Genomic DNA, 288,358 nt, shown 5'->3' with positions numbered 1-288,358 from the left:
ATGGTAGCCACCCAATAGTAAGTAGAGGTAACTAATGGGCGGCTCTAAGCCCCTTTTATGCTATGTATATATATTTGTTTTAACAGGAACGTTCCCAGACAGCGCATGCGTACTGTAAGTGAAACCTGAAAATGAATGTGTCCTTGAGTAACAATGCAACTAGTGCTCTTCTAAAGACTCCAGTACCTTCAGGTCGATTGCAAGCTATATAAATCTGCAAAAAAACAGCCAAGAATGAACTTTTGTACAGTACACTAATTGGTCTAAACCAGGCGTCTCCAACCAGTAGCTCGGGAGCTACTGGTAGCTCACCAGCACCCTCAAAGTAGCTCTCAAAGGGGAAGCCAAACCAATCTGATCTCAGGGATTCTGTGTATATTAAAGAAGGCAGCACTGCTCTTTTCATTACCCGTAAGAGTTACAGAAATCCAAACCAATGGCAGAACCTCATGATAACACTCAAACACACACTCTGTTGGCCTATCAATCAATCAATCGGGGATTTATAGAGTGCACTACTCACCCATGAGGGTCTCAAAGTGCTGAGGGGGTGTATTTGGGTAGCTCCGGTCATTCAATAAGCCAGGTTTGAGGCTCTTCCTGAATGCTTTCAGTGTGGGGCTTCGACTGATGCTGAGGGGAAGTTTGTTCCAGGTCTTGGCTGCGATGTAGAAGAAGGATCTGCCTCCTGTTCTGGCTCTGTGGATGCAGGTGAATTCGGCGAAGGCCTGGTCAGCAGAGCTGAGGATTCTCTTGGAGGCGTAGAAGAAGATTCTTTCATTGAGGTATTGGGGTCCGGTGTTGTGGAGGGCTTTGGAGGTGTGTTTGTCAGGACTCAATCTGTGGGCTCTGTCATTACCTATCCAACTGCGCTGTTGAGTGAATCAAGAGGTACTACAAACACGTGGGTGGACAAGGTACGATCTTGGAGATGTAAGATGGCCGCCGTCGTTGCCAGCGTGGAAGACAGCAGACGTTCTAGTCTCTCAGACCCCAGCTGCTGAGACTTCTATGTGGAGCGCGAGCGTCATGAAAAACGCGCACTTCACTGAAGACCCTAGCTGAGGAGGTTCGTTTTCCTGAAGCGACGAAGATTCTAGTAATAAGCTTTTCCCAGTTTGCGAAGTCGAGTATCTGAGTGATTCATTTTGTGGAAGACGTCGGACTCAGACTCGGCGCAGAAAGTCAAGCGTGAGTCTCTGAGGGCATTGTGAGCGTCAGAACTGAAAGACTGAGAAATACCGTTGACAGCCGCTAAGAAGCTGAGAAGCGGCCGCCTGTCAAATCCGTCGGAAATTCAAGTCCTAAGGGAACAAGACCGGGCGAGAAGCGCCTACAGCGCCAGTCACTGAAAAAAGCAAGCTAAGTGAACTTCTACCTATCTCCTGTGAATATATATATATATATATATATATAGACAATACAAGAATTGCAATTCAATTAAGCAACTGTTGTTCTTTTAAAAAATAGAACTTATAAGTAAACGTTTTACAAGAAAAAGAAAGACAATATGTAAAATATGTAAATACTTACCTCAACTGCTGAAAACAACTCGAGGAGCTCAGTGAGCCTGCAAAGAAAGAAAAAAGAGCAAGAGTTAGTCATCAGTTAGACACCTAATAAGTAAATAAGGAAGGACAATTCAAAACAGAAACCCACATTTACAGAAAACTCTGATATTAGTGAAGTAAGTGCACCTTCCCTACCCAAAAATAAATAGGTAATATCAAGCAAGAGTTACCAGGAACAAAATTAATTTATGTTTGCTGTTTATTTGTTATACTAGTGACAACTGATAGATGAGCTGAGTTTAATCATTTCATTAAGAAGAGAGGCAAGGTCCAGCAGCACAAGGGTGGGTGAGCAGAAAAAGCACGTATTCAAGAGTAGACAAATGATTAACCGGATGGCAGGAATGTAATGTTGTGCTATTGCTTTTAGGTTCCTCAAAGCTACAGAGCCACCAGAAGGCAGAGACCAGAGGGAACCAGCGCAGGACCATTCTCTTCTCTGTTTGTTATTTTATCCAACACCCCCTTCCCTTAGGGTAATGAAGGGAGGGTTCAGTGACTTGACCCACCGACATTGCTCAGAGGGATTTGGGTTCTAGCATCTCTGTTCCCGTGCAAGACCTTGGTGAGCAAGATAAGTTGCATAGTCCTGACAGAGTGAAGTGCCCAAGTAGCCTTTGCACCTGAACAGAGATGGCAGAAGGAATTGATGTCCAGTCCTTAGGTACAATCCTAGATGCTATACAGAAGGAATTGGGAGCGGTGAGGGAGGAGAATCGAAGCTTGAGACAAGAAGTGATTAGTGCTAGGAAAGAAACTGCCGAATTGGCGTTAAGACTACGCCAACCAAGTAGTTTAGAGAGAGAAGCCATGAACCCAGTCTTAGAGACAACTAACAGGTCCACTACTCAGGTAATACATTCTCTCTCTCCGGTCATTCCACTAGCAGCTCCAGAGAGATTTAATGGGGATCCTCAGAAAGCGCAGATATTTTTATCACAGTGCTCATTACATTTTATGTGCCGCCCTTCGATCTTCCCCGACGCGCAGTCTAGAGTGGCTTTCATACTTTCATATCTTAGTGGAGATGCAGCTTCGTGGTCCATGCCCCTAGTCACAAGAGATGACCCCTTGCTACGGAATTTTGAGGATTTTAAACAAGAATTTTTAAGAATATTCGACCGACGGAGAATTTCTCAGGTGGTGGATAATGAACTCTTAGATCTTCGACAGGGGAATCGAGACTTGATTGCATACCTGGCTCAATTCAATAAGTTGGTTGTAGAGACCAATTGGCCAGAGAGCAAGAGAGCCGCAGTATTTTATCGGGGGCTGAGAGATGAATTAAAAGACACCTTGGCTCAAATTCCTAATCGGCCTACCGAAATTTCAGCACTGATAGATTTAGTGTTAGAGATAGATTTCCGTCAAGGAGAGCGGCGTGGGGAGAAGAAGAAAGATTTTAAGGCAATACCTCAGAGATTTGACCGGGCTCGGTCAGATGGCACTAAAACCTCTGAAAATCATACAGGAATTGAACCGATGCAAATTGGGACAATAAGAGGCCCTTTGACTAAAGAAGAGAAGGAAAGAAGAAGAGCGAACAACCAATGTATGTATTGTGGATCCGGAAGCCATTTCGTCCGAGAGTGTCCGAAGAAACCAAAGGGTCCATTCAAGCCGAAGGAAAACTAATGGCACCACCTGTGGGGGGAGTTGAACAGGTGAGTGCGACTCAAGAAATAACTCCACATGAACACCAAGTCGCGAACACGCTACAGTCAGCGGCGCCGCATCTAGTTTTGACAATGGAAGTGAAATTCAGACAGACTACCTTGACTGAAGTGTCGGTGATGATTGACTCAGGTGCCACAGGGAACTTTTGTGATTTAAAGTTTGCCATGAGGGTTGGAATTCAGGCAATTCGGAAGGCCAAGAGTGAACCAGTACGTGCTGTAGATGGGGCAAATCTTTCTTCAGGGCCCATCGTGTCATACCGAGGCTATCCAGTTGACAACCAGAGAAGGACATCAGGAGGAAGTTCAGTTTAATTTGATAGATGCCCCTCAATTCCAATTAATTCTTGGCCTCCCTTGGCTTACGGAGCATAATCCTACAATTAATTGGAGTTCCAGAACTATAGTGATGGATTCAAGCTACTGTTGTGAAAATTGTTTCGATTCAGAGAATCAACTTGAAAAGAACACCCCAGCGCAGGCCTTGTGTACCATCGAGCATTCCCTGTGTGTGACCAACGTTCAAGAAATTCCAGAAGAATATAAGGAATTCGCAGAAGTATTCAATGAAGTGGAAGCAGAACGCTTACCGCCACATCGAGTTTATGACTGCAAGATAGAATTAGAGCCTGGGTCAAATTTGCCATGCAGTCGTGTCTATGCCTTGACCGAGAAGGAACATCAACATTTGAAGGAGTACTTGGATAAGTATCTTGCCAATGGTTTCATTCGACCGTCCCAATCGCCAGTTATGTCGCCCCTGTTTTTTGTGCCTAAGAAGGAAGGAGAATTGCGGACGTGCATCGACTACAGAGCCATAAATAAAATAACCAAGAAAAACCGATATCCTCTACCACTAATCTCAGTGCTTCTAGACCAAGTTAAAGGGGCTCGAATCTATACGAAGCTCGATCTAAGAGGGGCCTATCATCTAGTCCGGATGCGGGAAGGAGACGAGTGGAAGACGGCATTTCGGACAAGATTTGGGCTTTTTGAATATCAAGTGATGCCCTATGGATTGTGCAATGCCCCGGCCGCCTTCCAGCACTTCATCAACGACGTCTTGAAAGAGTTTATAGATCGGTGTGCAATTGTGTACATAGATGATATCCTAATTTATTCTTCCGATGTGGCAAGACATCACGAGCAAGTGAGAGGAGTGTTACAGAAGCTACAGGAAAATAAATTGTTTGTGAAGTTAGAAAAATGCGCCTTTGATGTAACCAAGGTGGAGTTCTTGGGCTTCGTACTGTCACCTTCCGGAATCGTGATGGACCAACGCAAGGTGGAAGCAGTGACAAACTGGAAATCCCCGAGAAGTGTGAAGGAAGTTCAAGGCTTCATCGGATTCGCTAACTTTTATCGGAGGTTTATTAGCGAGTTCTCCAAGAAGATCCTCCCTCTCACCAAGTTACTGAGAAAAGGAACCAAGTTAGAGTGGTCTGAAGAAGCGGAAGAGGCCTTTCAATCGTTAAAAAAGAATTTCACCACAGCGCCAGTTTTATTGCATGCTGATCCCTCAGAGCCTTTTTACGTAGAAACTGATGCGTCAGATCAGGCGGTGGGAGGAGTGCTGTCACAACGACACAAAACCACGGGCCAATTGCATCCGGTTGCCTACAGATCCAGAAAACTATCTCCTGCTGAAGTGAATTATACCATCACGGAGAAAGAGCTGTTGGCTATCAAGGACGCCTTTAAGGAGTGGCGACATTATTTGATGGGGGCCCGACATCAAGTAACGGTGTTTACGGATCATCGTAATTTAAAATTCTTGAAAACGGCCAGAACACTTACTCCACGACAGCTGAGGTGGTCGCTGTATTTTGCAGATTACGATTTCATAATCACTTTTCGTCCTGGAGCCCAAAATGGGAAAGCAGACGCGTTATCCAGAATTGGTACTGAGTTTCAGAAAACCTCCAAAGACATTCAGCCGATCATTCCCAGTGATAAGATTATCGGAGCCATAACCACCATTCAACTACAAGAGTCAATTGCAGATGTCATGAGCGAAGAGGCCATGCAGAGATGGGTGGAAGAAGACACCAACAGAAGAATATTTCAACAATTGCCCTATCATCAGAATGCCTTGTATCTACCAACAATCGAGTTACGTCAGCAAGTAATGCAAGAGTGTCATGACGACAAACTGGCTGGCCACAAGGGAGAAGCTAAGACAGAGGAATTAGTCAAGAGACATTATTGGTGGCCTAAAATGGCGTCAGATATTGAGACGTATGTGAAGTCTTGTGAAATTTGCGCGCAGGGGAAGTCAGAACGGCAGGCTCCAAAGGGGTTATTGCAACCCCTACCCACACCCCCCCCATCCATGACACACAGTTACATTAGACCTTATAACAGACCTGCCAGTAAGTCGGGGATTCTACACCATTCTAGTGGTAGTGGATGCCTTCTCAAAAATGGCCCATTTCACAGCTCTAAAGGGGGTACCTACAGCCAGACAGTTAGCAGCTCACTTTAGCGCCCAGATTGTTAAAATACATGGAATTCCTAAAATAGTCATTTCAGACAGGGGTTCTCAATTTGTGTCCCGTTTTTGGAAGGCCTTTATGGAAGGGTTGGGAACGGAAGTTAGGTTCTCCACTAGTTACCACCCCGAGACAGATGGGCAGACGGAGAGAGTAAACCAAGAATTGGAACAATATTTACGACTCTTCCTTTTAAAAGAAGAAGGGAATTGGTCGGAATATCTGTGGACAGCAGAATTTGCTCACAATAATGCAAAGAATACCTCGACAGGGTTCTCTCCTTTCTTTGTGAATTATGGCAGACATCCAAACGCAACCATTCGACAAATGGAAACAGCAGTTCCAGCAGTGAAAGAAGTCATGTCACATTTGTTTCGAATCCAACAAGAAGCCATGAACAATCTTCGATCGGCTAAAGCAAAATACAAGGAATATGCTGATCGGAAGAGAAAAGCAGGACCTCTTCTGGTTAAAGGTGACCAGGTTTGGTTAAGTACCAAAAATTTGAGACTCAAAGGAAACAGGAAGTTTCAACCTCGATTTATCGGTCCTTACTCTATAAAGGAACAAATTAATCAGGTCACTTATCGATTGGAACTGCCATCCAAGTTGAAGATACATCCAGTCTTCCATGTTTCACTGTTAAAAAAGGCTTCTACAAGTCTGAGGAGCCAATTACCTCCAAAGCCAATTCAGTTGGAAACTGGAACGGAGTTTGAAGTAAAAGAAATTTTGGATTCCAAGTGCTCCAAAGGCAAACTGTATTATTTGATAGACTGGAAAGGCTATGGCCCAGAGGAACGGTCTTGGGAGCAGGAAGAGGATGTTCATGCACCAAGATTAGTAAAATCCTTTCATCAAAGATTCCCTACTAAGCCAAGAAGGGAAGGATCTACCTTGTTGGGGGGTACTGTCAGGACTCAATCTGTGGGCTCTGTCATTACCTATCCAACTGCGCTGTTGAGTGAATCAAGAGGTACTACAAACACGTGGGTGGACAAGGTGCGATCTTGGAGACGTAAGATGGCCGCCGTCGTTGCCAGCGTGGAAGACAGCAGACGTTCTAGTCTCTCAGACCCCAGCTGCTGAGACTTCTATGTGGAGCGCGAGCGTCATGAAAAACGCGCACTTCACTGAAGACCCTAGCTGAGGAGGTTCGTTTTCCTGAAGCGACGAAGATTCTAGTAATAAGCTTTTCCCAGTTTGCGAAGTCGAGTATCTGAGTGATTCATTTTGTGGAAGACGTCGGACTCAGACTCGGCGCAGAAAGTCAAGCGCGAGTCTCTGAGGGCATTGTGAGCGTCAGAACTGAAAGACTGAGAAATACCGTTGACAGCCGCTAAGAAGCTGAGAAGCGGCCGCCTGTCAAATCCGTCGGAAATTCAAGTCCTAAGGGAACAAGACCGGGCGAGAAGCGCCTACAGCGCCAGTCACTGAAAAAAGCAAGCTAAGTGAACTTCTACCTATCTCCTGTGAATATATATATATATATATATAGACAATACAAGAATTGCAATTCAATTAAGCAACTGTTGTTCTTTTAAAAAATAGAACTTATAAGTAAACGTTTTACAAGAAAAAGAAAGACAATATGTAAAATATGTAAATACTTACCTCAACTGCTGAAAACAACTCGAGGAGCTCAGTGAGCCTGCAAAGAAAGAAAAGAGAGCAAGAGTTAGTCATCAGTTAGACACCTAATAAGTAAATAAGGAAGGACAATTCAAAACAGAAACCCACATTTACAGAAAACTCTGATATTAGTGAAGTAAGTGCACCTTCCCTACCCAAAAATAAATAGGTAATATCAAGCAAGAGTTACCAGGAACAAAATTAATTAATGTTTGCTGTTTATTTGTTATACTAGTGACAACTGATAGATGAGCTGAGTTTAATCATTTCATTAAGAAGAGAGGCAAGGTCCAGCAGCACAAGGGTGGGTGAGCAGAAAAAGCACGTATTCAAGAGTAGACAAATGATTAACCGGATGGCAGGAATGTAATGTTGTGCTATTGCTTTTAGGTTCCTCAAAGCTACAGAGCCACCAGAAGGCAGAGACCACTGGGAACCAGCGCAGGACCATTCTCTTCTCTGTTTGTTATTTTATCCAACACCCCCTTCCCTTAGGGTAATGAAGGGAGGGTTCAGTGACTTGACCCACAGACATTGCTCAGAGGGATTTGGGTTCTAGCATCTCTGTTCCCGTGCAAGACCTTGGTGAGCAAGATAAGTTGCATAGTCCTGACAGAGTGTGAGCAACTTGAAGGTCACTCTTTTTTTCGAAGGGGAGCCAGTGGAGGTCTCGTAGGTGCTAGGTGATGTGGTCTTGTCGTGGGATGCTGTGGACGAGTCTGGCTGCTGTATTCTGGACGGTCTGGAGTTTGTGGAGCAGAGATTGGTTGATTCCGGCATAGAGGGCATTCCGGTAGTCCAGACTGCTGGTGACGAGTGCATGGGTGACAGTCTTCCTGGATTCGGGGGGGATCCGTTTAAAGGTTTTGCGAAGTATGCGGAGGGTGTTGAAGCATGTATAGGCTATGGTGTTGGCCTATGGGTCTGTCACATGAATCCTCTTTATCCACTTTAAATCTACCTAAGAAGGAGATTGGCCATGTTATATGCCCTGCTCTATCAGTCACATGGTGTGTGACATCAAAGAATAGTGGCAGCAGTAACCAGGGCTGACCCACCAAAGTGTGTGACTGCAAGAACTATTGTGAAAATGTGTTAGTTGTGAGCATGATCAACCAAAGAGCTGAGGGAAGAGAGGATGCGTCCAGGATAGAGAAAATTAGAAGCATCATATTCATTTTTGTGTGGATGTGTGACATTGTGTCCTTCCCTAATAAACAGTGTTGGTTCCTTAAAGCTACTCCTAGTGTCAAGGGCTGCCAAATATGTATGCTGTCCTTCATCATAAGAGCATTATCTCTGATGCAATTGTGCCCGTTCGTGGTATAATTGTGCCATTGCCATAATATTACATCCTTGACTATTTTGGGCTAATAAGTCTAGTAATTACATACTTGCTGCCATCACTGGCATATTAAGAGAATTACTGACTTGCTTTTAGCTATTCCTGACAGAGTGGCAACTGCTTCTCCCACAATAATATCCATAACTGATATATGTTGGGCATCCAGCTGTGGCACAGTGGTAGCCCCAGTTTGATGGTGGGCATTATTAGCATAACAGATGCATTAATAGTGTTATGGTGAGCAAGCATGCCCTATGATTCATAGTCCTGGGTATTTGAAGCAGAATTTGTCCATCCCTGGCATTTTTACATGGAGGTACTCAATGAAAACGAAAAGCTGATGTTTAGGGACTGTGTATTTTCTAACAATGAAAATTGATTTGATTTAAGAAAATTGATGCTTTTTCTGAAAAGGTTTTTCTCTTGGAAAATTTAGTTTGACTGCTGGAAAGTGGTTTTGATAGAAAAATATGTGTATTTTTAAAAACGAATATGCTAATGAAGATAACATATTACCATTCTAAAACACATTTAAAGTTGTTAGCTTATTGATAATTCAATTTGAGTTGGGGAGACTTACTGCTGTGGTAGTACCCTTTGTGGCACACAGCATGTGATGATTTGAATTTTACTTGATTACAAGCATTCAATATTGATAAACGTTTTACTAGCATTCTGCTGATAACTTCAACTGGAATGGTTGGGTGGTGACTACTGATAAATCTTTCTTAGGGTGGTCATAGTGTAATGTTAATACATATCATCAGCATTTTACAGTGATAAAATATGCTAGTAGCTCGGCAGGACTTTCCTTGAGCAGAATTAGCTCTGACTACAGAAAAGGTTGGAGACCCCTGCTCTAAACTCTCTATCGAGTACCTGAGGTCATCATGCGACCGTAACATTTAGAGTGTCTTCGCCGTGTAGGTCCAGCTGGGGCCTGCGTCACCGCAGCCCTCCCCTGCCCCTCCCACAAGGCACCCCGTTTATCCCATAACCCCGGCTGATAATAAATATAAAACTAGAGCCTGCCTGTCTCGTGCTCAAATTCCTCAGCACAATGCACGTTATACATACTGCTGTCTTTTTGTAATGTTGTATTCTTCATCTATGGCTTTAATTAACTAAGGCAGGAAATAAATATAAAGCAAATATATATCAAATGGCATATAGAACGATGGCTTTTGTGTCTCCTTCCCTCATTTTAGCTCCCTGCACCAATCGCACAGAATACACAGCGAATTTCCAAAGAAAGCAGTCAGGGCTGCCTGCAAATGGACTTCAGACTGAATGAGAAATTCAGGTGCAGAAAAACCCTGCATCAGCTGGGTGTAAATTCAAAAATACGAGCAACTGGTGGGTGAAATGAGTCAGGGCACTCTTTACAAGCATAGTGTGATAGATGTGGCTGTTCATTTTCAGATTGAATGGCAGTGCCCTGCAGGTGTAAATTACAAGCTCAGAAAATACATATTTCCGGTGATTTTACTGCATCAGTGTTCAGAAACCATATAATATGATGATTAAAACAAACTCGTGACTGCTTGATTTCCCAGCTGTTGCCACCAGAGTTCAGGCCTCAAACTCCCAGTTCCATGTGCTTTTCTGACTGATGTGAATTTTTCTGAGCATTTTAGTCCGGATTGCCTTCCAGTTTTCAGCACGATAAAATCCTAATGTGGCGTGAGAAAAACAAAGGGCTGGAAACTGGCAGGCAGTCAGGATTAAAGTAGTCTCCGTGGTCCATGCCCTGGGAACGGGCTAAACACAAGAAGAGGCATGACACATGCATGTTATGGACAAATGGGGACAAAGGTTATGAGAGTGACGATGGCCCGAGCAAATGCTAAGCCCACAAATTGAACACAACACGTCTCTTCGAGACAGTGCATTCGCTGTCTAGCTGACACCTAAAAACAGTGAGATTCTTAGTGAATTAAAAGCAGTAAAATGCCACGACTTCAAGAGGTTATGACAGCTGTTTAACTCTCAGTGCACAGACTAGTAACTCCCATTCTGTGAACAAATTCCAGACATAGCTGTACATACTGTTAGTCTTTTCTGCCACATAAGACATTTTACCAGGTGCATGTTTAAAATAGGATCATTTGGATGTAATGCTCTAACAGCTTGCAGGCATGTTCGTATGTGCCTTAAATCGAACTATTGCCTAGCAGACTTCACTCAGGAGGCCCAGACAAAGGCAAATTCGATGAATTAAGGAGATATCCACTTTATTGCACAGACTGCACAGTATATTGTCCCTTCAGAGTCGGATTGGTAAGGCGGGCACTCAGGCAATGGCCGAGGGGGCGGTATCGGTGTTCCAGCTGTGGGCTACTTTTTTGGGCAGCCTGGGGGGCCGATTTGGGCAGTGTCTGTGTTGTCCGGATGCCACCATCAGCCTAGTGGGTGCCTGGATGGCCCTTCTGGAGGCAGATTGGCGTCCATTACCTCCCTTTAATCAACAGCGGAGGTGTCACTCCCTTTCTCTCGCTGGGCCGGGCCATTAATGTATGCAGATTGAGCGGGGGCAGAGGGCCGAGCAAAAGTGACCTCACTTGTTTTCAGGTGTTTCTCACCAGTGTGAACTAATTCGTGCATTTTTTTGTTTTATCTAAGTACAGTTAAGAAAACATGAGTCTGTCAGAGACCCCCCCACACCTTTTTTTATAAATTTCACCAAAGCAGAGGTTTTTTTTTAAATTTCAAAGTATTTTATTGAGTTTTACAGACAGGTATTTTTGGTTTACCGTTACAGGGTACTAGCCAAGCTTGGCTGGTCTTGTCATGATTACAGGTAGATGATATACATGTTAGACTGTACCCCTTTCTAATGACTTGCTAGAAGATTAAGGACAGCTGAAAGAGAAGGAAACACAGTAGAGAAGAAAGGGAGAAGATAGCTACAAGAAGACTACTTTAGCAGCAGACTATTCTGGGCTTGTATCGCTGTGTTTTGCAGACAGCCACCCCCCAAGTGATCTCACGGGGGTTCATAGGGGTCCACATACTCATCCAGCAGTTTCCACATTCCCCTAGCAGCTTGCCTACAGGGTGAGTTTTGCAGTACGATGCTATCGGCGCCCCTGAGGTATGTCACCCAATTGAACCAGCCTTTGAATGATATCTTTGCTGTATCTTTCCAGTTGGACAGGACCATTTTCGCTGCCGAGGTCAGTAGGAGGTCTAGCAGATCCCTGTCATGTTGTGAATCAAGTGTTGTGGTCATGAATGCTGTGGTAAGGGTAGAGAACTCTAGTTTCAGTGTGCACCCCAGCACTTTTTTTTTTATGAAAACGAAGATTTTTCTCAGAAGATTTTCATTTTGGGGCAGTAGAAGATGAGGAGGGCTAGGTCCCCCTTTTCGCTGTCGCAGTTCCAGCAAAGGTTGTTTTTCCCTGAGGCCCAGCGTGGCTAGTCGGCCCGGGGTCCAGTAGTTTTACGGAAAAAAGCAATATGCAAATGTGGGCAACCTTTTTTTAGCGTGCCCGGGCCGATTTTTAATCCCAATCCAACCCTGTGTCTCTTCCCTTGGCCCATCTCAGAGCTTGGACAGGAGCCGGCAGATAGGCTAAACGGTATTGCATACATTTGTGTTTAATGTAACATTAGTATCCTGCCGAGAAGTACGGTTGGCCTCTTAGTGATGTATAACTCTTTATGACCATCCATGCATGCGATCGTCTATTGATCTTGATTACGCACCAATGCTCTCATACTCTTATTGATGTGTTTCTTAAAAATGGGTAAAGTGACCGATCCATTCCATTATTGATTTTTTTTGTTGATTACCATTGTTTTTGTTTTAATGATATTGACTTTCACTTTATCCGGGACTGTGCAGTTGTATAACCTGTTAATCTGACACTGAAGACGTATCTGAGTCTATCTGTTCAGCACCACCCCTCTATAAAGTGTCCGTTATTGTTCCCAGGCCGTACCATTTGGAGAAGAGCGAGGGGCAAACAACGACTTGCCAGAAATGTCAAGCATTACTGGGCCCGGGGGCCTCCCACTCAGAAAAATAACTTTGCTATTTTTTCCCCTATGTAAAGGTCGTCTTCGTCCACTACTCTTTTTAAAACAAACAGCGAATACACACACCCCTCTTGAAAGAATTATCTCCTTTACACCAAAGCAAAACAACCCTGTTCACTAGCACAGATTTTAAGGGAGTGGGTGTTTTTCTTTAAGAACTGAAAGGGGCTGTACTCTTGAATGGAGTCTACTCATCACATAATGTAAACCTAATGGTCTGCTGAGAAGCTGGCTGAAGCAAAGGAGTGAGTTTTCTTGCAGGATTATAAGACAGAAGATCACTGCACCTGCTACACATATTTGTGGGAACTGTGCAGCTCACGGTGATCTTTTATGGTTCCGAGGGAAGCTTACACTTTTGCTGGAGCAGGAAGGTGGGACGTTCTGTTCCTGTTGTATTTTATGAATCTCAACAGGCAAAAATAAGCAATAGTTCTTTCAATAAGGTGTCCTTGGGGAAGCCCGCCAGCTATAACCCCGCTAATTCTGAAAGTGTCAGATTGATGCCTATCAGGAATCACTCAATTTCTTGGGGTATGATACATTAGTTTGAAATCTTGTTTCCATCTTTCTTACTTCAATAGCAGTCTGCACCTGTCAGAGCTGTCGGTATTGTTCTTTGGAGTATACACTCCGTTTGTGTATAGGTAAGGTTTTAGATTCATCACCATAATTCGGGTCTCTTGGTGGCACTCTGTCTTCTATGTTAACATTAGCACTTATCACCTTTGAGTTCTTGATTATATAATTATCTTATTACTGATTTCTCTCATCTAATTCCTCCTTATGTGGTCCTTCATTAATTTGGGTATACTATCTTTATTTCCACATCTTTTAGCATTCCCTTCTTTTCCCAGTTTGTGCACCATTGATATGTGAAGTCACTCCATCATTTATCAATTTGTGTTTTTGCACCACTAAATTAATAATAATAGCCTCAATGTACTCAATTGTTATATGGTATGTATGTTTATATGCACATTGTTTTTATATTTAGAATTTCAAGAGGTTCTCCTGAAGAAGGTGTGGTTACGCCAAAACGCGCATAGAGATTACCATCCCATCTACATCATTTTTCGAAAACCCTTGTTCAATTTTCTTCTGGATACAAATGGTTATAATGAATTATTGAAATAATTGTATGGTGGTTGTGTTATGTATGCACTCACGCTCACTGTTTTTAAACAACATTTTATTTTTTGTATTAAAAAAATATATATATTTTTTATATTCTTTTTGCCTGTCAGTATATTGAGGCTGTTTGTTTATCAATTTCCTTTGTTTAACCTGATTTTAGACAGGTATGTTGCTGCCTAGGAATTAATATTATTAAAATACTTGTTGCCCTGTCCTAGGAACTTTATCTAGACTCAGGGGGTACCCTTTTTTAGATGGAATGGGATAGAATTTTTTTTTTGTGGAGACCCACACATTTAAAGCGTTTGTGTGTGGTCCCACACTTTCCAGGTCATCCCCAGGCTTGAAAGCGTATGTGCTGGGAGTAGGATTTACGCATGCGCAATACTACACTATTGTGGGGGGATACTGCACACGAGAAAATTGATGAGCACAAAGTCACCTTTTGTGAATAAATGGCACTGGGAAAATAAGGCATTTGTGTTTATATTCTTACGAGTAAAAAGGACTGTGAATCGGTCCCAGAGAATATTAGGCTGGTGTGATAATTCTCATTAGCAATTATACTTCTCTTAAGTCAACTCATTTTTTAAAATCATGCGTTCTCCTGAGTGCAACATTTTACGGGTTTTACACACAAGAATGGGGAAGATGCGGACCAGGTTTCACTGCCCCTCCCTCACCTCAATCTGAAATCCCTAAAGTTCTTTTCAACTGCCTCTCTCTGCAAAGGACCCTGCTTTACTTTCCTTGAGAATGTATTGAGTTTGTATTTCACACTCTATACCACACCCTGGGAGCTTTAAAGCATCATGAGCAAAGACGGATACCATCTGTTAGAAATGGCGATTTCTGGTTGTCTAAGGCTTGCGCCAAAGCCAGGCAGAAACCACCACTCTAGTCAGGGCAAGGAAGTTGCCAGCCAAGATAACCCCTGCTCACCCCCTTGGTAGCTTGGCACAAGCAGTCTGGCTTATCACCGAGGCAAGGTGTAAAGCGTTTGCACGCACACCCAGCAACAACACCCAAGGCCCACCACAAAAGAAACTCCACATAAGGTTATATATAAAAATAGCCTTTGTATTATACCAAACACATTAGATAATAAACACACAGTTTACACTGTGTCACTGGCACGGGCAGAATTTACAGGGGATTATATACACCGGACAGGGCCACGTGGACCACTGTCAGACATAAGCACTTTTAGAACTAGCACTTGGTAGAAATAGCACTTTGTAGGAATAACGCTTAGCACATAGCACATATAATAACTGTAGCACCAAATAGCAAATGTAGCACACAACCAGTAATCACTGGTAAAAGGTAAGTACCACCTACGCAATCCTAAACACCTTAGGCAAATATCACGCAGGGAACCATGAACTCACTAGCATCACCTATACTAGGAAAACACCCTCCTAAGCATAAAAATACATTTAGGGGTATAGGCATAAAAGCATTGTATATGACATAACAATCACATCAGGCAGGTAATCACATTTGCGCCAAAAAGTACCCAGAACTGACCCCAGGCCAACCTGGGCTGGCTGCGCAGGCAGGGAAATAAGATTGCGCAAAGGGCCTAAACGAAGCAGCTGCCCACTAAGTGCTGGGCAGCTGTGGAAGGGAGCCTGGCACCAGCGTGCCTCCTTGCTTTCCTTCTAGGCTCTGAATAAACAATGGAGCCCAAGAACACGTGGGAGCCTCGTGGGCTCAAGATGCAAAATGCCCCTAACTCAGGTGGAGCCTCGTGGGCTCGAGAAATGCTCCCGAAATCGTTGGAGTCCCTCTCGGGGGACTCGAAATAACCAAATGCCCAGGAGCCGCTCGTGGGCTCTAACAAATGCCCCCAAACGCTGGAGTCCCCCCTCTGGGGACTCGGAAAGACAATGGCCGCTTCGTTGGAGGAGCCTCGTGGGCTTTAAACAAAATGCCCCCTTTAAGCCTCTTGGGCTCGGACTGAAATGTGGCCCCCGATGTTGGAGTCCCTCTCGGGGGACTCGTGAAGCAAAGTTGCGTCCTGGTGGAGCGGCCCGCTGACCAGGCGGGGCCGCTTGACACACAGAAGGACACTGTGCCTCTCTCCTGGCGGCACTCCGGGGATCCCCTTCACTTTTGGGAGCCTCGGGGGAAAAACGCCGGCTTCCTCTTGCCGCGTCGGGTGGAGGCGGGGTGGGCTTCCGTCCTCCCTCGTTCCTTCTCCTTGCGGCAGCCAATAGGAGCGCGGCCCTGGGCGCCGAGCCTCTGGCTCCGGGACGCCTAAGCCAATGGCAGCGCGGCTCTGGAGACGAGCCTCCAGGCTCTGGGGCACGTGAGCCAATGACGGCGCGGCCCTCGTAATGAAGCCCGTGAGCGGCGGCGGTGACTCCCTTGGCAAAATACAGGGTAGGCTCCCGTTAGTGAGCTAAAAAGATTAGCAAAGAGTTCCTGGCGGGGTGGGCACCCGCTAGGGACTTCAGAAATCAGTAAATATGCGGGGTGGCCACCCGCGCCGATCTCGGCAGTTAGATAGCAGGGGAATCTCCACGCTGGGGATCCCCTGCTGCAGATGATCACAGCTCTGCGCTACCGCCCATGAGGACGTTGCTCCTCAGGAAAATTAAAGCGCTCATGGGATAAATATGGAATCCAGCACTTCCCAGGCGCTGTAGGCAAAGGTTTAGAACAAAATCCTTAGGAAGGAAGGGGGGCAAAGGCTGGACCCAGGGGTCAGCTCACAGGGTCCTCCAGGCAGGGAGGCAGTCCCCCAGTGGCGGTCCTCCTGGCGCCCAGCAGCAGCAGGCCCCCCTCAAGATAGGATCCAAGGAAAGAACATTTTGTATGGGGTCACAGCCCCTTTTTATACACAGAAACCCTTTGTCTGTGTCTGTAGGGTGGGGGGGAAAAACAGCCACAGCTTGTTTTGGAGCACTCTGTTGTGCTCAGACCCTCTCACCATTCACTGGCCAGGCTAGGGTCATCAGTCGCACCACAGGGGGCGGAGCCAGCATTGTGTGGGGAAGGCCTAGCCCTATTCAGGTCCCAGGTGCACTCCTCCCACCCATCTGGCTGTAAGTCTCCCTATTCACCACCGGGGCTGACCCATCTGACTCCAGGTGCCAGGCTCACCAGCCAGCTCCAGCCAATCACAAGCCAGACAGTCACGGTACCTTTATTACACAGACATGCCAACTTCTAGAAGTGGCACTTCCACACTAGACACATTAACGCCGCACACATCATCGCGCAGCATTCAATCTCACGAGTCTGCACATACCAAACTCGCCCCTGCACTCCCCACGCATCAGGAACTACCAGGGACACATACATTCCCCATGCATTCCTATGGGAGGGCAGGCCGACCTCACCACACGCACGCACTTTACACTGGGACACAGTGGTACAGTGCGCAGAAGCCAAAAATCACTAGCACCAAGTCACAATTAAAAGCAAAAAGTTCAGGGGTGAACCTGCCAGAAGGGCCAAGTCCAACAACATTGCTGCACCACCGAGGCAAATTGCGGGTGCAAAATGTATATATATATGCAAAAAAGGAGGAGAGAACTCTGGGTAGTTCCCAAGTTTAGGTGGAAGGCAGCTCCTGTATAGAGCACCCTCAACACCATCAACACTCTAAATGTGCTCACCTCAAATGTCTGCTTTTCTATCAAAGTTTTTAAGCATTGGATTAGCACAGTACTATCCACGCCGCGATAGAAATGGACAAAGTCTTTTGCCATATATACAGCAAAGTCTTTAAACATGTACAAATGGCAAAATACTTTGTCCATTTCTATCTTGGCGTGGATAGCACTGTGCTAATCCTATGCTAAAAAACTTTGATAGAAAAGCAGACATTTGAGGTGAGCAAATTTAGAGTGTCGCTGGTGTTGAGGGTGCTCTATACAGGAGCTGCCTTCCACTTAAACCTGGGAACTACCCAGAGTTCTCTCCTTCTTTTTTGCATAATTTATGCGTCACTCTATGCCAGGGTATTGTTTTGACTTATACTGGGTGCTCTATTGTGTCTGGACAAAGCTAAACCTCTCTGAAGAGCTGTAATGACAGCGAAACACGTGTCAGGGGGTGCTTTTATTCATTTCAGGTTGGCTTGGATGGTATTTTATCAATCCAAAGCTGTAATACTGTGCCTGGAGTGGTAAATGGATTTTGTCATTTTACATCTCAGCGTGGACAGCACTGTGCTAATCCTATGCTTAAAGACTTTGCTGTACAAATGGCAAAAGACTTTGTCCATTTCTATCTCGGCGTGGATAGCACTGTGCTCAATAAACAATTAAGAAAGTACTGAAGTACTCTGATACTACAAATGTGCAACGGACTCCTTCTTAATGCATTTGTGTAATTTATTTGTAATGTCAGAATGTGAAAATCCCCCATATAATGCTATTTTCACTTTTTTCAAGTGCAGAAAATAACTCCTTCAGTGTTTACATAGTGCTCACAATCTTGCATATGCCAGCTGTAGGAAGCTGGCTCTGTATATGGTACACCACTAGGTGGTTATACCGTGCACTGAGTCCAGAGATTCCCCCAGAAGTGTACAGGGCTCAATGCAAACCCAAAGTACTCTGTTTGTGGTAGTGTGGGCGAGCAGCCTTAGACCGAACACAGAGGAGTGTTAGACATTTTTTGTGCAAACAATGACCAATAAATGACACAACTCAAAAAGGAGATCCACAACAATTTTATGACAATAAGCTTTGCTCAAGATTTATTTTAAGACCAAGATCTTCGTTAAAAGGGAAGTACATTTTTAAATAGGAATTCTTTTTGATTTCAAAAGTGGACACAGTGAAATTTTCAGTCTTTGCAATGCTAACCTATGGAGGAAAACACAAATGCGGTTTTGAAGGTCAGTAACTAACTTACAGTTCCAGTCTTTGGGTTTCAGGGTCAGCAGAGGGCAAGGTTCGGCTAAGCACAGACTCTGCAGCAGGAGTGACCCTGCAGGTAAGAGCAGTGAGTCGGGGTGGGAGGGATTTGACATACAACAAGGGGAAATTAAATATTACATTTTCCCATGTTGGCGTATGTCAATCCCCAGCCCGCCCACTGCTCTTACCTGCAAAGGCCGCTCCTGCTATGCACCACCAGCGGTACAGGGGCCGCCGGGTGCAAAGGTTAGATTTGAAGATCAGGTCCAATGTTACCCAATGGAGAATGAGGGTGCTTGAAGACCCGCTGCTTGCAGGTAAGTAACTTGGTTGAAGGGTCAAGCTTTGGAGGGAAAAACATGTACAGGGGGCAATAAGGCAGCACCAAACATACACCACCAGCGGCACGAGACAGCCGGGTGCATAGTGCAAACACAGTGTGTCGGACAAACAATTAAATAAATAGTTCCAGATCTGTAATGCGCAACTTATCACCTCAAAGGGTCTCCAGGTGCTGGGGGCCATTGGGGAGATTTAGTGAGCTAAATGCAATTTAATGGAGAAACTCGGTTTGGAAAACAGGATGCAGACAACAAACTGGAGGCTGCAAGAAGGAAACCAGCAACAGCAGAGGTAAGCTGGGATGGTGTAGGTCATAGGGACCTCATTGGTCATGCTCCTCAAGGCCCATAAGCTTTGGGTGCAGAGGTGGCGTTTGATGTCGGGTTTCACTTACCAGAGCCATTCACATTTGGATTCACACTGCCGGCGTAGTCATGGAGCAAAGGAGGGGTTGGCCAACACTGGACTTGGACACAGGATCGCTGGGGAACCTTTTCAGGATTGGTGGGCCACCTGGACACAGGCCAGAGGCGTCCGGTGCAGAGTGGTCAAGAATCGGGGATCGGGGGGGGGGGGCGGACTAGAGTCTTTTGGGTTGGCTTCTTGTGAACAGAGCCACTGTCCTCAGGCGTTCTGGTCTTTCTTGAAAGCAGGCAGTCCTCCCAGGGGTTGTGGAGGTTGCTGGCTGCTGGACAGGCATCGTTCGTTTCGCAGGTGATGGAGCAAGGATTCGCACGTAAAGCGACTTGCTTGTATCAAGAACCTCAAATAACGTTAATAACTGTAATCAAAATGTCCGTATTATTAATATTGCACATTTCTAAATTACACGGGGTGTCCCAGCGAAGCTTGCATATGTGTTTACTAACCGTAATACGCTTGCCTCTAAAATGGCCGCTGCTTAGCGGGAATTTCTTCTGCGCATGCGTTGGTCACACTCACGTGACGTGACGTACTCGCAGTTCTGGTGGGAAATGTTTGCACTTGCGCACTAGCTTTAAATTGGCCGCTTTGTGATCTCACATGCCGATGCTTGCCTTGCAGCTCTTGCAATGCTGTTCGTCTTGCACTAACATTAATGCTATAGTTAGTATAAAGTAAGGGGAGTCATATAGGGATTCCTGGTATACAGTGTACTCATTTATTTCTGTGTTCTAAATTGTTTTCCTTTACTTTTCATGTATCGAATCCTTTGGGCCTGGGAGGCACTAACTACCCCATCTTAGAAGTCCCTACTGCGCATGTCATCCTGGCAGAGGGAAGAAAACCTTGTACCAGTGGAACCCAGCCAGCTGGCAGCCACAGACAAGATGCTCCTGGGAATCGACCTGAAGCCCAGCTAACGGAGCCGAAATGTACTACATTTGCAACAATTGTAATAAAATCTGTGTATCCCATTGTTAGGTGGAGACCTATGTCATGGGAACCCCAAATTCAATAGGCGGTCCCAAAAGATGTAAATTGGGGCTTGAGAAAGTCAAATCCTGGTTGGTGTGTTGACCTGTCCTTTCTTTGGACCAATCGAAATTGGGGATTCTTACACTTGCAACATTTGGGGGGTGGTACACTGACCCGAAAACAGTATAACTAGCCTAGGTTTAGCTAGAGAAATTGTCCGACTTGTCCGAATAGCTGACCTGTCACTGACCCAACGCACTCAATAGCTGATCCTGAAACAGAGGGGCTGCGGAGCACTCTGTCTGACTTTCTCTCACAGACCCATTGGGGTTTTTGAGAACCTTAAGTGCTGGCGGAGCACTTTGCTGGGGAATTCGATAACCCAATCGGGGTTCTGACTGATAGCTGCAGAGAGGGTGGAGCGCAGGCGTTGCTACCGAACTGCGGGTGCTGGTCTTACCTTGGTGATCCTGTCCTGATCTTAATCTGGTCTTCCCGTCCTGTCCTGGGGTTCCATTCTACACCTGGTACCCTACTGGCGACTGTCTTTCCTTGGGGTTTCTCCTGTCCTAAACTGACCCGTGGCCAGGGTTGGTCTCCACACCGTTCTAGGTAAATATAAATCTGAGGGAACCCAATTTGCATTCTCTATTTCTTTGCTTTTAATAAAATCGTACTTGCACATTATCCTTTTTTTCTCACTCTCCTTTACCCTGACAAATGATAAAGTCATACATTATAGTCATTATACTAGCATGTTCCATTTTTTCCCCTCCCATTAGTATGTTCTTATATTTAGTTTGTGAAATATTCAAGTGTGATTTCATAGTATGTTCCTATTTCTCCCGTCCTTTTGACATCATACTGCGTCTAAGCTCTGAAGCCCATGTTAGTATGTTCCCTGTCTTACCTTCCCTTTATAAATCCTAAATGGTTGGTCTTATCTACTTCCTATATGGATATGTGCTCTTTATAATCTTAGTTATTGACAGTTTACTTGCTGTGAACCTTATGCTTTCTGAATCTGATGAATTCTAGATAAAGGTTTTAAAACTTCCTGAGTCTGTGGGTATTATCTCAGTGCAAATAGAGTAAATGGTGTTTTGTATTTTTGGTGTCTGCCTTTATTTTACAGCTAGCTCCCTGATCCATTGTGATCACAGGTACCCGTAACAGTGGATTGGTAAGTCGGGTACATTGGAAATAAATAGGAAGGAACAGGGTTACTGGTAATAGAGTCTGAGGTTACCCGATTAATAAATATGGTGAATTGAATTTATGGGCCCAATTTGCATATGGTAAAATTATAGTCGGGTGACCTGCGCGCTCTATCAGTAATTTTCTGGTAGCAGAATTATGGTTAGGGACTAGTTAAAGGTAGGTAGGACTAGTTAAGATAGGTAGGTAGGTTACTTGCTGCTAACTGTAAAAAAAATTGCTGCTAAAAGTATTGATCGATCAAATGTACCATTGATGTTTTATTGCTTTGATAATTATGAAATGTTTTAAATTGTTTTTCTTGCTGATATATTGATATATGTTTTCTGTATAAATGTATGAATAAATGGTAGCAAAGAGTTCGCTGGCAAAACTTCTATTGTGATATAACCTAGTAAGGGTCACACGGAAGGAGTAGCAGGTTCGTCTAAGCTTGATTGATAGCAAAGGAGTTCACTAGTGAAACTTTTGGCTTAGTATATAATCCAAAGTGAATGAGTCGAAGGAGTAGCAGGTTCACTAATGCTTGCGTGAAGAGTAGGCAGAAGGGATCTACTCGCAGTATTTGAAAAGTAAATAGAAGAGATTTACTTGCAGTAAAACAAATCTTTTCTTTCTAGACACTCGAGTACAGTGGCGAATGTGTTTACGTTGTGAATTTAACAGAGCACTTGCACTTTAAAAGGTAGAAATCGAAGTGTTTCTTACCTTGTGAAGGAGGGAGTCAGTTGCGGAGCTGCGCTGACGTCACTCAGTGCCGCGCTGGTATTGGTTGAGACAGCGGGCGTGTAGCTGAGGCGGAATTGTAAAGGAGGGGTGAGCACAGGAGCGTGAAAACTCGTTTACGAGAAACGCCACGCACCCATTGGTTGAATTATTTTGAAATCGCGTATTTGATTAGTTGCAGAAAAATAAGAGACGCATTTGGATTGGAAGTGATTTTTGTAAAGTAACTTGCGGAAAAGTATATGTGGCATACGTTTAATCCAGAGACTAGACCTGATCCAAGATACCTAGGGTTCGGAAAAGATCACTGGAAAGGTCGTAAAAACATTATGTACGGAAATAAGAGGAAAATGACCTTAGTAAACAAGGTGAGGAATTATTTTAAGAAAGACAAGCCTATCAAAACTAGAGAAGGAGTTGTCATTCCACCACCTAATACTCCCGCGTCATTTATGATGTTTGACAGGGGTTACCATGCTTGTGTGTGGTTGGAAAATTGGGTGGAATATACTAAAGATGACGGGATCTTGGCATTTCCGTTAGATGGTACATTCAATAGCAGGATTCTGTTCAATTTGAGGACCCGAATGAATGATATACATCCCAGACCCAGACTAACGCAATTTGAGGCCTTAGAAGAATGGGAGATAGAGGCTTTTGAGCGAGACAGGCCCAGAATGGACAAGGGGTTGACAAAATGGTACCCTAAGGTAAATAAAGAGACCCGAGAAAACAGATTGTACTCTGTAATAGCCATAGTAGCACCCCTGGGAGAGAAAAAGACAGAGAAAACAAAGCATTTGATGACCTGTGGGGATTGAGATGATGATTATTTGGAGGAATTAATAATGAAGAATCCACCTCCTTATAATGAGGGACCCAGATCCTCAAGTGTAGGAGATACCTGCCTAAGACCAGCTTACCAGGAGGGATCAAGATCCTTAGATGCGAGAGATACCTGTCTACGACCTCCATATCGGGAGGAGGCAAGACCTTTGAGTACAGGAAACCCCTTCCTAAAACCTAATTATGCTGAAGGACCAAGTATGACGCATCCAACTGCCCCGAATTATGTTCCCACCCTAACTCCGCAAATAGTGCATGAAACTCATATGGAAAGAGTTCTGCAGGATAGAGAACGAGAGGCTCTAGTTAAACAAAGAACAGAATTCATTCAGAAGATCTCCCAACTGAATACTAGTCCTGAGGCTCTGACAATTCCAGTAACTATTGGACCAGTTGTTCCCTTGTACGGAGATAAACAGGGGAGTCCAAAGACTCCAATTATTACCCCATCTGTAGTGCAGCCGAGAAGAGAGCCCTTGATTGTAGATGATCAGGCAAGCGAATGTGAATCTGTGATTTCCTTGATGGATTTACCAGTAAGGGAGCCAGAAAGGGGTTCACAGAGAAAGAACACTCCTTTCACTTCGACAGAAGTGCAGATTGAGTCAGCTTCTGGTACTAGAGGTGCCACTGTAGTGACTCCTGATGAAATTGAAAGATGGCGCCGAGAATTAGAGAAACAAAATCCTCAGCCGAGACCATTAGATATTTACAAACTGAGAATAGAAATGGAAGAACTGATAGCTGGAAATGTGGGGTTGGACAGACTGAACACCTTGACGGAGGAAGAATTGTTATTCGTTTGTAAAAGTCTAACCCGAAATACCAGAGTGTACCATGAAAAATTAATGGACACTGCGGCTGGTATGGGAATTGATATTAGCAAATCAAAAGTTTTGCAAAAACCCTACAGAGCAGAATTCTCAGACAAAGATTTGGAAAACATGAATGTGTCAGGGAAAAAGGTACAGATCATAGAATTGCTAAATCTGTTACAAAAAGGGGGATACTTAGAAAAATGGAAAGCCAGGTGGGCCAAGAAAGAAGAAGATAATAGATCAAAGCAAATGACATCTGAATACGTGTTACAAGAAGCAGACAAGGCATACAAATTATATCCTATGAGAGAAGTGCCAGGTGGAAAGTATGTACATGTTCCATGGTCCCGACAGGATATTGTGTCCTTTACCAATGGCTTCCCAAAATTACGAGAAAAACCTGTAGATTGGTACCGACAGGTCGAGAGATTTGTTAAAGTGCAGAAATGCCTCCCGAAAGATTTAGATGGGTTCTTCGACATTGTAGTACCTGTAGATTTGTGGACAGAATGTAAAATTGCTATTGATTGGCCTAGTGAGGAATACCCGAGAGACCCAAACACAGGGGCACCTTCAGCAGATGTAATGAAAAAATACAATCAGGTAATGTTGTATCTGAAAGGAAAGGTGCCTGCAAAAGAAACTGATTGGACTCGAATAGACAGAACTACCCAAAATCGAGACGAAACTGTGCATTCCTATTATGAACGACTGTTACAGGTGTTTAGGACGTACAGTGGTCTGGACAACATCTAAATGAAAGACATGACCCACTTCATTTATAGGTTTGTGCTAGGATTAAGACCTGAGATTTCACAGTGGATCAAAGACAATAAAATCTGTTGGGAGTCTAAACCAATTGATGAAGTCCTGAAGTATGCTAAATATTGCGAGGATGAATTGGCAGAAAAACGAAAAGAGTTAAAAGAAAGAGTCATGTGGGCTCAGGTAAAATTAGCAGAACACCAAGAACAGCAGCTAAATAAATTGACCAGTAATCAGAATCAAGGCCCCGGGGGTGGGGGAAAGCCCAGAGTAAAAATGAGCAGAGAAGAGGCCAAAAAGAAGTTCCCCTGTCACGGGGGCGGACAAATAGGTCACTGGAGAGACGAGTGTCCAGCTGTACAGAATGGTAATGTGCAAATAAATGATTTAAATCCACAGACGCAGAATGAGAAACCACGGAAGACCCAGCAACAGGTAAAGCAGAATCAGTTGCCTCGTGCACCTAGACAAAATTATAGGAGCAAAGCACAACAGGGTGAAGACACCGAAGTGTGGGAAGGAAGGGAGAATAAGAATGCAGCTACTTCACAATTTCTGTTAAATCTCACGTTTCTCTGTGATGACACCTACTGACGGTGCCTGAGGGGGGAGGACGAGGAGTGCGTGCTTGGCGCCCCCTTGCGGTGGACCTTGAAGGAAAGGTTAAAAGAAATGACGTCACCTTTCTGTTGGACACTGGTGCTACCCGTTCTACTGTGAGAACAGCAGACGTCCCAAACCTACCCCTCTCGGGAGAAGCAATCCAGGTAGTTGGCGTTTCTAATCAGCTAATTAGAACCCCAGTTACAAAACCTATGGAAATTAAAATTGGGAATTTTAAGGAAATGCATAGATTTGTTGTCTGTGATTCCAGTCCTGTAAACCTGCTAGGACGAGATTTGTTGTGTAAAATGAATTGTACTATCTTTTGCACACCAAATGGCGTCGAAATTCAGACCCCAGACGAAGATGGAATATACAAATTAATGTTAGCAAGACCTGACTCAGAAATTAAAAGACTGACAATAAAAGACTTACCTGAAGAGCTCCAAGAAACAGTGAAACCAGAAGTGTGGGATTTTACTGGAAAAGATGTAGGATTAATGGAAAATGTTGATCCAATTAAAATAGCCATAAAGGAAAATGCAGTATACCCAAATATCAAACAGTACAAAATGAGTGCAGAAGTAAAAGCAGCGGTTGCCACTAAAATAAAAAGATTATTAGAAGCAAAAATCATACAAGAAGTGATGAGCAGCCCATGTAATTCGCCCATAATTGGAATCAAGAAGCCTAGTGGTAAGTACAGGGTAGTACAGGACCTGCGCAAGGTTAACAAAATTGTGGTTCCTTGTTGTCCTGTCGTGCCAAACCCTGCTGTGATTCTACACCAAATTCCATGGAATGCTGGATGGTTTACCGTCATTGACTTATGTCATGCATTCTTTTCAATTCCATTGCATCCAGACAGCAAATTTCTTTTCTCATTTGAATTTGACAGTCACGTCTACGTCTGGAATCGCATTCCTCAGGGGTACACAGAAAGCCCCTCAATTTTTAATCAGATTCTGAAAAAGTGCCTTGAAACCCTAATATTGCCCGGAAAATCAGTTTTGGTGCAATACGTAGACGACCTCTTGGTGGCGTCTAAAAGTCAAAGAGATTGTGTAACTGTCACAATTGCCTTACTGAACCATTTAGGTGAAGGAGGGCATAAAGTATCACCCGAAAAGCTGCAATTCTGTACCACATCAGTAAAATATCTGGGGCACCAGATAGAGAGAGGTATCAGAAAAGTCACCACCGAAAGAATCAGGATAATTCGAAATATGGAATTGCCAAATACCCAAAAGGAAATCAGAATGTTCCTTGGAGTTGTAGGGTACTGTAGGCAGTGGATTGTGGGATTTGCAGTCCTAGCAAAACCATTGATAAAAATGACAAAGAAAGGAGCAAGTGACCCAGTAGAGTGGGATGACGAAAGCAGGACAGCTTTTACCAAATTACGAGAATGTCTGTGTACTGCTCCTGCATTAGGAATGCCTGACTATTCAAAAGATTTTGCACTGTTCTGTGACACGAGATAATTGTGCACTTTCAGTCCTGACCCAAATTCATGGTTTGACTCGACGTCCAGTGGCATACTTTTCTTCCACATTGGACCCAGTAGCAGCTGGATTACCTGGGTGTTTGAAAGCTGTAGCTGCAACTTGCAGGAGTCTTGAACAGAATGAGTCCATTGTTATGGGACATCCAGTAACTGTGCATGTTCCACATTCTGTTGTAATTTTACTGACAAGAACAAAAACCCAGTATCTCACACCTAGTCGGATAACTAAGTATGAAAGAATCCTTGTAGGTGCAGGAAACGTGACCCTTGAATGATGTAACATTTTGAATCCAGCTACCTTACTACCTAGCTCATTCGCAGCTGAGGTGAGGGAAGAATTTGCACATGATTGCATTGATTTGACTAAGTTCAGTACCAAACCACGCCCAGACATAAAAGAGAACCCCCTGTTCCACTCACCGGTATTAGGATTTGTTGAACTGCATCTTACTCGTGCCTGGCGAGGGATCTTTATCTGTACTTGCTGACTGTATCCCGTTTTGCTGTGCCTGAGCTGACGCTCTCTTTCCTCATTGCTCCGTGGTGCGCCTCCCCTTGACTCGCTGGTGTGAGCTTGAGCTGCAATCCGCACGCTCTGCCCATCGCTCCCAGCTGGAGCCAGAAGGGTTGAGGCCAGGGTCAAAAACTACAGCGCGCCAAGCCTGGGGGACTGCGAGGACCAGAAATCCCAGCTGGGGTCAGCTGGTTCCTCTTCCCCCAGGCGACACGCCCACGGACACGCCCACTGACGAGGCAGGACAAAGCTTCGTGACACCCGCTTCGCGGGCGCCACTCACCGGTATTAGGATTTGTTGAACTGCATCTTACTCGTGCCTGGCGAGGGATCTTTATCTGTACTTGCTGACTGTATCCCGTTTTGCTGTGCCTGAGCTGACGCTCTCTTTCCTCATTGCTCCGTGGTGCGCCTCCCCTTGACTCGCTGGTGTGAGCTTGAGCTGCAATCCGCACGCTCTGCCCATCGCTCCCAGCTGGAGCCAGAAGGGTTGAGGCCAGGGTCAAAAACTACAGCGCGCCAAGCCTGGGGGACTGCGAGGACCAGAAATCCCAGCTGGGGTCAGCTGGTTCCTCTTCCCCCAGGCGACACGCCCACGGACACGCCCACTGACGAAACGTAGAAAAATCAAATCGCCTCCCGCAACGCGGGACGCGAGCGGGACTAAGCCCGGACAAAGGGCGGGCCGTCTGTGGCCGTCCGGGGACGACCGAGGACGGGACGGCCTACCCCTTTTACATCTAAACTAGGGATTCACGAATACTTGAAATAGAAAAAGGATTCGAAACAACACAATCTAGGTAAGCCAGAACTTCATTACATGTTCATGTATAGGAGCTGACGAAAACTGAGGAACTTACATAGCAATACACGGATAATCACCGGAAACCAAAAAGTTTATCCATATTAATTATCCCTTACATCAACATCCGAAATAAATTGATCAAAACATCTGAAAACCAGCTGTGACGACTATAATCAACAGCTGATACCCGGCCCCGATATGAGGGCACTAAAACAATTACGCTCACGTACAATCTACATGAAACGCATGGGTACTGACGCAGCTGTTAGAAAATCAACAGATAAATCAATGAAACCGGGTCAATTATCATATACTCCAGCCATAAATAAATATTTTTCTACCCTTTCCACGAAAAAATATTCATCCTTTTTTACATTAGAAGAACAAGATAAGTTAGACCTCACAATAGATAGGGTACAGCATGAATTGCTACTTTCCTCTGATCAGAGCCTTCACAAACAAGAATCCTTAATTATAGAGAACAGCTTGGCAAAGACTTCTTTTCTTGTAGAGCGCCAAACATCGCTCCTAGATATGTCCCAAATAAAGTCCATAACACCAACAAAACTACAAGATAATGCACTACCTTTGGAGGTATCGGTAAGCAACATCACGAAAGGAGAACACGAAAGATCAGAAATATTACTTAGTCAAAACCAGCCATTAACCAGTTCACCAGAAAAATCACCCAAACTCTTCTTCAATCACGCTAACTCCATTGACCCTACCTTTACAAATTTAAATTTAAACTCTGTAAACACTGTTCCTCCCTTGTCAAAAGCATTATTTTCACTGCAGGAAATCCTAGAATCAGTACTTACCCGTCTTGGTCAAATTCTAGCTAATTCTGATGATACACTAGACGTGCAAATAGGAATCCTAAAATTTTTGGTCGAAGAAAAAAGGAAAAAAGATTTAACCAAAGCAACACCTAACGAACATGAATCAGTCAAAACGCCTCTAAAAGAAGACTGCCATACTAATAGAATAAAAAATCTAAACCAACTGGAAGCAAGCACTCAAACGACTGATGTGGTAATAATCGAGACCAAAACTAAGGATACAAAAAATAAGAAAAAACATCCTATTACCTATTCACTTAAAAAACTGTTTAGAGAAGAACCGGAAAACACCACTGAAAACGATATCAAGTACTATCCCATCTTCTCTAATAAAGTAATCAACACCAATTCAGATTGGATAGCTCGGGATACAAAATTAGAGTCATCAAGAGTTATTACCGATCAGGAATCCAGTCAGATAGAAAAGACCGAAAAAAGTAATGAGTGGGAAAAAGCAAGAGGGAAGAAAAAGAGAAGAAAGCCTTTGAGAAGAATACAGAAGAAAAAAGGGGATAAACTTAAATTTCAAAAATCTACAACACCAAGTCCTGTGAGCTCTCAATTAATTAAAAAAACACCTCAAGCAAAAACACCGCTGGCGAATTCATTGAATCCAAAAGCAGAAGAATATTGTCCGACGATAGAAAACCGATCAACTCCGCAAAAGTCCATGGATACAAATAATTCATATGAAAAGAAATCTCAACAATGGGAAGAAATTACATCTAAACATATAATAATAGAAGAACTCTTTCCAACAGATAAAATGCCGTTCAATCGCAGCAGAATAATTAATCTTTTACACGAAATTCCATCTTTGACCTCTCTCACAAGCAAAGAAATTGACCTAGTACTCTTTCCAAATAAAGAAAATAATAAATTAGTACAGGTATCCTTTTTTTCTCCAGTTCTTCCTAGAATAATAATTAGATAGAAGGAAATTCTTCATAGAAACGGCTACGATGTAATTTCAATACCAGACTTCAAAACCAACATACAAACTAATTGCATAATTGGACAAACTCAAAGAAGAAATGATAACTTTGGCTTAAAAAGGGGAGAAGCTGTATTAAATACCATGAGAAAAGACACACTCAAAATACAAGTAACGTATGGTGAAAGGTCAGTTTGGTCTCGGGAACCAAGATTAAGTGACACAGAGAACCCTATAACATCTTGGGCATGGCTATCAGAGACTCTAAACAGCAAAAAAATGGATAAACCTCAACAACTTCAGGTTTAGCAAAGGTTTGTCGTTATTAACTTGGAACCTGGCTGGGAAATCTGTTAAAAAAATGAAAAATGCAATTAAGGATTTCCCAGATATTATAGCCCTTCAGGAAACATGGTCAACTGATCCCTTTATACAAAAAGGGTACTATGTTTATGAAACTCTGGCCAAAAAATCAAAAAGAGGACATGCCAAGGGAGGTCTGGCCATTTTACTAAAAGAAGAATATTCCTGGTCACAAGAAATAATTAATACTAATACTGATAATTTGCAATGTGTAAAGGTGTCACTTAAAACTCAAACATCAGTTACTTATGAAAAAGTACTACTTTTCAATATTTATGCGCCCCCCAATAGTAATTATGACTTGTTGTTTGACCATCTAATGGAGACTATTACGCACATTATTGAAGATCAACTTTACATGCCATATATCATTATGGGAGATTTAAATGCTAAAATTTCAAATAGTGAACTTAAGAAATGGGCACTCTTATTTAAAGAGGAATCTCTGGAAATATCTCTTCCAGAGTTACCGAAAGGAGTTAAATCAGATAAGAGAGGACGCTCATTATTATCAATTCTTCCGAGTATAAATGGGACAATATTAAATGGTAACGCCAACGGAGACAAACCGGCATCTTACACGAGGCGGGGAAATGGATCTCCCTCTATCCTTGATTATTTTATATGTGGGATTGAAGAGAAATAACAAATTATCCAACTCTCGATTACATTTAACGAGGAAAGTGATCATGCACTATTATATTTAACAACTAAATGGAATGTACAGTCTTCTTTTCAGAACCAGTTAATATTTCACAAACCCAAGACGGAAGTAAACACAAAGAAGTGTCGTATATATTGGAGCACTGAAAAACTAGACCATTTGAATACTCTACTGTCTCATACTCATTTATTGACTACCATCTATTCAGATGACCCTATTGTGAACTTTGAACTTATCATTGACAAGCTTAAGCTTGCCTTACAAAGTAAGTTACACATAGATACACAGATAAAAAGTAAACGTAGCAGTAAAAATAAAAACTGGAATCAACCCAATAAAAAAAAACTTAATTGGTTGATTCAAGCCCAGTATTTGAATTTCTCGTCTGAAACAAAAACGGAAATTAACAGATTAAAAAACCAAATACGACGAGAAAAAATTAAACAGAAAAAACTGAAGCAGGACGCTAACTGGATAGATATCCAACTAGCAGCCAAGCAAAATAACCAACGCAAATACTGGTCCTTGATTGCGAAATTTACTGGAACCAAAAAAAAGCTGGAAGCAATTCCTGTTTCAGAGGAAGACTGGGATACATACCTCAGCGAGCTGTATAAACCAAATCAGATCAATAAGGCAAGAGAGGCAGATGAACGATTTATGGAAATGAATGATTCTAAAATCAACAAAACTTCGGCAGTATCTATCGCCATGAATATAAGAACGGCAAGAAGCACGGGTGCCTCTGGCCCTGATCAGATCCCTGTTAAGATCTACCAACTCGAACAAAAGAAGTGGGGTCTGGTGCTTTCACCACTATTTAATTACATATTCGACACCGGCAAAATACCAAACTCCTGGAAGGGAAGTATAATTATCCCGATTTACAAAAAAGGAAAAAGATCTACACCAGGGAATTATAGACAAATAGCGCTCATGGACGCAGCCGGGAAGATATTTGCAGCAGAAATTCTGGATAGATTGAAAGCTTGGGCATTTACAACCGGACAAATTCCTATGTTTCAGTCTGGATTTCGTCCGAACCATTCTGTTACAGATAACATAGCAATCTTCCAGACAATTCTAGATAAATACGCATCAGGGAAAAAACAACCCATATATGCAGCGTTCATCGATTATTCGACGGCCTTTGACCGTGTCGATAGACCGACACTGTGGTCAAAATTAAGAAGGATGGGCATTCCTGAATCACTATTACAACTTATAGTGAACTTACACAGTAACACCTGGTGCCGGGTTCAAATGGGGCGAGAAAAGGGCCTGACGAAGAAAATATGGACATTTAATGGCCTAAAACAAGGGTGTCTTCTGGCTCCAATTTTATTCTCCCTGTATTTAAGTGATTTACCATCTCAACTTCAATCAGGATTATGTACTCCTCCAAAGATTGCCACCGAATGCATTCATACGCTGCTGTACGCGGACGATATAGTCATGTTTGACCTAACACCGTTCGGACTTCAAAATCTTTTAGATATTTTACATGACTACTCAAGGAAGAACTTTCTTATCCCAAACATAAATAAAACCAAAGTGGTCGTATTTTCAAAAAAGAAGAAACGTGTAAGGTATGAATGGAAGCTGGGAGGTGAGAAATTAGAGCAGGTAAAGGAATATACATACCTTGGCAGAATTTTTTCACATAAAATGAATAATACCAAACAAATTGAACATCTTAAAAAGAAAGGTGATCTACATGCTGGGGCCCTGTCACGCTTATACTCAGCCGCTGGGAACAGACACTTTTCTGCACTAATACAAGTCTATAAAGCCAAGATTCCACCGGTTTTGTCATACGCCTCGGAATATATCCTTTTTAAACAATGGGCATATATGGACCTACAAGAAGGCAAAATACTAAAAAAATTAATGAAAGTTTCTACATCTACACCAGTACAGGCGTTGAGACTAGAATGTTCCATCACGAGCGCATATGCCACAGCGATAACAAGCATCATCAGGTGGGCTTACAATCTTCTTCATTCAAAAGAAGGAACTTTACGAAACTTGTTAAAAGTTGAGACATTTAATAAAGATTCTGTCCATCTCACCTTTTCTGTAAACATGAAAGAGGCATTCCAGCTTGCAAAAATCAGTTTGGAAATTTTGTCAACATGGACACCTGCACAACTAAAACTTTTTTTAAAAAACTTATCCCCCAAACTGAGCTATGATCTCGATCATATTCACTGTAAAAAACTATCTGTGTATAGGACCTATGCAGACCTCCAGGAATACAAAGAAATACAGCCGTACCTAGGATATACTCTGGCACACGGCGCAAGGCGAGTGATCATGATGTTGCGTCTAGGCATACTCCCAGTACTAACCTTTAGTTCTTCCTGGAGTTTAGATAGCTCCGCGCTATGCACCTTCTGTCAGGGGGGCATACAGAACTTGGAACACCTTCTTTTCATATGTCCAAATGAGAAAATTGTAAATGCAAGGTTAACATGTATTGAACCCATCTATCGGTCCTGTAGGATTGTTAACACTAAAGATTTTTTAACATTATGTAAAAATCCACCTAACGAATATGGCTGTTACAGAATTTTTAAGTTCTTGAAAATTTCACTGAAAATGTATTAATTTGTATGGAAACTTAACTGTATTTTTATACTTTATCAAATTTGTGGTCCTCAATAGAGTACCGTAACAAATAAAAACTTTTTGACTTTGACTTTGACTTTGAGAACCCCCTGTTTAGTGAAGATTATGAGTTGTTTGTAGACGGATCATGCCTGAGACATGAGGAAGGTGGCCTAAGCGCTGCCTACTCCGTATGCACTCTAGAGCGTCCAGTGGAAGCATCCTATGTTTATGGAGTCAAGTCTGCACAAATAGCTGAATTGATTGCATTGACAAAAGCTTGTAAATTTGGGAGGAATTTGAAAATAACCATATACACTGATAGCCAGTATGGTTATGGGGTTGTGCATGACTTCGGCCAATTGTGGCTACAGAGGGAGTTCCTGACTTCTTCAGGCACCCCTATCAGAAATGGAAAATACGTGCAGGACTTACTGAAATCAATCCAGTTACCAAAAGAATTGGCTGTGGTCAAGTGTGCTGCTCACAAATCTGGCGAAGACAAAGTGACAGCAGGTAATCGATATGCTGACCAGTTAGCCCAACATTGTGCAAAATACCGAATTTCAATCAATATAAAGGTTGGGGGAAACGGAAACAGCTGCCAACTTTTGATGCTAGAGGGAGTGAATACATGGGAGGAAGTGAGAGACTTACAGGAAGCAGCAGAGCCACAGGAAAAACAAAGATGGAGAAATTTCGGCTGTCGAAGGAGAAGTGCAGATGGTGTCATTGTTTACCTTGATGATATGCCTGTGTTGCCAGACTGTATGCTTGCTCCTATGGCTAGATTAATTCATGGAAACACACATGTAGGCAGAGATGCGATGATTCGCATGTTCCGCCAAACATGGTTCAATTCGAAATTCAGAAGCGTAGCAGAGGCACTCTGCCAGAGGTGTTTGACCTGCCAACAATTTAACCCTGGAAAGAAAACCATAGTGTTACCAGGGAAAATTGGAAAGGCAGAAGGCCCTTTTATTAGATTACAACTTGACTTCATTCAGTTGCCCCCTTGTCGAGGAATGAAATACCTACTTGTGATTGTCTGCCTGTTTTCAAAATGGGTGGAAGCTTTCCCTGCATGTAGAAATGACAGCATCACAGTAGCAAAACTATTGCTTAGGGAACTTATACCTCATTACGGTTTCCCAGTCTTAATTGAATCTGACAGAGGAAGTCATTTCCAGAATGAAATAATAAAGCAAATCTGTGAAGCATTCAAAATCACGCAAAAACTGCACTGTGCATATCGCCCAGAGGCTTCTGGAGTGGTAGAACAAATAAATGGCACAATCAAATCAAGATTGGGAAAGATGTGTGAATACACTCAGCTGGAATGGCCGGATGCTCTGCCTCTTGTATGGATGGGACTCAGAAGTATTCCAGACCGGAACACGGGCTTGAGTCCACATGAAATCCTGATGGGAAGAGCAATGCGGCAAGCATGGGTGCTAGGATACAAAATAATAAGCATATCTGATGATTTGGTACTAGAATACTGTAAAGAGCTGGCTGACCAAGTACGTTCTATCTCTCGCCAGGTTGGGGGAGAAGACGTCGCCAGGCCAACGACTCCAGCACATGCCCTGAATCCAGGTGACTGGGTCGTAATAAAGAAGCACACTCGGAAAAGTTGCCTTAAACCCAGGTGGGGAAAGCCACGACAGATGATTCTGGTAACCACCACAGCTGTAAAGTGTGCAGGAGTACCTAGCTGGATCCATGCCAGCCACACGAAGAAAGTGACTGAACCTGACGAAACTGAGGCTGAAGGTTGCGCAGCTGAAGGATCCCAAGATATCGGTCCTGAAATAGCTGAAGAAGAACAACCGAGCTCCAGTCAAGAAGATTGGGTCCCAATAATTGATCTAACAATCGACCCTATACGAACTAGAAGTCAAGCCCATTTAGATAGACAGTGGGATAGTGAGGACGAGACAGGTGAAGAAGAAGCTACTCAGATCTTCGAAATCCACATTAAATCTGATTCTGAGGAGGACCAGATAGGGAGAGAGCAGGTAATCGACACTTCTCCAAGAACACCTGCACCAGAAGAGGGGCAGATAGAAATTAGGGCAGAAGTTCAAGCGGAAGAATATCAAGAGCTCGAAGAGCTTGAACAGGAACAGGTAGGATTAGACAATTGTGTTCAGGAAGAAGAGATCGAAACAGATCAAAGCCAAAATCAGCATATACCTGAACAAGGCCAGTTTAGGGACCAGGCAGAAGAAACAGATGAAAGACCTGGACCTAGTCAGTTAGGGAACAATACAGAGAACGAACTTGATCCCAATGTGCCACAACTGAACGAAAACAAAAGGGTGTTTGAAGAAGGCCAAGACACAGTGCCAGTTAAAAGTAAGGGTGGGCGTAGTTCGCGAAGTAGCGCTACGCGAAGCTACGCGAAGCTACGCGAAGTGCACTTCGCACTACGCGAACTTCACGTAGCACTACGCGAGCTGCGTAGTAGCATGTTCGCACTGTGCAAGATGCGTTTTCAATGATTGCACAGTGCGGACAAGCATCCGGCACTGTGCAAGCATTGAAAACGGCATCTTGCACAGTGCGAGCTGTAGTTTTCTGCTGCTCAAGTAGATTATTACTCGAGCGGCAGCTTTCTCAACGCGAACAGGTAGTTTCTCATTGAGAGCGGTCGCGAGCATGCGCAACCACTCACAATGAGAAACCTGACCTCCTCGCGTTGAGAATCTCGCCGGGATGTCATTTTGCTTGCTCGCGGTCGCGAACCTGATGTTCAGGACCGCGAACAAGCAAAAAATGACCGCTGCACTACGCTACGCTGCACTACGCATGTTCGCACTGTGCTACGTGCAGCTCGCGTAGTGCGAAGTTGCGAAAACTTCGCAAACTCCGCGAGCGTAGCGTAGTGCTTCGCCCAGGGTTAGTTAAAAGACTAAAAAAGGGTGACTCAGTACCTAGATTTGTGAAAAGGCTGAGATTGCGTCTGAAGGCGATAACCGAGGAGCCTGAACAGATAAATGAGGTCTCGAGTCAAACTGACCCAGTGGTGACAAAGCCAAAGAGAAGAAGTGCTTGCATCAAGAAACTGAATAACAAGTACTCGAACCCTGAATGGACTTACTTTGTATTGGAGGAATTTGAGAATTTGGAAATAAGTGACGAAAGCAATGAAAGTGATGAAGAATTGATTGTTGAACAGACCGAAGAAGAAGCAGAACCACCCTGAAAAATTTACTCGAGTAAGCAAGCTGTGCAGAGTTACAAAGAGGGGTTGAAGCTTCTTTTGAGCCAAAAATGTCTGATTCTTCTGAGAATGGGAGACCGAGACGAAGTTGTTGTAAAACATGCTGCCAAGTATGTTTATGTAGTGTAGCAATAGTACTGATCCTATGGATAGGACTAACAATAACTATTCCTTCTATGATGAGTAAAAACCCGAGTCTATACCCAAATAATAATCTACCTGACGACACTGTAGAATCACACACTAGAATTACACCACGAAGAGTAGACGCATTGGACAAACCGCTTCGCCTGAAACAAACAAGCATAGATTTAGAAGCACCAGATGAGGAAGGATTACACTTTAACAAAATAAAGAACAAGACATTTAAATGTTTTCGCAAACCTGTTAGAACATTATGTAGAAACTATGGAAATAGACGACTGTTATGTCTGCATGAAGCTACCTACTTCTGTGGCTGAAGGTGTGACTTACCACCACTTACCCTTAACCTATGGAATTTCCTGTAGTATACTAACTAGTTTATTTTATAAAAGAGGACCTTTACAGTATTATTATTCAAATTCTGATGTGACATTCTCCGAACTTCCTGTTCGAAGAAACCTGAACCCTGTACATACGACTAGAGATGCAGCTAAATACATGAGTGATTATTTTCTAACAGTAGGTAAAATAAATATAGATGACACACACAAAAATAACTTGACATGTTCTTTACATGAAAAACAGAAAGAATTTCTGGATATGGTAGAAAAGAGAAGAGAAAGTTTCCAAAAGAAAGCCAAAGATAAAAACCACAAAGTTCCTAAGTGGGCAGAGAGTATAGGGAGCACCTCAAATGGTGGAGCTAAAGCTGCGATGCTTCTGGATTTCGAAAAGAAGGGGAAGCTTTGTCTTCATAGAGAAAAGACTAGTTATTATAATAACATTTTCATTGGTTCCAGTGAATGCGAACATAATTACAAGGTAATTGGAGGTTGGGGTTTCAAAGATGGGACAGAGCCTGTGTTTCCTGGAATTTATTTTATTTGTGGGAAAAAGGCTTACTTCAAATTGCCCGACCATTGGTACGGGAGTTGTTATTTTGGTATTGTCTTCTCAAAGATATACCATGTGGGAAAAATCACTGGAAGCACTGAAAAGACTAATCAATTAGTACGCACTAAAAGAGAAAGTGCTGGTGGAATTGTAGGAGATATTTTTAGTGCACTGATACCTACAGTGGGAGTGGTTCTGAACACACACAGAATTTGCAAATTGTCAACAGTAGTGGATCGGTTATCTACTGACATTGCTGGAGGTTTCCTGATGGTCAATACCGAAATGGTTGCAGTCAGATCAATGGTTTTACAGAATAGACTTGCTCTTGATACCCTATTGGCAAAAGAGGGCGGAGTCTGCAGAATGTTGAAAGCGCAACATTGTTGCACTTACATACCTGATAAAAGTGTGGAGATCAAAGGGTATGTGAGGAACATTACAAATTTGGGAAAAGAGCTTAAACCACTTGAGGTTGACAGTGCCTGGAAGAGACTTACTGATGGTCTCTCCGCCGTAGGTCATTGGTTTGCTAACTTAGGTAAAAGTTTTTTGATTAAAGTACTGATGCCAATTGCGGGAATAGGTTTAGTGGTATTCATCATATTCATCTGTTGTAAATGTCGAAAGCACCAAAAGAAATACACTGTGAACAAGAGAGAGGTGAAGAGAAATGTGGATGAACTGGAATTAGAAGAACTGAATAATCAGATTTATAAAAGGGTGAAAAACTCTCACCCTAATAAAGAGACTAAAGAGAAACTGAATCGAATGTTTGAAGAGATTGAGTTGGGGAAAATGTGAAAGGTTGGCATCTGGTTCTATGAATTTGTGATGATATAAAATATCATCAAAGAGGGGATTGATGGAGCAAGGATTCGCACGTAAAGCGACTTGCTTGTATCAAGAACCTCAAATAACGTTAATAACTGTAATCAATATGTCCGTATTATTAATATTGCACATTTCTACATTACACGGGGTGTCCCAGCGAAGCTTGCATATGTGTTTACTAACCGTAATACGCTTGCCTCCAAAATGGCCGGAATTTCTTCTGCGCATGCGTTGGTCACACTCATGTGACGTGACGTACTTGCAGTTCTGGTGGGAAATCTTTGCACTTGCGCACTAGCTTTAAAATGGCCGCTTTGTGTTCTCACATGCCGATGCTTGCCCTGCAGCTCTTGCAATGCTGTTCGTCTTGCACTAACATTAATGCTATAGTTAGTATAAAGTAAGGGGAGTCATATAGGGATTCCTGGTATACAGTGTATTCATTTATTTCTGTGTTCTAAATTGTTTTCCTTTACTTTTCATGTATCGAATCCTTTGGGCCTGGGAGGCACTAACTACCCCATCTTAGAAGTCCCTACTGCGCATGTCATCCTGGCAGAGGGAAAAAAACCTTGTACCAGTGGAACCCAGCCAGCTGGCAGCGACAGTCAAGATGCTCCTGGGAATCGACCTGAAGCCCAGCTAACGGAGCCGAAAATTTACTACATTTGAAACAATTGTAATAAATTCTGTGTATCCCATTGTTAGGTGGAGACCTATGTCATGGGAACCCCAAATTCAATAGGCGGTCCCAAAAGATGTAAATTGGGGCTTGAGAAAGTCAAATCCTGGTTGGTGTGTTGACCTGTCCTTTCTTTGGACCAATCGAAATTGGGGATTCTTACATTTGCAACATTTGGGGGGTGGTACACTGACCCGAAAACAGTATAACTAGCCTAGGTTTAGCTAGAGAAATTGTCCGACTTGTCCTAATAGCTGACCTGTCACTGACCCAACGCACTCAATAGCTGATCCTGAAACAGAGGTGCTGCGGAGCACTCTGTCTGACTTTCTCTCACAGACCCATTGGGGTTTTTGAGAACCTTAAGTGCTGGCGGAGCACTTTGCTGGGGAATTCGATAACCCAATCGGGGTTCTGACTGATAGCTGCAGAGAGGGTGGAGCGCAGGCGATGCTACCGAACTGCGGGTGCTGGTCTTACCTTGTTGATCCTGTCTTGATCCTAATCTGGTCTTCCCGTCCTGTCCTGGGGTTCCATTCTACACCTGTGGCCTACTGGCGACTGTCTTTCCTTGGGGTTTCTCCTGTCCTAAACTGACCCGTGGCCAGGGTTGGTCTCCACACCGTTCTAGGTAAATATAAATCTGAGGGAACCCAATTTGCATTCTCTATTTCTTTGCTTTTAATAAAATCGTACTTGCACATTATCCTTTTTTTCTTACTCTCCTTTACCCTGACAAATGATAAAGTCATACATTATAGTCATTATACTAGCATGTTCCATTTTTTCCCCATCCCATTAGTACGTTCTTATGTTTAGTTTGTGAAATATTCAATTGTGATTTCATAGTATGTTCCTATTTAGCGCCTCCTTTAGACATCATACTGAGTCTAAGCTCTGAAGCCCATGTTAGCATGTTCCCTGTCTTACCTTCCCTTTATAAATCCTAAATGGTTGGTCTTATCTACTTCCTATATGGATATGTGCTCTTTATAATCTTAGTTATTGACAGTTTACTTGCTGTGAACCTTATGCTTTCTGAATCTGATGAATTCTAGGTAAAGATTTTAAAACTTCCTGAGTCTGTGGTTATTATCTGAGTGCAAATAGAGTAAATGGTATTTTGTATTTTTGGTGTCTGCCTTTCTTTTACAGCTAGCTCCCTGATCCATTGTGATCAAAGGTACCCGTAACAGTGGATTGGTAAGTCGGGTACATTGGAAATAAATAGGAAGGAACAGGGTTACTGGTAATAGAGTGTGAGGTTACCCGATTAATAAATATGGTGAATTGAATTTATGGGCCCAATGTGCATATGGTAAAATCATAGTCGGGTGACCTGCGCGCTCTATCACAGGGTCTTAGAAGCTGCAGACAGGTCTGTAGGGCTGGGGCCAAGTCAGTGGGCTTCAACAGTCGTCTCTGCACTGTGTCTTCTTTGTCCTCCTTGTTCTTAGGTCAGCAGGAACTGGTTTCATGGTCTGGGGGAGCCATGTAAATACTAGATTTAGGGGTGTTTTCAGGAAGTGACAGTTATGGCCAATGGGCACCTTACCTGGGGTGTCTACACCCTCAAATATGCCACCCTCCTGTGGGAGCGCGCATAGTCCTAGCCTGGATTGGAGGAGTCCCCCCTCATCTTTGAGATGGTGGGGACTGAAAGTTGTACTTCACCTCGCTTCCTTCACTTTAGGGGTGGAGTTGGCAAAGGCGGGAACACCTCCTATTCTTCCTAGGCTGTTTTTTCACCCAAAGTGGGGGTGTAAACCACAGGCTGTGATCTACTGCTAGCAGCAGAGGCTGGGGGTGCATTACAAAGGCGGCAGGCCTTTGAAGCATCCTTCTCGAGTAATGTGCCCATCCTGGGGAAGTATGTGTGACATCTCCACCCAAGATGTGCTTTGTTTCTGGTCCCAGAAAGCAGAGGCTCTAAACCCAGGGGTCCAGAACCATGTCTTGTGGAGGCAGGCTGCCTAAAGACAGTCTGTGAGCACACCAGGGTTGGTAAATTTTCAGGGGACACCTCTGAGGTGCACTCTGAGTACATGTTTCAATAAATCTCAGACTGGCATTAGTGTGGGTTTATTGAGAGGAGTAGGTTGGTACCAAACACTCATGGATTCAGAGAAGCCATCAGGGGAACTCTAGTTGTCACTTTCCTTTTTTTTTTTTTTCAATTTTTTATTCAGATTTTTACAACATATTTTTTATAGCCCCTGGGTCCCACCCCCCCCCCCCACCCCCCATGAGGACAGGTATTTCTATTATTACATACATAGATATTTACATTACACAAATGCAAATTCCTTAAGGAGGGAATAAAGGAGAGAAGAAAGAAAACAAATTAGCATCAAAACTCAATACACTCTTAATCATACATTTCCTTCTGTGATGATTTAGTATTATCAATACGGTTGAGTTGCGTTATTTGGTGATTAGAAAATTTAGCATTTATCCAAGGCTTTTTCAATTCCTATATTCCATGCGCCTGTATCCAATCTAGCAAAGGTGCCCAAATTTTCATGCCTCTCTGCCGAATACTACGCCCCTTTTGTTTATAAATGGCTACCTCGAGACTACATGTCGCAAGTAATCTACCCTTCCATTCGGAGAAGGATGGTGGAGTGGGATCGAGCCAGGCTGATGCGACACATAGTCGAAAGATTGCCATTGCCACGAAGATTACCCCTTGAACCTGTCTAGGACGTTCTTTATTAGTGATGCCCAGCATAATCTCTTCAGTTGTTATGTTAATCCCAGCACAGGTAATGTCCGAAAGAAACCTAGATATTTCATTTATAACGTTTGTTAGGGTATTACATGTGGCGAACATATGCACACTGTCTGCAGTGGGAAGTGCACATCGCGGGCAAGTAGTGTCCTTACCTGTCCCCCATTTAGCAATTTTTTACGGTGTATAATACAGCGAAAAATATGTTTTATAGAACTGTGCCTGTAGTTTAATGGACATTAAGTAAGTAAGTGACAAATCATATGCAATAAGTGGAATGCTGGGTGGAACTTCTAGTTTAATTTGCCATGCCGCCCCATGTTTGTCCATATCATCTGGGAGTAAGGTGTTAAAGCTTTCATAGATCTCACCAATTCTTGGCGGCATATTGTTGCGTATATTTTCTATGATTTGGCATTTTTGAAATTTAATACGGCCACCCCCCTTTTTTAGTAGGAAGTCTCTCACTTGAAGGTATTTAAAAAAATCCCTGTTGGGGATGTTATAGTCTTTTTTTAATTCATCAAATGATTTCATTCCCTGAGTAGAGAAAAAACAACCGAGTTGCTCTATCCCTAATGTGCACCAGCTCCGTACATAGGAGTCATGAAATATTTCTGGGAGATCTGAATTCTGAAAAACCGGTGTATAATGTGAAAATCGCCCAAGACCAAGTCGTTTTTTAACCTTTCCCCAGACTTTGACAACACTGTTGATGGTTTTGAATTTCACCTTTTTAAGGTGATCATCGTTAGCGTGCCGCCAGAGACAGCCAGTGCTCCTGTTCCCCAGGATGAGTTCCTGCGGTGTGGGAATACTCAGATCATCTGGGTTATATTTTAGCAATCTTGTGCTGTAATTCATAACTGAAGCCAAATAATAAAGCATGAAGTTAGGTAGAGCCCACCCCCCACGTTCTCTAGGTAATGTGATCCATTTGAGTGCTCTCCGTGGTTTACTATACCCCCATAAAAATCGTGAGAACATTGAATCTATATTCCTAAATACATGTGGTGGGAATTCCAAGCAAATTGCCCTAAAAAAATATAAGAACTTAGGAAAAAAAACCATCTTCACTAAATTGGTTCTACCTCCAATAGACAGATGTAGGTTATCTAAACGTGACAATTCTCTCTTTGTATGTAACATAAGTGGCTCCAGATTGTTATTTACAATGTTCCCAACATTGGCACTAATGCTGACACCCAGGTATATCGCTTTGTCAGTTATTCTCGGGTCTCTCATCACAATCTTAGTATTAAGCACAAGCTGTGTCTTCCTGGAGTTTAGCTTGTACCCCGAAACTCTACCGAAATTCTGTGCTTCGTTTTCAATGAGATTCATAGCAATTGTAGGATCCCCTGTGACAATAGCGATATCGTCAGCGTACGCTAAGCATTTTGTTTCTAAACCACGCACACATATAGGGGTAATTAACAAGTTTTTTTCGAGCCTGTGTATGAACCCATCTATATAAATGGCAAAAAGGAGGGGCGAGCAAGGGCACCCCTGTCGTGTCCCCCCGTTAATTTTAAAATTGTCGGTTAACTCCCCGTTAATCAATACCCTAGCACTGGGATCAACATATAACTGTTGGATCGCTGTAATATATTTCTTACCTATGCCACAGTTTCGCATGGCGGCTCACAGGTTGTCACGTTTCCAGCCCATGTAATCTCCATGGCTCCCCTGTCAATTACAATATCTAAGAATGGACTTAAATATTGTAGGGGCATATCTGCTCAGGCAGATATGCCTACAACTGTGACATAGTGCACCCTGCCTTAGAGCTTTAAGGCCTGCTGAAGGGGTGACTTACCCATACCTTAGGCAGTACTAGTTTGCATGATGCAAAAGAAGTGTGCCATGATGACTTTGTCTTTTTTTCTGGACCATGCCATGCATGGTGCAGGGGCAGTCTGAAGGGCCTAAGTGAGGAGTCCCTAGGGCACCCATTCAGTCCCAAAGCCCTAGGTCCCCAGGTATCATTTACTAGGGACCTACAGGGGGCCTGAAGGGCCAATTGTGGAATCATTTTAGGGAAGAAGATATAAACATATACATATGTATTACCTACTGGCGGTCACCAATAGGTAGTTATAGTTAGGACCTAGATTCCATAGGAAAAGCAGAATTCCTGAGCGCTGGTCGGTGGTCCAGCCTCCTTTCTGCACTACTCTGCAAACGCGACTACTATGGTATATTTATAAATTAGCATTTAAAAACCTTAGAAATTCATAGAAAAAAACACAGGTTTCAGGGATGTTATAGTTAGTCTGACATTTCACTCGTACAAAACCAGAGAAATTCGGCTGTTATAGTTAGTTGAGCTAACTATAACTTGCACCCCCGCAATGCACTGCTGATGACGCCACATATTACATCACTGATGACATCTCAAATGACATCACTGATGACATCGTCCACTTAATATCTGATGCAACTCCTGCACTATGCATCATACAGTCCCTCTCAGATGCACTCATGAACCCATACACCCACTGACACATCCATGTGGAGAGTTACACCCCCACCCACACAGACACCTATCATACAACCATTCTGAAATACAAACTACCATTCTCGAAACCATAAACACACCAATACCAGTTGGTACATACCCACTCACTGATTCATAGGTCCACACACATCCACTCACTCACCGATACAGTCACTCGTACACACAGTCACTCATCAATACAGCCTCTGATATATGCACTCATACACCCATACAGTCACTCACATACTGCCACTCATCCAAAGAGATACACACCTAGTTTGTCACTAAAAGACTCAATCACAGTGCCATTCCCTCACCAATACAGTTATACACACACCACCTCAAGTATTCATAGATACTAACACATACTTACTCTCTTATACAATCACTGACACAAGCACACACTCATCCATACAGCCACTCTCACAAAAACTCACTCTCACATATAGTCAGTTATATACTCAAACACTCACATATACTGCCTTTCATATAAGTAGTTACACATATACCACTGAGACATCCATTCACTCTCCAACATAGCCATACACACAGTCACTCACTCATACAGTCCCTCACAGATGCACTCATGAACCCATACACCCACTGAATCACCCACTCACACATCCATGTGGAGAGTTACACCCCCCACCCACACACACACACACTCAGGCACCCATACAGGTACTCACACAACCAATCAATAACCCATATAGACACTCATGTGGCTACTCACCATCCCATGCAGCCACTTACATACCAACTGACAGACTGTTACAGACATTCACACAGATTAGTCATTCACCCATGAATTCACTAATACACGTTTAATCACTCAATTATACGTCAGTCACGCACCCACTAAATCATCCATTCAGACACTCATACACCCACTCATTCTTCAATACACCTTGGCGTGTGTGTGTGTATATATATATATATATATATATATATATATATATATATATATATATATATATATATATATATATATTACCTACTGGCGGTCGCCAGTAGGTATATATAGTTAGGATTTTTTCTCTATGGGATTTTTGAAAATTCTATGTCTAATAACTTTGGCGTTTGTGGACGGAATTGGCTGAAATTTTCAGGAAAATGGCACATTTTGTTTCTGAGTAGCCCTTGAAAATTTGGGGGGGGTTCGTCAAGGGGGGGCCGAGAAAAAAGGGGGGTCCCAAAACGTGTTTTTAACATTGAGTTTTCCATAGGGCGGTTGGCCTCACTTTTAGCCCGAACGGCTGAATGGATTTGCACGAAACTTGGCAAAATTGTAGGGACTGGTAGCCCGATGTGCCTTTTGTAGGTCTCAATATATGTGCTACAGTGGATTTTGAGAAATTAACGTTTAAAAAAAGATATATATCTGTAACAGCGGACCGGGCAGCGCTCCAGGACGCGTACTTTTCGCGCAACGGAGCTTTGTGAAGCGAAGCTGATTGGTTCTCCGGCGTCTGTAAACATTCCAAACAGTCCGTAGCGGCCGCCATCTTGTCTCTCGGTAGGATCGAGAGACAAGCGGAGGCCAAACCGAAGGGGCAAATGACCATAAGGGGGCATAGTAGATCCTCCCTGACCGTTTAGGTTTGATGTGGAGGTTTTAAAAGGGCCCCGCGGGGCAAAAAAAAAAAATAATAATAATAATCGAACAGCTGAATGGATTTGCACGAAACTTGGCAAAATTGTAGGGACTGGTAGCCCGATGTGCCTTTGCTAGATCTCAATATATGTGCTCCAGTGGATTTTGAGAAATTAACGTTCAAAAAAAGATATATATCTGTAACAGCGCACCGCTTCGCGTACTTTTCGCGTTACGGAGCTTTGCGAAGCGAAGCTGATTGGCTCTCCGGTGTCTGTAAACATTCCAAACAGTCCGTAGCGGCCGCCATCTTGTCTCTCGGTAGGATCGAACAGCTGAATGGATTTGCACGAAACTTGGCAAAATTGTAGGGACTGGTAGCCCGATGTGCCTTTGCTAGGTCTCAATATATGTGCTTCAGTGCATTTTGAGAAATTAACGTTCAAAAACAAGATATATATCTGTGACAGCGCTCCGCTTCGCGGAGATAAAATTATATGTGTATTACCTAGCTGTTGCTAACACCAGTTAGCGACGGCTAGTAGAAGATAGCGACCATCTTGGGCCCCACTTTGCATGTGAGTGATATTTATCACTAATGACATGCAAAGTGGGCATGCCAAGATGTTAGCGACTGGAAACAGTCGCTAACATCGCTATCTCCTATTATCAACTTTTGGAAATATTCGAGATAAGCGCGAATATCTCCAAAAGCTACCACCTGCCCTGAGCAGTTCTTAGCCATGTTATCCAATGGGAGGTGGATAACATGGCTAAGAGCATTAGCTCGGTAATGCATGAATATCGCTGAGTTTTCAGCGATATTAATGCATTGCGGTCGTTTTTTATCGTATTTGCGATAAACCTTGATAATAGCAAGGTTTATCTGCGATAATTTCTGACGGTAAAAAAATCGTTGCTAAGCATCGTTAGGGATAAATATCGCTTAACTTTGGTAATATGCCCCAACGTCTGTTAACGTTCGATTCGAAGGAAATCAGGAAGTGTTGAAAAACATTGTCTGCGCCATCTTGTCTTTTTTCAAATGCCACACTTTTGTCGTGCACGGCAGCCATTTTAGATGCCTTGACCAGACCCACTCTGTGCACGCTGTCGATCCTTAGCATGGCTCCCCACCCTCGCAAGCATCTCCCCCAGGCAGTGGTCACCCCCGCTCTCTGTCTTATGCATGGGTAATAAACCTCCCCCCATCTGCGCTGCTCTTCCCTGAGAATCACACCCTGTGCCCGCCCGACACCTCCCTTTCGCCCTATTCACTACCGCACCCTCTGACACTCCTTTTCCTCTGTGTCCGATTGTCCAGGCTGGTCCTAGGGTATCAGCTAGCCCTGCAGATGTAGTTTATGGCCACAGCTGTAAAGAATCACCCCTCTTCAAAGGCCCACACTCGATGAGATCCGTCACAGCAGAAGCGTTGCTATTATCTGAAAAGCATCCTGTATTGTGATTGGGGAGGGGACCGAGCCTGAAGCGGAAGATTCCAGGGATGACTCTTTGTACATCAAAGTTTTTACAATTATGTGTCACATTAAAAATATATAGCACTCCGACAAAGTAGTAAGATTATAAAACTTTAATAATTTATAAATATATACAAGAAAACAAAATTAGTAATAACATATAAACATTTTTAGGGAAAAACAACGAAGTAGCGGTCGGCTGTGCGAATAGTCCCAACGCAGCACAACGTCCAGATTTCCGGCGTGGGGCGTCGCGGGGGGTGGGTCATCAGTAGCAAACTGTTGTGCGAATAGTTCCAAGGCAGCAGAACGCGCTGAAATCTAGATGACACGAAAGTGATGTCTAGTAAGTTGCCACCCAGCAAATAACGGCGTGGGGCGTCGCGGGGGGTGGGTCATCAGTAGCAAACTGTTGTGCCAATAGTTCCAAGGCAGCAGAACGATGGCACCAAGGTGATGTCCAGTAAGTTGCCGCACTGGTTTTGGTATCCTACAATGCTGCTCCGAATAACGGCGTGGGGCGCCCCTGGGGAGGCGGCGTGAACGGGCCTCTCCAGGTGGAGTGTCATCTGTTGTAGTGGGGCGCCCCTTTACCGTTTCAGTTGCCATTCCGTCCGTTTTTGGTCCACTGTGTCAAAAGCCGCAATTCAGCTGAGTTGCGCCCACTCTTGCGGTGCAGCGATAGGCGGCTGTCACAGGACTCTCAAAATGGCGGCAGGCTGTTTCCTTTTTGGGCCTGGTCCACTGAAATGGCCCTGGGACACCTTGGAAATCGGACGCTTGTCTGCTAGGTCTTGGACCCCATTCTCGAAAGCGTCCCCTCCGCCTTGAGAATTCATCAAAAGTTTTGGGGGCCCCGACTCCTGCAGGCTTCTGGTGGGGAGCGGCTGCCATGATTGCTCGCGGAATGACCACGACTGAGCTACGAGATGGTGGTGCTCTCATGCTGACGCCAGCTTCAGTCTGAAACATCCAGAAACAAGGTGGGGCTTTCATCGTTTGGGAAAAAAAAAAGTTTTCATCTAATGAAAAGTGTTGTTTTTAGGTCATATGATCAAGCCTTCCATCATTAGGAAACCAAAAGTAAAATGAACCAATAAAAGTTTTATAAACAAGTCACATGACCTGTTATGCGGCATAGGGTATAAAATGCGGAGAAAATACGTTGGCACGTGAGGCGGCGTCAGTAGCGGACCGATGTGCGAATAGGCCGAAGGCAATACAACGCGCCAAGATCCGGATGGCACCGAGGTGGTGTCATAGTTGAGAGTTCTGAGCAGCGGTTGTAACACTGTCTGAAGCTTATTTGCAGCTGCTGCAGCTTCACTACGCGCCAAGATCCGGATGGCACCGAGGTGGTGTCTAGTAAGGTGCACTGGTGTGGCCATCCTACAATGCTGAAAGTCGGCGTGGGGCACCCCGTTGGCCTGTGAGTTTGCGTCAGTAGCGGACCGATGTGCGAATAGGCCGAAGGCAGCACAACGCGCCAAGATCCGGATGGCACCGAGGTGGTGTCTAGTAAGTTGCTGCACTGGTGTGGCCATCCAACAATGCTGAAAGTCGGCGTGGGGTGCCCCGTTGGCCTGTGAGTTTGCGTCAGTAGCGGACCGATGTGCGAATAGGCCGAAGGCAGCACAACGCGCCAAGATCCGGATGGCACCGAGGTGGTGTCTAGTAAGTTGCCGCACTGGTGTGGCCATCCTACAATGCTGAAAGTCGGCGTGGGGCGCCCCGTTGGCCTGTGAGATGGCGTCAGTAGCGGACCGATGTGGGAATGGGGCCGAAGGCAGCGCAACAATATTTTCGGAATAGAAGACACCACTAGGCGCTGAGATGCCAAGATCCGGATGGCACCGAGGTGGTGTGTAGCAAGTTGCCGCACTGGTGTGGCCATCCTACAATGCTGAAAGTCGGCGTGGGGCGCCCCGTTGGCCTGTGAGTTTGCGTCAGTAGCGGACCGATGTGCGAATAGGCCGAAGGCAGCACAACGCGCCAAGATCCGGATGGCACCGAGGTGGTGTCTAGTAAGTTGTCGCACTTCTGTGGCCATCCTACAATGTTAAAAGTCGGCGTGGGGCGCCCCGTTGGCGTGTGAGATGGCGTCAGTAGCGGACCGATGTGCGAATGGGGCCAAAGGCAGCGAAACAATATTTTCTGATTTGAAGACACCACAAGGCGCTGAGATGCCAAGATCCGGATGGCACCGAGGTGGTGTCTAGCAAGTTGTGGCACTGGTGTGGCCATCCTACAATGGTAAAAGTCGGCGTGGGGCGCCCTTTTGGCCTGTGAGATGGTGTCAGTAGCGGACTGATGTGCGAATGGGGCCAAAGGCAGCGCAACAATATTTTCTACAATATTTTCGGAGTAGAAGACACCACAAGGCGCTGAGATGCCAAGATCCGGATGGCACCGAGGTGATGTCTAAGTTGCGGACCGATGTGCGAATGGGGCCAAAGTCAGCGCAACAATATTTTCTGAAGAGAATACACCACAAGGCGCTGAGATGCCAAGATCCGGATGGCACCGAGGTGATGTCTAAGTTGCGGACCGATGTGCGAATGGGGCCAAAGGCAGCGTAACAATATTTTCTGTATGGAAGATACCAGTAGGCGTTGAGATGCCAAGATTCGGATGGCACCGAGGTGATGTCTAGCAAGTTGCTGTACTGGTGTGGTCATCCTACAATGCTGAAACTCGGCGTGGGTCGCCCCATTAGCCTGTGAGATGGCGTCAGTAGCGGACCGATGTGCGAATAGGCCGAAGGCAGCACAACGCGCCAAGATCCGGATGTCACCGTGGTGGTTTCATAGTTGAGAGGCACTTCATCTGCAGTGGGGCGCCGAGATCCGGATGGCACCGAGGTGATGTCTAGCAAGTTGCTGTACTGGTGTGGCTATCCTACAATGCTGATAGTCGGCGTGGGGCGCCCCGTTGGCCTGTGAGATGGCGTCAGTAGCGGACCGATGTGCGAATGGGGCCAAAGGCAGCGCAACAATATATTCTGAATTGAAGACACCACAAGGCGCTGAGATGCCAAGTTCCAGATGGCACCGAGGTGGTGTCTAGCAAGTTGTGGCACTGGTGTGGCCATCCTACAATGGTAAAAGTCGGCGTGGGGCGCCCTGTTGGTCTGTGAGATGGTGTCAGTAGCGGACTGATGTGCGAATGGGGCCAAAGGCAGCGCAACAATATTTTCTGACTGACACCACAAGGCGCTGAGATGCCAAGATCCGGATGGCACCGAGGTGATGTCTAAGTTGCGGACCGATGTGCGAATGGGGCCAAAGGCAGCGCAACAATATTTTCTGAAGAGAAGACACCAAAAGGCGCTGACATTCCAAGATCCGGATGGCACCGAGGTGGTGTCTAGCAAGCTATGCAGTTGAGTTGTGTGCGCACTTGCGGCGAATAGGTCGAAGGCAGCATAACAATGTTTTCTGAATAGAAGACACCACAAGGCGTTGAGATTCGGTTACCACCGGGGTGATGTCTAGCAAGTTGCCGCACTGGTGTGGCCATCCTACAATACTGCTCCGAATAACGGCGTGGGGATCCACGAAGGGGGGGGGGGTTGGGGGGGGGGAGCCGGCGTGAATGGGCCTTCCTAGGTGGAGGCTCGTCTGCTGTAGTGGGGCGCCCCTTTACCGTTTCAGTTGCCATTCAGCTGAGTTTCGGCTGCTCTTGATGCTACAGCGACAGGCGGCTGCAAGAGGACTCTCAAAATGGCGGCCTGTTCTTTGGATTTGGGCCTGGTCCACTAAAATGGCCCTGGGACACCTTAGAACTCGGACGCTCGATTTTTTTTTCCCTTTCCTGTACATGCAAAAAAAGGTAAATGCCCGGTACGTTACACGCTTCATCTGCCACGATGAACTCTCCAGAGGAACCGAAAAAAAATATAGTTGTGGTAACTATACCATGCATCGTCATATGGAGAGGTGGCACCAATTAATTATAGTGCTGCATAAAAGAGAGATTTGGAGGAGAACCCCTGACCTGCTAGTACATTCATCAAAGAAGTGGCACTGAGAGCTTCAGAGGCAAGGGAAACGGTCCCAAATATTTAGAAGAACTTTGGAAAGATTAAAATGACATGTTTAGATTGTGGTAAATTAATTTCATGTGGACAGATGAGTGTTACTCTAATAAATACAGCATATGAACATCATCATAGTCGATGGTTGGTAGAGACATTTTGACTATATCCTGGACCTGCCCGTCCTCGCCCAAAATGGCGCCGGAATAAATGGGACTCGTAACTCCTTGTTGTGTACTGGTTGCAGAACCTTGAAATCACGAGATACGTATGCAGTTTTGAAGCACATGGCGGGCGGGGACGAGAATTGATTGAATATTTCGACATCCCTATTGATATTAAGTTCTGATGTGTTATTGATTACTGTACTGTTGAAAGTTCGAATTAACGTCACCCATGGTACTTGCCCGCAAATGTATATCTAGATAATTTTATTGTAACTGGCCCTGTCGTATTTTAATTATAAAATGTACGTCCACCGATTCCGTAACTGTTAGACACCTTAGTTCTTGCAACCTAATGGCCCGCCCGTTACGTTCCTCTACAGTGTAAATGTGTATTCATCATATACGATTACAGTTTGCTCCGTGGCAGGCCCACGTGGTTATAGGCTCGTATTTGTATAATGAAATTTTCACAATAAAGGTTTTTAAAAGAAAACATGGTAGTAGTATATACATTGGTAAAGTTTTTAATAATAGTCACTGTTTTAGAATCATTAAAAGGCAAGTGAAATAAAGCAGACCAATTACATGAAGGGTAAAAGGTATAATACGAAGGAACGCAGTAAAGATAAATGGTCAAGGGCTGTTGTGTTTTCTATTCCTGCAACATAAAGTGATTGATAAGAATCTCATATTCAGGCGTATCGGCGACTAAGACAGCAGGTCGACCCTCTTTTGCTCAACGGCTCCGTCATGGGACGAAGAAACGCTCTTTTTCTCGAAAAAAGAATATATTTTACTTGCAGGACAGTTGTAAAATTTCCGGGAAAGTACATTAGCCTGGAACATTATAACATATATTTAAGAAAAAATAATGTTCGGAAGTAATGAAAAGCGTAATTTTTAGGTGATATGACCAAGCCTTTCATCATTACAATAAGAAAAGTAAAATGAACCAATGAAAAGTTTTATTAACAAGTCACATGACTTGTTATGCTTACGTTACGCGCTGCGCGCCCCGGATGACTTCCGGATGCGCTAACGCGGCGCGTCATATGACGCATTACGCGACAACGCAGGTCCAGAATATAGTCAAAATGTCTCCACCAACCAGCGGTCGGAACACAACCCCTTTCAGCAGGCTAAATAGTTCTGTTAAATGAGTGGTTTTTTAATAGCAAATATCATAAGCTGTCGAATATCAAGTACGAGGTAAGTAAAAACATTTTCGTGTTTATGCACACTGATCTGCTTTGAATGGTGCCCCCCCCCCTCATTTCTATTAGGAGTACTCTCTCTTTGCAGATAGTGAAAGGTAGTTAACGCAGGCCTTTGCCCCGGTTGTAATCCGTCGTGCCTGCTTCTCTCTCCATTTGATTGATTGTTATCCAAGTATTTACTGTTTTAGAATTAGTTCTCTTTGGTTCATTCTCTATTTACAAACAAACACAGAGTCGCAATACTCTGTTTAGTCTTTGCAGATAACGAAAAATCGTGTAAAAAAAAAGAAAAGGAATCGAGTAAAATCAGTAGGCCACTAATGGGATCTCTTTTTGACCTCGCTAAAATAGAAACATTAGGAACAACCCCTCATGACAAATACAAAACTAGTGAGATGAACTGAACTTCACACAATGATGGCTGCAAAACAGCTCGGCTCCGCCACCCACCCCGCCCAAAATAACGATAAAGAGCGGCTGCCATGATTGGTTGCGGAATGGCCACAACGGAGCTACGAAATGGTGGTGCTCTCATGCTAAGCCCAGCTTCAGTCTGAAACATCCAGAAACACTGTAGACTACCAATTCGATCAGTTCCGGTAGCGCCCCAATGTAACCCGGTAGAGAAGAACTAGCCCTCCCCTCTTTGACTGATGGTTCTTGTTGCCTGTCCCTTCTGTTGTCATTTAACAGAACTATTTAGCCTGCTGAAAGGGGTTGTGTTTCGACCGCTGGTTGGTGGAGACATTTTGACTATATTCTGGACCTGCGTTGTCGCGTAATGCGTCATATGACGCGCCGCGTTAGCGCATCCGGAAGTCATCCGGGGCGCGCAGCGCGTAACGTAAGCATAACAAGTCATGTGACTTGTTAATAAAACTTTTCATTGGTTCATTTTACTTTTCTTATTCTAATGATGAAAGCCTTGGTCATATCACCTAAAAATTACGCTTTTAATTACTTCCGAACATTATTTTTTCTTAAATATATGTTATAATGTTCCAGGCTAATGTACTTTCCCGGAAATTTTACAACTGTTCTGCAAGTAAAATATATTCTTTTTTCGAGAAAAAGAGCGTTTCTTCGTCCCATGACGGAGCCGTTGAGCAAAAGAGGGTCGACCTGCTGTCTTAGTCGCTGATACGCCTGAATATGAGATTCTTATCGATCACTTTATGTTGCAGGAATAGAAAACACAACAGCCCTTGACCATTTATCTTTACTGCGTTCCTTCGTATTATACCTTTTACCCTTCATGTAATTGGTCTGCTTTATTTCACTTGCCTTTTAATGATTCTAAAACAGTGACTATTATTAAAAACTTTACCAATGTATATACTACTACCATGTTTTCTTTTAAAAACCTTTATTGTGAAAATTTCATTATACAAATACGAGCCTATAACCACGTGGGCCTGCCACGGAGCAAACTGTAATCGTATATGATGAATAGACATTTACACTGTAGAGGAACGTAACGGGCGGGCCATTAGGTTGCAAGAACTAAGGTGTCTAACAGTTACGGAATCGGTGGACGTACATTTTATAATTAAAATACGACAGGGCCAGTTACAATAAAATTATCTAGATATACATTTGCGGGCAAGTACCATGGGTGACGTTAATTCGAATTTTCAACAGTACAGTAATCAATAACACATCAGAACTTAATATCAATAGGGATGTCGAAATATTCAATCAATTCTCGTCCCCGCCCGCCATGTGCTTCAAAACTGCATACGTATCTCGTGATTTCAAGGTTCTGCAACCAGTACACAACAAGGAGTTACGAGTCCCATTTATTCCGGCGCCATTTTGGGCGAGGACGGGCAGGTCTAGGATATAGTCAAAATGTCTCTACCAACCATCGACTATGATGATGTTCATATGCTGTATTTATTAGAGTAACACTCATCTGTCCACATGAAATTAATTTACCACAATCTAAACATGTCATTTTAATCTTTCCAAAGTTCTTCTAAATATTTGGGACCGTTTCCCTTGCCTCTGAAGCTCTCAGTGCCACTTCTTTGATGAATGTACTAGCAGGTCAGGGGTTCTCCTCCACATCTCTCTTTTATGCAGCACTATAATTAATTGGTGCCACCTCTCCATATGACGATGCATGGTATAGTTACCACAACTATATTTTTTTTCGGTTCCTCTGGAGAGTTCATCGTGGCAGAAGAAGCGTGTAACGTACCGGGCATTTACCTTTTTTTGCATGTACAGGAAAGGAAAAAAAAATCGAGCGTCCGAGTTCTAAGGTGTCCCAGGGCCATTTTAGTGGACCAGGCCCAAATCCAAAGAACAGGCCGCCATTTTGAGAGTCCTCTTGCAGCCGCCTGTCGCTGTAGCATCAAGAGCAGCCGAAACTCAGCTGAATGGCAACTGAAACGGTAAATGGGCGCCCCACTACATTTCAGCATTGTAGGATGACCACACCAGTACAGCAACTTGCTAGACATCACCTCGGTGCCATCCGGATCTCGGCGCCCCACTGCAGATGAAGTGCCTCTCAACTATGAAACCACCACGGTGACATCCGGATCTTGGCGCGTTGTGCTGCCTTCGGCCTATTCGCACATCGGTCCGCTACTGACGCCATCTCACAGGCTAATGGGGTGACCCACGCCGAGTTTCAGCATTGTAGGATGACCACACCAACTTGCTAGACATCACCTCGGTGCCATCCGAATCTTGGCATCTCAACGCCTAGTGGTATCTTCCATTCAGAAAATATTGTTACGCTGCCTTTGGCCCCATTCGCACATCAGTCCGCAACTTAGACATCACCTCGGTGCCATCCGGATCTTGGCATCTCAGCGCCTTGTGGTGTCAGTCAGAAAATATTGTTGCGCTGCCTTTGGCCCCATTCGCACATCAGTCCGCTACTGACACCGTCTCACAGGCCAATAGGGCGCCCCACGCCGACTTTTACCACTGTACGATGGCCACACCAGTGGCACAACTTGCTAGACATCACCTCGGTGCCATCCGAATCTTGGCATCTCAACGCCTAGTGGTATCTTCCATACAGAAAATCTTGTTACGCTACCTTTGGCCCCATTCGCACATCGGTCCGCAACTTAGACATCACCTCGGTGCCATCCGGATCTTGGCATCTCAGCGCCTTGTGGTGTATTCTCTTCAGAAAATATTGTTGCGCTGCCTTTGGCCCCATTCGCACATCGGTCCGCAACTTAGACATCACCTCGGTGCCATCCGGATCTTGGCATCTCAGCGCCTTGTGGTGTCTTCTACTCCGAAAATATTGTAGAAAATATTGTTGCGCTGCCTTTGGCCCCATTCACACATCAGTCCGCTACTGACACCATCTCACAGGCCAACAGGGCGCCCCACGCCGACTTTTACCATTGTACGATGGCCACACCAGTGCCACAACTTGCTAGACACCACCTCGGTGCCATCCGGATCTTGGCATCTCAGCGCCTTGTGGTGTCTTCAAATCAGAAAATATTGTTGCGCTGCCTTTGGCCCCATTCGCACATCGGTCCGCTACTGACGCCATCTCACAGGCCAACGGGGCGCCCCACGCCGACTTTCAACATTGTAGGATGGCCACAGAAGTGCGGCAACTTACTAGACACCACCTCGGTGCCATCCTGATCTTGGCGCGTTGTGCTGCCTTCGGCCTATTCGCACATCGGTCCGCTACTGACGCAAACTCACAGGCCAACGGGGTGCCCCACGCCGACTTTCAGCATTGTAGGATGGCCACACCAGTGCGGCAACTTGCTACACACCACCTCGGTGCCATCCGGATCTTGGCATCTCAGCGCCTAGTGGTGTCTTCTATTCCGAAAATATTGTTGCGCTGCCTTCGGCCCCATTCACACATCGGTCCGCTACTGACGCCATCTCACAGGCCAACGGGGCGCCCCACGCCGACTTTCAGCATTGTAGGATGGCCACACCAGTGCGGCAACTTACTAGACACCACCTCGGTGCCATCCGGATCTTGGCGCGTTGTGCTGCCTTCGGCCTATTCGCACATCGGTCCGCTACTGACGCAAACTCACAGGCCAACGGGGCGCCCCACGCCGACTTTCAGCATTGTTGGATGGCCACACCAGTGCGGCAACTTACTAGACACCACCTCGGTGCCATCCGGATCTTGGCGCGTTGTGCTGCCTTCGGCCTATTCGCACATCGGTCCGCTACTGACGCAAACTCACAGGCCAACGGGGCGCCCCACGGCGACTTTCAGCATTGTAGGATGGCCACACCACTGCTGCAACTTGCTGGACACCACCTCGGTGCCATCCGGATCTTGGCGCGTTGTATTGCCTTCGGCCTATTCGCACATCGGTCCGCTAATGACGCCGCCTCACGTGCCAACGTATTTTCTCCGCATTTTACACCCTATGCCGCATAACAGGTCATGTGACTTGTTTATAAAACTTTTCATTGGTTCATTTTACTTTTGGTTTCCTAATGATGGAAGGCTTGATCATGTGACCTAAAAACAACACTTTTCATTGGATGAAAACTTTTTTTTTTTCCCAAACGATGAAAGCCCCACCTTGTTTCTGGATGTTTCAGACTGAAGCTGGCGTCAGCATGAGAGCACCACCATCTCGTAGCTCAGTCGTGGTCATTCCGCGAGCAATCATGGCAGCCGCTCCCCACCAGAAGCCTGCAGGAGTCGGAGCCCCCAAAACTTTTGATGAATTCTCAAGGCGGAGGGGACGCTTTCGAGAATGGGGTCCAAGACCTAGCAGACAAGCGTCCGATTTCCAAGGTGTCCCAGGGCCATTTTAGTGGACCAGGCCCAAAAAGGAAACAGCCTGCCGCCATTTTGAGAGTCCTGTGACAGCCGCCTATCGCTGCACCGCAAGAGTGGGCGCAACTCAGCTGAATTGCGGCTTTTGACACAGTGGACCAAAAACGGACGGAATGCCAACTAAAACGGTAAAGGGGCGCCCCACTACAACAGATGACACTCCACCTGGAGAGGCCCGTTCACACCGCCTCCCCCGGGGCGCCCCACGCCGTTATTCGGAGCAGCATTGTACGATACCAAAACCAGTGCGGCAACTTACTGGACATCACCTTGGTGCCATCGTTCTGCTGCCTTGGAACTATTCGCGCAACAGTTTGCTACTGATGACCCACCCCCCGCGACGCCCCATGCCGTTATTTGCTGGGTGGCAACTTACTAGACATCACTTTCGTGTCATCTAGATTTCAACGTTCTGCTGCCTTGGAACTATTCGCACAACAGTTTGCTACTGATGACCCACCCCCCCGCGACGCCCCACGCCGGAAATCTGGACGTTGTGCTGCGTTGGGACTATTCGCACAGCCGACCGCTACTTCGTTGTTTTTCCCTAAAAATTTTTATATGTTATTACTATTTTTGTTTTCTTGTATATATTTATAAATTATTAAAGTTTTATAATCTTACTACTTTGTCGGAGTGCTATATATTTTTAATGTGACACATAATTGTAAAAACTTTGATGTACAAAGAGTCATCCCTGGAATCTTCCGCTTCAGGCTCGGTCCCCTCCCCAATCACAATACAGGATGGTTTTCAGATAATAGCAACGCTTCTGCTGTGACGGATCTCATCGAGTGTAGGCCTTGATCTACTATAACTCCTTTGAAGAGGGGTGATTCTTTACAGCTGTGGCCATAAACTACATCTGCAGGGCTAGCTGATACCCTAGGACCAGCCTGGACAATCGGACACAGAGGAAAAGGAGTGTCAGAGGGTGCGGTAGTGAATAGGGCGAAAGGGAGGTGTCGGGCGGGCACAGGGTGTGATTCTCAGGGAAGAGCAGCGCAGATGGGGGGAGGTTTATTACCCATGCATAAGACAGAGAGCGGGGGTGACCACTGCCTGGGGGAGATGCTTGCGAGGGTGGGGAGCCATGCTAAGGATCGACAGCGTGCACAGAGTGGGTCTGGTCAAGGCATCTAAAATGGCTGCCGTGCACGACAAAAGTGTGGCATTTGAAAAAAGACAAGATGGCGCAGACAATGTTTTTCAACACTTCCTGATTTCCTTCGAATCGAACGTTAACAGACGTTGGGGCATATTACCAAAGTTAAGCGATATTTATCCATAACGATGCTTAGCAACGATTTTTTTACCGTCAGAAATTATCGCAGATAAACCTTGCTATTATCAAGGTTTATCGGAAATACGATAAAAAACGACCGCAATGCATTAATATCGCTGAAAACTCACCGATATTCATGCATTACCGAGCTAACGCTCTTAGCCATGTTATCCACCTCCCATTGGATAACATGGCTAAGAACTGCTCAGGGCAGGTGGTAGCTTTTGGAGATATTCGCGCTTATCTCGAATATTTCCAAAAGTTGATAATAGGAGATAGCGATGTTAGCGACTGTTTCCAGTCGCTAACATCTTGGCATGCCCACTTTGCATGTCATTAGTGATAAATATCACTCACATGCAAAGTGGGGCCCAAGATGGTCGCTATCTTCTACTAGCCGTCGCTAACTGGTGTTAGCAACAGCTAGGTAATACACATATAATTTTATCTCCGCGAAGCGGAGCGCTGTTACAGATATATATCTTGTTTTTGAACGTTAATTTCTCAAAATGCACTGAAGCACATATATTGAGACCTAGCAAAGGCACATCGGGCTACCAGTCCCTACAATTTTGCCAAGTTTCGTGCAAATCCATTCAGCTGTTCGATCCTACCGAGAGACAAGATGGCGGCCGCTACGGACTGTTAGGAATGTTTACAGACACCGGAGAGCCAATCAGCTTCGCTTCGCAAAGCTCCGTAACGCGAAAAGTACGTGAAGCGGTGCGCTGTTACAGATATATATCTTTTTTTGAACGTTAATTTCTCAAAATCCACTGGAGCACATATATTGAGATCTAGCAAAGGCACATCGGGCTACCAGTCCCTACAATTTTGCCAAGTTTCGTGCAAATCCATTCAGCTGTTCGATTATTATTATTTTTAATTTTTTTTGCCCCGCGGGGCCCTTTTAAAACCTCCACATCAAACCTAGGGGGTCAGCGACAATGTACTATGCCCCCTTATGCTCATTTGCCCCTTCGCTTTGGCCTCCTCTTGTCTCTCGATCCTACCGAGAGACAAGATGGCGGCCGCTACGGACTGTTTGGAATGTTGACAGACGCCGGAGAACCAATCAGCTTCGCTTCACAAAGCTCCGTTGCGCGAAAAGTACGCGTCCTGGGGCGCTGCCCAGTCCGCTGTTACAGATATATATCTTTTTTTAAACGTTAATTTCTCAAAATCCACTGGAGCACATATATTGAGACCTACAAAAGGCACATCGGGCTACCAGTCCCTACAATTTTGCCAAGTTTCGTGCAAATCCATTCAGCCGTTCGGGCTAAAAGTGAGGCCAACCGCCCTATGGAAATTAACATGGGAAAAACGCGTTTTGGGACCCCCCTTTTTTCTCGGCCCCCCCTTGACGAACCCCCCAAAATTTTCAGGGGCTGCTCAGAAACAAAATGTGCCATTTTCCTGAAAATTTCAGCCAATTCCGTCCACAAACGCCAAAGTTATTAGACATAGAATTTTCAAAAATCCCATAGGGAAAAAATCCTAACTATATATACCTACTGGCGACCGCCAGTAGGTAATATATATATATATATATATATATATATATATATATATAACATTCTTACACTTTTTAGAACCACTCAGTCACTGGATGTTGTCATCATTGATGTCATTTGAGATGTCATCAGCGATGTCACTGACCAGGTCATGAATGATGTAATATGTGATGTCATCAGCCTTGCATTGCAGGGGCGTGAGTTATAGTTGGCTTAACTAACTATAATGGTCGAATTTCTCTGATTTTGTACGAGTGAAATATCAGACTAACTATAACGTCCCTGAAACCTGTGTTTTTTTCAGTGAATTTCCAAGGTTTTTAAATGCTAATTTCTAACTATAACGTCCCTGAAACCTATAGTTTTTCAGTGAATATACACACATATATATATATATATAAAAAATAGTTAGAGATATGGTGCGCAATCAGAGTGCCAATGATCGACAGTAAATATAAATTAGGAAAACAAACACACATACTCTAGTCACCTCTTAAATGAAATTCAAAGTGCAAAATGCATGGGTGCAGTATTATTTCTCAGTCCTACAGTTTAGCACACTTACAAACTGTTGTTTCGCAAACGGGGGCATCTTGGACAATAGAGTGAAGCCAATGGACACACTGTGGGACCGAAGTTGTGCTGTTCTTACCTGCACCCAGTATTGGATTGGGAAGATAACAGTTGGGCATTGGGCGATGGACCTGTATCTAAGGGTCACCTGTGGGTGTATTTTTGTTGTTTTTTTAGGACCTCGGATAATGGTCCCTCAGAGCCTTACTGTCTTCCACAGGCCTCTGTAATGGGTTTTATGCAGGCCCGGCCCAGAAGCAGTCCCTTTCGCTTGACACATCCCCCTCCTGGCCTCACATTCAGGTGATGGTGGGCAGGTAGAGTAGGTGGGTATGGAAGGGCCTCACTGAGGGCACAGATGATTTTATGGTTGTTGTGCCTACCTCAGCCCCCCTTGCTAGAGCAATATACGCTGTATGCTTTTCCTGATCCCTCTTCTGTCTGGCCATTGTGCTGAGGCTATGATGGTCTGAGAAGTGGGTTAATAATAGAAGAGGCTTACCTGGGGCCAGGTGTTGTCACCTCAGCTCCAGTTTCCTTCGGGCATTGGTAGAGCAGTAGATTTTCCCACTGGCCTTTCTCTAAGGCCATCTCTTACAAAGAAAAAAAAGAGAGGATGTGGCACGGGCTACTCCTCTGTTATGGCATTAGAGCTTTGCCCCCCTGATGGGAATCCCACACATAACAACGTATTCCTATGTCAATAAAGTGCTTTGCAGTGTCCATCCAGCCCGAACGTCTTTCAGGGTAGGGGCAGGGCTATTCTTAGTATATGAGAAGGGAGAGAGGGGGGACAGGGAGCTAAATGTAGGTCCAGTGGCTTGTGCTCCCAAATAGTAGATAAATCACTGAGGAAAGTCACTGTTTCTGAGAACAGAATGGGGAAGGGGTCATTTTAGGGAGATAGGCAGGAGTCAGAGAGACTCTCACTTGATGCCCTCACACACCCCGAAGGATGTCATGCTTCATCATTTGGCGGTTCTCCTGGTTGGGCTGGCGTTGCAATGCCCTACGGGTCTCCCGAAGGGGCACTTTGTCGGAGATCTTATAGTGATCTAGCCGTATGGTTTGTGTGGGTCCGTGTCCAGTGTTCCGTGAAAAATGGAAATTAAAAATGACTAAAGGGTATCAGTGGTAGATTCATTTCATAAGAAGGATACCTCTGTCATAATCTAAAAACTAAAGGGTGGGTGCTGCTCAAGGGTTATTATGGCCCTCAGTAGCTAGATAAGTGTAAAAGTTAGTTTATGAAATGTGTAGGGTCGACATGTTTCCCAGTTATGCGGTCTCAGGAGGAGATCCTATGTGCTTCTTCAGGACCAAATGAGAGTAATAATGATAATACAGAAAAGTGTAGATATGGTGACCTCATTGGTTGAAGTAGTGCCACTCTGAGGACCCAAGACGTGGTCCAATCTAAAACATCCAAAAAGGGAGCGGGAACAAATGAGAAATAACTACAATAATGAGGTAGATGGGTAGTTTTATCAACTTTGAGCAATGGACCCCTTGTGGTCGACCATAATGTCTGAACGTGCAAATACCCACAGGTACTGATTGTCACATGTGGAGTTAGAAAGACAGATCACAGTGAAGTAAAGGAGTGTTTGACGAACAAATGTGCAACATTTATGAAAAGTTAATCCAATCATAGAAAGCAATCGTGATTGATATCTTGCCGTAGGAACTCTAGCATGCAGGTAGGGTAAGAGAAGAAATATTGGTATGTAGTATTCAATACCCATGCTTCATCCATAAATGCTAGCTGTGCGATATTCATACTATATGTGATTCCCATTAACCCCTCCCATGCTCATGACGAGCTCAGCTCGTCATGAGCCACGGTGGCCGTGTGATCATGACGAGCTGAGCTCGTCATAATGGCCGCAACGCTCGCACGCGGGGCTAATTCCCCTGCTGTGCGGAGTGTTCTAAAGAAACGGGGTGGCCGTGATGAGCTCAGCTCGTCATGAGCACAGCTCCACCGTGCTGCGTGACGAGCTCAGCTCGTCACTAGCACCGGGGCGCTGTGTGCGCCCCCCTCCCCTTCCTCCAGCGCAGCTGGGGAATCAGCCCCACAGGGAAGGGGTTAATGTAAAATCCTTTTATCCACAGAGTGATAACAAAAACACTGAGAATGAAAGGGGTGGGGGGGGAGAAGGTTACGGGCAATTGGTAGTGGGGGCCGCTTACCTATGGAGTCTAGGTAGAGTACTCCATAAGTCAAAATGAGAGTGTGCTGGCCGTCACAATCTACATGGAAGATAAGTGCTATTATCGCATGCCCTAGTGAACCCATGGCACATACACACACAAATGACAAGCGGTGGTACTCACAGTTGTTTGGGAAGGCACAGGCTCTTGCACCTACCAGACCTCTCACAAGCTTGAAAAGAGACTGGCGAGATTGCTCCGGTACTTCAGGTGTTTGGGGAAAGAGGGCGGGGTTGTGAGGGTGTGGCTCTTTGTGCACAGGTGTTGACAGGGTGGTCACGAGGGGAGTATCCTCCGGCAAGGAGAGTAGGCGGTGCCTGTGGAGGTAACTGAAGTCTCCATCTTTGAGAGGTAGCAAAGTGATGTGTAAGAAATGGAAAAGCTCATTTATTATCGGTGGTGGAATTGTATTGTAAAGTATTGACTATGGTGTTTTGAAATGTGTGACCCAGTTGTAAAAAGGTACGTTCCAAATGTGTTGACGGTATGTAGGTGTTTATTAATTCTAAAAAAGGGAATTGTGGTAGTCATGTCCTAACAGTGAATAGAATGTTGGTGTTGTGGTGATGTTATGGCACAGATTCAATTGGGGCTACCATGTGAAGGATGAACCAGAATATCGGGGCGACTGTGATAGTGGGGGCGTAACACGTCTTTCTAGGATGATGCGTGGTTTCTGCGTCCACATGGATCATGATGCATCCACGGAATTAAGTCAGGGATGATGTTGAAATGGTGGGGACATGAAGTGATGTGCGTAAATGCATGTCCCTGATGTGTGTGTAGATATCAAACAACCTCCTCGGTGTCCAGGAACAGGGAGTGTAAGGAGATGCGGATGATAAAATGTTAGTAAACAGATGCCCATAGAATAGAGAAAAGTATGTAAATTAGTTTTGCAGTTCTATCCATGGAATCTCATTATTTAGACCCTTGGTGTTCGTGTGCAAACGGAACACCCAGTGTTGTTCTTTTCAGAATAAGGTGGTAGCATTCCAAAAAGGGGTGGCCTATAAGATAGACCATGTTAGTTGGTCTGTGGTGTGGCGTTTTTCAATGTAGTGGTTGCACATTTAGGGTGTACAGCGGCCACAGCGGATGTTGCACTTGTGTTCACCAATTCTGATTTTTACTGGTCTGGTGGTCATCCCCAAGTAATATAAGTTGCAGGGACATGTGATGATGTGGACACAGTTTTTTTGTGTTGCAGTTAGTGTGTTCTTGTTGGGTCCAGCAAATGTAGCCTATCTGGAGGGTCTTAGTGTGGCTTGTGGAAGTAAAGGTGGTGCAATTACCACAGGGATAGTGACCTTTAACTGTAGGTAACTTCCAAAGTGTCGTTTGTTGTGTTGTCCTCTTATTTTGTAGTCAGATGTGAACCAACATGTATTTCAGATTTTTAATTCTCTTGAAGGCAAATCGAGGGCGTTTCAACTGGAGTTCCACTTTATTGACAATGTTCCAGTGTTTTAGAATAATGTTTTTCATTTTGTTGGATGTGGTGGTGTATGTCATGACACCGGTCATGATATCATCTTGTGCTTTCGGAATAGTTTCTAATAAAGCTTTGCGATGGTTGTTGCAGGCCCGCTTTTTTTGCGGTTTTGATGACCTTGTTAGGGTAATTTTTTTTGTGTAGGTTTCAACTAAGAACATCTTTGCGTCACACATTTCAAAACACCATAGTCAATACTTTACAATATGATTCCACCACCAACAATAAAAATAAGCTTTTCCATCTCTTAAACGTCACTTTGCTACCTCTCAAAGATGGCGACTCCAGTTACCTCCACAGGCACTGCCTATTCTCCTTGTCGGAGAATACTCCTCTCGTGACCACCAGGTCAACACCTGTGCGCCAAGAGCCACACCCCCACCACCCCGCCCTCTTTTCCCAAACACCTGAAGTACCGGAGCAATCTCGCCAGTCTCCTTCCAAGCATGTGAGAAAGTAGGTAGGTGCAAGAGCCTGTGAGAATCTCTCTGACTCCTGCCTATCTCCCTAAAACTACCCCTTCCCCATTCTGTACTCAGGAACAGTGACTCTCCTCAGTGATTTATTCCTACTGATTGCCAGCAGCTTGTGACGTATCACTCGAGAGTGAACCATCCTGCCTGTCGCGAACCAGGATTGAGGGCCAAGGTCGATGGTAGAGATGTGGAGAGTCCTGTTGGGGCTCGAAGTGGACTGAAGAACTTGCAGGTGAAGTAAGCCAGCGTTGCCATTCCACTTCCCCTTTACAACCGAAGAGAAAAAGGGGTAAGTCTTAGCAAGTTGATAAAATGTTTAAAAAATGGTATGTTACATTTTGATCCAAATATTTGCTGATCATTAGAGGTGATTTATTGTATATAACACACCACCTGAGGCTCCCCATTCAGGTTTCAAAGGTCAATAAGAGCTCTAGCGGGTGAGTGGTCGCACTTAATAAATACTAATTGATTTATTTATTGATAGCATGAACTACTAAGGTGGACCAAAGTTTTGCATTAAAAAAGTGCCATGAACATGTAATATATATTATATAGTAATGGGATCGGAAGAGAGGACAGTAAGTTCTCCAGGTGTTCACACCACATTAGCTAACCCTCACACCCTCTCACCCTCACACACCCTCTCAACCTCTCACCCTCACACACCCTCTCACCCTCACACACCCTCTAACCCTCTCAACCCCTCACCCTCACGCCTCACACTGCTGCACACCACACACTGCTGCACGCTGCACACTGCTGCATTACACATACTACTGCATGCTGCACACTGCTGCCCGCCTCACACTGCTGCATGCCTCACACTGCTGCATGCCTCACACTGCTGCACGCCTCACACTGCTGCACACTGCTGCATTACTCACACTGCTGCACGCCTCACACTGCTGCATTACTCACACTGCTGCATTACTCACACTGCTGCATGCTGCACGCCACACACTGCTGCACGCCTCACACTGCTGCATGCCACACACTGCTGCATGCCTCACACTGCTGCATGCCTCACACTGCTGCACGCCTCACACTGCTGCACACTGCTGCATTACTCACACTGCTGCATGCTGTACACTGCTGCACACCTCACACTGCTGCACGCCTCACACTGCTGCATTACTCACACTGCTGCATTACTCACACTGCTGCATTACTCACACTGCTGCACGCCACACGCCACACACTGCTGCACGCCACACACTGCTGCATGCCACACACTGCTGCACGCCTCACACTGCTGCACGCCTCACACTGCTGCACGCCTCACTGCTGCACGCCTCACTGCTGCACGCCTCACTCTGCTGCACGCCTCACACTGCTGCATGCCTCACATTGCTGCATGCCTCACACTGCTGCATGCATCACACTGCTGCACGCATCACACTGCTGCACGCATCACACTGCTGCATGCTGCACACTGCTGCACGACACACTGCTGCATGCCACACTGCTGCATGCCACACACTGCTGCACGCCACACACTGCTGCACGCCACACACTGCTGCACACCACACACTGCTGCATGCCACACACTGCTGCACGCCACACACTGCTGCACGCCTCACACTGCTGCACGCCTAACACTGCTGCAAGCCTCACACTGATGCACGCCTCACACTGCTGCACGCCTCACAGTGCTGCACGCCTCACAATGCTGCTCGTCTCACACTGCTGCATGCCTCACACTGCTGCACACCTCACACTGCTGCACGCCTCACACTGCTGCACTCCACACACTGCTGCACGCCACACACTGCTGCACGCCTAACACTGCTGTACGCATCACACTGCTGCACGCATCACACTGCTGCACACTGCTGCATTACTCATACTACTGCATGCTGCACACTGCCGCACACCTCACACTGCTGCCCCCTCACACTGCTGCATGCCTCACACTGCTGCACACTGCTGCATTACTCAAACTGCTGCATGCTGCACACTGCTGCACGACACACTGCTGCACGCCTCACACTGCTGCACGCCTCACACTGCTGCACACTGCTGCATTACTCAAACTGCTGCATGCTGCACACTGCTGCACGACACACTGCTGCACGCCACACACTGCTACACGCCACACACTTCTGCATGCCTCACACTGCTGCATGCCTCACACTGCTGCACGCCTCACACTGCTGCACACCTCACACTGCTGCACTCTGCACACTGCTGCATTACTCACACTGCTGCACGCCTCACACTGCTGCACACTGCTGCATTACTCACACTGCTGCATGCCGCACACTGCTGCACGCCTCACACTAATGCACGCCTCACACTGCTGCACGCCTCACACTGCTGCACGCCTCACACTGCTGCACGCCTCACACTGCTGCATGCCGCACACTGCTGCGCACCTCACACTGCTGCACGCCTCACACTGCTGCACGCCTCACACTGCTGCACGTCTCACACTGCTGCACGCCTCACAACACACTGCTGCACAACACACTGCTGCATGCCTCACACTGCTGTACGCCACACACTGCTGCACGCCACACACTGCTGCACGCCGCACACTGCTGCACGCTGCACACTGCTGCACGCCTCACACTGCTGCATGGTGCACACAGCTGCATTACTCATACTACTGCATGCGGCACACTGCTGCCCACCTCACACTGCTGCAAGCCTCACACTGCTGCATTACTCACATTGCTGCACGCCGCACACTGCTGCACACCACACACTGCTGCACGCCACACATTGCTGCACGGCACACACTGCTGCACGGCACACACTGCTGCAGGCCACACACTGCTGCACGCCACACACTGCTGTATGCCTCACACTGCTAAACACCTCACACTGCTGCATTACTCACACTGCTGCATGCTGCACACGGCTGCATTACTCACTGCTGCATGCTGCACACTGCTGCATGCCTCACACTGCTGCACGCCTCACACTGCTGCACGCTGCACACTGCTGCACGCCTCACACTGCTGCATGCCTCACACTGCTGCACGCCTCACACTGCTGCACGCGGCACACTGCTGCACGCTGCACACTGCTGCATTACTCACACTGCTGCACGCCGCACACTGCTGCATGCTGCACTGCCACACTCCTCACACTGCTGAATGCCTCACACTGCTGCACGCCTCACACTGCTGCACGCCTCACACTGCTGCACGCATCACACTTCTGCACGCATCACACTTCTGCACGCTGCATACTGCTGCATTACTCACACTGCTTAACGCTGCACACTGCTGCACGCCACACACTGCTGCACGCCACACACTGCTGCACGCCACACACTGCTGCACGCCACACACTGCTGCACGCCACACACTGCTGCATGCCTCACACTGCTGCACGCCTCACACTGCTGCACGCCTCACACTGCTGCACACCTCACAACACCACCACATCACTCAGCGACACCACCATATCTCTATAGGACACCACCACATTGTAGTGTAGTTCCTATATTCCCAATAGGCTCTGCGCATTGGAATAACATAAACAGCAGTTTAGATGTAGGACTGAGATCATCTAGGTCTTTACTGACTATGTTAGACTTAATTAGGTTTGCCAGCTACCTCAGAGGTCACTAGAAACTTTCTCGAATGTTCAGGAAGGAGTCAACTTTCCTGATTAGACAAGAAGGGATTAGTTTCTGACAACCGCATATACATGACAACTTTGCTCCCTCAGAATAAAGAGTATATCTCTAGAGTCGTGTGAAAACAATAGACAGCTATTTCACTCAGTCAATCGTGCATGCTCAATTTCACCAGGAGTGCAGAGAAATAGAGATACAGGCGTTTTCAATAAAAGTTGTTATTTATTGAGCAGTCTTCTTTCTCATGCAAGAGAAATGAGTTGCCACAATTGCAATACTTATCATAAAGTAAAGTGCGTACAGTAAAAGGAGTATTATGAAATAATACTGTAAAAGCATTGATATGGTTTCTTAGCCATATGATACTTTAAAACGGATATAAAATATATACATACATAAAAACATTGACTAACGTACTCAACTGGTGCTTCTAAGATACGCGTACCCCGGTGTACCTGACCTAAGCCTAATAGGTGGGAAGGAGTAAGTAAGTTGCAGTTTAAGTTAAGTTGGTTTTTTGCCAAGAATCTGAATCAAGAATTCTCTTAAGGTTTTAATCAGCTCCGTACCTTAGTTCTAGAATGTAGGAGGTCTTGTATCGCTCTCTCAGGACTCGATCTCCCAGCAACCGGCAAGGGTGACTGGAAACACCGGAGCGTGAATTTCTCGGCAGGAGAAAAGACAGCGTCTCTATCAGTGCGTCAAATGGGAGGGTCGGCTTCCTTCAGCACTCGCATCAGCTGGGCGTCGGGCAAGTAGATAGCCGCTCTGCTCCAAACCACCGTGTGTTTGCTTAAGTCAACTGTTGGTATATTTATACCTGAAAGGTGCCGAGTTTGCCGTAAGGTTGGACATAAGACGTCACTAAGAACTAACAGTTCTTTCTGGACTCCAGGAGTTCTTGTGCAAATCAAAACAAAAGCAGGGGGATTTCCTGGGCTGCTGGAGGCTTGGTTTGTTTAAAGAACACGTTGTACTTTCTAGGAGTCTATGGGAGTAGCCTTGCCGTATTTGGACTGCATGGGCTATGACTAGATTTGGACATGATTCCTATGCCTTTATAAGGATATGTTTTGTTATAACCATATAAGGGCATGAATCGGGGATATCTTGATTAGGGTCCTAGATAGAATCACAACACCCACTCCACGTATTAATGTCCATCATTACTAAATGCTAAGTAATACTAAACATATAACGATGCACATGTGTTTTCCAACCCACCCCAGAATACATAATTGCATTTGAAATGGTATATGGTAAATACACGAAAAATGAGTATTTATACTGTACGCTTTTCAAGCAGTGTTATCATTCAGGAAATGCATATATAAATATCTGCTGAATGAATTGCGAAAATTACATTTATGAAATGGCTCTGAATACAGAAGAGAAGTTCGAGACCATTTCATCACATATTTATACAATACTGTACATGTGCTAGAGGCTGAGGTAAAATATTGTCTCTATTATTTGTTAAAAATAGAAGCTCTGTTCTCTAAGAATAGTTCTAATTTAAGCAGAGTACCATGTGCCAAAAAAAGGTAAATATTTTGGAAGTGGAAAAAAATTATTTCGCTTTCAGGGGAAAAAATTGTTCCAAATGTTTTCAGTAGTTTTGTTTATCAAAAATTGAAGGCCGAATTCAGAGTTCAGGGAACGCTGTGTGCTCGTTTGTTTTAAAAGTTATTCTCGTTGTTGGGAGAGAACATCATATCAGACAGGCTTGCAAAAAATTGGTCTACAACATCAGGTGAAAGTTCAACCAAGTTTCAAAACGCTGAAATTGTGCATATGTGAGAATTATTGCTATCATCGGTGTCTGGATCAGCAATGCTCACAGAAGGTTGTACCTGTGTGGTGCTGCTTTCATCCCGTACTTCACCGCCACCTACTCGTAATGGTGAAGTCTCACCGAATGCCGTCATCAGAATAGGTAGCCGCTGGTGACAACACGTTGCATGAGTCGTTACCGGACCGAGCAAAGTATCGATATCCATTGGTACTGCTGATGGTAGTGTAAGACAGACGTCCAACACGCATTCTTCTCCGCATAGCAGACATCGAAGCACAGGTAAGATGCAATCTTGCCAGATTGGTCTGAATGAAAGAAACCAGGTTGTACTCAGATCTCTTCACCGAGGACTCTAGTGATTCGGTCTCGGTAGCCTATTGCTAGGATCGTCTCTTCCATTGTAGTTGGAGTTTTGTCTGTGGCTTGGCTTGCCATATCGGAGCAGAAGGATCAAAAATAAAATTCCTGCTACGAGTCCCAAAAGAAGAGGCAGGCCGCCTAATTACGAAAGCACAAAATTCGGGAAAATGCCCAGAACTGTTTCAAAGGGTGCTAACAGTCCCGAAAAAATTGTCCTAAATACATGTGCGATGCCACTGGTATCAGACATGTTCAAGATTTGACCTAACATTTCTACGAAATGCACCGGGCAATTTGTCGATAATAGGGAATGTATCTCTGCCGCTGTCCTTGCAACTTGCAGATCATACGTCTCTTTGGACGAGGTTAAAGGCACAGTTGTCTGTAAAAGAATAGACTTCATTCTGCTTAAAGTATCAATTCGAATAGAAGAGATATTCAGACAAGGCCATATTGTTGCCTCCTTGTCTGGATTGCTGTTTGGATACAATACTTGCATACAGCAAATGACCCTGGAAGTAACGGTTACGAGATAGGCTTTTCCTGGCACCATGCCACAACAGCTGTGGTCACTTATTAGAACATAGCTGCCGTTGGAAAGCTGTCTGAAAAATGGTTCTATCTGGTTTGCTGGAGTGCCGTGCAGGTGACATGAAAGGTTATTTGATGAACCCTCGCAGGCTCCATGCAAGTTAATACCTTGACACCGAAGTGTACCGCTCAGTGATTTTTTACAATTGTTACCACTAAGAAATACCTCTTTTTTCCCTTCACTATAACATTTGTGTGTATAAGGTAAATTCCAGGTTCATTTGATGTATCCTTTACCCAACCTTTCACACAGGCCTGCTGGTATATACTTTTGGCAATACTTAAACTGGAAAGTTGTTATCGGAATTGTAATTGTTCCGTGTATTATCCATTCAATGACAGGTCTCTCTGGCATTGTCAATGGTAATCTCTCAAGTTTTTCAATGCTCAGAATCGTATAGTCTGCTCCTTTTTGTGCCAAACTGATTTGTTTATCAGTAAGGTTAAAGATAGAAAATAATCACGTTATGTTGATTAGACGCCATGGCACGTAGCCTGAATGCAGGTTTTGCAAAGTCCAGCCTAGCTGTACAATAGAACGTAATTGGGACTGACCATGTTGTAACATTAGCAAGTCCTGCTCTATTATATCAATAGCAGATGATACAATGCTGTCCAGTGAATATATTCTGGAGGACAGAGTCATTAACCCATTGTCCACTACAGAAAGTGATTTTTCCAAATTAATACGATCAATTTCTCGTATTTTTTCAGCAGTTTCAATTTGCGTTTCTTTCCAAGCCTCGTTGTAAGCAGCGTATATACCGGCGTATATGAAACGTTTTTGGCGGTGTTTGCGAGGTCCCAGTATGAAATCTCGCAAGTCAGCACCGTCTTTAAGTAAAGTCAAGTGTTGCTTAATTTCAGCCAGTGTGGATTTTTGTAGCCACTCAAGGCATTGTTTCCCTACACTGTATGTTGTAACTATCCCTGGATGTTGTCTCTGGGAATATCTTGGGTCTGGCCTGTTCTGTTTGAACCCCTGTATTTTGTTCAGGAATCTATCTTGACAGGTATTTGTGTCTGTTGGCCAGATCAACCATTTTTTCCAATCAGGATTTGTTCTGTTTTGGTGTAAAATATGGGATACGTCTATCTCCACATCTGTAGTGCTATTACTATCAGGTATGGGCTTTGGAATAGACGGTTTATTTAAGTCTTTTATCTTGGCTAGGCCAAGACAGGTTGTTTGTTGAATGGTGTCATTCAGGAATATTATCTGTTCTGGGATCATGCAGGCTCTAAATAATGCTTCTAGACCTTGTACCTGCCAGTCTTTTGAACCCCAGATGGTTTTTGTTTCAATGTTGTTTTTCCAAAATTCAAAACCAAATGTAGTCCTTTTATCATAAAATTTTTCAGTTTTCAGAATAAATCAATTTAGTATTTGTCAACATTGTTTTCATTCCTGTCTTATTTAACATTTTAAAATAAAATGTTTCTGGATCACTGTTGTTAAACCCTGTATGGGAATTTCTCATAAAATGTTTTCGAGCTGCCTTTTGGCGGATTTGGACAATGTTCCCATTGATTATAGTTAAAAACATTTCTAGGTTGACCAGATTTATGCAAATAGTGATGACCAAAATGATTACAGCAATACAATTCTTCATAATTTGATGAACCCTGTAAATAATCATGTTCTGTGAATTTAGCTGACATTACTAAATCTGACATCATATTATTAATATTTTCAAAGTCCCAATCATCAGAGAAAGTACTTGGTGTCACAAAGTCACTTAATGAAACCTTGAACTGATGTGGATATTTCAGGAGCTCAATCGGGCCATAGATTTCATAATCAGTATTGTCCCATGCAACCCCACCGGGTATTGGATTGGCTGTGATGTTTAGTGATGACAGTGCTCTTTTCTCGATGTGTGAGGATCTATGAGGCTTTAGGACCAAGTTGATGTTCTGACTTGCTGTGTCCATTGTACTATATGTTCCATCAATAAATCTACCCAAACATAAAACCATGATGAGCCAAAGCAGGAGGAAAAGTACACCTAACACAATCCAAAATTCAATCCCTGGTGAAATCAGATATGTTTCTTTAAGTTGATGAAAGAGTTCAATCCTTTTTCCTTTAAAAGTTTTTGTTGCTGGCGTTTCTTCATGTTCACTTGGATCATCAGAAAAGTCATCGAAATTGATGAAGTAGCCAGATGCAGTTCTGTCAATTGTTGGAATTGCTTCCGGATTTTCATTTTCCTTTGGATTTTTCTTTGTTTCATGAACATAGTCTGATGCTACATCATTGTAGACTGGTGTTTCTTGACGAACTGCTGCAATTTGGGTTTCAAGAGGCACAAGTTCCATGGCTTTGTTTCATAGTCCTTTTTTATTCACTGCAGGTTTATCAAAAGTGATTAGTCTTTCAGTTTGAACCTCTTGGATTGTAGCAAGATTTGGTCTTCTGCTATTTCTTGGGAGTCCACTGGGCCTACTACTTATTATTGGCCACATGATTGTGGTTTTACTAGGTCGATGGATATAACCGCTGCCGCTGTGGTGTGGTATTGGGTTGCAACAGACCTACATACTCTGCACGAACTCTCGATACCTTAGAACAGAAGTAGGCACGGAAACTGGAAAATGCAAAAGACAAGTTTATTTAGACCCCATGGGGTGGTGGTACAATCCTTCAGCACCCTTCGGTAATGTAAGAAGTATCACACCGAACATCGGTGCATGGCTCCTTTTATACAGTTCACAGGAATGCAGGAAGAAGGTCTTTACAGAATTTTAGGTAGATATAAGGACATTTTTGGAACACAGCCAACATGTGGGAGGAGTTTGGTACCAGTGGTCAGTTTGAAGGACATTCCTAAGCAGTGACCGATCATTAACCTAGAGAGCTTGAATACGCATGTGCAGGCTTGACCACTGCTAAAAATAGCCAGTTGCTGGGCAGATCAAAAATGGTGATCAGAAGAGAGAAAGGACAAAAGGGCATGCTGACCACGAGGCAGCGCATTCACTAAGATGGAAGACAGAAATACAAAATGGCCTCCGGAATATGGTCAAGCTAACAGTGAGAAGTTTGTGTAGCTGAAGCAAATGCTAACTCAATCGCTGTCAAATTACGACAGCCGGCCCTTTTAGCATTTAGCTGAAGCTACCTCATATCTGAAGTAATCTGGGTGCTCATCATCAATATTAATTAGCATTATGTTTGCTATTTCTTTGCTGATCACTTGTTCATTTTTGGCAATAACTTGTTTGGACGGAATGCAAGCAGTAATACATACAGAACATAGTGTAGGGCCACATTGCATACATAGGCAAAGGAAAAAGAGTATTCCAATAAAAACGCCAAGAACAGTCAATAGATTCCAACCCCAGGTACTAAGCAAAGTCCAGAACCAATTTGAGAATGTCCATGTACTATTTTTGGGGTGGATTTCAGCAGCGATTTTGTGTAGTTTAGAAATGGCATCATATACAGAAGGTGAATTGTCTGGAACATATACACAACAACTACTTCCGATAATGCGACATGCACCTCCACGATCAGCTAATACTACGTCTAAAACCATGCGATTCTGGAGCATCACAATTCTGGTAATTTGAAGCTCCTCAGTTAAATTCCCTAGAGCAGAGGCAGTTTGATTAGCTTAAATAATCAACAGAGACCACCTGAAACAAATATACAATACATATTCCGATGGTGTTGGAATACACTGAGTGTGTTAAAATACCCCTCACACACCAAAAGGGCCCTTGGTGTCATGCTTCATCATCGGGGTCTTCCCGCCCCCGCTGCGGGACGGGGCAGTGCTGCGACAAGCGGCTACGCCGGAGCACCTTTTAATTGTGAGTACTATGTGAGTGATGATGGAGTGAGTGTCAGTGAGGTCAGAAGTGATAAACAGTGAAATTAAAATTAAAAGACACCTGGCCTGGTGTTTAGAAAAAATTATTTAATAGGCACTGGCTGGTATCGTTAAAAGGGGTGAGGCGGAGTGCAAGATCGGGTTACTAGTCTTGCTCTCCTGTGTGGGTCAACATGTTTCGGGGCGACATGCCCCTTCGTCAGGACCGGGTTGTATAGATCCCCCTGTCACTCACTAATGCGCTCCCACAGATAGAGAGTGTTGTGTTTGATCAATGTGTATAAATAATTTAAATACACGTGGAAAAAGCTCGGTCAGTAATACTGATGATGTAAGCCTGCAAGGATAAGAACACAGGATTTTAGAAAGAGCGCGGATCCCAATGCGCTTTACTAATGAATACCTGTAAGGAATGAAAATACACATAGGGGAAGAAAACACACTTTAGGCTGTTACATGTCACGCCAAAGATTTCTTGGGAGGACCAGGTTAGCCGAATATGAAAAGACAAAATATGTAGAACTGTGGAGAAAAACATTCATGGGCTTATTGCCTGGCAGGCCAAGGATTTCCCGGAAGGGCCAGGTGACTACACAGGGTGAAAATGGGAAGGAATAAACACACATAAAAATATATATACACACACACACCAATATAAAGCATCAGAAACTAGCAGTGAGATGCTTATTCAATTTTGATACATACTTATTGAATGATGAGACAATGCCCCATGAGCCAAGCTGGGCGAAGGGTATAGAGGGTCCAACTGTGGGGAGAAATGGAGAAATAATGCCAGGACCTAGATTAGCTATTTACACTGAATGGATTAGGGTAGTGTATTCCAGGTCAGGACTGTCGGCTATGCCGTACTTACTCAACCCCCACACCTCAGTGCTTCCTCCTTCGTCAGTGGCTTCCGTGGTAATGGTAAGCCAGGGCGGGGCGGGTCTTTTATAGTGAGGCAGAGGCTTGTTAACAGAGCCTTAATTGATTAACTCGAAACCGATGTGCGTGTTCGGTCGAGTAGTTGGGACGTGTGACCAGAGCGGCCATTGTTAAATGTCCGAGGTCGGCTGGGCTGGGGTAGATATTAGCAAGGATCGGTTGCATTTCTCTTACGGTAGGTAGTAGTAGGCGGAAGGTGTGGATAGGATGCTAGGATACACCCTAAGTCCGCTCTGATGCTTGTATCTGCGTGTAAGTCGACAAATGCGCCTGCGCGGTGAAGTGTATACACTCCGCGCATGCGCAGTAGTGCTGCATTGTGACTATCTTGTCGCGCATGCGCGGGGGAGAGGTGTTCCTCCACGCTGCTCGTCAGGAGCCAGGGGAGATTCTTGGTAATGGACACACGGAGGGACGCATCAGAAGATCCGCATAAATCATTGTTAAAGCGGAACATGTGCAATTTAACAACTGTCTATGCAGGCAAAGTTTGTACACAGGTGAAGACACATATTCTCAAATGATGTTCCTCTTATTAATAGGTAGGAAAATGAAGGGGCTCTTATTAGGTTACAGCTGTTCAGAGGGAATAACTCTTATTTTTTGCACACAGTTTAAGAAAAAATAAATAAAATAAAATAAAAATTCGAGATTATCATACATATTTACACGTCATGTCGGCCAGGACCACCTTGCAGGTTACTGTGATTACTGGTGGGACACGATGGTGTTAAGTTTTATATTGGTACTGTATTAAGGTCCCGAACTGTGAACAGGCATAGGTTTTAATCATGCCTTAAATTGCGACCAAGGAATATCATCATTTAATCCTGTGAGATGCGTGCCCAAGCGATAGACCCATCGTTGCTCTTTCGCAAGAAGGTCCTTATCACTCCCGTAGGCTTCTATGACTGTCCATTGCAGGTCGTCTACACTGTGACCCATTGTGGCATAGTGGGTGGCCATTCTTGTGGTAGTTTTTTTGCAACGTACGTTGCTGCGATGTTCGCCCATTCGTATCTTGACCGGTCGTGTGGTCATGCCAATGTACTCTTTCTTACATGGGCAGGTGATCAAATAGACCAAGTTCCGGCTGTTGCAGTTGGTAAAGGAACGTTGTTCCCATGTAGATTTGTTGGAAAAAGTTATATTACGACTTTTTCTTGTATATTGACAAGATGTGCACGAGCCACATGGGTGGTGCCCTCCAATGGTTGAAATAGCAGAGGGTCTCTCGTTAGTGAGTTGTTTAGGTCTCGTGTGGACCAGCAGATCCTTCAGGTTCTTACCACGCCTGTGTGCAAACATTGGTTTTGGGAAATCTAGTTTCCCGCAATTCAAAATTTTCCAGTGTCTGTTCACAATTTTTGTGATCTGGTTCGAATTGGTGTTGTACGTTGTGACACAAATCGGGCGTTGGTCTTGTTCTTTTTTTGCTGTAGTTTCCAAAAGGGCATCTCGGTTGTTGTTCCGTGCTCTCTTAAAACCCTTGTTGACTACCTTGCTAGGATAGTTCCTGTTACTGAGCTTAGTTTTCAAATCAGCTGCTTGGGTTTTAAAGTCTTGGATAGCGCTGCAATTACGCCTAAGGCGAAGGAACTGGCCATAGGGTAAATTGTCGCGTAGATGTCGTGGATGGAAGCTACTATATAGCAACAGACTGTTTTTAGCCGTGGGCTTGAAATGAGTACATGTCTCTAGTTTGCCATTAGAGGGGTAGATATTCAAATCAAGAAAAACTAGGTTTTCATTAGAGGCTGTGTGGGTGAACTTGAGGAACCGATCTTGTTGGTTCAGCCAAGTCATGAATTGAACCACAGAGTCTTGATCACCCCTCCAGATGACTAACACGTCATCTATGTATCTTTTCCATGCGACCACATGGTTCTTATAGGGGTTCTGGTCGTTCAGGATTCTGGTGGCTTCGAGATGGTGCACATAGAGCCCTGCTAGGCTCGGCGCACAGGTGCTCCCCATACTCGTGCCGTGTTTTTGTAGGTAGTATGTGTTTTCATACATGAAGAAATTCTTTTTTAGGGTCATGGAGATGCATTCAAGGACCACTTGCCTCGGGGTGTGGTACGCCCATGGGGTTGAGAACAGGACTTCCTCAATAATTTCTAGAGTCTCTCGGTGGGGGAGACTCGTGTAGAGACTCTCTACATCCAGTCCCAACAGGAGGTCGTGTTCGGGGTCAAAAGGTATCTCTTTTACCAACTGTAGGACTGCTTTCGTGTCTTTTAGATAAGTACTTGTCTTCTGTACTATTGGTCTAAGGAAAGCATCCGCAAATTTTGATAAGGGTTCAAGGATTGATTGGATTCCCGATACTATAGGGCGCCCAGGTGGATATGGGGCGTCCTTGTGAATCTTGGGGATGGTGTAGAAATAAGGAGTTTTTGGATTCTTTTGAATCAGAAAATCGCTCTCTTGTTTTGTGAGCCAGTCGTGTGCCATTGCTTCCTCAATCATTATGAGGATACAGATCCTGACTTCTTCAGTCGGGTCTTCCCTCAGTATTTGATAATTGCGTCTGTCCTCAAGTAGTTTCCTACACTCCCTATCATAGTTGGTATATGTTTGTATCACCGTCGCTCCGCCCTTGTCGGCAGGCTTAATTACAATAGTTTCATCATTTGCCAGTTCATGCAGGGCCGTTCTCTCAGCTGTGGAGGTGTTGTTAAAGACATCCCCACCGTCAGTGGTTAGCTTCTCCAGATCTGCCATAACTGCCTTTTCGAAGGTTAACAGTTCAACCGGTAACGTAGAGTCTAGAGGTGTGAAAGAGGATTTGTTTTTCAGGCCTGTATCTGTTTGGACATTCGTTTCATTGTTAGAGTCCTGAAAAAAAGCTTTTAGCTTAAGTTTTCGCGTAAACTCTTTCATCTCTTGGCAGAGTTTGAATTTATCCATTTTATGGGTAGGGACGAAGCCCAAGCCCTTACTTAGGACATTCTCCTGAGCTTCCGTTAGTAAGTGGTCAGACAAGTTTACTACTAAGTTCCTCGACTGGTTGACGCTGTTTGACTCCGGGTTGATACCCCTAGGGGTTGGGCTGGCTGTTGATTCCAGTGTACCTGTGTACCTTTCCGGTTGCGGCCCTTTCTTGTTCCTTGGCGCTGGCCTAAAAAAGGCGGTTGGCCATAGTGATTAAAAGGGGGCATTTGTTGGTCCCACGGTGGGAATTGATTCCCCATGAAGACAGGCCCTGGTGGATATTGCATGAAGCCGGGAGGTCCTTGCATGAAGGGAGGTGGTCCTTGATATGGGCCCCAACCTCTTCCACCTCGTGGGTAGCCTCTGCCAGAGAATTGTGTTCCTCCTCGTGTGCTCTGGTTGCTGTTCCTACTGGAGTTTGATCCGTTGGAACTAGTATCCGACATGTCAGTGTCCTGGTCATTGTTCTGATTTTTGGATACATGATCTTTTTTAATGTACGGGTAAATACGTTCATGCGTAAAGTTCTCTGTGTCTTTTTTGTGTTTTTTATACTTATTCTTTTTGAGGGTGCACTCAAATTCTGTCATTTCTTGATTTAGTTCCTCCAGTCTTTTTTTCAGAGCGGCTGGGGATAGGTAACTTTTTATCTTCACTTCTAACTGGGTTATCTCAATCTTGAGTTCTTGTGTTAGTTTGGTTGCAGTTTTTACTATAAGGACTAGCCAGTCCCTAGTACACTTCCAGCTTATAAGAGACCAATCCCTCTTAAATTCTAGATCGTGCGTGAAGATAAATGGTTCATTTTTCACTATTAGGCCAGGAGGGGCCGTTTTTGATTTCAAATATTCGGACATGAGTAGGCCGTGCAGGGCTGTCTTTATTTGCGTTCTCCTCAGGGCTGCCAACTCGTCCCAGTCACCTTCGTTGATGCCCGGTTCAGTGTTGCTCAGCCCTTCGAATGGGCGTAGGTTTGCTAGGATCCTATCGACCTCCTCATCGTCAAATGCGAGGCCTCCAGCTTCCTCCATCGAGGCTGGTAAGAAGTATGTATATTAGGTGTGTGTGCGTGGAAGGTTGAGACTATGTGTGTAGGGAAGGGGTGAACAGGAAAGAAAAAGTAGAAAAAACCGAGTTGGCTGTTCTACTAAGGGCCAGAAGTTCTGGTAGGCTCTAAATGGAGCGGTAAAACTCCCACAGCTGCGCGCTGTCTCAAAACTCAAAACTATCAAAAAAGGGAGTGAAGAGGTGGTGCAACAAGGCACCGCGGTGGGCTAATCCTCCTCTTATGAACGCTTAAATAATCAACAGAGACCACCTGAAACAAATATACAATACATATTCCGATGGTGTTGGAATACACTGAGTGTGTTAAAATACCCCTCACACACCAAAAGGGCCCTTGGTGTCATGCTTCATCATCGGGGTCTTCCCGCCCCCGCTGCGGGACGGGGCAGTGCTGCGACAAGCGGCTACGCCGGAGCACCTTTTAATTGTGAGTACTATGTGAGTGATGATGGAGTGAGTGTCAGTGAGGTCAGAAGTGATAAACAGTGAAATTAAAATTAAAAGACACCTGGCCTGGTGTTTAGAAAAAATTATTTAATAGGCACTGGCTGGTATCGTTAAAAGGGGTGAGGCGGAGTGCAAGATCGGGTTACTAGTCTTGCTCTCCTGTGTGGGTCAACATGTTTCGGGGCGACATGCCCCTTCGTCAGGACCGGGTTGTATAGATCCCCCTGTCACTCACTAATGCGCTCCCACAGATAGAGAGTGTTGTGTTTGATCAATGTGTATAAATAATTTAAATACACGTGGAAAAAGCTCGGTCAGTAATACTGATGATGTAAGCCTGCAAGGATAAGAACACAGGATTTTAGAAAGAGCGCGGATCCCAATGCGCTTTACTAATGAATACCTGTAAGGAATGAAAATACACATAGGGGAAGAAAACACACTTTAGGCTGTTACATGTCACGCCAAAGATTTCTTGGGAGGACCAGGTTAGCCGAATATGAAAAGACAAAATATGTAGAACTGTGGAGAAAAACATTCATGGGCTTATTGCCTGGCAGGCCAAGGATTTCCCGGAAGGGCCAGGTGACTACACAGGGTGAAAATGGGAAGGAATAAACACACATAAAAATATATATACACACACACACCAATATAAAGCATCAGAAACTAGCAGTGAGATGCTTATTCAATTTTGATACATACTTATTGAATGATGAGACAATGCCCCATGAGCCAAGCTGGGCGAAGGGTATAGAGGGTCCAACTGTGGGGAGAAATGGAGAAATAATGCCAGGACCTAGATTAGCTATTTACACTGAATGGATTAGGGTAGTGTATTCCAGGTCAGGACTGTCGGCTATGCCGTACTTACTCAACCCCCACACCTCAGTGCTTCCTCCTTCGTCAGTGGCTTCCGTGGTAATGGTAAGCCAGGGCGGGGCGGGTCTTTTATAGTGAGGCAGAGGCTTGTTAACAGAGCCTTAATTGATTAACTCGAAACCGATGTGCGTGTTCGGTCGAGTAGTTGGGACGTGTGACCAGAGCGGCCATTGTTAAATGTCCGAGGTCGGCTGGGCTGGGGTAGATATTAGCAAGGATCGGTTGCATTTCTCTTACGGTAGGTAGTAGTAGGCGGAAGGTGTGGATAGGATGCTAGGATACACCCTAAGTCCGCTCTGATGCTTGTATCTGCGTGTAAGTCGACAAATGCGCCTGCGCGGTGAAGTGTATACACTCCGCGCATGCGCAGTAGTGCTGCATTGTGACTATCTTGTCGCGCATGCGCGGGGGAGAGGTGTTCCTCCGCGCTGCTCGTCAGGAGCCAGGGGAGATTCTTGGTAATGGACACACGGAGGGACGCATCAGAAGATCCGCATAAATCATTGTTAAAGCGGAACATGTGCAATTTAACAACTGTCTATGCAGGCAAAGTTTGTACACAGGTGAAGACACATATTCTCAAATGATGTTCCTCTTATTAATAGGTAGGAAAATGAAGGGGCTCTTATTAGGTTACAGCTGTTCAGAGGGAATAACTCTTATTTTTTGCACACAGTTTAAGAAAAAATAAATAAAATAAAATAAAAATTCGAGATTATCATACATATTTACACGTCATGTCGGCCAGGACCACCTTGCAGGTTACTGTGATTACTGGTGGGACACGATGGTGTTAAGTTTTATATTGGTACTGTATTAAGGTCCCGAACTGTGAACAGGCATAGGTTTTAATCATGCCTTAAATTGCGACCAAGGAATATCATCATTTAATCCTGTGAGATGCGTGCCCAAGCGATAGACCCATCGTTGCTCTTTCGCAAGAAGGTCCTTATCACTCCCGTAGGCTTCTATGACTGTCCATTGCAGGTCGTCTACACTGTGACCCATTGTGGCATAGTGGGTGGCCATTCTTGTGGTAGTTTTTTTGCAACGTACGTTGCTGCGATGTTCGCCCATTCGTATCTTGACCGGTCGTGTGGTCATGCCAATGTACTCTTTCTTACATGGGCAGGTGATCAAATAGACCAAGTTCCGGCTGTTGCAGTTGGTAAAGGAACGTTGTTCCCATGTAGATTTGTTGGAAAAAGTTATATTACGACTTTTTCTTGTATATTGACAAGATGTGCACGAGCCACATGGGTGGTGCCCTCCAATGGTTGAAATAGCAGAGGGTCTCTCGTTAGTGAGTTGTTTAGGAGTTTGATTAGCAACAGCTTCCACAACACGTGTTAGCCGTCTTATTTTTCTACTGTTTAAGGCTGCTCCTACAAATGAAAACAGGCCTAAATTAAAGTCAACATATAGCTGCAAGGCAGTATCAGTTTGGTCAATGCTTTCTATCTCTAATGTCCTTTTAACTCTATTTAATATAAAATCGTGATATAGCACAAAATCATTATGGTACATCGGCGGGGCGATAAACACAGGGGGTAATACAAAAGATATGTAACAAGTTCCTAACCACCCAATCGGAAGGCGGTGGTAGCCCTATTTCCACAAATAAAATAAGTATTACGTGAAGCTACAAAAGCAATATTATTTGGTGTGTCGAATGCTGGAGTAGTAGTACATTCACTTTTTCCTACTGGGATTGTACCTTTATTTCTTACACAAAGATCCGCGTTTGCTTCAATAACTGTAATCACAAATAAACTAGACATATTCACAGTTCTTAGATTAGTGAAAATACGGGGTGTAGATACATTGTCAGGACGATATTCTTCCCACTCGAGTTTAGTTCCTTCTGCTTGTGGGTAGCCATCTTTATCATTATGACAAACTTTATTAAGCCGGAAAAGAAGTCCACCTTTTGTTGGCCATCTCAAGGTGAAGAGGAGAGTGTACCAAGCGTTGCAAGATCCATTATGAGAAAATGGAAGAGGAATAAGTGGAGTTCCTCCTTTCCTTTGATGTCCAAGTAACATTCCACATACCCAACAGTTCGTAGTGTTCGTCATATTATGGGTGTGATGTAGAATTTGGATGAAACTGTTATTCAAATAAGTTTTTCTATGTCTTTCTTCATGATAAGGCAAAGTAAAATGGAAATGCTCAGATGGAACTGGAGTGGTAGGCAGTAAATAGTCTCTAGCCGGGGCCATTCGTTCTACAACCCAAGCTATTACTGCTATTAGCACTATTGTGAAAACAAAAATCACAGCACCAAAAATCTTCTTACTTCTCATCGTATTAGGTGCCATAGTCTCAAAACAACACAATCAAAAATAAACTAAAAAACAAATGAGGGCTGTGCTCCGAGGGTGCCGCTGGTTTCTTCTCCGAGATTCAAGACGGGTGCCTCTACACTGGACAGAACTGATCCACCCCCCCTTGATATTCTCGGTTCCGTTTCCACAACCCTCAGAGCGGTAACTCAACCAGTCTCGCACAAAACACAGATTATACCTCACTGCACCAGAAACAGTATGGTCCGGGAAGGCTCCTTCAGATTCGCTGGGCGTAGTGGCTGGGCTCTTCTCTGCATCCAAGATATCCCGATAATCAGACAGCACAGCAGGATTCACCAGATCCGGAGAAACACGGCGACAATGAGTAGAATGGATCCACCGCTTCCTGTTCGTGACTCGCACTGCTGTTCGGGTAGCAAGCAACACTTGCTCAGGGCCACGCCATCTCGGCTCTAAACTGCTGAACCTCTCGAATACTCGGACCATCACGTGATCCCCAGGTCGGAGAGTGTGAGCCTCGCCTTCAGATTGATCTGGGAGCGCTTCTCGAACCTGCTGGTGAATAGAAAGTAAATCATTTGTTAATCGTGCCAAATAATCGTTCATCATTATACAAGGCACATCATGGATCAGGCGAGGTTTAGGAACTCCCCAAATATTCATGGGCCTTCCGAACACCACTTCATAGGGTGTAAGGCCTGATCGAGAGTGTGGGACTGATCTAATAGATAGTAATGCTAGGGGCAAGGCATCTGGCCATTTCAAAGACGTGGATGCCACAATCTTCGCTAGCTTCAGCTTCAAAGTAGCATTGTATCTCTCCACCAAACCTGCTGACTGCGGATGGAACACAGCATGGAATTTTTGCTTTATCCCCAATCCTTTCAGGACATACTCCACAATCTTCCCGACAAAATGGGGGCCATTGTCGCTCCACAAAAATTCACAAATTCCATACCTAGTGTCAGGTCCCTGCGGGTGGTGGAGAGTTCGGCACCAAGAGTTCGCTTTAAGATCAAGACAGGTCCCAATCACACGCTTTCTGTCTGTCTTTGGAGGCAACGTGTAGCGCAATTCAGATGCAAAGATACACTTCCTGATTGTGCCACTGACTAGTTGCTTTAACGCTCTAGTCTTTCCGTGGCGGCCATTTTGTGCGCTCGAGCCTTTTTCTCTGCGCACTTCAACGGTCTAATTCCTGAGAGTAAGACGCTTCTGTTTTAGCGCGTCTTTTCTAAATAATCCAGTCCGTTTATTTCTGGTTCTAGTATTCCTTGTCCCTCAGCATTCACGAGCGCTAGACTTGTTAGTCTGTTTAGCGCGTTATCGTTCCTGTTCCAGATTTGTTCCCTCAGCAGTTGCGCAGTACATTGCCTCTCGCTCCTGGTAGGACTCTTCTTCTTGTGTGTCAAAGTCGGGAAACATCCTTTACCATGCGGATTTTACTCCGCATGGCCTTTAGAACGCGTCCGTTACAACGCAAGTCGTAACCACGACTTGCGCTGGAGGGCGCTAGAGGATTAAAAATAGTATATTTACTATTCCAACACCTTCCCTAGTGTCCACGGGGACTGGTGTTAGAATAGTAAATTATACTATTTGAAATCCGCGCCCCCAACGCAAGTCGTGGTAACGACTTGCGTTGTAAGGGACGCGTTGTAAAGGACTGCGTTGTGACGGTACGCGTCGTACTGTCATACATCCGTCAAAGTCTACTAGAGTGAGGTAAGAGTTCTGCGCTGTTCTAGTTCAGAAGCCAGTTTGTACCTGTGAATATTCATAGCGAGTGTTTCCAAGGCACTCCGTCTCTGCAGTTGAATTCTTAATTCGTCTGAACATGATGAACTACTGTGTACTCGAATGGGCTAACAGCCTAAGGCAGACTTTGAACTACTTTTGAGAAAGACTTACCTTCGAGAGCTAGAGACTCATGTGTGGAGTATTCAAGCGGCAATTGTCCTTCATCCTTCCTGTGCCTAGAGGACTTCAAGTATAGTAGAGTATATTCTGATATGCATATTAATTATACAGTATTATACCAACTGTGAATTTGCAGCAGAGGTTAATACTCTAAGCCCTGCCTGAACTCAACTCTAAGACTGGATGAAAAGCTACTTATCTGGACTTCCACGTTCCAGACTTATATAAATATATATATAGAGAGGGGCTTATGTCCACACACATTCAGGTACTTGAAAGTAGAGAATAAGAGAGAGTTAGGAGAAGGTGCCAGAATATAGTGGGGAACTGTAGTAATGTTTTGCTTACTTTTACAGGAGATGATCTTCCTGAACGAAGAATAGAAGATTATATGTGTGGCAGTCTCTCTGTTTGTTATCCACTTCCCCTTTCCCTTTCATTCCTGGGCTCAGAGTTCTCTGGGTACAGGGGTGTAGGGGAGTTGGGAAATTCTCACTATTAGCAAGAACCTTCTGGTCATCTGCTTCCACGGAGTCAAAGGAATTCAGGTACGCTCTCTGACACCTAGGGAAGTACTCGAGTAACACCTTAGCTGTTGTCAACGCTGTATTGTCTTTCGTGGGGTAGGCCTCTATCCATTTACTGAAGGCACACACCACCACTAAGACATACTTTAAATTGTTACAGCGTTCAAGCTGGATGTAATCCATCTGTAGTACTTCAAATGGTGCGGTCGGTGGAGCAAACCCTCCTTTAGGAGTATACGTCCCTTTGGCAGGATTGTACTGTAAGCATATCAAACAGGTCTGCACTACTCTCTTAGCCGTGCTGGCAATCTCAGGATGCTCCCAAACTCGTGTAAGCAATTTGTTAATTGCAAGAGCTCCAACATGTGCCAGCCCATGTGTCATTTGAACCATTGCTTGCAGATAGGCGGCAGGCAATTTCCATCTCTCCATATCTTTGCTACGCCAACAGCCCTCATCATCCAACACTCCCTCTATTGCCCAACTTGCAAGTTCCGCTTCAGAGGCTGATTTTTGTATGTCTAATATCTCCTCTCTGGCGTCATGCCATCGCTCAGCCTGTGATTTCACCACATACATAGAAGAGTCATTCTTTAACATCGCAGTCTCTCTTGCTATACGGTCTGCAAAAGCATTTCCTTGTCCTATTTTATCTGTCACCTTTTTGTGTGCACTGCATTTGACTATCGCTACTTTCTTTGGACATAATAGTGCATTTAGGAGATCACGTACTAACTCTCCATGCATAATTTGTACTCCATGCGAAGTCAAAAATCCTCGCTCCTTCCAGAGTAGGCCAAAGTCATGCGCTACTCCAAAAGCATAGCGACTATCAGTGTAAATATTAACACACAATCCAGCACTTAGCTCACATGCTTTCGTTAGAGCTATCAGTTCAGCTGCTTGAGCCGATTTTTGCGGGATACGAGCTGTCTCTACCACTGTTTTGAGTGTCGTGATTGCATAGGCTGCAGAAGCCGTACCATCTGGCAACTTTAAACACTATCCATCAACCCACAGTTCCCCATCTACATCTGGAAGTAGCGTATCCTATAAGTCGATACGGCCCTTTGTTTGTTCTTCAGTCAGAAAAACACAATCATGTTATTCTTCCACCTGGGACTCGGAAACAGGATATGACAGTAAAGTAACAGGGTTCAAAATGGCGCACCTCTTTAGTGTAATATGTGGCGCCAACAGCGTTAACTCGTATCCTGTTAAACGAGCGCTAGTTAGATGCTGTGTTTTCGTTTGGTTCAATAAGGCGTCTACCGCATGGGGCACTAACACCAACAATTTGTGCGACAAAACTATTCCCTCACTCTGTCGTATAGACACTGCTGTTGCTGCAACCGCTCGAAAACACCCAGGTAATCCCCGTGCTACCGGATCAAGTACTACTGAGAAGTATGCACACAGTCGCTGTTTATCTCCGTGTGTCTGCACTAAAACTGACAATGCACACCCATCCTTCTCGTGTACATATAATGTAAAAATCTTTGTGTAGTCTGGTGTACCTAACACTGGTGCAGAACAAAGGGCCTGTCTCAATTGTTCAAAAGCATTCTGGCATTCATCTGTCCATTCAAGGGGAATCGGTGTACTTTTGGATAACAATGCTAACAAAGGTTTTATAATATGTGAGGACGTTAACCCTATGAAGGCACGAACATCTTTCTGAGTGGAAGGAACTGGTGTGTCTAATATTGCTTGAATTCGATCTGATGTCAATGCACGCCCCTCCTTAGACAGAAGATGACCGAGGTAGGTTACCTTCGGTCTACAATATTGTAATTTCTTCCTTGAAACCTTGTGATTATTCTTGGCAAGAAAAGAAAGCAAGGAGAGGGTACTTTCCTCGCATTGCTCGTGCGGATCTGCTGCTAACAAAATATCATCAACATATTGAATAAGAGCCCCTCCAGACAGTAGCTCAAAAGAATCAAGCTGTCTTTTCAAGGTCTGACTGTAAATACTGGGACTCTCTGTGTAGCCTTGAGGAACTCGACAAAATCTGTATGATCTATTATTCAAGGTAAAGCCAAAGAGGTACCGGCTGTCAGGATGAATGGTAATCGAAAAGAAAGCATTCTTTAAGTCTATTACAGAGAAGGTGGTAGCTGTAGGTGGGACCAAAGTAAGCAAGGTAGTAATATCAGACACTACAGGATATTGAGGCACTACTATCTTATTTACTTCCCTCAAATCAATAAAGAAACAATAGATTCTGGTGTCTGTATCTTTCTTTAGAATCGGAAGAATAGGGCTGTTGCAAACATTATAGGGAACTTCCTCCACTACTCCTACAGCAATCAAGTCACTTATAATTTGTGTCAAGGCGGCTTCACCTTCTCTGGATATTTTGTACTGTGGTACACGTGGCAAAAGCACTCCCTCCTTTACAGTAATGCGTACGGGCGGGATAATCATCTGTCCTACATCAGTATCAGAAGTGGCCCATAAAGTACTTGGAAGGGAGGCTAATGCATCGGCTTCCTGAAGGAGGCACCATCTCTCAAACTCTGCATAATTCTCATTCAAAATGACCCGCACCCCTTCGGGGGCACAGCGTATGGTTGCTCGAAAATACTTGAGCATATAAAGTCCCACAATATTATCCGGCGTATTCGGGGACAACAAAAATGGTCATGGGGCAGTGAACTTATCAATGTGAAATAGAAGGGGCTGAGACAATGGGCTAAGGGAAGGTGTTCCATCGAACCCTATTGATGTAATCGTTTCGCCAGACAGGGGAGCCCTTGGAACCAATTGTTTGGACAGAGCGCTATGAGTAGCTCCTGTATCGACCAGAAACTGATCAGTGGAACCCAAAAAATGCGCTGAAATATATGGACCCCTTTGATCTACTGGTACTTCAACCGATCCTACGCAATCCTATGCATACGCATTATCCTGAAACTCAGAAGACTCACCCTCAGCTATCTGATACTGATTCCGTCGATCAAAATTATTATTGTCAGCCTGACCACGACCTCTACTTTCAAACCTACCACGATCATTCGTTCCACCCCTCAAACCTGAATAACTATTCCGAAACCTACCATTTCCTCGACCACGCTGCATACGCTCTTTTCGAAGCACCGGACAATCTGAAAGCCAATGCCCAAACTGTTTACAGTATGCACATTGGTCTGCAGAGAGATCAGAGCGGGAAGAAGGCGGGCCATTAGACCCACGTCTACCCCTATCATTTCCCCTCGGCTGCGTAGCATAAACCTGAGCCAACATCACCTTCGTCTTCAAATCTTTCACCTTTCTATCACCACTTTCTTTAGCCTCCAATTCCTGTTGTTCATAATACTGAGCCATAGTTAGGAGAGAAGCAGGAGTTGCAGTAGTCCATGAACTTTCACTCGCCTTCAAACATTTTGCAATCTCCGGTAGGAGATTAGCCACGAACTTATCAACAAACAAATGCCTGCCCGTGTCCTCTGTTAATAATTGACCACTGTAATCATGAAACGCTTCCTCGAAGCGTGTAAAGAAATCAGAAACTGATTTATCTAGCTTCTGTTTACAAGAGGCCAACATCGTCCAATCAATCTTTTTAGGGGGAATGAGCGTTTTTAATTTATTCAAAATAGCCGCCGGAAGATCTAAAATTAATTGACATGGCTTACACGTGGGTTCTCTATCCAGATCGGCCTGTGCTAAATCCTTCCAATCTGCACCTAAAATCTGTTGATCATCAAACTTACGAATTGCCCTCCACATATCGGGAGGCAAAATTAGTCCAAAGAAAAGATCAATATCAACTAACGTCATAACACACGAAGAAATAGCTCCGTCCACTCCCTCATAGAAAGCTGCCGGATTTTTACGCGGGTCAGGCAAAGCAGTTTTAAGTGCCATAACATCCGCTCTATTCCAAGGAGTATAAACGCAATTATATATGAAATAGCCCTTCAGGTCCGCAGACAACTTATTATCATCTGTACCTTGACCTTTAGGAGGGACATACAAAGGTGCAGCTTCTCGCATAGGCATAACATGAACTGCGTCATTCTTATCTGCTCCAAAGATAGGGCACTCTCTGGACTCAACCGTTGATCCAGACGCAGTCGAACCTGATGTCTTTTTCAACGCCCGTAGTCGTAATGTCTCGTCCCGTAGCTGAACCAAACGCCCGAAAAACTCATCTGCAAGAACAAAAACACCTTTACGTAAATTTTCACAACCAACTGCTATATCTTTAGATTCTAACTCTGATGAATACTTTCTAAACCGTTCAACAACTTCTTTCCCAAAATGTTCCAGAAAATATAATTTCTCTTTTTCAGACCACGTACGCATACAATCGTAAATCTCTGAAACAGAAATAACAGCAATATTAAGTTTACGAGCCATCCCGCGTAATTCCGCAGATCGAGCAGTAGAAAACATAGAACGGGTATCCCTCCTTTTATCCTGATCATCAGTCGAATCAGAATCCGTAGCTGGAGCCGTACGCATGATATACGGAGGCGGGCAACGATCTAGCAATGAAAAATCATCAGATTCATTAGTAAGGACAGGATAGAGAGGACGTCGAATAGGAAACTGACCATTAACTTGTAAATTACGCTCTCGTATCTCCCTATCTTTTTGGTCCTGTAATTATTTCTCCTGTAACTGTAATGCCTTAACATGGGCAGCCTTTCGCTGCTCCTCGTCCGCCAAGGCTTGTTCACGCTTCATTCGTTCACGCACCGCTTTCCCCCACATACGCACGCAATCAAACATATCCTGTCTAGACCTGCGCTGAAACAAACACTGCTCCACATACTGAACCTTTCGTAAATCAAACGACCCATGTAGTGGCCATTTCAATTCAAGATCGGCCTTCGTATATCTATTCCATAATGTACTATACATAATAGGGGGAAGGCCAAATTTTATGTACATTTCACGATTAGGTGTCCCCTCTGGGGGAGCCGGCTGAGATTCATTTAATCGATAACTGGTACCATTTCCAAGACAGCACATTCCTCGGAGTGTGCTTAAAACAGGCATGTCAAAAATATCACAAAAACGCGATATTACACCAAATGGCGCTTAAAATGTTTTACACATGGTGCGCCGTTCAAACAAATACAAAGTCAGAGAAATATCTCTACACTACCTGCCTATGTGAGGTGCATTCCACATATAGTACAAATCATAGATCCAAATGTTAGCTAACTCAAACAAATCCAAAAAGCCACAGTAAGTGTCAGTAGACTACCTTACCAATCCAAAGCTTACCAAATATTCCAAACGTCCAGATTCCAACTGCCAAGTTCTCGAATCGAATCGACCAAATGGTCACTGCACGACAACCCAACGATCGGGATCTCAGTCGAGGACCGGCGCCACCTGGATGGTCAGATCGGAAGAAAGGGAAAAATGCCGTGGGTGCCAAGACTCGGGTCACTCAGTGGCTGCGGGCGTCCAGGGCGAATTTCTGATCCTTCGTCACGACCAATCCTTCGGGCATCCGAGTCGCCGATGAGTCCCTATACGGGCGCCAATTTGTGGTATTGGGTTGCAACAGACCTACATACTCTGCACGAACTCTCGATACCTTAGAACAGAAGTTGGCACGGAAACTGGAAAATGCAAAAGACAAGTTTATTAAGACCCCATGGGGTGGTGGTACAATCCTTCAGCACCCTTCGGTAATGTAAGGAGTATCACACCGAACATCGGTGCATGGCTCCTTTTATACAGTTTACAGGAATGCAGGAAGAAGGCGATACATCTTTACACAATTTTAGGTACATATAAGGACATTTTTGGAACACAGCCAACATGTGGGAGGAGTTTAGTACCACTGGTCAGTTTGAAGGACATTCCTAAGCAGTGACCGATCATTAACCTAGAGAGCTTGAATACGCATGTGCAGGCTTGACCACTGCTAAAAATAGCCAGTTGCTGGGCAGATCAAAAATGGTCATCAGAAGAGAGAAAAGACAAAAGGGCATGCTGACCACGAGACAGCGCATTCACTAAGATGGAAGCCAGAAATACAAAATGGCCTCCGGAATATGGTCAAGCTAACAGTGAGAAGTTCGTGTAGCTGAAGCAAATGCTAACTCAATCGCTGTCAAATTACGACAGTGGCTCTGTTAGCCAATGAATTCCCTGCAACATGAACGCCATCACGTTGATGACTCAGTGTATGTATCACGTGAGTCTCTCGTAGTTCTTTCTGCAAAAGAACTACTTGTTCCCATAGCTTTTTATGCTTTATTGTGGCACCTGTGTCATCTTTGTAACCGTTTTGAATCCAGGTCTGCATGCTCTTATTGTAAGACTGGACGCAGTAATGCGAATCGCTCACTATTAGTGTGGTCAATTCGCGATCGGCATTTTCAAGCGCCATCTTTAAAGATCTTATTTCAGCTCGCTGAGCTGTACAATTTCTGAGTGATTCGGTTTTGGTGATTATCGGTCTGAATTTACTGAAGCGCCAGCGACCTTTAACAATCGCGCATGCTGCATTGTAGGATTTTTTATCCACATCGTAGTGTTGTGCAAATCTGTCCATGTAGATTACACATGTGTACTGTTCGAGAGGCAGAATTTCGATTGACAGAGGATATTCATGTTCGTATTCTAGATCTTCCAGTTTTTTTCATTTTCGGGTCAAAATAGGGTTTCACATCTTCTGCAGCAAGAGAATTTTCCCATTGTATCCATTTTGGATCTAATGCCACAGCATTTAGATTGCGTGGGCTTGTTAATGACTCTAGAACTGATTCTGCTGTTAAAACAGATATTCTCTTGCCTTGGGCTCGGGCTCTTTCTTTTGCTACAGCAGTTTGAACCGCAGTTAGAATTTTTTCAGTAGAACTGAATTTCATTTCAGCTTGTGTGTACAAGTGTGATTTGTAAGCTATTGGTACCGTTTCTCCCTCATTAGAGGTCAGGTATGTGAATCCACATCTTCCTGGGATGACTCGGATTACAAGGTTGCGTATGTTTTCGCGTGTTTGCAATTTTGTTTTAGTGAACATGTCTGTTTGTAATGATCTTAAAATGTCTGTGTGTTTCTGAGTCCAATTGATTTGTTTGAAATCAGGTTTTATTAATTCATAGAGAGGTATAACCCTCTCTGCATAATTTAGAATGTATGTTCTTCCGAAATTCAGGAAACCTAGTATTGATTGTAAATTCTTCAGCGTTTTTGGTGCTTGGAGTACAGCACACTTCTCTAAGAAGTGGTCTGCTAGGCTTTTGCCTTCACTTGATAATTCATATCCTAAAAACAGGACAGTTAGGTGAGCAATTCATGACTTTTTAAAGTTGAATTTATACCCTTCAGCTGCGAACCCAGGTATTATGGTGTTCACTCTTTTTAAGTGAGTCTCCAGGTCATCATCTGTGAGATAGATGTCATCGACATAAGATAATGCCTCATCATCATATATTTGTAGTAACTCTGTTACCCTTGCTGAGAATAATCCTGGGCTATTCTTGAATCCCTGTGGGAGTCGACAGATATGGTTTATGCGACCCCATTGTTGAGAAAGCGGTCAAATACCTGCTTTCAGGTGCAATGTTTTGACAAAAGAATCCATTAGAGATGTCTAATGTCGTTTTATATTTTTTGCGCACAATGTTATTCATTAGTGCTGCACTGTGTGAGTTTTGTACTGCAAATGTTTTGCAACAGGAGTTTAAGTGTCTGTAGTCCAAAACTAGAAGATATGAATCGTCTGGCTTGGAGACAGGAAACAAAGGATTGTTCATTTGTGAGGTGCATGTTTCAATCACCCCCTGATATTCAAGTTGATCTAAGATCTCCCTGACTTGCTTTTTAGCTTCTTGTTTAACTGGGTACTGCCTTTGTGCAGTAGGTTGACTTTTTAACTGGATTTTGTGGGGAGGAGAATCCTCATCCCATCCTACATGATTTTTATATAATGCAGGAGCTTGGGCCACTGCCCATTATCTTGCCAATGTGTATTTTTTATGAATTAGAATATGATTTGAGAAGGCAGGCATAATCATTTCTTCGCTATGAGGGCACTCTCTGACAAACTCTGGTGGCCAGTCTTTTTCAGCTAGCAGGATATCATAGCCTTTAGATATGTTATCCCAAAAGAGACCCCTTACTTTCCTAGTTTTATCCCCCTCTATACGCAATGTTATTTTGTATAATTTATGGGGTTTGCTAACTCTGGTGTCTGCAGTTTCCACTTGAATGTATTCATTCGTGTCCACTGTCTCCAGAAGATTCATCAGGCTCTTGCGAGCTATGGTTACTTCTGCTGCGCTGTCTAGCATTGTCTGGGCCCACTCTCCGTTTTTCAGTGTGTCCTCAAAATCCTCGGCATGTTTTATTTTAATACTAGCTACCTTCTTCTTTGGAAATTGTAATTTTTTACTTTGATGAGCAGGTTCCTTGTCTTTGGACTTGACGTGTTCTTCCTTGTGTTCTGACCGTCCTCTTCTTTCCGATTTCTGTGAGGAATTCTGAAAAGATCGAGAGGGACGTGTATCAATATCTTGATATCTGTCAGGTTTTCTCAATTTATCCCTAGCTCTAAGGTTGTACCTTTTCTCAGAGGGCTCCCTGTGGGGAGACTTGCTTCCTCGTTCTGGAGATCTATCTCTCCGTTGAGGAGACCTTCCTCTGGACTGAAAACATTTTTCTCTGGGAGTGGATTGTTTATTACCCTCCCAACTCTTTTTTGGAGTGTTCAGATTATTTTTAATAAAAGTTTTTTCAGGATTTTCAATTAGTTGTGGTTTTAGTGGTGTCCCACACAAACTATCTCTTTCTAGTTCTTCATAGGATTTTTCTATGATTCTGGCAAGTTCAAATGGTTGTTCTGCTATATCTGTTTCTTTCAATTTCTGCAGATATGTTATGTCGTCAATTGCCAATTGAACTAATTCTCTATATGCCTTTGTTAATTCTTTTAGTTTAACTAAAAGTTCTTCGCTTGACATTTTGTTAATGTCGGGATCTGGTGTGTAGCTGGCTAGTGCCGGCCACGTGGCTCCTGGTCTACCTAGTGGACCGAGCCTGGTGATGTGATTTTGATGTTTTAGGGCGCCATTAAACCAGAGCAGGTGTTCTTGGTAAGTTAGTGGGATTTCAACGTCCTCGAAAGGAGCGTATTCATCCGGAGGTTCCTCTATTTTGTAATAGTGGAAGTCTTGTGTCACAGCGTGTGCTGCTGGAAAATGTATCCATGAATAGAATACCTCTGTTTGCCAATATTCATGGGCCTCTACCACAAATATGACTGTACCACCTCTTGGTGATAGTCCATTTTCTATACGTTTAAGAGTTATAGTAGTTCTTACATTAACCGGAATGATTATAGCATTCGGGTCTTCATCTCGGAGACTTGTGTCATCCGCTAGGAGTTGAGCTGCTATTCTAGCTCTCTCCCTTTCATCGTCACTTTCCGTCTTTTTTACTAACAGAAAGCTTTTTGTTGCAGATCAAGTTTCAAGGAAACAAAGATTAGGTGCACAATATTTTGGAACACTGTATCCTTCAACGTTGACCGAACCAAAAACTAATACATAGGAATCTCTTCCTACTAAGGTCCGGAGGATATTAACCTTTTACCCACTCCAGCCACCTTTTGGAGTTTTTACGGGAAAAAGGGGTATGTGTGAAAAGCACGACTGAGTTACTCTAGTGTCTTGCGTTAGATTATCGCCTTACCAAACGTTGGGCGCCATGTAGTGTAGTTCCTAGATTCCCAATAGGCTCTGCGCATTGGAATAGCATAAACAGCAGTTTAGACGTAGGACTGAGGTCATCTAGGTCTCTACTGACTATGTTAGACTTAATTAGGTTTTCCAGCTAGCTCAGAGGTCACTAGAAACTTTCTCGAAATGTTCAGGAAGGAGTTAACTTTCCTGATTAGACAAGAAGGGATTAGTTTCTGACAACCGCATAAACATGACAACTTTGCTCCCTCAGAATAAAGAGTATATCTCTAGAGTCGTGTGAAAACAATAGACAGCTATTTCACTCAGTCAATCGTGCATGCTTAATTTCACCAGGAGTGCAGAGAAATAGAGAGACGGACGTTTTCAATAAAAGTTGTTATTTATTGAGCAGTCTTCTTTCTCATGCAAGAGAAATGAGTTGCCACAATTGCAATACTTCTCATAAAGTAAAGTGTGTACAGTAAAAGGAGTATTATGAAATAATACTGTAAAAGCATTGATATGGTTTCTTAGCCATATGATACTTTAAAACGGATAAAATATATACATACATAAAAACATTGACTAACGTACTCAACTGGTGCTTCTAAGATACGCCTAACCCGGTGTACCTGACCTAAGCCTAATACGTGGGAAGGAGTAAGTAAGTTGCAGTTTAAGTTAAGTTGGTTTTTTGCCAAGAATCTGAATCAAGAATTCTCTTAAGGTTTTAATCAGCTCCGTACCTTAGTTCTAGAATGTAGGAGGTCTTGTATCTCTCTCTCAGGACTCGATCTCCCAGCAACCCGCAAGGGTGACTGGAAACACCGGAGCTGAAATTTCTCGGCAGGAGAAAAGACAGCGTCTCTCTCAGTGCGTCAAATGGGAGGGTCGGCTTCCTTCGGCACTCGCATCAGCTGGGCGTTGGGCAAGTAGATAGCCGCTCTGCTCCAAACCCCCGTGTGTTTGCTTAAGGCAACTGTTGGTATATTTATACCTGAAAGGTGCCGAGTTTGACGTAAAGTTGGACATAAGACGTCACTAACTAACAGTTCTTCCTGGACTCCAGGAGTTCTTGTGTAAATCAAAACAAAAGCAGGGGGATTTCCCGGGCTGCTGGAGGCTTGGTTTGTTTAAAGAATGCGTTGTACTTTCTAGGAGTCTATGGGAGTAGCCTTGCCGTATTTGGACTGCATGGGCTATGACTAGATATGGACATGATTCCTATTCCGTTATAAGGATATGTTTTGTTATAACCATATAAGGGCATGAATCGGGGATATCTTGATTAGGTTCCTAGATAGAATCACAACAACATCACTCTGGGACACCACCACATCACTCTGGGGCACCACCACATCACTCTGGGGCACCACCACATCACTCTGGGGCACCACCACATCACTCTGGGGCACCACCACATCACTCTGGGGCACCACCACATCACTCTGGGACACCACCACATCCCTCTAATACACCACCACATCACTCAGCCCAACCACATCATCACTCAGCACCACAACAGCATCACTCAGCACCACAACAGCACTGTCCTTGTTTGTTACCAACAAGCATTGCCCTAGCCAATAGGACTCACATTAGGAAAGTGTAAGCTTCTGGCTTTGTGAATAACAATGCTAATCATTTATATATTTTCAAAGCCAACACATATTAAAAAAATTGTCATTTACAATACCAATAGCTCACACTTTCCTAATGTGAGACCTATTGCATTGCAAATGCTTGTTACTGAGAGGAGGCCATGCAATCTTGCTCCCAGTTGGGCTGCTTTTTCTGGTCAACATTTGACTGAGAAGGGTTTGAAATCTCACTCTAGCGTGGATGAAGGAGTCAATGAGAATTGTACACATAAATATAAAACGACTGAGCGTGAATTTGAGCAGAGTTCCTCAAAACAATTTCATACAGGAGAATGAGTTTAAAAAAAAAAAAGGTTAAGGGAGAATCAAATCTCATATATCCTACTCAAATTGTAAGCATCACACATTCTGCTGTTTTGCATACAAATTATGGATGCTGGAACAAAGGAGCTGTTATAAGTATTAAACCGTTCCAGAAGGAGCCAGCAGAGAAAAAGACGCTTGTTTATGATAGTGCGAGAAGTAGTTGTATTACATGGGATGTAGATATAGAGGTAAAATACTTTACTTCTGGCAGTGTTACCACAAATCCCATGTATCAGCCAGATAGACATATTCCTGAATGTGTCACTGTAAATTATATGAATCCATCTCAAACTCAAAGAGTCAAGTTACCAGGAAGAGAGTGATGAGGTTGAAGGGTCAGTAAACTCAACACTAATGTTTCTGATTCTTCTTCTGATTCCACAGGCAATGGTACAAGAAGGAAAACTATGTTGCCTGTAAAATACAATTATTATATGTATTAAGTGACTATGTATTCTCATTTTTTAGTTTATTGCTTTTGGTTTTACAGCGTGGTTTGCACATTTCTTTATCTCTTGGTGTATGCAATTGTTACTCTCTTGTTTTGTTAAGAAAGGGAGATGTATTGGGGCTTTGTATTATTCATATGCACGTGTTCCTTATGTGCACGCGTCTTCACACATGTTTACTTTTGGCTGTAGATTCTGCTGCCCTGGTTGCTGCTGTTGTCTATCTGACATTCCAACCAGATGATAGGCTTGGACAGCAGCGTTTCGAGAGGCTCCTGTCTGCTCTTCGTGGGCGTTGGTATTGGACAACCCTCGATCACACAAATAAACCTGTCGAGTTGGTTGTTCCAGTTCTGTTGTGTGAGATTATACTTTTTTCTACACTAAACACACCGGCCACTTTCATTTCTCTCTGCTTAACTGGAATTGACGGCAAGATGCTTTCTGTGGGCATGCTGCAGTCATATCACACACGTTTAAAAGGGCTTGTTTAATGTAATCAAAGGGAAAAATAATACAGCAAATGACCCTACACTGCCCTTATTGGACCCAAAAGTAAATATTTCGAATAAAGGGCTCGGAGATCCTTTCATTCACGGTGTGCGCTTTATAAAGTCTCTGTACCCAAAAGATAATATGAACGAGCAGCTGTATGCAAGTGCAAAACGAAACCAGTAAAGATGTGCACATAGATTCAACGCACACGGTGTGCAATTGGAGCTCTCTGTACAGGATAAAATTTGGCTGTCAGAACCCAGAGACTGTCCCACAGACACTAAACACAGAAGGGAGGAGAGTAGGTACACTGGCGTTGATTGGATGATTCAATCGGTTGGTAATCTCAGACGGTTCTGATAGTGAACAATCCACTGTTGGGTTGTAATCTAGCATATACAATAAACAGGGTCAAATGGCCTCGCACAGACATAAAAATACGTCAAGTACAAGCAGTTGTGCATATGCAAATGACCAGTGAATAGTAAGGATTGTTGTGCACACACAAATGTATGTATGGCCTGCACTCTGAAAAACAAGGTGTGCCTGGAGACAGCAGTCGGGAGCACTTGTAGAGGGAGAAGTGAACTGGCCCGGGAAGAGGAAGGGGGGGTTCTGACGTGTGCATCGAACAGGGTGACCTTATCCTGCCAGGCGAGAGGCACACTGATAGAATGAGAGACACAAATGCCGGTAAAAAGGGCGACTATGATGATGGCAGGGGGTGAGGAGCATACGAAATATGATGATGCTTGCTCAGTGAAAGATGCTGTGAATGATACTTCATTGTTGGTAAAACACTCTACCGATGATAACGGCGGTATATTAATCTCGGGTAAGAGTAGTATGCTGATACCAGCATGTTGTACAATGATGCTGGCATAGTGAATACGCTGCTACTTGCCAGAGGTGCACTAGAAATGGCACGGATGGTAATGCTACACCGATATTATGATTCAAGTACATGGGTGCACTGATGTTGGTACAAGGCATGCTAATGTTAGTAAGGGTGGCACAGTGATGCTGGTCGTGGGAAACACGGATGCCGTTGGATAATGTACTGGTAACGCCATGCTGGTAGGGAAGGTTGTAAAACTGCTGCAGGGAGGGGTTTGCCGAAACTGGATGGGTGGCAGCGATTAGGAATGCCCTGAAAAACAAGCGCAGTCCGCGCGCACTGCAAGGAATGTGAGGTATGCAGCTAGCACCCGGACTCACTGCTGCTCACTCCCTAGGCCAGGGAAGAGAGAAGGCAGGACATGCACCCACCTTTGGCCAATTGCATGCTGTCTTTTTTAGAACGACGCACGCAAAGGCCAATAGCGTGTGAGCAAAAAAAAAAAGCACACGCACGAGCGGGTGGTCAGAGTTGAAAGTCCTTACTAGAAACCGCGCGGGGCATGCGTGCTGGCTCAGGCGAGACCTAAAAAGAAAAAACATTTGCTCACAAGGTGTATTCATCCATGATAACCACTTGGGGGTGCTGTTGTCTTCTATTTGCCAGCCATGTAGCCCGGCACAGGGAAGGAAGAGAAGTAGTCCAGCTTTAGTAGATTTTCATTGGAGTGGGTGGTTTGTTTATATACAGTTCCATATACCACGAACTCGACCCAAAGGTATCAGAGTGCTTTAAAAGAGCACCAGTTGCATTACAGATTGATATCTTTTTTTATTAGATAGGTGAGATTAAGTGATATGCCCAGAATCAAGGATGCTTGAACCTCCCGCCAGACATGAACCTCGGTCCCCAGCTTCAAAGTCGAGCACTATGGCCCGGGGCCAACTTACAAACTACGTTTTGTAGTACATAAAATAGTATTATAGTAGTAATTGTCAAGTAATAAAAATGCAGTTCACAACCCTACTGCCAATTACCTCTGCCTCCAACTCTCCTATCTTTTTATGTGCAGAGATTTCCACCACCCTCCGTACACATAGGTATACAACTTAGAAGTAAATGTGAGAGGGACCAGGCAGAGGTATGTAATGTTCACTACGCAGTATTTACCATGTAGAACGTTACTATACAAGTCTTTACCAGGCACTTTACAATGCAAGACTTTTCCTTGCATTTTTGTGTCACTTAAAAAAGGGGGTTATTTAAGGGCCAGGTTAGGTAGTGGTAAAAGGAGATAAGGGGTGTTTAGGGTTTAGGGGCGGAGCGAGGTTAAAATGGTTAAGGGGTTTTAGGAAAAAAGGGGGGTGGTTTGGAGTGGATATCAAAACAGAAAAAAGGGGGGTGTTGGGGTAAAATGCACATATATATATATATAGCAGGGGTATTCAAACTGTGGGGCGCGACCCCCAGGGGGGCCGTGGAGTGATAGGAAGGGGGTCGCGCATTCCCTTCACACTTCTGCCCAGGCCCATAGCTTCAGCCCCCCTCCTCTCCCATCGCGTGTCTCAGCCAGGGCTGCTGGAGTGCAGCTGGAGCTGCTGGGGGCTCGGCAGGGCAGTGTCTGGAATCTTCTCTCCGGCACAGTTTTTCACAGGCCATTAAAGACCATTAGCATATTTACTTACCTTTACTAAGCTGGTTACAGAGGCAGGCTTCGGGTTTTTTCTAGTTCCAGTACCCCCTGGGCCCCCACTCTGCCTATTCCATACATTTGCATTTTATATTTACTGGGGTTGTGTGAGAATGCATTTCATGAAAAGTAATATAAAGTAGGTTTGCAAAAGAAAATGCCAGCCTTGTGTTGTTTAAAGAGCCTGCAAAGACGTCCTCTTGACACTAAATAGACTTCTAAATAAAAAAAATGTATTCATTTATGTGACTTTTCTGTCTTTGTTTCCTTTATCAATCATTGAGGCAGCCCTAGAACACAATTAAAAGTGCTTTCTATTTATATTTGCTGTTCTAAGTATGCACCGATAAGTGCTGAAAATACAGTTTTAGGTGACTGCTTATTTTTGAACAATCTGGGACATCAAAATAATGAGCTGGCAACCCTAATCATAGGACTGGGTGCGGGACAGCAGTGATAGGGGAAGAGAGGGAGTACTGGGGTGGGTGCTGAGCAGTGATTAATTTGTAATAAAACATGTGTCAGGGCCCTCACCAGTAGGCCACTGCAACTTTAACCACCCACTGAATGCCTTGCTTGCCCAGCCAATGACCATACCTATTCAACTACGAACCATAACATTTGTACAAGTGTGACTATTCAGACTATTTCAAGCCTCCAAAGCTATAAGAATGGCATGGGTGTCAGGAGTTTATCATTTTTAATGTACATTGAATATTGAATTAATAAACAGCTGTTCTGCTGATCTCTAAATTACACAGATTAGACAGAGCCACCATGAGGCAGACTCTCATAGTGCAGTGTGCACAATTAGGTGCCAGTGCCAAGCACTGGAAACCACTGCTCAAATTAGGCACTGGTGCTGAGGTAACAGGGGAGAGGGACGTTGGTTCAAGAAGGTGTGGAAGAACAAAGATGTGGAAGGTGAATGGGGGGACTGAATAGGTGTAAGATACAAATAGACAAAAATTTGAATGGAGAGACTTGAGGTGAATGAGAAGTGCTGAGGGGCACGGGAGGTGACGGGGCCAGAGAGGCCATGCGATAAATGCGAGCGACTGTTAGAGATGAGGGCAGTGAAAAGACAGAATGGCAGAAGGTGGTTAAAGGTGAAGTGAGAGGTTGAATGGGGAGAGTTCGGAAATTGAAAAAAGGGGTGATAGAAGTGGACTGCAAATTGAGCGAGGGATCTGGGATTAGGAGAGGAGAGGGGGTTAGAGGAAAGCGGCATAGGTAAACTGCTTAACTCTGCACAAGACCGCCAGGGTCGTAAGGGACACCTGCTGGTCCCGGCCAGGGCCAGGTGAGCTTCTAATGTGGCAGCACGTATTCCTGTGGAGTGGAAGGCCCATCGCAGAGGTTAAATAGACATCTTTCAGACATTAATTACTGAATTTTGGGTATAAACTGGTACTGATATGGTGAAATCGTTTCTCAGTGTTACTGTGTGTAAAAATAATTTAGCAATGCTAACCCAAAATACGCGGCATCACATAACATTATTTACATTTTCTTCCCACACAATTTGGTCAAGCCTGTTGTGTAATTTGGTCCTCACCTGCCTCATAATTCCAGTAGCCCTGCCAACAGGTTTAGAAATTTGGGTCTCGGCATCCTAAAGTTTGAAGACCTCTGATATATATATATATATATATATATATATATATATAACGCTCAGCTTTCCGCCATTAACCCCTTTCACTCGCGGCTGGGTGCTATGGTATATATATATATTCACTGCAAAAACAAAAGGTTTCAGGTACGTTATAGACAGTTTGACATTTCACTTGTACAAAACCAGAGAAACTTGGCCGTTATAGCATCAGTGATGTCATTTGAGAGGTCATCAGTGATGTCACTGACCAGGTCATGAATGATGTAATATGTGACGTCATCAGCAGTGCATTGCGGGGGTACGAGTTATAGTTAGCTCAACTAACTATAACGGCCGAATTTCTCTGGTTTTGTACGAGTGAAATGTCCAACTAACTAGAACGTCCCTGAAACCTGTTTTTTTCAGTGAATTTCTATGGTCTTTTAAATGCTAATTTCTAACTATAACGTCCCTGAAACTTTTGTTTTTTTTCAGTGAATTTCAAAGTTTTTTTAAATGATAATTTCTAACTATAACAACCCTGAAAACCTGCTTTTTCAAGGAATTTCAAAGGTTTTTCTTAAATGATAATTTCGAACTATAACGTCACTGAAACCAATGTTTTTTTCAGTGAATTTCTAAGGTTTTTTTAATGCTAATTTCTAACTATACCTACATACAGTAGGGTACACTATGGGTTGGGGTACCCCTGTGATGGACATGCCCTCCCCTGTAAGGCCCTAGCACATAATAGGGCAGGGGGATTAAAACGACCTCTAACTCAGAGGTGCCGAAAGAGGCAAGAGAGGTGCATAAACAGGCAAGAAAGATGCAGAAATAGGGTGCAGGGGTGCAGAAAGAGGCACGTGAGGTGCAGAAAGAAGCAAAAACAGTGCAGAAATAACAAACAGAGGTGCAAAAAGAGGCAAGAGTGCTGCAGAAAAAGGAAGGAGGGGTGCACAAAGAGGCAGCAGGGGTGAAAAAAGAAAGAAAAGAAATGCATAAAGAGGCCAGATAATTGCTAAAAGAAGCAACAGAGATGTAGAAAGAAGAAAGAGAAGTGCAGAAAGAGACAAGTGAGATGCAGAGAGAAGCAACATAGGTGCTGAAATAGGCAAGAGAGGTGCAGAAAGAAGCAAGTGAAGTACAGAAAGAAGAAACCGAGGAGCAGAAAGAGGCAAGTGAGGTGCAGAAAAAAGCAAGAGCAGTGCAGAAAGAACAAACAGAGGTGCTGAAAGAGGCATGAAGGGTGTAGAAAGAGCAAGTGAAGTGCAGAAAGAGCAAGCGAAGTGCAGAAAGAGCAAGCGAAGTGCAGAAAGAGCAAGCGAAGTGCAGAAAGAGACAACAGAGGTACAGAAAGGGGCAAGAGAGGTACAGAAACAGGCAGGAAAGGTGCAGAAACGGAGACCAGGGGTACCGAAAGAGGCAAGAGAGGTGCAGAAAGAGAAAAGAAGGGTGCAGAAAGAGGCAAGAGATCAGCAGAAAAAAGCAACAGAGGTGCTGAAAGAGGCACGTGAGGTGTAGAAAGAGGCAAGAGATCTGCAGAAAAAAGAAACCGAGGTGCTGAAAGAGGCAACTGAGCTACAGAAAGAAGCAAGAAAGGTGCAGAAAGAAGCAACAGAAGTGCAGAAAGAGGCAAGAATGGTGAAAAAAGAAGGAAGAAATGTGCATAAAGAAGCAACAGGTGCTCAAAGAGGCAAGAGCTATACAGAAAAAGGGAAGATTAGTACAGAAAGAACCAAGAGAAGTGCAGATAGAAGCAACAGAGGTGCAGGAAGAGGCACAAAGGGTGCAGAAAGAGGCAAGAGAAATGCATAAAGAAGCAACAGAGGTGCCGATAGAGGCAAGAGATATGCAGAAAAAAGAAACCGAGGTGCTGAAAGAGGCAACTGAGCTACAGAAAGAAGCAAGAAAGGTACAGAAAGAGGTAACAGAAGTGCAGAAAGTGGCAAGAATGGTGCAAAAAGAAGGAAGAAACTTGCATAAAGAAGCAACAGGTGCTCAAAGAGGCAAAAGGTATACAGAAAAAGGGAAGATTAGTACAGAAAGAACCAAGAGAAGTGCAACAGAGGTGCAGGAAGAGGCACAAAGGGTGCAGAAAGAGGCAAGAGAAATGCAAAAAGAAGCAACAGAGGTACAGAAAGAGACACGAGTGGTGCAGAAAGAAGAAAGATGTGTAGAAAGAGGCAAGAGAGTTGGACAAATAAGAAAGAGGGATGCAGAAAGAGGCAAGAGAGGTGCAGAAAGAAACAAGTGAAGTGCAGAAAGAGGCAACAGAGGTGCAGAAAGACACAAGAGAGGTGCAGAAACAAGCAATAGAAGTGCAGAGAGAGCTAAGAAAATTGCTGAAAGAAGCAACAGAGATTTCTTAAGAAGCAAGAGAAGTGCAGAAAGAGGTAAGTGATGTGCAGAAAGAAGCTAGAGCAATGCAGTAAGAAAAGAGGTGTAAAAAGAAGCAAGAGGGTGCACAGAGGTAGGATAGGTACAGAGAGGCAAGTGAGGTACAGAAAGAGGCAGGAGGGGGCAAAAAGAAGGAAGAGTAGTGCAGAAAGAGGCAAGAGAACTGCTGAAAGAATCAACAGAGGTGTAGAAAGAAGCAAGAAGTGCAGAAAGAGACACGTGAGATGCAGAAAGAAGCACCAGAGGTGCCGAAAGAGGCAAGAGAGGTGTAGAACGAAGCAAGTGAAGTACAGAAAGAGGCAACAGAGGTGCAGTAAGATGCAAGAGAGGTACAGAAACAAGCAAGAGAAGTGCAGAAAGAACCAACAGAGGTGCTGAAAGAGGCAAGTGAGGTGCAGAACCAAGCAAGAGCAGTACAGAAAGAACCAACAGAGGTACTGAACGAGGCAAGAAAGGAGCAGAAAGAAGCAAGTGAAGGGCAGAAAGAGGCAACAGGGGTGCAGAAAGATGCAAGAGATGTGCAGAAACAAGCAAGAGAAGTGCAGAAAGAGGCTAGAGAATTGCTGAAAGGAGCAACATACACTTATAAAGAAGCAAGAGAAGTGCAGAAAGAGGCAAGTGAGGTGCAGAAAGAATCAGGAGCAGTTCAGAAAGAACCAACAGAGGTGCAAAAAGAGGCAAGAGGGGTGCAGAAAGAGGTATGAGAGGTGCACAAAGTGGCAAGAGAGGTGCAGAAAGAGGCACGAAGGGTAGAAACATGTAAGCGAAGTACAGAAAAAAGCAGCAGAGGTAAAGAAAGAGGCAAGATTGGTGCGGGAAGAGAGGTGCAGAAAGAAGCAAGAGAGTTGCACACATAGGGAAGAGGGATACAGAAAGAGGCAGGAGGGGTGCAGAAAGAATTAACAGGGGTGCCGAAAGAGTCAAGAGAGGTACAGAACAAAACAAGTGAAGTGCAGAAAGAGGCACCAGAGGTGCAGAAAGATGCAAGAGAGGTGCAGAAACAAGCAATAAAGTGCAGAAAGAGCGAAGAGAATTGCTGAAAGAAGCAACATAGGGTTTAAAAGGAGTAAGAGAAGTGCAGAAAGGAGTAAGAGAAGTGCAGAAAGAAGCCAGTGAGGTGCAGAAAGAAGCAAGAGCAATGCAGAAAGAACCAACGGAGGTGCAAAAAGAGGTACGAGGGGTGCACAGAGGTACGAGAGGTGCAAAGAGGCAAGTGAGGTACAGAAAGAGGCAGGAGGGTGCAAAAAGAAGGAAGAATAGTGCAGAAAGAGGCAAGAGAATTGCTGAAAGAATCAACAGACGTGTAGAAAGAAGCAAGAAGTGCAGAAAGAGACAAGTGAGGTGCAGAAAGAAGCAACATAGGTGCCGAAAGAGGCAAGAGAGGTGCAGAACGAAGCAAGTGAAGTACAGAAAGAGGCAAGAGAGGTGCAGAAAGATGCAAGAGAGGTACAGAAACAAGCAAGAGAAGTGCAGAAAGAACCAACAGAAGTGCTGAAAGAGGCAAGTGAGGTGCAGAAACAAGCAAGAGCAGTACAGAAAGAACCAACAGAGGTACTGAAAGAGGTAAGAAAGGAGCAGAAAGAAGCAAGTGAAGGGCAGAAAGAGGCAAGAGATGTGCAGAAAGATGAAAGAGATTTGCAGAAACAAGCAAGAGAAGTGCAGAAAGAGGCTAGAGAATTGCTCAAAGAAGCAACATACATTTAGAAAGAAGCAAGAGAAGTGCAGAAAGAGGCAAGTGAGGTGCAGAAAGAATCAGGAGCAGTGCAGAAAGAACCAACAGAGGTGCAAAAAGAGGCACGAGGGGTGCAGAAAGAGGTATGAGAGGTGCACAAAGAGGCAAGAGAAGTACAGAAAGAGGAACGAAGGATAGAAACATGTAAGAGAAGTGCAGAACAAAGCAGCAGAGGTACAGAAAGAGGCAAGATTGGTGCAAAAAGAGGAAAGAGAGGTGCAGAAAGAAGCAAGAGAGTTGCACATATAGGGAAGAGGGATACAGAAAGAGGCAGGAGGGGTGCAGAAAGAATTAACAGGGGTGCCGAACGAGTCAAGAGAGGTGCAGAACACAACAAGTGAAGTGCAGAAAGAGGCACCAGAGGTGCAGAAAGACGCAAGAGAGGTGCAGAAACAAGCAATAAAGTGCAGAAAGAGCTAAGAGAATTGCTGAAAGAAGCAACATAGGGTTTAAAAGGAGTAAGAGAAGTGCAGAAAGAAGCAAGTGAGGTGCAGAAAGAAGCAAGAGCAATGCAGAAAGAACCAAGGGAGGTGCAAAAAGAGGTACGAGGGGTGCACAGAGGTAGGAGAGGTGCAAAGAGGCAAGTGAGGTACAGAAAGAGGCAGGAGGGTGCAAAAAGAAGGAAGAGTAGTGCAGAAAGAGGCAAGAGAACTGCTGAAAGAATCAACAGAGGTGTAGAAAGAAGCAAGAAGTGCAGAAAGAGACACGTGAGGTGCAGAAAGAGTCAAGAGAGGTGCAGAAAGAAGCAAGAGAGGTGCAGAAAGAAGCAAGTGAAGTACAGAAAGAGGCAACAGACGTGCAGAAAGATGCAAGAGAGGTACAGAAACAAGCACGAGAAGTGCAAAAAGAGGCAAGTGAGGTGCAGAAAGAAGCAAGAGCAGTGCAGAAAGAACCAACAGATGTGCTGAAAGAGGCAAGAGAGGTGCATAAAGAAGCAAGAGAACTCCTGAAAGAGGCAATTGAGGTGCAGAAAGAAGCAAGAGCAGTGTAGAAATAACCAACAGAGGTGCAGAAAGAGGCAACAGAGGTGCAGAAACAAGCATGAGATCTGCAGAAACAAGCAAGAGAAGTGCAGAAAGAGGTTAGAGAATTGCTGAAAGAAGCAACAGAAGTTTAGAAAGAAGTAAGAGAAATGCATAAAGAAGCAACAGAGGTACAGAAAGAGGCAAGAGTGGTGCAGAAAGAGGGAAGAGATGTGTAGAAAGAGGCAAGAGAGTTGGATAAATAAGAAAGAGGGATGCAGAAAGAGGCAGGAGGGGTGCAGAAAGAAGCAACAGAGGTGCCGAAAGAGGCGAGAGATATGCAGAAAAAAGAAACAGAGGTGCTGAAAGAGGCAACTGAGGTACCGAAAGAAGCACGAAAGGTACAGAAAGAGGCAACAGAAGTGCAGAAAGTGGCAAGAATGGTGCAAAAAGAAGGACGAAACTTGCATAAAGAAGCAACAGGTGGTCAAAGAGGCAAAAGGTATACAGAAAAAGGGAAGATTAGTACAGAAAGAACCGAGAGAAGTGCAACAGAGGTGCAGGAAGAGGCACACAGGGTGCAGAAAGAGGCAAGAGAAATGCAAAAAGAAGCAACAGAGGAACAGAAAGAGGCACGAGTGGTGCAGAAAGAAGGAAGAGATGTGTAAAAGAGGCAAGAGAGTTGGACAAATAAGAAAGAGGGATGCAGAAAGAGGCAGGAGGGGTTCAGAAAGAAGCAACGGAGGTGCCGAAAGAGGCAAGAGAGGTGCAGAAAGAAACAAGTGAAGTGCAGAAAGAGGCAACAGAGGTGCAGAAAGACGCATGAGAGGTGCAGAAAAAGCAATAGAAGTGCAGAAAAAGCTAAGAGAATTGCTGAAAGAAGCAACAGAGATTTCGTAAGAAGCAAGAGAAGTGCAGAAAGAGGCAAGTGAGGTGCAGAAAGAATCAGGAGCAGTTCAGAAAGAACCAACAGAGGTGCAAAAAGAGGCAAGAGGGGTGCAGAAAGAGGTATGAGAGGTGCACAAAGTGGCAAGAGAGGTGCAGAAAGAGGCACGAAGGGTAGAAACATGTAAGCGAAGTACAGAAAAAAGCAGCAGAGGTACAGAAAGAGGCAAGATTGGTGCGGGAAGAGAGGTGCAGAAAGAAGCAAGAGAGTTGCACACATAGGGAAGAGGGATACAGAAAGAGGCAGGAGGGGTGCAGAAAGAATTAACAGGGGTGCCGAAAGAGTCAAGAGAGGTACAGAACAAAACAAGTGAAGTGCAGAAAGAGGCACCAGAGGTGCAGAAAGATGCAAGAGAGGTGCAGAAACAAGCAATAAAGTGCATAAAGAGCGAAGAGAATTGCTGAAAGAAGCAACATAGGGTTTAAAAGGAGTAAGAGAAGTGCAGAAAGGAGTAAGAGAAGTGCAGAAAGAAGCCAGTGAGGTGCAGAAAGAAGCAAGAGCAATGCAGAAAGAACCAACGGAGGTGCAAAAAGAGGTACGAGGGGTGCACAGAGGTAGGAGAGGTGCAAAGAGGCAAGTGAGGTACAGAAAGAGGCAGGAGGGTGCAAAAAGAAGGAAGAATAGTGCAGAAAGAGGCAAGAGAATTGCTGAAAGAATCAACAAACGTGTAGAAAGAAGCAAGAAGTGCAGAAAGAGACAAGTGAGGTGCAGAAAGAAGCAACATAGGTGCCGAAAGAGGCAAGAGAGGTGCAGAACGAAGCAAGTGAAGTACAGAAAGAGGCAAGAGAGGTGCAGAAAGATGCAAGAGAGGTACAGAAACAAGCAAGAGAAGTGCAGAAAGAACCAACAGAAGTGCTGAAAGAGGCAAGTGAGGTGCAGAAACAAGCAAGAGCAGTACAGAAAGAACCAACAGAGGTACTGAAAGAGGTAAGAAAGGAGCAGAAAGAAGCAAGTGAAGGGCAGAAAGAGGCAAGAGATGTGCAGAAAGATGAAAGAGATTTGCAGAAACAAGCAAGAGAAGTGCAGAAAGAGGCTAGAGAATTGCTCAAAGAAGCAACATACATTTAGAAAGAAGCAAGAGAAGTGCAGAAAGAGGCAAGTGAGGTGCAGAAAGAATCAGGAGCAGTGCAGAAAGAACCAACAGAGGTGCAAAAAGAGGCACGAGGGGTGCAGAAAGAGGTATGAGAGGTGCACAAAGAGGCAAGAGAAGTACAGAAAGAGGAACGAAGGGTAGAAACATGTAAGAGAAGTGCAGAACAAAGCAGCAGAGGTACAGAAAGAGGCAAGATTGGTGCAGAAAGAGGAAAGAGAGGTGCAGAAAGAGGAAAGAGAGGTGCAGAAAGAAGCAAGAGAGTTGCACATATAGGGAAGAGGGCTACAGAAAGAGGCAGGAGGGGTGCAGAAAGAATTAACAGGGGTGCCGAAAGAGTCAAGAGAGGTGCAGAACAAAACAAGTGAAGTGCAGAAAGAGGCACCAGAGGTGCAGAAAGACGCAAGAGAGGTGCAGAAACAAGCAATAAAGTGCAGAAAGAGCTAAGAGAATTGCTGAAAGAAGCAACATAGGGTTTAAAAGGAGTAAGAGAAGTGCAGAAAGAAGCAAGTGAGGTGCAGAAAGAAGCAAGAGCAATGCAGAAAGAACCAAGGGAGGTGCAAAAAGAGGTACGAGGGGTGCACAGAGGCAGGAGAGGTGCAAAGAGGCAAGTGAGGTACAGAAAGAGGCAGGAGGGTGCAAAAAGAAGGAAGAGTAGTGCAGAAAGAGGCAAGAGAACTGCTGAAAGAATCAACAGAGGTGTAGAAAGAAGCAAGAAGTGCAGAAAGAGACACGTGAGGTGCAGAAAGAGGCAAGAGAGGTGCAGAAAGAAGCAAGAGAGGTGCAGAAAGAAGCAAGTGAAGTACAGAAAGAGGCAACAGACGTGCAGAAAGATGCAAGAGAGGTACAGAAACAAGCACGAGAAGTGCAAAAAGAGGCAAGTGAGGTGCAGAAAGAAGCAAGAGCAGTGCAGAAAGAACCAACAGATGTGCTGAAAGAGGCAAGAGAGGTGCATAAAGAAGCAAGAGAACTCCTGAAAGAGGCAATTGAGGTGCAGAAAGAAGCAAGAGCAGTGTAGAAATAACCAACAGAGGTGCAGAAAGAGGCAACAGAGGTGCAGAAACAAGCATGAGATCTGCAGAAACAAGCAAGAGAAGTGCAGAAAGAGGTTAGAGAATTGCTGAAAGAAGCAACAGAAGTTTAGAAAGAAGTAAGAGAAATGCATAAAGAAGCAACAGAGGTACAGAAAGAGGCAAGAGTGGTGCAGAAAGAGGGAAGAGATGTGTAGAAAGAGGCAAGAGAGTTGGATAAATAAGAAAGAGGGATGCAGAAAGAGGCAGGAGGGGTGCAGAAAGAAGCAACAGAGGTGCCGAAAGAGGCGAGAGATATGCAGAAAAAAGAAACAGAGGTGCTGAAAGAGGCAACTGAGGTACCGAAAGAAGCACGAAAGGTACAGAAAGAGGCAACAGAAGTGCAGAAAGTGGCAAGAATGGTGCAAAAAGAAGGACGAAACTTGCATAAAGAAGCAACAGGTGGTCAAAGAGGCAAAAGGTATACAGAAAAAGGGAAGATTAGTACAGAAAGAACCAAGAGAAGTGCAACAGAGGTGCAGGAAGAGGCACACAGGGTGCAGAAAGAGGCAAGAGAAATGCAAAAAGAAGCAACAGAGGAACAGAAAGAGGCACGAGTGGTGCAGAAAGAAGGAAGAGATGTGTAAAAGAGGCAAGAGAGTTGGACAAATAAGAAAGAGGGATGCAGAAAGAGGCAGGAGGGGTTCAGAAAGAAGCAACGGAGGTGCCGAAAGAGGCAAGAGAGGTGCAGAAAGAAACAAGTGAAGTGCAGAAAGAGGCAACAGAGGTGCAGAAAGACGCATGAGAGGTGCAGAAAAAGCAATAGAAGTGCAGAAAAAGCTAAGAGAATTGCTGAAAGAAGCAACAGAGATTTCGTAAGAAGCAAGAGAAGTGCAGAAAGAGGTAAGTGAGGTGCAGAAAGAAGCAAGAGCAATGCAGTAAGAACCAACAGAGGTGTAAAAAGAAGCAAGAGGGTACACAGAGGTAGGAGGGGTGCACAGAGGCAAGTGAGGTACAGAAAGAGGCAGGAGGGGGCAAAAAGAAGGAAGAGTAGTGCAGAAAGAGGCAAGAGAATTGCTGAAAGAAACAGAGGTGTAGAAAGAAGCAAGAAGTGCAGAAAGAGACAAGTGAGGTGCAGAAAGAAGCACCAGGGGTGCCGAAAGAGGAAAGAGAGGTGCAGAACGAAGCAAGTGAAGTACAGAAAGAGGCAACAGAGGTGCAGAAAGATGCAAGAGAGGTACAGAAACAAGCAAGAGAAGTGCAGAAAGAACCAACAGAGGAGATGAAAGAGGCAAGTGAGGTGCAGAAACAAGCAAGAGCAGTACAGAAAGAACCAACAGAGGTACTGAAAGAGGCAAGAAAGGAGCAGAAAGAAGCAAGTGAAGGGCAGAAAGAAGCAAGTGAAGGGCAGAAAGAGGTAACAGAGGTGCAGAAAGATGCAAGAGATGTGCAGAAACAAGCAAGAGAAGTGCAGAAAGAGGCTAGAGAATTGCTGAAAGGAGCAACATACATTTAGAAAGAAGCAAGAGAAGTGCAGAAAGAGGCAAGTGAGGTGCAGAAAGAATCAGGAGCAGTTCAGAAAGAACCAACAGAGGTACAAAAAGAGGCAAGAGGGGTGCAGAAAGAGGTATGAGAGGTGCACAAAGTGGCAAGAGAGGTACAGAAAGAGGCACGAAGGGTAGAAACATGTAAGAGAAGTACAGAAAAAAGCAGCAGAGGTACAGAAAGAGGCAAGATTGGTGCAGAAAGAGGGAAGAGATGTGCAGAAAGAGGGAAGAGATGTGCAGAAAGAAGCAAGAGAGTTGCACACATAGGGAAGAGGGATGCAGAAAGAGGCAGGAGGGGTGCAGAACGAATTAACAGGGGTGCCGAAAGAGTCAAGAGAGGTGCAGAACAAGTGAAGTGCAGAAAGAGGCACCAGAGGTGCAGAAAGACGCAAGAGAGGTGCAGAAACAAGCAATAACGTGCAGAAAGAGCTAAGAGAATTGCTGAAAGAAGCAACATAGGGTTTAAAAGGAGTAAGAGAAGTGCAGAAAGAAGCAAGTGAGGTGCAGAAAGAAGCAAGAACAATGCAGAAAGAACCAACAGACGTGCAAAAAGAGGCAAGATGGGTGCTCAGAGGTAGGAGAGGTGCACAGAGGCAAGTGAGGTACAGAAAAAGGCAGGAGAATTGCTGAAAGAATCAACAGAGGTGTAGAAAGAAGCAAGAAGTGCAGAAAGAGACAAGTGAGGTGCAGAAAGAAGCAACAGAGGTGCCGAAAGAGGCAAGAGAGGTGCATAAAGAAGCAAGTGAAGTGCAGAAAGAGGCAACAGGGGTGCAGAAAGAAGCAAGAGAAGTGCAGAAATTACCAACAGAGGTGCTGAAAGAAGCAACAGAGGTGCATAAAGAAGCAAGAGAAGTTCTGAAAGAGGCAATTGAGGTGCAGAAAGAACCAAGAGCAATGCAGAAATAACCAAGAGAGGTGCAGAAAGAGGCAACAGAGGTGCAGAAAGAAGCATGAGATCTGTAGAAACAAGCAAGAGAAGTGCAGAAAGAGGTTAGAGAATTGCTGAAAGAAGCAACAGATGTTTAGAAAGAAGTAAGAGAATTGCAGAAAGAGGCAATTGAGGTGCAGAAAGAAGCAAGAGCAGTGCAGAAAGAAACAACAGAGGTGCAAAAAGAGGCAAGAGGGGTGCAGAAAGAGGTAGAGAGGTGCACAAAGAGGCAAGAGAGGTACAGAAAGAGGCAAGAGAATTGCTGAAAGAAGCAACAGAGGTGTAGAAAGAAGCAAGAGCATTGCAGAAAGAGGCAAGTGAGGTGCAGAAAGAAGCAAGAGCTGTGCAGAAAGAACCAACAGAGGTGCTGAAAGAGGCAAGTGCGGTGCAGAAAGAAGCAAGAGCTGTGCAGAAAGAACCAACAGAGGTGCTGAAAGAGGCACGTGTGGTGCAGAAAGAGACAAGAGATCTGCGGAAAAAAGCAACAGAGGTGCTGAAAGAGGCAAGTGAGGTGCAGATAGAAGTAACAGGTGCAGAAAGAAGTAACAGAGGTGCAGAAAGAGGCAAAAAGGGTGCATAAAGATGTAAGAGGGTACAGAAAAAGGCAAGAGAAAGAGAGAAGGGTGCATAAAGAGGCAAGAGGGGCACAGAAAGAAGCAACAGATGAGCAGAAAGAGGGAAGAGAGGTGCAGAAAGTAGAAGAGATTTGTAGAATGAGGCAAGAGAAGTGCAGAAAAAGAAAAATGTGCAGAAAGAAGCAACAGAAATGGAGAGAGGCAAGAGAAGCGGAGAAGGAAGCAAGAGTGGCTTGCACCCTATTAGTACCAATGTAACACCCACATTTAGCAATAAGTAACAGGTGACCATTCTAGGTTTGCAAAGGGCCTTCCACCATGCTGTAACACTTGTTGCTGCATTTTTGGTACCGTTTGAGCCGTTTGAGCTAGAAACAAGGCTTTTTTTGTTCAAATCCCCAGATTAGGGAGCAGATGAGGAATTATGTGGCTAATGCAGAAAATGTATAACTGTGCGAAACTCGTTGCATAATTCCAGTGGACCTGCTCATACCTCTGACTAGGTCCACAATTGCTCCTCAGTGATTCCTTCTTTTTTTTGTCTCACTGAAATCATAGTTGAGCTTCTATGGAAACGAGGAAGACTAAACCTGAGGTTACCACTCCACAACACAGACTACCATACCACGTATTTACTCTCCATAACACATAATCCCACTCTATATAAATTCTATACACTAAATACCACATACTGTCTATCCACATAATGTCACTGCACAACATACCACATAATCCCACTACATACAACGTACATCCACTCCAAAAAACATTAGTAAAAAAACTTTTACATTTGCAACACCAATAGCTCTAACTCTCACAACTGCAAACACTTCTTTAACTAGTAGGCGTGTTTGCAGAGTGGTTGAGAAAGGGTGCTGGGCCTCCGACCGGCGCTGAGGAATTCCGCTGCGTAGGATTTACAGGAGGTACAAGGAGGGCTTTTTGGCCCCCAAAGTCCCTCAGTAGTAAATTGGACTTCATCCCCCATCCGGTAGTCTGCCAGGAGGTGCGTTTGTAGAGTGGTGGAGAAAGGAGGGCATGGCCTCCGAAGACGTTTTAGCAATCCCACTGTGTGGGACTTACTGGAGGTAACAAGAGGGGTAGTTGGCCCACAAGGACATCCTTGGGGGCCCACTACCCCTCCTATTACCTCCAGTAAGTCCCAAACAGCAGGATTGCTAAATTCTCATAGCAGGCCATGCCCCCTTTGCCCACCACTCTGCAAACGGCTCCCTGGCGCGACCTTGGATGGGGATTGAAGTCCCCTTCGCTGCTGGGGGTCCTTTAGAGGCCAACTGGCCTACCTCTTACCTCCAGTAAGCCCCACTCAGTGGGATTGCTGATAGGTGGACACAAGCCATGCCCCCTTTCTCCACCACTCTGCAAACGCACCCCCTGGCGTGTTCTAATTTGGGGGATTAAGTCCCCTTGAATACTGAGGGTCCATGGGGGCCAACTAGCCCACCAGGTAGCTCCAGTAAGCGCCACACAGCTGGACGGCAAAGAGGTGGTCCAAGGCCATGCCCCCTTTTTACACCACTCTGCAAACGCACCTCTTGGCGCACTGCTGCTCGGGGGATGAAGTCCACTTGTGTCCTGAGGTCCTCAGGACACAAGAGGACCTCATCGCCCCACCAGCAGTGCACCAAGAGTTGCGTTACAGATATCGAAGCGCAAAAGACCTTGCTTCGTTTTTATGCCTCGCCTAGCGTCGCAGCGCATGCGCTGCTTGCTCTGCGAGATCTATTGTCGTCGGGTTGCTTTCAGAAGTGGAGTCGAAGCTCTGCCCATGCTTTTCATTGGCACGCATCACACTGTGTGAAACGCTTGTTTTTGATTTGGAGAGAGGCTTGTTTGTTCCCTCCCTGTCTCCTTTTCGTCTCGCCCATATGGACTGGATTTTGCACATCGCGGCGCAACATGCTTGGATGTATAGGCTGCTTCAGTACTATTTTAGACACACTTTGTGGGACAATAGTAGCTACGCTGCATTTTCCGGTATGTAGCTACACGCGACGCTTATTATGTGTTGTATAGCGTTGTGTACTGTGTGTTGTCTAACGTTTTCCATCTGCGTTCTGTCCCTTTCCTATGTTTTTCTGTGATTGCTTGAGCTAAGAGCGCTCATGTAGGATTGCGCTTTAATTTTAAATATGGTGGCAGCACCTCTTGTGAAGTTGCTTCATATTCATGCACAAAGTTCTTGCTACATGCAGTGCAATCGCGCTTTAACTTTAAATATTTTTTTTAAATGGTGTATGAGAAGCCATGAAGCAGGGCGCTCGATCATCCAACCAGTTAATCTGTCTTGCAGTGCGTATAGTGGCTCGTAGAAAGCATTCCAGCAGTGTTGGGGGATGGTGACTGCTAGGGAGACACAAGCATGGTGACCGCTTGGGAGACACACGTATTGCAGCAGTGTCGGGGGATAGCAACTGCTAGGGAGACACAAGCATGGTGACCGCTAGGGAGAGACACACATGGCTCCAGAGGGGTGGTGACCACTAGGGAGACACGAACATTGTCCTGGTTTTGACTGTTTTCCAGGAGTTTATTTGAAGGCACAAGCATCACTGCCCGGCTACACATGACAACGTTTTGTGTGCTGAAGGTGGTAGCCTTCACTCTGTAAGTAACAACTTTAATATAGCTCTTCATGCCACATTTCTGCCATTTCTAAGCACTGTGAATAATGTGTGTTACCATATTGATATCGACCTCAGAAAGAGGGAAGGCTGGGTTGGCCCTGCTGAGATTGGTACTTGTGACCTGTGGACGTCAGCCACAAGCTTATGACTCACTGAGATCTTACCAGCTCACACGGTCCACCTGTTGGGTGTATCAATGTCTGAATTTAATTAATCCCCTAGGCCGTGACTACACATTTATTTACTGAAACATACATATTTAAAAAGGTGTTTGGATGGAAAGGATGTGTGGAAATCGAGCGATGTCCTGATTACATGCAGCGCTATCAGTTGTATGCAGCAAGCCTATGTTCAAAGAGTGATGGCAGTGGGAGGGTGCACAGGATAGGCCGGAGGAGAGGTGCGGAGGGGAGAGGGGTAATACTTTCAGTGGCTCACACAATGGCAGGCTTCTTGTTGCCACTGAGGCTGAAGTGGCATTACCCAACCTTTAAGCTTTGACGATGGAAATGAATCTTTCTTGCATACTCCAGGCCACAAAAAGTTCATAACCAGCGGAATGTAACAAACATAAACCAACAGCTAGTAAAATTAGAAAAAAAATATATATATATGCTTGTTTTTAAAAGTTCAGTTCTCAGAGTGCTTAAACCAGATAGTGGTTCTTTTACTTACTGAGCTAAAGAGCGCTGCGTAAAATTCAGTTTCGCAATTACAGTTTTGCAAACAAACTTGCGCAGTGACCCCGAAAGGTTTTGTGGTGAAACATTATTTGGGTGATAATTGTCAGGCTGAATGTGATTTTTTAGGGAATGCTTCGTTAAAATTTATTGTTGTAGGATTTTTTCTGCAAACTTTTCATCTTAAAATGTTGCAAGTTTTGTGAACTTCACGAAACCTGCATTTATGAAACAGCATTTGAGAACATTCGGGAAGGAAACTTTTGCAACTTCTCACACCACTTAAACTAAACTGTGTTCAGTCCCCCACTTAAGCCCTTTCCCAGACGCAAACTCAACAAGCATTTGCAAAGCAATAGGTCTCACATTCATACTAGTTTAAGCTATTGCCATTGTAAATGACAATGCCTTTTATTTATGTTTTAAAAACCAAAATAAAAAGCAAAGCCATTTAGAATGCCAATAGCTCAAACTTGATTAACTGCGAGAACTATTGCATTGCAAATGCTTGTTATTTCTTTCTCGGCAAGATCCATGCACCTAGCGCAAATTTGGCTGATATATTTTTTTAAAATATGCTTTTTTGGGGCCTGGGGGTCCTTGTGGGACCCCCTGAGCATGCCTAGGGGTCGGGGTGTTTCTACCCTGCCCCCTTTTCTTGTTTTTCATCTTCAAACACACACACATCTACACACACACACATGTATATACACACATATATATATATATATATATATATACACACACACATATATATATATATATACTCATATACACACCCATATATATACATATCTGTACACACGTATACACACATATACACACACACACACAAATATACACACACAAATACACACACACACACACATTTATATATACACACATATACACACACACGCACACGCACACACACACACACACACCCCTCCCCCCTTATAGCTGCAAGTGACTTACTCTTCTACAGCGGTACCTGAGTACCAAACTATCCAAGCTCCCCTGTTTGTCCATGCCACTTGGAAGTGCCTGTATTTCATTGCTTCCTTTGAAAATCGCAGGAGAGGCTTATAAATACGCCCTTTCCAGGAAGACGGAGTCCTTGATTATAACCCCAATGCCCCAATGCGCTCCAGGGATTCCCACGGGGCGTACTGTCCATGGAACCAAGTAGGTTTCTAGTCTGAGGAACAGAAGCTGCAAGTGATGCGAGCCTCGCCCTTGGAACCCGGACGCCCATGAAGCGGATCCATACCGCTATATGAGTTTTTCTTCCAGACTGGGGAGAAGATAACATTTTGAAAAGGAACACAAGTTTGTGTTTCCGTCTTTTATTGATCTAGGGCAGGGCGCACCTTAGCGTGTGCGCACCACCCAGGTCTTTTTTTCACTGGTCCAGACGAAGATCCACAATCGTATGATGGTTGAAACATGTAGACCTATATTTTAAACCACATAGCACACGTCGCTATTTTATAACACTACACGTCTTGAACAACGGAGTCTACCTAATTAGGCATAGGTGTCACATTTCTTTTAACAGGGTGTCCAGTCTCTCCGGAATAAAGTCTTGTAGTAGAATTGGCCCCCCTTTTAAACCACTTATCACTTTTTTATCACTGCACATATAAAAGAAAAAATACCCGCTCCACTGTAATCAGGTGTCGCAGCACACCCTGTTGGCACTCGGCCCCGGGGTGGGACCCCGATGATGAAGCATGTCACCAACCAGGTTGGTGAGTGAGGGGTCTTCTTAAAGAACATGCTTTGTCCTGCGTAAAGGTTGGGCACAAGCACTTTATTAAGCCTTAAGCTTTAGGCACAGAGACTTTCTCTGTCACGCCTTCAGGGGGTACTCCTCTCTTTGTTGTGTATAGAGGCTTATAAATATCCTCAAATTATATAGAGGATAATTTTCTATTCTTTCTCTCCTTTGAAAGGGTTTGGGGTTTTTAGGAGTGGTGGGCAGAATGAAGTGGAATGCAGCGAATGGAAGAGAGAGAAAATACATGCACTCCATCCGGCGCGCAACACCCATTGGGCCCAAACGCCTTCGGACCTGCCCCGCCCCGAGACAGCTTCCTGGGCACCCACACAGCCTCACCAGAGTACTTCACAGGTCTTTAAACGACCATTTACTTGCTAATGAGGCTTTGTTGTTTTTCTTGGAGCACCTGCATCTCCACTCTGCCTATTAATGGAAGAATCGCCCCCACCCGAACTTTTTGGAAGCACCCCCCCTGAAATTTGGCTCTAGTTGCGCCTCTGCACTCCATTGAAGTGTTTAAAGGTAAAGAAAAAAGTAGTTCCCTGAATGCAAGCATGTCAGCAGTGGAAGGATGAAGTCAACCAATCAGAGCAATGCAGGACTAGATAGCTCCTGAGCTGGACAAACACAAGAATAGGGAGGAAAGCCATTGAATCAAGAGGATATAAATGAGATACACTGCAAAGCCACCCAATTATAAGAAAGGGGTTGATCCATAGCCCACTCTATTTTTATTGCCACCAACAGATGTGGCTAACAGACTGCTAAAGCGGTCTTTAAGACCTAAAAATGAGGTGCTAATTTTGTGCATACTAGCCATTCACACCATCACACTACATACACAGCAACCTCAAGCAGGGATGTCCAGGCTTCTCACTCTAAATAAAAAGCATTTTATTCAAAAGAAATTAACTGTACATTATACACCGGGCTGTTGGGGGTTGTAGCGTGGTTGCCGGATTCCTACAAAGCACTGGAGGAGTAAATTAATCAGACAAGTCTGTTCTGTTCGAGTTTCAGAAAGCGGAATGTGATCCGATAGTCTTAGGTCTCGGCCCGTTGGTAAGTATGTTGAGGTTCTGGCAGGCACTTGAACATATCGAGGTCTCGGAAGACTGTTGACCAAAAAGAGGTGTGTGGGCCTACAGTGCTCTTAGTAACACAACTTTCCTGTGAGTGACGGGGGCAACTCGGCAAAGGAGGAGGGCTCTAGCTGCCCAGTGAAAATATGTTGCAGAGTGCTGGAAGCGGGTCAGGAAGTAAAGGGCTGCAGCTGCATCTTATACATACTCCACCCAGGAGCAACAGCAATTGATTTTACATGTGCCACAGGGTGGCTCAGCAGGCGTAGGAGCTAGAGAGCTGCAGATGCCTCTTGTACAAGTAATCTGTGGCAGTGTCATAGGTTCAAGAGGTGGTTGGCTGCAGCTGTCCCTTGTACACATACTCCAAGGCGGTGGCAATTGTCCTCATGTCCATCTCAATACTACGTGCCCAGTTCTCCACATCACCGATTTCCTAGGAGAAGAAAAAGAGAAGATAGTTAGAGGACCAACGCACAATGCTTTATCATTATAACAGAGATTGCCAGGCCGCCTGTGGTCAGTGTCGCACGCTACCATGCTAGTCCTTGTGGAATAATTCAGCCCACTGGACGACCCCTCCGGCACTATATAATTATCTCAACATCTAAGGCAAGTGTTTTAAAGATGTACACTTTTCTCCTACCTACATCACATTACTCTGAATTTGCCACTATGCACTGAATGTTCTATTTTCAATGCATACTCCATTTTAGGACTGCAAAGCCATTTCTTTTCTGGGATATCCTCCTGGATTGCCCATTCAAAACTAGACAGCCTATTCAAGCTTTGAAAAAGTCTCGAGGAAGAAATATGTACTGGTTGCTTGTGAATATAAAAACTGACAAAGAAAATATTAAAAGGCTTGCAAGTTTATGATTCTTACCAGTGCTTTACTATTATATGAACTTGCAAACAATCGGCTTATTTTACAGTGTGTTTTTGTACTTCATGCATAAAGTCTGTAACTGATAGTGGTGGGCGAGCCACTAAAAGCTGGAGCGAGATGCCTGGCTCTGGCTCAGATCGAGGTCCCCTTGGACCCTCAAGCCCAAAACACAAGAGTTTTTTGCTTCCTCCCGCACTCACACGTCAGGTCTAATTCCTCCATGCTCACCACTCGGGCATTGCAGAGGGGCTGCATTTTGAATACCCCGTATTGGGAGAGGAGGGAAATCTGCACCTCTTTTTCTGCAAAATCCTCTTTTCCAGAGGAAGTGGAATATCACTTTATCTCTCATTGCACCTCTTTGATGGTTCACAAAAATCAACACATTTTAGTGACCAGTGTGCAAACCACTGACCGTCAACAACCACAACTAAATGCTTTCTCTCCTTTACTTATCAACATATATTGCCCTTTTGCAAAATGCAACCCACCCCTCCATTACTTGCCAGTAAAGCAATAATCTAGCCTCAAAGAGAAATGAAATCCAAGCACTTCTCCTCTCTTTAGCTCGGTTGTCATTTCAAGCATGTATTTAAACAGGCGAAAGACATGCTCTGTCCGAGGTGCATGGTCAGTGTTGCTGCAGGAGAGGACCTCAGGTAATTGACAACATTCTTGTGGGACAGACCAAGTACACATGTTTTTAAGCTGACAAGACACAGCGTGGGCACCTATGTCACATTGTTGATCGCAAATCGGGCACAGTGAAAGGCAAGAATTGAAGCGTCTGATTCTTCTATCAGATCACTGTAGATGTTTCGAGCTATGTTAGAGACAGAGTCTATTAAAAACCAGGCACACTTATTTACCCTCGGCCCTTAGAGTATACCAGAGTCTATCAAAAGCATCCAGACAAGGGTCCCTCCATCTCTCAGAGAAATAAGTAGTGAGTCACAGTGTAAGGCAATGCAGGTGGTACAGAGGCTGGGGGCACACAACAGATGTCTGTAGTCCTAGCAGCACTCACACAGTCGTTGCAGAGCTGAGATCACGTTGCAGAGCTGAGAGATCACGCGGCAGAGCAAAGACTCAAAGACAATACCATACTCTGTGATCATAGAAGCAGATTAACACCATAGCAATATACTTTAACAAGCATTTACAATGCAACGGTTTCGCCTTTGCCAAAGTTAGAGCGATTGGCATTGTAAATGACACATTTTTTATTTATGTGTTGGTTTTGAAAACAGATAAATAAATGGCATTGTCATTTACATTGCCAACAGCTTAATCACTTGCAAATGTAAGACCTATTGTACCCTACTGGATTTCACTGAAGAAATTCAGAGTCTGGTCTGCAGGTGTCACGTGACAGACGGCCAATTGACAGCTGAGGGGGTTAAACCGTGCTGGGGTGGCACATTAAGGCGACGCTTGCTGTCCATGCTTGTGAGGAGGTAGTGCACCTGTTGAGGGAGAGAGAGTGTGTTTGCATATGTGCGTGTGTGTGAATAAGCACTTCCAAGATTTAGTGGGACTAGAGTTTTTATCTACAAATCATTGTTTTCAGCTGTGTTCTAATGGAATCAAAACAACACTACACCCCCCATAATGCATAGTGTGATCACATAAAAGTACAGAACTGGAAAGAGTGTCCATAATGACCAGCTAGACGGTTGTCACCCTAAGAAGGATGTGCTTCAGTCTCCAGTGCCACGGGCGAGTGGAAACACACACTGTGCTGGTGGAGAAGTAGAAGAAGTACAAGTGTCCATAGAAGAGAAGTAGAGGGGATGCACTCTCTATCCACTCTGCACTCCCTATGCACTCTCCACTCTGCACTCCCTATGCACTCTGCACTCCCTATGCACTCTGCACTCTGCACTCCCTATGCACTCTCCACTCTGCACTCCCTATGCACTCTCCACTCCCTATGCACTCTCCACTCCCTATGCACTCTGCACTCCCTATGCACTCTCCACTCTGCACTCCCTATGCACTCTGCACTCCACATGCACTCTCCACTCTGCACTCCCTATGCACTCTGCACTCCCCATGCACTCTCCACTCCCTATGCACTCTCCACTCCCTATGCACTCTCCACTCCCTATGCACTCTCCACTCCCTATGCACTCTCCACTCCCTATGCACTCTCCACTCCCTATCCACTCTCCACTCCCTATCCACTCTCCACTCCCTATGCACTCTCCACTCCCTGTGCACTCCCTATGCACTCTCCACTCTGCACTCTCTATGCACTCTCCACTCCCTATGCACTCTCCACTCTGCACTCTCTATGCACTCTCCACTCCCTATGCACTCTCCACTCCCTATGCACTCTCCACTCCCTATGCACTCTCCACTCCCTATGCACTCCCTATGCACTCTCCACTCCCTATGCACTCTCCACTCTCCACTCCCTATGCACTCTCTCCTCTCCACTCCCTATGCACTCTCCACTCCCTATGCACTCTCCACTCCCTATGCACTCTCCACTCCCTATGCACTCTCCACTCCCTATGCACTCTCCACTCCCTATGCACTCTGCAGTCCCTATGCAGTCCCTATGCACTATGCACTCTCCACTCCCTATGCACTCTGCAGTCCCTATGCACTATGCACTCTCCACTCCCTATGCACTCTCCACTCCCTATGCACTCTCCACTCCCTATGCACTCTCTATGCACTCTCCACTCTCTATGCACTCTCCACTCCCTATGCACTCTGCAGTCCCTATGCACTATGCACTCTCCACTCCCTATGCACTCTCCACTCCCTATGCACTCTCCACTCCCTATGCACTCCCTATGCACTCTGCACTCTGCACTCCCTATGCACTCTGCACTCCCTATGCACTCTCCACTCCCTATCCACTCTCCACTCCCTATGCACTCTCCACTCCCTGTGCACTCTCCACTCCCTATGCACTCTCCACTCCCTATCCACTCTCCACTCCCTATCCACTCTCCACTCCCTATGCACTCTCCACTCCCTATGCACTCTCCACTCCCTATGCACTCTCCACTCCCTATGCACTCCCTATGCACTCTGCACTCTGCACTCCCTATGCACTCTGCACTCCCTATGCACTCTCCACTCCCTATGCACTCTCCACTCCCTATGCACTCTGCAGTCACTATGCACTCTCCACTCCCTATGCACTCTCCACTCCCTATGCACTCTCCACTCTGCACTCTCTATGCACTCTCCACTCTCTATGCACTCTCCACTCTCTATGCACTCTCCACTCCCTATGCACTCTCCACTCCCTATGCACTCTCCACTCCCTATGCACTCTGCACTCTCCACTCTCCACTCCCTATGCACTCTCCACTCCCTATGCACTCTCCACTCCCTATGCACTCTCCACTCCCTATGCACTCTCCACTCCCTATCCACTCTCCACTCCCTATGCACTCTCCACTCCCTATGCACTCTCCACTCCCTATCCACTCTCCACTCCCTATCCACTCTCCACTCCCTATCCACTCTCCACTCCCTGTGCACTCCCTATGCACTCTCCACTCTGCACTCTCTATGCACTCTCCACTCCCTATGCACTCTCCACTCCCTATGCACTCTCCACTCCCTATGCACTCTCCACTCCCTATGCACTCTCCACTCCCTATGCACTCTCCACTCCCTATGCACTCTCCACTCCCTATGCACTCTCCACTCTCCACTCCCTATGCACTCTCCACTCTCTATGCACTCTCCACTCCCTATGCACTCTCCACTCTCCACTCCCTATGCACTCTCCACTCTCCACTCCCTATGCACTCTCCACTCTCCACTCCCTATGCACTCTCCACTCCCTATCCACTCTCCACTCCCTATGCACTCTCCACTCTCCACTCCCTATGCACTCTCCACTCCCTGTGCACTCTCCACTCCCTGTGCACTCTCCACTCCCTGTGAACTCTCCACTCCCTGTGCACTCCCTATGCACTCTCCACTCTGCACTCTCTATGCACTCTGCACTCCCTATGCACTCTCCACTCCCTATGCACTCTCCACTCCCTATGCACTCTCCACTCCCTATGCACTCTCCACTCCCTATGCACTCTCCACTCCCTATGCACTCTCCACTCCCTATGCACTCTCCACTCCCTATGCACTCTCCACTCCCCACTCTGCACTCCCTATGCACTCTGCAGTCCCTATGCACTATGCACTCTCCACTCCCTATGCACTCTGCAGTCCCTATGCACTCTGCAGTCCCTATGCACTCTGCAGTCCCTATGCACTCTGCAGTCCCTATGCACTCTGCAGTCCCTATGCACTCTCCACTCCCTATGCACTCTCCACTCCCTATGCACTCTCCACTCTCCACTCCCTATGCACTCTCCACTCTCCACTCCCTATGCACTCTCCACTCCCTATGCACTCTCCACTCTCCACTCCCTATGCACTCTCCACTCCCTATGCACTCCCTATGCACTCTCCACTCCCTATGCACTCTCCACTCTCCACTCCCTATGCATTCTCCACTCTCCACTCCCTATGCACTCTCCACTCTCCACTCCCTATGCACTCTCCACTCCCTATGCACTCTCCACTCCCTATGCACTCTCTCCTCTCCACTCCCTATGCACTCTCCACTCCCTATGCACTCTCCACTCCCTATGCACTCTCCACTCCCTATGCACTCTCCACTCCCTATGCACTCTCCACTCCCCACTCTGCACTCCCTATGCACTCTGCAGTCCCTATGCACTCTGCAGTCCCTATGCACTATGCACTCTCCACTCCCTATGCACTCTGCAGTCACTATGCACTCTCCACTCCCTATGCACTCTCCACTCCCTATGCACTCTCCACTCTGCACTCTCTATGCACTCTCCACTCTCTATGCACTCTCCACTCTCTATGCACTCTCCACTCCCTATGCACTCTCCACTCCCTATGCACTCTCCACTCCCTATGCACTCCCTATGCACTCTCCACTCCCTATGCACTCTCCACTCCCTATGCACTCTCCACTCCGCACTCCCTATGCACTCTGCAGTCCCTATGCACTCTGCAGTCCCTATGCACTATGCACTCTCCACTCCCTATGCACTCTGCAGTCACTATGCACTCTCCACTCCCTATGCACTCTCCACTCTGCACTCTCTATGCACTCTCCACTCTCTATGCACTCTCCACTCTCTATGCACTCTCCACTCCCTATGCACTCTCCACTCCCTATGCACTCTCCACTCCCTATGCACTCTCCACTCCCTATGCACTCCCTATGCACTCTGCAGTCCCTATGCACTATGCACTCTGCAGTCCCTATGCACTCTGCAGTCCCTATGCACTCTGCAGTCCCTATGCACTCTGCAGTCCCTATGCACTCTCCACTCCCTATGCACTCTCCACTCCCTATGCACTCTCCACTCTCCACTCCCTATGCCCTATGCACTCTCCACTCCCTATGCAATCTCCACTCCCTATGCACTCTCCACTCTCCACTCCCTATGCACTCTCCACTCCCTATGCACTCCCTATGCACTCTCCACTCCCTATGCACTCTCCACTCTCCACTCCCTATGCATTCTCCACTCTCCACTCCCTATGCACTCTCCACTCTCCACTCCCTATGCACTCTCCACTCCCCACTCCCTATGCACTCTCCACTCCCTATGCACTCTCTCCTCTCCACTCCCTATGCACTCTCCACTCCCTATGCACTCTCCACTCCCTATGCACTCTCCACTCCCTATGCACTCTCCACTCCCTATGCACTCTCCACTCCCCACTCTGCACTCCCTATGCACTCTGCAGTCCCTATGCACTCTGCAGTCCCTATGCACTATGCACTCTCCACTCCCTATGCACTCTGCAGTCACTATGCACTCTCCACTCCCTATGCACTCTCCACTCCCTATGCACTCTCCACTCTGCACTCTCTATGCACTCTCCACTCTCTATGCACTCTCCACTCTCTATGCACTCTCCACTCCCTATGCACTCTCCACTCCCTATGCACTCTCCACTCCCTATGCACTCTCCACTCCCTATGCACTCCCTATGCACTCTGCACTCCCTATGCACTCTGCACTCCCTATGCACTCTGCACTCCCTATCCACTCTCCACTCCCTATCCACTCTCCACTCCCTATGCACTCTCCACTCCCTGTGCACTCCCTATGCACTCTGCACTCTCCACTCCCTATGCACTCTCCACTCCCTATGCACTCTCCACTCCCTATGCACTCTCCACTCCCTATCCACTCTCCACTCCCTATGCACTCTCCACTCCCTATGCACTCTCCACTCCCTATGCACTCTCCACTCCCTATGCACTCTCCACTCCCTGTGCACTCCCTATGCACTCTCCACTCTCCACTCCCTATGCACTCTCCACTCTCTATGCACTCTCCACTCCCTATGCACTCTCCACTCCCTATGCACTCTCCACTCCCTATGCACTCTCCACTCCCTATGCACTCTCCACTCCCTATGCACTCTCCACTCCCTATGCACTCTCCACTCTCTATGCACTCTCCACTCTCTATGCACTCTCCACTCTCCACTCCCTATGCACTCTCCACTCCCTATGCACTCTCCACTCTCCACTCCCTATGCACTCTCCACTCTCCACTCCCTATGCACTCTCCACTCCCTATGCACTCTCCACTCTCCACTCCCTATGCACTCTCCACTCCCTGTGCACTCTCCACTCCCTGTGCACTCTCCACTCCCTGTGCACTCTCCACTCCCTGTGCACTCCCTATGCACTCTCCACTCTGCACTCTCTATGCACTCTGCACTCCCTATGCACTCTCCACTCCCTATGCACTCTCCACTCCCTATGCACTCTCCACTCCCTATGCACTCTCCACTCCCTATGCACTCTCTCCTCTCCACTCCCTATGCACTCTCCACTCCCTATGCACTCTCCACTCCCTATGCACTCTCCACTCCCTATGCACTATGCACTCTCCACTCCCTATGCACTATGCACTCTCCACTCCCTATGCACTCTGCAGTCCCTATGCACTCTGCAGTCCCTATGCACTCTGCAGTCCCTATGCACTCTCCACTCCCTATGCACTCTCCACTCCCTATGCACTCTCCACTCTCCACTCCCTATGCACTCTCCACTCCCTATGCACTCTCCACTCCCTATGCACTCTCCACTCCCTATGCACTCCCTATGCACTCTCCACTCCCTATGCACTCTCCACTCTCCACTCCCTATGCACTCTCCACTCTCCACTCCCTATGCACTCTCCACTCTCCACTCCCTATGCACTCTCCACTCTCCACTCCCTATGCACTCTCCACTCCCTATGCACTATCTCCTCTCCACTCCCTATGCACTCTCCACTCCCTATGCACTCTCCACTCCCTATGCACTCTCCACTCCCTATGCACTCTCCACTCCCTATGCACTCTGCAGTCCCTATGCACTATGCACTCTCCACTCCCTATGCACTCTCCACTCCCTATGCACTCTCCACTCCCTATGCACTCTCCACTCCCTATGCACTCTCCACTCCCTATGCACTCTCCACTCCCTATGCACTCTCCACTCCCTATGCACTCTCCACTCTCCACTCCCTATGCACTCTCCACTCTGCACTCCCTATGCACTCTCCACTCCCTATGCACTCTCCACTCCCTATGCACTCTCCACTCCCTATGCACTCCCTATGCACTCTGCACTCCCTATGCACTCTGCACTCCCTATGCACTCTCTATGCACTCTTCACTCCCTATGCACTCCCTACTCCCTATGCACTCTCCACTCTGCACTCCCTATGCACTCTGCACTCCCTATGCACTCTTCACTCCCTATGCACTCCCTATGCACTCTGCACTCCCTATGCACTCTTCACTCCCTATGCACTCCCTATGCACTCTTCACTCCCTATGCACTCTCCACTCTGCACTCCCTATGCACTCTCCACTCTGCACTCCCTATGCACTCTCCACTCCCTATGCACTCTCCACTCCCCACTCTGCACTCCCTATGCACTCTGCAGTCCCTATGCACTATGCACTCTCCACTCCCTATGCACTCTCCACTCCCTATGCACTCTCCACTCCCTATGCACTCTCCACTCCCTATGCACTCTCCACTCCCTATGCACTCTCCACTCCCTATGCACTCTCCATTCCCTATGCACTCTCCACTCCCTATGCACTCTCCACTCCCTATGCACTCTCCACTCTCTATCCACTCTGCACTCCCTATGCACTCTCCACTCTGCACTCCCTATGCACTCTCCACTCTGCACTCCCTATGCACTCTCCACTCCCTATGCACTCTCCACTCCCTATGCACTCTCCACTCCCTATGCACTCTCCAGTCTCCACTCCCTATGCACTCTCCACTCCCTATGCACTCTCCACTCCCTATGCACTCTCCACTCTCCACTCCCTATGCACTCTCCACTCTCCACTCCCTATGCACTCTCCACTGTCCACTCCCTATGCACTCTCCACTCCCTATGCACTCTCCACTCCCTATGCACTCTCCACTCCCTATGCACTCTCCACTCCCTATGCACTCTCCACTCTCCACTCCCTATGCACTCTCCACTCCCTATGCACTCTCCACTCTCCACTCCCTATGCACTCTCCACTCCCTATGCACTCTCCACTCCCTATGCACTCTCCACTCCCTATGCACTCTCCACTCCCTATGCACTCTCCACTCCCTATGCACTCTCCACTCCCTATGCACTCTCCACTCCCCACTCTCTATGCACTCTGCAGTCCCTATGCACTATGCACTCTCCACTCCCTATGCACTCTGCAGTCCCTATGCACTCTGCAGTCCCTATGCACTCTCCACTCCCTATGCACTCTCTATGCACTCTCCACTCCCTATGCACTCTCCACTCCCTATGCACTCTCCACTCTCCACTCCCTATGCACTCTCCACTCCCTATGCACTCTCCACTCCCTATGCACTCTCCACTCTCCACTCCCTATGCACTCTCCACTCCCTGTGCACTCTCCACTCCCTGTGCACTCTCCACTCCCTGTGCACTCTCCACTCCCTGTGAACTCTCCACTCCCTGTGCACTCCCTATGCACTCTCCACTCTGCACTCTCTATGCACTCTCCACTCCCTATGCACTCTCCACTCCCTATGCACTCTCCACTCCCTATGCACTCTCCACTCCCTATGCACTCTGCAGTCCCTATGCACTATCCACTCTCCACCCCCTATGCACTCTCCACTCCCTATGCACTCTCCACTCTCCACTCCCTATGCACTCTCCACTCCCTATGCACTCTCCACTCCCTGTGCACTCTCCACTCCCTGTGCACTCTCCACTCCCTGTGCACTCCCTATGCACTATGCACTCTGCACTCCCTATGCACTCTCCACTCCCTATGCACTCTCCACTCCCTATGCACTCTCCACTCCCTATGCACTCTCCACTCCCTATGCACTCTCCACTCCCTATGCACTCTCCACTCCCTATGCACTCTCCACTCCCTATGCACTCTCCACTCCCTATGCACTCTCCACTCCCTATGCACTCCCTATGCACTCTCCACTCTGCACTCTCTATGATGCTCTTCAGCGCTTTGCAGTGCGGTTAGGATATGAAGCGCTATATAAATTCAACTGTAATGCATTACGAAAAATGCCAAACCATGAAAAAACTCCCTGTTGCAAATCTTATGAGCAGTTTTACAAGTGTCTCACGAGGGGCACGAGATGCTTAGCCCATACGAGTCTATTTAGGCCGTTTGGGTACTGAACACCCGCAGTTTTAAGGACATTATTAAAACGGACTGTAAAGTCGAACTGAAAGAATGAAAAGTTATGCATGCTGCAACAAAGCCGAGCAATTTCACATCAGACAAACCACTGCGTAGTCCTCACTACAAATAAAGGGGCAAAAATTAGTTTTAGCGCCCATGCACTTGATGAACAGCCAGATCGTGGCCTGTGTCTTCATCATGTATTTTTAACTAACGTACACTGAATTCACGTGCTCCACCACTAAAAAACAAGCACTCACCTGGGCTTCCTCGCATGGAATGACCAAAACAAACACAGAAGGAAAAAAAACGAAGCTCCGCCCACCGCCGCGATGACGACATCGCAGAGGCGGAGAGGGAAAAAATCGCGGGAACGCCCCCGAATCTGGTCCGGCCTTGACGGACAGATCCGGCTCCCAATGGCTAGCCTCCATTTATGGAGCTAGCCAATGGGAGGTGGGGGACGTTCCAATAGCCAATATGGTAAACAAAAGATTTCACCTGCGCGAACTGCTTGCGCAGATCGCCAGGTCGAAACCTAAAAACCCGAGGCCGCGAAGCAAAACAATTAAAGACAACCCAGGATGTACATCATGGTTTATAATCACACCCCTCTAAATAGATCACTTTGCGCTGTACTCAAGCAGATTCCTTTATCACGTGTGCCTCAGAGTTCTGTGGTAATTTTTAGGTCTCAGCTAGACAGCGCATGCGCCGTCTTGAAGAGACATGTTTTCAATCTGTGGGCTTCAGCCCGCCATAGGCTTACCGTTTGCTCACTCCATGGTTGCTCTCAGAGCATGGACCAAGTACTTGTGTCCATCCACTGCTCCCGTTTTAGAGCTACTTTTTTCTTTGTTTTTGAGCACTCCACAAGATTGCTTGCGTTTTCACTTACTCTGTCCTCCGTCTCCTGTTGCTTCTTTCCCCCTGCCACCCACTCCATCTCAACCCCAACCACATCGCCCTCGCATCCGGACATTGCTTTATCTGTGCATGAGATACAGGCAGGAAAACTTTAGAAGATATAGGGTATATTTCAGTGCTTTAAATGTGCCGGTACTCACCGGTACTGAGTACCGGCACTTTCTCGCAACGAGTACCGGCACTTTTCCTTGAATAAGGAGAGTACCGGTACTCACGAGGGCCTGGCTTTGATGCAGGTGGCGCTGCAGTCATCAATCACCTAGTACCTGAGCAGCACCTTCTACTCTTAATCACAACGGAAGCCTGGGCTGGGCTCGTTCAAGAGAACAGCTGTTCTTGTCACCAGTGCACAGTGCTGCTCTGGAAGCCATCAGAGCAGAGGTGTGGCTGCAGGGAGGTTCGATTACCCTTTGTTTTTACACTGCGGGGGCAGAGAGGTGGCTATTAAATCTAATGGGCGAGGGTGTGAGAGGCATTGTTCAGGGTAACGCAGTGCTACAATGACGCTTCTGTGGCAGAAAGCGCTATTTGTAAACTGCTGCCATTAGACTTTTATCACAAATTCGCCAGTACATCTATCACAAGACCAGATGTTGAGCACTATGTAAAAGTCTTGATATTGTGCATCTTCAAAACACATACAAGCATTTTTTCCAGTTACTGATGCCTGTGGTGGGCCGAGAATTAAAAGAGTGTCTGATGAATCGCTAGCTTTTTTGCAGCTAAGCATTTACTAATCGTATGACACAGGAAGCCAGTGCCTTTCTCTTAAGTAAGAAAGATTGGGGCACCATAAGTAGCAATAAAGTGGATAACTCTGGTGGTTAATGCGCTTGTTAGAAAGATCTGTGTGCATTCTAATCTAAGCTTCAACTCACCATAAAATTGCATGGAGGGTCATTGAGCCTGCTGGAAAGCATAGTATGCAACGTGGTTCAGAGATTTTTTTAATGTAGATAGCTCAGTAGGATACTGTTTTTGTTGCATAGATCCTGGTCTTCCCTGTAGGTCACACGGTAACATCCTTGGCATATATCTTAGTGAATTATGTCCCTGCAGCAAGGACCTGGATGCAAAAACAAGGCATTTATATATAGAACCTTACTGGTTTTTTCTCAATCTTTTTATTTTTTAAGGTTGCTAATAAGGGGTTACTTTGGGTAGTAATAAGTACTTATTAGTAAGTGCTATATAAATGGTTATAAGTGTTAAAATCTAATGGACAGATACATCTGATGTTCTGACAATGCATGCATATTTCTTGCATAAAAACCTGAAAAAGGTAAAAAATGTAGCCCCCCCCCTTGTTCCGCCTTTAGCACCACCCTTATGCCCGCCCAAGCTCCACCCCCAGTCTATCCCTCCTTTTGATGAGTACCTGCATTTATTTTTGTCCATTTAAAGCAGTGGTATATGTTCGGGTCACTTGTTTAACAACGCTGATTTTATTGAAAGCATCATCAGGTGTGGATATCGTTATATACATTCATTCACATTACATTCATTCATAGTGCACCTTTTCCAACGATTACATGTGAAATTTGAGTTCTGAGTTTAACTTAAACAGAAGATATTTTCTTTGGGCTTATTCTGGAGGCAGTAGAGCCCATAGTACCACAGTGCCATCTTGTGGCCATATACAAGAATGTGTGAATATAATTGCCGAGGACTCCTCGAAGGCTTCAGTTTACAACTTTACATGATTAAAACAAATGCCTTATTCTTTTCCCCTGGCTCAAAGTAGTGGTAAATACAGAAGGTAGAAGTTCAGCATATTCTCTAGGTAACTTAAATAAATATAAGTATTTAAGCAGCACACTTCTCCGAAGGCAAAGGCTATTTTGTTTGGCTCGCTTTGAGGACAGATCGCTTTACACATGTTTAGTCACGTTTGCCTTAGGTCATCGGTGTCAACAGCATTTAAGATCACAGCCCTCTGACAAAATGAGAGGGAAGCTTTTTTCAAAGATGTTATAGAGAGTTACTTCTTGGAAGACCCGCTCAGTTGCATAATTTGATATTTATATGGCGGTTTCATAATACCCATAACGCAAAAATGTATTGAAATACCCTAATATACATGGCTAAAAACATTGACAAAGCCAATAGCTCTTGCATCGTCGAGACCTACTGGCTTTGCTAATGCTTAAGATACTTATTCAAACTCATGGCCTGCTGTATATTTCTGCTCTGAGGGGCATTCTTAAAATAAATTTGACTGCTTGGGTGGAGGTAGGGAGAATATTAATAATCCTAAACAGCTCTGCTTGAGCTAAACAGAATGGAACCCATGTAATCTTAAGTAAGACTTGCCTCGTGAACAGTAAACAAAAGCAGTGGTTTACAGTCTCCCGTGCTGAGTGGTGGCCTTTAACACTTCTGTCATAGGCACAAGCCTAGCCCGACAGAGACATTGGGGGCCGTTGTCACTCCCTCTGCACAGCTGGATTTCTCCTGCCACATTACCCTATCTGATGCCTAGGGGATGGGACATTTGGGCCCGACTATTCACTATTTATTTACACTTCACATAAGTGAATTGCAACCTGTTAAAAGGTCATCCCTAGACCGGACAAAAACAGCAATTCCTAATGTGCACCGGCATGCAAATCGACACGTCATGAACAACACTTTCAGAAAGTCCTTCCTTTTACCTAACTGCATTCTGGGACTTGCAGTTTGGTTATGTCAATATGAATGGCATTACAATTCCCTGCTTGTATACTTGATTGCAATATTTTATTGAATTACCAGTAAAACACAAATTCTGAATGCATTTTCAGCTCTTTACAAGTTGGATTTTTAAAAATATTTTGTGCAAGAGACTAAACCAGGGATCCTATTCACATTCAGCATGTCCTCCTACCACAGTCTGCATCAGCCGAGAGGCAACATGCAGTTAGAGAAATTTGTGTCATAAACTAAATTAGGTTGATATGACTTTTTTTTAATTAACATTATTTGTACGAATTTAGTAGCACATGTAACAGGTGTCCAAACCAGTGTCAGCATTCATTAATAGCATAAACATATGCACTTTAGATATGACCTCAGCAGCTCACGTAACGAGAGCAATCTCATGGGCATCTCGTTAATCATGCATGCCATCTAGTCCATCGCCCCCTCTGAGCTCGCGGGCTGCCCCCTCCTCCCCGGTTGGACTCTATGGGCTTGTATGTGGCCCCTCGTCTAATAGATCGTGACAGTTCCCTCCATGACCTTAAGTCCTCCTCTAACTTCTCACCTTAATGGCACGCTTTCAAATGTACCTCCTCATCTAGTGTCTATTTGCGCACGTCTTTCAGCCATGCTGTCACATCAGGTGCCCGCACTCCCATCCATACGATCGATATTCTTCGCATCGCTAGCACTATTAGTAATTGTAGGAACGTATATGCTGTCTTGCTTTGTTTTCTAGGTTTACGTATCAACCCCAGTAGACATTGGGACGGGGTCAGCCTCACGCGACAGCTAATACTTCTCCTTACCCCCTCTACCACCTCAGTCCAAAAAAGCCTTACTTCTGGGCACTCCCAGGCCCAATGCAGGAAATTTGCCCCTTCCTTATGGCACCTAGGGCAGGAGTCAGATCTCACCGGAGCCATGCGATGGAGCCTTTTCGGAGTCATGTAGGTGTGGTACGCATAGTCATAATGGACAAGCCTAAAGCGGGCATTGCATGAGACCGTGCGTGTGAGCGACCTCACCTTTCTCCATTCCCTGTCCTCCAGGTGCTCCTCCAAGTCTGCTTTCCATGCTGCAAATATCTTTGGGGGAGGACCATCCGCATCAGCCCTCATGGCATTATACAACAGGGAAATAATAAGTCTCCCAGCTCCGCATGTGAGTAACACATCAAAAGTAAAAGTGAATATTGAGATAGGGGTATGTGGGCTATACCCCTCTGAATAGATTCGACAGTCCAGTGTATTGCAAATATTGTCCCCTTCCCAGCCCAAAATCGCCACACGCCTGTTCGTAGGTGATGAAGCTCTCGCCCGGGTATAGGTCTGCTAGCACGCTAAACCCCTCCTCCTACCAAGCCCAGTAGGACATCTTGGACAGCCTTTTCTGAACCAGGGAGAGATCCCACACCGATAAGTCCAGGTGAAATGATTCGCTCCATGAAGTTCTGCCAGGTGCGCGGTCTGTCTCACCGCATATAGCACTGTGTCAGACACTCCCGCCCCCTCCATTAGCAACAGCAGCTTGGAAGCCAGGACCCTCTCCTGGAGCAACCGCTTTTCCCAATCGTCCCCTTCGTCTAGCCAGTGAGAAGCATTCTGCAACTGTGTGGCGTAGTAATAAAGGTCCAGTCATTGTGCCCCAAGCCCACCATCTTCATTCATGCAGTTCAGTGTAGCAAGCGCCACTAAGCTGCGACGACCAGCCCAGTAAAGATCTATTAATATGAAATCCAGTGTCCTGAATATCAGCCTGGGTATGGGACACAATGAGTTTTGCAACATATATAGGCCGCGAGGCTGTGCCACCATTTTCACCATCGCCATTCTGCCCATTAGGGAAAGGGGCAGGGTGTTCCATTAAACCCACCAAGCGCTTCAATGCGTCAATCGTCAAATATACGTTATATTGCAGTATTTGTTATTTGTGCATCCTCAATTGCCACCTGTATGCCCAAGTATCTGAAATGCTCCGTCTCCCATCATAGTTCAAGCAGTTGGAGTTCGTCCCGGGGAAGACCGGCCAGGCAAGCCAGAGGAAAGATCAGTGATTTATGCTTATTGAGCCGCAGCCCCGAGCACAAGCCAGACTCCTCCAATACCTGAGGGAGCTCCGGGATAGCCTCTCGGGGCGAGGAGACATAAAACATAGCATCATCAGCATATAAGGATATGATATGTGGAGTTCCACCCATGCTAATGTCCCAACGCCCCAGGTCTCTGCGTGACCAGATCGCCAGCGACTCAATTGCCAGGGCGAATAATAGTGGTGATAGGGGGCAGCCCTGCGCATGCCCCTCCGTAGTTGCTACTCCCCCGACCTACTGTGTCCCACCCGGATCCTGGCATTTGGCGCTGTATATAATATCTGCACCAAGCAGCAGAACCGAGGGCCAAAGCCGGCAACCCTCAGTACCTCCAGAAGATAATCACAGTCCACCGAGTCAAATGCCTTCTCTAGGTCTATAAACATCAGAGCTAGCTCCTCATCGCTATGTTGAACTTCGTGCATAATATGCGACAGTCTTCTAATGTTCATACCAGTATTGCCGGGTGGTATGAACCCGCACTGGTCTTCTTGAAACAGGTGAGCCATGTGTGGGGCCAGTCTGGCTGCCAAGACCTTGCACAGAACTTTGATATCTGAGTTGATCATTGTGAGAGGTCGGTACGCCGCAGGATCCCAGTCGTTCCCTCCAGGCTTTAATAGCATAACCATCTCCACCCCCGGATAGTCAGGGGCAGCAGACCCGTCTCAAAGGCCTCCTCCTACACCTGCAACAATTGGTGGGCCAACTGGCCCGAGAACGCCTGCAGGAAGGCCAACGGGAAACCATCAGTCCCGGGGCCTTGGTCCCTGGCATGGCACACAGTGCCTCTTGAATTTGTTCGATAGTTATTTTGGCGCCCAATTCCTCTGCTCCCGAGGTGATATGACTATTTTTGCGGGCTTGGCTGGTGCTTTGGCTCATAGAGCTGAGTCAGACCGATGGCTTGGCTAATCTCATGAATTCTCTGGCTTGCCCACATCCAGTGACCATCTCCTAGGGTTGTCCTGATACACTGCTCAAAGCTGTGCTGATAGTTCACCGCAGCCATATGGTACATATTGATGCGTTTCTCAAAAATAAAGATATAATGAAGCACTTAGCAGCTATAAAGGACAGCCTCCATGTATTCTTGAGTCCCTGGATGCTAAGTACAGGAAAGCACAGCGGGAATAATTGCTCTGGAAGTCAAATAGGTCGAGGGGTGCTAGCACAGTTACTGGGCAGATACCAGATCCATCTCTCCCATGGAAGTAACCTCCATATCCCGTGGAGTTCTATCTGGGTGGGTTCTCTGTGTTGAATTTATGCTGAGAGCCCTTGCAGTCAATCCTCTGGTGCTCCCTGATAAGACTAGCATGTCTAGAAAACAGGAGTCTTGTTGTGCCTCTCCAGTTAGCACACATATAAAACCTCATCATAAAGCAGTGGACATCAAAGGCAAGGGAAATCATAGGCTCTTGTATGCTCCAATCAGAGGACTCCTCTCTTGAGGGTCAAGGATCTTAATGTGGAGTGAAGAAATGTCACACTCCAATAAACTAACTGGTGGAGTAAGCCACCTTCAGGATACCTGTATCCATTCCACCTCAAAAGAATGTGCTGGATCCTGAAAATACTCAACATCAGCTGTCCCACCACAGGTCAACTAACAAAAGTTCAAACAATGGACCGGTTCCAACCTTTCCGAGCTCAGAAGGTTCTCCACACAAGGAGGCGTTTCTGCGTTTCTTTGATTTTTATATGCTTGCAGTCCATAAGGTGTCCCGGTCAAGCCACCCCCAGAGCTAGTGAGGGGAGGGATGGCATTTAAGAGCTCTGCGGAAGTACCACTTCCTTTTTTCTACGCATATCTGTTTGGATAAAACTTGGGACGCAGTGTTTAGACGGGACATACACTTTGTTCAACATCAGTTACAACATCTTCGCTGTTTTGAGCTCTTCCCTCGCTTGTCCAGTAGTCATCGCAGCTGGGGCGCTGCATGCCAAGTCAACACCCATGTGGTAATATGGGTCCCAGTGTTGCAGAACTCGCTTTGAGCCAAATAGGGAAATAGTCATAGTACAAATGCACGGAGTGTCTCCCTCCCAGAGAACACAAAAGGCTGCCTGCTACTCCTAAAAGTGTAGCTTTAGCCTGCTGTTGAATCACAATTCCATCATCCATGGCTTGGGCTCGGAAAAGCATCTTGAATAACGTTTTTTGGGGTCGATCGTTGGCGGGCTATGCATGACTCAGGATGTTAACCCAAATCCCACAACATATCCGACACAGTAGCGTAACAAAACTTGAGTGGGCCCACCTGCAAGGTACATGGAGGGGCCCCGCCCCGGATTAATTCAGGAGCTCTCGGGCCAGAGTCCAAAGCTGAGGGGGGCCCCCTGCAGTTCGGCCCCCTCACTGCAGGGGCCTGTGTTACACCACTGATCCGACATCTTCAGACTGTCTTTTCAGTGACAGGTCACTGAGTAAAAAAGTAAGGTTGCCTGAGCTGAGAAAATAAGTATTATAAAATATGCAACGTTGTTCACTACGGAGGCGAAAGAGTGTCATGTGAACATATAGTCTCGTGCCTCAGAAGCATTATTGCAAAGCAGTGCTCCTCCAAGGGCAGTGGTGCTAAAGTGAGAGTCGTTTTAATAGTGTCTGCTCAACTGTGGTTTCTAGAGCTGCTTGAATGTTCACACTGTAATGTTTAGATAATGTGACGATGTGCGGTCTTTGGGCAAGTTAAGCCTCAGTGAAATTTTGCATAATTTTGCATTACACTTGTTACAGGAAATTCAGAAATGTCTCCATCATTCCATGTGGAGTAAAAATTTGGGAACAGGAACAATATGAAGGACCAGATCACGAGCAGTGTTGTTCCCAGCGCTTGTATTTGTTGTGCTATTTTTCAGTGTACGTGTCCTTACTTACGAAGAGGATGCATATCACACTAAAATATAATATCAAATGCAGGTTTTTGCATTTCACGTAATTTTTGTGGCCTATTGCTCAACTAAGCAAAAGCAAATCACGCAAATTCCACACATCCCTCGTTTACATCTCATAATGACCCATTTCCAACAAAAGTAAAGGAAGCTGCTTCCCTCCTAGATAAATGTGCTTGAGGTGGAAAACATAATGTTTTGTTAGGTAAAGGGTAACACAACTAGATAGACTGAATATTCCATCTTGTAACTCATGGCTTTAAGTAGGCCGGGTGCTGCCGGTGCTCAGCACAGGCAGTGCAGTTCTAAAAAGGAGGTGCGGAGACAGGCCTCTATCGGTCTCTCCTTTTTTGCCCTCACCCTCAGGTTGGAAGCAAAATCTTAACTCTGCAGAAGTTCCACACTTCACTGCCTTTCATATAACTTCGAAGAGACTCGTTCTAGGTCTTTCACAGTCTCGTCATTTCAGAACTGAAGCATTTTCAATATTATAAACAACGAAGCCATAGTTGTTGCTTATTTATGCAACTACCAACCATTGACAAAGCCAATTGTCCTTTCATGTTGTAGGTGTAAAGCTATTTGCTATATAACATATCTGGATGAACTGACAGAAACAGCAAAATACCAGGGGGCGGCACACTATGCTAAGCACAGGCTTTTGGTTTTAGCTTAGGTGTTTTTTTAAGACCCACCGTTAATTACATAGGCCACGCCCCTTTGAGAAAACCTCTAGTTTTTTCATCCCACCTTAAGCCCTGTTGTAACTGTTCTCTTTTTAACCGGCTAGTCTAACACCCCCAGAGCATACGACAAGCAGGTTGGCAAGTCTTTGGTATGGGTTTTTAGATCATATTAATTATTTAGGAGAGCCCATCTGCCTGATATACTGTTTAAAGAATTTTCCTCCACAGAGTGCGAGTTAGGAAAGAACAAAAGTTTGATTAATGTGAAAGGATTAAATGACTGGTGGTAAAAATCTTGAGGTGTCCGTAACACAAATCTATCTGAAATGTACAGATAAGTATGGGTGCAGTATTTAAGGTATGTTACTAGGTATTGGCGCAGTATCATCAGGAGGATTATTAAGAACGCCATGTTCGACGTAAAGTGTTGAAAAGAGGAATTATAGAAAGGTTTAAAGGGCCCTGAATTAACATAGTTAGGACCTTATGTAGGTTCCAACTGGGTGGACAATGCACAGTGCTGGATAAATTGGTTGTACACCTTCAAAAAAAGGTGCACTACGACCGGAAAATAAAAAGTAATGTAAAATCAGCACTTTTCATATAAGCACATAGTGGCAATAAATGAATTCACATGTAAGCATGACCCACACTAGTATCCAAGTAATGTAGTAACTATGGCAGGAACAGTATCAAGTGCTGTCCTGGGCATGGAGGAGTGAACCTTCCTATTTTGCAGTATATTACGTCAGTGGAGCTTGCCTTCCCCTGTCTCAGTGAGCAGCTCATCCAGCTCTACGGCCACCAGATTTCACGACTCGGTGAGCAGCTCATCCAGACTGTATGAACCACATAGGTAACTGGATGACAGACAATTCTCTGAAACCCAACTTAAAATTGAGGAATTCGAAATAAATATCAGAGGAAATACAGCTCGAGGAAGCAAAAAATAAACTGGAAGAACTAAATCAGGAGGTTTATGGTTATAAAGAATATTTCATTAACAAGAAAACAAATAAACTAAAGAAGGATATCAGCAAGTTTAGTGCAGGACTGGCATATCCTTACCTGAATACGGAACATTATGAGAGGAGGAGAGAACAAAGTTGGGATAGACCATATAACCAAAGACCTGTGTACTCAAGAGGAGGCAACAAACAAGTAACTTTCTCTGAATCCTCTGGATCCAGTAGCGAGGAGGAAGATCAGACTAAGGAGAGGCAGGGAAGACCTTTATCCAATCCCAACCATAGATCTTTTTTAGATCAACGCCAAAGGAGAGGACAGAGGAATCACAGAACTTATGGCAGGGCAGAAAAGACGAGGAATTATCCTCTGCAAGATTTCTTAAAGACAAGGAATCAGAGATATTGGAGATAGAAAAATTTGCAATCATTAACGTATCATAAACGATTCCAACGGACGAAGATAAAGAGGTGTTAGAGAAGGGTTTTAGGTGTGCCCCTACAGCAGGTATCAATACATTTGAACTGGAGGAGGATCTTAAATCATTCTTCAGAAAAATTGGATTGACTACGTTTTTTAAGTGTAGAGAGCGACTGACAGAGATCAATATCTCAGGTTTAAAACCTAAATCCACCTTCACACCCTCCCTGAGCCAGGTGAGTAAGAATATAGAGGTATTTGAGAGGGCAGTTGAATTTAATGTGAAAAAGAATTGGCGAATCAATTTAAACATCCTAATAATCTTTCTGGTGCACATAGAGTATCTTTACGATCACTCCAGAATTACTTGAACACTACCATAAACCCGGCCGATAAGGGCGTGGGTGATACTGTTTGACACAGTGGATTACAATCTGAGAATGGAGGGACTTCTAGGGGTACAAGAACACTACCAAAAATTACACCCCAGAAAATTATCCACATTGAAGATGGAAGTATACCATCTTTTAAAAAGAGTTAAAACAGATAATTGGATTTTTGAGGAGGAATTTAAGTTCCTGAACAATACTAATCCCATTAGTCCAGCCATATATGGACCCCCTAAACTTCACAAGGACCAGACAAATCCCCCCCTGAGATCCATGGTGAGCAGTTTAGATTTGCTGCAAGAGCCCTCGAGTAAATATGCCAACTGTTTTTTAAAACCTTTAGTCCATAAACAGAGATCTTATATACGGGACTCAGCTCATGTTATATCCATCCTCGTAGGTACAGGTTTTAATGAGAGGACACAATTGTTGGTGACCCTTGACATTGAAGCCCTCTACACAAATATTCCCCAAGATGACACCATCCGATGCTCGATTTCGGATGCTTGATTCCGGTCTGGGAAAGACATGGCTTGGTAGTTCGGACTGGACTGTTCCCATGAGGCATAGGGTCATAGCTGATTTGCATATAGCCAGTGTCTAATCCAGGGTGGTGTGGAGTGCAAAAAAACGATGGCTTTAGGCCCAGATCCTTGTACTGGAGTGAATGTATGACATTGTTCTACATTCTGTCCATCAACTGTGTTTTTTGCAACCATCCGAGTTGTAGCAGACATTTTGGAACAAGAGGATGTAAGAGGTGGAACTTAAGAATAACATCTTTTTATTTATAGTGGACCCAGCATGGGGGCCACTTGTGCCCCCAGTTTGGCTTGTCTATATGTGAGCAACTTTGAGGCTCGTCAAATTTTTTATGAAATGGCCCCATTTTTTTTTAAATATAGAAGACTGGTACAGTTTTATTGACTATATCATTTTAATTGGGAAGGGACGAGCGACACCCTGAGTGAATTTTTAGATTGGTTAAACCTGGGAGATCCAAACCTTAGATTTACAGCCACGTGGAGCAATACTAGGATTAATTTTGTAGACCTCTCCATAAAGAATAATGAGGGCTGTTTAGGAGTAGAGTTGTATACAAAACCAACCAATAAGAATACCCTCCTCCACTACGATAGCTATCACCTTAGAGCCCATCTGGAAAATATCCAGTTTGGGCAATTTCTTAGACTTTGTAGGAATTGCTCCACATTAGATGATTTTAACAAACACTCTGAGGTGTTGAAACGGAAACTTAAAGAAAGGGGATATCCTACAAAATTAATGAACCATTCTTTTAAACGTGCAAGGTGTTATGACCGAGACTATATGTTGGAAATGGATCGAGAAAGGTCCAAAAATGAGAACAACAATAGGATAGTATTTGTCAGTCAGTTTTCAGGTGCTAGTAACCAAATCAGGAACATTGCTAACAGAAATTGGAACATTCTGAATGAGGTGGAGGAAACACGTTTGGTGAAACCACCTTTTGCCTTCAGAAGGAACAAAAACATACGCAATACCCTAGTTAAGACATATAGGGCAGTAGAACCGACTGTACAAACTACGTTGGGCAAAAGTAGAGCTGTGGGAAACCACACATGTCGCAATTGCTCTGTGGCCACTGTATTGTGGGGAAATCACTTGAATTCAATGATATTGTGATTACGGCCAAGGCTTTGAACAATTGTTGCAGCAAAAACATTGTATATCTCCTCATATGCCCGTGTGGGCTTGGTTATGTGGGTGGGACAGGCCGTGAACTAAGACTGAGATTATTGGAACATAAATCGGCACTAAAAACAGGAAAAGAGAATGCTCCCCTTATTGATCATTTCACACAGACAAAACATACTTTCCTTAATTTTTGTTGGTGCATTTTAGAAAAGATCACTGGGAGCTTGCGATGTGGGTGCATAGACAAAAAGATAAAAATAAGAGCACAGTGGTACATCTCGAAATTAGGTACTGTAAATAAGGGACTGAACACTAGAGAGGATTGGATGGCGTTAATTTCGTGACGCCCACCAACCCATTCTAAGCTTTTCTCTGTTAGCTTATGTTAAGATAAACGAGGCATATAGGTATAGGGGAGATCAGAAACTCTCATCGCCTTTGTTTTAAAATGCAACACTACATGTCTTTCCATCTGCATGCAGCGTGAGCTCTCAGAGATGATACGAGTGCGCATGTTCAATTAGAATAGCATGATTACAATGCAGTGTATAATTAGATTATATAGATGAGATGTATGCTATATGGCACTAGGAGGATCAAATTCTGGGGTATTAAAGATCCTTTTTTCAATATTTACCCAACACATTTATCAACAATTTTAGGATTAGTATCAATTATTATATTTTTTCAACTTTTATATATCTTTATCTTTTATATATGGCCAGTTAGCATTAGTTAATGAATGGTATCCCATGAAAATATCTGTAGAAATAACATAATTGGTCTGTGGGAGATGTTACCTATTCTAAGATGGCAGGACTGTTCAGATAGTTAATCGGACAGCTGGTTTTTGTTAATGTAGGCACCACTCCATTATGGCGGGTGGTAAGTGTAAGGAAGTGACCGTGCATGCGTACATGTGCTCCTCTGAATATTCAGGAAGCAGGTAGGGTGCCCTGGAAATGATAAATAGCGAACCATTGGGACACCGTTAGACTCGGTAAGATGTTTAGCAGTATTGAAACGCACCACGGCACCAACTAGAAATATAAAGTTAAGAGGGGCAATTCTTATTGTGTTTTCTATTAAATAATGAGGCTTTGTGCTATTCCGTAGTCCTAACTGTATTAGAATTAGGTAGATATAGATACAATCTACGTGTGGCGCGACACAGGGTTTTAGATGATTTTAATGAGGGATCAACATGTAGTGGTTTAAAGCTGGGTCGTGCATTAGCAGGCTTATCCCGTTTTTAACCATAACGTTTTTTCAATTGTCTTTTCCTTGTACATGGAAAATTAGAGCACCTTGATAGACCCATGTACATTTTAGCTGGGGTCTAGGAGCTACTATTCAATAAGTCCCCTAATAGCCCCCGTTGAGGGAATTGGATTCTTAGAAGTCATTTTTTAGATTAATAGTTAAAATTGTATATAAGTTTAGGGTTTCTTTCAGGCCTCAAGACTGTAGGTGTTTCCACAGTCAATGGATTAAATATTGAAACGTGTGCAATATTTCAGACGACATGGCAGAGACTAGGAAGCCTGTCTGTGAGGTATGTTAGTGATGTCCCCTAATACATTGAACGGTATTAAATAAACAATAGGGGCGTTTTAAAAAAGCAATAAGTAAAAAGGAATTATGCTTTTTCATAAAACTTTTTTTTAAGTCCCTATATCTTTCTCATTCTTTAAGGGTTATCCCACACTTGTGACGAGATATTTTTAAGGGTTATTGTATTCTTTAATAGATCCTCATCTAAGACATAACACAAGGACTACAGGTACGATTTAAGAGTTTGACTCGATAGGTAAGTCCTTATAAAAATCTTTTGATTACTATAATCTCAGATTGACCCTTGATGAAGTAGACTTTACATGGGCCATTTCCATATAGGGAAGAAACGCAATGGTGCTTCTTTAAAGGATTAGAATGGATTGTTGTGGTTATGAGCGTATGTATTTGATTAGTATGGCTTCAGGACAATGCCACTGCGCAAAATAGCGACTCTTTCTACAGCTTGTGTTTTATCAATATTTTTTATTTATTGTTTTATAGTATGATATTTCATTAAAGTGTTTTTAAATAACATTACACTGTTTTGCTTTTAGACTAAAGAAAGTATTTTTTTGTGATTTCTGAAATTGTGTTTTTTCTATATACAGGTGTTTGACATCGATGCTAATATAAAACGTACAATGAGAGTTTAATTGATGGGCTTTATAAAGATGGTGTGGACCAGGACGATACCATTGAAACACGTCGATGCTCGTGGTCCCTAATCTGTGACGTGGGCTGGCACAACAGATGAAATATTTATTTACCTTCGTGTTGCAACCCTAACTTAACTTTGTTACAGATAGGTTTTGTAAATGACAAAGTGTACTGTCTAATATATGCTCTCAACTATTCTTTATTTCTTTTCTTATCTTTTTCTCCTAGTTAGGATAAGTGTATTTATATACCTTTTTAATTTACTGTATAGACCTTTATACAATATCTGGATGATTGATATACACCTGTATTTGGTTTTTAATGCTGTGAATTTAAAAAAAATATATAATTGTTTTTAATAGAACATTTTGTATGATTGCAAGTCTATATTTGCATAGTGGCATACTATTTTTGAAAGTATATTTTTCATTCTGTCTGCAGTTGAGTGAAGGTGATTGTTGGGTGTGATTAATGGGGATGTATGACGTTACAACGCAGGCTATTACAATGCCTGCCTTTAAAACGCGGTTTTTACATCGCAAACCTTTACAACGCATAGCGCTTAGAGGTGCTGGGTAGTGGTAAGTATAATTTTCTATTCCAACTCCAGTCCCCGTGGACACTAGGGAAGGTGTTGGATAGAAAATTAAACGTATTCCCTATCCTAGAGCGCCCCCCAGCGCAATGCGTTGTAATGGTTTGCGTTGTAATGACCGCATTGTAATGGTAGTGCGTTGTAATAGTTTCGTTGTAAAGGTTGTTCACCGATTAATGAGAATGGAGAATGGTGTGATAACCTAGTGACTATTGGTTACCAAAGAAAAAACTCACACTTTCTTTGTTGAAACTTAACTCCTCCAAAACCGAGGTCCTTATATTTGGTAACAACCCCTCCATCTGGACAGACAGCTTGTGGCCTGTCCAACTTGGCTCTTTACCCATGCACTGCCTAAAGCCAAAAATCAAGGAGGAGTCGTAGATACCGAACTTTCTTTTGAAGCACAGATCACTTCCTGCCTTTCTGTCTGGTTCTTTATTCCTAAAATTCTGAGGAAAACCTTCCCCTTGATTCCTTTGAAGCTAAGGAAAACCTTGGTGTCCATATTGATATCATTGAGGTTGGCTTACTGAAATGCTCTATTTACCAGTGCCTCTAAACGCAGTATCCAAAGACTGCAGACTGTTCAAAGTGCTGCAGCAAGAGTTCTTCGAGGAATCTCGAAATGTAACTCTGCGACCAAAGCCTTATTTCGTCTCCACTGGTTGCTGGTAGCAAAACGGATCTAGTTCAAATCTCTCTGCATTGCTTTCAAATCATTGAACAATCTAGGGCCAATGCTATGGCTATCCAGTTTAAACTTTACTTCCCAGCAAGATCCCTCAAATCAGCGGAGCTCGGGAATCTAGTTGTCCCTAGAATAAGAAGGGCCAGGTGGGGTGGTAAGAGCTTCACCAATACAACAGCTAAACTGTGAAACTCTTTACCAACGTCACACAAAAAAGAGATTGATCTGCTAAAATTTAGAAATGGTCTAAAAACTTGGCTGTATGAGCATAACGCTTAATCTACTCGAGCCAAAACTGTTTGTTCTAACACTAGTGCCTAGACACCTATGGGTATTATTGCACTCTTTACATACATCATCATCACCACCCCCCATATGATGGGCATGAATCTTCGAGGGAAGTTAAAACATCCACATTGTAAGTCAGGGGACCGACTATTAAGTGACTAGCGGGTCTCTTGTCTTAGAATATTGTTGGTAAATGTGGCAGAGGTGGACACTATGTTGTGTCACAGAAATGCACTAAGATTAAGAACTACAGCTGACATATGAAAATAGGGTTCCGGGACATTTAGGCTGACTTACTCTTGATGACTACCTGGGGCCTTATGATGAAAAGTTTTGCGGGTGCACAACAGGCATGTGCCACCTGAAGACACTATAGTATTACAGAAGGGTCAGCAGAAGCTTGTGCAGCCCTTTCTGTAATATTGATAGCATTAGCGCACATGTAGCGCCAGAGTTATCTTGAGAGGGCATTACCTCATTTGCTTGAGGGCGTGGCCACAAGCAATTTAGGTAAAACCTTTGCCTCTGCACCCACACCCTATTGTGAATGCAGGCACAGAAGCAAACAGGCCTTTGCAAACTGCACGAAGAGTGTGGCACAAAAATGTAGTACACGGTTAGTGTTCCTCATGACGACAGCCCTCTGGAAGGGGAAAGGGGTCCCCATGGACAACTCCCAGACATCCACCTGCAGGTGGGTGCATTCACTCATTGAAGCAACCTGCAAGAGGCTCTCTGTCTCCTCCTTAGTGTGCAGGCGGCTCTTACCTGCACTATGAAACAACTTCTAAGCAGCTACTCCAAACACATCCCCCTGCAGGCGGTGCAGTCATTCACGGCATTAGTCAGCAGGGTGATCTCTGTCCTCTCTTTAAAGTGCAGGTGGCTGCCATCCGCACTGTGAAACACAGAGCAACTTGAAACCAACTGCTCTGTATTTCACTGAAAGCGCTGGCCCCAGGCAGCCGCAAGTTTGTGTATGCCCTGGGGCGGTGCATTCATGATAATAGGGAGAACTGTCCCGGTCTGCGCCGGGGACATCACTGGAAAGGTCTGCCTGACCCAGACCAGAACATTGCACTAGTTCGGTAATCCAGGCCCAGATTTGAGTGGAACTGAATGACAGCATGCATAAAGGTACAGTACTTAATTGGTTATAAAGTTGGTGCCACTGCCCTATTCAGAAGGTCACAGCAGCTTGCACCACCCATTGGCCCTGCCAGCGTTGCCAATGACAGTACCAACACAGCTACTAACCATCACACTCCAACAAGTGTGACAATTAAGACTACTCCAAATCCCTAAAGCTTTAAGAGTGGCTTGGTTGGCAGGTATTGGTCATTGTAATGTATTACCAAGCAATATTCCCTCATGACCCAAGTGATTCTGAAGATTTACAACTTTTATACTTTCAACATAGTCCTTCAACACAAGGTGACAACATGTACTTTTTTCACATTTGTGATTTTTTTTTTTTTTTAAAGATAAGATTCTTATTTTTTTCAATATTACTTTAAATTCATTACAGTCATTTTACAAAAAAACATATTCATCATTTGAGCAATAAAAAATATAGATACAGATACCATACAGAGAAAAGAATCTAATCCACTCTCACAAAAACCTCATGCATACTATCTCATATGTTCTACATTCATTCCTTATTCTGTGTCTGAGGGGTCGCAAGTTGTTGCGCGATCTATTACATTGTAATGTATTTTAAATTAATAATCAACAGTTGTGCTTATCTCCAAATTAGACAAACAGTGCCACCATATGTTAGACTGTCATAAGTTTCGGTGTTGACAATTAAGTCCCGCGCTGAGCACCGGAAACTACCAGCTCAAATTTAGCACTGCAAAGGTCACTGACCCACTGATCAATGATGAGGTGAAGTTTAATCTTGTGTTTGTTTTCTTCGGTTGCATACAAATCTATTGGAGGTAAACGACCCTGGAGCAAATATGCTGTCCACCGCCGATTGGTCTAGTTCCAATCGGCGTGTTTTTATGGACTGCCTCGTGAGCATGCCTGCAAGGACTTTGTTCTGAACAGCCTAGGGGCCATAGTTTGAGCAAGCCTTGGGAGTGGAATGGACTTCATCTCAAGCAGTTTGTCAACATAAACCAGTGCTATGGTGTTGTCTGACAATCATAATAATCGACCCCTGCATGAGAAGCTGGAACGCCAGGCAGGCATGTCCACCTGTCTGCAGTTGTAGGACATGGATCTATTGTAGCGCCTCTGCGGGACTCCACAGAACCTTGAAATCAAATTCCCCTCATGAGTGCCCCAACATTTTTGGTGTATACTGCAATACCTGAGGAGGAACTGGATTTGCAAATTATCCGATTATACACTTTTTATAGTGATCACCATAGCAGACCTTTTACCACCCTCTGAAGCAGAGCCGCTAGATTCCTTCTGCCTGCTTGAGAACAACCGTCTTCTCCTGAAGCTGCATTTGTACAGCGGTCCATGTGTTATTATGTGAGTTTAGGGTGCTATCATGTTGAATAATCTCATGTCTGTCAGAGACTGAGGCATCTTATAAAGGGGAAGTATGCTCTAAAAATGCCTCCTGTGATTTGGCCACTTTCAGAGAGGTGACTTCTGTTTCCAGAAAGTTCTCTTGTTGCATCAGGAATGTCACTTCCTTATGAGTGCGGACAGTGAAGCCGAAAGTGTGCAGGAGCTGCATGACTCCCAGTTTGTGCAGTTTTGTCAGTGCTAAACCAAACTCTTCCTTACCAAACAATCAACCAGGTATGGCTGCATGGCTTCACGCTACAGATGTGCTGCCATGATCAACCACAGGAACACCGTAGAGCTGACTGGATTGTGAGCGGAAGTACAAAGAATGGATAATGTTTGCCGACTCTCACAAAGGTTTGGATTCACAGGGATATGGGCTACATTATTCCGTGTGATGGTCGCCAGGAAATCTTTCCTCGTAGTATGAGGTCTTGCAAAACTGTCATCTAAAATGTGTCTATGTGTAGAGATTCCGTGGACGCACGCCTATTGGTGACAGGTTGTGATCTTTCGAATTTGGAAGTACGCAAAGTACACTTCCTGACCTCCTTTGTTAGGTGGCACCTCCTCGATGGACCCCACTTGTAAGTGTGACTCGACCTCGTCTAGCAGGAGAGGCATCTGACTGCAAACTAAGAAGAAATTTCTCTTTTTTGCGGTTGCACGGTTTGTGGAACAATCAGGCAGTAACTGTTGTGAACTACCAACAGAAGCTATTGCTTTGAGATTATATCTTCATGGCACCTAGCGAAGAACCTCAGTCATCCCCGATTGATATGGTATGTTCTCCCATGCTCTTACCTGGACAGCTGCCTTGTAAATCTTGCCAAAACCTCTCTTCCTCACCTGTTGAATCCTCTTCAAGTGGTACATAAAAAGTATGTATATGCTCACTTGCATCGTGCGGTGGTAAAGTAGGAACTGAATGATAGTTCTCACTCTTTTCTTGTGGCCTCTTAGGACAAGGATATTTCACGCGGGTCATATGAACTTAATGGCTTAAAAGATTTTATGTTAGCAGATGAAACTTTTTTTAGTGCGGACTGCTTTGAAAAGTTTCTGCACTAAACCGTTGCGAACATTTTCAATGTCTGCTTGAAGAAGGTAGCCAAGGACTTGTAGGTGTACACGTGTTTCTTTTTCAAAGGTGAGTTTGATCACCCTGCCTGGAAGCCGAGCAACTTGGTTGTCTATGACTGTTTTGACACTCTGAGGGCTGTCCTGTTTCTTCACCTAACTAAGGTACTCTAGAATGTTTAGGCATTGAGGACCCAGGATTGGTGAACTTGGTCTTTTGATGTCATTTTTTATTGTAATATATATATTCTGGGGTTTCTTGTGTTCCCATGGCCTATATGTCTGGGCATTGCAGGGTTTCAACTTTTTGGCATATCTAAGTCGGAATAGAGTTGCGTCGATCCACACCACAAGACCATGTAGCATGTTCTTTTCACAATCTGAAAATTGCTCTGTCTGTGCTAGTTCAGAGAACTCTATGCCTGTTTCATTCTCAGTGTTGACATCCAAATGCTGGCTCTGAAAGCAGAGCATCGCTGTTAGCCATGCTAGATGATATGGAATAAAATGCTCAGCTTTTACTTTTTCTATTTTAGGGTTTTGAGCTTGAAAACAGCACGAGCCTAACTCAGAGTAGGTGTGTGATCCCATGATAAACACAGGTTAAGCAGCAAGTGTAAATCTACAGACAAAGAAACTTTAGACAGAACTTATACGGTGCTCTCTTCGCAAACAAAATCGAAAATCTATGTAAAGAGAACACCAACAAACAACTTCAAGCTATACAACTGGTATCACTAATGTTCAATGTCTGCAGCTCTGGAATCATGATGAAACCTCAAATCAAGAGTTAAGTCTTCCAGTCGTGTTCAGTGTTTTCTTTGTCTTCTGTGCTGAACACAATGACGTTTAATGACTATTCCTGCAGCTTGAAGAGCAATTTCTATCCTAACCCTTACATGACTCATGGGACAACCATGTACGATAGTCTCCAGTACTGAATCCCTTGGGCCACATATGAACTTCTAGGTCCATTCTGCACTATGAGCTTTTTACAGGATTAGGCAGGGCACAACAGAATCACCTGGCACCATAATGTATAAAAATAACAATAGGGGAGAGAGAGAGAAGTTGTGGATTCCTTCTCCCTGGTCTGAATGTCAAAAACAAATGGAATTCACTGGAGGGTGGATGTGGTCCCTACAATGGTGGGGAGCACTGAGTGTTTTTAAAAAATACCCCTCACACACCAAAAGGACCCTTGGTGTCATGCTTCATCATCAGGGTCTTCGCACCCCTCTACGGGATGCGGTGTGCTGCTACCTACGACTATGCAGGAGCACTTCTACACAGACTATGTGTGGTATGTGTGTAGGGTTGTGATGATCAGTGAGTGGTGGGGTTTGGAGTGTTATTAGTGATGGTTAAAAAGTAACTGGCTCGTGGGGTAGCTCAAAAAAGTTTTAATGGGCCCCCGAGCTGGTACTGCTAAAAAGTGTGTTGCAAGGTTCTTATGTATTGCAATGTACATCACCTCATGTGTGCGTCAACATGCTTGCTGTTGCAGTTTGTTGCAGTCAACTACGCTGACCCGAGTTGGGCCCTGCTCAGTAGTACATACAGACAGCCAGATTTATTTGGTCCAAAACCCCTTTGCTATCTCACCTTGCACTTGAATATAGGTAGTGTAGATGGGGACCCATATCATGAGATCTTACACCGACCTAATACACCAGGTACTCTCATAAATACTTCTGATCTCCCCACGAGGAACAATCACTGCACGTGCTGCATCCAGCAGCACCACGTGATATGTACCATTTTCACTAGTATTGACAGGGATAGCTAAGGCACCTGAAAAGAGCAATATCTCACCTCACTATACGGATACCTACACTAATTTTTACTCGGCTCTGCACTTTACAGCAGGACTCTCAGCAGAAATGAGTGAATGCAGATCTCGAAAGTCAGTGCCAGTCGCTACGCATGCGCCATCACTTAGCGCTTCAGCGAACGGGGCTTAAGAGTGTCAGACCAGCGAAACCGGCTAATGCACCAGGTCACTCTCATTAATACACCTGATCTCCCCATGTGGAACAATAACTGCACGTGCTGCATCTTGCAGCACTACGTGTTAAGTATTGACCAGTAGACAGCTGAGGCACCTGATAAAGAGCAATATCTCACCCAACCATGCGAATACCGACACTCAGTTTTACTCTGAATTGCACCTGTAGCAGGACTCGAAGCAGAATTGAGTGTACACATAAATCGGAACAGAAAAAGATTCCCTCGTGGCCTCACTTACTTTACTCATAACATATAATTCCTACTTTCAAGCAAAGTCCTTCAAAACATGGCAAACACAATTATTTATTTCATTTTTATTTTTTATTTAGTATTCATCTTATGCTTTTAGAAAAATTATTTTATATATTTACTTTTTATTTTGAATTCATATCTCAAAAAAGATTTTAGATCAGTACATATATATCATTTACATTACACATATAAACAATTAAAAAAGTTTTTTATACACAAGATACCCTACAAAGAGCACACCATAACATTCTCACAAACTCAACACACATCCTCAAACATTCACGCAAAATAGACTCTTTATTCCGTGTCTAAGGAGTCACAGATCTTTACGTGAACTGTCACGCTAGGTCGACGCGTTTCGGTGGGCTTAGACCACCTTCCTCAGGACCTTTGACAGAACAAAGTTCTTCACAACAATTTGTGCAGTCTGTATGGATATCCTAACACAAGTAGAAGTACAAGGCAATGGCTTCTATGGAGACTCACATTCGTCGATAAAAGTAGGCAGTACGTCCTTATTAAAAATTCTACTGCGTCTTGTCTTTTATAACTTGTGATTCCTTATTAGCTGCTCCCTTCATTCAGTTTGCATCTATTACCACAGGAATCTCGTATAAAATGTTGTTACGGTATCCCTTTTAGAGTCGGAGACCAAATTTTCTCTGTTTTTCACAAAATTATATACGTCCATTGGTGCTGAGTTTACATCTCGTTTTTCCAGGATACCAACATCTCCCGATAGCTGTGTACACATAAATCGGAAACCAGTGCCCGTCACTACGCATGCGCTATCACTAAGCGCTTCCACGAAAGGAGCTCGAAAGATTGCCAAACCACCGACGCATGCGTTGGAACACAGACGCTTCCTATAATGAGGAGCACACGCGCGCAGATATCGCGCTACGGATACCCGCCAAGTAAACGCAAAAAAACTGGTGTACCCATGTTTGGGCATAACTTGTCCTTCCGATTCCAATCAGGCAATCAGCACCTAATTAAAACGTATTAGGAGCAGTATATAAGCGCGCAGCCCGCTGGAGACCTCAGTTCCCGCGGAGCCGCGTCGGGGGCAACAAGGCAGAAACTCTTCCTCGTAATCGTGAGTAATAGTCCAGGTAGCAAAGCAACAGCGACTGAAACCTGTAAGTAGACTTGTCTGAGCCACCCTCTATTTTTACAGGATGCATACTGGCTCGATTGGTCCTTAACGTTAGGAGGTTCACGAGGTACAACATACAATGGGAATAAGTATGTACTGGATAAATAACTTCACTATTCTACATTATGCTTCCATTAGTGCCAGATCACCAGAACCAAGTAGATGATAGCAAATAGAAGCGTCTGTTTTAGGTTTTGTGTGATGTATGTCATGTCTCTGTCATTTTTTTGGCGCACGATCACGATTAGCATGACAATATTTATCTAGAAACGGCTGCCCACACCACTCTTTTTAGGTCACTGAACCAGGAGAAATGCAATTAGCTATGACCATAGTGATTGAAATATACTGTTTCTTTCCATGTTGTTTTTTTTCAGGTTCGCTATTCGCGGAAACCTCCTCTCATGAAGTGAATTAGGTACAATATAGCCTTAATTTGTAAATCATAAATCTTCACTTTTCTGTAGAATACAGATAGTTTGTAGTATACGTGAGTAAGGTGGGGATTTGTGCACCCCGTCCTGAAGAAGGAGTTGTTACTCCGAAACATGTTGACGCACACATGAGGTGATGTACATTGCAATACATAAGAACCTCGCAACACACTTTTTAGCAGTACCAGCTCGGGGGCCCATTAAATTTTTTTTGAGCTACCCCAAAAGCCAGGTACTTTTTAACCATCACCAATAACACTCCAAACCCCACCACTCACTGATCATCACAACCCTACACACACACCAGACATAGTCTGTGTATAAGTGCTCCCGCGTAGTCGTAGGTAGCAGCACGCCGCATCCCGTAGAGGGGTGCGAAGACCCCGATGATGAAGCATGACACCAAAGGTCCTTTTGGTGTGTGAGGGGTATTTTTTTTAAAACACTCAGTGCTCCCCACCATTGTAGTGACCACACCCACCATAATGTATACTCATAACTCCAGCTGAGCATAACGTGCCCGGGTGAAGACCGGGTCAAGACGGACCCGTCTGAGTCTAGAGAGGCTGGGCTCTTCCACTTGGCTTTAGTTATTAAAAACTTTGATCACTTTCGTTGAATATGGGCAGACTGAAATCAGTTATGCCCCCTGGTGGGAAGGAATGCTATCTACGTTACTCTATCATCAATTTACTGACAATTAACAAAAAAATTAGTAATATGAAGGAGAGGTTGGTGGTTACACAGCGACCTGTATCCAATGTTTTGATTTCACCGCCTGTCCAAGAGCCAACAGTACCTGGTCTCGAAGAGAACTGACAATTCAAGCATGTTTTCAAATAATCCCTGTGTTTCTTACGAGTCGCCGTCAATCAATCTCACCTCGTCTACCCTTCAGGCTCTGCGCCAGCAAGAAAAAAACAAATTAGCAGTCCCCCCCCCCTGCTCAGCAAAGAACAAAACCAGTGATAAATATGGCCCAGGCAAAGATACTTCTCCGCTGGGGCCAAATCGGGGCCACTGATAGAGAGGATCTCCTGTTAGTACGAAGTGTGCTGTCAGAGAAGGTGGATAGATGTACATCTGCTTTGGAGGGCTCCATTACGGGATTGCTTGATGCAGAATACGGAAGGCGGAGGTCTGTTGAATCTATCCTGAATCATTGCTTCGAACTTGTCAATGATATAAAATGTACTACACTCAGACAGCTAATGCATCTTACAGCCAATAGATCAAGGTGGAAGAGTCAATTAAAGAAAAAGTAAGGTCTGAGTGTATAGTAGAGGAAGGAGGGCTTAGAGAACAAATGACGCAGGTTTGTATGGTTACGAAAGGGAACACACCACCTACAAGAAACTCGTCCATGTTTACCACACTGGGATCAAACAAAAGCCATTGGAAGAATATTACACTTGTCAGGCTTTCAATTGTTTTCGCCCCTTAACTCAGTGGAAGATTTAGAATGACTCGTAAATAGCTCAAATGCAACAGTAAAAAGATTACTGGGTGTTGATGTTCATTCCCTCTGTACCACTGCCACTTCTCTTCCATCAATGGTAATAGAGGAGGTGAATAATAAGGTGATTTAAGAGTATGAGAGACAGGTTGTAATCCCAGTGAGAAAATTAATGTAGTCTTATAGGATGTGGCAGGGATCAGATCTAAACTAAACCATCAAGACTGTACGGGTTTTGTGAAGGGGGTTGTCATTCTTTGGTTTAAAACAACCTGGGCCACTAACACTTTACTTAGATGGCTATACAACACTCGATTCCCTCAAGAACAGGGAAAGAAAGGGGAGGGTTGTCAATTATGATTTCAACATTGATCTGAGGTCTCAAATCAAGCACTATACTAAATTCTCCTTTTGGTCACTTGCTGGGTCTGGAGAGGATTGGAGAATTGGATATTTAAGTTATTAATCTTTATAACAATCTGTTTGATCATCAGTATGAGAAACTATGGGGTGTGGGTGTGCAACCTCACTGTGAAATACACTCACAAAACTAACTTGGCACCAGTCAGGCTCATTTGCTAAACCCAAGCTCAATCCAAGGTAGCTGTGGCTTCGAGAAGTCAGGCTTAAACAAAAGAACACATGCTAAGCATTTAGAAGTACCAAAACACAAGAACTATACAACACCATTTAATAGCAAAAGCGTATATTTTTGAATTTTTAGGCACCAAAATATACCGGGAGATTTCCATAGATAGTTTTTTTTTTTAAGTAAAACGTAAACCGCAGCTTTTTACTGAAAAACCCAAGCAAACATTGGTAACTACAAAGTTTGGAAACTTTGTACATTTTTTAGAGTTGGATTTGACTAGAAGGCGCATGGCAACCAACTCCGACAGGGGGACTAGCGTGGAGTAGTAGGACAGTTACCTTGGCACCAAAGCAGTCTCCAGTCGAGGTTCTATGGGTAAACCACCATAGGCTTCAATGAAGTGGTCCTGATGCAAGGGATACAGGATGCTGAGAATAATGTGAGGTCAACAGGTGTCTTCTTGGGCTACTCCTCGGTCTATGGTCCAGGTGGGCGACGTTGGCCACGGGGTCGATGGCCCTCAAAGTCCTCTTTGGTCCAGCAAAAGTCCATTTGCCCTTGACTACTGGTATTTGATCACAGCAAAACCAGCAGTTCCCTTTGGGGAAGGCTAGTGTCCACCTTGGTAGACCAAACTGCACTTCGACGACTCTACTGGTCCCATAAGACTCAGGTACAACTTTTCAGTGTGAGGACTTGGTCCACCAGACTGCAAGTAGGCGGTCAAGAGATTTTGGATACCGACTGGCCAGAAAAGTTACCTCGGCATTTGCGGCCCTGGTGCTGTAACAGGAAGTCAGCCAACTGACTCTTGGAGTTCACCTTTTCTGCCTGGGGCTCAGGCGACTTTTCCATGAGCCAGGCACCACACTCACAGAGTCCTCTCTTTGCTAGCCCAAGGATCTTTAGGTGCAGTCCAGCAGTTGGTGCAGCCTCTCTTGCCACGTGCAGAGAACAGCAGGGCAGTCTTTGTTCCGGCCTCTTACCAGTCCAGATTTGATTTGCGGTGTAGGTGTCAGGGTTACCATATTTACGCCCAGTAAATGCCCTCAGGGGATGGGGCAGGCACTAGACAATGGGCTACTAGGAACTTGACGCGAAGTGTGCCACTTAGCTATCCCAGAGTGCACTATTCCGCCCACACCCAAGATGGCAGGACCCTTTTCTTGGTGTGTGGAGCTTGGTAGCCCACCCCAGGGGTGTGGTTACCGGTGGGCTACAAACCCACAAAAACAATTGTTTGGCAACTGTTTTCCCCTCTTTATCCCCGATGCCAACCCGTCTAACTCAATAAAAGAGCAGCTCCTCTTGTGTATATCCACCATTTGCCTTTGAATGGCAGCTTCCCCGTTGAAGCTGGGCTTTTGGGATCACATCGTGTATGGCTTCCCGCCAAGGAGAGGTGACACCTCTTTCAACAGCAGGCCTCTATTGTGCTCACTCCTGGAAGTCACTGTCACTTCTCCTCAGGCGGGCAGAAAGTGATCTTGTGACCAGCAGCTGTGTGTGGCCACTGGAAAACATGTGCAACAGAGTGGCAACTTTCTAAAAGTTTCCTTTAATCAAAAGTTACATTAAATTTGACATGGGTATCAAGTCACGTTTAATGTGACGATTAATTTGATACCTTGAAGTACCAACTTTAATATTCCCATAGAGGAGTCACCACAGCCGAGTTGTCAGCCAGTAACCCTTTACTCGTCAACGGGCCTTTCAACAGTAAAAACAACAATTAGGGTTTTTTACTTTTAGAACACGTAAAAATACATGTCCTACTTTTAATATACAGCCCTCTGCCTTAGGACTTGATAGGTGTGCTGTAGGGAGGACATGCATATTTAAAAAGCTGAGGTTTGAGCTTTGCCATTAGTTTAAATGGCAACATTGAGTTAGCATTTTGAAACTAACTGCTCTACCAGTCTGCAGTGGCAGGCCGGAAGTATTGTTTTCACGTTGTCACAGCCGGGGTGGCAAGAGCCGCGCTGCAGCCCTGTGGAGACACGTTAACTAACAGGCCCTGGGTACCTCTGGTACCATATACTAGGGACTTCTAAGTAAGAAACGTTACGCCATTTGGGTTGAACCAATTTAACATTATAATTTTAAGGTGTAAGAACACTGGCACTAAGGTCTAGTTAGCAGGCCTCAGAGCAGAGTTGTAAAACAAGAAGAATCAGTCCAAACCTTAGGGGGTGATGATGCAAAAAAGAGGCATTTCCTTACAAGAAGTGATGACTGCTCTTGAAAGGGAATTGATTTCATATAAGCAGACAACAAAGAAGGAGTAATATATTATTTAGGTGGGGGATTTTACTGCCTTCATTTATACCCTGCCACTGAAATATGTTTGTGGGGTGGTTGATTGAGTGTGTGATGACCAGCCACATTTTATGCACAATTTATGTGGGGAGGCTCTATAAAATTATTTTATTAAATATAAGTATGTGTCTTCTGGTGAAATTTGTGCTTCTTTAACTTCTCTCTTACCCGCGTTAACTCGGAGAGGTGCGTGTGTAGCACTATTTACTTCATAATATTTACTGAGAAATTAGACTCCTTAGCTTTAATTTTTAGTTTATACAAATTGTGCAAGTGGCCATAATCCAATAACACTGAATAATAAATTGGGAAATGGTATGATTAAACCTCCAGAAACTATAGTTCATATTGGGGTGGTGAGTTGTAATGGTGTTCTGAGTAAAGGAAGCAGAGCGAACCCTAGGCCTCTACCATTGGAATTAGTAAGTGAGAATATGAAATGTTTTGATGTTTGCTTGAGGACGCCTCTAAAGAGAAGGCAATCAAGCATGCTTTTGATGTAATTTCCAGAGAAATTAAGATCGTGTTAACCAAGTTCTGCAACAAGAAACAAGTTGCACAGCTGGTTTGAATCTGCGTGTACTAGGACCCATAAAAAATGTGAGTGGCCCCAAGTAAGAAACCAAGAATATAAGAAATAAGAAGTGCAAATATGTAGATGCAGGTGCAAGACTGCACTGCAGACAGGGGAGCCGTGAAATAAGAAGGGTGGGCGTTTCTTGTGGCAGCTAGGGGGACCAAAGATAAAACAGCCTTTTAGAAAGTCAATCAATATGCCATAATTTAGGGAATCTTCCTTTCCCGCCAATGAAGTCCTGATTAGATATATGGTGACATTCAATAATTTTCAAAAAAGCAGATAAAGCTGAAACAACTGATACCAAACTATTTCCATACTAAATTTGTTAGCCGAGGTGGTTAGGTGGAATTTGCTGGCAAACCTTGAAAGTTAGGTGGAGGATAAAGTAATTTTTTCTGAAGTACAGTATGGTTTCTGCAAAGGGTTAGGTACTGTTGAACGATGCCTAAATTAAACTCTTCTGATAAACAAAATATAGAGGCAAAAAAGGGAGCTATTCATCTGGCCTTTATGGATCTTTCCAGTACTTTTGATTGTGGAAATCACTTGAAGTGGTGGTCTACTATGTCGGTTATGGGAGTGGCAGATGAGGTAGAACAATTCTTTGGACAATTATATGAAAGCACTGCAGCTATGATCCGTTTTGGACGAATGGGGAGATTTACAAATCTTTTAGAATTAGTTGAAGCGTAAGGCTGGGTTGCATCTTCGCCCCATTTCTGTTTACTCTGAACATAAATACACTAGAATATTTGTTAGTATTCCAAGGCAGGGACATGCGCCATACTGGCTCACACCACATTGCGGTTTTCCTTACGAGAAGGAATGTTTGCATTGCACGCGCAGTAAATGATTCACATAAATTATTGGATTCTTCGTCATTTTTATGGATGAATTGGATCTTAAAATTGCAATTGCAACTGGATTTCCTTGGTAACTGGGGACATTTGCTGAATCTCAGGAAGCAACAATCTGAAAAATCTATTGCAGCTGTTATCATTTCTGTGACTACTTTGGGATTGAAACCCCTTAAGTAGATGGTTACGGTTTACAGGAATAAATATGTTTCAGTGGGTACATAAGGAGTAGCTGTTGGGGGTCAGTAGAGAATTTACAAATGTCTAAAAATGCTGGTCTTAAAGTTGCTCGACTTATATTTGCCATATGGCACTGGGCTGGATATATTTGGAGGATCTCATTAGACTCCCCCCCACTCACATTATGGCATTCAATTTTGTCAAAAACTGGAGGCATCTTCCAAGAGAGCGGTTTTATGTGACTGACTTTCTCTTGACTTCACTCTCCACATTCCCTACCTACGGTATTTTAAAAAGCTGTGGAAGAATCTTGGTTTACCTGCTATTGATGACTCTGAAACCATGAAGGATATGACCAAAGGGGGGTAACAAACTTATTTGCCTAGTTTTGTGAACAGGGTAGAGCATAGGAGTGTCACAAACCAACTATTACTTTACATTCACTTTTAGTAATGAAGGATGGTATACATCCGTATCGTGAAAACGGTGATGACTGCCCAACACAGGTTTGTGTTTACCAGCTCTCACTCAATTTGGTCCACTTTTTTTTGGTCGCTTTACCCAAGAAGCATAACTGGTCTAGGCATCTTTCCAGACGTCCCTGTGGTAGTCATTCTATTCACTGCACTTTACATTTTATTTTTTTACAGCATTACAGGTCTCTAAGAGTCCGCTATGTTAAACCTCTACTTAAAAAGTTACATTTTACTCAGTGTAGACCAGCTCTTATGTTCTTAAAGTAGTTACATACTCCCGAAACCTGTCTACCTGTTGCTAGTTATATCTGGCAGGCCCGGAAATTTGGAAAAATGTAAGTAGAGAATTAACTAGTAGTTTTATCACATTGTTGATGAAATATTAGATATGAATTTGACTGATCTATCCTGGTATTGCATATAATGTAATGTTGGATAACTGGATGTGAAGATCTCTTTTATGATTGTAGTGTAAACCGAATAAAGAATTAACTGACTGGCGTGCACTAGAATCCTATGTTGTGTGGCACTGAGCGCTATGAATCAACGTCATCACGAGGCATAGTCAGAGCCCATGGTCGATATCCCCAAAAAAAACAGCACTGGCATAGCCAATAGGTCTCGCTTTTGGGACCTTATAAGTGTTTAGTTATGCAGCACAATATCCTTGGTGCTACAACATAATCTGTTGCATGGCTAAACACTTAAAAAGGTCCCAAAGGCGAGACCTATTGGCTATGCCAATGCTTGTTCTGTAAGGCTCCCAAATCCGATGTATGCCTGGCGTAGCTAAGGTCTTTCGATTTTACTAAAATTATGCATCTGATACACTTGCTTATAGGGGCTTTCAGCCAGCACTCTTTTATGCATCATCTGTTGTGTCATTCCCATGCCCTTCTGCCTATAACACCATAGAGCATGGGGCAGTAGGTCGACCACTGCAGTCACTAGCTAACTTCACTGTGAGTGACCGTATACTGCTCTTTCACAAGGAGCACATCCGCAAAGAAAGTAATTCCATTCAGTGCAGGGACTAGTACGGCAATAAGAGTTTTTTAATACTCCAATATATTTGTGCCTTCAGCCAATGTATTTTTTTTTATTGGTTATTGCCTGGCAGGTCCCCCAATACTAAAGTTTTTTTCAAACCATGAAATAAAAAGCTAAATGCCAAAGTCAATAGGCTGATTTAAGTTCGAATTTAGCCAAGACCTTTTCGTCTAATTTCATATATGCAAATATTGTACTTACTTATAAGGCCTTTAAGCCAACTGTTCAAATACACCAGTTAATTCCCCGCAGTACCCTTTTACATTCCCACTTGTCTTCCACCCACTACGCCATACAGCAGCGGGCATCCCTCTTCAGCCATTAGCTAACTTCACAGTGAGCATGTTATGCAAGCCTTACACAGTGAGCAATGCATGCCTCACACAATGAGCACATCCACACAAAAGCAGCCCTAATCAGAGTCAGGGGCTACAGTGGCAAGGTGTGCTATTTGAAAAAACAAAAAGAAAGTGGTGAAAACGTGTAGCAGCCAATGTAACTTTTTTTGAAAAACTTTATTGTAAAAACAGTTTTAGATGGTCGCCTATGCTTGCGCATAAATTAGCACAGATGCACAACCATGTTGATGGTTTTATAAGGTCTCGGCAGTGTTGCAATACTTTCATTCCTGCTGCTGGACACAGCACAGACTTGGCACTCTCTCCGACTGACATATTTATAACAAAAAGGTAGTTTTCAGGTTGGCTTGAGATAAAAAATCTGGGGTTACATCATTGCAGCTTTGATATCTCAGTGCTCGATCAGACATACAAGGGGCATGAGGGAAGACAGAAATAACAAATGCGTCAGAGCAGACACTGATGTTCGCCAACGCGGCATCAATGCAGGGGGGTGGGGCGCAGAGATCGCCCGTGTAAAGGGAACCGACGGGCCATACTGAGAAGTTTTAGTTAAAAGTAAATGAAAAAAAAACCAAAATGAGATAAGAGGGGAAGATGAGAAACGGAGGAGACCTGATGGAAGATCAACTGAACGTTGCCGATAGGGAGCAGTGATAGACGAGAGATAAAGGAAGGAGCCACGGGGGGATTAAAAAAAGCTAAGCAGGACAGGTAAGGGTGGTGGCTGGAGTAAATAAACCTGGGGCAATACACAGAGCAAGGGAAAGGGATGCGAAGGAGACGAGGCAAACAAGGGAGAGAGGCTGAGTGCTGAAAGCAAAAGAAAAAAAAACAAGCCAAGCCACGAAAGTGAAAGTGATCGGACGGAGGCAGAGGGGAAAGCACGGGAAATAAAAACAAGCAACAATGACCCTTGACGGAGGAGACAGATGGCGACTATGCGCATTTGCACGCTAGCTTGAGGCCAGCAAAAGCCTCTGGTAGCACTTTTTTTTTACCCCTTTACTAAAAGTCGAGAAAGCAGGGCATGCGCTGCTCTAGGCTAGACCTAAAAACAGATTTTGAGTGGCAAGTCTGAGCTGGACCAATAGATAGTGGAATAATGCACCACATGTGAATCTGGAACAGATTGTACTACAAAACAACCAACCCCACTGAATCCCACGCCAAGCGTCCATGAACACCTCCATGCTGTGAGCAGCCTCCTCCATGACCCACATGCATATATATTATTATATTGCATTCTGTTAGACCTGGCATCTTTGGTGTGGTTTCCCCTGTCTTTTTGCCTCTACCTCCTGTATTTTTGATGCTATGCTGGATTTCGTTTTTGCTGGTTTAGATGCTTTGGGCACTTTGCCACTGCTGATCAGTGTCAAAGTGCAAGTGCTCCCTGAGTAAATTGTAAGTGTAATTGGTTATCCATGATTGGCATATTTTTATCACCAAGAAGTCCCTAGTAAAGTGCACTGAGTGTGCCAGGGCTGGTGATTCAAATACTACTAGTGGGCCTGCAGCACTGATTGTGCCACCCACATGAGTAGCCCTAAAATGATGTCAACCTGGCCAGTGTCACCACTGACCAGGCCTAACCTTCCCTTTCTGTACACATTAGACACCCCTATGGAAGGCCCAAGGTACCCCCCCTGGGCAGGGTACAGTGTAGGTGAAAGGTAGAGCATATACTAGTGCAGGTGACGTGCTTTGGTAGTGAATTACAGCCGTTTTTGTTTTTCACTATTGTAAGGCTATCTTGCCCATAGGCTATAATGGGGAATGCTGTGTACAGTGGTTACCTGCATATCTTCCCATAGGAGCAAGATAGGACATAAACGTTTGGTATCCCTGACCTCAGTATTTAATAACACATCTTTTAGGAAAGGTGGTTTTTAAATCCTGTGTTTGAGAACAGCACTTTTAGAAAGTGGCTGTTCTCTTGTCTGACCTTTCTGTGTGCCTTGGCCTGTTTGGGAATTGACTGTCTGGTTTGTGAGTGACAGGGGCTGGGTGGCTCCCAGAGGCTGAGTGGGCCATCCCTGGGCTGAATAGCTCTATCTGCATCTAGAGCTGCGGAACGGGGTAGCACCTGAGCCTGAATAGGGCTGTGCCTGCCTCCCACAATGCTGAATCCACCTCCTGCTGGGTGGCTAACGACCCTGCCCCTCTCTCTGAAAGGAAAGGAGAAGCCAGGAAAACAAAGTGCTCAAGGAACATCCAGAACTGGTTCAGACCGGGCACAAAGCCCTCCTGCACAAAGGGAACAAATACTTTTAGGGGTATAAGTATAGGACCCCAGACTACAGAAAATTGGATCATTCTGGAATCAAGAAGGAACCTCTGCCAAGGAGAAAGCTGGAAGACTGAAGAGGAAGGACTGTCCTGCTGTGTGTTTGTGCACTGACCTGCAATTGCTTTGCTGCCAAGGAGAGGGAAAGGACTTTGATTTGTGCTGTGTCCCCTTGCTTGAAGAGATCTCCAAGGGCCTGAGTAGAGCTAGCTCCCTGTTAAGAAGTCACAGGAACAAAAGGACTTCACCCCCAGCTTCCCCCCTGAACTCTCCTGAGAGAGTTCTGTAATTCCTAAACTGCTTGGGCCAGTTGTGGCGCCTCTGGAAGTTGTACCTGTTGTTTGGGAAGCTGGAAAAGAAGAAACTTTCTGCAAAGTTTCACGCATCGCTCGTTTGCGGAGCGCATCCCCGTCAATGCGAGGAAATTCCCGCTGCCGCGAAGATAGAGATCGTCGCAGCGCCTGTTGCCGAAAGAACCGACGCATCCTTCGCTTGCGGAACGCATCGCTCCGGTGCAGGAAAAGTACCATCGCTGCGAGTATCGTCGCAGAGCCTGTCACTGGGTGAGATCGTCGCACCGCTTGCTTGCGGACCGCATCACAGCGCTGCGAGAGTCGTCACAGAGCCATCGCATCGAGGGGCCGCGAGAGGAGAAAATCGAGGCTTTGCTTCGCCGCCGAACCTGAGATCGTCGCCGTGCCGAAGATTGTCGCATCATACCTTTGCGAGACGCTTCCTACAAAACCTGCGCACCCGAATCCATACAAGATATCGCATCCCCCCCATACAGACCAGAGTCACCGCAACACGCCCCCTGCGGCCGGCGGGGTTGTCGCATCACCTCCCCAGGGTCTCAGGAGGACGCATCACTTGTTTTTCAACGCTGCAGCTTTCACTTGGAACTTTTGTTGCATCTAAAGGTACTTTTGGCTAAAACGTGACGCAACTGTGGATTATTTTAACGCAACCTGAAGAACTCTTTTGAAACCATATTCTTGAACTGTGTACATTGGATTTTTGTCGTTTTGGTCTTGTTTAGTTTAGATTAAATAACTCTTTTTCTAAACTGGTGTGGAGTCCATTTGTGGTGTTTTCACTGTGTTACTGTGAGTGTTGGTACAAATACTTTACACATTGCCTTTGATAAGCCTGTCTGCTCGTGCCAAGCTACCAAGGGGGTGAGAGCAGGGGTTATCTAAAGAGTGTATCCCCCTTACCCTGACTAGAGGCCAGGGTCCCTATTAGTCACAAGTACCTACCTGTGCCAACAAGAGACCCCGAAATCTAACATTGGTGGTCAACGGTGAGGATTTGAACTTGTATTTGTACTTGACTCACAGTGATTGGTGTACATCACTAGTTTAGTGCAGACCACTACGCAGTCGCATACTGTGTTTGGGATTTTTTTGGTTCTATTTTTGAGTAACTCTTGAAAGCATCATGTCTCAGAATGGAAAAGCGCAAGTGTGGAGGCAGAATTGGAGTTTGTCATTGGGGATTTGTATTCATACAAAGTTGAGGAGCTTAAGCAATTCTGCAAACAGTTTGAGTGCCCCATAAAGAGCAGATTCAGATAGGATGAGCTGCAGAGAATCTTGAAGGCCTGATGGGCGGCCCAAGAGGGAAGTGATGCAAGTGCAAGAGAGGGGTTTCAACCCCAAGATTTGCCAGTGGCACTCGTGGCTCAAGGGCTGGCAGTAACCATTCCAGCAGGGGTCTTACCCCAGAAGAGTTAGAGGAGAATCAGAGAGTGAGAGATTATGACCTGGAAGTCATGAGGTTAAAGATGAAGCAATTAGAAATGGAGAAAGAGCGAGACAGGGCGACGGAGGAGAGCAAGAATGCCCGTGCCCTGGAAGAAAATAAACTGCTTCTGGCTCAGTTGAGCATGAGAGAACGGGACATCAAGGCTAAGGAGCTGGAGTCCAGTTCAAATGGTGGTAGCGCACAGCCAGTGCAAGGGGGTACAGTATATATTCCCAAGGATATAGTACAGAATTACAATAGGAGTGAGGATATCTATGTCTGGTTTACTTCTTATGAGATTGCATTAAGAATGAATGGTGTGCCTGAAGAGCATTGGGGGCCGGGCCTGTGGAAACATTTTGAGGATTCTGGGAAGTGCTCTAGAGCCCTTAGAATTAGCAGGTACCATGACCTACCCCAATATGAAGGAGGCCCTATGTCTCGGGTATGGACTTACTCCAGAGCAGTACAGACTTAAGCTTAGGAACTCCAAGAAGAAAGAGACTGAGACTTAGATGGAGTGTGTGAATCTGTACTTGCGTGCACTGGAAGGTTGGATGAAGGGCAGCAAAATAACTGATTATAAGGGGTTGTTGCATTTAATTAGTTGGGAACACTTGAGCAGTCTTTGTGTTCCAGAGCTGGGCCAGCATCTTTTAGACAGCAAGCTGACAGACCCCATTGAGCTTGCTAAGGAGGCGGGCCGCTGAACCAGTACCAGGGTCCACAGTGAAATTGTGGGTACCACAGCCAAAGGTGGACAGGGTCCCCAGCAGAAGTGTGGGGGGGGCAAGGATAACCAAAAGGAATTCTCTCAAGGGCCCCAAAATAGTTCCATGGGAAGGGAGTCCCAACCCCCCAAACCCAAACCACCATGGCCCCATAGGGGCAGAAGGGACAACAGGGGTCTTCCTACCTGCTATCACTGCAATGAGGTGGGACATGTTATCAATAGGTGCCCCTAGAAAACTCCAGCACCCACTGGTGCTCCAGCTCAGAGTTTAGCAAGTGTAGCTTTGGGAGGGGGGTTAATTTCCAGTGGGGAGGAGGGGTTAAAAGTCATGACCTTTGTCTCTTTAGAAGACCAAGAGATGGCCCAGGATACCTATCTGCCCCCTAACACTAAGAAATACGGGCAGAAGGTGACCATCAATGGGAGGGAGATAGAGGCTCAGAGAGACAGGAGCCAGCGTGACTTCCGTGAGGTGTCAGTGGGTGTCTGAAGAGCAGGTCATTCCCAATGTACTTCACCCAGTAGTTGCACCTGACAACTCGGTGCACCTCTGCAAAGTGGTGCAGGTTCCCTTTGAGTGGAGGGGGTCTCAGGTCTCTTGAAGGTTGTTGCAAGTCCATCCATGCCTGTTGACTGTCTGCTAGGTATTGACCTGGAAAGTTCCCTGTGGAAGGAAGTGGAAGACCAGGCTCATATGGAGATGTTGGGTCTGCCTGAGTGGGTCTGTGTGACCACTCGGTCTATGGCAGCCAGTAGGGGCGATACAGCAGAACTGGAGCCTGAATCAGTGGCCCAGAAACCTGCCAGGAGAGGAAGAGGCAGGGGGCGCAGGAAACCCGCCCCAGCCATTCCCACAGCCCAGGAAGGAGCAGAACCTGAGGGAGATGCCCTGGAGCCTACCGGGGAACAGGTGGCCGAACTGGGAGACCTACCTGAGCTGACCCATTGGCAGCAAGAGGGTGGTCCCTCCAAGGAGGAGTTCTGCAAGGCGCAGAAGGAATGCCCTTCCCTCTTTGGTGTGCAGCAGCAGGCTGCAGACCAGGCAGCAGGTGGAGAGTCCAAGGATCATCTCATTTACTGGGAAGAGGAGTTGCTTTATAGTGAGCCTAAGTTCGCTGTGCCCGGTGCAGCCCGTGTGCTGGTGGTACCCAAGCGCTTCAGGAACTTCCTAATGGGTCTGGCTCATGATGTGCCTCTCGCAGGACATCTGGGGCAAGATAAGACCTTCCAAAGGTTTTTCAACCAATTCTTCTGGCCCCAGATGAAGAAGCATGTCGGGACATGTCAGGCAAGTGGCAAGAGCGGAGGGAAGTACAAGGCACCGCTCCAACCCTTTCCTGTGGTGAGCACCCCTTTCGAGCGGGTGGGCATCAACATTGTGGGGCCACTAGACCCCAAGACAGCCTTAGGCAACAGGTTCATCCTGGACTTGGTAGACCATGCCACCCGGTACCCGGAAGGTGTCCCTCTCAGGGCAATCATAGCCCACGTGCTGGGCCGTGCATTGATGGGGATATTTTCCAGTGTGGGATTCCCCAGAGAGGTGGTCTCTGACCGGGGTACCAACTTCATCTCTAGGTACATGAAGTCTCTGTGGGAGGAGTGTGGGGTAACTTACAAGCAAAGGGGTTGGTTGAAAGGTTCAATCGCACCCATAAAGGTATGATTATGGGCCTAGCGGAGCCCATGAGACGGAAGTGGGACGTCTTTCTACCATGCCTGTTGTTTGCCTTCAGGGAGGTGCATCAGAAGTCCTCAGGGTTCAGTCCCTTTGAACTTCTGTATGGCCACCCTGTTAGAGGACCTCTCACACTGGTGAAAGAGGGGTAGGAGAAATCCCGCGGGAAAACCCCCCAGGATGTGTTCAGCTATGTGCTGGCCTTCCGCAACCAGACACAACGCTTCAGGCAACTCGCTCAGGAGAACCTGGAAGCTAGCCAGGAAGAAATGAAAAGATGGTACGACCAGAATACCACTCTGGTCGAATTTCAACCTGGGCAGAAAGTGTGGCTGATGGCGCCAGTGGAGCCTTGTGCGCTCCAAGACAAGTGGACTGGGCCACATGAGGTGGTGAAGCGCAAGAGCGAAGTAACCTACCTGGTTAACTTGAAGACTCCCAGGCAGCCCCTGAGGGTCTTGCATGTTAACCGCCTCAAACCCCACTTTGAGAGGTCTGATGTGACAATGCTCCTGGCTACAGATGCTGGGATGGAAGAGGAAAGTGACCCTCTTCCTGACTTCCTGTCAGCCAAGGAGCAAGACGGGTCAGTGGATGGTGTGGTCCTCTCGCCCACCCTGACCCCAGAACAGCAGAGGGACTGTCGCCAGGTGTTGCCTCCCTGTTCTCCCTGACCCCAGGTGTCACCAACTGGTGCATCCATGATGTGGACACTGGAGATAATCTATCTGTGAAAAATAAATTTTACAGGGTAGCTGACAAGGTCGGGCCAGCATCAAGGAAGAGGTTTCCAAGATGTTGGCGCTAGGGGTAATTGAGCCCTCCAGCAGCTCCTGGGCTAACCCAGTGGTCTTAGTGCTAAAAGCTGCTGCGCCCGGTGCCACTCCAGAACTCCGGTTTTGTGTGGACTACCGTGGGCTCAATGCGGTCACCAAGACTGACGCACACCCCATCCCCAGAGCTGATGAGCTCGTGGATCGATTGGGAGCTGCCCAGTACCTCAGTATGTTTGACTTAACATCTGGGTACTGAATGAGGAGCAGCTTTGCGCGCATCCGAGATGGCCGCGTGAGCACAGGGCTCCCGAGGACCCTCGCCGCCTCCCGCATTTATCCTGGATAATATCCTGATTTGATGGAAGGTCATTGAAGACACAGCCCGGCTGATGTACTAGCAGGTTTCTGGGTCGGAACTGGACCCGGGGTCCCCGAGTTACGCCATCCTGAAGTTTGCGGCCTTCTCCATGGGACCGCCTGGGCTTTGAGTTGTGGCTTTACCCAGGTCGTAATTCAACAACAACGGCTGGCGGGGATCAGTTCACAGCCTCACTTCACTTTCGGTTTCGTTTCTCCTTCACTCCGTATCCCCTCTGCGGGGTGACGGCTGATCGGGCTGGCTCCTATGCCAGTCCACTGGGCTTGGAGCTAGCGACAGTTTGGCTGTGGACTCAAATTGACTCATCTCTGCCTCTGGTATTCTTGTGGGTGAATTCTAAGGAGCCATTTGGACCAGATCCCAAGCTTCCCTTCGGGGCACCCGGCACGCCATGACGGGCAAGCACGAGGGTGAAAAACGGAAAGTCAAGACCACCTTCCGAGGAGGCTCAACCCAGACGAATGTCATGGACCGCTACACACTTTCTAAAGGATCCCCCAGTGGCATACCTAAGACCCGGGAGGAGGCTGTCGACGATCCTGCTGTATCGGCGGACTTAACGCTACAGGACGTGATGGGCGCCATTGCTGGTATCAAGTCCTCTATTGGCCAACAATATGAAGCCCTGGCTCTGAAGCTGGCCACGGTGGCCATTGATGTCAACCTCATTCGAACTGATTTGGCCAAAACGAACGAGAGGGTGAAGTCACTTGACCTAAAGACATCCAGCCTCACAACGGATGTGTCCGACTTGCAAACAGAAGTGCGCAACCTTAGAACTGCCAATGACTTTTTTGCTCGTCGCTTGGAAGATTTTGAGGGACGTGCACGGCGCAACAACGTGCGTATTATTGGGGTCCCGGAAGACTCTAGTTCACTTTCCACTGATCTTCGAGTGGAGGACCTTATCCTCAATCATCTTGCACCCAAGGGCCTGAGCAAATTCTTTGCTATTGAACGTGCACACAGGGTGCCGGGGGGGACAGGCGAAGCCCGGTTTCCCCCTCCGTCCGATTATCGCACGGATCTTCAACTTCAGAGACTGCGACGCCATCTTGCAGGCGGTGCGGACAAGCGGTCCTACGCAGTTCGAGAACGCTGCTGTGAACTTTTATCCGGACTTTTCCCCAATCGGTCCAGAAGCAACGAATGGGATTTCAAGGGGTGAAACGGCGGCTTAGAGACATGGAGTTGAAATACGCGATGTTGTTCCCGGCCCGACTGCGGGTTGAATACGACAATCGGACATTCTTTTTTGTCCAGCCGGAGGAAGCAAGTGATTGGTTGGACACTTTACCTGCTCGCCGTGCTGGCCAAGACCATACTGGTGGCGCTGAGGGGGGCCTAATGGACCAAGAATGACTATGGCGTCTGTGTCCGGAATATTATTCACCGTGGACAGCTGAGGCTCACTGACTTCTTTGATCATTCCCTGCGTATCCTGGGAGGTAGCGGGGATGGCGGGACCCTTTCCTCCTCTGGGGTTCCTTTGTGTAGATTAGTTTTTTGTTTGTAATTGTTAGGGCGACAGGCACACTGCAAATTGGGGTGGCTTCCGAGTCTGTGCAGGGGTGGGGGGGGGGAGTTGTGTTGGGATCATTGGAGGGAGGGAGGGGAATGTGTTGGGGTTGTTCGTTTTTTCTTTTTCAAGGCAAATAACTTTTACTATTTCTGACATTGGTGTGGTGCTCGTTTTGAGATGAGAGTTCATTGTGGATTTGGATGGGGGGTAGGGGGTTGAGGGTACTGTGATGGAATGTGAATGGGTTGGGTGATCGGATAAAGAGAGGGGTGGTTATGCAGCTTTTGCAGCGCCTCTCACCTGACGTTGTTCTGCTACAAGAGACGCACTTGATTGGGAATACTTGTTATGCTCTTAATAGACGGGGTTATCGTCTTGTTGCCTATTCTGGATTTACATCTAGTTCTAGAGGGGTGGGTATATTGCTTAGGACTTCCCTCCCCCTCGAGGTTGATGATGTGGTCCTTGATGCCAGAGGTCGATATGTTGCACTTGTAGGGCGGTGGGAGGGAAGAACAGTTTCGTTGGTGTCGGTGTATGTTCCTCCTGGCCTACAATCCACAACATTTGCTGACTTGGGGCGGATGGTTTTGGGTCTCCCGGAGGGTGTTTTGATATTGGGTGGCGATTTTAACTCCGTCGTTTCCGGCAGAGCGGATCACTATCCACCCAGAGACCTTCGTGCTGCGCAATCCTGGTTGGGTGACTTTCTGGAGACATTGGGGCTTGTAGATTGTTGGAGGCTAATGCATCCAGAACAGACTCAGTTTACTTTCCACTCGGGAGCACATGGTAGTCTTTCTAGATTGGATTATGTCCTGATACCGGCTGCCCTGTCCCCTTCGATTGGAGAGATTAGACACCTGGCTCGGGGTATATCAGACCATTCCCCTATCTGGTTTCATTTTAATCTTAACACAGGCGCTGAAGGGAGGATAGCCCCGATTAACCCCTGGTATCTTCTAAACCCCAAAACTCGCACTGAATTGATTAAATCATTTGATCTGTATTTTGCTGAAAATGTGGGTTCTGTGTCCTCACCTGTTTCGCTGTGGGAAGCCTTCAAGCCTTATCAGGGGACAGGCATTATCTTTGATTGGATGTGCCAAGAAATGTAAGAATGAGGCAATTGTTCATCTCGAGACAGAACTTACAGAATTAGAGACTGCTTTGGAGCGAGATGTGACTCGAGACGCATTGCATATTCTCCACCTTAAATAATTGGAATATAAAACTTTGTTACTGATGCGGCCAAGATGATGAGTAGGGAACAACAGGGACGGTTGTATGATGTGGGTGATAAAGCAGGAAAATTGATTGCCTGGCTGGACAGAAGGGAGAGAGCGAGTCGTATGGTTCCTGTGATTGAGAAATTGGACGGTGTGCGTGTAACAGACCCTGTTGAAATTGTTGAATGCTTTTCTGATTATTTCCGAGAGGTGTATACCTCGCTGTCCGACAGGCCCGAGGAGGATTCTCAGTCGTTACTTAAAGATATCGCACTGCTGTGTTTGTCAGAATCAGATCGGGATTGTTTGGATGCCGCACCGTCGGTGGAAGATGTGGCTCTCGCGCTGCGCTCCATTCGTTCCGGCAAGGCTTTGGGTCCCAATGGCCTTCCTATATAATTGTATAAACTACGCCCTGATACCCTGGCTCCCTATCTTCGAGATATGTTTTTGGCTGCGCGAGAAAATGGCTCCCTCCCTAGGGATCAGCGTCTTGCGACCATTGTGGTGTTCCACAAGGAGGGCAAGCCACGGGATCGCTGCGCGTCTTATAGACCTATTTCGCTCTTAAATGCGGAGCCCAAGATTCTCGCCAAGCTGCTCGCTAATCGTCTGATTACGGTGATCAGCGACCTGATTCATCCGGATCAGTCGGGTTTTATCCCTCATCGTAACACGGCATTAAATTTGCGACGTTTGTATGGTGTTCTTGCGAGGGCCCCGACGTTGCGTGAACCGGCCATCTTGGCGTCCTTGGACGCCACGATGGCCTTTGATACAATTGAATGGTCGTATCTCTGGGCCGCACTCGCCAAGTTTGATTCGGCACTGGCTTTATTGGTTGGGTCAAACTCCTGTATGAAACGCCACTGGCGCAGGTAGTGGTTAATGGTCGGGTCTCCATGCCTTTTGCTCTTGGGAGGGGCACGCGGCAGGGTTGTCCGTTATCCCCGCTTCTCTTTGCTCTTGCGTTGGAGTAACTCGCCGCTTGGCTACGGTGGGAACCTTCAATAAAGGGCATACGTTGGACTCCGGAATTTGAAGATAGTATCTCCTTATACGCGGATGATATTTTATTGCACCTCACATCTCCCCAAAAATCGCTTAACGCATTGTTCGACGTGCTTAACTCCTTCGGGAAGAACTCTGGCCTTGTTATTAACTGGTCAAAATCCTATATCTACGTGCTCGCGGGTGGCGTCCCTCGTTTACCGCGGGGATGCCCCATCCAGTTGTCGCAGTCTGGTTTTAAATACTTGGGTGTGTTTATCTCGCTGGACCCGACGGTTCGCTACGAACGCAATCTACTCCCCCCACTCCAGAGGTTGCACTCGGATGTATTGCGCTGGCGTAGATTACCGTTGTCTCCCTTGGGGCGTGCGGCCCTTTTTAAAATGATGTCCTTGCCGCGATTTCTATATGCACTTCAGAACAGTTTTGATGTGATCCGAACTAAATATTTTCGGGAGGTAGAATCGTTGCAGAGGCAATTGATATGGGACGGACGTTCGCGCATCGCTCTTCCAAAATTAACACTTCCCTGGTATGATGGCGGCATAACACTCCCTGATATTCGTAGGTATTATTGGGCTTCCCAACTTGCTGCCATTAACCATGGGATGTATGGTCCGGCACTGACTCCAGCTTTTGAAATGGATAGGTGGCTGCTCCCGGGTGGTGACTACTACAGGGCGCTTTACTCGGGATCCTCCCGTTCACAACTTTCGGGACCTACCGCTATAGCCGTGCGTGTATGGCATAGCGCGACTGCGGCTATGGGCTGGAGCGATAGACTGACCGGCGCAACTCCGCTTTATGCCTCCGCAAAATTGGGTTGTCTATGGAAGACAAAGGGGTTTGATAAATGGGACACGATCAGTATTAGTAAAGTGTGTGATCTCTGGGTTAAAGGAGGGGTGAATTTGTGAATTTGTGAGGGTATTTGTAGAGCGCAACGGTCGCTCCGGAAAGAGCATCGTGGCGCTGACATTCCAGGTAGAGGATCAGATCATTTCTTAGTGGGTGAGGGGATTATATGGCGGCCTTGGTGTAATCGTCCATAAGGTTGAAGATCCAGGTTTTTAGCAATTTTCTGAATTGTTTTTCATGGGTTTGGAATCTCAGATTTTTGGGCATGAGGTTCCAGGCTTTTGTGGCCAAGTGGTGTAGGGTTTTGCCACCTTTTGTCTTCATGTTGGACCTGGCCGGAAGGATGAGATTGTCATGGGAGGAACGAAGAGATCTGGTCGGGTTGTAGTGGGGGAAGCGTTTGGTAAGGTATAATGGGCCGGAGTTATTGAAAGCCCGGAAGGCGACAATCAGCATCTTGAAGAATATTCTCTTGTGAAGTGGGAGCCAGTGTAGGGATCTTAAAGCTGCGGAGATAGATGATTTCCTGGGCAGCTTTAGGACAAGTCGGGCTGCGGTGTGAAGAACACTTTGGAGCTTGTTAAGTGTGGCCTTTTTAGCTCCAGCAAGGAGACCATTACAATAGTCCAAGGGTGAAATTATTAGGGCCACTGTTACCGTTTTCCTAGAATCTAATGGTAAAAAGTCGAAGAATTTTTTAAGGGATTTTATAATTCCGAAGCATCGGCCCGCTACAGTCCTGACGTGATGGTCAAAGGATAAATCGGTGTCAAACAGGACACCGAGGTTCCTTGCAGTAGTTACGGTCTGGGGGGGGCAGCAGAGTTTTCTGGCCACCAAAGGGCTGGGCAGAAGATGGTATTTTTTCCCATGGGGAGGATCTCCGTTTTGCTGGAGTTGCATTTAAGATGGTTTATGTCCATCCATTGGAAGACAGCTTTCAGGCAGTTTTTGAGGTTTAGCTCTGCCTTGGTTGAGTTTTCCTCTAAGGGTACGATGAGTTGTGTGTCATCGGCATACGATGTTACAAGTATGCCGAATGACTCAATCAGGGATATGAGAGGGATAAGGTATACGTTAAAGAGGAGGGGGCTCAGGATAGAGCCCTGGGGAACCCCAGAGGAAACTCTCTTCTCTTTGGAGTGGAAGGGACCAAGAGCGATAGTTTGGGATCTGTCGGTTAGAAAGGATTTTATCCAAGATAGGGCCACATCGGAGATACCTATATCTACCAGTCTGCTAATTAGGATGGCATGAGAGATAGTGTTGAACGCCGCGGTGAGGTCTAGAAGAATGAGGACGACGTTCTTCTTCTGGTCTTGAAGCATTTTTATCGAGTCAGTAAGTTCGATCAGTGCCGTTTCGGTAGAATGATTAGGACGAAAACCAGATTGTTGCGGATGGAGTATATTGTGCGCTTCAAGATATTTTTTGAGTTCTCTGTATACCATTTGTTCTGTAATTTTTCCCAAGGCTGGGAGGAGCGAGATAGGCCGAAGATTGGTGAGGTCGGACGGGGGTTTGTTGGCTTTCTTCATCAGGGGTTTAACTATTCCCTGTTTCCACAGGCGAGGGACAGAACCCGTGCAAAGAGAAGAATTAACAATGTTGTTAATTATAGGATTCACCACATCGATGAGTTGGTGGAGAATTTTGGGGGGACAGGGGTCGGAGGGCGACCCAGATTTGCACGCCAAGATAACTTCTCTGGTTTGGTCTAAGCTAACCGGAGAGAAACTTTTCAGACTTCCCCCTGGGGTTACTTTTTGCGGCAAATCGCTTGAGATTTGGGTTACTTGAGGAGGGGGAAAGTTTTTTTGAATGGCGTTGATTTTTTCCTCAAAATGGTCAGCTATTTTGTTACATAGGTCTTGGGATGGGGGTATTTCAGATTGTAATGCTTTGGGCTGGGTGAACGATTTCACTATTGAGAATAGTGTTTTTTGTTTCTGATTGGAATCTTTAATAGCGTTGATGTAAAAGATTTTTTTAGCTGATTTTATGTTGGAGTGGTAACTTTTCCTTAGTTGAATATATGATAGTCGGTCAGCATTGTTGTAAGTTCTGCGCCACTTACGTTCGGCTTTTCTACAAGATAGATGGGATGTGGCTACGTCGGATGTAAACCAGGGGGCATTAATTTTGGGTTTTTTGTCTGTTCTTCTGGGGCGATTTGGAGGGTCCCGTGCTCTGATTTCCTGAGAGATCCATCTGTGGAAAAGATGTGCGTCGTATTTAACGTCTCCAGTAAAAGTGGGGACCTGAGATTGAGAGATAGGGTTAAGTACGAAAGCTTCTTGCATCTTTTTCCAGTTGACGGAATTGTCAAAGTGCAAGTTGGATTTACTGGAAGTTTGTGAGCGTAAAGTTTTAATGTGGAACGAGATCAGACTATGATCCGTCCATATTTGAGGGACAGGGGGTAGGGTAGTGAGAGAGGGAAAGTTGGAGCATACCCCGTCGAGTGTATGTCCAAGTGCGTGAGTGGGCAAGGTAACACTCTGCTGAAGGTTGAATATTTCTAGGGTCTGTAGAAAGTTGTTAGCCTGTTGGTCGGATTTGGACTCAAGGTGAAGGTTAAAATCCCCAAGTAGAGTGAAATGAGGGTATCTAAGTAAGAGATGACCCAGAGTGTCGCTCAGTGTATCTAGGAACCTGGAGGAATTGCCGGGTGGGCGATAAATAAGTCCACCTGAGAAGGACAAGGATTCGTTGAGTTTGATTGAGAAACCAAGACCTTCGGTGTCTTTTAAGGGGTCTAAGTTAAAAGTATGACAGGTAAAACTGTTTTTCAGTATTAATGCAACTCCTCCGCCTCTCCCTTTCGGTCTGTCTTGTCTAAAGATGGAAAATCCCTGGGGGAGGGCAATAGCTAAGTCCGGATTACTATCTTCTGTTAGCCAGGTTTCGGTTATCAAGAGGCAGTCGAGGTCTGAATCGAGGATGAGGTCTCTTATGTCTTGGCTATGCTTACACATGGAGCGGGCATTGATCAGCCCTCCTTTAAAGTGTGGCAGGCTAGCCCTGGGGAGGGAAGAGGTGGGGGGTGAATGGACTGGGGTTGTGATGGGAGACCAATGGCAGAGTTTACAGCGGAACGAGCCGGTGAAGTTTGACATATCCAGTTTGCAGGGGCAGTTGTTCTTACCGCGTAGCAGGTGGAGGTCGCTGGGAAGATACCGGATATACGTGGTGTGTTGGGCAGAGTTTCCTGCGCCTGTCGCGGTCTTGGCGCGGACGGGCGCAGACGGGCTTGCCTTAGGCGCTCCCGCTGCGCTCGTCCGCTGCGCTTCCTGTGCATGCACATGTCTAACTGAGGGGGGCGTGGCCTAAAGGGGGCATGGTCAGCGCGCACGCCTGGGCTGATGGCGGCCGCTCAAGTGGATGAAGAGCGCGACAGCGTTCAAGTTGGCTGTGCGCTGGAAGAGGTTTTGTTCCTGACAGTGGCGATTTAAAACAACAGAGTAAGTGACACCACACAAAGATTAAAAATTGTAGATATATGTAGAAATGCAAAGAAAACTCGTACCACCAGCTCCCGGCTTTCCGCCTCAGGACTGGGTGTGGAAATGATGGAAGGCGCTAGATCTCAGCGCTTTTCTAGGCAGGTCGGGAGGGCGTGGCCTAAAGGGGGCGTGGTCAGCGCGCACGCCTGGGCTGATGGCGGCCGCTCAAGTGGATGAAGAGCGCGACAGCGTTCAAGTCGGCTGTGCGCTGGAAGAGGTTTTGTTCCTGACAGTGGCGATTTAAAACAACAGAGTAAGTGACACCACACAAAGATTAAAAATTGTAGATAAATGTAGAAATGCAAAGGAAACTCGTACCACCAGCTCCCGGCTTTCCGCCTCAGGACTGGGTGTGGAAATTATGGAAGGCGCTAGATCTCAGCGCTTTTCTAGGCAGGTCGGGGGGCGTGGCCTAAAGGGGGCGTGGTCAGCGCGCACGCCTGGGCTGATGGCGGCCGCTCAAGTGGATGAAGAGCGCGACAGCGTTCAAGTCGGCTGTGCGCTGGAAGAGGTTTTGTTCCTGACAGTGGCGATTTAAAACAACAGAGTAAGTGACACCACACAAAGATTAAAAATTGTAGATAAATGTAGAAATGCAAAGGAAACTCGTACCACCAGCTCCCGGCTTTCCGCCTCAGGACTGGGTGTGGAAATTATGGAAGGCGCTAGATCTCAGCGCTTTTCTAGGCAGGTCGGGGGCGTGGCCTAAAGGGGGCGTGGTCAGCGCGCACGCCTGGGCTGATGGCGGCCGCTCAAGTGGATGAAGAGCGCAACAGCGTTCAAGTCGGCTGTGCGCTGGAAGAGGTTTTGTTCCTGACAGTGGCGATTTAAAACAACAGAGTAAGTGACACCACACAAAGATTAAGATAAATGTAGATTGTAGATAAATGTAGAAATGCAAAGAAAACTCGTACCACCAGCTCCCGGCTTTCCGCCTCAGGACTGGGTGTGGAAATACTTTTTCGGACTTACAAGCGGAATATAAGCTGGGTGACAGGGAATTTTTTCGTTATGTTCAAGTACGCCATGCCTTGAATTCTGTGTTTCCTGTGGGTAGTGATATTCCGGAATCCTCCCCCATGGAAGATCGTGTATTAGATGGTCATGTGCCGGATAGTACCATCTCATTGCTTTATAAAAAGATGATTAATGACCGATCGAGTTTGCTTGATCGCCTTCGTGAAGCCTGGATTGCTGATGGTATTGAACTAGATGATGAGGACTGGCAATCCGCGATCTCCTCTCCCAGAGAGGTTGCGATTCCGGCCCGCCTCCGTCTGGTCCAACTCAAGATCCTCCACATAATCTATGTCACCGGCCCCAGTCTGATCCATATGGGCTACTCCACGGATGGCTTGTGTAGGCGTGGTTGTGGTCTCCTTGGCACCTATCTTCATATAATATGGGAATGCCCTGAGGTGGTGCGTTTTTGGAATCGTATACATGATGTGATGAGTGAAGTAACAGGTGTTGTGATGATGCCAGAAGCCCGGCAATGTCTGTTGAATGTATGGGGTCCGAATGATTATGACGTGTCGCAGCTTCGGTGGGTGACTCTTGCCAATGTGGTTGCCAAATGAGATATTGCACAATTGTGGGGGTCCCCGAGGCCGCCTACAGTGACTGCTTGGAAAGAGAATATGGACTGGTGCATGTTCATAGAAAAGACAGTGTATATAGCTAGAGGCAGACCCAGAAAATGGGGAAAGATTTGGAACCAGTGGAACTCATATCGGGGAGATATCTGTACGCCCCCACTCGCAGAAATTTCTAGTCCTTCTCAAACGCCCTGACCTGCATTCCTGCTATGCTGTGGTACATTGTACTGTTTATATGCAATTCTGCCTTTGCCCCCCCACGCCCCCCCCTATCTGTATTCGACGAATTTTGTCTCCTGTTGTCATGTATCTCCCGTCCTCCTTGAGCACAGGCCTACTGGATGTACCATTGCCATATTGCCTTGATTGTTTGTTGATGTGTTTCTTATGTTTTATGTAATAAAAAGTTAAAACAAAAAAAAAAACATCTTGGTACTGGCAGATTCCCTTAACTGAGGAGGCCAAAGAGAGGTCTGCGTTCTCAATGCCGGAGGGGCACTTCCAGTTCCGTGTCAAGCCCTTTGGGTTGAAGAACGCCCCTGCCACATTCCAGAGACTGGTCACCCAGGTACTGACCGGGCTGGAGGAATTTAGCACCGCAAACCTAGATGACATTGCTGTGTTCAGCTCCACGTGGGAAGAAGACTTGCAACACCACTGTGAAGTGTTGAAGGCTCTGCAAAGGGCAGGCCTCACTATCAATCCCAGTAATTGCCAGATATGGTAGGGATCTGTGGTGTATTTGAAACACCAGGTAGGGAGCGGCCAGGTGGCGCCCCTACAGGCAAAGATTGATACCATTCTGGCTTGGGAGCCTCCCCAAGCCCCAGACTGATGTCAGAGTCTTTTTAGGTCTCACCCGGTATTACCGAAGGTTTGTCAAGGGATATGGCACCATTGTTGCCCCCTTGACAGAGATGACTTCAAGGAAGCAACCCAGGAAAGTGAATTGGACTGATGCCTGTCAAACTGCTTTTGATGCCCTGAAGACTTCCATGTGCACCGCGCTTTTGCTCAAGGCACCTGACTTCTCCAGTGAGTTCATAGTGCAGACAGATGCTTCAGAGCATGGTGTGGGAGCAGTACTCTCACAGATCAACGACAAGGGCTTGGACCAACCTGTAGCTTTCATTAGTAGGAGGCTACTTCCCAGGGAACAGAGAAGGAGTGCAATTGAAAGGGAAGCTTTTGCTGTGGTCTGGGCTCTGAAGAAGCGGAGGCCCTACTTGTTTCGGACTCACTTCTGGGTTCAGACAGACCACAGGCCCCTCAGATGGTTAATGCAGATGAGGGGTGAGAACCCAAAACTGTTGAGGTGGTCCATCTCCCTACAGGGAATGGACTTTATGGTGGAACACCGCCCTGGTACAGAACACACCAACGCTAATGGTCTGTCCAGATTCTTCCGCCTTAGTGAAGAGAACTCCCAAGAGGGTGGGCAGTTCTCCTCACTTTCAGCTGGAGGGGACACGTGTTAGACCTGGCATCTTTGGCGTAGTTTCACCTGTCTTTTTGCCTCTAGCTCCTGTATTTTTGATGCTGTGCTGCATTTCGTTTTTGCTGGTTTAGATGCTTTGGGCACTTTGCCACTGCTGATCAGTGTCAAAGTGCAAGTGCTCCCTGAGTAAATTGTAAGTGTAATTGGTTATCCATGATTGGCATATTTTTTATCACCAAGAAGTCCCTAGTAAAGTGGACTGAGTGTGCCAGGGCTGGTGATTCAAATACTACTAGTGAGCCTGCAGCACAGATTGTGCCACCCACATGAGTAGCCCTAAAATTGTGTCTCAGGCCTGCCACCGCAGTGCCTGTGTGCTGTCCGTGGACTGCCATGTCAACCTGGCCAGTGTCCCCACTGACCAGGCCTAACCCTTCCCTTTCTGTACACATTACACACTACTATGGAAGGCCCAAGGTACCCACCTGGGCAGGGTGCAGTGTAGGTGAAAGGTGGAGCATGTACTAGTGCAAGTGACATGCTCTGGTAGTGAATTACAGCAGTTTTCGTTTTTCACTATTGTGAGGCTATCTTGCCCATAGGCTATAATGGGGAATGCTGTGTACAGTGGTTACCTGCATATATTCCCATAGGAGCAAGATAGGACATAAAGGTCTGGTATCCCTAAACTCAGAATTTAATAACACATCTTTTAGTAAAGGTGGTTTTTAAATCCTGTGCTTGGGAACAGCACTTTTAGAAAGTGGCTGTTCTCTTGTCTGACCTTTCTGTGTGCCTTGGCCTGTTTGGAATTGACCTTCTGGTTTGTGAGTGACAGGGGCTGGGTGGCTCCCAGAGGCTAAGTGGGCCATCCCTGGGCTGAATAGCTCCATCTGCATCTAGAGTGGTGGGAAGGGGTAGCACCTGGGCCTGAATAGGGCTGTGCCTGCCTTCCACAATGCTGGCTCCACCTCCTGCTGGGCGGCAGACAACCCTGCCCCTCTCTCCGAAAGGAATGGAGAAGCCATGAAAACAAAGTGCTCAAGGAACACCGAGAACTAGTTCAGACCGGGCTCAGAGCCCTCCTGCACAAAGGGAACAAATACTTTTAGGGGTATAAGTATAGGACCCCAGACTACAGAAAATTAGATCATCCTGGAATCAAGAAGGAACCTCTGCCAAGGAGAAAGCTGGAAGACTGAAGAGGAAGGACTGTCCTGCAGTGTGTTTGTGGGCTGACCTGCAGTTGCTTTGCTGTCAAGGAGAGGGGAAGGACTTTGCTTTGTGCTGTGTCACCTTGTTTGAAGAGCTCTCCAAGGGCTTGAGTAGAGTTGGCGCCCTGTTAAAAAGTCCAAGGAACAAAAGGACTTCACCCCCAGCTTCCCCCTGAACTCTCCTGAGAGAGTTCTGTCCTCCCTAAAGTGCTTGGGCCAGTTGTGGTGCCTCTGGAAGTTGTACCTGTTGTTTGGGAAGCTGGAAAAGAATAAACTAAGTCTTTCTGCATAGTTTCATGCATCGCTCGTTTGCGGAGCGCATCCCCGTCAATGCGAGGAAATTCCCGCTGCCACGAAGATCGAGATCGTCGCAGCGCCTGTTGCCGCCTCAAGAACTGACGCATCCTTCGCTTGCGGAACCATTGCTCCGGTGCGGGAAAAGTTCCATAGTCGCAGAGCCTTTTGTCACTGAGTGAGATTGACGCACTGCTTGCTTGCGGACTGCATCACGGCACTGCGAGAGTCGTCGCAGAGCCATCGCATCGAGGGGCTGCGAGAGGAGAAGATTGACGCTGCACATCGCCGCCGCACCTGAGACAGTCGCCGTCCCGAAGATCATCGCATCGTACCTTTGCGAGACGCTTCCTACGAAACCTGCGTAACGGAATCCATACAAGGTTTCGCATCCCTCCCCATACAGACCGGAGTCACCGCAACATGCCCGCTGCGTTCAGCCGGGTTGCCGCATCGCCTCCCCAGGGTCTCAGGTGTGACGCATCGCTTGTTTTTCAACGCTGCAGCTTTCACTTGGAACTTTTTTCGCATTAAAGGTACTTTTGGCTAAAACGTGACGCAACTGTGGATTATTTTAACACAACCTTAAGAACTCTTTTGAAACCATATTCTTGAACTGTGTATGTTAGATTTTTGTCGTTTTGGTCTTGTTTAGTTTAGATTAAATAACTATTTTTCTAAACTGGAGTGGTGTCCATTTGTGGTGTTTTCACTGTGTTACTGAGAGTGTTGGTAGAAATACTTTATACATTACCTTTGATAAACCTGTCTGCTCGTGCCAAGCTACTAAGAGGGGTGAGCAAGGGTTATCTAAAGAGAGAGTGTATCCCCCTTACCCTGACTGGAGGCCAGGGTCCCTATCTGGAGGCCAGGGTCCCTATTTGTAAAGTACCTACCTGTGCCAACAAGAGACCCCGAAATCTAACACATTCCAACGGCGGATGGACTCCGAGGCTTGTGGAATGTGAGGACTAGTCATAGCAGAGTGAATGTGATGAGGGACTAGCTGCTGAGAGTCAATAAGAGCCAGGCTTCAGTGGGCCAGCCTTAGGACAGTGACCAGGATTAGGAACTAGCCTCGGGGCAGGGACGGCGGCGAGCTTCAGGACAGTGAATGTGAGATAGGCTAGCTGCTTGGACAGGGAAAGTGAGAAGGGCTTCAGGACAGTGACTGTGAGTTGGGCTAGCCGCTGGACAGAGAAAGTTAGACGGCTTCAGGACAGTGAATGTGAGCTGGGCTAGCCGCTGGACAGAGAAAGTGAGACGGGCTTCAGGACAGTGACTGTGAGTTGGGCTAGCCGCTGGACAGAGAAAGTGAGACGGCTTCAGGACAGTGAATGTGAGCTGTGCTAGCCGCTGGACAGAGAAAGTGAGACCGGCTTTAGGACAGTAAAAGTGAGCTGGGCTAGCCACGGCCAGAGAAAGTGAGACGGGCTTCAGGACAGTGAATGTAAGCAGGAAGGGGGGGGGGGACAGATAAACAATGAACATCAGCAAGAATAAATAGTGCGACAGGATCACACTCCAGCCACAAGAAGACCTGGACCGGTGAGGAGTAGGGCGGTAGCACGGACCGCCCCTAGCACAGCTTCTGTCAGCAGGGTCGTAAAGGCCGGTCTTTTAATAGCGAATGAGAAGTGAAGAGGAAAACACAGATTGACCTGGGACAGTGAACGTGAGGAGGAACGGGAATGGGCTTACGGTGGGGAGAATGTGAAGGCAGTATGTAAGCAGCGGCAGCCTATAGGACAGTGACTGAGCAGGGAAGCCACGGGGGCGGTACTGGGGAGGGAGGAGGTAAATAAAGTCAGCAAGAGCTACGAATGCCTTGGGAGCAGGAGGCCACTAAATGTCAGCAAAGGCCGCCCTCATGAAGGTGGACGTTCCGGGGCCTGGCAGTAGGACAGTGAATGTGAGCGAGGTCTCAAGGAGCGAGTTTAGAGCAGTGAAGAGGGTCCAGACACAGGCTTTGTACAGTGCACGTGGGCAGGGTCACAGGGACTAGCTTTGCAAGAAGGAAATGGCCACATATCTCATGTTAGGACAGTGACCGAGCAGTAACACCAGACCCAGATTTAGAGACGTGATTGGGAGACGGGGCCTGTCCTTGGGAAGGTGAAAAGGGTCCAGGGACGGGCCTTAGTACAGTGAATGTGGGAAGGGTTTCGGACACAAGGATTTGCTTTAAACGTAAACTGGGCAGGGGACTGCCCTAAAATATAAAAAAAAAATACGCACTGGGACTGGTCTAAGGACAGTGAATGTGAATTGGGCCGCAAGGAAGGGATTTTAGAGAAGTGATTTCAGCAGGAGCTGGCCTTAGGGCAGTAGTTGTGAGTAGGGCTGGGTCTAGCCTAGAGTCTCTCCTAGACCTGACATTCCTCGGACGGAGGGCGGCAGGTGCAGCTGCTTCACATAACTTCGGGCCCACACACATCTCGGCGGCTTCCTCGTGGCCCCGCCGGGGTCACTTTAAGTACTGGGCCTGTCCTGCCCTGGTGCTGTGTGTGGTCCGGGCTCCAGAGTGGGTATTTAAAGCTTTTGCAACCCGGTGGGAGACACAACCCCGGGAGGGAACCGCTGATAACACTATCGCCTGCACTCACTTGATCGCTTTCAGAAGGAAGAAAGGCTGAGTCAGCCCGGCCGGCTTTCGAGGAGGTGACCTACAAGGTTAATGACAGATCTCTGCGGCAAAACATTAACCGCCCGAGCTACCTTACCCTCTCAGTTTATCACTACTACAGACACCAGCCGGGTATGCCAGAGTTGAAGGGCAGAACGGTGCTTCAGACAGCCCCCTAGGGGGCTGGCGGCGCCTCTTTACGTCTCCAGGGCTGGGCGAAGCCTTGTTCTGCCAGGGGCGAGGCGGGACTCCTGGGAGGCACAAAGGCCCTTTCACAGCTCCAGCAAAGCTCGGTGCAGAGGGGTGAACCCCCGCGTGACTCACAAAGCCGCACTATCTCGCGGCTCCCACTTGTAGGAGGGTGCAGGAACAAACGGTTCAGTGCAGGCTTGGCATGGGGGCGCAGGAGGCATTCCTGGCACACCCACACCGCAGCTCGGTGGTGCCTGCCAGGGTGAGCTCATGCAATCCTAGGCCCGCAGGACTGGCAGACACAGCTGCGTCGAAGTTACCAGGCCAAGGGGTGCTTCACGGCATTCCGCCTGCCGCCAGTCTAGGATGCTGGAAAGAAGGGAGCCTGTCGGGGCCGGGGCGAGGGTGGCAGACTCACCTTCAGCGCCTGGTTGAAGTTCTCCACCATGCCAATCCACTGGCCCGTCTGTTTGGCGAACTGCGCGGCCTGAATCTGCAGCGTCTTCACCTCGTGGTCCAGCTTCCTCTGGTTCACGTAGGCCTGGGCCACCCTGGGGCAGGAAGAGCAGAACAGACAGGTGACGTCAGGCACCGATTCACTCACACAGAGAACAGGACGAGCTGAGCAATCCTCTCCATTAGAGAACAAGTGTCACCATACTGTGCAGCACGTATAGGACAGGCAAGACAAGCTTCCGCTCACAGAGCACCTACAGCAGGGACAAAGCAAGCTACCTCACACAGAGCACCTACAGCAGGGACTAAGCAAGCTTCCTCACACAGAGCACCTACAGCAGGGACAAAGCAAGCTTCCTCACACAGAGCACCTACAGCATGGACAAAGCAAGCTTCCTCACAAAGAGCACCTACAGCAAGGACAAAGCAAGCTTCCTCACACAGAGCACCTACAGCATGGACAAAGCAAGCTTCCTCACAAAGAGCACCTACAGCAAGGACAAAGCAAGCTTCCTCACAGAGCACCTACAGCATGGACAAAGCAAGCTTCCTCACACAGAGCACCTACAGCAAGGACAAAGCAAGCTTCCTCACACAGAGCACCTACAGCATGGACAAAGCAAGCTTCCTCACAAAGAGCACCTACAGCAAGGACAAAGCAAGCTTCCTCACAGAGCACCTACAGCATGGACAAAGCAAGCTTCCTCACACAGAGCACCTACAGCAGGGACAAAGCAAGCTTCCTCACACAGAGCACCTACAGCAAGGACAAAGCAAGCTTCCTCACACAGCACCTACAGCAGGGACAAAGCAAGCTTCCTCATACAGGGCACCTACAGCAGGGACAAAGCAAGCTTCCTCACACAGAGCACCTACAGCAGGGACAAAGCAAGCTTCCTCACACAGAGCACCTACAGCATGGACAAAGCAAGCTTCCTCACAGAGCACCTACAGCATGGACAAAGCAAGCTTCCTCACACAGAGCACCTACAGCAAGGACAAAGCAAGCTTCCTCACACAGAGCACCTACAGCATGGACAAAGCAAGCTTCCTCACAAAGAGCACCTACAGCAAGGACAAAGCAAGCTTCCTCACAGAGCACCTACAGCATGGACAAAGCAAGCTTCCTCACACAGAGCACCTACAGCAGGGACAAAGCAAGCTTCCTCACACAGAGCACCTACAGCAAGGACAAAGCAAGCTTCCTCACACAGCACCTACAGCAGGGACAAAGCAAGCTTCCTCATACAGGGCACCTACAGCAGGGACAAAGCAAGCTTCCTCACACAGAGCACCTACAGCAGGGACAAAGCAAGCTTCCTCACACAGAGCACCTACAGCATGGACAAAGCAAGCTTCCTCACACAGAGCACCTACAGCACGGACAAAGCAAGCTTCCTCACACAGAACACCTACAGCACGGACAAAGCAAGCTTCCTCACACAGAACACCTACAGCACGGACAAAGCAAGCTTCCTCACACAGAGCACCTACAGCAGGGACAAAGCAAGCTTCCTCACACAGAACACCTACAGCACGGACAAAGCAAGCTTCCTCACACAGCACCTACAAGCAGGGACAAAGCAAGCTTCCTCATACAGAACACCTACAGCACGGACAAAGCAAGCTTCCTCACACAGAGCACCTACAGCAGGGACAAAGCAAGCTTCCGCTCACAGAGCACCTACAGCAGGGACAAAGCAAGCTTCCTCATACAGGGAACCTACAGCATGGACAAAGCAAGCTTCCTCACACAGAGCACCTACAGCATGGACAAAGCAAGCTTCCTCATACAGGGCACCTACAGCAGGGACAAAGCAAGCTTCCGCTCACAGAACACCTACAGCACGGACAAAGCAAGCTTCCTCACACAGAGCACCTACAGCATGGACAAAGCAAGCTTCCTCATACAGGGCACCTACAGCATGGACAAAGCAAGCTTCCTCACACAGAGCACCTACAGCATGGACAAAGCAAGCTTCCTCATACAGGGCACCTACAGCAGGGACAAAGCAAGCTTCCTCACACAGAACACCTACAGCACGGACAAAGCAAGCTTCCTCACACAGAGCACCTACAGCAGGGACAAAGCAAGCTTCCTCACACAGAACACCTACAGCACGGACAAAGCAAGCTTCCTCACACAGAGAACCTACAGCAGGGACAAAGCAAGCTTCCTCACACAGAACACCTACAGCACGGACAAAGCAAGCTTCCTCACACAGAGCACCTACAGCAGGGACAAAGCAAGCTTCCGCTCACAGAGCACCTACAGCAGGGACAAAGCAAGCTTCCTCACACAGAGCACCTACAGCATGGACAAAGCAAGCTTCCTCACACAGGGCACCTACAGCATGGACAAAGCAAGCATCCTCACACAGAGCACCTACAGCATGGACAAAGCAAGCTTCCTCATACAGGGCACCTACAGCAGGGACAAAGCAAGCTTCCTCATACAGAGCACCTACAGCATGGACAAAGCAAGCTTCCTCACACAGCACCTACAGCAGGGACAAAGCAAGCTTCCTCACACAGAGCACCTACAGCAGGGACAAAGCAAGCTTCCTCACACAGCACCTACAGCAGGGACAAAGCAAGCTTCCTCATACAGGGCACCTACAGCAGGGACAAAGCAAGCTTCCTCACACAGAGCACCTACAGCAGGGACAAAGCAAGCTTCCTCACACAGCACCTACAGCAGGGACAAAGCAAGCTTCCTCACACAGAGCACCTACAGCATGGACAAAGCAAGCTTCCTCATACAGAGCACCTACAGCATGGACAAAGCAAGCTTCCTCACACAGCACCTACAGCAGGGACAAAGCAAGCTTCCTCACACAGAGCACCTACAGCAGGGACAAAGCAAGCTTCCTCACACAGCACCTACAGCAGGGACAAAGCAAGCTTCCTCATACAGGGCACCTACAGCAGGGACAAAGCAAGCTTCCTCACACAGCACCCACAGCAGGGACAAAGCAAGCTTCCTCATACAGGGCACCTACAGCATGGACAAAGCAAGCTTCCTCACACAAAGCACCTACAGCAGGGACAAAGCAAGCTTCCTCACACAGAGCACCTACAGCAGGGACAAAGCAAGCTTCCTCACACAGCACCTACAGCAGGGACAAAGCAAGCTTCCTCACACAGCACCTACAGCAGGGACAAAGCAAGCTTCCACGTACAGGGCACCTACAGCATGGACAAAGCAAGCTTCCTCACACAGAGCACCTACAGCAGGGACAAAGCAAGCTTTCTCACACAGCACCTACAGCAGGGACAAAGCAAGCTTCCTCACACAGCACCTACAGCAGGGACAAAGCAAGCTTCCTCACACAGCACCTACAGCAGGGACAAAGCAAGCTTCCTCACACAGAGCACCTACAGCAGGGACAAAGCAAGCTTCCTCACACAGCACCTACAGCAGGGACAAAGCAAGCTTCCTCACACAGCACCTACAGCAGGGACAAAGCAAGCTTCCTCATACAGGGCACCTACAGCATGGACAAAGCAAGCTTCCTCACACACAGCACCTACAGCAGGGACAAAGCAAGCTTCCTCACACAGAGCAGTCACGATGGACAAGCCACGTGTACAGGTGACGTCAGGCATCGATTCACTCACAGAGAACAGGACAAGCTGGACAAGACTCACCATGCAAGCTGGACAAGACTCACCATGCTAGAGCAAGCGGCACAATACAGAGCAGCACGTATACGACAGGCAAGATAAGCGTCCTCATACAGGGCACCTACAGCATGGACAAAGCAAGCTTCCTCATACAGAGCAGATAAAGGATGGACAGACCATGTGTACAGGCGACGACAGACATCGATTAATTCATACAGACAACAGGAAAAGCAGGGCAAGCACCCCATAGGAGAGCAAGGGCAGGACATGCTTCCTCACACAGGCCATGTCACGACAGAAGACCAGCTTCCTCCCACAGAGCACGGCCAGGACAGACCGGCCACATGTACAGGTGATGATGAACATTGATTACCTCATACAGAGAATACTATAGACGGGGCACGCTTCCTCTTACAGCGCACATACAAGGCAGGCAGACCACATGTACAGGTACTGGTAGACATCAACACGTTCATACAGCAAACAGGGCTAGCCTGGCAACCTTCCTCATAGGAGAGCAGAGCAAAGCAAGCTGCTTCCTACTATGCATGGGCAGAGTAAGCGTCCTCAAACAGAACGTACAGGAAAGGTAGGGCAAACATCTCCATACAGAACATGTACAAGATGGCAGTTAATAGTACTGAGTACAAGCCCAAGCGATAGTGTCAATGGGAGACTTGGTCAACTTGCATAGAAGGGACACTGGTTCACTTCTGCGCTACAAGGAATTATTAGCAAATCAATAGCAACTAACGCCTGATGTTGAGCATGAAAACATGAACATGAGAACAGTGACAGGCCCTTGCACGAGAAAGAATCTTATTTCTTTTAAACCACCTTTTTATTAAGTTTACAATCCAAATGTAAAAAAAACATGGAATTGGACACGTGCTGTGGTTTCCTTTACAAGCATCAGGTATTAATACATTGCTAGATCATCATGCCATATTAGACACTAGCCTCTCGGGTCGCATTCTCCAAGGGAATATATCCACACTCCAGGGATGTTAGTCATCAATGGAACTTGCACCATTTCCCCCAAATATTTCTGGGCATCCTCTATTTTGATAGATTATTTTTTCTGGCGCCACACAACACTCCATGTTGCAGCACCACCCTTTAAGGCTTTTGGTTGTACACAACGCCACGCTGAAGAAACATCTCAACTGGCTGCCAGTCCCATATCCCACCACAGCTTCGGGTATACTGGCATGGTGAATTTACCCCAGACACCCAAAAGCATCATCTCAGCATCCAGGCTGGTCTCAATGTTAGATGCCCTCTCCAAGCAAGTCTTTAGGTTTTGCTGGAATTACTGGGCAGCCCTAACTTATATGCGGCAAGCCCCCTCTTTTCCCGCACCTTCAAGACTTTGGGTAGACCTACTGAGCCCATAAGCCTTAAATTGTGACTATGAATAATACACACTGTGCAACAGTTTACTTTGGAGCAGTCGAAAACCTGAACTTATTGCGGTTGTGTTTGGTGACCACACGGCCTCGTCTCATTAAGTGGCTGCTAAGATCTTGTTAAGAATTGTACTTTAATTGAGAAAGGAATGCAACACAATAGCAGGATTTAAAACACAAACGACAAAAGAACAACAATTGTAAATGCGTGTGTATCCAATTAGAAAAAAATTACTGGGGCAAAATAATGGAGCTACATGTAACACATTGAAACTATTCACAGCCCAGTCCATCAAATGGCATATACAAATCTAATCTAAATGTCGTGGTGTGGAAATTATTTCAACCTTAAATATCAGTTTGTAAGGTCAGCATTAGAACACACACCGTTGTGGGACACCTATTTGTAAATAAAAACAAACAGCAATGGTCACCATAGTATAAATAAAGAGGCTAATGTTGAACAAAAAAAGAATGAATACGAGAATATGCTAAAAAGAAAGACAGCCTTATAAGGAGAAAGCCTGTCTGCATAAATCAACAAGCATTTGCAATGATGCAGTAGGTCTTGCATGTGTTAACGTTAGGGCTGTTGGCGTTGAAAATGGCAATCTTTAAACTTTTTTTTACAGCCGAGAAACGATATATGCATAGCGCTGTTGCTATAAAAAAAAAAAGCAAAAGTAAAAAAGTCATTTTCAAAGTCAACAGCTCTAATTTTATCAAATGCAAGACCTACTGTATTGCAAATGCCTGTTCACCTAGCAATGTTCCATGGTGCAGTACCATATGTGGCCAAAAGAGGTCCCATAGGACCTCTTTTGATCATACATGGTACTGCACTCTGCGAAGTTGGAGCTATTGGCATTTTAAATGGCAATATTCTTTTACCTAGCCATGTCGCAGGGTGCGGTACCATACGTGGCCAAAAGAGATCCAATCTTTTGGCCACATATGATGCTGCACCCTGTTGCAACTAGGCTAGGTAAAAAAACACTGGGATTTATAATACCAATAACTCCAACAAACGCGAGACCTTTTGCATTTGCAAGGCTTGTTATCGATCTGTTGAATGACTAAGCCCCAGTCATTTAACAGATCAATAAAATCAGTCTGGGAGCTTCGAAGAGCTGACTACATTGAAAAAGACACAGGATTTAGAACTCCCACGTATCCCATTTGCATGTGGGTGTAGCTTATACAATTCATGGGGTTTTACCATTGCCATCTGGGACTTTATAATGAAATAAAGGGGACAAGCCCAAGACTGAAAAAAAAAACGAACAAAATGTTTTGTTAAGTTGCTACTGGGGTAAACCATCAATAAAAATAGTGTTTCTTGTTTTCCAGGATGTCTTTTTATATTCCCTTCTATATTTAGCCAATTACATTTGAACTCATGTCATATGTTTGATGGGTTGAGGCACAATAAGTAGCTGTCCTTAACATAATGAAAACAATTCCTAGCAAAACATTAGCATTTTAATACAAATCCCATTGAGGGGAGACAGAGGTCAGAAAACAGAGGACTAGGCCTCTTGTGCTTACTGTAACAAACAAATAGAGTCCACGTGCGCTGTTTGGACTATCTTTCCATTCCTCTTTATAGTTTGAAAACAAAGTTTTCTTAAAATAACCCTCACCCACAAAGATTTTCCTTGGTGGCATGCTTCATCATAGGGTGCTTCCCACCCACTGCGGAACAAGGCGTGCTGTGACGAACGGGACATGGGAGCACTTTTAGTCAAATACTATGAAGAGTTGGGTGGTATAAGAGTGGGAGGGTCTTATCTAGAGTTAAAAATACATTGCTAAGTGGGAACGTAAGTTTTATGCGGACTTCTTGCTGGTATGGTTTAACAAGCATTTGCAATGCAATAGGTCTCGCATTTGCTATATTTGGAGCTATTGGCATTGTAAATGACAATGCCTTTTATTCATTTGTTTTGAAAACCTGCAAGTGGTGCATAAACACGCACTTTGTACGTATAGTCCTTGCTTACAAGAAGCAAGGCTGTCAGTAAAAGAGACTGCCAGCTTTGCTTCTCATAAGCAAGAGCTAGAAGTACAAAGTGCTTGTTTACGCACACCTTGCAGGTTATCAAACGCATAAATAAAAGACATTGTCATTTACAATGCCAACAGCTCAAACTCTCGCAAATGCGAGACCTATTGCATTGCCTGGAAGCTGCCATCTTGCTCGAAAGCACGTCCCCTTCCACCCAGTATGCTGATCAGGGTCCCGAGCATCTCCCCGCTGCAATGTGTGGTGAAGGATGCAATGATGTTTGCTATTGGTTAAGGATGGCAGAGGATGTTCGTGGGAGCCAGCCTAAAACACTGCTCAAGCCACGCCCCAGTATTAAACCTATCTGAACTGCAGTGTATGACCCACAAACCAACGGTCTTGTAGAACAGGTCAACCGTTACCTCAAGGATAATGCCCACATGGACTTGCAAAATGCATTGCCTGTTTATAATTTAATCAGGGAAAGGTTGCACGTCTTCATTCTACCACGAGAATTAGTCCCTTTAAGTTATCAAGGAGCAGAATTCCATCCTCTGATGTGTGTCCATGGTGGTTACTCAAGAGATGCTCCCAAGGCTAATGTGATGGTGAAATTGTGAATTACAGTGGCAGCCAGCTGTGTGGGCCTGCTAAGGAGCCTCAATCCAATACTCGGATTCTTCGAATCCAAGGTTCGTCAACTAATCGTCCAAGCCACAATTCTCTCCCGCCTGGACTACGCCAATGTCCTACTACTGGGTGCCAACAAAGCGGAGAAAGCACGACTGCAGCGCGTGCAGAACACCGCCGCAAGAGCCTTGGTTGGCCTCCCCCGCAGGTGTTCGGCCAGAGCTACAATTCGAAAACTGCATTGGCTACCTATCGAAGCACGAATTCAGTTCAAAACACTCATCTTGACATTTAAAATCCTTAAAACTGGACGCCCAGATCTACTCTGCCCACTCCTAACGCCATATGTGCCACAACGCAACCTCCGCTCACTAGGTCAACACCTACTGACGGTACCCCGGATAAAGCTTGCCCGCACTGGTGGACGCTCCTTTAAGGTGCTGGGAGCTAAACTATGGAACTCTCCCCCACTGAACATTCGCTCACTAGAAAATGTGTCTGTCTTCCGGAAAGCCATTAAAACCCACCTTTTCCCCTCTCCCTAGGTCTCTTAGCAGGTCTCCTCTCTCCTCTGTTAGAGCTCTATGTGGTTCTCAGCGCCGGGACGCCTCTTTGCTGGGGCAGCTGTTGCGCTTTACCAATTGATAACATAACATAACATTAGAAAAAGGGTGGAGAGGAAGCAATGTGTGGCTAAGCAGATGTACAATGCTGCAAATAATCTTATGTGTCATGATCTGCGTGTAAGAGATACTCATGTGCGCATCAAGCTACCAGTAAAAAGGCAATTCTAAATTCTTTAAATCTCTAAAAATCAGAAAATTGGATAAATTAAGTGTCATTACGCCAGATGGTAGATGCTGGAGCAAGCCAAATGTTAGGTAGGAATGAAGCACTCAGATATGGGAGAGGAGAAATATGGGGGTGGTGTTGGATACTCATAATTTTATCCGGATATTGTACCCAGTACAGCCAGGAGTAATACTGGCAAAAAACAAAGTCTCCAAGCACGCCTAAGTAGGGACGAAGGGGTCGGACAAGAGTCCAACTCTCCACATCCTATTACTGAGGAAAGCGCCATAGCAGACAGTCAGCATTGAGGTGAAGAACCCCCTCCTGGAAGATTTGTGAAGGATAATTCTACTGTAAGGGGAAGGATGGGTTGCATCTGTGACTGTTATTCAATATAGATTATAACTTGCATGTATTACTGTTCCTTGTATATTTTATTATGTTTTATCTTCATTCACATTTCCCCCCTCCGCACCTTTACAGTGGAGTTCTCCATGGAATGTTGAGGGGAAATATATCTGAGGGTTGCGGCCAGCGCCATTTAATGTAATTTCACCTCTCTGACTAAAGAATATAATAAAGGGGTCCATGACCTACAGTTTCCATCCATAAAAGGGGAGAGGATGTCGGTTAAAGGCCAGAGATGCCCACTTTGGAACTCGGGAAGTAGGTTCTTTTCTAGGCGGGGGCTCAACATCCTGTGATTCTGGCCAAATCACTTAAATGTACCATGCCCAATAATAGAAAAAAATGTGTCCTTGTTTAATGTAACTGGTGGTCACCTAAAGCGCTCAAGTACCTTCGGGTCGAGTTCAGGCTACACGAAACTGGACAAAATTCGAAGGCAGTGTTCTACCGTTGCTCGGGTGCAGTTTCCACCCCCACTTTCTCAGGAAAATAAACATTAATGACCTGCATGGTCTGGTTTCCACTTTTGAAGCCACGTCCTGCATAGTTTTATCCCTTTTCCTTAACAATTAAATTGCAACTGTGTATTTTACTCGGTGACGTCTTAAATTGTTTTTCTGGGGTGGAGTTTTTAAATTAAAACGTGACTTAGCTTTTCAAGGTCCAAGATCATCTGACATCACTCCCTAAAGCGGACATCAGATCGCTCACAAAACTGAGGTCACATGATGGCATCGCTCAAGGAATAACTAACTGTGCTATCACTCCAAGAAACTAACACGATACTGTAATATCGCTAAAGAAAGCTGAACTCCCTCTGACTGATGTCACTGCAGGGTCCCGAGAGCAGGCCATGCTTTCATTGTAGAAATATGAGGTCAATCTGCGAAGGCACTACAGGGACAATGTGTGTCCCTCCTTCCCCACCAGTCTCGAGTGATGTCATACTTTCCCAGATAGCGCGGCGCACACTGGAAGACTCCGTCCAAACGTAATAGACACGAAGAGGGACTCCAATACATCCAAACACGTATTTATCAACAATTATCAACAGACATTGTAGAATGAGCTTTTGATGATGTCTGCGTGGCTTTGATGACTGACTCTGATGTCATTGACTCGATGGCCACTTAAATAAGCGATGTTCGAGAACATTATTTGTCAATTCACGAACAGACGTTTCCAATTATTGATTGGTCCTGTCCACCTTTTTAACCAGCATAAAATGTAAAAAAAAAATGTTTAATTCTCCCACCCGGACCTCCATGTACCCCCCTCCCCGCACCCTGCGTTCCCACCACTAATAACATAGCCGTATTACCTGTTCCACCGCACTCAGCACTGCAGCCCCATGTCGTCACGCGCAACTCGGCCGGGAGTTGGTTGTGTGCGCACGCACAAAAAAAAAAAAGACGGAAGAGGTCGGCGTGAGCTATGCTGCGGGGCTCCCATGCTTGACGGAGAGCCCCGCGTGGCGGCCAAATGGAGGAGAGCCCTGGATTGCAAGAGGGGGCCGGGTGAATGAAGGAAGGTGGCCGAGGTCGCCAACGGCAGTGCGGGCTCCGAGGAGTCCAGGGATGCCCCGCAGGAGAAGTGCTGCCGTCACAGAGGGAGTCCCCCGGAGAGCAGCCCGGTAAGGTCAGAGGGGCTGGGGGGCTCCATAGGCACTGCCGATAGCAGGCAAGAAAGTAATTAACATGTACTATAGCCTAGCACATATGCGGAAGCGCGCCAACAGCTATTGCCTCTAGCAGAGCGACGGCGACGAGCAGAATCTGCACACGTGATGCAAGCCCGCCAGCAGAAGCGCGTCCACGAGGTGAAATCGCCGAGGGCTTGCGCGTGCCCACCCCCTGTCCAACATTCCCAGCAAGAGAACAACTCAAGGTCTTTCGCTGGATGCAGCGCTTCGCGCTGCTAACACCAGATCGACCTAAAAAGGGAAATTGAGAGACATACATTTGTGTGTGCGTATATAACATCGCAGACGGACTCTATTTGTTACATTTTAATATAAAGACACGTGGATGTGAGAACCTGTTTAAGCTTCTTTAGAAAAACACCATGCTTTCTTTCACTCCCCCACAAGCCAACTTTCAAAGCAAGCATTGAGAATAATAATAAAAAAATACATATTTAAAATTCTTTTTTATATTTTAACATACACATCGACTGGGAATTAACTCTGTTTCCACCCGTTAAAATCAAGTAAAACAGAAAAGCTTTCATTACTGTGTTTTGAGTGACTGAACAGCCTGGAAAGCCGCATAGGAACAGAAAAATATTCTAAGGACTCATGCACATTATTATTGAAAGAATAACTGAACCTTATTCACATGAGCAACATACAAGCCATGGCTGGATTTTCAACCAAAAAAATCACGAGCAATGTACACCTCTGTTTCGATAAACACAATTGCGAATTTGAGAGAGACAAGTGATAAAAAAAAAAATAAAAAAAAAACTTACGAAGGGATCTGTATTGCCAAGGGTGAACAAATCTCACCTAAAAAGATAAGTCTGTTGGCCAACGAACCTGCTGCACAGAATATTCTCAACCGAAGGCGAAAGGTTGCATATCTAGTAAGGGAGGTCCGTGTGTTAACGCGCGAGATACAGATTGTTTGTGAATTGCAGGTGGCTAGCTCACATGACAGGGAGACTTCTCAGGTGGTCAATGTACCTGCAGCAGAGATCTGAGGGCCAGCTGCATGGTACAAACAATAATTATAGTAAGGAAGCATATAAGCTTAATGAACCTGCCGCAAAGATTTGAATTCTGTAGGTCACAGGTTCTAACTCGAATAAACCAGGTCAGTAGGCACCAGTCAAAGAGAACTGTATGTAGCCTGTAGGCCACAGGTTAGAAATGCAGTATGACAACTCAGAAGACTAATGCAAATGTTGCAGACATACGTATATCATCTTCAAACCTCTGGTTAAAACTGAAAGAGACAACTGAGAGGGTGCACCAACCTGCCACAGAGATGTGTGTGTGTGTGTAACCTGCAGGCTCCAGGACGGAATTCTAGGAAGAAGACGCTGAAGGCTCATGCACTTGTACCTGAAAGTGCAGGGTTTTACTTTCAGTAAGACAACTCAGAGGGTTAATGCACCTTCAGCAGAGATCTCTTTGTCATCTGCAGGTTAGAAGTCTAGTAAGAAAACTCCGTGGGTTAATGAACCTGCCATAAAGATCTGTATGTAACCTGCAAGTGACAGCATCCAGTTCAATAATACAAACATGAACGCCATGCCTTTGGCGAAAGAGAGCACGCACACATTGAGGGGCAAGAGATCATTCGGTTTGTGGCTTGCACAATTTTACTAGTCGATTATGTATAATGCTGGACATCTAAATGCATAGTAATATAGAACTGCCGTGTTGACAAATAAAGGTCACTTCTTTACAGTTGATGCACAAATTAATTTTTATGAAGGCTATCGCTGTGAGCAGATTATGCAGTGACGGATGTTTTTTTGAGCTGGCTGGCAACAGATCTGAAAGCAACTGTTACCCAGAAACTAAAAATTGGAAAATCAGTTGCCACTAGTTGTGGCGTGTCACGTGTGGGTATACACAGCGGCACGTCAGCCACTTCCAAGCTCTGTACACACACATGAATCATAACCCAGAATTATGGAGCTTACGTTATCAAGGCCTTCTAAGAGACAAGAGAGGTTCCCTGAATTTGGCCCGGTGGCCTGCAGATGTCCCCCGCAGTGCGCAACCCGCTGAGCTAAGCAATAGTGTAATAGAGGTATCTGCCAAAGCACCTTGCTCGCTGGCTGCCACTGACCCAAAACCCCTGCTCGCGTCCTTACATGCTATAGGACACTTCTTGTTATTGCACTGCACATTGCACGAACTACACTTTTTATGCACCGCACTGTTGTCTTGTTAACCTATGTTGACAAATATGCCCTGTTGCCAGCAATCAAAGAGCATGAAGAGAAGTTTAGGAAGTGTGACTGAGTAGACCGTATTGCATGCAGCTGCCATTGCTCAAGGGCAGATTCCCGCAAATGGAGTGTGAGGCGGGCGCCGCAATTGTGAAACAAAAATAAAAAGGTGAAAGGTACGCAGAAAATAAAAATGAGAAGCGAACACCATCGCTCAAGGGCAGCGTCCAGCGAGTGGTGTGTGTGGCAGCTGTCGCCATTTTGAAACAAAGGAAAATGAAACAAAGTGCGCATGACGCACTAAAAATAAAAACAAGAAGTGGGTGCCATTATTTCGTGGGGTGCCAGGCTGCTTGGAAAAAACACATGATTTAAAATACATTGGGGGGGGGGTTAACGCCATGCTAAAGTCTGCCTTACAGAGGCAGTGCTGTGACGAGATGGATATAAAAGAAGCAGCCGCCATTGCTATGCTCAGCACAGCATGTCTGCCTGCTTCTTCAAGACATTAAGTAAATAGTTCTCCCTAACTGCAAATGAAAGCTACAGAGTAAGGACACATATAGGAGGCGATGTCTTTATGGGAGGTAACAATAGGACTAAGCAGGGAGTACTAAGCCTATTGACAAATCAAAAGCCATGATTTGTAAAGGACAGGAAGATGAGCCAATTGTAAAGATGGCACACCTTAATGCCCATATCCTGGATAAAGTACGTCTCAAAGAGACAGTGCAAGCGCTGCCTAGGCGAGACCTAAAATGGAGGGGTGTCTATAAACAAGCATTGAAAATGCAACGGTCTCGCCTTTGGTTAAGTTAAAGCCATTTGCTTTGCTAATGGCATTGTATAGCAAAGCAGATGGCTTTAACTTAATAAAAGGCGAGACCTATAGCATTTTTAATGCTTGTTTCTGTTGAGATGGGTTCCTCTAGTACAGTGATACTCAGATTGCAAGTCCTTCGTTAAATAAGAACTGTATCCAGCACTTCAAACCGCACATCGGCTATTTCTAAGCGCTCCAGATATAGATGTTACAGCGCTCTGTTTAATGTGCCTCTGTGATAACATGCGCCTTAGCTGCTTCTGGGAAATGAACCTTAGATGGTGGCGAGTTTAACTGGCAGATACGTGCATTACACATACCTGTTTGTAACAGGTACACAGATGTACACAACCGACTAGTGTAACAAGTTGACGCGCTAATGAATGATGTCGTATTGAAGCAATAGCAAAAAGCAAGTAGAGAACTCACAGCTCTGGGTAAAGACAACATTGCAGGAGCCACTACATTGCCCACAGGAGGGAGGGAACTACTTGTGCAGGACAGAATGCCCTTACAACCTCAATGGAACTGGTGCTCAGAAGCAGCCTCTCCCCTGAGACGCCTGGCGCACTACACACACACACAACCCGAAGATGGGCAGACGCATTGACAAATCCACAAAAAGACGACCATCCCAGAGCCGCACAAAGGAGCAGGCACGCACCAATACTATTGAAGGGGGCAGAAACTCTAACAGTCCCTCAGATGAAGTGCCACGCACCAAAACCCGAAGTCAACATACGGCCCACAGCCACTGAGAGCAGCGTGCACATAGTAATCCTACGGGCAGGTGCAACTACAAAGAGTTACACAGACAAACTGCACACAGAGAGGACAGACGCTCATCAGAAGGAGACATATGCGGCCGGGTACAGGCAGTCCATGGCCACGGATATCAGCAGGTAGACAATAATGGCCGGACCAAACAACCACAGCCACAAACTGGAAGGAGCAGACACAGCGGCCACGGAGGGAGGGAGGGAGGCAGACAAACACCGGAAATAGGCCCGGGTGGTTGGAGTCCCGAGGTAGGGACAGCAGCAGGCACGTTATAATCACAGGTGTAAACAACAACTCATAACCACAACTCAGGCGCACATAAGATCCACTGATTGTGGCAGACACAAAAGGAGCAGGCATGAACCACAGTCACGGATAAGGTGAGGCACAATGCACGGAGCAGTCCCTGGAAGCAGAGACCCCGCTCGTCACCTAGAGGCGCAGAAAGACTCCAGAGACAGTGAGTGGAGCAGAAACACACACAGACACACAAGAGGGGGTCCGAAGGCCCCCTGGTGCAACAACAAGCAAACTCACATTTAATCTGTCTATACATCCCAGTAGCAAACATAAAAAGTGGCATCACTTGCGCAGTGCACAAATGGCAGCCCTGCTGCAATGCAGATGCATTAGATGTAAAAAGAAAGGTCAAACGGGGGAACGTCCGGCCTAGAGGCCTCGTATTGTGAATGAATATGCTACTTACCCGTATGCATCTGTTCTTGGCATGTAGGGCTGCTGACATTCATATCTATAGCATAGATCGCCGCCTAGTGTTGGGTCCGGATGATGGCACATTGTTGTCATGGAAGAGTCTTCGAAGTATCACGAGATAGGTGGCTCCTACCCTGGACTACAGTGCGCATGGGCATCGACTCCATCCCCAGATTGTTTTTAGCCATTGTGGCGAAGATGGAGTGTAACAGTGTGAGCGATGACCATGCTAAGAGTAAGTGTGAATTCTGCAGCCGCTACAGGCGCCGGGGAGGAGGGCGGGCGATATGAATGTCAGCAGCCCTACATGCCAAGAACAGATGCATACTGGTAAGTAGCATATTCAGTTCGAGGCATGTGGGCTGCTGAATTCATATCTATAGCATAGAATAAATAGCAGTCCCTCCATTAACGGCGGCCGCCTGTGCCAGCTGCAGACGTCTGAAAAAGTGTCTTAAGAACAGCCTGCCCTACAGCTGCTTGCTGCTTGGAGTGCACATCTACACAGTAGTGTTTAGTAAATGTGTGTGGGGTAGACCATGTGGCTGCTCTACAAATGTCTTCCAAAGGGATATTACCAAGGAAAGCCATGGAGGCCCCCAACTTGCGGGTGGAGTGGGCTCTGGGGGGGACCGTTAAAGTGCGCTTAGCCTTTTGATAGCAAATTTGAATACACTTAACGATCCACCTGGCTATCCCTGCTTTGGAAATGGGGTTGCCTTTGTGTTGTGCAGAAAAGGCAACAAAGAGTTGTTTTGTCTTCCTAAAATCTTTGGTCCTATCGATGTAGTACATCAAAGCACGTTTGACGTCAAGAGTGTCTCTGGGTTTTGAAAGAACACAGGCAGTTCAATAGTCTGATTGACATGGAACTGCGAAACCACTTTAGGAAGAAATTTAGGGTTAGTGCGCAGCACCACCCTGTTCGAGTGAATTTGTATGAATGGCTCTTGTACGGTGAGCGCCTGGAGCTCACTAACACGTCGTAGAGACGTAATGGCTATTAGGAAAGCCACTTTCCATGTTAAGAACTGAACCTCGCATGAATGCAGAGGCTCAAAAGGTGGGCCCATCAGCCTGGTGAGGACCACATTTAGGTTCCATACAGGAGCTGGCGGGGTCCTGGGGGGGAATGACCCGTTTCAGTCCTCCTAGAAAAGCTTTAATGGCAGGCACTCTGAAAACCGAGAGATGCTGCCTGTTTTGGAGATAAGCCGCTATGGCGGATAAGTGTATCCGAATGGAAGCATATGCTAGATTGCATTTGTAAAGATGTAACAAATAACAAATGATGTTTTGAGTAGATGCATCTAGCGGGTTGATGTTGTGTTCTGTACAGTAAATGACAAACCGCTTCCATTTTGCTGCATAGCAAGCTCTGGTAGTGGGCTTCCTCGCCTCCCGTATGATATCCATGCAGTCGGGAGGCAAGTTAAGGTAGCCAAATTCTAAGACTTCAGGAGCCAGATCGCCAGGTTGAGCTGTTGCGGATCTGGGTGCTGAATGTCGCCATGGCTCTGCGTCAAAAGTCTGGTTGTGAGGTGCAGCCTTTGATGCGGTACCACGGAGAATTCTAGAAACGTGGTGTACCATGGTTGGCGTGCCCACGTTGGAGCAACCAGGATGAGTGTCATCGAGTGTTGCTTTAGCTTTCGTGCCACCAGCGGTATGAGAGGTGCTGGGGGAAAAGCGTACGCAAATCTGCTGGACCAGTTCATCCATATCGCATTGCCCTGCGACTGTGGGTGAGGGAACCTGGCGGCAAAGCTTTGGCATTTTGCGTTTTCCCTTGTGGCGAACAGGTCTATCTCTGGATGACCCCACTGCTGGAAGTACGGGCGGAGTACTGACGGGTGTATCTCCCACTCGTGCATTTGGTGGCTGTACCTGCTGAGCAGATCTGCCATCTGATTGTCCTTGCCCGGGAGGTGTTCCGCCATGAGGAAAATGTCCCTCTGAATGGCCCACTTGCACATGCTCTGAGCCAGATGAGACAACTGTGGAGAGTGTGTACCTCCCTGCTTTTGAATATAGTACATGGCTGTCATGTTGTCCGTCCGGATCAACACGACTTTGTTGCACAGATGTAACTTGAATGCCTTCATCGCCATGAAGATTGCCATCAGCTCTAGGTAGTTGATGTGCATCTTCTGTTGCTGCGTTGTCCATAGTCCCTGCACTGTGTAGTGGAGTACATGAGCTCCCCATCCCTGGAGAGATGCGTCCGTCGTCAGGATAATCTGTGGCACAGGCTCCTGGAACGGTCGGCCTTTGCAAAGGTTGTGTGGATTCCACCAATGCAGAGAGTTGTATGCCCGACCGGTCACCAACACTAGGTCGTTTAACTGTCCTTGAGCCTGAGTCCACTGGTGCGCCAAGCACTCTTGAAGCGGACGCATATGTAGTCTCGCGTGCGGGACTATGAAGATGCAGGAGGCCATCATGCCTATCAACTGCATGAACACTCTTGCTGGAAGCGAGTGTTGCGGTTTGAACTTCTGGATCAGCGACTGAATGCTGTCGATCCTTACAGAATTACAGGAAACCGAACACGGGAGGATGTAGAGGAAAAGATATATACACTTACAAGACTTTGGAAAGAGATACGAGTTAACACGTTGAAAACAGAAATACACGAGCCAAGGATATATGATACACAGGACTTTGCGGTTTGAATGAACCTGCAAGAAAATATAATATAAAAATAAAAAAGACGTCGAAAGACTACATTACTGAATGACCAACGTGAATATTAGAGAGAGACCTTAACTAATGAGAAAAATACTTTTTTCATGAAAAAACTACAGATTGGAAATAACGGAAGACAAATTGTTTAACCTAGCCCTGATGAAGTTGTTTTTACAACGAAACACGTGTTGGCTGATTTGACTACAAAGAATGTTGTGAATCTGACGACAGACAAATTTGAATCTTGTGAAGCTGAGAATAAACACGGATCGACTTATATCAGGACTCTGGTGTCTAACTGGTTAATGGACAATATACGGACTTTGTGACCATAGTGTATGAAAGTGTAAATATTATATACACTTTTTGATTGCTCGGCAGGAATTTTGAATCCTTACAGAATTGGGCTGAGCTGTGGCTGCCAGAGTATCTATAGTCGCGCCCAGATACTGCCGCACATGGGCTGGCTGAAGGTGCGACTTCGGATAATTGAGTGAGAATCCCAGATCGTGAAGAAGGTGAATGGTGTGGGACATGTTGGCAGCGCACTGCTGGGCCGACTTTGCTTGGACAAGCCAGTCGTCCAGATAAGGGTATACGTGAACGTTCTGCCTCCTGAGGTGCGCAGCCACCGTCGCCAGGCACTTTGTGAAGACCCTGGGCACTGTGGTCACCCCGAAAGGGAGGACTTTGAATTGATAATGCTGATTCTGAATGGTGAATCCGAGGTATTTTCTGTGTGACGGATGTAGCAGAATGTGAAAATATGCATCTTTGAGATCCAGGGTTGCGAGGAAGTCTCCCTGATTGAGTAACGGAAGAACCTGCTGCAGCATTAGCATGTGAAAGTGTTCTGATAGAATGTACTGGTTTAGGGGTCTGAGGTCCAGTATGGGTCTGAAGGACCCGTCCTTTTTCGGGATTAAGAAGTACAGGGAGTACACTCCTGTGCCTTCTTCCTCCACCGGTATGAGCTTGATTGCCCCTTTTTGCAGCATGACGAGTACCTCCTGCTGCAATAAGTGCAAATGCTCTGTGGACATAGGACGGTGTTTTGGTGGTATGTTGGGTGGAGTGGATGTTAACTCCAGACAATAACCGTACTGGATAAGTTTTCTGACCCACCGGTCTGTGGTGATGGATTTCCAGACTGGCAGGAACTGCTGGAGTCTCCCCCCGACAGGTGTTGTATGGTCGGGGGTAGTGACAAGGCGTCACTGTTTGTTGGTGGCGGAGGATCGTGAGTTGTTGTTGCCACGGCCTCTGCCCTTGGTGCTGTTGCCCCGATAGCCTCCTCTACTCTGCTTGTTGTAAGAGGTTTGCGCCCCACCTTTAGTGTACTGTGTTTGCTGGGACATCTGGCCTCTGGAAACCCCTCTATTACTTGAGCGACGAAAAGTACTGCCCCTGAACTGCTGGGACTGGAGAGCCCCCATGGACTGCAGTCTCAGTATCTTTCTTTATTTTTTCCAGGGTGGTATCCACCTCAGGGCCAAATAATCAACCAGGGTTCACAGGCTGATTGAGGATGGTGGTTTGTATCTCCGGTTTGAACCCGGAGATCCTGAGCCAGGCCTGACGTCGCAACATCACACTTGTGTTAATGGCTCTGGCTGCGGTGTCCGCTACGTCCAGTGCACATTTGATAGAAGCGTATGAAATGAGCTTCCCTTCCTGAATGAGCATCTCCGCTGCCTCTTTATACTGATCTGGCAAATGTTGTAACAGGGTCTCTAGTGTATCATAGTGTGCCCTGTCATATCTGGCCAAGAGTGCCTGAGTGTTTGAAATACGCCAGATATTGGCCGCCACCCTCTTCCCTGATGCTTCTAGCACTTTAGATTCCTTGTCACGGGGAGGAACATCACCAGTGGTTTGTGAATTCGCCCTCTTCCGGGCATTAGAAACAACCAGAGAGTCTAACGGCAACTGGCCCTTGATGTATGTAGGGTCGCCAGGTGCCGGCTTATACTTCTTTTCAATCCTAGGGTTAATAACCCTGGCACATGTGGGTTCTTTAAAAATGTCTGCAGCATGTTTCAGAACCCCCTTTAGCATTGGGAGAGTCTTGACAGTCTTTTCTGAGGTGGAAAAGGTATCAAACAGGAAGTCCACTTCAATAGGGTCAGCATGCAGCTGTACGTCATGGTTTTTAGCCGCTCTCTCAATTAGAGCATTAAATGCTGCCGAATCCTCAGTAGGAGAGGTTTTGACATTGTACACCTGAGTGTCCGGGGCAGTTTGCTGATCCCCTGGGTCTCCTGCATCTGCCCATGAGCCCTGGTTATCCTCTGGATCAGTGTCGGCAGGGAAGTTGTACTCCTCATCGTCCCCTTCCCCAGCCTCCACGTCTGAATAAGTGGGTGAGGGTGGAGCAATGGTTCGAGTCCGAGGATTAATTGGCTCAACCAGACCTGGGGAATCCGTAGAAGGCTTTTTGCGCTTCAAAGCAATCGTGTAGGACTCCATAGGCTGTGCCGGTGTGAACTTCCTCTTATAGAGGGTAAGTTTACCGGTGTCGGCGTCGATAAAGTGTTCCGACTGCTCCTCCATCAGGGGTTGTCGATGCTTCGAGCTCACAAGCGGCTGGGAAGGCTTCAACCCTGTAGACACCTTCTTGGGCGCTTCGTCGACCGATTTGGGTGCGAACGCTTTTGGCGCCACCTTCGGCGGCAGCGTGAACAGGAGTGGCGCCGAGGATTTTGGCGTTTTTGCAGGTGGCTTTGGGATGGAAGTATCCTTCGGATCGACCGCGGAAGCCTTGTCCCTGATGCGTTGCAATGAGTCCGACACCTGCTTTGTGAAGGATGCGGACGGTTTCATCGACCCGACAGACGTTCTCGGTCCACCAGTAAGTGCAGGCTCGAGCGCCGACGTCTTGGCTTTCTCTGGCCGATTGCTGCGCCGTGTCCTTCTTCGGTGACGACGGCCTTCGGTGCCGACGGTTTCGGGTCGGCAGCCTTGACAATTGTTTTTGGTGCCCCAGTCTTCGACTCGACGCCCTTCATTGATTTGGGCTCGACGCCCTTGAGCGACTTCGGCTCGACGCCCTTGAGCGACTTCACCAGGTCGACACCTTTCTTCGGCTTCGGCTGCCCCGACATGTCGGAAGACGAGGAGGCGACCAGAGCAACAGACGTCTTCTGTTTCGACGGCGTCTCTATCACTTTCGTTTTCGTCGACACCGAAGCTTTCGGTTTGACCAACGGCGGCTCCGTAGAAGTGTCCGTAGCCGGGCCCGGAGGCGAGGCCGTGGATCTAGGTGGAAGATCTTGGGTAAGGCCATGTGGCGATCCCTCGACCTGAGCCTTAGTGATTGTTCGAACGGGCCATAGCTCTTCTCCTGAGCTATCTTCCGTGGCCCCATAGGCCTCATTGTCGTCTCCTACCTAGTCGACGACTCCTTCTGTATCGAGCACTTCGACGTCTGCGTCGTAGTTATAGTCGATCTCCACCGCAGGAGGTGAAATCGGTTCTTGATCTTCTTGCTCGTCTGCTTCTTCCCCTTCGAAAATGTCCACCGGTGCCGGTGCCGTCTGCTGGGCCTCCTGGCGCGCCACGCGCCGAAGTCGAATCGTCTTCTTGGAACGAAAACGGGAACAAGCCATACAGTTGGCTTCATCGTGATCCGGCGACAGGCACTTGTTGCACATGGGGTGTACGTCGATATGGGGATACTTTGAGTTGCACACGGGACATCTCTTGAACGGGCTCCATTCCATGATGTCGTCGAAAGTCTGGTTGCGTTGACTGGGCCTCGAGCACCGAAGAGCCACGCGACTCCTCTGGATGTCCGACTCGGGAACTGAGCCGGAACAGAGCTGGGCACCGAACGCAAGACAATACCGACGCTATAGGGAAAAGGCCTTCTGGCCTTAAAGAAAGTTTATATCGATTCCGAACTGGAGATATCGAATATGCATCCGAACCCAATGGCGGAAAAAAACAATCTGGGGATGGAGTCGATGCCCATGCTCGATGCCCATGCGTACTGTAGTCCAGGGGAGGAGCCACCTATCTCGTGATACTTCGAAGACTCTTCCAGGACAATAATGTGCAATCATCCGGACCCAACACTAGGCGGCGATCTATGCTATAGATATGAATTCAGCAGCCCACATGCCTCGAACATGTGTGTTTACTTAGCTGACGACGGGCGGGGCGCGGTGACGCGAGGTCACACATGGCTGTTTGTAAATGTATTGTTTATAAACACGAGGAGGAAGGGATGATGAGATCTCTGAAGCCCACAACAGACTCCACACAGCACCATGGCGGCATCAGTGATGGGCGGCAGAGACGAGGTAATAATCACTGTAAGGACGCACATGCCGACAACGCACTATAATGAAATTACAAAACGTACAATTCTGTACCCCATAACATAAAGTGCTCTGAACAAAACAAAAGCAGTGGCATTCTTCTGAGTCTACAAATGGTTGCCCCACAGCACACACATGGGGGTCAAGAGGAACGCTGTCGGAAGGGAACGCTGTCGATAGGCACCCATCAGTTACATGCAGCCTAGTAAATTCAAGGGCTGAAACACAGTTGTGTACATTACAGTCCAGCACCATCTATTAAAAGCATGAGCCACACTTAAAGATAGCTACTGTCGCATGCATGTAAGTGTTTGGCATCGTGTGCGTGTTTATAGGTTGTGCGTTTTCTCGGTTGAATTTTCTGCATGGTGTTTGTATTTGTGTGCATTGTGTGTGTAATAGGTTATAGGGATGTGTGCGTGTTTAGTAAAGGCTGGGCCTGGTGTGTTCATTTGTTGTGCACCTTTGTGAGAATGTGTGTGTCATGTTTATGTGGTTTGCCTTGTGTCTGTACAATGTGCGTGTTCTTGCGCATGTGTTTAGTGTGGTGTTTGTGTTCTTGTTCCTGGCGTGTGTCTGTGATGGTCTTTATGCACGTGTAGTTAATGTGTGTGTTATATGGGTGCATGGTGTTTGAGCGTGTTTGCATGTGTCTGTCTGCATGTATGAGTCTGTAGATTGCGACTACGTGTGTTATCATCACTAATTGAAACTAATTTCAATCGGACGATAGTTCCCCGCCTCGCGCTCCGTGGCGTTTTATTTGAGCTCAGGGCGTGGGTTATTTTTCTGTATCCAATAAATATAACTGTGCCGCTGATAACGCAGGTGAAGCGTGGAGGCAAACACACGTCACAGCAATTTGCATTCAGAGTATTTGCGTACGGGCGTGAAGGGGACATGTTCTAGCTTTTATGTAATCTCTTTACATAATTTACAACCGTAGAGTTTCAACGAGATCGCTGTTCCCGCTATACATTTACTGATAGAATTAAAAATATAGTTGAAGTTTGAAAAAGTTGTACGATTAATGTGGACACGAAACTCGACTCGTTTAGAGTGTTTCCGGGAGATAGACCTAGAGACTGGGGGTCTAATGTTCAATCAATGCGTTCCAGTGTGATTCGTGGGATGTGGGGGGGAGGGAGGGGGGGGGAAGCACGGGAGCTGCAGAGGCGGGACATCGTAATGTTTTTAGTCTCGGCTCATATTCATAACACAGCGGGATTAGTCTTTGAGACATACGAAATAAAAGACGGGGAGGCCGAGCATTTGAAGAGGACGATAGATTTCATAACCCCCAGGTACAGTCCGTAATAAATCTCTCCTGATAGGCTGCTCTGGAAACCTGAACTCCAGCATCACAATTTCTACAAGCAGTTCAGTCTCTTTTAGCCCCGTCCTTTTCAGAAGGGCTCGGCATGACTTACTGCTGCGGTAAAAGGTTAACTATCTTCTTTATAGGGCGAAACAGATGGCCCCATAAAGAAGATAAGAAACCTTTTACCACAGCAGTAAGTCAAGCAGCCCAGTCTGAAAAGGACAGGGCTAAAAGAGAAAGAAGAACGTCACTAGGACCTCTTCTCCAATGGCTGGCCACGGTTTAGGACGCCAGCCAATGGAGAAGAGGGGCGGGTCTTAAGCCTCGCTAGTGAAGTACTCTCTAAAACATAAAATCTTGCAAGCTTGACTGCGCATGTGCGCAGTACGCCACGCGAGACCTAAAAATAAAGGCCACTACTTGTTGGAGGATAAAGGTATTCACACAATGAGCATATAATGCGAAATTCAGGGTAACAGCTTTCCAAAATGCTGAAAAACCCCCATAAACAAGCAAGTGTATAAGGATTATGTTACTTACCCTATAAGCATCTGTTTATGGCATGTAGTGCTGTAGATTCACATGCTCTGCATACTGCTGCCAACTAGTGCTGGGTTCGGAGCTGTGGAAGTTGTTTTTCTTCGAAGAAGTGTTTAGAGTCATGAGGGTAGAGTGACTCCTCCTCTCTGTGATATTGCGCATGGGAATCAATTCCTTTGTTAGACTGTTTTCCCCACAAGCAGGTGGGAAAGAACTATGTGAGAAGAGAGTAATAAAGATGACCATGCTAAATGTAAATGTATCAGAGAGGTGTGAAATGAAACTGCAACAGCCACAGGCGTCCGGGGAGGAGGGAGGGCACATGTGAATCTACAGCACTAAATGCCACGTACTGATGCTTACAGGGTAACATAATCCATTTGATGACATATGTGAATGAAGATACACATGCTCTGCATAGACTGTAAAGCAGTCCCGCTATTGAAGTGGCGGCTAGCGTGTGGGAGTTGCAGTCGTCTGAAAAAGGGTACGTAGCATTGTCTGACCTACATTGGCTTGTTTACTTGCTAAAACCTCCACACAACAGTGTTTAGTAAATGTGTGTGGTGTAGACCATGTAGCTGCTTTACAAATGTCGGCTATGGGAATATTTCCTAAAAAAATAGCCATGCTTGATCCTTTTCTTTATTTTTTTCAACAAGTGGTATGTGTTTTGGGAGTTACCGGTAAAGGTCTTTTGGCTTTGATGTAGCAGGTTAATATGAATTTAACTATTCATCTGGCTAGGTCTGATTTGGATATAGGACTACCTTTATGAGGTGGAGAAAAGGCTACTAACAGTTGTTATGTTTTCTTTCATCTAGGGTATGAAGAGCTCTTTCTGCTACAGTGTCAGGGTTGGGGAAAAAACTGGAAGATCAGTGGAATGAAAATGACAACCTACTTTATGTAGGAATTTAGGATTAGTACAGAGAACCAGTTTATCTTAATGTATTTGAAAGAAATGTTTTTCGAAAGTTAATGCCTGGAGTTCACCAACATGCCGAGCGAGATATGGCAAATAAAAATGCCACATTCCATGAAAGACATTAAAGGGGGCATGAGTTAAGAGGGAGGACCCATGAGTCTGGTAAGTACAATATTGAGGTTCCAAGATGGTTCCGGAGGAATGCTTTAATCACTGGTATTTTGAAGAGGGATAGATGCTGTCTATTTTGGATACAGGCAGGTATTACAGTAAGATGCAATCTAATAGAATTGTAGGCAAAATAGATTTTTGTAAGTGAAGCAGGTAGAAAATAATGTCCTGCACTGTGGCCTTCATAGGATTAATTTGCTTAGGTTGGCAGTAGCAAATAAAACATTTTCATTTTGCAGCATAACAGGCTCTGGTTGTGGGTCGGCATGCTTGCTTAAGAAAGTCCATACATTCTGGTGGCAAGTTTAAGTAACCAAACTCTAGGACTTCAGGAGCCAGATCACTAGGTTGGGCATTTTGAGGTCCAGATGTCATATTTGTCCGTGATTCTTTGTGAGAAGGTCCGGCCTGTTGGGGAGCTGCTCATTTGGGACTACCGAGAGATCTAGTAGTATTGTGAACCAGGGTTGGCATGCCCAGGTGGGTGCTACAAGGATCATGGTCAGAGATGTTTGCTTGAGTTTCCAAACCAGAAATGGAATGGGGGGAGAGGTGAAAAAATGTAGGCAAATGTCCCTGACCAACCCATCCGTAGTGCATTGCCTTTGGATAGTAGGAGGGATACCTGGAGGCGAAGTCTGGAAATGATGCGTTTTCAACAGTGGCGAACAGGTCAATTTGTGGAAACCCCGTTTCTAAAAGTAGGGAACGAGGACATGTGGATGGAGTTTTCACTAGTGGGCCTGTTGATGCGTCCTGCTGAGCAGGTCTACGAGAATGTTGTTTATCCCCGGCAGATATTCCGCCAGCAGATGAATGTGATGGTGAAGAGCCCAGTTCCATATGGTCTGAACAAGGTGTGACAGCTGAGCGGACCGAGCACCTTAAAAAGCCTTGGTGTAAGTGTATAGGCCCACCTTTGTTGAGAAGTGAAAGCATCTGCGTTGGAGCCTCAAGGTATAGTAGTGTTTAAGGCACCCATCGCTTTAGCAGTATCTGTGTCCTCCTTCATTTTATCTAAGGTGGTGTCCATCTGAGGGCCAACAAGATGCTCCTTATCAAAGGGTGAATTAAAACTGCCTGTTGTGCCTCTGGCTTGAAGCCAGAAAACCTGAGCCAAGCATCTCTCCTGGGGAGCACGCTGGTATGAATACCTTTAGCGGTTGTATCCGCTACATCCAGGGCACATCTGATGGAAATATTAGTGATGGCCTGACCCTCTGCAACAATCTGTTCCCTCTTTTATGGTGTTTTTCAGGGAGATGTTGTGGTAGCTCTTCCATCTCACCCCAATGAACCCTATCATAATGTGTCAGAAGAGCCTGGACATTTGTCATTCACCAGTGGTTGGCTGCCTGCACTGCTATTCTTTTCCCTTTTACGTGAATATACTCACTCTTTTTTTAGGAGGTGACGTATCCCCAGTTTCCTGTCTGTTAGCTCTTTTATGAGGAGTAACGGCAACTATAGAGTCTGATGGTACCTGACTTTGTATAAATAGGGGTCTGATGGAGCCAGTTTATATTTTTTATCTACCCATGGGGTAATAACCCTGGCACGAACAGGCTCATTGAAGATGATGTCAGCATGCCGTAACATACCAGGAAGCATAAGCAAAAACTATGTCTCTTTGTGAGTGGATGACAGGGTATCAAAGAGGAAGTCTTGTTCTAAAGCCTTTTTATGTATTTATTTATTTATTTATTTATTTTGAGCAATTTTTAGAGCGCGCAAATACCCGAGGGTGTCTCGGCGCTATAGTTTGCAGAACTTCCAGTGGATCGGGGAGTGTTCAGGCTGGGAACAACCAAGTTTTTAGTTTTTTCCTAAAATTAAGCAGTGTAGGCGCAGATTTAATGTGGAGGGGGAGCGTGTTCCACAGCTTGGCTGTAGCAACAGAGAAGCGTTTGTCTCCCCAGTTAGCTCTTAGTGTTCGAGGGACTCTTAGTAGGTGGGCTGTGGACGAGCGTAAAGTTCTAAGGTGTTCAAGTGGCTGGAAGGCTTGTGTTAAGAATAGAGGGCCATGGTTGTGGATAGCTTTGTATGATATGCATAGAGCCTTGAATTTAATCCGGCTTCTCACCGGCAGCCAGTGTAGCTGTTTGATATAAGGAGAAATAGATGCAAACTATGTACTGCAACACCATGGTAAGTAGCTGCTCTAGCAATCACCTGTTGGTAAGCACTAGCATCTTCAGGAGGGGAAAGGCGAGCTGGATAAAGATCAGGATGATTGGGCGTTATGGGATCTTTATTGTATATGTCCCATGGGTCTGGATCTCCAAAGTGGCCCACTGCACCTCCAGTGTTTGACCTAGTTGAGGTGTAGCAACTAGAGGGTCATGATGTGGAGATGCAAGAATAGAAGGAAGGGTTGGTGAAGGTGGTGATGATGGTGGTGGAGGTGGTGATGATGGTGGGGGAGGTGGAGTAGGAGGATGAGGATAAGGAGTAGTGCTGGTAGCCCAGTCTTTTGTCCTCTTTTTGAGAGAAACAGGAGTGTCCAGTTAATCCTCAAAAGTGAATTGACTCTTTGGTGGAGGAGAGAAGATTATTCGCCCAGTGCCTTGGATCACTCGTTGTCGAATGTCCATTGTTTCAAGGATAGGCTCGACAGGAGACATGGAAACTGAGGGGTCCTTTGAAGTTTTGGACTCAGATGGTTTCTGAACCGGAGAATTCTTAGAGATTTTGGTGTCTGGTGGTTTCGGAACCGAGGATTTCGAAGCAAAGGAGTGTTTTTTGATCAGCACTGAGGCAGAAGCGGTCAGTTGCCGAGTCGGTTCTGAACAGTGGGATTAGACTGACAAATGTGCTTGATCCGAAGAGGGCGACACCGAAGACTTAACCTTGGTGGTAATTTTCGGTGCCGGGCCCGAAGGAGGGTTATTCAAAGCCTCTTTTTGGATCTAACCATGGCCAGATAGCAGTAGCGGTCCGGCGACCTCTATTATTGGGAAGGGTTAGTGCTTAAAGCTATGCTTGGGTTGTGGAGCAAGGTCTGGGCTGGTAGTACTCACGGGCTGCCCGGGTGGCAGGGTGTACTCTAATTCCTCCTCCATATGGGAACCGGAGATTTCTTCCATAGATAAATCCTGTTCTTCATCAGCAGGCTCTTCCTGGGCATGGTCCTCCCTGAAAATTTCTGGAGGGTTGTCTTTGCTTCAATGAGACATCTCTATCCGAAGAGCCTTTTGATCTCAGAGAGCCTTTTTAGAAGGGAAAGACTTGCAGGTGTCGCAGTATGCCACACAGTAGGCGAGCGAAGGGCAGAACTTGCCCACTACGTGTTGGTCAGTGAGGGGATATTTGGAGTGGCAATGCGGGCAAAGCCGAAAAGGTGTTCATTCCATCGGGAACACATCTTCGACCGACTTTGCATGTAAGATACGAGGCCCAAGATTGGCGGCTCCCCAAAGGCCTATCGGTGGGTACCAGAAGGGATTACGTTTTAAAGCGGAGCAGTGATAGAAAAGCGTGAACGAAAAACAATACCATCGTAGACAGGATAGGACTGAAAACTTGCGCTGAATGGAGTTCAACACAGAGGAGAGGCACATATGTCCGAACCAGACAGCAGAGAGAAAACTCTTTTACAAAGAAGTCTATGCTCATTCTCAATACCACCGAGAGGAGTCACTCTACCTTGTGACTTGAAACACTTCTTAGAAGAAAAACAAATTGCATAACTCCGAACCCAACTCTAGGTGGCAGGAGTATGCAGAGCATGTGTATCTACAGCCACACATGCCATCAAACAATATATATTATTTTGCTGTATTACAGAAAAAAGTGCCACCAAGGTGAGAAAACAGGAGAATTAAGCACTGAGAACGGTCATCAATGATTTGGAGCTAAAGATAAAATTGGTACAGTTTTGGTTACTATATTATCACAAGCATTTACAATGCAACGGTTTCGCCTTTGTAAAAGTAAGAGCTATTGGCATTGTAAATGACAAATTTTTTATTTATGTGTTGGTTTTGAAAACAGATAAATAAATGGCAGTCATTTACAATGCCAATAGCTTAATCTCTCGCAAATGCGAGACCTATTGCATTTGCACCCACACGCACACACACAGAGAGCCACCCACACACACACACAGAGCCACCCACACACAGAGCCACCAACACACAGAGCCACCTACAAAAAAGGCGAAACCTAAAAACAGTTAAGGGGGGCTTCTAAGCGCTGAGAAAAGGATCAAAAGGGAACTCAAAGGCCTGGCTCTACCTGCGGAGTGATGACGCGCTGCTGTTCTGCCTTCTGATTGGTGGGTTTTCTCTCAGCCTTAAAGTTCTGGGATGGGCTGAGCTCAGACTTGTTCAGTTCACATCAGAGGTTCCCCCCCCCCCCGCTCTGCATCAAATCCTCCGTTTCTGGGAAATCAGCTCCTCTCCTGTCATCGAGGCGCTATCCGTCCGCTGGAGGCGCTAGAGCACCGCAGGGGAAGCCAAAGCATTCATCCTCCCAGAGCAGCAGGGGGTTTCCAGATCCTTAAGTCCGTCACCTCAGAGGCTTCTAAGCACTAACAGAGCTGCCGCAAGAGAAGGCGGAAAATCAGTTTTGTTTGCAGTTTTATTGGGCGCAAAAATCGACCCCAGGAAGCGCTTTCCACGAGCGCCGGTCACATTACACAAGCCACGAGGACACATGCATATATCGGACACGGGGAGGTGAAGTGATCTGCGCAGAATCACAGGGTGCAGAGCGGACGCTGGGACTCGAACCTGGCCCCCAGTTCCAAGGTCGGCAGCTCTGGCCATTACGACACATCCTCTCCTCAACCAATAATACAGCGAGGGCTTCTAAGCGCTTTTAAAGTCAGACTACAGGCAGCGCCCATCAAAGCAACAGAAACACAGGGAGCGAAACAAACAAATAAAGAGGGGGTGACACCCCTGGACAGACGCTTCACTGATCTTCACCAGGACGGGCACCGAGGGCTTCGAAGCACAGTGGATCAGGACAGGAAACGACACTGCGGGCTCCTCTTTGCTTTCACTTTCACTTTGTCTACAGGTGTGATAAAAGAGAGGCGGCACATCAGTCATATAGCGCCAACCCGACCAGAGGGCGCTTGACGCTGGCACCAGTCACATTCATACCGGGACATTGAGTGATCTGCCCAGGGTCACAGAGTGCGGAGCCGACGCTGGGACTCCGACCTCGGTCCAAAGTCGGCAGCTCTGGTCGCAAAGACACATCCTCCCCATCCAATGATGACATCGGGGGCTTCGAGGCACTTTAGAGTCTGAGCCCAGGCAGCGCCCATCACAGCAACAGAAACAAAGGGAGCGAAACAAATGCAGAGAGAGAGAGGGGGTGGGGGGTCAAAACTGGAGGGAGGAAAAAACAGAAGGATAAAGTTTGTGTGGGGGAGGGGGGGTTATAGCGCTGTGCAGACTTCACTGTGGTCTGCAAGAAGGATAGGCAAGGGGGCTTCCAAGCACTATAAAAACGAACTCAAATGAAGGGAAGAAAACGAAACTTCGGACTTTACTTTAACTGTCACTTGCCTCATCTTTAGCTCCTCGCAGCGAGGCTCTACCTGGTGAGTGATGACGCGCGGCTCTTCTGCCTTCTGATTGGTGAGTTACCCTCTCTCTCCGAGCCCTGGGGGGGGCTGGGCTCAGATCTTGTGAAGTTCTCACCGGAGCTCGGACTCAGTTAAGGCTGTGGGCATTGCCCCCTCGGTGACGCCACTGCTGCCCCCTCATCATGGCCTGGGGTGCCCCCCCTCCTCCTGCTCCTGGGGGGGCTCTGGCTGCAGCCTGCCCGGGCAGGTAAGTGACCTTAGGGGGGGACACATCGGTGTGGGGGAGGGGGGGGTAGGCAGGTTGACTCTACTGGGCAGCGGGAGGGGGGGGCGGGAAAGGCACGGACAGCGGGAGGGGGGTGCTCACCTGGACCTGGACTTCCTCCGGCGGCGGTCGGCCGCGGAATGACCAAAATAAACATGGACGACCTAAAAAATAAACCCCGCCCACCGCCGCACTGACGTCCTAAAAGGGGCTGGATGAGAAAAACATCCCCGGAACGCCCACGAATCGCCTCGGACCATGATTGACAGATCTCACTTCCAATGGCTAGCCTCCATTTATGGAGCTAGCCAATGGAAGTGAGAGGCGGTGAGAGGCGGGACTTTTGTCCATAATGGTAAACAAAAGTTTTCGCCTTGCGCGAAAGTCTGCTTGCGCAGCTTTCAGCGAGGCGAAACCTAAAAATGGCATAAGTAATAAATCACAGGGAATATATCCTTAACTTAACCAGCTAGTAAGAAGTTTAAAAAGAAACAAAATCTGTGCTGGTCCTTTGTGGAGCAATTAAATATAAAGTCCTCAAAGCCAGAGGAGGTGGTCAGGACCAAAAATATATTCAAAACACTGGCAGTGCAGACTGTCGTTGTCAGGTGGGAAACTAATGCAGAAGAGCTCGCTACGGTTTATAAATGATAGATGGTCTCTTTCAGAAACCCTTTCAGATGGCCAACAAGTAAGTAAGAGCTATTGGACCCAAACTTGGGAGCTGAGTGTGGTAAATAAATAAATAATACCCTATTTTTGACTAGGCATATATCATAACAGATAGCTCAATAAATAAGAGTCAAGATTCGAGGTAGTAGGAGTTTGCAGGTTTATTACAGCATAAGGACAGGATCAGGACGACCTGCATAGGAACAGGATGACAGGGCCCGGCAGGATAACCGGGGCCCAGCAGCTGCCGGGGCTCGGGTCTGGGATGAGCGCGCTAACGTTTAATAACAATACATGAACTTATATACATAACGTAAACACATAGCATTACATTGCAGTAGGCGTAGCAGTGGGTGGAGCAGAAGGCGTGACGCGTAGCAGTCGCGAAAGATAAGAGTAAAAAGAGGTGTAACTGGGCGTATACATAGACATGTGGTGCAGACGTAACAGAATATGTCATGAATGGGGCGGAAACATTGGAGGGGCTACCTAAGGAGCCGGGACCTCTAACCTGGTGGTGCGCGCAAACTGGCAATGACGTATCACTAGGAGAAGCTGGGGGCTATGAACTCTGTGCTAGGAGCAGAGACTAAAGTCTGGAGGGTCGGAGCGACATGTACCTAAACCCTATCTTGTATCTGATGTTTAGGGAACATGTTGATATAAACTAGAAGTCAGGAGGGGAAAGGCTAACTCGATTCTAAGACTGGACCATGCATTATTCTACATGTAGTGCGTGATGAAGAATATTAAATGACCATTAAATACAGTATTTCTCTAACGTGGAGACGAGAAGGCTAGACAATGACGGAAACTATTGATGCAGTTCAGTAGCTTAGGAATGCAGAGAAGGAGGACTGAACTGATAACTGGAACTATAACATACTTTTGGCAGACTCAGAGGCAGAGCCAAGCTGCACCGGGCACTGCGAGGCAGGAAATAAGTGAAAGGTCGAGGATACAGGTGGGGGCTGTATCGCTCCTCAGCGAGGCTTCAGGAGACAGGAGCTGAATCTGATGTCCAGGCCCTTTTGAGGCCTAGAAACGGGGACTTTATAATGAAATAACGTGCACACTGAGAAACGTGGCAACGTAGCTTTACATAGGCCTGATATCCGTAGTATTCACGAGGCCTGGAAACTGGCATACTAGAGGTGGACACAACTGTAATTGCGTCATTAATCAGACATGGGGAATACATATGCATATTGGTCATGCACACATAACATATGATGGATGAGGCGTAGGGACACAGAACATGGCAAAATTTACTTTTCCACATTCCCTCCTTGTCACTACGTTTCCATCAGGAAACATCAATATTCATGATACCATCTATCATTTCATACAGTATCATTTGCTCGTCTCGAATTATCTTGGAACGAGATTTAGAACGGGGCTTGGGACTAGGAATACAAGAGGTAGCACAAATGCCGCAAATCGCAGGGCCACATTGTATACAGAGGCAGCAGCTGAATATGATCGCTACTGCAATACCTAGAAAGGACAGGACTTTCCATCCCCATGCAGAAATTATATTCCAGAACCAACCGGACCATGTCCAGGTGCCTGGATCTTGGTGTAACAGATGGGCAATTTTATGGAGTCTGGTTATAGCTGAATAAACAGAGGGCGCGTTATTTGGAATGAAAATGCAGCAACTAGATCCGATGACTCTACAGGCCCCGCCCCTATCGGCCAGTATGACGTCAAGGACGAGACGATTCTGTAAAACGACAATTCTCATAAAGGATTGCTCTTCGGTTAAGTTACCTAGAGCGGAGGCAGTCTCATCTACTACAGCTTCAAGAGTTCTTGTTAATCTACGAATTAGCTTACTATTTACAACTGTGCCTAAATAAGGGAACACACCTTTATCAATATCAATGAATTGCTCTGCAGCGGTTTCAGTATAATCAACAATCGGGAGGTTTCTCTTGTGTCTAGTATGTACTAGGAAGGAATTCCTATGGTAGTCAGGTGGGGCTAGAAAAACTGGTGGCAGTAGGAAAGCAATGTAACAGGTTCCCTCCCAATCGAGGGGCAGACGAACATATGCAGTTTGACCACAAACAAAATAAGAATGACGTGAGGCTTTGAGAATAGATTTCCCACTGTCACTATACTGGATAATAGTAGTACATTCACTATGTCCTACGTGTACGGAACCCTTATTTCGGGCACATAATTCGCCTTTGACTGGTAGTACTGCAATAGCAGGTAAGTCTGGAGTAGTATCAGACTGAACATTCAGGACCATGAAATTCGACGAATAATTACCTAAATTATATACTTCATTTTCTAGATCTAAACCTGTTCTGTGGGGAAAACCTTGCTTGTCTGGAAAACATGTACTGTTAAGAAAAGACATATCTGTTGAGGATGACGTTAACATGGACCATGCTCCACACGAACCATTATGTGAAAATGGATAAGGAAAGAGTGGCAGAACTCCCTTCGGTGTCTGGAAAGGGGGGAGTCGACCACACACCCAACAATTAGTGGCATTGCTGGTCTGGTGTGAGTAATGTAACATACGGATAAATGAATTGTTACGCATAGCGAGGCGATATGAATATTCGTGAGGAGGCAGATCACTAAACGTGTGTTCTGCTGTAGCATTAGCAGACCTATTTACATGAAGAACTGGAAAATATAGGAAAAATGCGTAACTGGTGCAGGAAATCAAAATGCTGATGAATAATATGAAACTTAGAAAAACGATACATTGAATTGAGTTTTGACTGACTCTCTCACTATGGGGGTCTATTTTATACATGTCAGAAACAGTCTAACCGTTTCACCTAGGGGAGGACTTATACAATCAAACTGACTGACTTATTCTACTAGACCGGAGCTTTAACTTATACTCCTGCTGCGGAGTTTTCTCTACCAAGGGAGGGGTTGTAGCAATGTCTTTTGCGGGACAGTCCTTAAGAGCAATGTTTTGGCAGTCCTTCGAATCCTGGGAAATATTTTTAAAGACGGGTTTCAGTCCTTTAAAAAGTTTAACGTGAGAAAGGTGTATCCATCCTTTTCGGCCTTCCAACTTCACGGCTGTACGGGTGGTGAGGAGGACCTGACGGGGCTCCTTCCAACGTGGCTCCAGCGGACTTGATCTGTCAAAATTTCGGACCATCACCATAGAACCTGGAACGATCTCGTGCGGTGCCACCTCGGTATTGTCTGGAAATGCGGCGGCAACCTGTGAACGACATGAGTTGAGGGCAGACATCAAGGAAGCTAGGTAATCTGTCAGCATATTACATGAAACATCGGTAATACTTCGGGGTCTAGGAGTACCCCACATGTTAGGGGGGCGGCCGAATACGACCTCATACGGGGACAGACCTGATCTGGAATGTGCGACCATGCGCATATAAAACAAAGCAACTGGCAGAGCTACTAGCCAGTCCACACCCTTATCTTTACATACTTTGGCGATTCGGATTTTCAGAGTCTGATTATGTCTCTCGACTAGACCGGCTGCTTCAGGATGGCGTACACAATGGAACTTCCACTGGTACCCTAACAACAGGGAAACGTGCTTCATTAATTCTGAGGAGAATGGCTGACCGTTATCAGAATATACGACTCTAGGGAGTCCATATCGAGGGAAGAATTCACGAACCAACTGCTTGGCAGTGGTCGCGGCTGTGTAATCTGGGACTGGATAGGCTTCTGTCCACCTGGACAAAGCGCATACAATTACAAGGACATACTTGAAACCTCGACATCGCTCCATCTGAATATAATCCATCTGGAGGACTTCAAAAGGGTGGTCAGGGGGCTGGAAACCACCTTGTTCCACCGGGACACTTTTACCTGGGTTAAACTGACAACATATCATACAGGTACGGACTTTCTGCTTGGCTGCAGCTCGTAAATGCTTGTTGAACCAAATGTTCTGGATACTGTCTAACATAGCTTTTTCTCCTAAATGTGCTGGACTATGTGCGGTATTAATAATGACTTGAACCATAGAGTCGGGGAGAAACCATGTGGCTCTACCCTTTGTTAACCATCCTTGATCTGTCTGGACCCCTCCTTGTTCAGACCATTTCTTGATTTCATCGGGAGTAGCATGTAACTGGATATCTATGACATCTTGTGTAGGGTCCTTAACTGTCATGCATATAATCGGATCTGGAGTATGTGTCATGTTAACTGGAATGTCTGGAGTCTGTGCTGTAAGCTTGGCTGTGCGATCTGCTAGATCGTTACCTTGGGAAATAATGTCAGTAACTTTCGTATGTGCTTTGCACTTCATGATAGCAATAGATGTCGGTAAATGTATGGCATCTAACAGAGCTTGAATAAGGAGACCATGCTGAATCTTGGTTCCATGAGAAGTCATAAAACCTCTCTCCTGCCAGAGCACTCCGAAGTCGTGTACAACTCCAAATGCATAACGTGAATCTGTATAAACATTAACTTTCAGGTTCTTGGCGTGAATACAGGCTTGTGTCAGAGCAACTAGCTCTGCTGCTTGAGCGGACAGGGTATCAATACGGTGTGTTTCAATAACTTCGGTGTCAGTAGTCACTGCATACGCGGCGACTAGTTCTCCTGTACTAGTTCTCATACATGAACCATCCACATAAAGTGTCAGGTCAGGATCTGGTAACGGAATGTCTGTCAGGTCTTGTCTTGGCTTTGTCGTAATGTTAACTACTTCCACACAGTCATGTGGGTCAGAATTTGAACTAACTGACGGTAACAGTGTAGCAGGATTTAGGACGTTGCAGCGTCTGATTTCTATGTGTGGCTGAAACAGTGTCAATTCATAACCTGTTAAACGTGCAATTGTCAAGTGCTGAGTTTGTGTTCGGTTTAAAAGAACTTCTACTGAATGTGGGACTTGTACTGTCAAGGAGTGTCCTAAGACTATGGAATCACTTTGTCTGATAGCTAGTGCTGTGGCTGCAACTGACTTGAGGCACGCAGGCAACGCCTGGGCGACTGGATCTAGTGTGCTAGAAAAATAAGCACAGGGCTTGTATTGTCCTGCTTGATCTTGTGTGAGAACAGATAATGCTGTACCTTCGCGTTCAGTAACGAAAAGTGTAAAAGGCTTACTGTAGTTCGGTGTAGCTAGAACTGGAGCTTGGCATAGGGCTTTCTTTAACTCGTTGAAACTAAGTGTATGTTCAGATGTCCAAGGGAGAACAGTCGATACGGCTGCCTCCTGTGTCGTTAACTGTATCAGTGGCTTGGCTAGAAATGCATACTGGGGAATCCATTGTCTACAATAAGAAGTAAGGCCGATAAAGGCACGTACCTCCTTCTGGGTTCTGGGCTGGGGAAGACTCGCTATTAACTGGATACGGTCTGGTGTCAACTGCCTACCCCTCTTGGACAGCAAGTGTCCTAAGTATACCACTTGCTGGACACAGAATTGAAGCTTCGAAGGGGACACCTTGTGCCCCATCTCGGCTAGGAAATACAGAACCGTGAGTGACGCTCGCTCGCAGTCACGTTCAGAACGGGCTGTGATCAGTAGATCATCGACATACTGGAGCAGGGCAGTGTCAGTTGGCATGTGAATATTGTCTAGTTGTCTCTTAAGTGCTTGACTGTAAATACTAGGGCTTTCTGTGAAACCTTGAGGAGCGCGTGTGAACATATAGCTCCTTCCATTTAAACAAAATCCGAAAAGAAACTGGCTGTCTGGATGAATTGGAACACTAAAAAATGCATTCTTTAGGTCTATGACAGTGAAAAACGTGGCTTCGGAATCAATAGCTGTCAATAGGGAAGAGATGTCTGGGACAACTGGGTTCTGCGGAATAATACATTTATTAAGCTCTCGTAAGTCAATCACTAATCGATATACTGGGGGTGCATTTGGATCAGTACGTTTCATGACTGGAATGATCGGAGAATTACATACATTGGAGTCAGTTTCTACAACTACTCCTTGAGCGATGAGCTCGTCAATAATTTTGGATAAGGCTGCTACAGCCTCGGGTGGCAATCTGTACTGTCTGATTCGTGGTAACACTACACCTGGTTTGAGAGTCACACGATAGGGTGTGATTTGCATGTAACCTACATCAGTTGGACCTTGCGCCCATAAATGCTGCGGAACTTTAGACAGTCTGGAATCAAAATCTCGTAATACATAGTGACCCTTAAAGTCACGTAGGAACAGACGTATTCCCTCTGGGGAACAGCATATAACTGCACCTAATTCTTTCAGTGTCTTAATACCTAACAGATTTTCTGGACATGACTTAGTAAGTAACAGATCAGTAGTACGGGACAATGGACCTACTTCTAGAGTAACTGGCTTTGATATCTCGTTAACGATAGGCTTTCCTGAAAATCCAAGGGAAACATTTCTTGAGCCTGAGAGCGGAGCCCCTGGAACTTCAGCATGACTAATTGTGGTCCTACTTGCCCCTGTATCGATCAAAAACTTTCTGTCTTTCCCTAATACTTGACTGTGAACATAGGGACCTTCTTGATCTACAGGTATCTCGATGAGAGGCAAGCCTACCTCCCTCTCTAGGCTGTTTCATGAATATGGCTGGTACTCTGGATACTCAGACTGTGCATACTGGTACATCTGCGATGTGACGTGCTGTGTTGCAGCAATAGGCTGCGGTACTGTAACTGTCTGGGGTGCATTCTGTGACTGAGGAGTCTGTGAAACTTGTTCTTGTCTAGGCGGACGTGGTCTTTCTTTTGTCTTACCAGTAGCTATGTTGTGTTTCAGAACTGCACACTCATTTATAAAATGGCCTGGCTGTTTACAATAATTGCAGTTCCCTTTAACGGGTGCTGCAGGATGACTGGCTTGATTCGGACCCCTCTACTGACTGTCTTGAGGAACAGATTGTGCAACTAGCACTTTCATTTTCGTGTCTTTCATACGTTTTCTTTCGTGTTCTTGCTCTTCCCTGATTCTATTCTGGTGGTACTGGAGCATCTGGAGCATCTGGGACGGAGTATTAGCTTGCCAGGTGCTTTCGACTTTCAAAACTCGATTTTTAATTTGTGGGCTTGAATTCTCGACCAATTTAGTAACAAAAAGGTGAGGGTATGACTCACTACTTGTCTTGAGACCACTGTTGATACTGAAACATTTTTCAAATCTAGAATAAAAATCACTAATATCTTCGTCTTGTTTCTGTTTACAGGCTGAGATTGCATCCCAGTCTTCCTTTCTAGTTGTCAATAATCTGGGTAAAACTTGAATCAATAATTCTGGTAATTCTTTACATTTATCTCCAAGACCGGTACCTGGTACTCGTGCCTTGTCTTCAGTTTCTAGAGCTGTCCAATCGATCTTTTTCTCTCCCACCTCCCATTCTTTTTCCTTTAACTTTTCATACACCCCTGCGGGTAGCAGAACCTTTAACATTTTAATGATATCTGGGTAAGTGTATTCTCCCATACGGAGCATGTCTTTTAATTCTCTATGGAACCCTGCTGGATCTTTGTCATGACAGGGAATTAATTTCTTCATTTCAAGGAGTTCCATCTTTGTGATTGGAGTGTATACAAACACTCGCTGCATTTCGCCACCCGTTCCTTTAACTGGGTGGACTTCTCGTAACGGATTCTGTCTGTTTATGTAGAATGATTTACTTTCTGGGGGTGAGACATGAACAAAATGCGGGTTCAAAAATGTTCTATATTTATGGCGCTGTTCTAAAATGACACTAATTAAATCGGTACCTAGACCTCTCCATTTGTACTGGAGTAACTCGTTCAGGATATCATGTAACGGACCTGGATCAGAGTGCTGACCCTCATACAAAGTAATGAGGTGCTGGATCATATACATACCCACCAGTCGTTGCTCGGCTGGGGGCATTTTCAGAAACATTTGTGCCACTATTTCGTCTGGAAAAGTGGTAGAATCAGTAATCCATCGGACTGCTGATCGGGCTAGTTCTTGTTCATGCATGGTACTTAATTCGCTATAACCGATTCGTGATTTCAGAATGTGATCGGTAGCTTGAAATACTTGTTCCAGGGAACCTTGTTCTGGTGCTGGATGATGGAAAATAGACTTGTGTTCTAGACGTAAATGGCGATCTGGAAATCTAGGTTTCCCTACATACGCTATTCTGGCAGTATTCTCGTCGTCTTCCTCTTCAGGATCAGAGGTACTTTCTTTCTCACTTACTTGTGCTGCTTTACGCTGTTCGTGTATCTTTATTATTTCTCTACGGATTTTCTTGTACATACTTTCCATGGCACCAATAGTATTGTGCTTTCCTTCGGCTATATTATCACTCCATTTTGTCAGGATTTTCATTTCGGCTGGATCTTTAGACGGGTTATCTTGTTCTCTTATTAGACAATTAATTAAGAACTTTAATATCATGCGCTGAATCTCGGCTTTCCTTTGAGACATGGCATCACTAATACTTTCTGGATCATCCCCTGTACGGATGAAACGGTATATTCTGTCTAGATCTTCTTTCATATTGGGTAGGGTGACTAGATACTCGGTCACCCTCCTTACGCGTACTGAGCATAAAACCATATTAAACTCGCCTGGAACTGGGTCATAGGCACATTCGCCAAGGGTTTGCCTGATCTCTGTAACAGACTTATTACTTTTAGGAGTACGCTGTGATGCTTGAGCATGTAATTCGAGTGCTGATAAACGCTTGTGTGGCGGCGGGGTTTGAGGAAGACCTCCCCTGCGGCCCCTAAACTAGAATCACCAACTGATGCTTTCCGACCTGACAGGGTCGGTAATTGTAACGTGGGCTGGACTTGTATGGCGGGCTGACCCGGGGGAGCTGTTAAGGGCACCCCGGTATCTGGAGGAGCAGGAATTACCTGATTTACAGGGACTGGCGGAACGTGAACAGGATTTGCATATTCGGGGACTGTGTCGTCCAGATAGGACGAAATAAAAATATCAGCTGCGGTCGGTTTGTGACGTAGCTTGGTCGGAACTAATGGTGGCGGGAAATTACTGGATGCCTCTGGGGTCGCTTTTGGCAAGCCTTCGGCAAGAAGAGGATACATACCCTTAATGAGGGCATGCCTCTGTCTATCTGACTGTTCGGCTTTTACTTGTTCACCTATCTCGATTAATTCTCTTTCTTGGGCTCGTTCTTGGGATTCTCTACTTAACTCTGACTTTCTGATTTCTTTCTCGGTTCTTTTATGAGCTTCTTTGCGCCATAACTCGATGGCGTCTTTCTGTGACTGTCTGGCTTTCTTTTTCCATAATGCTTCTTCTACTCGCATGATGCATTCGGGATCCCATGTACCCGATACGGGCCATCTATACTTTTCTTCTAACTGTTTGGTATAATCTACCCATAAATCTAGATACAATATGGCGCTTATGCCATGTTTCTGATACATAAAATGACCTGGACTGTCCCTAGGCGGAACGGGGACTGCTGCTTCCAGCAGACCCTTTCTAGTTTTTAACTGACGTAACTTGGAAAATATGGGCATGACTGAACTGTAATCTAGACACAATACAATACACAATGAAAACACGAAATCACGTCGCACTCATACCACAACATTAAAATACATGAAAAACATTATGAATAACAGTTCGAACAGAATACTACCTGAAAATACTGAGAACAGAAACAGAACAGAATTTCTCGAGAACGGAACAGACTAGAATTACTGGATGCACTGCTGAAACAGTACGGAACATACCGGTCCCATAAAGGGACGCATCAAGACCCGTATCCACCTAGGTGAACACTTCGTTAGTGGGCCTGGGTACCACCAGCCCACGGACCAGGAGTCAATTTAGACTGACCCTGTCTAGATACTACCCCAGTAATGGTACTCACCGGGCAGCAAGAACGGGAGGCCTCGGACTGGACTGGACGGACGACGAACTTCGGACTTCAGTTACGGGTGGGCCTCCGGATACCTCGGACCTTGGACTCTTGGCTTGGGCTCTGGTCGGGACTCGCCGCGTTCCTCCACCGTCTCGTTTGGATGCTGGACCGCCTCCTCCGTCTCCTCCGTGGGCCTGAGGGATACTTGAAGCAGAAATGTCTGCACGTGGCCGGTATGGTTCCGTCACGGCTGCAGGGGGTCAGGGGGTCGGCGTGGCTTCACCGACGCGTGGGGAAAGGGCAAGTCCCTGTTCGGGCGCCATTATGTGGTAAATAAATAAATAATACCCTATTTTTGACTAGGCATATATCATAACAGATAGCTCAATAAATAAGAGTCAAGATTCGAGGTAGTAGGAGTTTGCAGGTTTATTACAGCATAAGGACAGGATCAGGACGACCTGCATAGGAACAGGATGACAGGGCCCGGCAGGATAACCGGGGCCCAGCAGCTGCCGGGGCTCGGGTCTGGGATGAGCGCGCTAACGTTTAATAACAATACATGAACTTATATACATAACGCAAACACATAGCATTACATTGCAGTAGGCGTAGCAGTGGGTGGAGCAGAAGGCGTGACGCGTAGCAGTCGCGAAAGATAAGAGTAAAAAGAGGTGTAACTGGGCGTATACATAGACATGTGGTGCAGACGTAACAGAATATGTCATGAATGGGGCGGAAACATTGGAGGGGCTACCTAAGGAGCCGGGACCTCTAACCTGGTGGTGCGCGCAAACTGGCAATGACGTATCACTAGGAGAAGCTGGGGGCTATGAACTCTGTGCTAGGAGCAGAGACTAAAGTCTGGAGGGTCGGAGCGACATGTACCTAAACCCTATCTTGTATCTGATGTTTAGGGAACATGTTGATATAAACTAGAAGTCAGGAGGGGAAAGGCTAACTCGATTCTAAGACTGGACCATGCATTATTCTACATGTAGTGCGTGATGAAGAATATTAAATGACCATTAAATACAGTATTTCTCTAACGTGGAGACGAGAAGGCTAGACAATGACGGAAACTATTGATGCAGTTCAGTAGCTTAGGAATGCAGAGAAGGAGGACTGAACTGATAACTGGAACTATAACATACTTTTGGCAGACTCAGAGGCAGAGCCAAGCTGCACCGGGCACTGCGAGGCAGGAAATAAGTGAAAGGTCGAGGATACAGGTGGGGGCTGTATCGCTCCTCAGCGAGGCTTCAGGAGACAGGAGCTGAATCTGATGTCCAGGCCCTTTTGAGGCCTAGAAACGGGGACTTTATAATGAAATAACGTGCACACTGAGAAACGTGGCAACGTAGCTTTACATAGGCCTGATATCCGTAGTATTCACGAGGCCTGGAAACTGGCATACTAGAGGTGGACACAACTGTAATTGCGTCATTAATCAGACATGGGGAATACATATGCATATTGGTCATGCACACATAACATATGATGGATGAGGCGTAGGGACACAGAACATGGCAAAATTTACTTTTCCACATGAGGACTTTTACTCCTGATGTCCCTGGGCCTGACCTACTATGGGTTCTGAGTAACTGGGCCAAGTACTACCCCTTCATAACTTGACACTCTGTGGTAGCACGAATCGAACAGTCCAAGGCTTCTCTGGGAGAGGTAGGTACAAGGTTTACATGCTCACAAGATGCAAAATACACTCATCATCCCAAATAAATGAACACCCAGCCAGATTATTGCCGTTATGAAAAAAGTAGTATTCATATATGAATACAGACTGAAATATGGCACACCACATGTAATAACAGTTTTCGTAAGGCCGGCACTCCAGCGTTGTTCAGGTAAGATCCTGAGTCCAACTCTCTAAAGACTGTGGTTATTCTTCATTTACATAAGGCAACATTCAGGCTAGACTCCGCTAGGAAATATGAGTCTTAAAAGTTCCCCTAATGTCTTTTTAAAAGTCAAAGTTCCTGAGTGCTATAGCACTACAGAGCAAATTCCCCCAGTTGCTCTTCTACCAGTGATCTATCTTATTTGCTCCCGCTGCTGGTCCAGGTGCATTTCAGTGGTCCAATGATAAGCAGTAGTCTGAACGGTGAGGGCGAGATGTCAGATGTCTCTGGCACGCCTCAGGTCATGCAGTAAGTCTGCCTGATTCCAGTGACAGATCTCAGGTGACTTCTGGAGTCTGTTGGTCGGATAAATTATTTGCTTACACAGGCTGCAACCCAATAAGCTTCACTTTTGCATGCGGCTACAGGGCGACAACACTTTTTCTCTTCATTACATCCCCCACCTGGATTAATGGGACGCGGACAGCGGCAAATGGCCAGACAGTCCGGAAATCTCACACTGCACTTCAGGAATCCACCTGACAGGGTCCAAGTGGTCCTTGTTCCCTCCAGGCACTTTTATCACCAAGTCCTCTGTCTCAGTGGCTGGCAGACATTGGTGCTCAAGGCTCAAGGGCAAGTGATATTGATTCTCCTAAGTGATGTCCCCTCACACAGCAGTGAGGCTAGCAGACCTTTGTCCACAGTCCTGAGCACAATAGGCAGAAATTGTGCTGAGCAAACACTTCGACAAGTTGACCATTTGACAATTTTGGGAGGCTCAATCTCCCCTTTTTACATTTTGAGACACAAATGTGATCTAGTGTCCCAGTCTTTGAAGTTTGTTCTGTGGTGTTGCTCAATTTGAAGTGCACTCTGTTCTGTCCGGTTCTTTGTCCAGAAAGTAGTCTGTCACAGCCGGAGCAACTTCAACATTGATAGCCCCTTAATACATGCCGTGGGGGAGACTGGAGGATCACACCTGGATGTCAGCTCACTGATATAGGTTTATCCATAGGTTACAAAGGCCCCAGCCCTACTCTTTATGATTCCCTGTCTCTGCAGTGTTTCCCTTATCAGCCCATCATCTCTCACACAATGTTCCCAGGCCACACTGATTAGTGATCTTTCCAGAATCAAAGAGCCATTTTGAAGTGCACAAGAGATCCGGTCTCTCCCCACCTCTAGAGTGGGTTTCCAAACCAGTTCTCATGAATGCAGGCAATTCACAAATCTGTTTGAGGCAGTTCTTCCACCTCTTTCCAAGGCCTGGGGTTTCCAACCTGGATTGCACAATCCAAACACACAGCTACATACTAACATTATGTAGGTGATGGGCAAGTTAAAAACATAGCAGGTGAACTTTACACGACGGTATGCTCCACTTCAGTGACACCGGTAAAAAGGTCAGTTCACTCTACTGATCACTAATACTAAAACAATATGCCGCCACCACTTTGCTTGAGCCGATTAACTGTTGATGAGGGCAGTAGTCCTTTACCACTAGCAGGGTCTACAAAGACTACAATCAGTGAGACAGGCTTAAGTCATGGCACACTCACATGACCCATGCTTGCCCATGAGCAAAAATCAGTACCAAGGATCTTGGCATCATTGCAGCGGGACACTTAGGGCAGGGGCGAACGTCCATCCCCAATGAGAGGATTTTTCCATCCCAATGCAGCTGTGCACATTTTGTTTCCTAAACACTCACAAGGAAAATTGCTTAAACAAGTTCTAAACGACCCTAAGGATGTTCAGTGGTTGGAGTTACCAACATGTGCGCAAGATCTTTCAAAGGCTCATCATCCTCAGCTGTGGAAAGGGACTGGTCTATGATCAAGTAGCCCCTGTCAGAGTTCAATGGGGGCACATACAGCACCGTCAGGGCAGACTACCCCACACACAAAGACAGCATTGGCACAGCAAAATTCACCTGGTTCCAAAAGGCCTACTCCACCCTGGGGGCAGGACGAGGAGTATGGACAGGTGATGGCAGTCATCAATTTATTCACACACAGAAGAGCACGGGTAGGGCAAGCTTCTTCCTACACAGCATATGCAGTACAGAGAGAGCAAGCTTCCTCTGGCCATGTAAGCCTGGGTCACATTGTAGCAGTTCGAAGGACATGTTGTTTGGGGTCAAGGATAACAAGTTTTAATATTTAAACTGTTCTCAGGATAAGTAGGCCTAATCCCCTACAGCACAGACCCTTGAGCTAACAGTTTACAGTTCCAGCATATGAATCTATGAAAGAGGATTGTCTGCCACTTTTAAAGGTTTACACCCCGACATGTTGTTCAAACTTGTAAATCTGACTTATAACTCTAAGAAAAAAGGAGTAAGCACAGCATTTGGTTCCAGTATAAAAACACATACGCATTTGCAAAATGTAATAATTTGAGGCAATTTATAATGCTCTCTGATTATATGCAAATGCATGAACTTGCAGACTGGCGATTGTTTGCTTCAAAAATAAAATGTACTTACTGAATGAAGCTTGAAACAAAATGTTTTGCTAAACTACTGCGCAACTACATATTTTACTGGGGTATTATTTAGTAAAATGTATTTGTGTGAGCCAATATTAAAAAAAAAAAGAATACAAATGGACAGTCAGTGTAATAACCTTATTGAATTCGCAACACTTTGCAGAATAAGGCCAGGAAAACATACTCCTATCAATGTTTTTGTGAATTTCATTGTCGCATGAACAGATGTACATGTATATTTGCTCATGTGAAACTCTGCTTAATGATTGTAAACTCACTTTCAAGACACCACATTTTTCCCACCCTCAGAAATGTTTTATTGCTGCCCTAGCCAGGACTAAATTTCCATCCTTTTTCAATGTCAGAAGACATTGGAGAAGAGTTGGTGGATACTCTTATACAGTTGGGGATAGTTCACTTCTGGGCAGACCCTGAGTGCCTCACTTTGAGCTGCAAAAAGCTGTTAAAAAAAAGATACTGGGAATTTGCCCTAAACTCAAAACTTCAAAATCCGGAATTAGGGACCTTGTCTCTCAGATATCTTGGCATGAAGTCAGTGAGCAGATTCGAATCCTTTATGGATGAGATCTTACCAACTCTAGCCAAAACACTGTATTTAAAATTTCGCTTTGGCATACTACAAGTTAAAGTAAATTCTGAAAAATGGGTGTGCAATGATGATGATGATGATGATAATGTAAGAAAGGACGATTTGGTTAAATGCGAATTGTGTAGTATCGGCGCCAAAGAAAACGAGGCGCCTGTATTATTCTTTTGCTCTGCTTACACACATCTCAGGAAAAAGTGGATAAAACCTATTTGCCGCCTCTTGAGTTTCAGACGGTTCAGTGAGGGGGAAAGAATTTTAAGAACTGGAACAACCCAATCCATTGTCTTCAGCGTAAGCAGATATCTCTTCTCCGTGGAAATAGTAAGAAGGAGAAGGGGTTTTAAGTTTTAATGATAGAATAGCTGGGGATGGGACGGGGAGCTTTGAGTTTGTGTCAGTACTGCCCAAAACTTTTAAATAGTAATTTTTCTTATTGGGGAAAAGTAGCAATACCACCAATATTAAATCACTGTTTAATGAAATATCACTTGTATTGTATTGGTTGCACTTTTCTTTCCATCGATTGGAATATGCTTTTAAATTTGCTATTGTATTTGTTTTAAAATCGCAATTGCCCCTGATTGATCTTCAATTGACAATAATGAATTATGGAAGTATGGGTAATGTAATGGAATTTGATTCATGGGACCTCATTGTTTCTTAATTGTATGTACATCTTTTATGGTTCTTGGTTTAACCGAAAAAAAGATATTTTGACTTATAAACATTAGTTTACAGGTGTGCACAAACTCCAATGGCATTCCAACCCTGGAACCACCGCTTCGTATACTTAGGGCACCTGTATAAAGATTTGCGAAAAAGGGAACAAAATCGGATCCATGCTAGAATCGGAAATCTGATATAAATTGCGCCCTACCATAATAGAAGACAGTATTAAGTATCATCATAGTTCTGTTATGAGATGAATACTGCCCCAATTTGTCACCTGACTGTATGGCACTAAAAGGAATCAGCAGATTTTTTTAACCGGACAGGTAGATTTCTGAAGCATACCATCCCTTGGTCAAGCAGATGGTTTATGCAATTCTACACTGCTGAAGACGCGTCGATTGTGTGAAAACCCAATTTTGCCCCCCCCCCATCCCCTCTCCACAGTTTGATGGGGCCAATTTGACAAAAGTATAAATAATAGTGTAATGGATATTTCACAGCAAGACCTCTAAGTCTCTAGATATGAAGGTGTACAGCATGGACCGGTCAATCTACCATTTGCAAGACAAGCAACAGAACAGGTACAGAACAGCAGGGCAGGCTTCACTCGCAAGGTAAAAGCTGCGCAGGGCAGGTATAGCAGAGCATCAAGCTTTTTCTCCAGATTTTGTTGCGGGTAGGTCATATGTTCTCTGGTGAAAGAGACCTTTAAGTAGTCCAGAAGAAGAAGTAGCTCTTCTTTGAACGCAAAGGACAGGGAGGAGCAGTTCCGAGCCTAGTAGAGTGTCATTCCATCATCTCGGGAGAAGTGGCTGCTCTGCGCCTGTGGTAGCGTGCGAATCCTCCAGCACTGTGAAGAGAACCTCTGAGCTCAGGGGTACTCTGTAGCTTATCCCATATAGGGAGGAGCATCCCGACCTCAGAGGTAGAATGTACTCTCCTAGAACTGGAAAGGGAAGCTCCTCTCCCCTGAGCTCAGGAGGCACTGGGCGAGTCCTCTAGCACTGGTCAGACAAGCTCTCGGAACTCAGGGCTATGATGCAGCCTCGCAACACAAAGCAGAGGCTCACCTTAACTCAGGGGTACTGTATACCAAATTACAGCCTATATGGGTGGGGGTCCACCTAAGAGTGATAGATACAGTTCTGGAAAAGAGACCGCCCTACTGAATGTTCATGTGGGTTACTGAGGAGCGTCCCCGCACCATGCAATCGTTACAGATAGCCATGTAGAATGCAAGTTCACCAGTGCTGGGAGGAAAGGTTCCTTTAGCCTCAAGAGTAGAGTGCACAATCCCAGCATGGGAAAAGGCAGATCCTCTAAGGTCACACTCAATAAAAGGCTTTGAAGTGCAATGCTTCTCCCTAGGTGAAAAAAGGAGTCTTTCTCCGGAGGGTCCAATGTGAAGCTCTGTAGCACATGGACTGAAAAGATTTGAAGCATCAAGGAGCCTTTAAAGTTCAGAAGAGAGGTGGAAAAATGTTTGCTCCCAAGATAAGATCAGCCACAGACCATGGGATAGAAGCCATAATAACACTTCTACTATTATAAGCACGGCCAAGAGCTAAAGAACAGTCCTAGAGGACAGCACAGGTACTAAACCCAAATTTTGGAGCTCCACCCAACATAATATCGCAATGGCCTCAACATACGAATGTAAGATAACTTCAATTTACAATTAATACTAGAACTACCCGCTGCTACTCTGCACCTGAAGACCTATAACCCGCCTAATCAAGTATGGGACTTTAAGCATAGGCTCTACCTCCTAAGTTAAACATAATAAACTATGCCTACCCTATCTTCTATATCTAACTACAATATGAAGGACAGTTGCTCTGATCTTTATGACGACCCTCCCGCGGTCAATTTGATAAAATCCTTATAACCATATGAAGTCATATACCATTTCATAACCTGGTCCTTCATTGTCAACTGTCAGGCACATAAGGTAAGGAAAGCCCTGTGGTGCTTTGACGGCAACTGGATGGCACTGATATAGTCTACAACAGCATGTTTAATCTCTAACAATAAGCAAACATAGTTGTCAAGACCAAAGATCTGCAACAATTTGCTGCCCATCAGTGCACTCCAACACAGTCGACCCAGCAGGGCACAGCCAATGGCATACTTAGAGCACCGACATCCTAGAGGGAAAAAAATGGACAATAACACAGTCCATCTTCGCAAATCTCTTCCATTGACATCTAATTGCAATCATATAATGGGGGACTGTAATAAGCTATCTGTGCAGATTTTCGACCCCCTAACTCCTTATTAACACCGGTTACCTCTCATAGATCATAAGATCACACACAGCTCCTTGAGTCCCTCGCGGTGAGTAGTTGCGCTTTACCAACCCCTATTGATTGATTGATATTGGACTGCCTCCTGTCACAGACAGAATAGAAAAGCAGATTACGAACATAAAAGATACACTACCAATACGATAAGGGGCATGCAGAGCTAATTGGATCTGCCAGCATAGCACATTATAAAAACACAGGTCTATCTCTCATGGTTCCTCACACTGCCAAGCGCTGCATCTCATAACACGATAAATACAAATCCGTCCATCACCATGAAGGGGACTTTTCCATCCCAATGCATCTGTGCACATTTAGTTTCCTAAACACTCACAAGTAAAAGGGCTTAGACAAGTTCAATATGACCACAAAGATGTTCAGTGATTGGAGTTACCAACTTGTGGCCCAGATCTTTCAAAGGCTCCTCATCCTCAACTATGGAAAGGGACTGGACTACGATCAAGTGGACCCTGTCAGAGTTTAATGGGGGCACATACAGCACCATCAGGGCAGACTACCTCATACACAAAGACAGCATTGGCACAACAAAATTCACCTGGTTCCAAATGGCCTTCTCCACCCTGGGGGTAGACCGAGGAGTATGGGGAGCTGATGGCAGTCATCAATTCATTCACACACAGAAGAGCACGAGTGGGGCAAGCTTCTTCCTACACAGCATATGCAGTACAGAGAGAGCAAGCTTCCTCTGGCCATGTAGGCCTGGGTCACATTGTAGCAGTTCGCAGGACATGTTGTTTGGGGTCAAGGATAGCACGTTTTAATATTGAAACTGTTCTCTGGATAAGTAGGCCTAATCCCTTACAGCACAAACCCTTGAGCTACCAGTTTACAGTAACAGAATATGAAATCTATGAAAACGGATTGTCTGACTCCATACCGCTTCTGAGGCAGGGATCCCAAAATCTTCAGTTTTTAATAAGTGGTTATACCAGATCGACATTTCAATCCCCCATGGAAATGCAGGCCGAGAACCTCTTTGAACCATCTTTAAAGACACTATATAAGTTTATAAAACCCGCCTGCTTAAAAAAGAACCACCTTTTTTTCATCAATAGACTTTACTATACGCCCTATAAAATAGCAACATTTGCTCCAACGCCTCCACCCAAATGTCCAAGATGTCATACCCCATTAGCAAATGATATACAAATTTTTTTTGATTGTACAGTGCTGGACTTCTTTTGGGAAGGGGTTGGGGACACCCTGTTGGGAATATTCAAGACTAGAGTGGAGGTAAATCTCCCCTTGATCCTATTCGGGGATGACGGCCCATTCTGTCAGACTGCCTCATGGCAGGATAAAGGTCTGCTGCTATATATGATCCTATAGGACCACGCACGCAACCTGGGCTTCATCCTGGACTCCTCCCTCTCCATGACCAGGCAAGTCAACAACGTCTCCTCGGCGTGCTTCAACATCCTACGCATGCTACGGAAGATCTTCTGGTGGATCCCCACCGAGACCAGGAAGACCGTCACCCAGGCCCTCGTCACCAGCCGGCTGGACTACGGCAACGCCCTCTACGCCGGGACCACCGCCAAGCTCCAGAAGAGACTCCAGCGGATCCAGAACGCCTCAGCCAGACTCATCCTCGACCTCCCACGAACCAGCCACATCTCCGGACATCTGAGAGACCTTCACTGGCTCCCCGTCAACAAAAGAATCACGTTCCGCCTCCTCACCCACGCACACAAAGCCCTACACGACCAAGGCCCGAGCTACCTCAACAGCCGAGTCAACTTCTACGCTCCCAAACGCCACCTCCGATCAGCCAACCACGCCCTCGCCGCCGTCCCCCGCATCCGAAGAGCGACATCAGGAGGAAGGTCCTTCTCCTACCTGGCCGCCAAGACCTGGAACTCCCTCCCGACCGACCTGCGCCTGACCCAAGACCACCTCTCCTTCAGGAAGAAGCTGAAGACCTGGCTGTTCGAGCAGTAGCGGCACCCCCCCCCCCCCCCAGCGCCTTGAGACCCTTCGGGTAGGTAGCGCGCTTTATAAGTGTCACTGATTGATTGATTGATTATTGGCAAGGAGAGAAATCTGTAGGAGGTGGAAAGACCCTCTTCCCCCGAAAAGAGAGGAATGGCTTAAAGAAGCTTTCGCCATGGCCCGGTTGGAGTATGAGGCCGTAGAGGATAAGCTATCTAACATCTGGCATCCTCTAATGAGTTGGGGACGAAATCTAAGACTTATTTAGTCGGTCCAATGATTACACCATATCCCCGTACTAAAAGGGGAAGGTCAGGTGACCCAAGTGAATGTGGGAAGCCTTGTGGTGCCCAGATAGAGTTACAGGCTGCAAAAAGATCCACAACGACTTGACAAGGTGAGATGAGGACTAAAAAAAGAAAAAAAAAAGAAAACGGATTGTCTGCCACTTTTAAAGGTTTACACCCAGACATGTTGAAAATCGGACTGATTATGAAAAGACTTTACTCAAAGAAAAAAAGGAGTAAGCATAGCATTTGGTTCCAGTATAAAAACACATACTCGTTTCCAAAATGTAATAATTTGAGGCAATTTATAATGCTCTCTTATTATATGCAAATGCATGAACTTGCAGACTGGATAATGTTTGCTTCAAAAATAAAATGTACATAAAAAATTAAGCTTGAAACAAAATGTTATGCTAAACTACAGCACAACTACATATTTTACTGGGGTAATAGTTTATTGATTTGTGGACCCCAAAGCTTTTTTTTTTCAAAAAAGTACCGTTCGCTAACTGGAAACCAGCGCAATTTACGCCAAATTTAACAATGTACTCAAATATACTCAAAAGCTAATTTTATAGCTATATTCTGGATCGGTTGATGCCTGAACAACTTTTTTCAGACAGGCCGAGATATCCGTCATTGACATACCTATGCTGGGAATGGATGGGGCAACTAGAATTGCCCGAAGTTCTGACAGGACAGCTCAACCTTTTCTAGAGGAGTATAATTTGGTAGAACATGAAGACACCACAGCAGTAATTTGTTTCGCCAAGAGGAAGCTTTTGTCAATTTTAAGGCCTACGTTTTTTACCACATTGACCGGATTAGGTGGAGACCCCGTTTTGACTATGCTCGATTTTAACACATTTTAACTCATTCACGTTTCGATAGCAGCAAGACAGGGCTTAAGAAATTGCTGAAGTTGTTCAGTTGGACACTTGAAGTGAAACAGAAGAGTGTCAGCAGCATATGCCAAACATTCCAGGGAAAAGGAACGAATAGAAGATACAAAAGTTGAACATAAATATTAAACAAAATTGGGGCCAATAGGGGGCGTGGCCAGGCGCCAGTGAAAATGGCCGCCTAACTCCGGAGCTCCGTGAAGCCGAGCCTTCACTCGTAAAATCCGGGGCAAAATCCGAAAACTGTTCAGCTTCTTCAACGGCCCCTGCCTGGTGCTGCACAGAGCTACCTAGCGCTCTAGACCCAGCGGCGAGGCTCGGCTCCTGGCCTGAGATCCACCCCCCGAGTGCTGGCCTGCTTTGAGGTGGCGTAGCTGTGGAGGCGGGGGCGGACCGGCGGTTCATGCGAGAGCCCGGCTGGCTGACCTTTACTGCGGGGACGGAGGTGAGAAGAGGCCGACGCCTGAGCGGCGACAGTGGGTGCCTGGTTGGGGTGCCTTCGAGGGAGCGCTACCCCCCACTCGCTGGAGGCCTGAGGCGCTTACGGACTTCTGCTGTGTGGGGGGCGAGGCCGGATTGCTGTGGCGGTGCTGCGGGGCCTAGAGAGTGCAAGGGCCCAACTGGTGGATTGACCCAGAACAATTTGCGCTGTGGGGCCGGAGGCCTCCAAGTGTGTGCTACGGTGAGGAGGAGCCGGGTTTGAGCGGAGGCTGTGGGTCCCTGCCGGAGGTGCCTTCCGGTGAAAGTTGATGAACGCGATCCGGCTGCTGCGTTGTGGAGCCCGCGTGTGATCTGCCGTGGGGATGCTGCAGGGGCCTGAGGAGTGCGGGGGGCCCAGCTGGTGGGCCTGGCCCAGGACTATTGGAGCTGCAGGGGCCGGGGTCGGAGGCCTCTGCGGGCGCAATACCCATCAACCCCTACAACAACTAGGAGGGGCCGGTCGTTGCGCGGCCCTCCAGACGGTGCTGAGCAGGTGGCCTGCTTGGGGAGGCCTCATCAGCTGGCTGGCCTGGCTGGGTGGGGCAGCGACGGCAACTAGAGTGGCGCCAGCACTTGAGGCCCGGCGTGGGTCGCGACGGAGGGTCCCCGGGCCGGTGCAGGCCCCGGAATACACTAGCATCAGCTATCCGGAAGGGTGAGACACGAGGGGACACCCCCCCTACTGAAGAAGATCAGCAGGAGATTGTGGATGGGTGCGTGCTGTACCAAGTGAGGGGTCGCAGGTGGCGGTGGTTGGTCGCTTCCTACCTTGGCCCGGGTCGGGGCCAGTGGTGTGCTGCTTCTGGGGGCTGCGGACTGTGATGCCCAGCGGGGCCGGGGCGCTTGGGCCTTCCATCAACGATCCTCTGGGCTAGCTGCGGAGGGCCTGCACCAGTATCCCTCTCACGCGCGCCTTGGACTGCCTGGTGACCGCGACGTGACGGGGTCATGTCCCGCCGTAATGAGGCCCAAATCTACTGTCCCCACACAATCCAACAAACTGGACAAATATGCCGCCCACAAAGGGACCCCTCAGGCGGGTGGTGCGACGGGCGATGTGGCTGCCCCCCAGGAACCGTCGCTGGCCTCCATCATGGCGGCAATAAAGACCCTGGGCACGAATCTGGAGACGAAGATTGATAGAGTCTCCATTGAGGTTAATCTCCTCCGAGCGGACCTCAGCAAGACCACTGACAAGGCCCGGGCTAACGAGGATGGAATCAGGGAGCTTCAGACGTCTACAAAAACATTGGAGAACCGCGTCAATGAGCTAGTCCACCAACACCGTCAGAAGGCCCTCAAGCTCGAGGACCAGGAAGGGCGGGCTCGGAGGAGCAATATACGCGTTGTTGGCGTTCCGGAGGAAACAGAGGGGCCTAGTATGGAACTGTTCCTGGAAGACTTGATACTCAACCATTTGAAACCCAAGCGTCTGTCGCGTATCTTTACCATCGAACGCACCCACCGGGCGCCCATCCCGAAGCCAAAACCAGGGGCGCCGCCTATAACAATCATAGCAAAGGTCCTGAACTATCGAGATAGGGACGCCATCCTACAAGCGGGAAGACAAACAGGAGACCTCCAATATGAAAACGCCACTATCCGGTTCTTCCCGGACTTCACGCTACAGGTGCAGAGGGAGCGCCGTACCTTTACAGGTGTCAAAGCAGCATTGCGTGATAAGGGAATAAAATATATGATGTTTTTCCCGGCTAAACTCAAGGTCATTGCCGGGGGCAGAGCCCTCTATTTTACCAACCCGTCAGATGTACAGAGCTGGCTGGAGGAGGAGGCGTCCAAGAACCCAGATAGCCGAGAAGGCGGCAGCTGGAGAGACACGTAGGTTGTCTCACCGGGATCGACGACTGGACAGTCGGAGGCAGGAGGACGAAGTCAGCGCTCCTGGAGGTCGAGGTCGGCCAGCCCTCGCTGGGACGTTCTCCGTGAAACTGGGGAGCAGTAGCGATGGCAGACCGGCAGGAGTGAAATTCTACGAACTGTAACGTATTGCAAAGTCTGCACATAAGGGTCATGCCCTCTCTTTTTTTCTTTAGACAAACTCTCTTTGGGGGGAGCACACGGGTGGCAGGCCACGGGCCGTCTGGAAGTAACGGATTGGGATGTGGTTGGAGATGATGTATGTATTGCTCCCCTGAGGTAACTTAATGTAGGGTGCAGATCTTCCTGGGGCAGGCGGAGACGTTGTTGAACTGTGTTCGGGCCGGACTCTGCCTAATTCACGAACGTGACCTTTGCTAGGAAGCTGGAATGGTACACAATAATGTTTGAGGGTGGAAGTGAGTGGCGGCTGGAGCTGGAGCCGGCGCACGTTCCTCTTAGCATAAAGCTTTATTAGGAGAGGGGAGCTTTCTCCACTCTAGGTTGGGGTTCTGGGCGAAAGGCGCTCTGCTAATTGGGGATGTGGGTAGTTGTAAGCCTACGGAGCAGGGATGCAGGGAGGGGGGCTTGTTTGGGGGGGAACCTGGTGGGTGTTTGGATTGGGCGGTTGAGATGGGGGGGGGGGGGGAGGGGGAGTGGAGGGGGTGGGGGTCGGGCTTGTTTGATGTTGTCACACAAGGTGGAAATGATTGTATTACAGTGTGGTGCCAGGAGTATCGAGGCCTTACGCGCATTTCAACATATCTACAAACATGGGGTGGGATAAAAGCCTTAAAATTCAGAGTTGGAACGTCAACGGGCTGGGGGACAAGCTTAAGAGAACAATAGTCCTGCAATTCCTTAAACGACACACGCCGGACGTGGTTCTCCTACAGGAGACCCATCTCCTGGGCAATACTTGTCACGCACTTAACAGATTTGGTTACTCCCTTGCTCTTCATGCGGGCTTCACCTCTGGCTCCCGAGGGGTTGGTATTATGGTACGCTGGGGCCTGCCCTTGATCATTGACCATACCGAGATAGATTCACTGGGTAGATATGCTGCTCTATCAGGCCAATGGGAGGGTTGCACAATAAACCTGGTGACTGGCTATATCCCGCCAGGGCTACGGACCCAATCTTTCCAGGCTCTGGGGAGGCTGCTCCTCTCCCTTCCGGAGGGACAGCTCTTTGTCGGGGGCGATTTCAATGCGGTTGTCTCAGGTCATTGTGATAGACATCCCCCGAGGGACCTTCCCCCTGGCCAGCTGTGGCTAGCGGATTTTATGGATCCGTCATGCCTTACAGACCTCTGCCGCTTCAAACACCCTGCCGACAGGCAGTACACCTTCTTATCGGGTCCGCATCGCTCCTTCTCCCGTCTGGATTACGTTCTTGCACCTCTACAGTGTGGCATGGTTGTGCGGGAGGCCACTCCTCTGGCGCGCGGAATATCAGACCACTCCCCTCTACTGGTCCACCTCACGATCGGAGACAAGCGAGAGGGCAGAGAAGCTCCGATTAGTGCCTGGCATCTCCGAAATCCTGACACACGTAAGGTCCTTGCTACGGCGATATACCGCTATTTTGAGGAAAACGAGGGCACTGTGGGGTCCTCAGCCATATTATGGGGGGCGTTTAAGACGGTAATGAGAGGGGAGGCCCTGTCGGCAATTGCTGGCCATCGACGGGAGCGGGAGGCACAGGCCCTTGAGGCGGCGGTGCTAGCTGGGAATGACCCTGAAGAGACTCACCAGTTGCACCTTTAAAGAGCTGAATACAAGGCGCTGGCCGCAGATGCTGCGCGTACCACCCTTAGAGATAAGGAGGGTAGGATTTATGATCAGGGAGACAAAGCCGGCAAACTTAATGCATGGCTGGACAAGAAACAGCAGTCTCAGATGGTAGTAGCCGAAATTTTGACCGACTCTTGAACGGTTGTAACGGAACCCCGGGAGGTGGTTAGAGAGTTTGAGAAACACTACCGACGGGTTTACAGAAGAGGGTCTGACCGGCCTGAGGAGGACTCTGTTGACTTGTTGACCGACATCCGAATGCCAGCCCTTACGGATGTGGAGAGAGAGCTATTGGAGGCCCCACTATCGGTGGAGGAGCTCAGCAAGGCCATATGTGATCTACGTCCTGGTAAGGCTATGGGACCCAACGGGCTCCCTATCTAGCTCTATAAGATCAAAGCGGATGGCCTCAGTCCATACCTTAAGCGGATGTTCGAGGAAAGTAAAGATCCGGGCCTACTACCTAGGGATCGACGGATAGCTACCATAGTTGCCATCCCAAAGGACGGTAAACCCAGAAACCTGTGTGCCTCCTATAGGCCCATCTCCCTACTAAATTCGGAACCCAAGATCCTGGCCAAGGTCCTGGCCAACAGGCTCCGACCTGTCCTATCGACCCTGGTCCACCCAGATTAGTCGGGTTTTATGCCGCACCGTAACACCGCTCTTAACCTCCGCCGAGTGCAGGGGGTGTTGGGGCGCTGCCACACTCTCCGGAAGGACGCTGTGCTAGTATCCCTGGACGCGGCTATGGCTCTTGATGCTCTAGAATGGCCATACATGATAGCGGTCCTCCGTAAATTGGGTTTTGGACCTGAATTTATTGGCTGGATCCGCCTCCTTTACTCTGAGCCACTTGCCCAGGTTACTGTTAACAAATTATCTGGGGTGTTTGCTTTGGAGAGGGGAACACGGCAGGGGTGCCCACTCTCACCCTTGCGCTCTGCCCTGTCCATGGAGCCCTTAGCTGCCTGGATTCGACAAGACCTCTCTATAAAGGGAATCCGCTGGACAGACGGCTGGGAGGACAGAATCTCGTTATACGCGGACGACATCCTTTTGTATTTGACTAGCCCTCGTAAATCCCTCATTGTGGCCATGGACATTTTCACGAGCTTTGGGCGTACCTCGGGATACAGTATAAATTGGAACAAGTCGGTCCTCTATGTCCTTTGGGGAGGCCCACCGGCGGTACCCCGCGATTGCCCAATTACAATAGCTGAGGATGGGTTCAAGTACCTGGGGGTGTATGTCTCTAAGATTGCGAGCACTCGTTATGAGAGGAACCTCCTCCCCCCTTTGCAGCGATTTCGGAGGGACTCGGCCGCATGGCGCAAACTCCCACTGTCCCTGTTAGGCAGGGCGTCGCTGTTTAAAATGATGGCACTACCTAGATTCTTATATGCGTTACAGAACCATCCCGATCTGGTACCACAGTCCTACTTTGCGACACTTGAAGCTTCACTCCGTGAGCTTCTGTGGACCGGAGCGCCTCGCATCTCCCTTCAGAAGTTGACGCTTGGTTGGTTCGAAGGGGGTATTGCGTTGCCTGATATCCGCAAATATTATTGGGCTGCACACCTCTCTGCCATCAACCAAGGCACATACTGTGACGGTAATGAACCCGGGTACGGGATGGACCGTTGGTTGCTACCGGGAGGGAACTATGAGAGAGCGCTATACTCTAGGCCAGGTAGGTTCCCGCTCACAGGGCCCACCGAGCACTCTGTGCAAATCTGGCATGTGGTGCAAAAGAAACTGGGCTGGGCAGATACATCACTATGTCCACTTTGTTGTGGGCTTCGGAGCGTCTGGGCAACCTACACCGCACTAAGGGGTTCCACAACTGGGACTTGATTGGGATCTCGCACAACCGAGACTTATGGGGCTCCAAAGGGGTTGTATCGTTCGCGCAACTTCAGCAGACGTATGAGCTTGCCCCTATTGAATTTTACCGCTACTTGCAGGTTCGGCACTCCCTTCAATCCATCATTACCCCTGGGACCCTTCCCCCAGCATCCTCCCCCCTGGAAGACAGACTGCTAGACGGTCACCTTCCTGACCACGCCATCTCCCTTACATATAAAAAGATTGTTAATAACTCCCGAAGCTGCTACATACTCTCAAGAGAAAATGGGAGGCGGATGGGTTGGAAATTGATGAAGAGGAATGGACTGGAGCGCTGGCATCCCCTAAGGAGGTGGCCATATCATCTAGACTCCGTCTGATTCAACTGAAAATATTACACCGTGTGTACATCTCAGGCACAAGGTTGCGGCACATGGGCCGTGGCTCTGACGGGCTCTGTTGGAGGGGTTGCGGGGAGGCGGGACGTTTTTTCACATACTGTGGGAATGCCCGCTTATACAGGTCTATTGGCAACACATACACCAGTGCATGCGCGAGGTATGGGGGGTGGAGGCGAAACGATGCCTGTTGAATATATGGGAACCCACCGATTTATCTACACAGGGTAGAACATGGGCTACACTTGGATTTGTTATTGCAAAGCGTAATGTAGCTAGACTCTGGGGGGCTGGTATGCCTCCAAACATTGGTGCGTGGAACATGGACATGGACTGGTGCATGCTCCACGAAATGACAGTCTACGTGTCGAGGGGCTGCCCGCAGAAGTGGGTTGATATTTGGTCCAACTGAAATGAGTACAGGGGCCATATCTGCGAACCCCCAGTTACAGCCAGAGTTGACAAACCATTCGCAGGGTTGCATATATGATGTAATGTTCCTCAGTGTAAGGCTTGTATTTGTGATTTTATGCGCTATGCCATGATCTTGTGTGGTACGATGATGCGTAATATGCTGAAACTGTGATGTACACCACTGTCTTCTTTTCTATGAAGTTAATAAAAAGATTTAATTAAAAAAAAAATTGGGGCCAATGAGGCTCCCGGGGTACTCATTCACGCAGGACATGGAAACACTTCCTCACATTGGCTGAAAGCAAAGACAACATTCTTTCAACCACATGCCCACACAGTGTAGTGGGCTACCTGCCTAGTCAAGCACTTCAGCATCCCACACAGGAGTAGTCCTTTAGACTTAATAAAATACAGTACAAAGTAGACCCTTTACATGGATCCTCCAACTGCGCTCCAAAGCTTATTCAGGCCAGGCACAGGTTATCAGAGAAGGCACGTTTGTCAGAGTCACAGCCTAGCCACTGATCTTTAGAAGACTGTCTTAGCTACTCCCACTCATGTCCTGCAACAACTTTCCTTGTCCATATTTTGTTTTTTTTAACCCCTTCCGTGCTCATGACGAGCTGAGCTCGTCATGAGTTGCGCCGCTCGCATGCTCATGACGAGCTCAGCTCGTCATGTAACGCGGTAAATCGAAAAAAGCCGCACAGCGCAAAAATGAACGCAGCACGCATGCGGTTAAGACCGGCTCCTGCATTTAGGAGCCAAGTGCCCCTTCCTTGGGCAGCTCAAATTGCGCTTACTCTGGTGTGATCTTGATAAAAGAGCAAAATCACGACCCGCTGTTCATAACATCATTTTAAAAACATGCGTTATCAACATCCTCATAATGACAGCCATTTTGGGAATACTTTAGCAAAAGCTAAGCAGGTTGCAACATAGCAGAGACTACTACTTCCTGCTGGGTGGCTGGTAAGTACAGAAATCCGTGGTGATAGTCAAAATCTCAACCAAGCAAATAAAGTAGCTGTGCCTTCTGTATGCACGATTACTTCGCTTCTGGTTGGCATGCCTGCTTTCTCCCCCCTTGCTTAGAGTTTGCTCTTACAGCAGATGCCTTGTTGCCTGAGAAGGATTTCCAATAGGAAAACCAGTACAAGATTTGGACAAAAAAGCAGTTATGGAAAATGTGTCCTCCTCGCACCAGATAAGTGTGTGACACTACCGGATATCTACAAGAGTCGGGCTACAGGAGGACGTCCCAAGCCTAGGGCGGAAATAATGACAAGCTCGGGACCGACAAAGGGGATGTTACTCCAGCTCCAAACACAATGACAGCTGGAACACTGAAGGTTACGCAGGCAGCCAAGAATAGCCCAAGCAGCAAGAAATGCTCTATTTTTTTTTTTAAAAAGCCATTGTGACAAATATAAACAATCCAACGAGCAAGGCCCAGTGACAAGGCTTTGGCACTGTGAGGATCTTGGACCATCACAAACCTAAGGGCAGGAAATTCCTGCTCCGGTTCCTGTTCCACTAGAGCTCAAGAAGTAGGGTGCACCCATAGAAATGATCAAATGCCGAAGAGGGACGAACTGCACCTGGGAAAGATGCAGGCCTGTATGGTGCTGGTGGCCCTCCCTCCACCAGGGAGCCATTTCAACAAGTATTGATAAAGCCATTAGGTCTTGCCAAATCCCTGAAGCTCTGCAGCATGGCTAAAGAATATATTGAATAAAAAACTTTAAAAAACTTAGACAGACGCAGCATTTTGGAAGCGTGTGCGCCAACAAAATGACACGGATGCTTTAGTTACTGATAAGCGTTAGATAGGAAACTAAAAAGAAGAAAAAAACGCCAGGGAGGGGCACTGAAGCAAAATGGGGGGGTGCTGGTTTGAAGGGAAGAAAAACCGAGGACATGGGTGAGCAGGAAGTAACAGCGGTAGAGCAGGAAGTAACAGCGGTAGAGCAGGAAGTAACAGCGGTAGAGAAACATGAGGGGGTGGGGTTAGAGAATCACCCAGCAAGACAAAGCTACACGGGAATGGGAGCACAGAAGCAAGACAGCGCAACACAGAGATGGGGAGGTACGGGGGTGTTGATGCTCTCAACGTCATTACCTAGTCCTGGACTTTTCACCTGCAAATGATTGCAGGCAGGTGTGCTTGCGTAATTGGGTTAGTGGAAGCAAAACAAGACTAAAACACACGGACACCTTACGTTGCCACACCAAAGCCCAGGACTGGAAACAGTGCCCTTAATGACATGGAGTGAATTGGTTGCCCTAGAATAGGATCTAGTGGATCAACCTGCAGCCTGCATGAAGTGATAATTGTAAAAAATGAAGAGGTTCTATGAATCAGCAGAGAGGACGTTTTGGATTGGGGTAGGACTTTATGTCACTGCCATTCTTTAAATACCGGGGTGGGATCTATGTTTAAGAAAGAAGCCTGTTCCTGAAAATCATAATACTTTTTAGAGGCTCTCTTGGAAAGTCAATTTGGAAAAACTGGCTTTGGCTAGCAAGAGGTGAATTCAATCTTGAAGAGATTCCTCACCAACTCCTTAAATGGTAAAACAGGATGCTGCTAGGGTCTGCAGGGCAAAAGAGATCATGGCCACTGGACTGTCCCTCTACAGGAGAGTCACAATATTTTAAACACTCAGCCCTTGAGGAAGAGGGCCATTCAAACGAAAGAAATACTTACTAAACGCAAACATATACCCAGTAGGCATTTTGGCTCTAGGAGAGGGAGAGAAGAAAAGAAACGAAATAATAGTAGTGTCTTACAGACTATTCAGAACTGATCTTAACAGGTAAGACAGAGTTGTCCTAAAATTTAGTCAAAAGATACATTTTTATTTTCTTACAAAAGGTTCCATAATCCACAATTGGTTGGAGGGCAGTTGGTTGCCGGTTCCAAGCCTTAGGCTTAGAGGCTTGAACTGGGAAAGAAAAAAACCAACAAAACTTTCCTTCGAGGCGGATTTTAAAAAATAAAAACAAAAAGGGGAACAGTGGCCCTGACCTCCATGCCAAATTGCAAAGCATGCCCAGGAGTATATTTGATAACGTAAGATATGAGAGCAGGGGCACCAGAATAGTTTATTGATTTATGGACCATAAAGCTTTTTTTTTTTTTAAAGTACCCTTCGCTAACTATAAACCAGTGCAATTTACGCCAAATTTAACAATGTACTCAAATATACTCAAAAGCTAATTTTATAGCTATATTCTGGCTTGGTTGATGCCTGAACAACTTTTTTCAGACTGGCCGAGATATCCGTCATTGACATAACCTATGCTGGGAATGGATGGGGCAACTAGAAATGCCCAAAGTTCTGACAGGACAACTCAACCTTTTCTAGAGGAGTATAATTTGGTAGGAACATGAAGTCACCACAGCATTAATTTGTTTCGCCATGAGTAAGTTTTTGTCAATTTTAAGGCCTACGTTTTTTACCACATTGACCGGATTAGGTGGAGACCCCACATGGTCAGCGACTAGCTGCCGCCTCCCCCCCAATCCGGCACCCAACACCCAGGAACGTGGACACGAGACGTGTTTTACTTTTTGGAAGGCGGGCGCTAGTCGCCCGGCCGTATTTATTAAAGTATGAAATTAAAAAAGGTTTTAATTGCATAATCAACAATGAATACAAAAATCAGCAGGACATTCAGTTATACAATTGTTATCAACAAGTTTGAGAGCCTGACCTTAACAAAACTCTAATACATGTTGTTCCTAGCTAAAGAAGCCCCGAACGCGGGGCACAACGTTCAGCGAGGGAGCGTCCAGGGACAAGGGGGTCTCCTGGGCGCTCCCTACCTCTTATTCCCGAGGGGCCGGGTGGCCCCTCCTATCGCCCGCCCCCCCCGACCCGGAACCACTCCATTGAATCCGGGTCAGGAGGGGCGCCGGCCAATCGGCGGTGGGTCGCGCCCCCAGGGCACGCCCCCACCGTCGAATGACACGAGGGGAAAGGTGGGGAGACGGTCGCCGCGCCGCCATGCGTGCGGGGGGGCCGAGGGCCCCCCCTTTTCATTTTGACTACGTTCGATTTTAACACATTTTTATTCATTCACGTTTCGATAGCAGCAAGACAGGGATTAAGAAATTGCTGAATTTGTTCAGTAGAACACTTGAAGTGAAACAGAAGAGGAGTATCAGCAGCATATGCCAAACACTCCAGGGAAAAGGAACGAATAGAAGATACAAAAGTTGAACACAAATATTAAACAAAATTGGGGCCAATGAGGCTCCCGGGGTACTCTGAATTTTACCAGAGTGACTTTACAACAGAGTAATTTCGACTTGTGAAAAATGAAGAGAACCAAGCAAGGGCAGACACTCATAGGGCTATCTCTGCCACATGTTGATCATGATAGCATGATCGAGTATAGCAAACTCTGTGGGGAGATCCAAGTGGATGTCCACCAACCAGACTACACCTTAACTTTTTCAATATACAGACCAGAGCAGTTTTGGTCTCCTTCAGTTCGAGCCACATCCAGTACACTAATTTGTTGTAAGTGGTGTTGAAATGCACTTAGCAAGACACTTCTTCCCTTTTTCTTTAACATCAAAGGGAGGAAAGATATAGGCCTGTAACTGGACTCCAACAATTGGTCCAAATTGGATTGGCTTGACTACACTTTCTTTCAATTTTTGTGGAACCTGGACAGATGCAAAAAAAATGGTTCAGGAAGACTGTTTGCAAAATTCTGACACAGAAAATATAAGAAGATCCAAACTTAAGACTTCAGTAGTTGGATTGTGTTGTCCTCCTGAATGGCAGAAATAAGGTCTACTTTAAAGGTCTCTTGCCTGTCGAGTTTGCTGCTTTATTAAGAACACATCTTACTATTCATATATTATTACAATCTTACCACACACCTAAGGGGGGACAAGATTGATTGATGGGAAACTGTGAATTTTTAGAAATCGTCAGATCACAATCCTACAACACACTTTAACTGTCACCAACTGGAGAACCGATGGCATGCCACCAATAACCCCGCCAACAAAGCAGCTCACAAAATAGCCCTCAGCAACAATCACTGGCACATCAAGGAAGCCAAAAAAGCCACCATCACCAGCCGCATCGACTCCGTGGCCAACCACACAAAGGAACTCTTCAGAAAAATCAGAGAATTATCCAACCCAGCAGCCATAGAGAGCACCATCCACCCCTCCCAAGATCTCTGCAACACACCCTCAGACTACTTCCACAGAAAGATCACCTACAATTTCAACCTCCAACCTACCATCCTCTACACCAACAACCTTAACCAACCAGCGAACGTCAGTCAAAGTCATTACCACCTGGTACCCGCCCACCACCCTGACCACCTCCGACATCATGTCCTCCATCCACTCCGGGGTGCCCACCATCCCCTGCCCCCACCCACTCTACAACCTTGCAACAAACCCAACCAGCATGCAACTCAAAAGCATCCTCAACACCTGCATCTCAACAGCAACCTTCTAGGACAGATGGAAATACGCAGACGTCTGACTACTCCTCCGTCTACCCCAGTGAACTCAAAAATTATTATCCAATCACCCTGCTCCCCTACCTGGCCGAAGTACTAGAGAAAGTCATCAACTAGCAGCTCATCAAACCATCTACTGGATGCCTCACAATCAGGATTCCGTGCCAACCACAGCACTGAGACCATGCTGATTGACACCACAGATGACATCAAAATCACTCCTCAAATGCAGGGGAAAACTGTGTCTGTGTTTCTCCTTGACCTCTCTGTGGCGGTCAACACAGTCTCCCACAACACCCTCATCAGACTCTACAACAGAGGCATACAACAAGATGCCCTCAAGTGGATTGCCACCTTCCTTACAGGACGCAAAGGGCATCCAACACCCTCCCTTCACCTCCACACTCAAAGATGACATATGTGGTCCCGTCAATGAGAGTGCTAAGAGAGGCAGGAATTACTCACCTTAAAGATATTTACCCGGACGGCACCTTCCTAGATCAAGGTGACCTCGGACATGTCGTGAATCAGACACTCATGTTCCGCTTCGCGGTCCATCGACTGAGAGGTGCGGCTAGGGAGCACTACACCACCTTCCCGGATGAGCCCCCAGTTCTGAGGTTGCTGCAGATGGGTCTCACCGTGTCTAATAACAAACACCTATTGTCCAAATTGTATGCGCTGATTAAAGCTGAATCAGAAGTAAGTGTGGATGACAGCTGGACAAAATGGAATGATTGTCTTGACGATGATATTTCGGAAGCCAACTGGAGGCATGTTTGTGGGTTGACTGGCACGCTAAGTATGAATGGTAATCTTAGAATTATCCACTTCAAGAATATACATCAAGTGTACTACACGCCGGCACGACTGTACAAATATGGCCTACGAGACACGGCAAGGTGTGAGAGATGTAGTCAAGACGACGCAGATTTTATACATCTGGCGTGGAACTGCCGGCCGGTGGCTGCCTTCTGGGAGGCAGTAGTGAGTAGCGTGAGTGAAATGGTGAGTGTTGATATCCCCTGTACGCCACTGGTGTGCCTCCTATGCTGAGTTCCAAACATTAAAGGCGCGAGTTGCAGACTGGTGAGGTTGGCGCTGCTCATGGCGGCTAGAAGGGTGGCGATGGCGTGGGGGAAAGGCAGATGTCCAGGTCTGAAAGATTGGCTGGCTGACATGGTGTACTGCAGAGATAGCCTAGGTGTGTATGCTGAGGAGTTGCCCGCCAGGTCCAGGCCAAGAGACATCTGGGAGCCGCTGCGCTTATATCTGCTAGCACACGCTGATGGGAGCACAGATTGATCCAGAAAGGGAAGCAATGGAGTATGTGAGGGAGAGACCGGGATTGGCTCCCCTTTTGAGACACTGAAGTGGTACAGGTCTATATTTCAACACTGAGAGAGCACATGGAACATTCTATCTGCTACTAATGAACCGAGATGCAATCGCGGATTGTTTTATGTTTTTCTTTTCTTATTATTTTTTCTTCTTATTGTTCAGAGAGAGTTTGTTGCTAATACCTCAGGCGAGGTTTGCATCTGCATAGCCTACTAGTAAGTCGTGTTATACTTTCTTTGCATAATCTGGACTATACCTGGGTTGTAGATGGAAACAACATGTGCGACTTACCGCATGTTTTACACTATGCTGCTTATGTGGTTGTGTACTGATTGTTGCTTCTATGTATGGCGATTACCTGTGCAAACTCAATAAAGAAAATTTTGAGAGAAAAAAAAAAAAGATGACATATGTGGTGTACCACGAGCATCATCACTCAGCCCCACCCTGTTCAACATCTACATGACCCCCCCCAGCAGACGTCATCAGATCCCACAGACTCAATGTAATCTCCTATGCAGACAATACCAAACTGATCCTCTCGCTCACCGATGACCCCTCCAACGCCAAAACCAACTTCTGCTACAACATGACCAACGTAGCCAAATGGATGAGAGACAACTGCCTCCAACTCAACTCAGACAAAACTGAAGTACTGATCTTCAGGAAGAACACCTCTGCATGACCACAACTGGTGGGCTGTAGAACTCGGACCAACACCCACACCGACCGACCATGCACGCAACCTCGGCATCATCCTCGACAGCCAACTGACCATGACAAGACAACGCAGTCACCTCCTTCTGCTTCCACACATTTTGCATGCTCTGCAGGATCCTCAGATGGATCCTAACCAACACCAGATATACCCTCACTCAGGCCCTCATCTACTACTACTACTAGGACTACATCTGCAGGCCACATCTAGAGTCTTGTGCCAGATTCTCAAGGTCACATAGTGAGTATCGTGTCTAGTTCTTGGGTCCTCTTCTGGAATGCGATGCTCAATTCTGGAGGTCACATATGAAAAAGGATGTGTTGTGCTGCAGGCCACATCTGAAGAACTATTTCCATCTCTAGAAGAGTAAAGAGAAACTACAGACAGTCCAGAGACAGGTGACAAGAACAGTGGTTTGAACCGCAAGACCTGTGAGGCAAGACCCAAGAAATTTTAAAATTGTGTTTGGTCATATCACACTGAATGCGCCCAATCGCAGAAGTTAATCAGGGTCAGGTTTAGTTAGTACTTGGATGGGAAACATTTTAAATAGGTTTTACACTTATGCACGGAGATTAGAGATGATAAAGTGCAACAATTTCTGCACTAGAGCCACAGTTCACAAGAGGAGATCTTGCAGTGAGGCTGAGGAGTAAGGTGTCCCAATAAGAGACTGGGAATAATTATAATTACCATTTGTAGCATGCTTTCATTGAAGCACTTTACACAGAACAGTCCGAGCTGAGGGAGAGCCAGAACATGCTCAAATGTTTGTGATCGTTTATGCCCAATGTGGACACCCCGGCAGGAATTATTTTTCCCCCCTTAACTAACACGTCACACTGCTGCCATTTTGTTCTGTTGGCTGATAACGAAACAAAATAGGGCCCCTGGGAATATTTGAAGATGACACTTACCTGCCTTTTGTGGCAGGTAGCATTGCCGCGCCTCTGGTTAGAATTTTTGCTGAATCTCTACCCGATGTCCGACTTTCCAAAATGCTACAGTCCAAGGCAGCGGCAGAGGGGAAGAGAGAAAAAGAGAAAGAAGGAAGTTTGAAAAAATGGCCACATACTGTACAGGAGACTACAACCCCACTACCTGACTATGCCCACTGTGACAGCAGAACCCTAAAATGCAACTGCTGCCACTCACCACCGATACCCTAGGAAGCCTACTCCGCCACAAAGTACAGAAACGCATAACCAAGGAACCAAACGGTGCCACTGAAACACGTAAAGTAATATTAAAGTTGGAAGGAGGAAGCTAAAAGTGAAGGAGTGGGGTCTCTGCCATCTTGGCTCTGCACCCACACCCATGACCCCTGCAAAGATATCTCAGGGGAGCACCAAATTATGCAGCAGTGTTGACTAAATGGTGCTGCAAGAAATGGCAAACGTTTTCATAGCATTACTTCATTATTTTGTCATTTTTACACATGGTAATACCGTCCGGGCAAAGATTTCACCTTATTACTTCCACTTTAGCAATCAAAAACAGAAATAAGCAACTGAAAGAGGACTATGTGACTACTGCAAAGGCCCTTCCAGTGCACGCGAACCAATGTTGCCACGTTTTTAGTTACTTTTGATCCGTTTGAGCTGAAAACAATTTTTTGTTTTTAAAATCTGCAAATTAGGAGCACTGTGTGGCAAATCCATAATGTGGGAAGAAGCTACAGCCACAGAATCGCATTGGTCCAGTAACCCTGCCCATACCTTACCAGAGGTACCACACATGACATCAGTGATGCCCTCAGAAGGAAACTCATTGACCGAAAGACCTAACTGCACCCACACACCTCCCACACCCCTGGGAATACCTACTATCTTAGAGAAGCTCTGCACCAAAGCATTAAGTGTCCACAGCATTAGTGAGGATGCACTTTAGAAGAACCACTTGTAACTAGAAAAGGATATTCTCAGACTTCAGTAACACAATCTGCACCTTCTGCGTTGTATAAATTCAAGTATGCACTAGACATTGGAAGCCCTGGACAAACACCTTGAGCTTAAACCGGGATTAGTGCCTACTACCCGTCAAGCGTGCATAGGCAAGCAAAGGAAGCTGTGAAGGAGCAGAAACAAGGCCATGCTTTAGAGTAGTGTGACATCATCAATATATGGGGAGACAAACTAGGCACAGCCCCCTCTCAAAGGGTTTAGTGCTTGTCTATATGCACTAGAACTGACCAGCAGACTAAGTAAATTCTGACAGGGGTGGCCTTGCCACCGTAGGAACTCTAAGCAGGCTGTGCCAGAGCCGGTATAGTCCAGAATAAGAAGTGATTAATATCATTGCAGACAATTCTTCAAAAACTTGGACTGCGCTGGCGCAACTGACTCCCCACCCGGAAGGAATCCCCTCTGCACGTTCATATGCATAACCGATGTCGCCGGTGACTAGCAAGATATAACCACTAGCATAGCAAGGAGGCCCTGGTGCAAAGCAAGGAAATGACCCCTTTGACTGCTTTTGGGGTAGTAAATCACATCAATCATCATCAGGGCTGGCCCGAAAACGGATTGAGTGGGACAGCGCCTTGGGCAGAAATAAAATGTGACGTTTGTTGTGGGTGAGGTCAAGGGGAGCATTGGGGTGTGACAGCAGGAAGTGGTAGGAAGATAGGCCGAGGGCAGGGGATTGATGTGGTGCGAACAATTAAGCTGAGGTACATTAAGGGCTGCTTACAAAGTTTTTAACGGGACCACTTTTGAGACCAGGTGGGATGGACAAGTTGCTGTTTGCATGACATTAAGTCAGGCAGCTCTCTGCAGCGCCCCTTGGAATACTGGCGCTCCAGGCATGGGCTCAGCTCGCCTACGCCCAAGGCCAGCCCTGATTATCATGGTTCAACTGGCCCCTGTGCCGCTGCAACTGGAGCACCAGTGTTCGCTATGACTCCTGATACAAGAGCCCACAGTATGCTCGGGTTCAGGGCGTCAAGGATGGATGCACTCACCATCCTTTATACGCCTATCCTCACCCCACACCCACCTGGTAGCAGATGCTACTTATTCTTTAAAGACTACCTAAGAGTGTAACATAAACCCCCGGACGCCCCCTCCGTCCGTGCACGGATGGCACATACCAAATCCCTGTATGCGGAAATTATGATGCCCCCGCCACCTCCATCTGCTAAGTAAGGTAGGTACGGGCCCAGGCAAATAGGAAAGTGATTCAACAACACCCCATCCCCCAAAGGGCATTATCTCCTAGCAGCCAACTGTCGCCAGCTCCAAAAGCAAGGTACAATTTGTGCGGATCAAGTGTGACCATCTGTTGTAACTACGATGACCCTACGCCTTCTACTGTCTTTACTGTGGCAAGATAAAAAACCTATAAGGAATGTGATACAGCGGCTCCCTCAAGAGGCTTGAGAAGCACTGAATATTCTTTTGAAGAGAACATTGTTCTAGGTCAGTGGTCTTCAAACATTGTAAAGCCAGACCACCCAGTTAAAAATCGTGCCCCTTCCCCAGAATTTATTACAATAGTTCTATTAAATGTGCAATGTTTAAATATGTCTACACAAATGTAAACATTGCAGTGAAGTGCTGTTACCCTTTTTAAAAATGCATTCAAATACACGATTGCTACAAATACTAGTCTGATCAGCCAGGCCTTACTAAAGTGTAAAAGCATTCACAGTGTGATTATCAGTAATGGTGGGAATGGGAGGTTTAAGGAATATTTGGAGCCCCTTCTCTTTTGACACCTACTCCCAGTCAATATAAACAAGCATTTACAATGCAATGGTCTCGGCATTATTAAAGGTAGAGCTATTGGCATTGCTCGTGACTTTTTTTTTTTTTTAAATCATACATAAATGGCATTGTCATTTACATTGCCAATAGCTTAATCGTTAAATAAATGGTATTGTCATTTACAATGCCAATAGCTTAAATCGCACGCAAATGCATGACCTATTGCAATTACACCCACACAGAGACACACACACAAAGCCACCCACACACACATACAGAGCTACCCACACAGAGTCATTCACATAGAGCCACCCTCACGCAGACAGTGCCACCCACACATAGAGCCACCTACAAAAAAAAAGCTATCCACACAGAGCCACACAGCCACACACACAGAGCCCCCCCACACACACACAGAACCCCCCCATACACACACATAGAGCCCCCCCACCACACACACAGTGGGGAAAGAAGTGGCCTTTTTTTGCTGTGCTAGAGATGGGATCAGCCCCGGGTTTCTTGAGGGGGCTACCGAATTGCAGAGACAGCGGAATTTCGACAGTCAGAGTGGGAGAGGCATTTAGAAACAGAAATCTGTTCATACGTGGAAAGTCACGGAGTCTGCAAGTGTGTGCAAGAGAGAGCACTAGACAGAGAATGGGTGCAGGCACCGATAGATAGAGGTGACAAGGGAATTGACAGCGAGAGAATAGAGAGTGTGAGAGAGAGGATGTGAGAGAGCCAGAGGGAACTGAGTGAGAAAAACTGACATACAGAGGTGAGAGAGAGAGTAAGAAAGACAGATTGGAGAGCGGGGTTGCGTAACAATGCGCGCAAACGGTAGGAGGGGTGAAGAGGAAAGAAAGAAGAAGGAAAGAAAGAAAGAGAGAAGCAATAGAGAGAAAAGGCAGTTACTGTTGATAGTTCTATGGGGCATTTGATTTTGAGGAGCCCATTTTGCCGTATTGTTCTTCCCCTGAAATTTGAGCAATTTAAGATGTTACTTTCTACTGGGGGTGGGGCTGTGTGCGAAGGATGACATTTCCTCACAGAAACCCTCCTTAAGAATTTCTTTGCCGTGGTGTGCTGAAGAAAGCCTCAGGCGAAATAATGATATCTATAAAAAGAGCCCCTTTCGACAGGCAGCTCGTTATTAGTCACGCCGGGGAATCCCTCTTGGAAGGACGATTGCAGCCCCGGGCTGCAGATAAATGTAGGAGTGCTGGTGCCCCCTTCCTGGAAACACTTATTAAAACAAGCACTCGCTGGAAGACTCGGCGGCGGGCGGGCAACAATGGCGGCCGCAAACATCCGAAAATTTCGGATTCTGGGGGCGTGTTTTGGCGGATGACGTCACAGTCGAAAGAACGCAAAAAAAAAAAAACACCCCCGAATCCGAAAGAGACGGGGCTTTATTGGAGTGACTCCCTTCTCCTCCAATGGCTGGCCTCCGTTTAGGAAGCCAGCCAATGGCCAATGGAGGAGAATGGAGGAGAGAGGCGGGTTCCAAGCCCCCTAACTCCAAAACATAAAATCTTCGGGACTCCGCCCTCACTGCTTCGCAGTGCAACGGTCCCTCTACCTAAAAATGACAAAAGGTGTTAATGATGGCCCATTACAGAGTGGCTTCTTTCACTCATGTTTTCCACTTAAAACAAAGCACTTTTATCAGCATGACACTACTCTTGGTCAGATCCTTGCGCCCACGCCTCACCACCAGGCCCATTAAGCTTCATTTTGAAGACCTCTTCCAAAGTTATTCTAATCATAGCCACAGACTCCTGGTTCCAGACCAATGGGCTTCAAAATAGTTCTGCTACCCGTGGGTTTTCCCCAACACCAACACCCCCCCCCCCCGATGTGGCAAACATATTTTCTCATAATTATTCTATAGAACTGGAAGCTGAGAATATACTTAATAAGCCAAGTACTGCAGTTCTGTTCAGTAATACAATTTCAAACTACAAATACACGATTGCCAGCCTTCTATCAGCAAACAGGGTTCCCTAATTTGTTAAAGTATCCACGGTGTGATACTTTATCAGAAATAGGGGGAAGGGACTTTGTGGCTTATTCATTCTTCCCCAACCTCTCCCACTTTGGCTAACCACTGACATTACTGATGGCCCATTCCAGGCTGGCACACTGCCATTTTCTTTACTGTCACTAAAAACACAGCGTTGAGTTCAGCTTGGTGTTTTTCTCGGACCCCAAGGGTATAATAAATGCTCCTCTTGGCCACAGTCTGGCGCCCCTTCCTCCCCAGAGATAATTAAAGCTCCACACCCAACGGCCCATCCCACGGTTTGAAGACCTCTGTTCTAGATGGATACAGCAAGGGAACATGCAGAACTGCTGGCAGCATTTATATCCCTGAGGAAATGTAATCGTTGTCTGCTACAGACGTCACGTGTAATGTGCAAGTTATTGTATCCCTCCACACCACCCTTATGATAAAAACAATGCACCTTCTCTGATTTTTCCTAATAACTGTGGAAATGGGACCTCCTGAACAAAATGCTCCAGGATATGAATCGATCTACCCATCAGAACTGAATCCAACACTCCAGAGGCTGCCTCCAGAGCTATAAACAGTACTGCAATGAGACTTTAGAACTGCAGTGCTCCAGATGTAGCTTCCTGAGTTGAAGACAATGCTCCAGATGTAACTAACTGAACACAACACTCCAGATGGGAACTCCCGAGTTAAAAACAACACTACTGGTGAGGCCTCCAGAACTGGCCACAATACCACAGAAGAGGTTTCTAGAGCTGGATATACCACGCCATATATAACCAACTTAATCCTCCAGACAGGGCATCCACAGACCGACACAGTACATAGATGTGATCTCCAGAGCTAGACAGTACTTGAGATGCGGCCTGCAGATCTGGATACAACGTGAGGTCTCACTTGTGATGGACGGTGGAAGCATAACCTACCTTTCACAGAGGCTTTTACCTTCCCTATGTACACCTTCTGCCTTTCAACGCCTGTGTCCCACTGCATACCTTCTAAACTTACTAGCCGGTATTGCCAGTCTGCCTGTTCTTTACTTTCTTAAAGCTTTTTAAAACACTTTTTCAAAACAGTTGGCAGCCTGTGTCCGATTAATCATGGGGTTTGCCAGAAACACCAGCATTGTACACAAGAACCACGCCTTGCTGCTAACCTAAGCAATGACCAAACCAATTAGACTGGCTTTGGAAAGTTGGTGCAATGCAAATTTTACAAACCAATGCCACAAAAATAAAAAATAAAAAAAAGAACCTTCACTGTCTAAATGTAGACGCTTCGAAAAAATGTTTTTTTCTTTTTTTTTTATAAAAACAATAACTGAATAGAATTAGAATAGGAACGTCCGAATGGTTCCTGGCATGTAGGTGTGCTTAAAATAGATACAGAAAACCTTTTTGTTTTAAAGCACACTACCGCAAATAAGATAGTTATTGGCTCAAACAAAATGTACTTTTGGCTTTGAATTACTATAATCTGAACACAAGGTTTTAACACACATGGATGACTTAATAAAAGCAAAAAAAAAAGATAAAGAATAAAAACAAAAAAAAGGTTAATAAAAACTAAAGTACTGGCCCACCAGGCCAGACACTGAAGTGTACCTTTTTGGCAAGAATAAGGGCAAATCTCTATGGCATTAATGTGGTCACTCAGTGCAGGACAGTCAACAAAAAACAGGCTGACCCCTTTCCCTATGCTGTGATAGCTACTCTACATATGTGCATTTTATTTATGGATAATAATTACATAAGACTGGAAACAGCTAAAGCAGACTTAAAAACCAGTACCAATGACATCAAGACCGCTGACTGCTGACATTCTGGGAAAAAGCCCTAAATGCAGGACTCCAAGTAAACGTTTTCAAAATCAATATAAGCAAGGTAGTATGCTTTACTGAGTACATAAAAATGCATTTTCATTGGCGAGTTAAACATGGAGGACAAACTATGAAAAGACACAAAATTCAAATATGTATCTGTTATTAGTAGATAAGCCTACAGAAGTTTGCAAAAGGTCTAGTAGCAAGGTCCAGAAGAAAGGAAACTTTTTTTAGGAAAAAAAACAGAGCTCCTTGCTTTTGAACACATGCAAACAGCAAAGCCCCATACTACTCATTTTTAGGCTCTAAAATACACAATTCGATAGAGGCTACCCTCTCTCTACCCATAGATAGGGCCGCAACCTTTTTTTTTATTACGAAAAAGTACACCATCTTTATATTTTGCAATTTTACAACAGCCGGTGAAAAACTATTTGTGTAAAATTGTCAGAATTATTGTCTAGCATGGAGATTATTTCTCTGTGTGCTCTAATAATCATTCTGAAACGATTTGGACACCCCTCACACACTTCTTAATGAGATATGTTCTGACCAGGCCATACAAATACAGGCCAGGGGGGTAACAAATAGCTAGGTTGCAACCCTACCCATGGGGGGTGTGTGTGTGTGTGTGTATATAAATATATCCCCAAAGTTTACTCAAAAAAGGCTCTGGACGAAACGCGCCGTCTTTGTGCACTATAAAGTATTGTACTGTCCGGAGATGTGCCGCTTGGTTTTTTTTTTCTTGGATTTCCAGGAAGTACGTGGGGAGTAAAGACACATGACAGCTGGAAGGTGAAACAAATATTTAGTAATATATATATATATACATACGTGTACACACACACACACACACACACACACACACACATACATACATACCCAAAGTTTATGTATTTTAGCATTATCCTCCAACTGACACTTAAAAAGCGAGCATGCTGGTCAGTTGAAAGGACAAGGGTCTTTTATTCTTTTAATGTGCTGCTTGCTATTTTGCATTTAACGCTAGCTGGACTTCCTTTAGTGTTGTGTTCTGCTTTTTTATGTTTCAATAGTGTCTATTAAAGTTTTCGCAGAGATCAAAAACAACACAGTAAACACAACGGTAAAAGACCCAACAGAACTGTCCAAACGCAAACTCGTTCCTCCCAATCCCACACCCAAACATTCTCATAAGAAATCTTCATGGATCCCACGCCAGAGATCACAATGGAAAGAGTACCAAAGCGAGGCGTTAGCGTTGGGCCGAGTAAGCCCAGTGCACAAAGTTTCTGCGGGCATATGGCTAGCCCGGCCTCGAAGTCAGAGTTCAAGCAGGTAAGAACTGGGTCCTACAATTTGTCAAACAGCTGTGTTTTATCTACTAAATCGTATTCGATCTTTTTGTGCCCCAACAGTTGCCACACTTTCTGAAGCCAGAGTTCACAGACTGGGTGATGGGTTTCGCCCATAGCGAAATTATTTTGTGTTTGGCAGCAAGAAACAGGTGGAAGATGCACTTGTTCGCTGTGGAGTGGAGTGCGTAGAGGTCCCCAGCAAGTGTGCCCAGGATAGCAAGATCAGGAAATTTGTAGATCACAGCCGTGAATCTGGGAGAATGCTGAAAAGATTGCATATGGGGGCATGAACTAACACGTGTATAAGGGTTCTTTCTGGTGCCCCCACATCCATGATAGTACACCTTGGAGTGGGTGGGATTGATAATTTGTAGACAGTGGGGGTGAGGTGCCAGCGGTATATGAATTTCTATAGAATCTCCCTGTCCTGAGCATGGCGAGCAAAGTTAGTGGTGCGGTGAAACAGCACTTGCCATGGTTTAGTGTCCAGGGTGATCTGGAGGTCTGCCCCCCCAGAGCAGCCATATCGAGGTTTTGGCTGTTGCAGTCAAGACATTATGGAGGATGTAGAATTTCTCTCACAATACTATTCCAACTTTTCACCGAGTCCCAAATGCATTTCAAGCTTGGAATATTTTGACTTCTTTATTTTGAAGAATTTTGGGTGAGACAGAAGAACGGCATCACTCTCCTTACATGTAAAAGGTTAATGCAGAAGGCGCAGAGTTGGAGTTCACTGTTTAAGTTACTAGAGACACACTTGATGGCGTGGCTTGATCTATACAGACAAGGTCTGTTGTGGCCTCCATCTGGTTAGGCTACAGTGTAGCTTAGAGAGCACACACATCACTGTTTAGATCACTCGGCACTGATGTGCCTTGGTTTTCCGAGATAAGGATGGCTGCCTAAGCCTGGCAACACTGTGCTGTTCTGAGGAGTGCTGAGTGCACAATTAACTGTTGAGGTTCTGGGTTCCCACAAGCAGAGCTGGGCCGGTCCTCGTTTAAGGGAGCTGTGATTTTCAATGAAGATCAGAGTACATGTACAGCACAGTTTGACTCCATAACCTTCGATATCTGTGTATAGAAAAACCTATCCGCCTATGTCTGGAGAGAAACTAGTCTTCCATGCACACACACAAACCTGTCTCCCCCCCCCCCATTTAGAGGGGGTGCTGTCTGCTGCTTACCCCACATTCAGGTGATCCACCAGTGCTTCTGTCAAACATGTCGCTGCAGCAATCGCCTCCTTTCGTCTCTTTTCTGAAGAAAGAAAAAAAATTCAGCACAGTTGACACTTTAGAACAGGAGAAAAAACAGTTACAATAAGCAGTGGACTAAAGACAGCGATAGATGTTTAGCTTCTCAGTCTGCCCGCTAGACACAGCCACATTGACGCCTTGCCCACTTACCTACTCCTGGCCTTCTATCACCACCTAACATGCAACCTGTTCTACTACTTAAACCCCTCGAACTGCAGAATACCCCATCACCAGAACTGTGCCCTTACACCACCCCGTGAGTCCTTTACGAGCACCCTGCTCTAGAGTCGTACAGTGTCCTCCGACCTGCATTGAGTCTCTTCTCTGGTCTATTTTACTTGCACAGTTCCCCCAGGCAGACCCCCCCAGGATATAGTGGCATGGATTAGCAAATTTAGCGGCACAAATATGGAAATTTAGCGGCACAAATATGGAAATTTTGCGGCATTTTTATGGCACTTTATTTTACTCCTAATCATTCATTTTCAGCCTTATATCAATGGAAACTGTTTTAGCAGAGTATTCCGCTTTGAAATAGGCAACCTGGGATATGGAACAGAGGAAGCAGCCCACGGGTAAAGGCTGTTAACCCTTGGAAATGCAATCCTCCTTTTGCTTTAGTATAGGTTCTGAGAAGCCCATCAAAGATGGCCTGGTAGCATCCCATAGGAAATGGCATTCCAGAACCTACCTCAGTGAAATTAAATATTTGCCTAAGATCACACAATTTCGGCATGGAAGCCACGATTTTATCTAAATTTTCTGGTTTCACTCTGTACAAATCAGCAAGTAAGTGGGTATCCATGTGTCTTTCCTTATGTTAAGACTTTGTTTTTAGTTTTAACCTCCTAGTGCATTCTTCTGCATTCTTCTGTAGTTTTTTTAATTATAGCTCCAACTTGACCCAAAGGTATTGAAGCTCTTCACATGTGCACCAGTCACACTACACAATTACAACACAAATACATGCATTGTTTATAGGCATAGGGAGATTAAGTGACTTGCCCAGAATCACAGGATGACGAGCCACAATTTCCAAGTGTTTTAAAGCAAATCTAACTCAGCAACTGTCTAAACTGGTTAACATTCTGGAAGATATGCTCTCTGCCCTGTCTGCCACACAGGGAGGTCTAATACCTCCTCTGACACAAGTGCTTCCAGCACATCTGCCCCTATTCCTCCTTGTACCTCCATTCAAACCTATGACCTCATTCCGCCACCTGACCCCACTCAAAGCACTCACACTGTCCCAAGTCCACCCGATGTCTTCAACTATTCCACATCTCCCTAAATTATCCCAAACCCCTAAACCTCACCATTCCTATAAACATTCCTAAGTGTATATAATGCCCTAAGAGGGGGGCATTAATACAAAGGTGTGTACAACGGAATGGGCTCTGTTCCCCTTATTCCTACATCAACTGTATGCAAGTAGTTCATGGCACACATGCCACAAACTGAATCACCTCCAGATTAGCAAGTGACAATAATGCCCCTAACAGACGGTTAGATTCTACGTTTCCATGTACCTGGTCCCTTGATCGGATTGTGTTTGCACTACTTGCAGCTGCATGATATATGCTTACACACACACACACACACACACATACACCCCCCTCCCCCCACACACTTTCTCTCTCTTTCTTCCTCTTTGTACTAAATCTCGGCTCCCACCTTTTGGGGGTTTGAGGCTTAGAAGTCCCTACTTGTAAACATTCTTCACAAGGCAGGGCAAGCGGGGGACCTGGTAACTTTTCAAAACAGTTTTAAGGTAACAATCCCAAAACTTTCAGTTTCCTTTGTCAAAAGCTTTTCAGTTGATTTTTAAAACTTTGTTCAAGGAAGTATGTGTGTTTTAATTAGGAATGTTTATATTAACCCGTCTCTAGAACGGAGAGGCATAGGTTGATTAAATGTCCAGTCTGGTTGTCTACCTATTTCAACAATTTGCCTCTTCAGATTTTATCATAATGGGCAATTTTAATTTAAATCTTTAACAAAATACGCCCTTGCCCATGGATGTTAACTTACTCTGTGGCAGGTCGTTTGTCATGTGTACCATATATGTGGGCTTGCTTCCGATTACAGCTGGAGCAACATGTTATAAAATCAAACACGAGACAGGTTTTTGTTCAGCGCACATCGTGAACAATTTGAAGGTCCTCATATGTGACAATGCAATGTATCCCCGTAGATGGTTTTTAATTGGTAGCGGCAAGACTGTTGCTAGTGCTCTGCTGTGACTTTCTCATGTAGTCATCTACGTTACGGGGTTCCCCAGGGCTCTTGCAGCCTACCATGCCAAAATGGTTCACACACATTTTATCAAAACCGCTGTAATGATTATTCACAGGAAACACACTGGCTGAGTCAGTGTGAGAGACTTGCTAGCACGTTGTGCACCTATGATATCTGCATTATCGGTTCTAGACAGGGAAACAGCATTAGTGCAGCAGGTAGAGTGGAACAGTGTACCTGGTGCGTTGGTGTGTAAACATCCCTCTGGACAGAAGCATGGCAATCTTTCATTTGCAAACCATATGGTGTGATTCATTTCCTGCTTCCATTGGGGCCCATGGATTGGCCTCTGGTTTGACCTCCTTGCAGGTGGATTAACCAAAACAATGTTTTTTTTTTAACTTTATTAAAATTTTAAATCAACTGTACAGCGAATGATGACTTGGAATTCACTGGCATGACATACAGCAAGCAAATACAAGGAGTATAGACACATTTACGACAAGAATGCGAACAAGGAATACTACAGCATCAACTGCACATGCATTCTCCAATTACATCGTCCGTAGTGATATTACTCCCCAAAGGTGAGTAGAGACACTGTTTTCAACCCCAGTAGAATTCTGCAACAGACAAGGTCACACATATTGAGCACTACATGAGATCACACGGGTCATAAAGCAACTCACACGCTGAGCAAGTATAACAGTCTTCCCTGCCTGCAAAAAACCCACTCAAAGAAGCAACATCTTCCTCTTCCATTCCATTGTTTCACCCCTTCTAAGCGCCCCTGTAGCTCCACTGTGCCTATTCCTTAAAGATTCCGCCCCCCCAAAATGTTTCCTTAGCCCCCCCCTCCAAATGTGGCTCTAGTTGCGCCTCTGCTCCCTAAAGACCCCTCATAAACCTTTTCCCTGCATTCCTTCAGTTCAATTACATGGGCAATTTTGTAAAATTCGCTGACTTTTTACAAAAGTGCCGATTTCGCGGGCACTTTTGTAAAAATTGCACCATTTTTACAAAAGTACTGATTTCGCGGTTTGCCGCGAAATCCTGGAGGGTCTGCCCAGGGCAGTGCCATGCCCTATTATCTTCGTCCAATCAGCACGGTGCCCTCCTATCTGTACTCTGTGCACCCGCGATCCTCCATAGTTTTGTTTCATTTGTTGCTCTTTGCGTCCAGACCTGCACTGTGCCAACAGTGCCTCACCTGATCTGCACCAGGCCCAATGTACTTTTATCAGTGCCTCCAATCTGGACATGTCTCTGTAAATGTTATCTATCCGCACTGTACCAAGTGTACCTTCCTCTCTGAGCCCCCCTGAACACCTGTACGATTCTCCCTTACCAACTGACTTGCAGGAGGTCCTTATAGTATTCCCCAACATGAACTTTACCATCTAGTATACCCATGGCCATCTAAGCTAACGCATGCCCCCCTAACCACCTCACCAAGCTCTGCAGCAACTTATAGGGCGTCTATCATGTTGTGATCCGTCCCATGTCCTCTAAGCTCCCCCTAATCTTCGCCAGGTCCTCATCTACACCCATCCCTTGGATCACCACAATAAGCAGTGCATCCTTGGATCTGAATAAAAAACCTTATCTGCCACCATGCTTTCCAAGACTACCAGTAATGTTAAAGTGATATAAACCATGCCCTCTAGTACCAAATAAATAATCTGAAGGGTGCCCTTTACCTGCACCTCCCTTCAGAGATGCATCGTATCCTCTGGTCACATGGTTATCTCTACGGTTCCATCTTACTGTGATACCAAGAGGGGGGAATGAGAGGTGGTGTAGGGAATACAGTACATCCTCCTTGATCAAACCGAAAAGACCAAAAACACTGTTGTAACCCTTCCTTCAGTCTTGTATATGTTCAAGAACTGAAGGGGCTCGATACACTGACAACCGTTTTTTCTATACCCATGTCTGTGGAAAGAATGTTCCTTGGTGTGACCAATATGTGAGTAGAATGTTAGTGTTGGTCCGGTCAGCCTTACTGTAGTCTTCTCCCGAACATTATGCCTTACACCTCCCTTTTTGCTGATCTCAATTTTGTTGGCCTTAAGACTCTGCACTTTACCACTGCTAACCAGTGCTAAAGTGCGTGTGCTCACTCCCTAAAACGTGGTACCATTGGCTTACATCCAATTGGCACATTTAATTTAGTTACAAGACCCTAGTAAAGTAGTACTACATGTACCCAGAGCCTGTAAATTAAATGCTACTAGAGGGCCTGCAGAAATAATTGCGACACCCACTTAAGTATTCTATCAAACACAGCTCAGGCCTGCCATTGCAGGTTGTGTATGCAGTTTTTAACTGAAATTCAATATCCCAAAGTGAACCTTTTGGCACGATTAAACCTTTCTTTTAATACATATAAGTCACCCCTAAAGGAAGCCCTAAACAGTCAGTAGGGCAGGGTGCAGTATATTAAAAAAGTTGGACATGTACTTTTAAGTTTTAAATGTCCCGGTAGTAAAAAACTCTTACATTTGTTTTTCACTACTGTAAGGCCTACCTCTCCCATAGGATAACATTGGGTTACCTTATTACAATTAATAAGAGATCACTTTCAATTGTGGCAGCAGGTAGGAATGTTGAATTTGGTGTTTAAATAATGTAATTTTAAACCCTCTTCAATGGATTTTAATTCACAAAATGTTACATTTAGAAAGTGAGCATTGTCTTGTCCCAACCATCTGGATACCCTCACGGGTGACTGGTGCACTGTACAAGTAGACATAACATAACAAAACTAAAATATCATGAACTGAGTGCACCCTTATGTTCAGTGTTTAGATCACAGAATTCTAGGATGTCATTGAGTTCCTGCAACCCAAACTTCCGCCTAGTCTACTAATAAAAATTTGTATAGAGAGACTTCGGAGAATGCTGGCTTGTGGGTAAATTGGGCCTCTCCACAGGTTCCAGAGGTTCTCCATGCAGAGGTGTGAGGACTAGGTGTGCTTTTGGTTGAGATTTGCAAGGCTTCTGAGTAAAGAATCCTGCCCCTTTCCCTGGCGGATTGCCTTGCACACACACCCAAGTCAGGAGAGGTCCAGAGAATACGCCTCTCCACAGTAGCACGGGGTGGGGACCTTCGGAACAAAGAGGAAACAACCCAAGCATTTTCAGTTGGCAAACCAGACATGTGGCAATATTTCTGCTCTATCCACCCACTTGGTAGGAATCTGATCTACTGCTCATCTCCAAAGGATAAGGCACCTGCTGCAGAGATTGCTGCTTGCCCAGCATGCATGGGGTGCCAACCTAAAAGCAATGGACAGTGCACCTGCTGATGTAATCAGCAGGTGCACCCCTCACCAGACAGGATAGCTTTACTCCAGTGGCATGGAGTGCACGGGACCCACAGCTGGGCAAACCCCGTCCCACTCAGGGTGACCGATGCAAAAAAGAACAATTGATGGACAGAATGCAGAACAATGTCATACATTCACCTTAGTACAGAGATCTGGGCCTAAATCCATCCTTTTTTGCTCACCATGCCATTCCAGTTTGGACCCAACCATATGCAACCCCGACACCGGTCCTAGGATTCTTGTTTCCAGTCCAGGGAGGACCTGCCTGGCAGTTCCGGCTGGACTATTCCCCTTGGGCGCAGGGTCAAGACTGTTTTGAATATGGTTGGGTCCAAAATGGAATGGCATGGTGAGCAAAAAAACTATTGATTTAGGCCCAGATCTCTGTACGGGGTGAGTGTATGACATTGTTCTGCATTCAGTTCACCAATTGTTTTTTTTGCATTTGCCACCCCGATCAGGACAGGTATGCCCAGACGTGGGACCTGTGCTCTCCATGCCACTGGAGTCAAGCTATCCTGGCTGAAGAGGGGTGAAACCCTGAAACCAGTCCTAGGATGCTTGTTTCCAGTCCAGGGGGGACCTGGACTGGCAGTTCGGGCTAGACTGTTCCCATTGGGCGCAGAGTCAAGACAGATTTGCATATAGTGGGTCCAAACTGGAATGGAATGGTGAGCAAAAAACCGATGGATTTAGGCCCAGATCTCTGTACGGGGTGAGTGTATGACATTGTTCTGCATTCTGTCAATCAATTTTTCTTTCTATATTTGTCTCATCGCCAGGCAGATGCAGATGGAATTGCCACTAGAGTTGGGCCTCACTCTGCATGAAGAACTTTACAGGGAGACACCGTAGCCTGGAATTTTATAAGCAATGCTCTTTTTATTGGTGGGAATAAATGGTCAATGTAATTCTCAAACCCAAATACAGGTTTGATTTCCCGTAACGTGAGAAACAATTTGCCATGGTGCTGGTCAGAGTACCATGACCAATAATTTCCTTTTAATCTTTCTAGGCTTGAGGGTCCCATGGTTTCCGAACAAGTAACGCCACAATAGGTTTTCGGTTTACCGGATGCCTTGTTAGCCCTCCAAATCTTGGCAACATACAGGCCAGAAGCGTTTGCTTTGGCTTTATAGGGCCGTAGTTCTGGTTTAATCGTTCTACGTCCAACACAACTGCTGAAGCAGATTATGGCATTTGACTGCTGGAGAATACTCGTTCAACTCTTCTTCTGCTCTTTGGCCCAGTTTAAATTGGCGTCATTCCTGATCAGTAGGTAATCGTAGGAGTCAACCTGATCTACCTTTTGATGGCATACTTTAAATTCAAACCGTGCCATGAATTGACTAACATTTTATTTTGGATACATTCATTTAAAGATTGTCAGGACAATACATTTTGAGATAATTGAGAAGTTTGTTCATGGAAAGCTCAGTAAGGAAAATAAAACTGAGTCATCGGCAAAAAGCAGAATGAGTGCTTTAATCCCTCTAATCGTGGGGACACTCAGGTTTAAGGTTAGCAGTTGACCGCCCACATCATTAATAAATTAGTAAAATACTCACAATGCAATCACGCACCCTAGCCTTACGCCCAATTCTATGTCAAAACTTGGAGTGCACTCGCCCTTGGGGCCAAATCTCACCACAGCTGTGTTATTCTGATGAAGCAACTTTATGACGCGCAAGAGCTTGTTGTTAATACCCTGTTTTTCCAGGGCATGCCAATTAGCTGGCCTGTTCACAGAGCCAAAACCTGTACTGAGATTGATAAATGTTATACAAAATAAAATAAAAAAAAGAGCAGACTGTAGTCCACCTGCCTGAAGTTTACTTTTTAAAAACAATATGATTACTTGATTAATAGTGTCTTGCGACTTGCAGAAGCCAGCTTAAAATGGAGATCACATGTTATGTCCCTCAGTCCAGGCCTCTAGCCAAATCAGAAGTAATTTAGCATCAATTTTTCCACACTGTCCAGGAGTGAGATTGGACGATAGTTTCCTGGTACCTTCTGGTTACCTTTTGTTGTGCAGAGGGAAAATAACTGCTGCTGTTCAAGAAGGTGGGACTTCCCCGAATTACCAGATTGCATTATATGCAGCCATTAGAATTGGGACGCAAATAGGTAAATTGTTGCAATAGATGTCGGAATAAATTTGATCAGGACTGGGCCCTTTCATACATTTTGGATCAAAATAGTGGCTTAAACTTCTCTTTCCACAAATTCAGGAGTTGTGATACCAGATACCGCCAAGAGTGGAAATGTAATGTTACTCAGTACTAAATTATTAGCAACATTCAGAGACAGAGCCCTCTCTTCGTTCAGCTGGCTGCACCTTGTTGGATGGTGAAATGGTTGATCCAAGACTGGGCCATGATGCTAAACTCGAGATTTCTAGGGGCGCTTTCACAGTCTCATCTGATCAGGTTCCAAAACAATCTAGGATTATTCCCTTGAACTGCTTCCGTGAGTTTAGACCAGGTTTTAACGTGTAGATTCCATTCTTTTTAATTTCATCAGTTGCTCATCTTCTTTCCTCAACAACAAGAAACGTAGTTTGCCAGAGTTTCTTGAGCATAAAGCCGAACTCCTAACAGTTTTTGATTTACGGCACTCAACATGAACCATGTGAGGATACTCGTGCTGTCTTTAGGAGCCAGCTGGCAATGCGTGGTTGATCCACAAAGCTAACTTTACGCCTCAATCTCTAAGCGACTCCTAGATAGGCTCCAGAACGCTGCTGCGAAACCATAGTATGATTCCCGTGCTCCACCAACATCTCGCCCCATCTCAGAGACCTACAGTGGCTCCCCGTTTACAAACACAGCCAATTAAAACTCCTCACGCAAACAAACAAAGGCTTACACAACACTCATCCATCCACCATAGCTCAGCAACCGTATACACTCATCATCCTAACAGACATGTACGCTCAGCCTCATGCGCAAATGTCCCAGACATTCAAAAGAGCAAAACCAGAGATCGTTAGTTCTCATGCATAACACCAAAAACATGAACAGTCTCGCAAAACACATCAGAGCCTCTTCCTCCCTTCTTGAGTTTCACAAGGAGACTCTTCGAATTACTCTCAAGAGGACACCCACCTACGCAGCTGCTCAAACTCCTTTATACCCTCATGGGAGATTAGTGCGCAATTGCAAATAGACATAACATTTTGAGAGCGCAGTGTATACTAGGTCACACGACTTGGTGCAGTTGGACTTTGTGTATTGCTTCCTGACAGTAAGACAAAAGGGGGAATAGTATTTGCAGGACAGGCCATCTCGGAGTTGATAGGTAGAGGAGCTGTTACCTATCACACTTGCACATCACAAAATCTCTGCCTCGGCACACTGACAATGAGTTTCACAATAGTCTTTTGTGTCCCCAGACAAACTGGGGACAGGGCAGGGAGACAGAAGATTTCAAACACCTATGGGGGTGGAAACCTCCAGAACCTCCTACTTCAAAACTGGCACCAGGTATAAATAGTAGACCCTTTGACCCAGGTCCTTAGTACACATCTGGACCTGTGAAAGACTAAAGAGAAGAACTGCTACTCTGTTGCCCTGGTGCCTGAGTGAGAAGGACTGGATCTGTACTTTGAACACAGGACCATCAGAGTGACTGGAAAGGCTAGTTGGCTGGACTCCTGATCAGAGTCTCAGGGGCAGAAAAGGCTCCAACTACCTAGCACCCAGCACTGGGACTCTGCCTACAGTGAGTCTTGCCCACCCCCCTCACCCCTCCCCCACCCCACCACTGTGGTGTCACCCCCGTCCTGGGCCCTTGGAAATGGATTTGAAGGTGCTCTGCCAGCTCAGCTGTGATCTCTTGGGCAAACCGACACAGCAGGACATATCTCTGCATCAGAACCACAACTGCGCAACACTTCCCCGACACACAACTTTGCATTGGTGCTCCTCAGAACTGCCCCATCACAGGACTTTACATTGCAAGCCTTCGTTGACGGCATCCTCGACGACGACCTCGAATCACAAGCTCTGTCGACAGCATCATCAGAACCGCCACAGTGCGAAGCATCACAGGACCTCACATTGCAGCGTAGTGGGAACCGCCGCTGTGCGACGCATCCTCGAGGCAGGATCTCGAAACACTCTGCAACCAGGGTGTAAGCTACTTTGTTCAGCGGGCCTAACTTGGCCCCTGTATCTGACTTGCGCTCAATCGTGGTTGGCCTGAACTTGTGACTTTGTCCAGGTCCGGCATGACAAAATAACTACAGTTGTCACTTTGTGCTTCTAATCACTGTTTTCACTTAAATCTACAGAATTGCGCAATTTGATTTTTGTCATTTTGGTGTCAAATAATTTATTACATTTTTCTAAATTGGTGTGGAATTTTTATTGCATTGCGCTTTCCCTTTCTTACTGTTTGAATTGCATACTCCATAAATACTACATAAATACTTTACACATTACCTCCAAGTTAAGACGGACTGCTTTTATGCCAAGCTACCACAGTGTTAATCACAGGTTAATTTGGGGTTGTGCGCGTTTCATCCTGACAAGAATAGTGGTTGCTGCTTGAGTAGGGTTTCAATCCCCCTAAGAAGTAACCCAATGTCCTACAGTTGATACCTGAGAGAATCGGAAAAGTGCTCTGAATGAGACGTGTGGTGGCATGTTGGAATCAGTGTGGAGTGTGTCCTCATCCAGGTACAAGAGTACATTTGACTGAATAGCAGTTCTGAAGCTGCTTTCTGGAAAAAAACTGTCTCATTTTCTTTAGTGGAGAGAGCTGGTTATCAGGTTGTTTTTGTTTTCTGGAGTATGTGTTCCTTGAAGATGAGGTTGGTATCCAGAGAAAATCCAATTGGCCTTGCGCTGGGTGCAAGTTGGAGTTTGACTCAGTCTGAGTTCATGTCAGACAACCAGTTTTGGGATACTTGTTGCTCTTTGTTCTTGGCATACAACAGAAATTCAGTCTTGAGGAGATGAACTTCAGGTAAGTACAGAGTATCCGAGTCAGGGCGAGGTGCAGCAAATGTTTGAGACACAGGATGTCAGGAATGGTGGAGACTTTCAAGTAGAGTTGTGAATGGGCAACATATTGGTGAATTATAATGCCTTTATGTAAGTAGAGTTTGACAGGCTCCATGACAGAGACAAGTTGGGAGACTCTGGAGGTCATAAGGAACTTTTAGGACCTGGAGGGTCTCATTTCAACAAACGGGTGTCAGCTGGATAAGTAGGAGGAGAACTAATGAAGGATGCTACCTGAGAACCTCAATTGAAACTTTAGGGTGTGGATGAAGCTGGGACAGTAGACTTTGTTGAGGGTGACCGAGTGATGCAGCCATATTTAGGAGGCAGTGGTCATCTTTACCTGTGGTCAGGAGGGTGTGTGGTCTACAATTTCTATGGTAGCAGTGTCTATTCTGCTGCACCTGAAGCCAGATTGGTACTCATGCAGGAAAATGGTTGGTACTGATGATGTGATGTTGGAGTTGAGCAGACATTGCTTTTTCAATGAGCTTGTTGATAAAGAGGGAGTAATTGGTGAGGTCATCGGGGTCTAGTGTACATATGTTCAGGAGTGGGAGAATCTGCCCAGTCTCGACAGTATCTGGGAATATTACATAAGTGAGGAAGGCACTGACAAATGTGAGTAGAAGGAGTGATAGTTCTTCTAAAGAGAGTGCTTTCATGAAGGAGGCGGGAAGACACTATTATATGAAACATCTTTTAAGGATTGAAACATGCCGGTAAGTTCCAGAAGATATATAACTTTGAAGGATGGCCACTGCAGGATGCTGCAAGATGACGTGGGTCTAAGAGGAGATGGCTTGGTGTTGGTGTGCTATTAGAGCTTCTTTCTTTTTTCAATGAAAAATACTTTGTTGGCATTCAATCTGACTGTGTAGCGTTAATCAGGAGGGGGTTGATGCAGTGCTTCATTTACTTGAAGAGTGTTCTGCTTCTGCTGGCAGTTTCACTAAGACAGATAGTTGAAAACATTGATTTACATCTGTGGCAGATTTCAGAAGGGACGTCTTTAAGCTTTCTTTAATTATACGCCTGGAGTAAGATTAAGGAGGTGGCTTATTTAAGTATAATTGATTGCATCTGGAAAAAATCACAGTTTAGGGTGCAACTGGCAGCATATCAATATCAATCCTCAGCTGAATCTGGGAACTGTGCTTTGATTTTGATTTTTTATTTATTCATTTACTAAGAAACAGGCTACTCGCAATGTTGGTAGTTGCAGGGACTGCAAGGTCCTTATGGCCTTGCAGACAGCAAAACGCCAGGAACATTCCTGATGAAGGCCAGAAAAGAGTGCCAGAGTTTTTCAGTTTGAACGTGCAACAGCGAGTGTGCTAAAGTTTGGGACTCGCATCTGAAACTAGAGCCTGGTACGACCTATGCCATATTTGCAGGAATGTAGGTACACAACTGTGTAGGATACTACTGGTGATACAAAGCCCCATTAAGGAGATTCTCCTGTTTGCAGAGGTAAATTTAAGAATGCACCAGACTGGTGGGTGTGATAAGGGATTTAAGGTGCACAATACGTCTCATTTTTTTCTGTTCTGTAACCCATGTTACTTTCTCACGTTTTTGGGCCAGCATTCCTCATCTCCTTTTAGCTAAGATGTTTTGTGTTTGTGATTAACTGAAGCATTCGTTTTGCAGCTCAGTTATTACAGTCAATCTGGGGCAAGCCACAGTATAGTTTCCCATAGCGGCCATTGCAGAAAGCCGACCAGCTGTTGCTGGGAACATCTGCTGCTAAAGCGGCCTTCAAAGATAACTCCTCCTGCACTGGAGCATGGTGGAGCTAAAACCAATGCAAAGTCCTGCATAATGTGGGAGCAAAAACTTCGAGAGAATGAACAACTTGAACCAGGAGCTGCTACGTGCTAAGGCATCAGAATCCTAATAACTGCATGTATAATTGGCGATAAAAGTATTTAGTTACCCCCTGCTTCCTCCAGAATTTAGAAAGATGGCTACAATGGCGGTAATTTATTCATTTCTAGGCTATTGCAATGATGGGGGGAATTTTTTTTCTCATGGATCACTTATTGATAGTGTACCCAAGAACAGGTTATACAGGCATTTCCCAAACTGTGGATCAGGACCCACTGGTGGGCCAGTGGCGGTTTTTGGTGAGTCGCGAAAGGCCTGGCCTGTATGCAAGTTATATTTTAAATGATTAGTCCAATTTGCGCACCAGTGCAAAAGCGCTGAACAATGTCCTCAAGTCCAGGTTTAAAACAAACCTTTGCAAGTACTCCAAACAACACTCAGGGTGAACCTTCCAGTATTTGTTGCTGGCGTTTTGTTACTTCACAAAGTCATTCCAACGGTAAATGTGATCACTACACGTGATTATACACAACCATACCACTTGTGTATGACTCTTACGCATAAATTGATAAATATGGATGTGGTCTAACAGCCAGAGGTGCCAACAGTGGATCAGGGGACCCAGGCTCAAGCCTGGACGTTGGCTCAACATCCTATGATTCTGGGCAAATCACGTAATCTCCGGTGCATGAAATAAAAAATTAATCTGATTTTGTGTAATGTAATCTGGTGATTATGTATAGTACTCCAATTCCCTTGGGCTGTGTTCATGATATATTGCACCGCAGGGCCTCGCTTTAACACTAAAATGGATACCAACCACTTCTGCATACTCTGCTGCAGAAGGGATTTTTTTCAAATTTGCTAAATTTATTGTTATCAAAATCATTTTTTTCAGAAGCCTTTTGATTTTAGTGAATGGATGCCACAGGCCAGCACTCCACTCTGAAAGTGTTCCTGCTCCAGACTCCAGTGCAGTTCACCATAGGCCACTTTTATGGGCACATCAATATTCAATACAAGTTGTTCTTGTATAGCAAATAGCTACCCGAGCGGCCTACCAGCGATTATTCCAACAGCCTTTCCGGATTACCTACATGACCTATGATTGATTGATTGACCCATAACGCTAGTGCCCCTACTTCAGAAAAGGTGAGTTGTAAGAATTTTTCTGAAGCAGACTTCTGACTTCAGAGGGGAGCAAACTCAAGAGTACAAGATACTTAAAGGAGCGATCACTACTTCTCTCTCTTTTAATCTTGGGTACCGACATGAGTCCTTGACGGAAGGAACCTCCCTGGTTCCGGATGATAAGCAGGCCTTTTCCATAGAAGGCCCGATGTGCGATGCAGAGAGCTTTAAAAAGAATTTGCTTTTAAACTGGAAGCCAGTGAAAGGCTATTATAGATGGTTTGGCGGGATGATGTTTAGGTATTTTGTGAAGAACTCTAGCTGCTGCACTCTGGACAACTTGGAGACTTTTTATGAAGTGGTCCAAAACGCAGCAGCCAGAGTCCTACACAAAATACCTAGGCATCAATCAGCCACACCGGCCTTAATAGCCACAGTCTGATATCAGGGTTGTGACATTTACATACAGTTCCTGTTAATACATAAAAAAAATTAATAACTGCTCTGCCCTATGTCCTTTAAAGCTAATTGGGTTCTGGTCCTAAAACGTTTGGAAAGCGCTGGGTCATACTTACTTACTTACATACATACATACATATATATATTTTTATAAGAGGAGTGTGTTCTGCTTTACAAGATCAACAACAATTCAATACCAACAGGCAGATTGAATCAGTTTAAAATACTCATGAACACACATGGAAATTAATTTTGAAAATATCAGGAACAATCCTTAAACTTGTAACTTGGTCTGGTCAAATTTCATAGATGCTGTGCAATAAATAAATAAAGTGCTACTGGCACAGTGCACAATCTTAGTGTGAGAATTAGTGAGCTTGTGTATAAAGTACAGTGAAAAGCTGAATCAAGTCATAAGACTGCATAAAGCATTAGGAAAGCTAATAGGTCTTGCCCTTTTGACCTATCAGTCTTGACAATGCCTTTGTCATAGGCAAAAAAAAGGGCAAAGATGTGAACAAATTATTGCGCCATAAAGCTACAGCAACGCAGCATGATGCTGTGCACATGCATCATCATGCAAGCGAGCACATGCATTAGAACACAGACGTCATTTTTTATTTTTTTATTTACCATTCCAAGATGGCGGATTCCATTCTTGGCGCAGTAAATAACAAAATTAAAGGGTCTCAAAAGCGCACATTAGAAAAAGGGGGCAGTCCAGCAGCAATTAGTCGCTGCGGGCCCTCTAAAAAACCTTTAAAAAATAAAAAGAACATTTATTTATTTCATGTACCACGTCAAAATAGGCAGGGGAACAACAGAGGAGCGGTTGAAAAGAAGTCAATGTGTGGGAAATATTAATTTAAGGGAAAAAAAACAGCAGGTTGGAGAAGCAACGGACGAGTGGATGGAGTGCAGCAACACGGAGAGCATGGGGGCAGGTATTTGGAGGGGGAAGCAGTCACGAGAGCAGGAAAACACATGCACTCCTGTAAAGAGCAGAAAGAAATAAGTAGTAGTAGAGGGACACGAGTCATCCAATCAAATAGATGGTAAAGAAGCTATGCACCAGGGAGTAAGCCAAAATGGAGAGAAAGCCATCAAATAAGAAGCAAGGCACTCAAGATTGACAAGAAAGCCATGAACGATAAGCAATGGGAGGGCCCAAGCCCACTACAAGTTTTGGTATGGTCAACAACAGGTCATTCAAAAACAGTGAGATCTAAAAATCCGTTCCATAACGTTGTAGTGGTCTACGGGATTAGTTCAGTGGGGTATAAGTTGACATGTCAAACCTCATAGCAATGCTCTTTAAGCTCATGAGGACAAGAAAATCTGGTCAATCTAACATCCTCTAATTCTATATGAATACAATGATCCCCTGTCAGATAAATTGTAGGTGTTGGTGTATTACAGAATGGCGGGTAAAATAGCATCTGTGCTTGATTTTAAAGATATCACTGAACTCAGAATGAGGCGAAATGCATTGAAACAAGACATATAGATAATTCACCATTAGAAAAGCATGTGCATCAAATGACTTCAAGGGAGGGACAATCCAAGAGTATGTCAATGGAAGGTGGACTGTGGAATTAGAAGCCTTGGGTTATAGTATCTGGTCACTAACCCAACTGCAGACTATAGAGCCGAAACGCTTCAAGCTTCTCTACGTAGCTGCAGCAGACAGGAAAGGAGCTACCCGAGGGAAAACACTTCCAGTAACTAACAAGTACTTACTAAATTATCACAGCACAGAAGGCATACTGAGCTGTAAACATTCAACGATCAATAATATTTCTGCAGTGGTGCTCATCAATCATAATTCTGACAGATGATTCCACAACAGGTAACACATGAAAAAAGAGTAAAGTCAAAAAAGTTACGAAGCTAAAAATGGTACACAGCTAGGAATATTAATGTGAACTGACTGTATCCAACTTGAATTGTTGTAGATTATCGGAACATGTCCTGACTCAGGAATGTGGTCCATTAACATCACTGCATTTAACCCCTTTGATGCGTGCGTCGGCCAACGGCCGTCGCAAGCACTACCTCGGTAGTGCTGCGCACGTCCGTTGGTCGACAGCCCCGCCCACCTAATAGAACGCCCGCACTGCGGCAGAATTTGCGCCGCAGTAAAGGGGTTAAGGGATTATGCAATTTGTAAAGAGCAGGTATGGAGCTAACTGTCTTAAACTGTCTGCTCAAAGCATGAATAGAAGTAGATGACTAGGCGAGCAATACAATGGGGATTGCCCAAAAATAGACTGTTCTCAAACAGAATTTAAAACCTCAAAATATTTGGGAAAAATACAAACAGAAAAAGGTTGTTCCATAGTAGTGACCGCCACTCCCCCGTTCCAGATTCTCTGTTTTCCTACAGTTGACATTCTTCTAAATCGTTACTTGCAATAGGGCTAGATAACTGGAGCCCAAGTTCCAAGAAACTAGATGTTTTTTCTTTAATAATCCAAACTGGAAAGTATGGTTTTGTTGTATCTTTTCCTTTAAGAGTGAGCATTCCTTATGAGGAATGCGTCTTGTCATTAAAAGAATGTTGTTGGTCAAGCAAAGGGCAGTTGAAGCCTGGACTTTGCTGAGACCACTTGCCTCCCTGTTGGGTGTCATTAAAGCTGTTCAAGAACCTTTCCTGTGGCTGAAGGATTCTTTTATCACTGGCGACGGAGGAAATCACCCAGCAGGAAATAAAGAGCCCAGCGTGCGCGAGATTCCACATTTTGGATTTTTTTGGAATGATTTACTGACTGCCGTGTGCATTTCAAGACGTGCGCATTATTTTGAAGGGTTGCTGTGCATGGCGTTGTGACGAGATTGGCACACAGTTTGACGATTTTTTTTGTGTTTAAAACTGTTTAAAGATATCTGGAAGTACTTAACTTTCTAGTCGCGGCGTCATTTGAATATCTGGAACGATCTGTGCACGAACTCCCGGCACGTTCTGTCTCCGTGTCTGTGGTGAGCGGAGAGCTGGATTTGTGATGTCATCACATGACGTAGCGTGACACGCTTAGATACCGGAGTGCAACCGGTTGCCAGGAAACGCTCTATTGCCGAATGAGAGCGTCGCGCTCCGTGTTCAGGAAGCGCGCTCGGTTGCCGAGTGAAGACGAAGTAAACAGCGACGGAGTTTCATATAAAGCGTGTCACTCTAATATTTAGTGGCTTAGTGTGATACTGTTGGAGGTGTTTTGTGAAGAAAGAGGCAAGTCAAATGAAGTGGATTAATAAGTACCAGGTATAAAGAAGTAAGGAAGGAACCATCATTTTGGATTTTGTCTAGTTTTTTTAAAATTTATTTTGTTTCCATTGACTTTGAAGTAGGCGCATTTTCAGCTATTCATCTTCGATTTAGCTTGTTGTTTTAATAATTCTTTTGGATTCTTATTTTAGATTGTTGTTTTAGCTTGTCCGGTTATTTATTTTTTTCGGAATGTCATCATCAACAAGTGGGATGAACCAGCCGCCTCAATTTTTGAGTGAGCAGGGTGAACCAATTTTGCCCTGGAAGAAATGGAAACCGATTTTTGACTCGTATTTGCTCGCTATTGGTGGTGAAAAGTTTTCTGCGGTCAGGAAACAGGCAGTTTTGCTGAACAACTTGGGAATAGAAGGGAGGAACATATATGACAGTTTGGATCCTATACCCATTGGCAGAGGAGCAGGTGAACCCAGTGATGTGTACGAGATGAGTGTTCTCCTTTTGAAAAATCATTTTGGGGCGCGCATCAATGTAGTCATGGAGAGACATACATTTTTCATGCGTACGCAAGGGAAATGTGAGAGTGGGAAATTATGTAGCCGCACTTAAATCTCTGGCGCAGACCTGTGATTTTGACCAATTGACTGACTCACTCATTCGTGATCAACTTGTACGTTGCACAAATGATCAGAAGATCCAAGAAAAATTACTGTCAAAGAATCCCAGCTTGAAAGAGGCCATACTTATAGTGGAGAGTGTTGAGCATACATCTACTTCGGTGAAAGAGATAAGGAAGGGTCCTAGCCAATTAGACCCTGACTCTAGTATTAGCAGTGAGAATCGAGAAATGTTTCATCCTGAAGCGAATGTTGCGGCAGTGGGTAAAATTCCTATGAAACAAGAGAAAATTTCTTTAAGACCTGAGAGGCCTAGACAGACTTTTAGTCATAATAAAGACAGTAAGATTAGATGCCCCAGATGTGGAAGTGAAAGGCATGGGCCGAACTACCCGAACTGTTTTGCCAAAAGCACTGTTTGCAGGAGTTGTGGCAAGAAGGGTCATGACGCAAGGATGTGTAACAACAGCAAAGTGAATTTTGTTGATGAAGAAGAGGAATGGGTTCAACATGCTGTTCATTGTGTCATTGAACCATCATCTGAAGTTGTGAATGATGTAAAAACAATTGATACTGATGTTGTTGAGGTTGTGGAAGTTGTGGAACCAAATAATGCAAATATGGTTGAAGTTGTGAATGATGTAAAGCCGATAGATATTGATGTTGTAACCATGCCCATTTGTGACATTTGTATTGCAGATAAGGTGGTTCCAGTACTAGCTGATTCTGGTTCACTGTTTACGCTTATTAGTGACAAGTTTTGGTTTTCAAATTTTGGGACTGACAGGATCAAGCTGTTGGCTCCTGATATCAATCCAGTTGGGTATGGGAGACAAAAGATTGATCTAGTTGGTTATTCTATCCAGACCATTTTGTTCAAGGGGAGAGAAACCGTGGGCAAGGTTTATGTTGCTAAAAGGGGGGATAATCTTCTTGGTTGGCGTCATCAGAGGGACCTAGGGATTATCTTAAATCCGAATGCTCCTGAACAAGTTATGTTGGTTTCTCAACAAAATGATATTCTGGATATTCTTGAGAAATTTCCAGAAGTTTTCACTGAGAGGTTAGGTCTTTTGAAGGGTTTTAAACATAGGATAATTCTAAAAAGTAATGCAAAACCTGTGGTACGCAAAGTAAGGAAAGTACCTAATCTTATGTTGAAACCACTCCAGGATGAAATTGATAGGTTGCTAGAGCTTGGGGTGATTGAGGAGATAGAATCCTCTGAATGGCTTGCGCCCATTGTTTTGGCCTCAAAGGACAAGGGTAGCAAAATTAGGATGTGTGTGGACCTGAGGAGTCTGAACAGCTCAATTTGGGTTGACAGGCAGCCTTTGCCGAATATAAATGAGATTTTGACGAGAGTGGGTGGTGCCACTGTGTTTAGTGTTATGGATTTATCGGCGTCGTATCATCAGATTTTGCTTCATGAGGATTCTAGACACCTGACATCCTTTGTAACACCGGTTGGTGCTTACAGGTTTGTTAGAATGCCGTTCGGTTTGGCGAGCGCAGCTGCTTGTTTTCAGAGGGTGATGAAAAATGTTTTATCAGGTATCAATTCTGTATTGTTCTTCCAGGATGATATTTTAGTGTATGGGAGTGATATGGGCAAACATGATGACATTTTATTTGGAGTTCTGTCCAGGCTGAAAGAATGTGGGCTGACGTTGAAATGTGAAAAATGCAAATTTAGAGTGAGTTCTGTATCCTATCTGGGACACTCCATTTCGGGGGAGGGTATTAGTCCCAAAATTGATTTGGCTGAGGCCATATTGCAAGCTCAGCCTCCTTCGGATAAGGATCAGGTGAAATCTTTTAATGAACTGTCTGAGTATTACTCAAAATGTATTCGCAATTTTGCTAGTGTGATGCAGCCCATTAGACTTCTATTGAAGAAAGGTGCTGTTTTTAATTGGGACAGGGAATGTTCTGAGGCTTTTGAAACGGTGAAATCTGAAATTGCGAAAATGCCAACCTTGGGACATTTTGATGTGTACAAGAAAACTATTTTGACTACTGATGCAAGTTTACGTGGGTTAGGAGCTGTGCTTTCACAGATTGTTGATGGCACAGAGAAGGTCATTGGATTTGCTTCTCGCTCACTTAAAGGTGCTGAGGAACCTTATTCTGTTATCGAGCGTGAGGCTCTAGCTTGTTTTTGGGCCATCAAGCATTTTAGATTTTATTTATGGGGCATACCTTTCATTGTTAGGTCGGACCACAAACCCCTTATACGGTTGTTTTCTTGTAGGAATGTTGAATGCACGACGCCTAGGATCAAGAGGTGGGTTGAAGGACTTATGGAGTAAAATTTTCTGGTAGAATATTTGCCAGGTTTTAAGAATATACCTGCCGATTTTCTTTCTAGATCGCCTCTGGAAAAATGTGTGGTGTGCGATCCTGAGGTCCAAAGTGTTGCATGGGTGAAGGAGTCAGCTTTGAATGAGGTGGAATGGAAAGATTGTTTTACAAGTGATCCAGCTAGAGATATTGTCATGAGATTTACAGTGGATGGTTGGCCAGCTTTAAAGGAGGTTCCTGATTCAGCTAAAGGTTACTGGAATGTTAGAGATGAAGTAAACATTGTACAGGGCGAATTATTTAGGGGTGACAGGTTAATTCCTCCTCTGATGATCAGGGAGAAAATCATAAATTTAGCGCATGAAGGTCATCTTGGACGTAGCCTCACGAAGGCAGGGGTTAGGGAGTCCTATTGGTGGCCTGAATTGGACCGTGAAGTGGAGTCTGTTGTTAGAGATTGCATCATTTGTGCTAGTAATGATAAGTCAAAGAAGGTGAGGATCACCCCTCTCTCGCCTGTTGCTATTCCGGAGCGTCCAAGGTCCAAACTGGCTGTGGATATTGTTGGTCCTTTTGAGCATTTAGCTCCTTCTGAGAGGTTTGTTGTTGTTCTGGTGGACTATACGTCGAAGTGGTTATCTGCTTCTTGTATGGGTTCAGTGTTGAGCAGAAACGTTATTGAGTTTCTTAAGGATGCTTTCACTTGTGAGGGGTCCCTGATGTTCTTGATGCTGATAATGGGGTGCAATTTACTTCGCAAGAAATGATTGACTTTTTGAAGGACTTATCCATCACCCATCAAAGAACTGCTCTTTATGCTCCTCAGGCAAATGGTTTGGTGGAGAGCATGAATAGAATAATTAGAGCTTGTGCCCAGACTGCTTTGGAAATGAGGGTTCCACTCAAGCCCATTCTCCGGGAAAAATTGTGGGCCCACAGGAACACTCCTAATAGTGTAACTGGTTTGTCACCTTTTAAAAAATTGAAAGGGAGAGTGGCTGGCTCTAAATTAAATCCTTTATGGTTATGTGTGAAAGAAAGAGGTTGTGTGGTGAGTGATTGGAGGGTAAAGAATTATCAGGACAACTATGAGTGGAGGTTTGATGTCAGAAAAGGAGCAACGAAGATTTCATGGAATGTAGATCACCTTGTTTACGTTAAGAAGGTGGTTGGTCACCAAAAGGTGAATCTAAGTACTTTGGTCCCAGGCGCATTGTTAAGGTTATGAAAAATGTTGTGATGCTTGCAGGGGGAGATGTATGGAGTATGTCTCGGTTATCCAAGTGTGCAAGGGAGGGTGGCATTGGGGAACGTTCTGAAGTTTCTGTTAAGCCAAATTCTGATTGTTTTGTAAAATCTAAATGTTTCAATCGTTTGGCGCAGAACATTCCTCTCCGCAGCACTAGAGTTAGGAGACCTCCTCAGTATTTACAAGATTATTGTTCCAAGTGATTTACTGTATTCGTATCCTGTATTATTTCCTTGTTATATTATTGGTTGTTTTAGTTCATTCTTCTTTTTTATTATCTTCATATTTTTCTGTTATCTTTATTATATTTTGCATTGTAATGAGGGAGATGTGTTGTATCTTTTCCTTTAAGAGTGAGCATTCCTTATAAGGAATGCGTCTTGTCATTAAAAGAATGTTGTTGGTCAAGCAAAGGGCAGTTGAAGCCTGGACTTTGCTGAGACCACTTGCCTCCCTGTTGGGTGTCATTAAAGCTGTTCAAGAACCTTTCCTGTGGCTGAAGGATTCTTTTATCAGGTGTGATGGGTGAATATCTGATATTTAAGTCAATCGTAACTATCACTATTAGAATGAAAGGTGCATTCTCTTTTTTTTTTTTTTTTTTTAAACCTTCCAACAAACTTTGCAACTGAATCTGATCCTGGAATTTTTTACGGAGCCATATTAGCCTCTACAAAGGTTTATTGTTTGTTGAAAAAAGCCTGTCATGATTATATTGTAATTGTATTTGTATAGCGCTTACTACCCCTGATGAGGTTTCAAAGCACCTTACGGCGAGTAACATGCTACTCCAGACCCAAAAATGATTAGTGGTGGATTAGTAAAGTGAAAATGTAGTTAATTTGAGCGGTGGACATGCGAGTTTGTTAGATGGACTTAAAAGAATAATGGGGGAGAGAAAAATCTAGAAAGAGTTTGAGAGATCATAGTAGTAAGATGAGGTTTGGGATGAGAAAGGAGGAATAGAGGAGGGAAGAGTCTAGAAAGTCTAGCGTGGATGAGGAGGATATATTGAGAGGTATAGGGTGAAACATAGGGTAGTGCATTGGAGAGAGTAAACTTTTTTACAGTAGGAGTAAAGTGATAATTATATTGATACCTATGCATATTTATATCAAGAAATACACATACATATAATCAAATTAAATGTTTATATACACAGGGATGTGCTGTATATTGTGTTTGAGTATGGTGGTTAGGTAGGAACGAGCCAACTCTTGAGTAGTCTGCTGAAAATAAGATAGTTATCTGTGGATCTTATGTTCAGGGGTAGTGCTACATTGGGAATTAACTATGTAATAATGGCAGAGGGTCTAATACATCACATAAAATCATCATCAAATTACACAAGCACAATTCAAAAGAGCTGCCACCACTGCAGTGCCCCCTATGAAAGATTACTCAAACCTCAGCACCTCTCAGGTTCAGGGCATGAGAAAAAAAGGCTATTTGCTAGATCACACAGATAGACTAACACCAATTCATAATACATTGGCTTACACCGGAACCCTATGCAATGCGTCTATTTTAACCATAAGATATATGCAAACAGATCATTGGTGAAACATAACAACCTAGCTCTCTCAAACTAGTGTTTTTGCATAATTTTTTGCTAACTAAACACTGTAATTGGCTCATGCTTACCTAAAGATTGGGTGCTGTTGGAAGCCTAAAAATAATTTTATTTAACGAATTCTTTTTCACTGTTTTCTTACAATTCAGTTTCCATAAACGCATCAAGGTGCCGAAAATAAGCTACATGAGAATATTGTTGCAGTTGTCACACTTTCATAACACTAAACTGGTCTGCTGATTAAGTCATTATAATATTTATATTTTTGCTTATGTTTTGAATATGGGTGGCATGCCACAAAATTCAATTATAAAAACAAGTTCCCAATTAGAAAAAAAAGTATCCCCCATTTAACCCCCTGACAAAATAGGCCTTCCTGCAAACATATCAAAAGTTTAACTACTATAAAGGGAGGGAGGGTCAACCTAGAACGAAAAAGACAACGTTGGGGGTGGACAGAGAGATGTTCTCCTGATCAGATATTTTGTTTATGACAGGGGTGTTAAAACCTCAGAAAACGCCAATTCTGTGTGGGGAGGAGAAGCCAAGTACCCTACCCTACCCCTCTGCTCCCCAACGGAAATATACTTCAGCTCAGTGTAGCTTTTATTGATTTTTATCATTTTTTCAATGCGGTCATTCAACCACAATAAACAACACGGGGAGAACAGAAGACAAATAAGGGACGAAAATGACCAGAATAGATCAAAACAACTCTGGCCAGTCTCGCAATACAGTTGTTACTTAGTGGATACGCAGTTAAGGTCCTCAATGCACAGATCAGGTCACAGGATCTGCCCCCCGTGACAGGCCTCGGCGAAGGAGGCAAACCACATACGCTGCCGAGAATAGTGCCACACGGAACCGAGCGACGCGGCTACTCGAGGCCGGGGATGCTGTGGACATACTAGGCCGCGCGCCGGTGGACCTACCCTGGAGATCCCGGCGTTCGCTCTGCTTGGCCTGGTGCTCCTTTAGGAGGCGGGAGAGCATGGCTGGCTGTGCCGGAGTCGGCTGGGGATCCTACAGTCCTGGGGGCCGCTGTCTGCCGCGGAGACGCCGAAGGATGCGGGAAGAGGGCGGCGGCCTCTGCAAGAGAGGGCTGGGCCAAGCACCGTTCAGCGCGAAATACGAACAGTCGCCGTTTGCAGAGAGAAAACTGTGTTTGGTTGTTATTGCATCTATGTAATGTTAATTGAATGGGTAGCTGCGTGATTTAACATTGCTTACATGTATATGGTTTAATGGGCAAAATATTTACAACTAAAGTTAATTTTGGCTATTTTCACTACATAGCCTGTGATTTGTCCAATCTACCTCGGAAAGGCGCAGCTCCGGGTTACGTCACGCGTTGCCGGGATTTGCAAAGCAGACGAGCTGGGAATAATTTTCATAATTCTGGAGGCGGGGAGGGGGTGCACAGCCGCATCACTCTGTGACATTCGGAAACGTTTTAGTAATCTGATGCTCGTTGTTGCTGATGTCTCTGGGTGTGTAGGGCAGAAGTCAAATTCTATTTTGGGGAAGGAGACTAATTCTATGTCAGGACCGGAGGCGACGATTATGCGTAACGTTCTTCACT

General features: G+C 45.7%; 1 protein-coding gene across 2 annotated transcripts; it reads right to left on the bottom strand.

The window, feature by feature from the left end:
- Nucleotides 1-120,667: 120,667 nt before the first annotated feature.
- BLOC1S1 (biogenesis of lysosomal organelles complex 1 subunit 1) lies at nucleotides 120,668-287,990 on the bottom strand. 2 transcript variants are annotated; one of them, XM_078689178.1, is made up of 5 exons: nucleotides 287,709-287,990; nucleotides 263,737-263,809; nucleotides 254,579-254,662; nucleotides 186,842-186,974; nucleotides 120,668-121,308 (listed from the first exon to the last, which is right to left on the bottom strand). In XM_078689178.1, exons 1-5 carry the CDS (start codon nucleotides 287,767-287,769, stop codon nucleotides 121,198-121,200), a joined length of 462 nt encoding a protein of 153 aa, XP_078545304.1. In that variant the 5' UTR covers nucleotides 287,770-287,990; the 3' UTR covers nucleotides 120,668-121,197. The 2 variants fall into 2 exon arrangements, with proteins under 2 accessions (XP_078545304.1, XP_078545305.1); XM_078689179.1 differs by lacking the exon at nucleotides 254,579-254,662 and having other exon boundaries at nucleotides 287,709-287,923.
- Nucleotides 287,991-288,358: the final 368 nt, after the last annotated feature.

Source organism: Lissotriton helveticus, chromosome 1_1 (genome assembly GCF_964261635.1).
Source record: "Lissotriton helveticus chromosome 1_1, aLisHel1.1, whole genome shotgun sequence".
Lineage (NCBI taxonomy): Eukaryota > Metazoa > Chordata > Amphibia > Caudata > Salamandridae > Lissotriton > Lissotriton helveticus.
The sequence above is the reverse complement of the archived record's forward strand: the minus strand, read 5'-3'. Positions and strand labels throughout refer to the sequence as shown.

Bases quoted from the DNA above. Each gene is read 5' to 3' on its own strand.
- BLOC1S1 (XM_078689178.1), bottom strand. From the start codon at position 287,769: ATGCTCTCCCGCCTCCTAAAGGAGCACCAGGCCAAGCAGAGCGAACGC. The intron at 254,663-263,736 runs GTAAGCAGCAGA...CTTGGACTGTAG, and splicing joins GTGGATCACCTGAATGTGGG to CATTTTGGAAAGTCGGACAT. The intron at 186,975-254,578 runs GTAAGTGTCATC...TTCCTGCCCCAG, and splicing joins CTACCTGCCACAAAAGGCAG to GGTGGCCCAGGCCTACGTGA.